Raw genomic sequence first — 288358 nt, forward strand, 5'->3', positions numbered from 1 at the left:
GGAAGAATCTTTACCGCTGAGCCACCTGAGAAGCTTAGCAACGGGTAAGAAATTAGAAGATTTTACAAACCTGTAGTATGATTCTGCTGCTTCGCTGTTTTAGTCACTGTACAAGCGTTTATTGAGGCCCTGCCAGGTACTTGGTGTTAGCGCTTGGAAGATGCCAAGGTGATGCAGAAAGCCTGGTCATCTAAGAGTTAAACTGAAGGCCTAATTCATGGGCTCTGTAGTCAGGGCTAGACTGGTTTAAATTCCATCCCTTGAATCCTGTATTTTGGTTATCAGGCAGGTGAATACTCTGTGTTTGCAGGAGAGGACGAATCCCGGTAGGAGGCCAGCCAGAGGGGTTCAGCAGCACACCCCCAGCGGCTGGAGGGGACCCAAGCGGCATCCGTTTTGGGAACAGGGGCAGGCTCCTCTGAGGCCCTCAGAACATCAACTGACCCGGGGAAATGAGAAGAGTCACCTGGTGTTCCGCCACGAGTCACCAGGATGTGACGAAGTTACAGGTGAAGCCACAGAGGTAGCCGTTTTGCTCACTGGTTCTTTCATTTGGCGGCGTCCCCGGGGCATGTGGGATCTTAGTTCCCTCACCAGGGATCAAACACGTGCCCCCTGCATCGGGAGCCCAGAGTCTAAACCTCAGGACTGCTGGGAAGTCCCTGTCTTTGGTTTTAAATGAATTAATTAATTTTGGCTGTGCTGGGTCTTTGTTGTTGTGCCTGGGCTTTCTCTAGTTGTGGCAAGATGGGGCTGTTCTCTAGTGGCGTGCGTGGGCTTCTCATTATACGCTTCCCTCGTAGCGGAGCACCGGCTCCAGAGCCCCCTGGCTTCAGTAAATGTGGTGCACGGGCTTGGTTGCAGCATGTGAGATCATAGCTCCTGGACCAGGGATCAAAGCCACGTCCCCTACATTGGCAAGTGGATTCTAACCCACTGGACCACCAGGGAAGCCCCCAGGTGTTTTTTTTAAGTGTACATCTTAAACCCTCTGGCCCTGACCTACCTCCCCTCTTTATTCCACACCCCACCATTTACTTGGTCTGCCTTCCATGTCCTCGCCACATCAAACCACACCTCACATGTTTCCCTAAAAGTGTTTTTGAGGCTTCAACTCTTCCAGCAAGACTGTCTCTCTTGTCTCTCTTTTCCCCTCAATCCTAAGGGCTCTTTTCTTCTCTAAATGCCAATGTAGTTTTATTCGCATGCCCCCGTCACAGCACTTCTCAGTTTCTCGAGTGTGCCATAATTATGGAGATGTGTTATTACAGGTCCCCTGTGATGTCCAGCCCCCAAGACACACACCAGTGTGTCACCCCCAGATGCTCTCCTTCAGATGCATCTTTGGGGTTGGGAGAGGCTTAGCAACCATAGGGACTTGTTTCAAGCTATTCTTTTGAAACAGTAGTTCTTAAAATCTCTCAAAAATCATTACACTCTTTGGGACTCTGATGAAATTTATGCATCTGTGTCCACAAAGTTGCACACTATGGCATGCGTCCAAACATTCTGTGTACAGTGCCAGAGTGTTATGAGTCCCCAAGGCCAATCAAGAGGTTAAGAAAATCTGATCTAAACCTTAGGAATACTGACAGCTAACTGGAAAACTATGACACATTTGTCTACTTCCTCCAGCCTTATCTCTATTCTCTTCTGCACCTCCTTGTCCACCCAGAGCTGCCTTTGGAAGCAGTGCCCAAAACTAACCCTTCCTCCCGGTCATAAAAACCCTATTCCCTCAGAACACACCCAACAACAGGAAATGTACGAAGTATGTTTTTATGCATGCATTTGAGAGATGGAAAATTGTGCAGATTTAAAATAGAGAGTTATTAAGACTGGGTAGTACAAAGGAAAACTCTTCCATGTAAGGTTCAGTGGGAGAGCAATCATATTGCACTTACACCTATGGGAGAATTATATGGGAATAAGCGAAACACCTGAACATCAAAAGTGTGACATATTGGGACGTGTCTGTTTTTCTTTTGCTGTATTATTATAGTGCTGTTGATGTAAAAATAAGGAATCTCGTTCCTTTCTTGCAGCCAGCTCAGCCAGTTAGAATAAAAGAGACTGAATGACAGATAAAGACACTGTATGATGTCACATATGTGGAATCTACAAACTAGTGAATGAAACAAAAAAGAAGCAGACTCACAGACACAGAGAGCAAACTAGGGGTTACCAGTGGAGAGACGGGAAGGAAGGAGGGACAAAATAGGGGTAGGGGATTAAAAATGGGTTTATTAGGTGATTATATGAAGTCATGTGTGTGTGAAACTTTTGAAAATTATAAAACAGAATTTAAAGAATCTTTCATTCAGTTTTTAAAAAAAGAAAGACTGAGTAAACAAACAAACAAAAAAGAAACACGGAGTAAACAAAGCCCCACATGGTGTAAATACCACCATATAAACCCCCTAGGTCTGATCCAAATGGGATCCCCAACTCGAAATGACCCTGGAAAGGGACCTAGCTAAGCCAGCAGTGTGTCCTGGCCTTCTGTGACGAGGCTGAAGGCTTCTTAACGTTTCTTTCCAAATTGAAAAAGGAAAAGATCACACGGAAATATTTTCCCAGTGTTTCTTCCAAGGCTCTTGGGGAGACGTGGTTTTTGAAGAAGGTGCTGGTTACTACTCGCAGGCAAGGATGATGTAGGATGAAGGCTGGGGCGAGGGGCAGGGGGCATCAGCCGGAGGGGGGGAACCCCCAGAAGCCCACCTGTGGCTGCGGTGGGCTCTGCCACTCCAGGGAAGGCCAGGTGGGATGGGTCAGAACCGGTCTCCTCGGGAAGGTCGTGGGTCCCAGCATCGAGAAGCTTCTCTTCCAACAGGCTCCATCTGAACCTCGGGGTGGGGAGGGGGTGCGGTGGCGGCCTGGGGCCGGCGGGGGCTGCGGAGCCGCGGGCAGTCGGGAACGTCCGGCTGTGGAGCTGGGGCCTCGGCATCTCGTCCCGGAGTCGGTCCATCTGGAGTCAGGTGAGACAGCTGGGCCGCCGCAGACCCAGACAGGAGCGCTTTGTCTGTTTCTGGTTTGGCAGGTGGACCCCGGCTGGAACTTTTTTCCGTTTCAAAAAAAAAAAAAAAAAAAGTTATTTGTGTCTCCGGTGTGCTAGTTTCTTTCTTTCTGCCCAAACCTGTGTCCTGGGACACACCTCTCCCCTGCAAGGTTGCCGCTTTCAGGCAGCCACGGTGGGACTTCGGGATGTGGGTGTGTCCCCACCCTACTTCCTGACTTGGCAAGCATCCTCTCTTGGGTCTGGCCTGCCTCCTCTGTGCAATGGGATGGGAGTGCCTCCCGGCCGGAAGGTTGGACGGGGCAGCCCGCTGGGACTCGCCGGACGTCAGTCCATCCTTATCTTTGTCCTTGAGGCCTCAAGTGAAAGTTGCTCAGTCGTGTCTGACTCTTTGCGACCCCATGGACTATACAGTCCATGGAATTCTCCAGGCCAGAATACTGGAGTGGGTAGCCTTTCCCTTCTCCAGGGGATCTTCCCAACCTAGGGATCCAACCCAGGTCTCCCGCATTGCAGGCAGATTCTTTACCAGCTGAGCCACAAGGGAAGCCCAAGAATACTGGAGTGGGTAGCCTATCCCTTCTCCAGTGATCTTCCCGACCCAGGAAGCGAACTGGGCCACTGTACTGTAGGGTGATTCTTTATGGCGGAGCCACCAGGAAGCCCCATGTCCCTAGAGCCATCAAAACAAGTCACATAATATGATTTAAAGCATTTGATTTACACCCAAACAATGCCCATCTCTGCAATGTAGAAAAATATCCTGTGAAATAAAGAGCAGGTAGTTATAATTATCATTGTAGTAGTTAAATAGCATTGATTGAGCTCTTGCTGTTTGGGACTGTGCTCAATGCAGTCATTTACCCTCCTAATCATTCTATGAGTAGTACTATCATTATATCCTTCTGAAAATATTTTTAAAAATTGAAGTGTAATTGACACATAGCATTATATTATTTTTAAATGCACAACATATGATTCAGTATTTGTATATATTGCAAAATGATCACCACTCTTAAGTGTAGTTAATATCTTTCAACAGTTACACATTTTTTTTTCTCATGAAAACTTAGAATTTACTCTCTTAGCAACTTTCAAATACACGATACAGTATTAACTACAGTCACCATGCTGTATATTACATCCTCATTACTAATTTATAGCTGAAAGTTTGTACTTCTTGACACCCATTTTGCTCACCCTCCAACCACGCCCACCATAACCATCTATCTGTTCCCTGAATTTGAGTTCTGTGTTTTTTTTCTCCTTAGATTCCATATATATGTGGGATCATATGGTATTTGTCTTTCTCTGTCTGACTTATTTCACTTAGCACAGCGCCCTCAAGATCCGTCTATGGTGTCACAAATGGCAAGATTTCATTCTTTTTTATAGCTGAATAATATTTCCTCTACCCATTCACCTATTGATGGGCACTTGGGTTGTTTCTATGTTTTGGCTGTTATAAATACCACTGCAGTGAACATGGGGATGTAGGTCATCTTTTTAAATTCATTTTTCATTTTCTTCGGGTAAATACCTACAGTGGGATTGCTGGGTCATGCGGTAGCTCTAGTGTTTAATTTTCTGAAGAGTCTCCATACTGTTTTCCACATGGCTACACCAACTTGCATTCCCACCAACAGTGCACAAGGGTTCCCTTTTCCCTACATCCCTCCCACCACTTGCCATTCTTGTCATTTTGGTAGTAGACATCCTAACGGGTGTGAGGTGGTCTCTGTCTGTGGTTTTGATGTGCGTTTTCCCGATGGTTACTGATGCCGAGCGCATGTTCTTGTGCCTGTTGGCCATCTGTATATCTTCTTTGGAAAAAATGTCTATTAAGGTCCTCTGTTCCTTTTTCAGTCTGATTGTTTGTATTTTTGCTACTGAGTTATATGAGTTCTTTATATAGTTCAGATATTAATCACTTATCATATGTATGATTTCGAATATTCTTTCTCTCTTAGTAGGTTACCTTTTGGTTTTGCTGATGGTTTCCTTTGTTGTGCAGAAGGGTTTGTTTTTTCCCTTTAATTTGATGTAGACCCCCTTATTTATTTTGGGTTTTATTGCCTTTGCTTTTGGTGTCAGTTCCAGAAAAATCATCACCAAGTTTGATTTTGAAGTACTTATCGGTGGTTTTTTAAAAAAGACATGTTTATTTGTTGTATGGCTGTGATGGGTCTTCGTAGCTGCACGGGCTTTCTCTAGCTGCGGAGAACAGGTGCTGCTCTCTGGTTGGTTTGCACAGACTTCTCACTGCGGTGGTTTCTCTTGTTGGGAGGCACAGGCTCTGGGGCTCAGTGGCTGCCGCACAGGGACTTAGTGTTACCAGTTGCGGCTCCGGGGCTCTAGAGCGTAGACTCAGGAGTTGTGGTGCACTGGCTTAGTTGCTCTGCGGCACAGGGGATCTTCCCGGATCAGGGATCGAGCCTGTGTCTCCCGCATTGGCAGGCGGATTCTTTACCACTGAGCCACCGGGGAAGCCCTGCCTGTATTTTATTTATTTATTTATTTTTTGGCTGCCCTGGATATTCATTGCTTTGCACCAGTTTTCTCTAGATGCGGCAAGTGGGAGCTACTCTCCAGCTGTGGTGCCAGGCTTCTCGCTGCGGAGCACGGGCCCTAGAGCTCGAGCTCAGTGATTGTGGCACACAGGCGTAGTTCCCCTGCGGCATGTGGAATCTCCCCGGACCAGGGATCGAACCTGCGTCCCCTGCATTGGCAGGCAGATTCTTAACCACTGGACCACCAGGGAAGTCCAGCTGCCTGTGTTTTATTATACTCATTTTAATACTGAGAAAATTGAGCCTCACGATACTAACTTGTGCATGATCACATTCCTATTGAGTGGCAGAAATGGAATGTGATGAGCTGTGTCTCAGGCTACAATAACAAACTACCAGAGACTGGATGACTTAGACCACATTTATTTCCCACAGTTCTGGAGGCTGAAAGTCCATGATTTAATTCGTGGTGTGGGCTCACTTCCTGGCTGGCAGATGTCTGTCCTCCCAGCATCCTCAAGTGGTGGGGAGAGTGGTCATTGCTCATGTCTTAGAAGGCACTAATCCCATTCATGAGGGCTGCACCCTCATGACCTAACCATGTTCCAAAGCCACTGCCTCCAAATACCATCATCTTCAGGATTGGGGACACAACGTATAGATTTGGAGGGTGGTACATAAATATTCAGTCCATATCAAAGTGGCAGCAGCCTTTGGTTTTAACTTATCAACCATCCCTAGCTCTCAGAACTTTGCTCTGTATGTGACATTTAGACCAAGACATCAGCAGTTAAGTCACTGGAACATGACAGCATCTGTGCTGTAGAACGTGGTTTTCATTTAGTCGAAAATATCCATCGAGTACAGACTGAGCGACTGCACTGACTGACTGACTGACACACGCAAGCAGGGAGATTCGGGCATGTGACCTCACCCCTGCTGGGTCCTCCTGCTAATTACTCCCAGAGGAACAAAAGGGAATGACAAGTTATTTCAAGGAAAGAGTGGGAATTACTGCCAGATGGTCCAGCTATCTGTTCTGAGTACTGAAGTGACTGTGTGTGGTCTCACAGAGATGGATGTCCCCTGCTGTAGGGGGTCCCGCCCTGCCCCCTGCAGCTTCCTCCTGCCAACCTGCTAGCCTTGAGCATGTCCTGCTGAGCCTGACACCAGCACAGGACGGTGGCATGGACTTTTCATCGGCAATTGTCTCCCAAAAGTTGCCTGTGTTCTTTCTTTGGAAATACATTTTGGCCATTAACATTCTTTACTAAATGTATGACTACAACTTTATGTAAGTTTCTTTTTCTTTAGTCATTTGCACAGACTGAATAACCTACTTACAAACTAGATTGTGTTTATACTTTTATTTATTCATTATCTTTAGTTTTGGCTGTGCTGGGTCTTCACTGCTTCCCTCTAGTCACAGGCTTCCTTCTAGGCGCAGTGAGAGGGGGCTACTCTGGTTGTGGTTGGTGGGCTTCTCACTGCAGTGGTTTCTCTTGTGGAGCACAGGCTCTGGGGCTCCTGGGCTTCAGTAGCTGTAGCTCTTGGGCTCAGTAGTTGTCGCTCCCAGGCTCTAGAACACAGGCTCAATAGTTGTGGTGCCTGGGCTTAGTTGCACTGTGTCATGTGGAATCTTCCTGGAACAGGGATCGAACCCATGTCTCTTGCATCTGCAGGCAAATTCTTTACCACCAAGCTACCAGGGAAGCCCCTATAATTTTCTTTAAAATGCAATAAAACCTCTTTATTCAACCCATACATTGTCTCACTCTTTCCTTGGACATTCCTCAGGCTGGATATATTTCTGCATATCCAGCCTCATTTGGGACAGGGGCATTGGAGTTGGCATCAGAAAACCAGAGTGGAGTTATGGTTGGGTCACTTAGCAGCTATGTATCTCTGGGTAAGCCGCCTGACCTCTCCAGGCTCACGTTCCTTGTTTGTAAACTGTGCTCTGGGAACCTTACATCATGCTTTGGTATTACCTTGTAAATCACATACATTATTTACTTGGCTACGTGAGGACAGAGGTTGTTTCTCTTGTGTATTCCTTGCCAAAGCATTTGCTAATGGTAGGGCCCAGGGAATACTTGTTGCTAATCTCCTTATTAAAGTGATGGTGTTTATGCCTTCATAGAAAGGATGGAAAAAGAGGAGAACTCGAGGGTGACCTCATGTATTCACAGAATCCTTTTTAATTCGGTTTCTTAGAGATTAAAAAATGTGCACTCGAATCAAAGAAAGTCCTTGAGTGCAGTTAGATAGTTGGATGGCATCATTGAGTCTGAGCAAACTCCAGGAGATAGTGAAGGACAGGGGAGCCTGGCGTGCTGCAGTCCATGGGGTTGCAAAGAGTTGGACACGACTGAGGGACTGAATAACAACAGCAACAGAATAATACACAAAGGCATACAAATCAAGTAACCATTTGTAAATGATAGTTTCTGGTGATGAGTAGTCTGGAAACTCATCAGAGTGGTCAGGTTCACTTCCTGCTGAGGTTTGCTGACGGTCCTAGCAGTTTGGAATCTTTACAAGGCTTACTGAAGCATCTCCTGGTGCTTGCTTAACTTTGGAAGCCAACCTGGATCCTGTAGTTAATAACATGGTTCCTTGTAAATGGAAACTATTCATTAAAAAAATAATAATCATTATTAAAAAAAAAGCAATTTGTTTTTGTACCAGGCATTGTGAGGCTGATGGAACTAATACAATTGCATAACCACCTCTGTACTTAGTCGTGTCTGACTCTTTGCGATCCCGTGGACTGAAGCCCACCAGGCTCCTCTGTCCATGGGACTTTTCAGGCAAGAATACTGGAGTGTATTGCCATTTCCTCCTCCAGGGGATCTTGTTGACCCAGGGATCAAACCCGAGTCTCCTGTGTCACCTGCATTGGCAGGCAGATTCTTTACCACTGAGCCATCAGGGAAGCCCCGTAACCACCACCAAAGGGGTTCTACTTTACCTGGGAACAAATTTACAAATTAATATAACAAAGGATCTGTTGAGAGGTGACACAAATAAATGTATCAACAAGGATCTTTGGTTTTGAGGAAGGAGGTGCAGACTGAAGGGAGACATGGGTCCTAGGAAACCAAACCAGAAAGGACACTTTCCTTGGTTACAGTCAGAGGAGATACACTCTGCTTGTACACCCTCACAGACCAAAAAGAAAGTAAAAAGGGAGGTTTGTCAGTAAGGAAACCTCTCCAAAGTAAGTCAGCTGTTGTCAAGACTTGGACATGATGGCTGCCACAAAGCCCTCTTCTCAGACGCCAGACTCCAGATCCAGTGTGAGCTTGGTCAGCGTTTTGGTCAGACATACCACACCCAAAAAATGCGTGGAAAGTTCTACTCAAAGTCTAATATATTACTGGTGTAAGAAATCATCAGGTTTTACATAAAGACCAAAATCCTTTGAACTTACACCTTCCTAAATTTGACCAAAGACAGATGCTCTGGTCTCTTTTTCCTTCCCTTACAGGAGAATGTATGAAGGAAGATCACTTTGGTACTTGGGACATTTTCTAAGCCCATCAAATTAGAAGATTATCTGAGTAGAGGTGAAATGTTGTTACAATGAACAAGAAACTGACTCTGCTTTGTTATTGTGTTGATCCTATTATGGTATGAGATCTAAGTAGAAAAGAAAGTGAATTAATAGAAGCAAGACAGCAAAGACTTGGACCAGACTGCTCAGATTAGACTCCTGCTCTGCGTACCTTAGGCAAGTCTACTCTGCCTCAGTTTCCTCTCTGCAAAACAGGGGTAATACTGCACAGAGTGATTAAAAAAATTTTTTTAAGATAAAAAAAAATTACTTGGCTGTGCTGAGTCTTTGTTGTGGCAATGCAGGATCTTCAGTCTTTATTACGGCATGTAGGGTCTAGTTCCCTGACCAGGGATTGAACCCAGACTCCCTGCACTGAGAGTATAGAGTCAGCCACTGGACCACTGGGAAGTCCCAAAGATTTTTTTTTAATGTGGACCATTTTTAAAGTCTTTACTGAATTTGTTACATTCTGTTTTTTGGCCCCAAAGCATGTGGGATCTTAGCACCTCAACCAGGGATCGAACTTGGCCCCCCTGAATTGGGAGGTGAAGTCAACCACTGGACCACCAGGGGAGTCCCCGGAATAGTTGTTGGTAGGATGTGGCATATGTTTGTTAGATACTAAGTCAGTAAACACAGCACAACTCATTCACTGAGTAATCTGTGCATTAAATATCTGAAGTACTAATGGCTTTCAAAATAATCACCTTGGAAGCATTATTCCAGCGATGGAGCCATTGTTTAAAATGTATCTGAAACCAAGTGAAACTCTCCGTAGAAACCACAGCATCTTCGTTTTCAGTGTTCCTTGGGGCAGTGACTCTTTCTCTTTGGAAGGCAGATTTGCTTTTGAAAACAGCCCCAAGTCTGTCAGAGTCAAGGATGGTGAATGTGATGAGAACAAGCTGGGACGGATGATCTTGGCAAAAACAAGGTACAATTATAGGAACGCGGTCCATCTTCTTGTGTGGCTCACACTTGGACCCTGAAGGCGACTTGCAAAACACAAGGCTTCCAAGGATGCTTAAGCAGAGGAGGCGCTTTTAGTGAAGGACATGTATTAGCTATCCACGCTGTCTAACAGACTTAGCCCAGACAGCGATTTAGGACAGCTAACATTTGTTTTCTTACAATATCCGTGGGGCAGAAACCTGGGCACAGCTGGCTGGCGCTCAGGCCGAGGCACTCTCCCCAGCTGCACGGAAGGTGTTGGCCCGGGCAGTGGTCCTTGCGAGGCTCCCCTGGGGAGACTTCCTTGCTTGGAGGCCCTCTACCTGGCTGTTGGCTCACTCACACGGCCTCAGGCTGGAGTGGTAGTTGGCTGCAAACACCCTTCCTTGCCTCTGCATTGGCCTGCTCTGTGTGGGGCAGCTGGCTTCCCCCAGAGCAATGAGGGGGAAAGGGGCAGGGGAGAGAGAGAATCCTGGGAGAATCCACAGTCATTTTTCAAACTCATATTGGAGGTGATACCCTGTTGCTTTTGCCTTGTTCTTTTCCTTAGAAATGAGTCACTAAGTTCAGGTCTCCTGAACTCTCAGAGAGGCAGATACGCAGCAATGACTCCTGGGAGGGGACATGATTGCATAAATCCCTGAAGTGAAGCGACAGGGTTGAAAGATGACATGCATTTCAGTAAGACCTCTCTCTTTCTCCCCTTCTCCCCCTCCCTTCCCCTTCCCTCCCTTCCTGTCTCCTTCCCCCTCTCTCTATGTATATATAATCTCCAATTGTTTTTTTAAAATTTCATTGTTTTGTAGGGATGTTACCTTTCCCCCTGTGATATAGATATTTTTGTGGGAAAAAATTATCTAACACTAGAATTGATGCTTTTGAACTGTGGTATTGGAGAAGACTCTTGAGAGTCCCTTGGACTGCAAGGAGATCCAACCAGTCCATTCTAAAAGAGATCAGTCCTGGGTGTTCTTTGGAAGGAATGATGCTAAAGCTGAAACTCCAGTACTTTGGCCACCTCATGTAAAGAGTTGACTCATTGGAAAATGATGCTGGGAGGGATTGGGGGCAGGAGGAGAAGGGGACAACAGAGGATGAGATGGCCGGATGGCATCACTGACTTGATGGACGTGAATTTGAGTGAACTCCGGGAGTTGGTGATGGACAGGGAGGCCTGGCGTGCTGCAATTCATGGGGTCGCAAAGAGTTGGACACGACTGAGCGACTGAACTGAACTGAAGACCACCATTTTAATAACTGTCATCTTCAGCTGGGTTATAGGTTGAAATTGCATCAGTGAATTCTAGTCCATTTCCCTTGGAATGGACCTCACCTCCCTAGGTATTTTAGTCATCTGAAATAGACATGGAAATGCCTATCATGACAGTAACACTGAGCAAGATTCTAGCACTCTAACATTTATAGACTACCAGTTGGCTAGAATTTGGGGACTTTGTATCTTAATGCTTTTAAATTCAGGAGTTAGTATTAAGTTCAACAAGGCTGGCTGATGCAAAGCACCCATTTTTAACAAGCTACCACCAGCCTGAGAGTGTGAGCTGTGGGTTTTCTCTAGCTGAGAACCATCCTTACCAACAAATGATGCCCTTGTCATTTATCAAGATTCAGTCAACATAGAACCTGCTTCCCTGGTGGCTCAGGTGGTAAAGAATCTGCCTGCAATGCGGGAGACCTGGGTTCGATCTCTGGTTTGGGAAGATGCCATGGAGAAGGGAACAGCTACCCCCTCCAGTATTCTTGCCTGGAGAATCCCATTGACAGAGGAGCCTGGGCTCCTGGGCTACAGTCCACGGGGTTGCAAAGTCAGACATGACTAAGTACACTACTACTACTACTCTCTCTGATTTTTTTTTTTCCAAATTTTTTCCCCAAAGTTACCGTAGAGGATGCATATATCTCAACAAAGCAGTCAAGTTTCTTTGCTAATAAGGAAAGCCAGTGTGTTGGAACCTGTTGATTGAATTTAACTGTAAACTCTAACCAATCATAGCAATTGAACCAAAGAGAAGACAGCTATGGCTGACAACTGGCAGACAGAAAGGATCCATGAGGAGTCAGGAAGTCTTGCCAGAGTTAGAAACCTCCTTTCCCACGTGGTTTTAAATTGGGTCTCCATCTGGGTCTGTGAACGTATGTGCTTTATGTTTGTTGTGAAATAATCCAAAGTTCATTTTCTACTCATTCACAGACACTTATAAATGTACTGAATTTTTGGCAATCATTGTTTGCATACATTTTTTTCTTTCTGGAAGTTTCTTTAAATGCCCTCACCTGAAATCCTACTCCCTAGAGTTATGTCACCTGACTCTAGTACTCTTGCCTGGAAAATCCCATGGACGGAGGAGCCTGGTAGGCTGCAGTCCATGGGGTCGCTAAGAGTCAGACACGACCGAGCGACTTCACTTTCACTTTTCCCTTTCATGCATTGGAGAAGGAAATGGCAACCCACTCCAGTGTTCTTGCCTAGAGAATCCCAGGTATGGGGGAGCCTGTTGGTCTGCTGTCTATGGGGTCACACAGAGTCGGACACGACTGAAGCGACTTAGCAGCAGCAGCAGAGTTATGTAGGGCTTCACAGGTGGCTCAGTGGTAAAGAATCTGCCTACCAATGCAGGAGACTCGGGTGGGATTCTTGGGTCGGGAAGATCCCCTAGAGGAGGAAATAGCAACCCACTCCAGTATTCTTGCCTGGAGAATCCCATGGGCAGAGGAGCCTGGCGGGCTACAGTCCATGGGGCTGACATGACTGAGCATGCGTGCACAAACAGAGTTATGTAATCACTGTTAATAATGTGGTATGTCTCTTCCAGGTTTTTTCTATCCACCTACAAACACACGTATATTTATATATACATACAGACACATGAGATCATACCAGTGTAGCTTTAAAAGGAAGCTTCTTTAATTGGCTCCCTCCTCCTTTTTCCTGATTTATAATAAGAAATGCATTGCTGTTTAACCATGAATTAAAGGTTTTCAATATAAGATTTCTCAAAACAGATAAACTCTCTGATAAGTTTAAAGCGAATTAAAACAAAGTTGCTTTCATTGCATTAGCTTTCTCCCCCAGGGACTTTGAAAGTAAATGTATAAATGCTGCAGTAAAGTTAACCTTACTGGAAAAAAAAAATGTAACCAAGCAGGCTCTTTTATTTTTTTCATTTTCTTTTCCATTATGGTTCATTGCAGGATACTGAATATAGCTCCCTGTGCTATATAGTAGGACCTTGTTTACCCAGTCTATATATAACAGTTTGCATCTGCTATTCCCAAACTCCAAACGCCTCCCTCCCCACCCCATTACTCTTGGCTATCACAAGTCTGTTTTCTATGGCTGTGAGTCTCGTGCAGGCCAGCCTAAGTCTTTTAATTTTTAGATAATAAACTAAAAATTTCTTTAAATTTCCATTTTAGTTAATCTATGTAAACACTACCAATTACTGCTTCTTGATGAAGGCAAAACACAGTCAATCATGGTTGTGGGGTCGTGAGGTTGTGGGGCTGTGGGGGAGACAAATGTGATAACCCACAGCTTTCGGACCGACTGTGGACATGAAAAGGTTTCTGAGTATTTATAGTCCCTTTCCAGACACTTTTTTAAGTAAGGAGACTTTTCATGGCCCATGTCGCAACCATGAGAAGTAAGATGTGAACAACTTCTCGACTAAATACGATGTGAAAAAACCAAAATCCCTCTTTCTAAAAGTAGTATTTGTAAGGATTATGTTAACCACTAACCTCTTTTGCATTTCATTTTTTTACGAAAGCACTGAGGGTAGGGCCTGGCTAAATATGAAAGTAAGCCGGGCAAGCGGGTGGCCACCGGCCACGTGGGCTGCGGGAGCGGGGGTTCGCCCGGGTGAGGACAGCCCACCTGGCCGGGAGCCCACGCCCCGCCCCAGCGGGTGGGGCCGCGCGGAAAATGACGAGGAAACCAAGTCACGCGCTTGCCGGGGGCTCCCGGCTGCGGCCCGGCGGCGGCGCCGTCAGTGTCAGGAGCACGTGGCCGGGCCGGACCGCGCGCTCTAACCCGGGCGCGGCGGAGGCCCGGCGGCGAGCGGCGGGGCGTGGGCCTGCGGGTCCCTCTCGCCGGCCCTTGCAGGTACTCCTTTCGTCTCATCGTTAGGAGCCCCTACTCCCAGAAATCCGTATGTCTACACTCAGGTCTCTACTGGTTAGGGATTAAGAGTGAGTCAGCAGGAGTCAAACAGGTGGTTCCAGCAAGATTTCCTCTTTCCCTCAGGTAAAGTTGCCATCCAGGAAACCCCGTGTGTGCTAAAAACCTTATTCTGGGAGTTCTTCAATGGTTTACATTAACCCATAAATGACTCACCTTTTCTCAGCCTACCACAGGGCCTGGGGTATTTATTTCCAAAAACCGATTGGGAAAATGCAAACCATTGGTGACCTTTCCAAGCTTTAAATATTTATAATGAAAGTCTAAGCACAAACTTGAGAGATTACCCACCCCTAAGTATTTTGCACATAAAAAACATTGCCAACAAAAACATGAAGTTATTTTCCTTAAGGAAAAGGGTTTCAGCTGAGGAAGTGGGGCTTAACCTCGGTTTTATGTGTCAGGTATGAGTTATACCCAGAAACTAAAATATGAACTAGATTTAAGAAATAAACCCTTTGGAATTTTGGCATCATCTGAATCATTACTAAGGATAGTTTTGCTTTTTTTGGTGGTTGTCTGTTTAAAAAACAAACTCCTTTTGGGGAAACTTTAATAGATTTCCTGCACTTAGTCAAAATAAAGTTCTTATTCAACGTATTTTCTCGGGTTTTCCGAGTAACTTACTGTTCTTTCTTCCTGTAGGGACAAAACCAGGAAATTGTTCAGAAAAAGGCCCAAGTTGACTTTCTAATTGACTATTATGATTAGTGAGAAAAATGTGGGAAATTGGGAATATTGGGGCTGGGTTGATAATTTTAGAAAAAAATGGAGAAAACACCAAATTTAAGATATTTTTAAAGTCTTAGAGAAAATGATGGTACAAGAAGCTTAGAGATTCCCTCAGTCTAAGCTAGCTGACTCATGGTTTTTAACAATATGTATAATCTAGGAGAATCTAATAGATTAAGAAAGATATTAGGAATGTTGTCAAATGCTCTGTTACAGACGTGGATAATTGCTCTTGTGACATCCTTATACATTTGGGGATTTTTGCCTTTTGACTAAGGTGGGAATTAATAATCATTTTAGTTTCTATTATAATTTATACTTTCCTGTATATTATCTCATTTATATTATAGTATTGATGTCTTAAGTAACTAATTGCACATGTCAGCTTTCCCCCCTCTTTGTTACACTTATCAGAGCCGAAGGGAATCAGAATATGCTATTTTGGTATAAAATTATTTTGAGCTGAGGACTGTTGAGAGTCAACAGATGAAGAAAGAAGCTGCTTCGGAGTTTCCCTTTTCTGACCCAAGGCACCAACTTTGGGGAAATAAGCCTGCCACAAATTTCCTCTTTGGGGCAGACCTACTCATAAGTGTCCTGACTAGGGGAGTTTTGTGGCCCTGAAGCAGGCATATAGGCTTCTCATACCCACAGAGACAAGCATTATCACAAACTTTCTTATCTCCTGTTTGTTCTCCTGAAAATCCATTGGCCTTCCCTAAAGAAACCCTTCTGTTCTTCCTGTACTGGCCTTTTCTTTCCTCTATTGAATTAGGTGTATAAACTCCAAATTCTAACTACTTCGAGTTATATTCCTCATTGATTGCTCCTGCATGTATGAGTCCTGCACGCATAAGGATACTCCTTTTTTCCCCTTGTTATCCTGTCTTTTGTTGGACTTAATTCACAGGCCCCCAGAAACTGAACATGAGGAGGTAGAGAAAAAGTTTTTCCCTCCCCTACTGACCTAAAGGAAATACCATGAAATATCAGGACAAATATTGATCAAAGCTGTTACTGGGGTATGTGGGGGAGAGGAGTATAGCTTAGATCTTTATAGAAATGTTCTTAGGCCTAGATCTGTAGAATCCAACTTAAGTCAGCTCTTTTTAATATTTTATTGAGATTTATCTCCCTGCTAAGCACTGTGCTACGAGCTTTAACTAGCATGATCTTATTTCACCCTCAAAACAACTCCATCAGGTAGTTAAATCAGTTCAGCTCAGTTCAGTCACTCAGTCATGTCTGACTTTTGTGACCCCATGGACTGCAGCACACCAGGCTTCCCTGTCCATCACCAACTCCCGGAGCTTACTCAAACTCATGTCCATCGAGTTGGTGATGCCATCCAACCATCTCATCCTCTGTAGTCCCCTTCTCCTCCCACCTTCAACCTTTCCCAGCATCAGGGTGTTTTCCAATGAGTCAGTTCTTCGCATCAGGTGACCAAAGTATTGGAGTCTGAGCTTCAGTTAAATCAGAGAAAGTAAATAACTTCCTGCAGTACCAACTGCTATAAAAGGTGGCACTTAGTGCTGCTCCTTACCCCATTTAGCTTTCTTTCCCTAGAAGATGTTACTGTGGGGGTCAGAGGCATGGAATCTATTGTTTTGCACTTGTCATGTGGACTCAAAATTCACTTTAATTTGTTAATGACTATTGAGTTTGATTTTGCAGAGTTTAAATTTTGATAACTGACTAACATTACATCTGTGCCCTTTTTTCCTTTCTTGTGATCCAAAGCATTTATAGTTTCCTGGACTTATGCTAATGATACTCTTTTCTTTTTAAATTACTTAGGGGGCTACAGCCAGTTGTGTTTACACATAGAGAAAGAGGTCCTGCCTGAATTGGCCAGGAAGCCACACCCACGTTAATTTTCAGTTGTCACATCTTTTCCTATGTGATTTCTTCCATTGCTTTTAAGCTTAAAGTCCTTCCTGTTGATAATTCATAACTATTCACCTATGTTTTCTTCTAGGTTTTGTTCTTATTTTTCATTTAACTCTTTAATCAATTTTATTTCAATGTGAATAATGAGAAACCAGCTTCTCATCTTCCTAGCTTGGCTCTTTCCTCTTATCTTAATTAAGATTTCTAATTTCTATGGTATTTCTGGGCTTTAAAACCCCTGCAGGTAGTGTTAAAAATAGCTACATTTTACTATGCTGTAGGTTATTTTCTGAGAATAAACTGCACTCTTTTAAGAACTAACATGCTAAATGATTTGGGGTCTCTGTTTTCTTTGGGCCACAGTATCTTCTGTAAAATGAGAGACTTGGGCTGGATACACTTTTCTTTCGAGGACCACACGCCTGGTGGGCTGAACGAGAAAGAAATTCTGCAGACAATTTTGGGAATTTCTGTGTTACATAAAATGCAAAAAGCATTTCCTTTTCTTTATTTGAATGATAAGTATTATTATTTATTCAGAAGCATTTACTGTGTGCCTCTAAACCAAGCATCGCGAGAGAAAAGGCCCCCAAGCCCAGACACGGTCTCGGCAGTGGAGGTCATACTGTGCAGAAGACAGACGGTGAGCAAACCCTGGTCAGTTCCAGGGAAGTTGTGGCGGGGTGTCAGGAACCCACAGCAGGGGGAGCCCTCGGAGTGCTGCAAGCTGGAGGCTGGAGTGGGAGCTGCCCAGGGTAAAAGCACGCGCTGTTAAGTGAAAGGGCACGGAACTGTTGAGAGTTCAGCCTGAAGCTGCATCGCTGGGGAACTTCGAGGTCTTTGGGGGGATCTGGGACTTTATCCCTGGGGGACAGTGGGGAGGACGGGGAAAAAACTACTGGAGATTTTAATTAGGGGTGTGATGTTTACATTTTGCAGAGATCCTGCTGCTGCTTTGGAGAGACTAGGTTGATGGAGGCAGAACTGTTAGGGGGTCATAGTGTTTAGATCAGAGGTGCTGGTGATGTTGGATAATAGTGAAAACGGGGCCAAAGTGGACGGACTGGAGCGAAAAACTGGAGATGTGATTTCAAGAAGTCAGGGAAACAGAGGAGTCGGAAGCGGTGCCCCGGTTGCTGGCTTGTGCCGTTGGGTGGATACTGGTGCTCGTGCCTGGAATGTGGAGCCTGTGGTGCTGACCTGGAGAATAGTCACGAGGCATCAAGACCAGTGAGCTCTGCTCTCCCTGAAGTCAATAGTATGCAGCAGCTGTCAAGTTCGTCTGCCCCGTCATCCATTTCTTCTTGGTGGAGCATCTCTGGGGGCCAGGGTTCCGTGGAACACTCTGATAAATGCTGGACTAGCCAAGCTCAGAGGTCTCTTCCCCATCATGCTTATTATAACCAGAAAGTAAACTGCATTGCCTGATGTTTTAAATAAACTCGTAAATTCAAGTGTGATGAGGATATAGAAGGTGCACAATGGATGCATTTGTGGATAGTGAGCACACTCTCGTGACCACTGCCTAGAACAACACAGAATGCATCACTTAAGCCTCCTGTGTGGTCCAGGTTCTGAGTCTGTGAATCAAACACAGACTGCAGGGGCGGGCTTTTGGTTGAACCATCACTTCCCTTGGTCCTCTTGGATGGCTTCCTCCCCAGAAAGCAGGGTATTGAGGGGCCTAGACGTTGGCTCACCTGTTGCTCTGCACCCTGAGCACCACCAGTCAGAACCCTGGCCTCTTCCCTTGGGAAGAGTATTACTGACCAAGAAGTCACGTCAAGGGCCTTCATCTGGAGTTGGCCTCACCTGCCAAGAAGCCTTCATGTGAAGATCTCAGGAAGAAAGGAAAGTTCTTATTCATTTGCCAAACAGTGTCCAGCAGCTCTTGATTCCCTAGGTTAACAGTGGTGCAGCTGAGGGATCACTAAATATTTATAGGTAATGAGAACGTGAACATCAAGCTCTGCTTCCTGCCCAAGGAACAGGCCATGGATGGCAGTGCCTACAAGAAAGCAATATTCACTGGCATTTCAGCATCTCACCGTGAATGAGTGAGTGGATGAGTGAATGAGTGACTGAATGAGAAATGGGTGAGTGAGCGAATGAATGAACAAGTGAATGAATGAGTGAGTGAATGAATGAGTGATAAATGGGTGAGTAAATGAATGAATGAGTGAATGAGTAAGTGAATGACTGAGAAATGAGTGAGTGAGTGAGAAATGGGTGAGTGAGTGAATGAGTGAGTGAATTCATTTTCTGTGCTGAAACGCTTCTCCCTACCTCTTTCTGCGGCTGCTTTTCCTATCTGCGGGCCCTAATTTCAATGCCTCACCCTGGGAGAAGCTATTCCCAAGCCCCAGACTAGATCAGGGCACCTCTTATACACTCTCTCAGCCCCTTCTACCTCTTGCTAACACGCAGTACCACTGCTTTTGGCAACAGAGAGGCACCAGGCCTGCGAGGAGGCTGAATGAGGCAGCCTCAGAGGACGGCCACCAAAGTCTGACTGCCCGGGTTCAAGTCTCTGTGCATTTACCACTTACGAGCTTTGTGACCTTGGGCAAATTACTTAACTTCTCTGTGCAGCACTTTACTAGCTGGATGAGGATCAGCAGAGCACACACATCAGAGTCCCCTTGTGATGATTAGAGAGAGCATCCTGGTGAAGTGGTTAGTGCAGGAAGGCGCCCCAAAACACACGTGCTTAGTGAATGCAAGTCTGTGCTGTTCTGACTGAGGGATGGTGGAAGGTTCTATGGGTCTGGGTGTCCGAGGAGGGAGGTGCAAAAGCCAGCCGGCAGGTGCGGAGAGTGGTGGTAACAAAGATGAGTGAGCCTGGGTTTTTTATTTTTGGCCACACCATGCAGCAAGTGGGCCTCCCAGGAGGCACAGCGGCAAAGTATCTGCCTGCCAAGTGCAGGAGACACAGGAGACGAGGGTTGGTCCCTGGATCGGGAACAACCCCTGGAGAAGGAAGTGGCGACCCACTCTGGTATTATTACCTGGAAAATTCCATGAACAGGGGAGCCTGCTGGGCTACAGTCTGTGGGGTCAGAAAGAGTTGGACACAACTGAGCATGTGCACACACACAGCAAGTGGAACTTCCCAGAGGAGGAGTCGAACAGTGCTCCCTGCAGTGGACGTGCAGAGTCTTAACCACTGGACCACCCGGGAAGTCTGAGACTGAGGTTTTAATAAACGTTTCCATCTAGGACACGGTCTGACTTGCTCTTACCCTATCAATACAAAATGTTTCTTAGCAGCTGCCCAAGTTAGAATGAACCTCGCCTTGGTGATAAGAAGCCATTGTTTTAACATAAATGACAGATAGTCTGCCTCTTCTTCCTGCTGGCTTCTATCATGGGAACTTCCAGTGGGGGTCAACTCAGCTGCCTAGATTTGGCTCCTGACAGCTAACCAGCTCACTCTGTCTGATAACCTAGTGACCAAAGGAGAGGAAAGGGTGGGGCTGGCTTCAGAGTATTTACATGTGATCCCTACGAATGTGCATAGTCAGGGAAATAATCATGGATCCTAGCACTGGAAAGTTCTTCCCAGTCCCCTTTTGAAATTCGAATGTTTATGGCTTCATCTCGCTCAATGTGAAGATCTTTTTTTCAGCTCAGGAAGGCATCCTGGAACAAACGCATTTGGTCATTTATTTTCTGGCCTCGTTTAGATGAGGTTTTTGAAGACAGTGGGGGATCTGTCAGCTCTATGGTCCGTCAGTTTTGTAGATCACGTTCAGCCCTGTAATTCTATGATCTAATAGAATTTATAACATTATGTATTCCAGCAGTGACTTGCAAAGATTGCTTTGAAGGGATTACAGATGGTTCTGTAAGTATATACTTTTAGAAGCACATAATGCAATTTGCTTCCTAGCCCAAAGCCCCAAAAATAATTAGGTAAGAGTTGAGACAAGTGTTAAAAGGCAGTTGTTTCTGGTGAATCCAAATGGTTTTTTAAAAAATCAATTTCATTTATCATCAGAGGAGGACTTGCATTTCAGAATTCTGCTTTGTTGAATAGGAGAACACAATGACCACGCTAGCATTACAGAAGTAAGCGATGAGAAAAATCAGTGCAACATTCCAAGTGCAAATTAATTATAACAGAGTGAGGAGAAGGAATTTCAGAATGTGAGAGTGACTAACAGAACGGAGACTCAAGTGTCTGCCTGCGGGGACTCTTACATAGTCCGATTTGCAACTTTAACATATGTCTTCCATCTTACTGCCTCTGAAGCCCCCTGTGCCTTGAAATTGCCCTGGCCAATCTGGTTTCCTTTTGTGGGATGGGGGAGACTTTCTCACTGAAGTGTGGGTCAGAGTTCAGGCTTGGTCTGCACAGAATGTGGTGGGGCTGGTCCAGAGGGAAGTGAACATCTGGACAGTGTGGGCCACACTGTCGAGGGCTTTCCTGTAGGCAAGAGGGAACCATTTGGAAATTTTATTTCAATAAATTTTTATAGTAAGAAGGGGGGAGGGAGTCTTTGCTCAGTCGTGTCCGACTCTTTGCGACCTCATGGACTGTCGGGGTCCGTGGACAGAGGAGCCTGGTGGGCTACAGTCTATGGGGTTGCAAAGAGTCAACACAACTGAGCGACTAAGCACAGCACATATTTTATTTAAAACATTTACTTATTGGCCGCACTGCGTCGTCACTGCCGTGTGTGGGCTTACTGTGATTGCAACGAGCAGGGGCTACTCTCTACTTGTGTCACATGGCCTTAGCTGCTCTGAGGCACGTGGGATCTTTCCCGGCCAGGGATCAAACTGCTGTCCCCTGCATCGCAAGGCAGATTCTTAACCACTGGACCACCAGGGAAGCCCCCAGGTGCAGTGTTAAGCAGGACAGTCAGGGACGCTCTCATAGAGGCGGGGTTTTGAAATAAACGTCTGAGGGTGTGAGAAAATGAGCCATGTGGTTTCCTGGAGGTGGAAGTGTGCCCTGCTAAAAAGGAGGGAGTGGTGAGGAGGGGACCAGGAGTGGAAGGAAGCCATCTGGGGTCTCCAGCAGAAGAATGACTTCTGACTGTGGCTCTTATGTTGGGAATAGACTCAAGAAAGAAAGGCAAGAAGGCAGGACCAACCTAGACAGCATATTAAAAAGCAGAGACATTACTTTGCCAACAAAGGTCCGTCTAGTCAAAGCTATGGTTTTCCCGGTAGTCATGTATGGATATGAGAGTTGGACTATAAAGAAAGCTGAGTGCCGAAGAATTGATGTTTTTGAACTGTGGTGTTGGAGAAGACTCTTGAGAGTCCCTTGGACTGCAAGGAGACCCAACCAGTCCATCCTAAAGGAAATCAGTCCTGAATATTCATTGGAAGGACTGATGTTGAAGCTGACACTCCAGTACTTTGGCCACCTGATTCAAAGAGCTGACTCATTGGAAAAGCCCCTGATGCTGGGAAAGATTGAAGACGGGAGGAGAAGGGGTCAACAGAGGATGAGATGTTTGGATGGCATCACCGACTTGATGGACATGAGTTTGAGTAGACTTTGGGAGTTGGTGATGGACAAGGAGGCCTGGCGTGCTGCAGTCCATGGGGTCGCAGAGTTGGACACAGCTGAGCAGCTGAACTGGAACTGGATGTGGTGTATTCACTTGCTAGGACTGCTGGAATAAATGACCGCAGACTGGTGGCTTATGAGAACAGCAGTGTGCTCCTTGCAGCCTTGGAGGCCATAAAGTCTGACATCAAGATGAGAGCGGGGTTGGTTCCTTTTGGAGGATCTGAGTCCATTTCATGCCTCTCTCCTGGCTTCTGGTGGACGCCTTGGTGACCCTTGGTCTTCAGGCATGCCTCTCCAGTCCATGGTTCCATCCTCGCATTGCCTCTCCTCCTTTGCAGGGATACTTGTCACTGGATTTAGGGCTCATCCCAGTCCAGGAAAGTCTCGTCTTGAGATTCTTAATTACATCACTGAACACCCTTTTCTCAAATAAGTCACATTCACAGGTTCCAAATGGAGATGTCATTCTGGGTAACCCTTTGGCCCCTGCAGAAGTTTGGGAGGAGGACGGGGATTTTGGAGACAGGTGACAGCAGTCATGACCTAGGAAGACTCAGGGATTCTCCCAGAGTTCCACAGGCAAGTGCTGCCTGGTTCTCCCCCAAGTCTATAAGCATCTCCTTAGTGTCCCTCAACAATGCAGTGCTGAAAACAGCTTGAGCAAAGAAAGCCAAGTTCATGACCTTGAACCATAGTGCAACCACTATGAAATCAAGCGGCTATTTTCTCAAGATGCCTTGATTATACAGGTGCCTTCTCATTGCTCATCGTGTGATCTACCCTGATAAAGGTCTGATCCTGGAGGTCACCTCTGGGTCCCCCCACCTTTATTCTAATGAGTGAAGGAATGAATAACCAATTTAAGTCTGCATCTGACTAGTGTTGAAACTCAGAAGAGATTCTAATAGCTCAAGTGGTTCTTACACTTTTTTTTTTTTTTTAATGTAGTCAAGCATGCCCTTGAGAATGTAGGAGAAAATTATGGGTCTCCCTCCCTGTGAAACGATCCTTTATTCTCATCATACATAGTTTCCAGGGATTCATGGAGGGAGAGTGGATCAACCCCTGAGGAGGTGGCCCAAGGAGCCCCTGGTTTTTGGCCACAGATATGGCCACGTTTTTCTCATGAGAATTGGATGATACTTCAAATCTTCAGCCTGGGAAACTGCCCAGCCCACTTGATTTCATATGACACAACCAGTCAGATTTGGGACTGGAAGTGTTCAGAGCCCCAGTTTGCCAGAAAGCTTGGAGCAGGGAAGATGCTGAGCCCCAGAGTCTGATGAGCAGATGGCAGGTACCATGCTGGGGAGAGGCCAGGAGGTAAGGCTGCTGGTGGTGGGGAAGGAGAAGAAGGCTGAAGCCAACACACCTTCAGAAGGTGCATTGGTGAAGGGCTGTGTGTGGAGAGCAGAGGAAAGAAGATTTTAAAAGGATCCTGGGTTGCCAGCCTACAGAAAAGCAAGAAAGGCATGATAACCTCAAGTCAAGGAGGCTGTTTTGATGACAAGTCCAATTTGTAGCTTTTAGAATCTTCAGAAAGTCTGTGCTCTGTTTGGAAGATGTCAATTCTCATCGCTGAACTCGTGGACAGGATAGCAGTGGTTGACACAAAGAATGTCCATGAGTCCTTCGGACTTTGCTCTTGTGGCAAATGTGGACTTGAATTGCTGTTGGCTTTAGAGGTACAGCTTACTTGTTTCTCCATGACATCCAGTTTCATTTGTCATGGGTCCTGTATTATATTACAGAATAGGGTAATGAAAGGGCCCTAAACTTAAAAACTCCTTTTAAACGGCAGTTACACATAGTTTTTTTCAATTATTATTATATTGGTGGCAATGGGTCTTTGTTGCTTTGCATGGGCCTTTCTCCAGTTGTGGTGAACCGGGGCTGCCCTTCATTGCGGCGCTCAGGCTTCTCATTGCTGCATCTTGTCTTGTTGCTGAGCCCAGGCTCTAGGGCATGTGGCTTCGGTAGCTGTAGCACGCGGGCCCAGTAGTTGCCACTCCCGGGCTCTAGAGCGCAGGCTCAGTAGCTGTGGTGCATGGGCTTAGTTGCTCCGTGGCATGTGGGATCTTCCTGGGCCAGGCTGTGAACCCGTGTCCCCTGCATTGGCAGGCAGATGCTTATCCACTGCACCACCAGGGAAGCCCTACACATAGTTTCTATTGAACCCCCAACCAAATTCCTAAAAGTGCAAAATTCATAGAGCATGACGATGTGAAGATCTTGTGAAAAATGTCAGACTGTCTATATAGGACGCAGGTCATGGTCCCTCTGAGACTCCAGGTAGAATCCTTCCTTGTCTCTTCCAGCTTCTGGTGGTGGCCGGCCAGCCCAGCGTTTCTTGGACACATCATCCCAATTTCTCCCTCCTCCAGTCTCCGCCTTCATCGCCACACGGTCCTCTCTGTGTCTGTCTCCACTCTACCTTCTTCCCTCTTCTTGTAAGGATGCCAGCCCATTGGGTGAAAGCCTCACCCTCCTGCAGTATGACCTCTTCTTAACAAATTACATCTGCAAAGACTGTGTTTCCAGAGAAGGTCACATTCTTCTGGAAGCGTTGGGAGTAGGGCTTCAGCATGTCTTTTGGGGGGACATGATCCGGCCCCACAACAACATGTCAGAGCTGGAACTGAACTTCCCATCATGTCTTCCCACCAAATCAAAGTTTTAATGATTCATTTCCTGTCCCTCCTCCCTTTAAAAAGCATCCTCCATGGACCTGGGTAAGGGAAGTACAGGGTGCAGCAGGAAAGTCCTGGAGGAGGGTCTGGTGCTCACGACGGACACCCCAAGGAATGTGCCAGTCGGGTGACCTCCTGACAAGAAATTGTAGCACCAACCCACTGTTGCCATTGTTTAGTCACTAAGTCATGTCCAACTCGTTGTGACCCCATGAACGTAGCCCACCAGGCTCCTCTGTCCATGGTATTTCCCAGACAAGGATACTAGGGTGGGAGCCATTTCCTTCTCCAGGGGATCTTCCTGACCCAGGGATCAAACCCGCACGTCCTGTGTCTCCTGCATTGGCAGGCGGGTTCTCTACCACTGGGCCACCTGGGAAGCCCATGGCGACTGTTAAAGCACTTTAGACTCTTCATCCACGGATCTCGCCAGCCCACAAAGTTATAGTAACCATGGCTGATGTGTTTTGAAATTCTGTAGGCGTGAAACTTCCTGAGTGACTGTAAGTGTGTATGTGTGAGAGAGTGTGTTTTGTGTACATGCGTGTATGTGTTTGTGTCTGCTGAGTGGATGTATGAGGTCAAGGTTTAGATGTGATGATGTCAGTTGACTGTCACAGAATTTCACTTAGATGTCTCTTCTGAAGGGAAACCTTGGCAACTAAAGCCTATACATGTAGATATTATAGCAAATTAGATGGCTGGGGTTCAAGTGACTTTCTTCTTTTAGTGACTAGAGGAAGTCAGGCTTCCCACCCCCACAGCCCCCTCCCCTGGCATACCCACTGGACACAGACATTTGGCTATAACATTTGAGTCAGAAAGAAAAACAGAGAAAGCTCAAGAAATGCCAGGCTCCTACAGCCATCTGGAGCTAAAAGAAGAGAGGAAAGACTTCTTAAATAGAGGAGAGGGAGAGATGGGAGAGAGAAAGATACAGAGAAAGACAGACAGAATCAGAAAGCAAATAGGCCAGTGTCCCCAGGGCCTGGGATCGAAGGCAGAGTTTGGGTGGATTAAAGGCTGTCTTTTAAATAAAGGTCTGGGAAAAGAGTAGATTTAGCATAAAGACTATCAGAGGAAAAAAGTTCAGAACTAGCAGAAAAGGTTCAGTTGTATGTTTTAGAGTTAACATTAATTTCAAAATTTGCCTCAAAGGCGTGTCATCTTAAACTCAGCGCTTTGGGTCGTTTTACATGTATCTGTATAGATAGGGATGTTCTTTCAGCCATGGCGGTAACAGCAATAGTGAAATTTCCGGGTGGTGTCTCCAGTGGGAGTAACAGTGGTGTTCTTGGCTCAGGTTCCCAGATTAACAAGGTCAAAGATGTGTTTTTAGAAGTTAGAGCACTTGGGGGCTTCCCTGGTGATCCGGTGGTTAAGAATTCGTTCCCTGCAATGCAGGGGACACTGGTTTGACCCCCGATCTGGGAAGATCTCACATATTGCAGGGCAGCTAAGTCCGTGTGCCGCAACCACCGAGCCTGCACTCTAGAGCCTGGGAGCCACAACTGGAGAAACCCATGCACGTCACCAAAGACCCAGCACTGCCAAAAATAAATAAACATTAAAAAAGAAGAAAATTAGATGTTGTTGCCTAATTGACAGCCCACTTACCTCTTTACCTAGGAAGTTGGTGAGACGAAGGTAAATTCTAGAAATGGAATGAAAGCAAAATATATAAAAACTGCTATAGAGTGACATCTGATAGGCATAGAGGTTTGAGGGTGAAGTAGAACTTCACTAAACCCTAAGACTCTAGGAACTACACTGCATTTAGCAGGACTAGGATGTGAAACCCCTAATTACCATCAGGGTTTCTGGATAAATTTATTAATAGATATATTTCCTTTTTGCAGTTGGCATTTCTGGTTGTGTTGGCATTTTCTGAGTCAGATCTAGTAAGTGAGTAAGACTTTTATGGACAAAGGAGAATTTAAAAAGTATAGCCAGTCTTATTAATATGTTAATTCAGCAGCAGAAATGTATAAGAACTTACTACATGCTGTGTATGATTCATGTACATACGTGCATTCTATTGTACATGATTTTTAGATGCTTGCTTTTTAAATGATAATTTTCTCACATTCAAATACAGTGCTTTTTTATTGTGCTTTGTTTTACAGAAAGCCTATCTGATTTTATTGTGGAAGACTTCATTTAGCAGAGATTTTCACTTTAGAGAAACTTAAAAAAAATTCCCCCCTGTGTTGAATGGGAGACGTCTACACTGAGGAGGGGATATGAATATGCGCGTAAGCAACAAAAATGCTGGTTTGGAAGCCAAGAATTTTGCTTGTTATCTGGTATGTGAACTTGAACCACCAAATGATAGAATGTTTTAAAGTAGATTCTTTCTTAAAGAGAGGAATCATCTCCTAAGAAAGTCTCTGCCAGGGAGGACACTATTTTAACCATCTTCGTATCACCAACCTGCCCAGCTCAGAGCTTAGAATATAAAACACGCTCAAAACATATTTTTTGTGTGGGAATTTTGATCTTGGTACTCAAACCTGCACGTGCCAGTTCTTTACCTACAATGGGCAATAGTGGCTTTGTTCAAATGACATTTTCCCTGCTCTCGGCGGTAATTAATGCTCAGTTCAGACTGCGCTGTTTGGATGAAGAAATCTGAACAATAGCTAGACAAGACAAAGCCTGTTAAATCTTAGGCAGGTTTCTCCGTCTACTAATGCGGTTTAGAATTATACATCAGGAGCATTGTATACCAGAAGAGTATTGATTGCATTTCAGATAATGCAATTTACAGTTAATATGATGGTTAGGCTGGTCCAGGGAAATATTTGTTTTGTTCAATAATGTTAGACAGAAAACATACATTTTAATAAATACTGCATGAGAACAATCCTTTAGGGTGAACTTCAAGGAAATAAACACTGCCACATGGCTACACATGAGTGGATTTTCACATTTCTGAAATCTAGAGAGATTTATGTTCAGTAATTCTTTGCTTTGCAAATAGATTCTTTTGATTTGTTCTTATTTTAATATCAGAAACCATTTACTGGCATTTTGTGTGTCACCTTTAATATCTAAGGATGATAGTTACAGGACAGAATATGCGCTATAATCCTATTTGTGTGTGTATATATGTATATTTGTGTGTGTTTGCATATGTATATATGATTGTATATGTATATATGCATGTGTTTATATATGTATATATGATGACACTTGTGTGTGTGTTGTGTGTGTATACACACATGTATATGTATATATACTGTGTTTATATATGATTACACTTGTGTATATGTTGTGTGTATACACACGTGTATGTATACTGTGTTTATATGTGTATATATTATTACATATATGTATATATGTTGTGTGTATATACATACATGTATATATACACGGTATTTATGTATATATGATTACATATGTATATATACTGTGTTTATATATGTATATGTGATTACACATGTATATATGTTGTGGGTATATATACACATGTATATATGTAGATATGATTATACATGTATATATGTTGTGTGTATATACACGCGTATATGTATATACCGTGTTTATATGTGTGTATATTATTACATATGTATATAAGTTGTGTATATACACACATGTATATATGTATGCTGCTAAGTCGCTTCAGTCGTGTCCGATTCTGTGTGACCCCATAGATGGCAGCCCACCAGGCTCCCCCGTCCCTGGGATTCTCCAAGCAAGAACACTGGAGTGGGTTGCCATTTCCTTCTCCAATGCATGAAAGTGAAAAGTGAAAAGGAAGTCGCTCAGTCGTGTCCGACTCTTCGCGACCCTATGGACTGCAGCCTACCAGGCTCCTCCTCCGTCCATGGGATTTTCCAGGCAAGAGTACTGGAGTGGGGTGCCATCCCCTTCTCTGATGATTACGTATATGATTACATATATATATAGATATATATACACACACATATCAGATCAGATCAGATCAGTCGCTCAGTCATGTCCGACTCTTTGCGACCCCATGAATCGCAGCACGCCAGGCCTCCCTGTCCATCACCAACTCCCGGAGTTCACCCAGACTCACATCCATCGAGTCAGTGATGCCATCCAGCCATCTCATCCTCTGTCGTCCCCTTCTCCTCTTGCCCGCAATCCCTCCCAGCGTCAGAGTCTTTTCCAATGAGTCAACTCTTCACGTGAGGTGGCCAAAGTACTGGAGTTTCAGCTTTAGCATCATTCCTTCCAAAGAAATCCCAGGGTATGTATATGTGTTGTGTATGTATATATACGCACGCATATATACTGTATGTACATGTGATTGCACATATATGTATGCTGTGTGTATATACACGTGTATATATATACTGTCTTTATATGTGTGTGTATGGTTACATATATGTAAATATGTTGTGTGTGTATATATACACATGCATTATATACTGTATGTATATATGATTGCGTATGTATATATGTTGTGTGTATATACATGTGTATATATATACTGTGTTTATATATGTATATATGATTACATATGTATATATGTTGTGTATAAGTACACACACTATACACACACAGAACTCTGGAAGACTAAATGTCTAATTTCACAGTGGCTTTGGTGAAGATCAGGGCAGAGCAAGAGTATAACATATTTCTACATTTAGAGTTACATGTTCCTGTACTATTTGAATTTTTATAAGAAACAATATTGCTTTTGTCATCAGGAAAAGATATATTAATATACAGAGCTGAAGCTGATGACATCGACAATAAAAATAGTACTGCAACGAGCTTGAGAGGAATCTGGTTGCAGCGTGATCTATCAACCCGTCTCCTGCCTGTGCACACGGGGACGCTTGCCGCAGCCCCGCCTGAAATGGCAAAAGATCCACCAGGAAAGCAAGCCCATCATCGAAGGGAGAGGAAGAATGTGTATCATGCCTAAGAACGTGTGTCTGTCTGCAGGGGGAGGTGGGGTACATGACACGAAGCTGGTGACCCTAAGGGGGACTGGTGCCACTGGGGGGCACTTTCTCAATTTTATACCATGTCGCTTTGCCACGTGGTAAAAAAAAAAATTTTTTTTTAATGTTAAAAGGCTCTACTCAGGTTCACAGATGACAACTGCTGGCCAAGACAGACCAGGAATCTGACAGGACACAGGCCATTTCCTCCCCGTGGCCTCTCCTGCCTGGGCATCTGCTGTGTTCTCCCCTAGTGGGGCTCCTAGAATAGACCATCGATGGTAAAAACCTAATTCTCTTTTGCTCTTTATTTCCCTAATGCCTTGGAGACAGAGGCTTTAATAAGACCAATGAAAATGAGTTACTGCAAAGATGAAATTTAAAAAGCCACCAAGACTTGCAAAATTCAGGGTCCAATATTTTTATTAGATTGAATAGACATAAAGTTCCTGTGTCAAATTGCTTTTAAACAGTGGTTCTCAATTTGGGGGACGTGAGGAGGGGGCTCTGTGATTTTTGCCCCCAGGGGACATTTGGCAACACCTGGAGACACTGAGGATTGACTGATTCAACCAGTCAATGCTAAAGGAAATCAACCTGAATATTCATTGGAAGGACTGATGCTGAAGCTGAAACTCCAATACTTTGGCCACTTGATGCGAAGAACTGACTCATTTGAAAAGACCCTGATGCTGGGAAAGATTGAAGGCAAGAGGAGAAGGGGATGACAGAGGATGAGATGGTTGGATGGCATCATTGACTCGATGGACATGAGTTTGAGTAGGCTCCGGGAGTTGGTGATGGACAGGGAAACCTGGCGTGCTGCAGTCCATGGGGTTGCAAAGAGTCGGACACGACTGAGCAAACAGCTCACTGGTCAGATTGGTAACATTCTTGGACCCCTGTCCACAGACTTGCCTCTGAGAAGACTGCTCTTAACGTCCTCACTTTGAACTCTGGCCCAGGAGGGTGGCTGACAAATTGCAATCAGAATCCTCTAATCCTTGACATTTGTGAGGCTTCTGCATGAAGAATATACTAGAACAAGGACAGGAAAACGGAGCTTAGTGATGTAATCAAATGAAACATGAACTAATGACTCTCTGCAGATGGTGAGAGTGAGGCTTGAAGCCCAACTCTGCTGCATCCAAGCCTCGTGAGCCTGGGAAAGCTGGTTAATAGCCCTGGCCACAGTTTACCTATCTGTGCAATGGGAAGACTACTCTTTTTGTAGGGCTGTTGTGCAGGTTAAGTGTAAGTTAGTGTCTAACTCACAGCAGAACCCACCCCTGGATTAATTCTCTCTTGGAACCCCTCTGTCAAAGGACTCTGCACCCGGTCCCCAGAATCCAGCGCACGACTGGTGCTTGTCAGTCTCTTTATTTCCATGGAGGGGCTTGAAGCGAGACTGCCCACATCTTCTCCTCCTTTGAGAAAAGTGGGCCCCGGCAGGAACTTTCTGAGGCCAGATCTGTGAATGAGCGAAGGGCAGGACCTAACTCTTCTGAGGAAGCTGAATGAGATGACATTCATCTCATTCCCTGTGAAGTGGAAAGGCTGCAAGTGGGAGGAACCTCTCGCTGGTCCCGCCAGTATTGATCAGCCTGTAGTAGCTGCTCTTCACAGAGAACAGTGGGAAAGGAAACCAGAGGGGAGGGAAAAAAAGAAGTCCCACAAAACTGGCCACCTGAGAGCAAGCCATGCACTTGGTGAGACCCAAAGCTGTCTTGGACTGCCAGGAGATCCAACCAGTCCATCCTAAAGGAAATCAACCCTGAGTATTTGCTGGAAGAACTGATGCTGAAGCTGAAGCTCCAATACTTTGGCCACCGGATGCCAAGAGCCAACTCATTAGAAAAGACCCTGGTGCTGGGAAAGATTGAAGGCAGGAGAGAGATGGGGCGGCAGAGGATGAGATGGTTGAATGGCATCCCCGACTCAATGGACATGGAGTTTGAGCAAGTTCTGGGAGTTGATGAAGGACAAGGAAGCCTGGTGTGCTGCAGTCCATGGGGTCACAAAGAGCCGGACATGACTGAGGGGCTGAACAACAACAACAATAGCTGTTTGAAGAGCAGAAACAGCTTCCTATCTGTTCACTGGCAAAAATGGTCAGGGAGAAAGACATTTTATGAAGAAGCTTCTCACTGTGCTCATGAGGCGCTGCTGTGCAGCCAACTCGGGCATTGGAAGGAACTCTTGGGAGGGAACTCACCCAACAGATTCCAGCTCCACCTTAAAAAAACAGCCCTCCAGCTGGCGCCTGTCCTCCTGTCTGTCTGCACCTGAGTGTCAGGGCCTCGCATCTGGCCCCGGCATTGCTGACCTGGTTCCAGGGAACCAGAACCTCTCACCTGTTCCTGTTCTAGGAAAAAGGAAGGGGTGCAGGTTGGCTGTGGGCTCAATGCTGAAACACTGTCCTGGCTGATCTCCAGGAATTACAGCTCATAGAGGAGGAGAGGGAAATGGTGGTGGGGGTGGGGTGGGGATGATGGGGGCACCCCCCACAAGTTGGGGCATGTGGGCCCTTGTCAGTTACACCCGAGGTCTGCCAGCGTGGAGGCCCTGCCAGGTCTCTGCCTCCAAAACCCTCTTGAGACTACTTCCCTGTCTTTCATAATTGCTGTGAGTGAGTCATGCTCTGGGTTTCGCTCAAGCATTTATGACAGAGGGCCTGGCCGACGCCGCTCTCAGGGTGTGTTCTGAGTAAGCGGCAGGTGCTTTAGGAAGACAGCTGCACTGGAGGCTGCGGGTCAGGCGGTGCTGGGTCTCCAGCACCTCCGTGAACAGTCCACAGCCTAGACGTTCCCACGCTGAAGGCAGGGATGGAAGGGGGAAGTGATGAATGAGTAACTAGTTTGTTAATTACCTGGAGCTGCCCTGGAGGGAAAATCCATTCTGTTCCAAAGCTGCATCATTTCAGCTGCCTCTTCGCGCATGCATCACCCACAGCATCTTTTTTTGTAAAACTATAATTTTTTTTATTTTTGGCTGTGCCGGGTCTTTGTTGCTGCGAGGGCTACTCTTGAGTTGCGGTGCTCGGGCTTCTTGTTGCTGTGACTTGTCTTGTTGCAGAGTGCAGGCTCTAGGGTTGGGGGCTTCAGTAGCTGTGGCACGTGGGCTCAGTAGTTGCGGCTTAGCTGCCCATGGCATGTGGGATCCTCCTGGACCAGGGATTGGACTCATGTCCCCTGCATTGCAAGGCAGGATTCCTAACCACTGCACCACCAGGGAAGCCCACCCCCAGCATCTTTGCTGCCCTTGGTGGAGGGGCTGGAGAAAGTTGGTTTGTTGATTACCTTCTGTTCCCTGAGTACTGGGTACTGGCTCTGAGTACACAGAGAGACTTCAGACCTAATTTCTCTCACATAGACTCTCACAGCCTAGACCAAGATGTCAGCTATAAACTAGTAATGACCACACAGGGGTCAAGGGCTATAAAAGCACATTTTCCAAAGGTTTGGGAAGAGGGAGAAGCCAATGAGTGCCCGGGGACGAAGCAGTGGTCCTCTCAGCCTCCCACCGTTGGAACCTGATGATGGTTGACGTTGCGCCCTGATCATGTAGCAGATACCTTCTCATTTTCTGTCTTTTTAGAAATCTTTTTGGCCACGTGATATGGCATGCAGGATTTTAGTTCACCGACCAGGGTTCAAATCCCAGCACCTGCAGTGGAAGCTTGGAGTCTTAACCACTGGATCACCAGGGATGTCCCCATTTTATGACTTTTTCATTTTAATTCATATTCTCAGGTTTCACTACCATGGCAGAACATGCTGTCTTAAACTGTATGTTAACCTTACTTACCCATGTCTTCTCTCATGATGCATTATAAAAATATCTTTTTCCCCATCACATGCTTTGTGTCTCTATCTGACTATACGATGTGCTTTCCTTTCCAAAAGCAAATCATTCATGTAAATGTTCCCACAGATCATTAAGCCTGCAAACTCTGGTACCAGGCATAATTGGAAGATGAATCCACAAATAATGCCAACATCTATCTGTACAGCATGTGAGATTTCTTCCTATTTTCAAAGAAAATGACATGAGTATACTCAATATATAAATGGGTATATGATATATGTGTACTTGAGTATATCATATAAATAATATATGATACACTGACCTTCTTTCACATATTAGTCTCCTATTATTTTTTTCTGTTAAATCAGGCAATGAGTACATTTTCCAAGACTGAACTCTTTGCAAATGAGCCCCGTGACTCAGCTTTGCCATGAAGAGGTATTCTGGGGCTTTTAAAGGTATGGAGACAGTCTTAAGATCAGTAAAAACAGGATCGTCAAAAGTCATGCAAATTGAAAGTACAAAAAAATGGTTTGGCTTTTGATGGTTTGATGAAACTTTCTCTTCACTGGCTTCATAATTCATAAGCATCAAAGTCAAGGAAACTGTGGTGACATAATTTTACAGTCACAATTTCTGAGTCTCAGAAATGCATGCAACCGAATTGAATGTAGTATTTTTTTTTTTTTATTTAAAACGAGTAAAATATAGATTCATGGTTTTATAATCAGTTTAATGACTGGAAAGAGCCTTTGAGAAAATCTGTTCCCAGCTCATCATTTTGCAGATGAATGCTGATGATTGTGGCTCGTTAATGGCCCGCAGGTCCTTAACCTCCCAGAGTTCAGCTTTCTGGTCTGTGAAAGGAGAGGCTGGGCTGTATGAACTCTTGATCCCCACCCACCACCACCATTTTGCAGGCTTCTAATAAGTGGTTGTTGAATGAATGAAACTAACCCCCACCCCGAGAGACTGCTTGATTGGCTTGGGATCACACAGTTACTCAGGGAGGGACCCATGTCTTCTGACTCTTGGCCATCGCTCTGTATAGAATAGGCTTAGAATAAAGACCTTGAATTTTATAAAAGTCCTTGGAGATCAGTGAAGAAAACATCCTAAGAAGAGAAAAAAATGAAACAACTGTATACAAAAACCAAGTGAAACACAGCTTCACAAAGCTGCCATTATCTGCAGATACACCATTTCCATTGTAGGCTAGCTTCCCTTAGACATCCAGCTCACATGCCTGATGGACCAGGAGTGTCAACCATTCTATTATCAACCTTTCTGTTACTGCATCACAAACTTCTCCAAAAGGAAGAGGCTCGCAACCTCTACCTTCACCTCTTGTGATGGGTTGAATTGCATCCTCTGAAAAGACATATTGAAGTCCTAATCCTAGGGGCCTGGGAATGGGACCTTATTTGAAAATAGGATCTTGGCAGATGTCACCAAGTTAAGAAGAGTTTGTCAGGGCCCAAATCTAGTATCCCCAGTGCCCTCACAAGAATAGGGAAATCCGGGGACTTCCCTGGCAGTCCAGGGGTTGACTTTACCTTCCAACGCAGGGGGTGTGAGTTCTGTCCTTAGTGGGGGATCTCACTAAGATCTCACATGCCTCAAGGCCGAAAAACCAAAACCTAAAACAGAAGCAATACTGTAACAAACTCCATAAAGACTTCAGAAGTGGCGCACATTGAGACTTGCCTGGTTAGGGGAGTGGCTTCCCTGGTGGTCCAGTGGCTAAGATGCCATGCTCCCAATGCAGAGGGCCCAGGTTTGATCCCTGGTCAGGGAACTGGATCCCACGTGCCACAGTTGAGAGATCACGTGCCACAACTAAAGATCACACGTGCCGCAACTAAGACCTGGTATGGCCAAATAAATAAATAAAAATTTTTTTTAAAAGAGGGAAATCTGGATACAAGACACTCGGAGGGAAGAAGGCCTCATGAAGATGGAGACAGACCTTGGTGTGATGCTTCCATAAGCCGAGGAGCATCTGGGAAGAGATAGAGAAGAAGCTGGGAGATATGGGGAAGGATCCTCCCCTAGAGGTTTCAGAGGGAGGGGGACCTGCTGAGGGCTTCCCAGATGGTGCTAGTGGTAAAGAATCCACCTGCCAGTGCTGGAGAGGCAGGTTCGATCCCTGGGTCGGGAAGATTCCCTAGAGAAGAAAATGGCAACCTGCTCCAGTATTCTTGCCTGGAGAACCCCATGGCCAGAGGAGCCTGGCCGGCTGTGGTCGTTGGGGTTGCCCAGAGTCAAACACGCACGTATATAATCCTGTTGACACGTTGATTTCAGACATCCACCCCCAGAATGGTGAGAGAATGAATTTCTGTTGTTTTCAGCCCCACAGCTCACGGTACTGTCTGTGGAAGGCAGCCCGGGGAAGTGAGCAGGCCTCTTGTGTTTCTGCGGGTTAGTGGGGCCCAGTTGGGTCCTCCTTGCTCTGGGTCTCTCTATAGCGGCTGGGACTGAGGTCACGTGAAGGCTCTACCGGGCAGGATGTCCAAGATGGCGCATTCACATGGCTGTGGTCGGTGCTGTCTTTGGCTGGGGGCCTCAGCTGGGCTTGTGGACTGGAGCACCTACATGTGACACCATTTTCTCTCAGCATGGCAGCGTCTCAAGAACGACCGTTCCAAAGAGGCAGTGAGGCCCTGGCCGGAAATCGGCGCAACAACTCTTCTGCTGTGTTCTGTTCCTCACACCCTTCAGGGAGATGTAACCCACTTTGAAACTGACCTTTAGTGACGAGGGACAGTTCCTGGAGATGTTCTGAGCCATTGCCTCCCACTGGTAACGTGGATTAACAAGGTGAGGTTGTAGAAAATATTCTTCACCATAGCCAGCGCTGCCTGGGACCCAGAAGGCCTAATGAAGCCCCCAGGGGGTTCTACTTCACAAGGAGAGTGTCTTCAATCCAGTTTTCTCCCAGAAACTTTCTCACCCCTGGGTCACAGGGGAGGAGGCTAGACGAGACATCTCTCTCCTTGCTTTTAAATCATTTATAGCAATGGTTAGAGCGGTGTTCAGGCATTCCCAGCAGATGAAGCAAGCTTCATTCTCTCCTTCAGGGAGAATTCTCACAGTTCTTTATTCAAAGTGCCTTTGGTATCTCCTGGGGAGCGGTCCACATTGTGTTGGCTGCTGAGACAAAGAAATAAGTAGGAATTTCAGAAGAAAGAAAAAAAAAATTGCAGTCTAGGGTGATGGAGCCAAGAAGACTCTGGTCCTTCCTTTTCCTGTTTCCTTTCCAGGCTGCAGAAGGGGCCAGCATGCTGGGTTGCGGTGCCACTCTGGCTGTGTCTGTCCCCAGACACTCTTTCCTTCCCACGGACTGGCTGGCCCGAGGGACCTCCCCGGACCACGGTGCTGGGGCAGCGTGTTCTAGCTCTCTTGGTCCATTTCCTCCGACAGGGTAGGGAAGCTGTCTGTGACCTGAGAGGCTGCAGGTGGGGTGAGGTCTGGAAGGAACCCCTCCGGGAGACAGGTTCCTGCTGTCCATTTGCGGGAGGAGACCAGGAAGAGCATGCAGAGGGGTTGGAAGAAAGAGCAGTGCCCCGTGTCTGTACAGAGCTGCTTTGAGGTTTCCACAGAAGGGGTTGTTCTCTGATGGGGCGGCCGGTGGCTTTTACATGGCTTGTGGTGGAGCTCCTTGCAGAGCCTGTGGTGGCATCAGTTCAGTTCAGTTGCTCAGTCATGTCCGACTCTCTGCGACCCCATGGACTGCAGCACATCAGGTCTCCCTGTCCATCACCAACTCCCAGAGTTCACCCAAACTCATGTCTATTGAGTCGGTGATGCCATCCAACCATCTCATCCTCTGTCGTCCCTTCTCCTGCCTTCAGTCTTTCCCAGCATCAGGGTCTTTTCAAAGGAGTCAGCTCTTTGCATCAGGTGGCCAAAGTATTGGAGTTTCAGCTTCAACATCAGTCCTTCCAATGAACACTCAGGATTGATCTCCTTTAGGATGGACTGGTTGGATCTCCTTGCAGTCCAAGGGACTCTCAAGAGTCTTCTCCAACACCACAGTTTAAAAGCATCAATTCTTTGGCACTCAGCTTTCCTTATAGTTAACTCTCACATCCATACATGACTACTGGAAAAACCATAGCCTTGACTAGACAGACCTTTGTTGGCAAAGTAATGTCTCTGCTTTGGGACCTCCAAAGGGATGAGAGACTGGGGGAGAGACTCAAGACCCTCATCCTTTGTTTTTTTTTTTTAAGATGGACTTTATTTTTTAGAGCAGTTTCAGATTCACAGTGAAATTGAGAGGAAGGGACCAAGAGTCCCCACGTACCTCCCAACCTGACACACATATGGCCTCCCGCCTTATCAGCATCCCCAGCAGACACATTATAAACACCCAAGCTACACAATCTCCCTGAGGGCTCGCTTTTGGTGGTGTGTCTTCTCTGGGCGTGGACTAGCGTATAATTACATGTATCCCAGTGTTATAATACCCAGAGTAGTTTCACTGCCCTCCGCATCCTCTGAGCTTGGTCTCTTCCTGCCTCTCTTCCTGCCCAGACCCCCGGCAACCACTGATCCTTTTACTGTCTCCGTCGTTTTGCCTTTTCTCTGACCCCTTTCTAACCACAGCTGATGTGGTTTACATATTGGGCTTTTGTTTGAGATTTCCTTTGAAGATGAGGTCATGCTGCTTAAGAAGCAAAGAAAAAGGTTTTAAGTTAACAGGCAGCACGTTGACCTCCTCACTAGTAAGCTGTGTGACCCTGAGCAAATCACTTCACCTCTCTGAAGCGTGATGTCTCATCCATGTGATGGGGCCAATGAGGGCTGCCTCAAACGAATACGGTACACACAGCACCTGCACACAGTAGGGCCTCAACCAGGGTGAACTGCTTGCTTCTGCACCTCCTGCTCATTTCCCACTTTCAATCCTTAAGGGCTAAGTATTTTGTCTCTAGTTGTTGTACAGTCCCTAAGTTGTGTCTGTTTGTGACCCCATGGACTGCGGCATGCCAGGCTCCCCTGTCCTTCACTGTCTCCTGGGGTTTGCTCAAGTTCATGTCCATTGAGTCAGTGATGCTATCTAACCATCTGTCCTCTGTAATCCCCTTCTCCTCCTGCCTTCAATCTTTCCCAGCATCAGTATCTTTTCCAATGAGCCAGTTCTTCACATCAGGTGGCCAAAGGATTGGAACTTCAGCATCAGTCCTTCCAACAAATACTCAGGACAGATTTCCTTTAGGATGGACTGGTTTGATCTCCTTGCAGCCCAAGGGACTCTCAAGAGTCTTCTCCAGCACCACAGTTTGAAAGCATCACGTCTTCGGTGCTCAGCTTCTTTATGGTCCAACTCTCAAGAATCCACCTGCAACACAGGAGACTGGGTTCGATCTCTGGGTTGGGAAGATCCCCTGAAGAAGGGAAAGGCTACCCACTAGGAACGGCCTGGAGAATTCCATGGACCGTATAGTCCACGGGGTCACAAAGAGTCAGACACGACTGACTTTCACTTCACTCACACCCATATACAACTACTGGAAAAACCATAGCTTTGACAATATGAACCCTTTGTCAGCAGTAATGTCTCTGCTTTTTAACACACTAAGTTTGTCATAGGTTTTCTTCTGAGGAGCAAGCATCTTTATTTCATGGCTGCAGTCACTGTCCATGGTGATTTTGGAGCCTAAGAAAACAAAATCTGTCAGTCTCCACGTTTTCCCTGTCTATTTGCTTTGGAGCTGAAGGATTTCTCTCTTTTCTCATCCCTACTCTAACTTCTTTCTAGCCTAGGCTTGAACTGATTCAGTGTGTCTGAAAGCGGTGATCAGGCCACACGCCTGTGTCAAATGCTTACCTTTAATGCAATGAAACATGGAACCACCCCTTGGCAACGTGGTGGTGAGCGCAGGAGGAAGCAGGTAGGTCCTCTGTGCTGTTTCCTAGTTCACTTCTCCAGGGTCCTTACCCCTCAACCTCTTTTTGCACACTCATCACTCAGTCATGTCTAACTCTTTGTGACCCCCTGGAATATAGCCTTCCAGGCTCCTCTGTCCATGGAATTCTTCAGGCAAGAATACTGGAGTGGGTTGCCATTCCCTTTTCCAGGCGATCTTCCTGACCCAGGGATCAGACTCAGGTCTCCTGCATGGCAGGTAGATTCTTTACCATCTGAACCACCAGGGAAGCCCCACCCACTACTGCCCCCACCAAACCACCAGGGGACCTGATGGTCCCTGAGTCTGAGGAGCCATCATGGGGGTGGCAGACTGTCCATGTAGGGCCCCACTTCCAAGTTCTTTCACACCAAGCTGTCTGTGACTGTTGCTGGCACTAACCTTACACGACACAGTGGAACAGAAACCTCTACATCCGCAGAAGTATACCAGGCTTCGGGTTTCACCAGGAAGCTTTCTGGACTGTATTTCCTTAAATATTTGTCTCTGGGCATCTTCTGATGAAGACCCTCTAAATGTGAGTTATGCAGCTCCTTAGCTGGACTACTCCTCACTCTCCCAGAGAGGTCTCAGCCTCCCAGATAAGCAGAACGTAGTGAGTGATTAGAAGCTGGGGACAAAAGAAGGTTTCTTGGAAGAGGAATCCCAAGTTTCAGAATTGGTCAGAATATCACCAAGCAGAGTGAGAACACAGGAAAACAGTCAGTTAAGACTTTGGTGTTGGCTGCCTCTGTTTGTGGCACTTGTGAGACCCATGGGTGTGAATGTCAGACCAGCAGCTGGACATGGACATTGGACATGGACATCCCATCCAGTAAATCCTGGACTGGAGGGCCGTTTTGACTCATTTCCAGCCGATTTTTTCATCTACCTCTTATGGGGCATCTCTTTTCTCTCATGTTTGATTTCTTGGGTGGGGGTCATTCACCATCACTCACGTCCCATTTACAAGACCCTTCTTGTGTGACCTGGCACCTAGTGTGGTACATTACTCTGGAAATGCCAAATGTTTGCATCTGAACTATTAACTTATCACTGGGCTGAACTGATTAGCTACGAGTGTTTTGAGACTCTGTATGAATGCGTATTACAAATATTATAAAAGACTTACTTTATATACAAGTGGTGGATCATAGACTCTTTAGAGAAGGAAAGTTTGCGGTGATATAATCCAATGCCCACAAAATACTAAATAGGTCAACGTGCAATAATTGAGTACCTTTTATGTGTATGTTTACTGAGAGAAAGCATGCTGTAAAATGTTAACATTTGGGGAACATCGGTGAAGGAGACGGGAATTCTTTGCCCTGTTTTTCTGTTTTGTTTCCTTTATTTATTTCAGGCCGTGCTGGGTCTTCGTTGCTGCACACCAGGGTTTCTCTAGTTGCGGTGTGTGGGCTTCTCATTGGGATGGCTTCTCTCGTTGTGGGTCACGGGCTGTAGGGCACACGCGGGCTCAGTCGTTGAGGTGCATGGGCTTAGTTGCTCCTTGGCGTGTGGAATCTTCTCGAACCAGGTCTGACCCCGTGTCCTCTGCACTGGCAGGCAGATTCTGTACCCCTGGGCTACCGGGGAAGTCACGCACTGTTTTGTTAACATTTTTTCTGTCTAAAACTTTTTCAAAGTTAAGTTAACCCCCCAAATTTTAATACATGCCATATACCACTTTAACAGTTGAGAAAGGGTGGTGGTGGTCGTGGTGATGGTGGTGGTGTGTTGGAGGTGGGTAGGAAGCAATAAAAACTCAACAGTGCTACCAAGAAATTGGGAAGTCATGCAACCAAATTCCATTATAATTGCCTCAATTTCTCAAATGTTTTGCAAAACAATCTTTTTGCTTTTTCTAGATGCAAAAAGACAGAATTGCCTAGATCATAATAGAAAATGAAAAGATCCTCTGCTTGGCGTTATAGTGATTGTGAGAAATGAATAAATCACAGCACAGAAGGAATTAATTTCATGAATGTAGATGTAAAATCAAAGTGAATAAGACAGTAATCCCTTGTGGCATCTGTATTTGTTCCGATGGCTCTTATCAAATGTTCTTGGGGATACAGGACATGATATTATTAAGATACCTGGTGGGGGAGGGCAGTAAGACAGACAGAGGAAAGATGCTATAGGTCACGTGCTTGCCTTGCTTGCAGAAACCTGATGAAGACAGTCCCAGATATCAACTCTGGGGTGTGGACTGTGGGCCCGGGAACCTGACCCCAAGAGCCCCTCACAGATATGAGCCCCTGGATTGAGATAGAGATGTGGCCGGAGCATATGGTCCTGATTTGTATCAGAGAACGAGGCTTAGGGATGATCCCCTGCCTCAAGAGAAATAGAGAACACCCTTAATTAGTTAAGGACTTATTAAAGTCTAGCGAGATCTGCTTTAGGGACTGGCTTCACTGGGGAGACAGTTGGGGAGGCCGCTTATCCAACAAGCACTAAATAAAGGTTTCCTATAAATGAGCTTCCTGGGTGGCTCAGGCAGTAAAGAATCTGCCTGCAATGTAGGAAACCTGGGTTCGATCTACGAGTCAGAAAGATCCCCTGGAGAAGGAAATGGCAAGCCACTCTGGTATTCTTGCCTGGGAAAGCCCATGGACTGAGGAGCCTGGTGGGCTACAGTCCTTGGGGTTGCAAAGAGTCGGACACGGCTGAGCGACTAACACTACACACTATTATCGATGAGGCACAGTGCTGGTGGCTCAGACAGTAAAGAATCTGCCTGAGATGCAGGAGACCCAGGTTTGAGCCCTGGGTTGGGAAGATCCCCTGGAGAAGGAAATGGCAACCCACTCCAGTGTTCTTGCCTGGGAAATCCCATGGACAGAGAAGCCTGGTGGGCAACAGTCCATAGGGTCACAAAGAGTCAGACATGGCTGAGCGACTGACACTAACTTATAGACGGGGTACAAGGCAAAGCAGTAGAAAGATGCAGAGTCAGGTAAACAGGATCTATATCATTCGGTGACTTCTGGGCTGAAGACTGTTGACCAGGGAATTCCCAGAGAACTGTTTCCTTGTCTTTAAGAGGGACAACCTCCCTCCCTCATATAGGAAACATGAAGATTAAATGAATTGATATACAAAATGCTTCTCAGGTACCAGGCACTTAATAGTTGCTGATTATCCTCTCCTCTGATGCGAGAGCCCATGTGGTCTGGGTGGCTCTAAATCGTGCCACTCTGGCCTGTCACCAGGACAGTTCCATGGACCCAAATCTAGACCTGCTGCCGTCTTACTTACCCCAGACATCCTGTGAACCTCTGACCTTGCCCTTACACCCCACCCCTGTACTGAGACTGATCACGCCAGGGCACACATTTGATTAGGAAAGCCACCTAGTTTTAAAATGTGACTCTATTTGGGCTGCAACCGTGACTTCAATTTGTAGATTTCACCGTGGTTGTGCTGTCAAGCAGTGTTCAGGTTTATTAACTTTATATGCATTGGAGTCTTTGAAACTGTTAGTTCCTATGTATGGAAATAAATTTTCATGAAATGAACTACAAGCTCTGTTATATGGGACGTCTTTAATAACTAGAGTAAAATAGATTTTAAATGACATACTAGAACGGCAGGTTTCTGCTATAAGTTTGTGTTTACAAAGGGGGAAAGAAAAAGTATAGATGAAAAAAAAAAAGAAAAGGAAATAGATGTGAAGTCTCTGTACTTGGGGTTACATTCCGGGAGATATTTCATTCCTGGTTTCTTTGAATTCCAGCCTTTTCCCCACCCTTAGGAAGTCCTGTAAAGGTTGGGGTTATTTATCTCAACTCGAGGACGACTTGGGGCAGCCAGGGTAGAGCGGAAGGAAATGATAAAGAGGCTGAAGGAAGCTTGAATTGCAGGCAGCCTTCATGGAGCATCTGCTTCAGATCAGGGGTCTCAGCCATGGAGGAAATAGGATCTTGCGGCCACTGGGCTGAAATCGGAGCCCACACCCCGCTCAATGGGACTGAGGCTGTGGGGACTGATCCGTGGACCAGGGGGAAGAACTGATGATCCCTAAGATCATGTCGACAGCTGTCTGCTGGAAAATAAGACAGCTCAGAGCGCTCTTTCCTTCTTAGAGTTAATTCCTCCATCTGCCCTGGGCCACGACTCTACAGGAGATATTTCATAACTGCTTACAGAATGATTCAGGTCTCCACAAAATCAAAACTAGTGCAAAGCATAGAATCCCACAGAGACCAAGAGGAGCTGTGGAGAATGTCTGCTGTTAGAGAGGAAATGTGCTAAGTTGAACCAGGAGCTTAGATTTTTTTTTTTTTAAGAAGAAGCATAAAGTTGCACACGATACCACTTTATTGCACTGACAAAGAAGGAAATAAAATGGAAGAGCCTATTCTTCCATGAGGAGAAGTCAGAAGAAAGAAAAAAAATTTACCTTTCCTCTACAGTCTTCTGTTAGAAAAGTCTCTTTAGGTACCCTTTTCTCTGGCTACGCATGCCTAAGAATTTTTGTTTTCAATTGCAGTATAGTTGATTTACAATGTTGTATTAGCTTCAGGTGTATGGAGTGCCTAAGAATTCTGAATTGCCATTCCATTATGATCAGATATGGGTCTCAGACTGGTCCCAGGTATGACTACGAAGTAAGGATATTGATTGCACAAGCCATGCAGGGAAATCAATGTTCTTATTTTATAGTCAAAGCAGATACAGACAATACGTGCATATATCAAACCATCATGTTGTATAAAACCAATACAATGTTATGTGTCAATTACATCTCATTTCAAAAAGCTGACTCCGTTTTCTGTGTTTCTAAAGTATCACATGTGATGTAGGGCATCATTAGTGACCTCTCATTTTTTCAGAATTAAAAAAAAAATTATTATTGAAGTATAGTTGATTTACAATGTTGTGTTAGTTTCAGGTGTACAACAAAGTGATTCCGTTACGTATATATTCTTTTTCAGATTAGTTTCCATTATAAGTTATTATAAGATATTGGGTATCGTTCCCTGTGCTATATAGTAGGACCTTGACGTTCAATCTATTTTTTAAATTTATAATGTTTATATTGGGCTTTTTTATTATGAAAAGTATTTCTTTCTTTTTGTTTTTCATACCTGACCCTGAGTATTGCAATCAGAGTGATCTTTGGTTTTTACTTGTTGGAAGATGGAGGCAGGACTCCTCCATGCCCCTCCTCCATGACCCAAATGGGATTATCAGCAGACTGTCTCTGATTATAGGTTCTCAGCAGCAGGAACTGGAACTATGCAGTTCCCTGTGTGTAATATTTTGCACTGAGATGCTTGATAATGATCGTGCTTTGAAGTATGAACTCAGTTTTTAAAGTAGGAGCTCAGTTTTTAAAGTTTGGTCTTTTTATTTTCAATACAATGGGCCATGAAAAGAGGAAAAATTTAATTTTTCTTGTTATTCATTTATCTTTTTTTTTTGGCTGTAGTGTGTTTTCGTTGCTTCGTGCAGGCTTTTCTCCAGTTGCAGCGAGTGGGGGCGACTCTTCATTGTGGTGCTTGGGCTTCTTTTGTGTGGGACACAGGCTTCAGTAGTTATGGGGCATGGGCTTAGCTGCTCTGTGGCATGTGGAATTTCCTGGACCAGGGATCGAACCGGTGTCGCCTGCATTGCAAGGTGGATTCTTAAGCACTGGACCCCCAGGGAAGCCCTTGTTAGGGCATTTTAGACGCTGTCAGGTTTCTTCCGTCGCAGGCTTATTACAGAGGACGCACCGCTGTGTTCAGAATCCACAGCCATTACCCTCGCAGCACTACATACTCGAGACAGCAGAGTGGAACCCAGGAGCTGTGTGACTGTGGGCTGGTTTCTTAACTGAGTCACCCATGGTAGGCCTCATGGGCTCTGGACACGCCCTGAAATGCCCTATTTGGAAATTCTGAGAGTAGGGAGTAGTGAGTCTGTTGCTCACTCAGTTGCTCAGAAGAGTTCAGGCTGCCCTGCCAAAGAAAGTAAAGGTAAAACCACATTTCCATGTCTTCTGCTTTCCTGCTGCCATCAGGTCAAGGAGACAAGGGCTGTAAGGACACGGAGACCATGTGCAGACACTGTCTGTTCCTGCTTCTTTCTGCCAGCAGAGCCCTGACTGTGCTCAGGGTGACGGTGGGCCCAGCATGAGAGGGTGACTCATGACACTGCACGCCAATCAGGACAGTCCCATCCTCTTGCCTTAGACTGTCAACTGCCCAGCCTCCCTTAGAGAGGGTGTCGTTAGCACGTGTTCCATTTCTTGATGGTGAGAAGAATCAAAAACAATTCTGAAGAGTTCTTGCTTTTTTTTTTTGGCTGTGCCTTGCAACATGTGGGATCTTAGTTCCCCAACCAGGGCTGGAACCCTTGGTAGTGAGAGCATGAAGTCATAACCACTGGATCGCCAGGGAATTCCCAGTTCTTGCTTTCTTTATACATGAGAAAGTAGTGACTGACTCACCTCCCTTCCTTTTCTTTTTGCCTTGACCTTGCCTGTGATTGTTGGAGCTGCTGCAGCCATCTTGTAACCTTGAGGTAACATGCATGGGGATAATAGGCCAATATGCAAAATGGAAAGACAGAAAGAGTCTGCATCTCTAATGTCTAATGACATTGGCAAGCTGGCAGGCCAATCCTGATATGGACCATATTTGAGTTTCTTGTTAAGTAAACATAAACATTCTAAGGGCTTCCCACATAGCTCAGTTGGTAAAGCACCTGCCTGCAATGCGGGAGGCCTGGGTTCAATTCCTGGGTCCGGAAGATCCCTTGGAGAAGGAAATGGCAACCCACTCCAGTATTCTTGCCTGGAGAATCCCATGGACAGAGGAGCCTGGCAGTCTACAGTTCATGGGATTGCAAGAGTAGGACACAACTTAGCACTATCTTTCTTTTCTTTCTAAACATTCTAATGGTTTAAGTTATAGTTAGTGGAGGATTTCTGCCATCTTAGTGTATACAGTGAATAATCTTTTCAGCTTAAAATAAAATTAATTGATTCTGTTTGTTCAAAAATATACTGCTTAGAGCTAGATGATATTTTCATTGGATGACAATAACCCTATTATTATACTAACCTTCTAAATATGCAAGCAGGAAACATATGGAAAAATCAGGAGTGAAAAAAGAGATGCTCCGAACTTAAGCAGTATTCTTCCTTAAATAAAGAATAGTGGGTTTTACCTTACTTTTGGTTAGTAATACCATAATCAGTGAACAGAAATCATTATGTAGGCAAAGAGAATACATTTCTATTTCCAAAGTGGGAATTAATTTTTTTTAATGTTTATTTCTTTATTTTTGGCCTTGCTGGGTCTTTGCTGCTGTGCTCAGTCTTTCCCTGGTTGTGCCGACCGGCTACTCTCTATTGCGGCGCGCAGACTTCTCATCGCGGAGCGTGGGCTCTCGGTGTACAGGCTCAGTAGCTGTAGCGCCCGGGCTCAGCTCCCCTGTGGCACGTGGGATCTTCCCCAATCAGGGATTGAACCAGTGTCCCCCGCATTGGGAGGTGGATTCTTAACCACTGGACCTCCAGGGAAGTCTCAGGAATTAATCTGAAGTACCCAGGCTTTTTTTATTCTAGACATTTCTGTATCAGTAAATATTTGTGCTATTTCATCATATAGCTCACATACTAACATAAAAGAGAAATCTACTAATTAAGGTTTGCATTTTTGTTCGATTTATTTATTTTTACACTCCATTAAAGACATTTCAACATATAAAAGTCTCTTAGGAAATTTGAGGAAGGAAAAAGCCATTGAATTTAGTTAGCACATTCTTCTCCAGGGAAGTTAGTCACATGTATTAATATTTCTATGCTGTTTACATAAACTTATATGTTACTTCATATATGTCTGTACACACACACACACACACACACACACATATATATATATATACATACATATATACATATATATGTGTGGGGGGGTGCATATTTTTAAAGAGCTTTATCGGTCGTTCACCAAAGGTGGAGGCTTGGAAGTTTATCAGCTAGCTTTAGCTGTGTAACAAACCCCTCCAAGAGTCAATGGCTCAAACAGCAGTGCTGTTGTCTCTTAGGTGTCTGGTCAGCTGGAATAGCCTGCTGTTGGCTGTGGCTTTCTTCCAGGGGAAGGTCGGATGCAGGTTTGCTTTGCATTTCTTGGACCAGCAGGCTGGCTGGGACATGTTTTTCTTGTGGTGATGACAAAAGCGTGAGAAGCAAGAGGGCCAGCCCAGATGTATATTTCAAGTCTTTGCTTGTATCACATCCATTAACATGCCATTGGCCAAAGAGAGTCAAAGGGCCAAGCCCAATATCCATGGGGTGGGAGATGGGCTTTACTACCAGCTGGGAGGGGACACTGCAAAGTCACATCTGAGGCCACAGGAAGGGGGTGGGGAAGAATCGAAAACAATGACGGGAAGAGAGTTGGTAATAAAGGACCAGCTTCTGACACTGTCCTGACAGTTCCGGGAACCCCACAGAGCTAAGAATTAAAGGAAGACTCTTAGGAAACAGAGATGCGTGGTAGTCCTACGGTGAAATTCCTCATACTGAGCATGTTTACATTATTCTTGGAAAGATGACCTCACAATGCTTTTTCAAAGATCACCATCCCTTTCTACTCTATCTATATGAGAAGGTGGATGTTGACTGAATTTATTGTGGTAAACATTTCCCTGTACATGTAAATTAAACCATCATGCAGTATACCTTAAACCTAATAAAGTAATGTGGGCTTCCCTGGTGGTGCTAGTGGTAAAGAACCCGCCAGCCAATGCAGGAGACATAAGACACGTGGGTTAGATCCCTGGGTTGGGAAGATCCCCTGGAGGAGGGCATGGGAACCCACTCCTATTTTTGCCTGGAGAATCTCATGGACAGAGGAGCCTGGTGGACTACAGTCCATAGGGTCATAAAAAGTCAGATGTGACAAGTGACTTAGCAGGTGCCCATATAGTGAAGTGAAGTGAAGTGAAAGTGAAAGTCACTCAGTCATGTCCAACTCTTTGTGACCCCATGGACTATGCAGTACATGGAATTCTCCAGGTCAGAATACTGGAGTGAGTAGCCTTTTCCTTCTCCAGGGGATCTTCCCAACCCAGGGATTGAACCCAGGTCTCCCACATTATGGGCAGATTCTTTACCAGCTGAGCCACAGGGGAAGCCCATGCCATATAGTAATGTAAGTCAATTATTCCTCAGTAAAAATAAGAAAAAAAAAATCACCATCCACCATTATCATATTCATTCACCTTTGTAGAGCTAACCTAGTATTTCTGTGGAGTATAGATAAATTATTTGTCTTTTTTAAAATTAATTTATTTGATTGCCCTGGGTCTTAGAGGCAGCACGTGGGATCTAGTTCCCCGACTAGGGATTGAACCCAGGCCCCTGCATTGGGAGCACAGAGTCTTAGCTTCTGGACCCTCAGGGAAGTCTCTTCTTTCTTCTTTTGAAATGAAGACTCGTTGATTCACAGTGTTGTGTTAATTTCTGCTATATGGAAAAGTGATTGTTATACACATATACATTGTTATATTCTTTTTCATTGTGGTTTATTACAGGATATTGAGGATAGTTCCCTTCCCTGTGCCATACAGTAAGACTTTCTTGTTTGTCCGTCTTTTGTATAATAGTTTGCTTCCGCTAATCCCCAACCCCCCAATCCCTCCCTCCTCAACCTCTCCTCCTCATCGGCAACCACAGTCTGTTCTCTGTGTCTCTGAGTCTGTTTGTTTAGTAGGCAAGTTCATTTGTATCATGGTTTAGATCCTACATATAAATGATATCACATGGTATTAATCTTCCTCTTTCTGATGGACTTCACTTTGATAATGTCTAGGTCCATCCCTGTGGCTGCGAATGGCATTATTTCATTCTTTTTAGAGTTGAGTTTTATTCCATTGTCTGTATGTGCCTCATCTTTATCCATTCATCTGTTGATAGACATTTAGATGGTTTCCATGTCTTGCCTACTGTGAATAGTGCTGCTATGAGCATAGGGGTGCATGTATCTTTTTTTAATTTTAGTTTTGTCTGGATACATGCCCAGGAGTGGGACTGCTAGATTATTTGACAACTCTGGTTATTTGAGGATCCTCCATACTGTTTTCTATAGTGGCTGCACCAACTTACATTCCCACCAACAGTGCGAGAGTGCTCCCTTTTCTCCATACCCTCTCCTGTATTTGTTATTTGTGGACATTTTTTTCGGCCATGCCACAAGGCCTGTGGGATCTTAGTTCCCTGACCAGGGATCGGACCCTGGCCCTTGGTAGTGAAAGCACTGTATCCTAACTACTTGACCCAGAGGGAATTCCCATTTGTGGATTTTTTAAATGATGGCTATTCTTTCCTATGGTCATGTATGGATGTGAGAGTTGGACTGTGAAGAAGGCTGAGTGCTGAAGAATTGATGCTTTTGGACTGTGGTGTTGGAGAAGACTCTTGAGAGTCCCTTGGACTACAAGGAGATCCAACCAGTCCATTCTGAAGGAGATCAGCCCTGGGATTTCTTTGGAAGGAATGATGCTAAAGCTGAAACTCCAGTACTTTGGCCACCTCATGCGAAGAGTTGACTCATTGGATAAGACTCTGATGCTGGGAGGGATTGGGGTCAGGAGGAGAAGGGGACGACAGAGGATGAGATGGCTGAATGGCATCACCGACTCGATGGACATGAGTCTGGGTGAACTCCAGGAGTTGGTGATGGACAGGGAGGCCTGGCGTGCTGCGATTCATGGGGTCGCAAAGAGTCGGACCCGACTGAGCGACTGAACTGAACTGAACTGATTCTGACCAGTTGTGAGGTGGTACCTCATTTTAGTTATGATTTGCCTTTCTCTAATATTAGTGACATTGAGCATCTTTTCATGTGCCTGCTGGCCATCTGTATGTCTTCTTTGGAGAAATGTCTACATCTTGTGCCCATTTTTTGATTGGGTTGTTTGTTTTTTGGTTGTTGAGTTGTAGGAACTGTTTGTATATTTCGGAGATTAAGTCCTTCTCAGTCACATCAACTGCAAATACTTTCTCCCAGTCCATAGGCTTTCTTTTCATTTTGTTTATATTTTCCTTTGCCGTACAAAAGCTTGTAAGTTTGATTAGGTCCCATTTGTTTATTTTTGCTTTCATTTCTATTGTCTTGGGAGACTGACCTAAGAAAACATTGGTTCAGTTTATGTCAGAGAATGTTTTGCCTATGATCGTTTCTAGGAGTTATATGGTTTCCTGATGTATATTTTTAAGTCTTTAAGGCACTTGAGTTTATTTTTGTGTATCGTGTGAAGATGTGTTCTAACTTCATTAATTTGTATGCAGCTGTCTAGCTTTCCCAATACCACTTGCTGAAGAGACTTTTTCTATTGTGTATTTTTGTCTCCTTTGTCAAAGATAAATTGACCATTAACTGAGTAGGTTTATTTCTGGGCTCTCTGTTCTCTTCCATTGACCCATGTGTCTGGTTTTGGGCCAATATCACACTGTTTTGATTCCTGTAGCTTTGTAGTATTGTCTGAAGTCTGGGAGGGTTATACCACTTGCTTTGTTCTTTTTCCTCAGGATCACTTTGGCAATTCTGAGTCGAATTTTAGGATAATTTGTTCTAGTTTTATGAAAAATGTCATGGATAATTTGATACAGACTGAGTTAAATCTACAGACTCTTTTGGATAGTATGACCATTCTAATAATACTTCTTCCAATCAAAGATCATGGGTTATCTTTCCATTTCTTTCAGTCCTTAAAGGTAATTTATTTCATCGTTGTTGCTTATTGTCTCCATATGCTGGAATTGTACAGAGATTGTATTTACAGGATCCATGATGTGTAATGGCCAGTATTGACAACAATAACTTGAATAGTAGTCGTGTTCCTCACCTGTATTCTCTCATTTGTATCTTCACAGTAACCCTGTGAAGTAGGAGCTGTTCATCATGCCTGTCTCACAGATGAGGAAGCTCAGTCCTGCGTTAAGCAACCTACTGAAACAAAAAATGAAAGTGTTAGTCCTTCAGTCATGTCTGACTCTTTGCAACCCCACGGACCGTAGCCCGCCAGGCTCCTCTGTTCATGGGGTTCTCCAGGCAAGAATACTGGAGTGGGTAGCCACTCTCTGCTCCAGGGGATCTTCCCAACCCAGGGATCAAACCCAGGTCTCCTGAATTGTAAGCAGATTCTTTACTGTCTGAGCCACCAGGGAAGCCCCCAACCTGCTGAAGGTCACAGCTAACACAGCCAGGAATCAAACCTAGTTAGTCGCACTTAAGACTTGCCGGCTTAACAGGACACAGGCTGCTCCTTGTCCCCACCAGGGAAGACACTGCCGAGCTGGTGCTGTTGGAGTCCAGTTCAGCATGCGAAACCACTGCACCCAAACCACCACCATGAAATAGACATGCTGTAGAATAAAACAAATTATGTGTCTCTACTACATTTTTGTGTGTCATAATTCAGAAAATATCTTACCTAGATTGCTTTTGAGTGCAGTGTCCTGAGGATTTGGGTTAACTGTCAGCAGAAGAATGCATATTACAGAACGAATGTGAATTTTTGAACAGTCTTTGCTCCCTCATTGACCAGAGCACCAATTTGTCTGGCATCGGTGGCTTCTCACACCAGTGTGGTCCGGGCCAGTAACGCCCCCAGTGGACTAGCCGCCCAAAGCCTTGCTCCCTGTGACCTGCTGCCCCTGCCCGGCAGGTGCCAGACTATGCCCCTCACTTACCTGTGGACAGCTGCCTGCAGGTGGCTCTTTGTGTTCCCGATGTCCCCTGTAAGTCTTTCTTTTCCTTTCATTGATTCTTGGCATTCTGTCTTCTTTTCGGAAATCTGGTGTTAATTCAGCACATGGAGCAACAGTGGAGGACCCTCCCCAGAATTCAAGTCCATGGGGAGCTGTTTTCTGTGTCTGAATTGAACTTGTCTGCATTCAATCTCATTCTTTGCTCATCTATCTGAACAAAATGAATCTGAGCTTTTAAGTGCTTTCAGCAATCATTTGTGTTATTTTAAGTTCTACAAATTAATTCCTTTAAAAAGGGTATTCTCAAGAAAAATACTTTGGTATGAGTGGGAGAAAGTAAAGCAAACTCCTTAAGCCCAAGAGTGTTTTCATGTGACTCACAAGCCAACGGTCACTCCTTTAACCAGCATTTATTTTTGCTTCTTTAACAAGAGTGGCATAATCTTGGGGATGCTTTGGAGATGGGTAAGGTTAGCAGGGTGGTGAGGTTCAAATGATTTTATAACCAAGATGGCCCGAGTGCTGACCATTCAGCCTGGACACTTGATCAATAGCCTATGTGGCCATATTGGTGTCACCTTGAGACCAGATGTGCCCCGCTCCAGTTCACACCAGCAGAGGCACTCAATCCCATCACCCCAGCTCTGGATCCAAACTTCTGGGAGGTGCTTTTGTAAATAGAATCTGCCGTCCAAGGAAAAGATTTGTCACCATTTAGGAAATTCCGTTTCTGAAGGCAGTTTCAAAAGAAAGTTTCCAAAGAGATTTTGAGCAGTGACTGGGTTAAGTTATTCCTTCTTCAAGGGTACTGCTGGTTGAGAATACAGAAATTCTGGCATGTTTATTCAAAGACAAGTATTGTTATTTTGTCATACTTCCTGGTGACTGATATACTTAATGGTGGCTTCCAAGAAGTGACTGTCATGTTGATGAAATATCAAGTCAGATGACAGATGCCTGACTTATTTGGGGAACCTTAGTCTGGAGAGAAGGGGAGGGTATTGTCAGATGAGCAAAGGTGGTGTACCACGATCACATTATAAAGGAGAAAGAGTTGAATTTGGAAAGAGAAACCAACCAGCTCCGTGACACTAGGGGCACAGCCCATGCTGTTGGCTTTCCGTGTGTCGGCTGCAAGTTGACGGAGTCTGGAGGAAGAGAGACAAACCCAGAGCAGAAGTGGGAAGAGCTCTGCTGTAACTCACTGCTTCTCTGACGCTGCATGCCTGCAATGTTCCTGTCATTGTGGATTTGCAAACTAGGCTCTGAACACAGAGCCTAGTAAAGAAGACACTGGAAACCTGGGGTTGGCTCCGGAGTTTGTGAACATAATACAGATTTTCCCCAAGGAGACTGTACCTTTTTGTAGCAATTTATTTCAATCTTAACATAAAAAGGAAACGTAAAACTGCTCTTTGTTCTAAAATGCTCACTACTAAGGGACACATTAAATAATTATAGCATCTCTATAACACAGAACATGAAGCAGGCATTAAAAATCTGCTTTTCAGCAAAGCAGTACTATAAGATTGTTCCATACAAACATACATGGAAACATCCGAAACCAATGTGGAAATGACAAAGGCCAAATTGAAACTGAGGTGTTACTTCTGGAGAGGGAATAGAGAAAATGGGGTTCAGGACCTGCAAATGGAGTTTGTTTATTTTTAGAAAACATCTTTATTTTAATTTTTTTGGCCAGGCTGTGGGCATCATGTGGGATCTTAGTTCCTGGACCAGGGAAGTGCAGAGTCTTAACCACTGGACTGTCAGGGAAGTCCCTGAACGGAGTTAATAATCTGTAATGTTTATTTCTGAAGCTGGTGGGTGGATGGGTCCGTGAAGTTTCACTGTGTGAGTCTGCATGCTTTTTGTATGCTTAATTATTTCATAATTAAAAATAATGTTTCAGATTCTAATCATATGACATGGTCATGATAAAACATTAAATGAAGAAGTCAGAAGAAAAAGGAAATCAATAAGATATAAAATATATACACAGTATGATCTCAATTTTGTTTTAAAGTAATAGCTATATAGATACATATATACATGTATCCGGAGAAGGCAATGACACCCCACTCCAGTACTCTTGCCTGGAAAATCCCATGGACGGAGGAGCCTGGTAGGCTGCAGTCCATGGGGTCGCGAAGAGTCGGACAAGACTGAGCGACTTCACTTTCACTTTTCACTTTCCTGTAGTGGAGAAGGAAATGGCAACCCACTCCAGTGTTCTTGCCTAGAGAATCCCAGGGACAGGGAAGCCTGGTGGGCTGCCGTCTATGGGGTCGCACAGGGTCGGACACGACTGAAGCGACTTAGCAGCAGCAGCAGCATATGTGTATCTATATGTACATATGAACATGTATATGAATAAAGTAAAAGAGACTATCTCTGGTGATACCTCTCTTCTTGAGTATATATTTTTTATATCTGAACATTTTATAGTAATATCTTTTATAATCTCAGAAGGGCTATTTTAAAATATTATGGTCTCTAATTAATCAAGAAGTGCATTGTACAGTTTTGCTTTTTAAAATTACAGAATAGGGGCTTCCCTGGTGGTCCAGGGGCTAAGACTCCACACTCCCAATGCAGGGGGCCCGGGTTCGATCCCTACTTGGGGAACTAGATCCCACATGCTGCAACTAAGAGTTTGCATGCTGCAACTGAAGGTCCTGCATGCTGCAAGTAAGACCTAGTGCAGCCAAAAAAAAAATCACAGAATACATGCATGCAGTCTTATTGTAAAGAGTCTGGCCGGCCATGACAACACAGAGCTGAGGGTGACGCCCCTCCCCGGCAGTGATGGTTTTGTGTGCATCCTTCTTTGTATATCTGTACACATGTGTGTAGCATGCTCTCATATTTCCTTAAGTGTGATCATACTATGCCTACTGTTTTATGATTTACCTTTCTCATTTCATACTGCATCTTGGGAGACTTCTTTTGGATCTTTATAGGATTCATTCAGGCAAGTCACTAAACACAAACATTAAGAACAACAGACAGCAGGGCTGTCAATATGTATGATCCTATTACCATTTTTTTAATTGTTTTGGGTTTATTTTTGTAGGCGTTTTCCTTCTCTTGTTTTCTGCCTAGAGGAGTTCCTTTAGCATTTGTTGTAAAGCTGGTTTGGTGGTGCTGAATTCTTTTAACTTTTGCTTGTCTGTGAAGCTTTTGATTTCTCCATCAAATTTGAAGGAGACTCTTGCTGGGTGGAGTATTCTTGGTTGTAGGTTCTTCCCTTTCGTCACTTTAAATATATTGTGCCAGTCCCTTCTGGCTTGTAGAGTTTCTGTTGAGAAATCAGCTGATAACCTTATGGGAGTTCTCTTGTATGTTATTTGTTGTTTTTCCTTTGTTGCTTTTAATATTTTATCTTTGTCTTTAATTTTTGTCTGTTGGATTACTATGTATCTCAGTGTATTCTTCCTTGGGTTTATCCTGCTTGGGACTCTGTGCTTCTTGGACTTGGTTGACTATTCCCTTTCTCGTGTTAGGGAAGTTTTCAGTTATTATCTCTTTAAATATTTTCTTGGGCTTTCTCTCTCTCTTCTCTTTCTGGGACCCCTATAATGAGAATGTTGGTGTGTTTAATGTTGTCCCAGAGGTCTCTTAGGCTGTCTTCATTTTTTTCATTCTTTGACGGTGGTGAAGAATCCACCATGTAATGCAAGGGACACAGGTTTGATCCCTGGTCCAGAAAGATCCCACTTGCCAGGGAGCAACTAAGTCCGTGTGCCATAACTAGTGAGTCTGTGCTCTAGAGCCCACAAGGCACAGCTCTACTGGAGCCTGTGTGCTTAGAGACTGCTCCACAGTAAGATAAGCCACGCGGTGAGAAGTCCACACACCACGATGAACAGTAGCCACTGCTCTCCATTAGAGAAAGCCCACGTGCAGCAACAAAGACCCACCACAGCCAAAAAATAAATCAGCAAATCTCAAAAAAAACCCAGACAACAACAATAACAAATGCTGGAGAGAAGGATAATCTGATTTCCAGGGTTGCCTCTTTTTTTTATTGTTTTTTATTTTTATCTTCATAGGATCTGGGAGACTTTTAAATATCAGTATATGGGTTTTACTCATATTTCTACTTCTAAAAATTTAAAACTAAATTTAATTCTATTCATTTAATGTTATTCATCTTAGTAGCTACATATTATTTATAGTATATGAAAATAAATACATATTTATAGTATACCCCTAACATAATTCATTTCACTAAATCACTTATGATGGATATTAAGCCATCCCCTAGATTTTTCTATTATAAACAATGTTTCAGTGGTGATTCTTATCTTTAGGTGCACAAACATGAATTTTTGTAAGAAAGATCCCTAGAAACAGGTCTCTAGGTCAGAGAGTACACATGTATTTAATGACAAATACTACCACACTGCCTTACTGAAAGATTTTGTCACTTAGTACTCCTGACACATATGAGTCCTATTTCCTCAGGTCTTTGTTTTTCACTAACATCTTGTCTTGAAAAACACAAGTTTATCAAGAACGTTTCACAGATTTCTTGAATGAGCATGTATACCTTTTAAGAGAAAAAATGTTTTTAAATTAAATAGAAATGTTGCTTTTCAAGACTGAGAGCAAATGCAGCAAAATGGTAAAAGTGGTTCTTTTTGGAAGACAGGCTGTGGGCAATTTTCATTTCTTTTGGATCTGCACAAAGGGCAGTAATTTAAAAACAACGATGCTAACATTCAAACAGAAATGTTATAGAAAATAATAGCGAGCGAGAGAGAGGTAGATGTTAAGTCCCTGTCCAGTTAGCCTTCGGATAGAATAGAATTGGTTTGTTTATACTAACCAGTGATGCTAGTTTTGGTATTCAGTATACAAAAACAGTTATCTGGAACAGACATTAGAGTGGATTCTTGAAAATGCTATTAAAAACACATATAATCATTATGCTCTGAGAGTAGAAATGACAATATCTTAGAAAAAACTTATCTTACCATTTTCTGCTAGTTGCTGTTGTTCAGTCGCTGAGTCATGTCCTACTCTTTGTGACCCCATGAACGGCAGCACACCAGGCTTCCCTGTCCTTTTGCTATCTCCCAGAATTTGCTCGAACTCATGTCCATTAAGTTGATGACATCATCCAACCACGATGCCTTCTCCTCCTGCCCTCAATCATTCCCAGCATCAGGGTCTTTTCCAGTGAACCAGCTCTTTGCATCAGGTGCCAAAGTATTTTCTGCTAGAACCCAGCCTAATTTAAAAGGACATTGGCTTGTAAAACAATATGATATGAAAAACAATAAAATTATAGGTATAATGAATGTCTTTACTGAGAAGTTACTGCCAGTGTACACTGACTGTTACACATTATTTTCTTTTATAAGATAATAAACTATTAAGCAATTGTTCATTCTCTTAAGGTTATCCTAGAATAGTATTTGTATGAAAGTGTTCAAAAAGTAAATTATGAGGTCAATTTTCTAATGCAGTATTCCAAGTTCAGTGAAACTTTTTGCAAACACTTCACAGGTGGTGTCAGTGTGACAACACTGCAGAATGAACCCACTCTGTCAAGGATTTATTGCCCTTAGTTTAAAATGGTTGAGTTTTGAAACATATGGTTCCCAGCTGAAGCTTTATCTCTGCTACTATTTTTCCTCCCAGAAGATTATACACCAGTTTGATAAATTTCATCAGTGGGAAAATATTTTCTCCTCAAGTTAGGGATGAATTTCTGCAGTTGGAAACATTTCTTATATTAAAGATACTGATTTGGAACGTACTCTTCTTTGAATGGTAGGAGTAAGTCTTCAGTCAACAGTCATTAGAACATGGAGAATTGCAAAACAACATGTCAGAAGGTTGCCGAAATCTTGTAGAAAACCAGAGCTTCAGAACAATAGAGGCATTGCCTTCCCTGGGTGTATGTTAGCACGTGTGTTTACGACAGCACTGCCCAGCTGTCTGTAGGGGCTGGAGGGGACGAGGGGTGTGGGGAACCTTACAGCTCAAACCTACTAAGAAGGTACAAGCGGTTGAGGAGGGCACCACCGTGGACTTGGAACGGTGGAAGAAATCAGGTGTAGGATCTTGTTATTGGGAAGACTGACTAGCCGAAGGGCCGGCGCTCATCCACCCCCGACTCAGGAAATCACCAAGCCTGGTCCTGACTGCAGGGTCCTGGTCACACACACTGCCTCTGAGATCCTAGATAATGATGCCTTTAGAGGCCAAGAGTATTAACTTCCTGCCACCCAACCAGATCCCCTGGAGGAGGGCATGGCTCCCCACTCCAGTCTTCTTACCTGGAGAATCCCATGGACAGAGGAGCCTGGCGGGCTATGGCCCATGGGGTTGCAAAGAGTCGGACACGACTGAAGTGACTTAGCACACACACACCCCATCCCCACCAGTCATGGGAATGGGCTGCTGAAAGGACCCGGGTCACTATGCTCTTGGGAGCAGGAGGTCTGGGTTGCCTCATTGTCAACCTGATCTTCTCTTGGCATTGCTGACTCTGCTCCTCACCCCTTTATACTTTCATCCTGCCTCTCTCCCTCCCTTGCTTTCCTCTTGTGTACTTGCTTCTTCATTTTTTTTAATGATCCTTTTGCTTTCTTGAGGAATCCTTCTGTGTATCCCTCCCCTCCCTCCACCGGCTATATTCCTTCAGGGCATGGACGAAAGCAAACATTAAGTAAATGTATTTTGAATGAATAAATAAATGGTCATGTGTGACTCAGACTTTTAAACATTTATGCAAACATTTTAAACTCTTTTATGTTTGTCTAATTATGCTGTATTTTTACATAATGAGTTCTTTAGCTTGTTACTTACCAAATGAAGTCATTCTTAATTGCTTTCATTATATGTTATAGAGAATGCAGGCAGTACTTTTTAATTGAAACATCTTGGGATTCAATGAAAAAACCTGGATTCACTCTATCCAGATTGTATATGTTTTCAGAGAATCTGAACACTTGATTCACTTCTCAATGTTTGAGCTTTTAGCCTAAACTGTTCTGATGCTGTCTTTAAATTTTTTTTTATTATGTATTTATTTGACTGCACTGGGTCTTAGCTGTAGTATGTGGGATCTTTAGTTGCAGCATGTGGGATCTATTTCCCCGACCAGGAATTGAACCTGGTTCCTTGCATTGGGAGTGCAGAGTCTTTGCCCCTGAACCACCAGAGAGGTCTCTGATGCTGTCCTTTTTTCAGCAGAACTTCTTTTCCCTTTCCAACCCCCATCTCCCTTTCAATCCTTCTAGGTACAGTGATTGAAAATGCTTCTAGTATTTTCTTTTGTGGAATCTCAAAGTGTTTAAGTCTGATGTAATGTTTTACTGCCTTTTGGGACTTAAAGCCCTTATTTTCAAGCAACTGATTCCTCGGGAGAACTTTCCACAGGTCTTTAACCAATGGCTCAGAGGTCTTCTTTATTAATGCATAGAGGATTTATTTTATCCCTAAACAAGTCATCTGTAACTTTCCACCTGAGCAAATACCCTTTTTCTAGAAGTAGGATCTGTTGGTGGGAGGGGTGCCTAAGAAAGTTCTCCTGAGTAATCACCACTTCCTTCTTTTAAAAAAAAAGCAAACTTTGAGAAGTGATTTACATACCATAAAGTTCACCCTTTGAAACGGTACAATTCAGTGGTTTTTAGTATATTTACAGTGTTCTGTTAACACCACCACCATAATCTAATTTTAGAACATTTCCATTGTGGCTCAGAAAACCTTGTATAATTTAGCAGTCACTCCTCTTTCCTCCATCCTCTCCTCCCCTTCGTCCCAGGCAATGACTACTCTACCTTCTGTCTTTGTATATTTGCACATCCTAGACATTTTATATAAATGGTCCCATACAATTGTGGCCTGTTGTGTCTAGTTCCTTCCCCTTACCATAATGTTTTTGAGGTTCACCCAAGTTGTAGCATGTATTAGTATTTCATTCCCTGTTACTGCTGAATAATATTCCACTATATGGATATACCACATTTGCTTTATCCTTTCTTCAGTTGATGGACATTTGGGTTGTTTCTACTTTGGGGCTATTATGAACAATGTTGCTATGAATGTTCATATACAAGGTTTTGTGTGGCTATATGTTTTCATTCCTCTCGGCTGAAATGAAAAATACGCTTCTAGGAGTGTAATTGCTGGCTCGTAGGGTAACACTTCCTCACTTACATTTTGCAGAGCTGACAGACTGCTTTCCAAATGGCTGCACCATTTTATACTGTGCCAGCAATGTCTGAGGGTTCCGATTTCTCTACCTCCTTGCTAACACTTGTTATTGTCTTTTTTTTTTCATCGTTGTCATACTAGTGGGTGAGAAGTGGTGTCTCATTGTGGTTTTGATTTGCATTTCCTTAATGATTGATGATATTAACCATCTTTTCATGTGCTTGTTAGCCACTCACATGTCTTCTTTGGAGAAATGTCTATTCAAATCCTCTATTTGTGGGGCTTCCCTTGTAGCTCAGTCGGTAAAGAATCTGCCTGCAGTGCAAGAGACCTGGGTTCGATCCCTGGGTCAGGAAGAGCCCCTGGAGAAGGAAATGGCAACCTACTCCAGTATCCTTGCCTGGAAAATCCCATAGGAGGAGAAAATCCCATAGACAGAGGAGCCTGGTGGGCTGAAGTCCATGGGGTCGCAAAGATTTGGGCATGACTGAGCGACTAACACTTCATTTGTCTTTCTGTTATTTATACCATTTGGGATTTTTTTTTTTAATTGTTGAATTGTTAGAGTTCTTCATATATTATGGGTACACCTCTTCCTTCTTCATCAACTGTTTTCACCTGGCTTTTGGGACATGACACTGATTTTCCTCCATCATTGTTTACTCTCCTCAGTCTTCTTTGCTGGCTCTTTCTCTTCTCCTTGATCTTAAGGAAAACTTATTATTGAAAGATAACATATAAATAGAAATGGCTTAAATAATTTTCACCAGGGGAATGCACTTGTTTACCCAGTGCCCAAATCAAGGAGTAGAACATCCTGAGCACCCAGAAATGACCCTCCCATTCTCCCCAGTCACTAGCTCACCAAGGATGACCAGCTGTCCCGACTTCTAACATCATGGGTAAGTTTTACTCATTAAGGAATTTCAAATAAACAAGATCATATGGTACAAATTCTTTTTTTAATGGCTTATTCACTTGTATGTAGTTGGAGATTGTTTGTTTGCATTGTTGTAGGGTAGTCCATTCTGTAAACTGACCACAATTTATTCATTCCACTGTTCATGGACATTTACATGTTTCCGATTTGTGCCTATTAGTCATGGCACTCTTTTTAACATTCATTTTTTTATATAATTTTATTTACTGATTTATTTTCAGCTGTGCTCGCTCCTCATTGCTGTGTGCAGGCTTTCTCTAGTGGCAAGTAGGGCCACTCTGATTATGACGCACAGACTTCTGCTTGTGGCCGCCTCTCTTGTTGTGGAGCATGGGCTCTAGGGTGCTCGGGCTTCAGTAGTCATGGAATGTGGGCTCAGGAATCACGGCTCCTGGGCTCTAGAGCACAGGCTCAATAGTTGTGGCACACAGGCTTAGTTGTTCTGTGGCATGTGGGATCTTCCCAGATCAGGGTTGAACCTGTGTCTCCTACAAAGGCAGGCGGATTCTTTACCACTGAGCCACCAGGGAAGCCCTTGAATATTCTTGTGCTCGTGTTTTGGTAAATATACATACACACATACATACCTGCCAGATGAAGACCTTGGAGTAGAATGCTATTTATTGAGTATTCAAGATTTGTTCAAACTTTGCAGCTGCTAACCTTTAATTTTCCAAAGTGGTTGTACCAATTTATAGTCCTACAGTCCTAATTCAGCGTATAAGGATTTTGGCGGTTTCACATCCTTGCTAACACTTGGTATCTTCTGTATTTCTTTTTATTTGAGCTATTCTGGTATGTCTATAGTGGTATTACATTATGGTTTTATTTCCATTTCTCTGGTAAGTAGTGAAATCGAGTACCTTTTTATACATTTGTACATTTACTCTTTCAGAGTGCCAGTGTAAGGTGGGTTGTATTTGATCACGTTCTAACATTGTCTTCTTTTTCAAATTGTCTTGTAGGAGTTCTTTATATAATCTATTGACAAGGCTTTCGTCAGATACGAGTATAGTGGATCTATTATTTGCCCTGCCTTTTGAATATCTTAATGTTGTCTTTTGAAGAACAGAAGTTCTTAATTATAATATAGTTAACTTTATCATTTTTTTTCATTATGATGAGTACTTTCTGCATCTTGTTTAAGCACTTCATGCCTACTTCAAGATCATAACAATGTTTCTCTGAGTTTTCTTACACATTTAAATCAGTAACCCATCTGGTAAGAGGTAGAGGCCAAGATTTCTTCCCCTGAGGATATCCACGACCAATTGTTGAAAAGACTTGCCCTTCTCCACTGCAGTGCCTGGTCACCTCTATTATAAATCAGGTAACCTTTATGTATGGGTCTATTTCTGAACTGTTTGTGTTGTTCCTCACAGGTCCATTCGTCCATCTTTGTGTTAATATCACTGGCTTAATTACCATAGCTTTGAAAAGCTAGGTTTTGATATCTGGCACTGAAGTCTCCAGGCTTCATTCTTCTTCAAGATTGTCTTGGCTCTTCTCAGCCTTTTGCATTTCACATATATTTTAGAATCAGCTTGGCAAGTTACACACAGAGACACAAACACACTCACACCCCCATAAACCTTCCTAGGATTCTGATTGGCATTGTGTTGAATCTAGGCAGTTTCTAAGTCACAAAAATGACATTCTATTTACTTAGGTCTTTTAAAAGTTCTCCTCAATATCAGTTTGTAATATTCAGTATATAGGTTTGGTGCATTTTCATCAGATTTACTATTAGGTATTTGTTTTTCAAAAGGTAAATGGTTTTACTTTAAGGGTTTAATTTCCTGTTTCTTTATTGTTGGTATATAGAAATTGATTTTTGTAAACTAACTTTGTATCCAGTTACCTTGCTAACTTCACTCATTAATCCTAATATCTGAAGATTATTTTGGAGTATCTATGTATACAATCATGTGATCAGTTTTGTTTTTTCCTTTTTAACTCTTATCCCTTGCTAAAACCATGTTCTCTTTCATATATTTTAGTCTTTATTGATCATTTCTCTTGTTATAGTCCAAAGTCAATGGTAAGTAAGAATTAGCAGTTCTCAACTTCCCCAAATCCTCAGTCCTCCTTTGTAGGACAAATTTCACATTTGTAAAATGATATTTTGCCCAGGGGTCATTTGTAATCATATTTTGGCCAAGTGTTCCTCAGCTTCATACTTGGATTCCTTTAAAACTCCCAGATAATTTCTGAGTTCAGTTCAGTTTAGTCACTTAGTCGTGTCTGACTCTGTGATCCCATGGATTACAGCATGCCAGGTTTCCCTGTCCATCACCAACTCCTGGAGCTTGCTCAAACTCATGTCCATTGAGTCAGTGATGCCATCCAACCATTTCATCCTCTGTCATCCCCTTCTCCTCCTGCCTTCAACCTTTCCCAGCATCAGGGTGTTTTCCAATGAGTCAGTTCTTCGCATCAGGTGGCCAAAGTATTGAAGCTTCAGCTTCAACATCAGTTCTTCCAATGAATATTCATGACTGATTTCCTTTAAGATCGACTGGTTGGATCTCCTTGCAGTCCAAGGGACTCTCAAGAGTCTTCTCCAACACCACAGTTCAAAAGCATCAATTCTTTAGCGCTCAGTTTTCTTTATGGTCCAACTCTCACATCCATGCATGACTACGGGAAAAACCATAGCTTTGACTAGACAGACCTTTGTTGGCAAAATAATGTCTCTCCTTTTTAATATGCTGTCTAGGTTGGTCATAGCTTTTCTTCCAAGGAGCAAGTGTCTTTTAATTTCATGGCTGCAGTCACCATCTGCAGTGATTTTGGAGCCCAAGAAAATAAAGTCTCTCACTGGTTCCATTGTTTCCCCATCTATTTGCCATGAAGTGATGGGACCAGATGCCATGATCTTAGTTTTTTGAATGTTGAGTTTTAAGCCAGCTTTTTCACTCTCCTCTTTCACTTTCGTCAAGAGGCTCTTTAGTTCCTCTTTACTTTCTGCTATAGGGGTGGTATCATCTGCATATCTGAGATTATTGATAATTCTCTCAGAAATCTTGATTCCAGTTTGTGCTTCCTCCAGCATGGCATTTTGCATGATGTACTCTGCATATAAGTTAAATAAGCAGGGTGACAATATACAGCTTTGACATACTCCTTTCCCACTTTGGAACCAGTCCATTGTTCCATATCCGGTTCTAACTGTTGCTTCTTGACCTGCATACAGATTTCTCAGGAGACACATCAGGTGGTCTGGTATTCCCATGTCTTTAATTTTCCACAGTTCATTGTGATCCACACAGTCAAAGGCTTTGGCATAGTCAATAAAGCAGAAGTAGACGTTTTTCTGGAATTCTCTTGCTTTTTCTGTGATCCAAAAGATGTTAGCAAATTGATTTTTGGTTCCTCTGCCTTTTCTAAATCCAACTTGTACATCTGGAAGTTCTTGGTTCATGTACTGTTGAAGCCTTGCTTGGAGAATTTTGAGCATTACTTTGCTAGTGTGTGAGCTAAGTGCAACTGTGCGGTAGTCTGAACATTCTTTGGCATTGTCTTTCTTTGGGATTGGAATGAAAACTGACCTTTTCCAGTCCTGCAGCCACTCCTGAGTTTTCCAAATTTGCTGGCATATTGAGTGTAGCACTTTAACAGCATCATCTTTTAGGATTTGAAATAATTTCTAGATAATTTCTAGATGGCCTAAATGTTTAAATCTATTTTAATCTATCTATTTGACTTGATCAAATTTCACTTATAATTGTCAATGTAAAATGGTAACAGCCTAATCAATTTAGCTGAATTTGTGTTTGAGATAGTGAGGAGTATCAATATAACATGGCTGAAATTTAGGGTGGTAGAGGTGTGAGAGAGACAATTGATGTGACAGCTTGTTTCAGGCAGAGCAAGAGATGAGAGAAAGAGGTAGGGGGTGGTCCTAATTACAGAAGTGACATCCCAATTAGAAGTGAATCAGCCAGTGGGTCCAGCCACACTCAAGGGGAGATTACACAAGGGTGTGAGCAGCAAGAGGCGGTAATGACTGGGAGCATTTGAGAGGCTGCCTGCCACCTCCCCCTCTGGCTTTCTCGAGGTGACTGTTTCAACCTTGCTCTGCAAAGGTCAGCCTAATTTAAATCACGACCAAATTATGCTATAATTTTTAATTAAGCTTGCCCTCCATGCCACACTTTCCCCGGCCTCAGGCCCGGGTGTTTTCCAGCCTGCAGTACAAGGCCACTCTTGTTCTTTATTAGAAGTCATCTTTCTGAGGCCTCCAGTTGCTGCCCCTCTGTTGACAAGCTTAAATCTCTCACCCAGATTTTATATCCTGTGGCTTTTCATTTGTCCTCCAAAAACTTTTAGATTTTTCATTTTTGCTCTGTATTCTCTATGTCTAAAACCAAAATAATCAGTTTTCTACTTCTGTTAGGGCTGAGACATTAAGACCAAGAAGGGAGAGTTGATAAAAATGCGATGCTGGAATATAATGGCCTAAACATTGTCTTTTCCCCCCTAACAAACTGCATACTCATATACATACTGCCTCTTCTCAGTCAGGTCATTACCAACAGGTGTCTGTTGCAATCATAGGGAAACATCCACCAGATTCACTGAACCCACCCCCATACCTGCATTGGCGACCATGTAGTTTGCCGTCTGTCCTGGCCATGACCCAGCAGAGGCCAAGTCCTCCTCTCAGGCTCCAGGACTCATCTCCTGTCACCTGGTCTGGACTCCATCTAACACCCCAGGATGTTGCTCCAGCAATACACTTTCTTTCCTGAATCATCAGTTTTCTCATCTTCACTAGATCTTTCATCAGAATACCAATGTGGTATTTCGCTTAAAGATCTGAAAATCTTTCAATCCCACTTACTGTTCTAGCTCTATTTTCTCTCTTTTTTTAGTAAAGTCCGTGAGAGAGTTGGTGATAGTTGCTATCTCCAATTTTCATTCGCTATGAAATCCACTCCAACCAGTCTACTGAAAGTGTGCTTTCAGCATCACCAATGACCTCCATGTTGTTAAATCTGAGCGTTAAGTCTTGGACATCTTACTTATTGTGCAATGATTACTCTCCTCTTTAAGACACCTAGGCGTCCAGGCTGCCACACTTTCCCACTTAGCTGCTTGTTCCCTCTGTCTTCATTGGTTTCTCCTCATCACCACAAACGTCACAGTAGAAAACGATGTTCAACTTTTCTGTCTGCCCTTATTCCCTTGGTTTTAAACACCATTTTTTTGCTGATGATTCCTGAACTTCCATTCCTAGGCACAGCCTCACCCCTAACTCCAGACTCATGTAATGAAAAAAAATTTTTTTAATAACAGAAATGGTATAGGGACTTCCCTGGAGGTCCAGTGGTTAAGAATATGCTTTCCAATGCAGGGGACACAGGGCTGATTGATGATCAGGGAACTAAGATTCCCACATGCCACGGGGCAACTAAGCCTGGGAGCCACAGCTGGAAAGTCCGTGTGCAGCAGGAAAGACCTTAGTGCAGCAACCCGCCCTGCCCCGCCCCCTGCCAAAATGCTATAAAGACGACTCCAGAGCAAGAACATCTGAGTCTAACAGGTGCTGAAAGAACTTACTGGGCTTCCCTCATCTGACTAAAGCAAGGGCTTCATGCGAGTCAGCCACCGGTCCCGCACCCACCGCCCTACCCTTTCCCCAGCAAGTCTCCCATCAGGGAGGTGACTTACCTCAGGCACTGGGACATTCCAAAAGACAAAAAAAAGGCCATTTAAACAAGCCTCATCAAAACCTCCATCCTTGAAAGACTTAACCCTCCCCTGTGCCCCTGCCCTTTGTTAAGCTGGTATATAAACCTTTACCTTGTGCTGTTTGGGGAACTATTCTCTCTGTAGAAGTCCTCCTGCAGGCATAGTAAAAATTTATCCCGTTAATCTGCTGTCAGTTAATTTGCTGGGACTGGTAACCCAGTTCTAAATTGGTAGAGGACAAGTGTTTCCTCCCACCCGTGACTCACCACCTATTCGATATCTCAATTTGATTGAAAATAGGCATCTCAGACTCACTCTGTCCCAAACTAAACTCTGATCTTCAAACCTCTACTTGGTTCTACTGGCTGTTCTTTCCAGACATACCTGGGATCTGCCACTTGTCACCAGCTCCCCGTCACCACTTTCTTCCCCAGTCATGGTCTTTTCTTGCCTGGGTTATTACAACAGACCCCTGACTGTTCTCTCTGATCTGGCCCTGCTCCACTTCGGACTACTTTCAGCACAGCAGACAGAAGGATCTTGTTTGAATGATCAGATCACATTTCTGCTCCACATCTTCTCACTGAAGTAAAGTCCTCACAGTGGTCCACAGGCCTGAGAAGAGCTGCCTGTGTTCCCTCACCTCCTACTTGTCTCCCTCCACACCCCCCAGAACACTGGGCAGGCGCCCACCTCAGGCCCAGGTACCTGCTGTCCCCTCTGCTTTGAACATCTTTATCAGGAAGTGCTACTTCACCTCCAAGTTTTCCTTTTTTCAGTCTTCTTTTATAAATGTTGATTCTGACCATTTTAATTATTTATTTACTTATTTATTTTGGCCATGCCATGGGACACTCGGGATCTCAGTTCCTCGACCAGGGATTGAACCCGTGTCCCCTGCAGTGGAACTGCAGAGTCCTAAGCACTGAACCAGGGAAGTGCCCAAGTTTTTCTTCAAATGTCATCTTCTCAGTAAGACCTTCCCTGACTCAGCGGTTTTAAAATGGCAGCATTTACACTCACTCCTGGGAAAGATTGAGGGCAGGAGGAGAAGGGGATGACAGAGGATGAGATGGTTGGATGGCATCACTGAGTCGATGGACATGGGTTTGGGTGAGCTCTGGCAGTTGGTGATGGACAGGGAGGCCTGGCGTGCTGTGGTTCATGGGATCGCAGAGTCGGACATGACTGAGCGACTGAACTGAACACCCACTCCTTCTCTCCTTTCAGGCTGTTTTTCTCCATTGTACTTGCCGCCACCTCATATCCTGTATAATTTATGGTTTGTTTCTCTCCACTAAGGCAGGGACTTTTGTTTTGCTCACTTTGTATTTCTAGACCCCAAGAACAGTGCTTTCACGTAGTAAGCCCTCCATAATACTTGTTGGATGCAAGGTGAACAAATGAAGGTGTGAGAAGTAGATCCCATTCGTGGGCTTGAAAGGGAAGTTCTGTGATGCCAATAAACCTTAATTTTGAACTTGACCTTCTCCTGTCCTCCCCTGGAAACCCTGATGATATACTGTGCGCAGTGGTGGGCCCTGGGAGAACAGCAGTGAATAAGGTTGAGCTCTGTCCTGACTTCAGAGTTTAATTCTCCACTTTCTGGTTTTACCCTGTAATAGTGAATCTCTCTTTAACAGAGGACATAATGACCTGTCATTAGGAGCATGCCTGTCATCTGAGCATCTTTACAGAGGTAAAAACGCTTGGTGACTCTCACTCTTCACGTCTACCTTTGTGTTCAGCCTGGCTTTCTGCTTCACCTAGGTCCCTTTAGTAATTTGGGGTTCACACCCAATAATTGGGGGTTCACACATGCTTTCTTCTTTCCCGGCTTGAAAATCTTTAGATAATTTTTCTTAGTATCAAAAATGAAATACTTCTTCCAACTTTCCTGTATTTGTGAATATACAAAGTTGAGTTGCACGATAACATATGTTCTCCATATATAATGAGGTCTTTTGGCAATGTTTTCAATGTATCCTCTTTTTTTGCCACACTGTGACCTAAAACATCTTGCTTAACTGGATAATGTTGTCCCTGAATTAAGACTATTGTAATCCACTGGCACCCCCACTTTCTGCTCCAGGTTAGCCTTCGTATTATATTTAACATAAATATGTATTGTAAATATAAATTCTACAATATTGGTTCTCTTAATTTGCTCTCTCACTCTTTGCCAACTGGAGTTCTCAGCTCTGCTTATACTCCACCTAATCCTGAGGAGTACATGTTCATTCTCAAGTGCCCTCACTCCCATCAATCTAAATCTTATGCTTTCTTTACAGTCTGGCTAAAATATCCTTTCCTGAGGTATTTTTTTGGGGGGAACATCTTGATCCAAAATCATTTCTTGATTCTAAATGCCTTAGCAACTCACATGACAGTTCATGCTATGCTGTGTGTTTGTATATTGCTTCAGTTCAGTCGCTCAGTCGTGTCTGACTCTTTGCAACCCCATGAATCACAGCACGCCAGGCCTCCCTGTCCATCACCAACTCCTGGAGTTCACCCAGACTCACATCCATCGAGTTGGTGATGCCATCCAGCCATCTCATCCTCTGTTGTCTCCTTCTCCTCCCACCTTCAATCTTTCCCAGCATCAGAGTCTTTTCCAATGAGTCAACTCTTCGCATGAGGTGGCCGAAGTACTGGAGTTTCAGCTTTAGCATCATTCCTTCCAAAGAAATCCCAGGGCTGATCTCCTTCAGGATGGACTGGTTGGATCTCCTTGCAGTCCAAGGGACTCTCAAGAGTCTTCTCCAACACCACAGTTCAAAAGCATCAATTCTTTGGCGCTCAGCCTTCTTCACAGTCCAACTCTCACATCCATACATGACCACTGGAAAAGGATTTGCTTATAGTCTCTGCTAATGTAATTTCCTTTATCTTTCTTTAAAAAATGCCCACGTTGTTTTAATATGAGGTAAAATCAATAATTTGATAAGTGATTTAGGGATGAAGTTAACTTTTGAGATTTGTAAGCAATGGTTAAGCAATTGTAAATTAGTGGTCTAGATGGAAGTAGTCTAGATGGAAGCCTTGTACCATGGGCTATGAATGTCTGTCCGGTATAAGACAGATGGAATTGTTATATTAGCTTATAATTACATCTCAGATGCATAGGGCTTCCCAGGTGGCTCAGTGGTTAAGAATCCACCTGCCAACGGAGGAGAGGCAGGAGACTCAGGTTCAATCTCTGGGTCGGGAAGATGCACTGGAGAAAGAAACGGCAACCCACTCCAGTATTCTTGCTGGGGAAATCCCACGGATAGCCTGGCCGGCTGTAGTCCATAGGGTGGGCAGAATCCAATACGACTGAGCAACTAAGCACACACGCACTCAGATGCATAACTTGCTTTTGCCCTGTTATCATTTATTCATGCTTTTATTTGGGCACATGATTGTTTCCTATCTTTTGATTTCCTCACTCCAGTATTCTTGCCTGGAGAATTCCATGGACAGAGGAGGGCAGCAAGTTACAGTCCATGGGATCTCAGAGTCGGACACCTCTGTGCGACTTTCACTTTCATACTTTAATGTGAGGAACGGAATGGTGATTTAGGAAAGGCGGTAGATTAATGGGTTAAATGACTGCTCCAGTCTCTAAGAACACAAAGTGAGCAACTAGGTTATTAAAAACCTTAGTCATTTAAAAATTAAGTAAAATACTGAAAGCATAATTCCGTTAGGCTTTTAACTCGAGCTCATAGGTGACCATCTTCCCCGCCCCGCACGTGAACTCTCAATATGGAATCTCAGTTTATGTGGGTGAGGGGGTTACTTTGCCCTATAGTTGCATCCTATTAAAAAAAATCCGAATAACCTTAACTTCACTGCCAGATAAATCAAAAGGGGCGACTGTATCCTAAGTGGACTAGTACTAACTCCTCTGGGTCGAGACAGGCTCACCCCATGATCTTTTTTAATATCTGAAAAATGCTGGAATCTTAATACTTTGTAGAGAAGTTAGCACGAGGGACATGAACAGCACTCATCCTTGATAAATGATTTTTATCAAGCAAGCCAAGCAAGCTGACACGTGCTTGGCACTACAAACACTGGAAAGGGTCTGAACAAGGCGCTCTGAATGAGAAATTTGAAGTAATCGTGACTTCTCTCCAGGGTTTCTAAGGCGATGGGCACTGTGGGATCGACTAGCCAAAGTCCAGTGGGACCCGAGTCGGGCCAAGCGGCCGAGGGGCGGCAGCAGACAAAAGTTGCCGGCAGGGCGCTCCGCTCGGCTCGGGGGACGGCGCATTGGCCACGCCGTTGCTCGGGAGGCTCGCGGCTCCCCGCCCGAGACCAGCCGGGCTGAAGGTGGGGCCGTAGAGGGCGTCTGGCCGGTACACCGGGCGCCGCGGACCCTCGTGTCCGGCGCCTCCCGCCCGCCGGCCGGCCGCCAGGGCCTCCGCTGCGCGCGCGGGGAAAAAGAGCGCGGCGGTTGAAACCGTTACCACCCCCGAGTTTTGAACTGGTTCAAACTTGGCTTTTGGCCCCGCCCCGCCCCTCCGGCCCGGGAACACCGAAGCGGCGGTTCCCGCCAAGCGCCGCGAGCGCGCCGTCCCGCCCTCCGGCCGGTTCCCGCCACCCCGCCCAGCCCGCCTTCCCGCCCGCGATTTGGGGATTCGGGCTCCGGAGGCCCTTCTTCCCCGAACGCCGGCCCCGCCGCCTTCCTGAGAGGCGCCGGGCGTTCGGCGAAAAGAACAAAGAGCCGGCGCAGCGTTTCCACTCAGGCGGCAGCGTCCCTCAGCGCCTGCCCGCCCGCGCGCACGCGCCGCCGGCCCGGCCCGGCCGAGTCCCGCGGGCGCCTCTGCGTGGGGCTGGCTCGGCGCCTCCGAGCCCGGCGGGCCCTGTGATTGGACGGGAGCCCGCCTCGCGTCCCGCCAATCGGGGCGGCGCTTGGTTGGACAGGGGGGGCCAAATAAAAGCGATGGCGATTGGGCTGCCTGGTTTGGCGCTCGGTCCGGGAGCGTCCGACACCCACTGGGACGCAGAAGGCGGTGGAGCCCCGGCGGCGGCGGCGGCGGCGGCGGCGGCGGTGGCGCGCGGGAGCGGCGCGCGGGAGCGGCGCGGGCTGGGGAGCGGGGCGCAGGTAACGCGCCGCTGTCTGGCCGGCGGGCCGGCCGGCCGGCGGGGCTCCAGAGCTCGGCGTGGGGCGGCGGCGGCGGGACATCCCCGCTGCCGCTCAGCCTGTCCGGATAATCCCCCCCTGAGCGGGCTTTCCCGGGGAGCCTCTGGGGCTCGTGGGGGTGAGAAGAGACCTCCCCTCACCCCCCTCGGAAGGGGCTGTGGGTCCGGGCCGACCCGCGCGACCCCCGCGGGCGGGCTGTGTGGGAGCCAGAGAAACCTGAGGCGGGAGCCCGGGCGGGCGCCGAGCGGAGGGTGTGTGTGTGTGTCGGGGTGGGGGGGGGTTCCCTCGCGCGCCCGCCCCTCCCGAGTCACCGGGGCCGGGCTAGGGGCGCTCGGGTGCCCGGGGCGGGCCGGCCGCCGGAGCCCCGGTCTCCTTTGTGTGGAGTGGCGCGGCGGCGGGAGCGCCCGGGTGGGACGGGACGCACACAAGTTGATGGGACCTCGGCGCCGAGTGCGCACTCACAGACAAAGGACGGACTGTGTCTCGGGGGAGCTCGGCGCGAGTCAGGGGCAGTGACACCGGGGCCTGACAGCGGGCGGGAGAGGGGGCGTGGGGAGCGGGCGGGCGGGCTCGGCCCCACGCCCCCTCCCCGCGAGCGCGCAGGCTCGGCCCGGGGCCGCGGGGGCCGGGACGGCGCGCGGAGACCGGACTCGGGCGGCCGCGCCTGCTGACATTTCCGCGGAAAGCCGCCCCGTAGCCGCGCGGCCCCGAGCCCCGCTCGGACCAGGCGGTCCCCGGCCGCCTCCGTCTTCTCGGCGGAGCTCTCCGTTAAGTTTGAGGGACGAGTCGCGCTGTTCTCTCCCCCCGCCCCCACCTCCGTGGTTTGGTTCGTTACGGAGGGCTTTCCGTCGAGTTCACGCGTCGTTGTGGGTCCCCCACCCCCATCTCCGCTCCCCCAAAAGTCGGTGCCTCAGGGTCACTTTGTGAAGAACGGGAGGGATCGAGAAGCGCGGTATTTTGGAAAACTTGGTGAACTCACTCCTGGTGAATCCCCACTTTCTGAAGAATCATCATCTTACCAAAAAAAAAAAAAAAAATCAAAACTGTCCATGCTGTTTTGGCCAACTCGTGTGATGCAACTGAGACTGGCGACAGGTGCTAACGAAATCAGCTGTCATTTAGAGGAGAGAGTGTTCCCCAAATCCCTAGGGGATGAACGGGGAAGAGACGGTAGAGTTAGTCCAAAGAAAACGCTTATGCTATATGTGTGTTTGGATGGTATGGTTAGCAATTTCTCATTAATTGGACTTGTTTTCCGTGAACAATAGCTTTGTTGAGTCAGAAAAGACTGGCTGCAGAAATGTTCGTTGCCTAAGAAATCGAACGTGTGCTGTCCGCAGTTAAGCTAAACTTCTTTGTTTGTCGCACAGGATCTGTAAAATTTTAATTCATTTGGAAATAAAGATGTCTTTGGTATTTAAAATTGTTTTAAATGCTGCAGGGTTTGCTTGCTGGGTTTTAAAGGTCGTTATCAGCTTAATTTTGTGGCGTTTCAGTGTCACACAAAAACAACATTTAAAACAACAGTTTAAAAAAAGCTTTTAAAAAACACTAATGCTAACACAGGTGAATGTAGTCTATACTTCCAGGGGGGTTTGAGAGCGAGCGGATGGGATCCTAACTCTTAGATCACTAGGGAGCTAGGGGGGTTGGTTGTGGAGTTTATTTTCTATTACTTTTCATGACCATTAGCAAATATTTTATGTTTGGAGATAAAATGTAGAGCAAGTGTGTAATCCTAACTATTGATCATTTTATTTGCAAGAAAACGAAAGTATTCAAGATACATTTTAATTTCCTTTTCCTATTCCCTAAAGTTAGGAATAGATGGGGTTCTAGTCTTAGATATAAAGAATCCTATTATTCTCTTTTTGGAGGTGTGTTAGAGAATGTAATGTTTAAAGTCTCGGAAACACTTAGGAAAATGGCATCTTAAATACTAATTTTTGTGGAAAATGAATGTATTCAAAGGAACGAAATTTAGAAACACTTAGGCACTCTTCTTCTTTGCAGTGTTTTATCTGTTGATCTAATGTGCAACCTTCTATTTTACGGTTTCAAAAAAATGGAGACAAAGAAATGCAGTGTGAGTCTTCATTGCGCATTTTGCAGTTTGACATCACTGAACTGACACTCCAGGTGCTGTTCCGAAGTATCGTCTACATTTGTATTAGTTGTTGGTGATTACAAAAAGTCCTGCTGGTAATCTTGCCCATTGTTATGAGGTGAGCTAGTTATGCAGATTTTGGCAAAAATTTGAATCTTTTAGGACACAAAATTCCAGTTTTCCCCATCTTGTGTACATTATATTTGATAATTACTATCTCTGTACTTGCCACAAGATTTTATTTGAAAAGGTTTTGGGGGGAATTGGTTTTAAATTTTTTGTATTTGAATTGAGAGTGTATTTAGTTTAAGTAGCAGTGATAAAAAAAACCACGCTTGTTGATTTAGTGTAGTTAGGCAAAGAAAAAAGCTCAAATTCGTTTATACCAGCTTTGCCTTACATGCATACGTAAAAGTGGTTATCTTTGTGTTGACCACTAAAAATGTGTAGGCAGATTTCCCCAGGTCACATGGAGATTTTCCAGGATATCCTCCATCCTTTGAGCTGGCATGCTCCAGGAGTCTGAATTAGTTTCTGACTTGGCCTAAAGAAGTGATTAAGAAAGTTGATCTGCTTTTTAAAAACTAACAGCAAGGAAAAATCCTATGATGAGCTAATGAATTCTGGAGTCAGTTGGAAATGATTTATGAATCTGCCTTGCAGTCTCTATGTCCATACAAATGAAGAAAACATTTTCTGTGAATGATGAATTCTACGTGGGCAGGTGAAGTGTGCAGTTTGGGGAGAGCAGAAGAGGAACAGCTTATTAAGGTCAGAGAAAGCTTCACCTGCTGGAGGCCTTCCATGTCTCTTCAAGGGCTTCGTTGGTACCTTTACTGTAGCCTGTATCCAGTTGAAATCTCTTGCTGGTGCATCCCTCCTTTTACTCTGAAGTTCCTTGAGGCAGAGGCTCTGTCTTAGTTTTCTTTGTGCACCTGAGTTGCTAGAGAGCAGGGATTAATAGTTGAATGAATAAAGGAAATCCTGAAAATGTAGGGAAATATTTTGACAAAGCAACTTGCAAAACAAGCAGGGTATATTCATGTTGTGAAGAGCTTTGGAAGGTATTTTTCTCCCTGAGTGGCAGTGGTTACAATGAAAAATAATTATCAAGGTGTACAAGTTCCATGGTTTCTCCTAATTATTAACACCCTAATATACTGAAAATCGGATATACTTTAGATGTAACCGTTGGTTTTCATATTTGGTGTTTCAGGCAGCCAGAGAGAAGCTTGATGGATCATCTGAATATACCTGGCATATAGTATCTGCTTAATTTGTGTTGAAATTGATCGAGTTGTACCGAAATTTAGGGGACGAATACATCTTTTAATCAAAAGGGGTTTAGTTACCATTAATAAGTTCTTGATTGGAATACCTTGAGCTAGGTTTTGAAGCTAAAACTGAAGAAAGTAGTGTAATTACAGATTATTTATTGGGATGCTCTTCATCATTCTTTTAAGATGATAAATGTAGTTGTAAATCCAATAATATCTCAAAAGGCATAGCTGATAAATTTGTAAGATGGTTGCACTGTTTTTGTCTTGCCATTGCACCGCTATGTGGTGCAAAAATATGACAAAATGAAGTGAAAAAAAGACATTAATATTAAAGAGCCTACTGTTTGCCAGATGCTTCATTCGTTTGCTTGGTTTGTTTTTTATTGTGGTAACATTCACATCAGATGCTTTGTTTTTATTTCTTGTGAAAACCACCTTGTGCTCATCAGCAGAGGTTTAGATAAAGGAAACATGTTGTATATATACGATGACATACAATGGAGTGTTCAACTATTGAAGGAATGACATACTGGCACATACAATAACAGGTGAAACTTGCAAATGGTGTGCTAAGGAGAATAAGCCAGACACACAAGGAAACAATTCTATGATTCCATTTATAGGAGGTAGCTAGAACAGGCAAATTCACAGAGACAGAAGGTAGAACAAGGGGTTATCAGAGGCTGAGGGGAGAGGGGAATGGGAAGTTAGTGTTTAATTGGGACAGAGCTGCTATTTGGAAGGTGAAAAAAGCTCTGGACATGGAAGGTCAGTGTTTTGAATGTGTTTAATGCGGCTGAATTGTGTGCTTAAAAATGGTTGAAATGGTAAATTTTATGTGTATTTTACAGTTAAAAGAACTTTAACAACAGCAGCACACTCTGCAAACATTTACAGATAAGTAAGCTTTGGTGTAGAGGGTTAAGAATTTGCCCAGGATTATCAGCTAGGAATTTGCAGGCAGGATCCAAACTTAGATTCTCTTTGGCTCCTGTTATCAGCTTCATGTTATCTACTTGTCTTCTCGATGATTGAAGACAATCATGGCTTCCAAGAAGAATGAGTTTATTTGAATCAATCAGAAAATTATATTTAAAAGTAGATAAATTGTAGTTCAGACTGAACTGAACTGAATTGTAGTTTTATGGGATCTGATGTCCCAGACTAACTAAAAGATGTCTTTGTGGATTTTTTTTTCAGCCAGAATTCTAATAGAGTGCACTCTGTGGGGAGGACAGGAGAGCTTTGAGTGTGGTCTTTGGAGCCATATAACTTGGGTGCCCTGTCACATTGTCCTTGAAGTCTAAGTTCCCTGTCTGTAAATTGGTGTCTTAATGATAAGCATTCATTCCATAAGGTTGTGGAGAGGATTAAATAAATGAATACACGTGAAGCCCTTAGAACTACACCTGGCACAAATTGTTTAATAAGTGAGTCTTAGTAACTGTGCCAGTATTATTTTTTAAAGACTAGATGTACTTTCTCGTTCATGGAACTAAACACTTCCCAAACTTAAATATCTGTATATAAAGAAAATGCCACATATGATTTATCTGTTTACTTCTAATTGTCTACTGTTTAAAAAAACAGACCTTATGTATTCAATTTAAAATACATAATTTAGATGTTTATCAAGTGAACATTTCTTGACCCCCTGTAACCCCATTCCGTCTCCCTTAACAGTTTGCTGTATATTCGTCCCAAACTTCCCAGTGTATTCACGCGAATATATTGGTTTGGCCAAAAAGTTCCTTCAGCTTTAAGAGTGAAAATAAAGACACATTTTTCCATTTTCATCAAGGACTTTTTTGAACAATGTATTCACCATTTTGTTCTACTGCCTTTTGCTATTTTTCAGGCAGCTTCATAGTTCTGTTTCCCCAAATCTTTTTATCTTTTTGAATAAAGAACTGTTCTAGGTGCCTTTTATTGTCTTCCAGGGAATTGAAATTTTTTCCCTTAAGAGAATTCTGTGAAGACCGAAATAAATGGAAATCCAAAGGTGTAATGTCTGATGAATAATGGTGGATGAATCAGAACTTCCCACCCAAGCTGTAACAGTTTTTGCCTGGTCATCAAAGAAACATGTGGTCTTGGGTTATCCTAACGGAAGATTATGGTTTGCTGTTGACTAATTCCAGACGCTTTTTGTGGAATGCTGCTTTCAGTTGGTTTGATTAGGAGCAGTGGGTGTGTGTGTGCTTAGTCCTTAAGTGGTGTCAGACTCTTTCCGACCCTGTGGACTGTAGCCCATGAGGCTCCTCTGTCCATGGAATTTTTCAGGCAGGAATACTGGAGTGGGTGGCCATTTCCTTCTCCAAGGGATCTTCCCGACCCAGGGATCGAAGTTGATTCTCCTGCATCTCCTGCGTTGGCAGGTGATTACCACTGAGCCACCTGGAAAGCCAATTGGGAGCAGTACTTGTTGGAGTTATTCAGTTGCTTTTCTGAAAGAAGCTCATGATAGAGGACTCCTTCCAATCCCACCATATACACAACTTCACCCTTTTTGGATGAAGATCGGCCTTTGGTGTGGTTAGTGGTGGTTCATTTTGCTTGCCCCATGATCTCTTCTGTTCCACATTATTGTATAGTATCCACTTTTCATCCCCCGTCACAATTTGTTTTAAAAATGGAACGTTTTCATTATGTTTCAGTAGAGAATTGCATATGGAAATACGGTAAAGAAGGGCCTCCCCTCCCCCTTAAGTGGAACCCAAACATCAAAGCGATTAACATAACCAAGCTGGTGCAGATGATTTTCAGGGCTTGATTTGGGTATTTTGAGAATTTTGACTATCTCTCGAGTGGTATAACATTGATCCTTCTCAGTTAACATCTCGATTTGATCACTGTCAACTTCATCTGGTCTACCAGACAGTAGAGCATTGTCCATCGAGAAATCTCTAGCATGAAACTTCGAAAATACCTTTTGATATGTTCAGTCAGTCACAGCACCATCTCCATACACTGCACAAATCTGTTTTTGTGTTTCAGTTGTGTTTTTGCCTTTTCTTGAAGTAATAAAGCAAAGTTTGTTGAAAATATTCCTTTTTTTCTTCCATCTTCAGTATTAAAATGGCTACATAAAAATTCACCAATTTTGGGACTTCCCTGGCTCTTCAGTGGTTGAGACTTTTTCCTTCCAGTGCAGAGGATGCAGGTTCAACCCCTGGTCTGGGAGCTAAGATCCTACATGCCTCAGGGGCCAAAAAAACCAAATCATAAAACAGAAGCAATATTGTAACAAATTCAATGAAGACTTTAAAAAATGGTCCACACAAAAACATCTTTTATTAAAAAAATTGACCAGTTTTGATAAGTTTTTTGAAATGCACACTGATATGAGAGCTGTCACAGTACAATCTAACAAAATTGTTTCGAAAGAAGTTAAGAACAACTAAGCACACTGCTAGAGCCAGAACGGACTTTTTGGTCAATGTGATATATTTATACATGTATTTATGTATTTTACACAAGCAGGATTAAGTTATTTTGATATAAAACAATTATTTTAGGTCAGTACAGAGGTCTGTTTCATTTTAAAAAGCTGGTATTTCTTTAAAGCTTGCTCTGTAGTTGACACGGTTATAAGTGCTTTCATTTATTTTACACGGACACTGTAATAACAAGAGGTGAAGGGATTATGTTACTAGTTAAGTGGTAGGTTACCGATTTGAATTTAGGTATTTGGGCTTCAAAGCCCTGATTTCTCAGCCTGGGGGTGTATGTGTGCGCGCTTGTTTTTTGTTTTCGTAAGGCCCTGTGAGCTACCAATGATTTTAGCATTTCTTAAAAGAGTTGTAAAACAACAACAAAACCCCCCAAAGAATATGCAAGGCGACTGGCTGTGTTCTGCCAAGCCTCAAGTGCTTAACCACGTGGCTCCTTGCAGAAATGTACTGCCCTTTGCTCCAGGTTCTCAGGCTGTTGTTGGGTGGAATACTCCTTGTACCGGCTTCTGTGTCGTCAGGCGATGAACCAGCTCTCTGTGTGGGTGCTGTGCTTGCCCTCTGAGGGGGGAGCATCCTTACGGAGCTTTGAACTTCTGCATGACAGCTTTCTAGAGGAAGAGCCGATGGTTCAAGATTATGCACGTTTCAGGTTTTAATAGCTGTTGCCCTGTTTTCTACAGAGGTGTCCGTTTTTTGGGGGTACAGAATCAGCTTTACTGAAGTGTAATTTATATACATTGGGATCCACCCAGTCAGTCACGATGTAACCTTGCTGCCATTGCAGAGCTCTTCACGCTCCTTTCCCATCATTCTCTCAGCTGCTGATCCGATTTCTCCTGTTCCGGAGTTTCATGTGAATAGAATTACGCAGGATATACTCTTCTGTGACTGGCTTCTTTGATCCAGCATGTTCTCGAGGTTTATCTGTGTTGTTGCTTGTTTCAGGAGTCACTATTTCTCAGTAGTAGTCACTTTGTGAACATCTTATGCTTTTTTTTCACTTCACTAGCTGATCGGGTTGGTCCCTTTTGGCTTTTGTTATAGTAAATCCTCTGTGACCATTTGGGCAATCTTTTTGTGGATGGATCTTTTCCTTTCTCTTGGGTGGACTTGTAGTTGGATTGTGGGGTCACTTGGTAAATACTGATTTAGCTTCATGAGAAACTGCCAGGCCATCTCCACAAGCGATTGTGCCATCCTGCGTGGAGTCAGGGTGGTGTCTGCCTGGGACCTGTGGTTCTGCTGTCTTCACCAATGTCCCGTGTTGCTGTTGCTTAAGTCACTGACATCTAATGAGTGCTGAGTGTCCTTTTGTGGTTTTGATGTATATTTCCCAAGTGTTCATGGTGCTGGATATCTTTTCACATGCTTATGGGCCATTTGTGTGTACTTTTCTGTCAAACCTTTTGCCCATTTTAAAAATTGGTGTTTCTGTATTCTGGGTACACTGTCTCTGTCAGATGTATGTATTGGAAACGTTTTCTCTTTAATGTTTTCCAATTTTTTCTCCAAATTTTCCTCTTTGATTTTGTGTATTTTTGACAATATATAGATCAAGTTAAGTAATAACGCTAGAAGCATAATTGTTTAAATTCAGTAAAATTGTGTGAAAACAAATTTGTTCTTAATTCACAAGTCATTTTTTTCTTGGTATAACACAATGTCATGTTTGTAGAAACAGGAACATGAAAAGGATATTATTTATCTTGAGGTGTTAGGTATGTGAGTTATGTGGCATGGAGAATTTTAAAATTTGAAAGTGATAATATTTAATAATTCTTTAAATTTTCATTTGGAGTAGTTTGGACCTTTTCATTTTTTAGTGAATTAAAAATTTGCTTTCATTTTCTTCAGAGGGTAAATGGGGATATTAAAAGTGACTTTGATCTTAGAATCTGGTTATGTAGAAGTGATAATAAAATTGTCAAGCTTGGTCTACCTGTTTCGATAGTGAAGTAGTTTTTGTTGTTATATAATCAAATGGTTTTTCAGATTATATATACTTGATTTGTTCACTGCTTTATTTCTGCAAAGTATCAGTTCTTTTGCTCAACACCTGATTTACTCGCACAGTAATTTTTAGTTTTTCTTCAGGGCACAAAAATAATGTCTTTTTGACACTTTTTTAAAGCTTACTAGAAACATCTTGAAATGCTATGTATGAATTTAGTGTGCATAAATGCAACAGAGGGATAAAGACCATCCTGAGATGGTCTCCTCTTTAATGAAGGAAAAAAAAAAGCGCCAGGGCTTCTGCTGGGTGTTGTACACCTCTGCAGGTGGGTTGTCTTCCATGGCCGTCGATTCCATGAGAAACTCCCGAAGCTAGTGTTCCAGGCTATCTCGGAAACAGCCTAAGCTTTCTCAACTAGTCACACAGTGAACTAGCTGTTTGTTCAAGAGTTTTCTTGTCCTTCTCCCCTGTTGAGCTCAGCTGGTCGTCTTCCTGGTCTCCAAGAAGCCTCATGTGGAGTCTGTGGTCTGTCCTCTTTCTGGAATCCCTTCCGTACCGTTGTAGCATCTCAAGCTGCTGTTCAGCCTTTCTCTCCCTCTCCCCTTCACTCAAAGCTCTGGTCTACTCATCTGCATGGTAGAGGTTAGAAAAAAGTCTTGTACATAGCAGATAGAAATAACATTTTGTGAAATTGATTTAGGACCAATAAAATTGAAAACTTCGGCCTCTCTTCTTTAGCAGCAACTCAGTAAGTAATTATTTAAATAGCACCCTACCCTTTAAAGCAGAGCCTTCAGAAGTCTGTCTCAAAAGTGAGTTTTGTTTGTCTTTACTGTGTATATCACCCAGTGAACTTTGCTACCTGCTGTCAGGTACTATTATGCAGCGTTAATTTATGTATCTAATAAACTCTTGATTAAAGTTAGCTTGAGAAACATGGAAATAAGTGAGGAATATAAAGTAATGATTCTTCAAATTTATCTCAGGATGGTCTTTATCTCTCTGTTGCATTTATGCACACTAAATTTATGCATAGCATGTCAAGATGTTTCTAGTAAGCTTTAAAAAAGTGTCAGAAAGACAGAACATCATGACTGTTTTATCCATTTTAGTGCCTTGGCTTTTGATACTAAAGACCAAGTGCTTTGTAAGCAAAACACAAAAAATGACAAAAGCCTAGTTGATTTTCTTTAAGCATTGAAAGAATCTTGATCATCATTAAAGCAGCTCTTGTATGTTTTTGATGCTGGCACCTGTAGTGAAGTTTCACTATATGCTGTTCACAGGTGTGTGAGTAGCTCTCGTGTGCTTCCAAGTCATGGAACTAGCTATGGTTTACTTCAGGCCTGCTCTGTGCCTGATACACATGCAGCTGTAAACCAACCATTTTACTTTTGAAATTTGTTGAAAGTCATACATTGTAATTATTCTAAAAAAAAATACAGCATTTGCTGAATGAGAATATAGTTATCTGTTCTTTGAATATTCTAAAAGATTCTATTAGGATGAACTTACCCACTCCAGTATTCTTGCCTGGAGAATCCCAGGGACAGAGGAGCCTAATGGGCTGCCGTCTATGGGGTGGCACAGAGTTGGACATGACTGAAGCGACTTAGCAGCAGCAGCAGCATCGATCATCTTTTAACAGTATGATGATCATCTAAAAGTGGTTGTGTTTCCTTGGCAAGTAGCTTTCATGGATCTCCACTGCTAAGTGACTGAGATGAGCAAACAAACTGAGCAGGTTGTGATTATTGGGGATCTACCATGTACCTTTTTTCATAGATAAAGAAATAGGAACTTGGTGGAGGTAAGTAACTTGCCTGAATTCATACAACCAGGAGGACAGAGGTCCCTTCGAGGATAGGATTTTGCTGTTTCTAGGCTTCTTAGCTCAAATACTGAGATGCTAGGTGCTTCACTTCTGTAGGCACTTATGTCTGTTTCTCTGGAGACTGAGAAATACTGGACTTGAGTTCATATTACCTTCACAGGTGATTGTGATGCTTCCTAGCTGGCATTTGAGTTCTGTGCACTTCTCCCATTCCTAAAACATCTAATGCTAATTATAAGCTGGTTCCCTGGTAGCTCAGAGGGTAAAGAACCTGCCTACAGTGCAGGAGACCTAGGTTCGATTCCTGGGTCAGGAAGATCCCCTGGAGGAGGGCATGGCAACCCACTGCAGTATTCTTGCCTGGAGAATCCGCATGGACAGAGGAGCCAGGTGGGTTACAGTTCATGGGGTCGTGAAGAGTTGGATCCGACTGAGTGACTAAGCACAGCACATGATGTTATAGTAATAAAATAATTAAATAGACAATATAGTTTGGTAACACATATTAGAAATATCATTGGTTATAAATAATAGTTGAAGGGTTAGGCATTTTCTAGTACTTCAGCAGTATATTTATATTTATCATAAACCTTAAGTATAGGAAAGTCATGAAAAGACTTAGAGCTCATCATGACCCCTATCTCCTTCACTTCCATTTTGGCACGAAACTACTACTTTTCTAAGCAAGAGAATGAATTTCAAGGTGGAGATGAGCCCCAGGAGTTTCTGAAGGGTCTCTGAGGAGTCTTGTCCACAAGCTAAAGAAATGGCACTGACAGACATGTTTATCCCCTTGTGGTGGACATGAACCCCAGTGCTGAAATCTCCAGGTAAGGGTTACTTGATTGTAGAACGCCTGGAAATTCTGAGAGTCTGTAAATACTTGGGGATTAGTAGTTTGAACTGCCAAGTCCATTTTATGATACTGTCTTCAAATATAGAGGAAACTGGGGGACTTGCCTGGCGGTCCAGTGGTTAAGGCTCTGTGCTTCCATTGCAGGGGACACAGGTTCGATCCCTGGTCAGGGAACTAAGACCCTACCTGCTGTGTGGTGCAGCCAAAAAAAAAAAAAATATATATATATATATATATATATAAAGAGAGAGAGAGAGAGAGAGGGAATTTTGGGGATTAAGACATAGAGTCACTGTCTCAGGTAACAATAGTATGTTGGCAGAATCACCCATGGAGAGTTTCTAGGAAGGTATTGTATCGCAGAAACCTCTTCAGGCCCCAGAGCAGCCCGTTTTCCTCCAGTGTGCGCACAGACCACCGTTCTTTGAGCACAGTTGCTGGTTTGCACGGGGGGCTCGTGGTGTGTTGGAAGCGCTGGCAGCCGCGCGCCTGACTGGTGGCAGGGCCTTGCAGCGCCGGCCGGGGTGGCAGCATCCTGTCACCCACCCAGTGCTCACCGGGGTGACTTACCCAACGTGGGCGTCTCTGAGAACTTTCCCCAATGTGTGTTGGTAAACAGGCACTGGATGTTGGGTTATTTGAGATATGATTTAGAGCCGACTTCTCTAAGGAAGTATCAAAAGGAGTTTTGCAGACACGAGTATCCCACGTCCCGTCCTTGAGTTACGGTGAGCTATGTGTCAGTTTTAGGTTCTGGTGCGTCAGTTTTTGTTGTTTCCTCTCCCACAGTGTCTCGGTAGACTGAGTAGTACCTAACAGAAGAGAGGATTTTAGCTCATAAAAACAGGTTTTGTACAGTTTTCAAAGAAAACTTCACCCTCTCGATGTCAGTTTAGCTAATCAATCTGTTTTATCTGTTGTCCCAGCAAACTGTTTAAGACCTTTATGATAGTTCAGTTTTCCACTTGGTGTAAATTTATATGCCATTTCTTTTCTAAGACATGTCTGTGAATGGATAGGATTTTCGAATAACACAGGAATGCTGGTCTGTAGACTCCGGGGTTTAGTTTACTCTTCTGCTGAAAGGAAGATGATCTGACTTTTGTAGAAAATACATTACTGCAGAGTCTACTCACTTTTGCTGAAACAATCCAGTTAATGTTTTCTGTCATTCACCTAAGATTGCTAAATTACTGTAGTTTTCCTGTGCCTTTTTAGCTGGGCTCAAACCAGGGCTACAAATGTGATCTGGATTTTAATTTCTCTTATCACTAGTCATGGCAGATTTGTTTCCTAAAAACTTATTGATACAAATGCCGTTCACACTACTTTTCACCTGTAGTTGTATGTACTAGTGATCGTGTGTACTATGATCTGCTGAAGTTTAGGCACTAAGGAGCCTGTTGTATCTTGCAAACTTGTGTCTCTTGCCGTGTTAGGCACTTTCAGAATGTTTTATAAATTGATTTTGACTGGTGGATAGTACCTCTATTCCTGGCTTTCCCAAGTCCTTCAAAATGAAGTTTCAGAAATTTCTTTTTCGTAAATTTTCACAAGTCTTTTGGGAGGACTGTTTGGATGCAGCAGTAGTGAGTTTGTGTTATTTTTGTTACTTTTTTCTCTCTTTTAAATAAAAACAGGCATGCTAGAAAGTGAAAAGGGACAAGATATTTACTTTTATCTTTCTCTTACGTGGGTAGGGCAAAGTGTGAGTGACGTGGGGAGTTGGTCAGAAGGGTAGGGTTGTTTGGGGGAAGCTAAGTAGGGGATTAGAAGAGAGACAGTGACCAGGGATGATACCTTCCTGTGAGGGTGAAGGGTAAGACAGATGGGTGAAAGCAAGAAATTTTTAAGACAAATTTTGTTAACGTTAATCCCTTAATTTGGCACAGATGTATGGCAGCCTTTCTTTTGAATTCTATAGTTGACAGTTACAGCGAAGTATCCCTCGTTAAATATTTTTAACATAGATTTCAAAGTTTTTATTCATTTATTGTTGGCAGTGCTGGGTCATCGTTAGTTGTGGCAAGCAGGGGCTACGCTTGCCGTGGTGCAGAGGCTTCTCTCATTTTGGAGCACGGGCTCCAGGGTGTGTGGGCTCAGTAGTTGTGGCACGTGGACTTAGCTGCCCCATGCGTGGCATGTGTGATCTTCCTGGACTAGGGATCAAACCTGTGTCCCCTGTATTGACAGGCAGATTCTTGACCACTGAGTCACCAGGGAAGCTCTCACAGAGATGTTTTGTTTGCCTTTTTTTTAATTGCAAAAAATGGTGATTTCTAGGCTTTCATTCTTACAAACTTATCTTTTAGGAAATATAATTTGAATACATGCCAGCTCCAGGCTCTCTGTTAGGCAAATGAAAAGCTGGGGTACTGTTGTGATTTCTGATTCATGTGGTGTCTGGATATACTTGTTCTCCAAGTGTGCTCTGTGGGCCGCAGGGAGTGGGACTTCCCAGGTGGTCCGGGGGCTGAGACTCTGCCCTCCCAATGCATGGGGTCAGGGAACCAGATCCCACATGCAGCAACTAAGACCTTGATCCAGCCAAATAGATACTTGTAAAAACCAATTTTGGTAATAATTTAAGATGTTACGTGTTGACGGCTGCTCCAGGGGCAGAAAAGCGGTGGTAGACAAGGATTGTTGGCATGCAGCACTTGGGAGTTTTAAAAAAATGTTTTTTTGAGAATGTCCTGGATGAAGTGAAAACAGTTGCTAATTTTATATACTCTTGGTCCTGAGTGCACACATCTTAATATTCTGTGCTACAGGATAGGAATGTGCATACAGGGCTTCGACGCTGCCGGAGTCCAACGGTCTCTGGGAGCCGCACTTATGTGATGGAGTTCCAGGCTGCACCAGCTGCTTTTTTCACGCGGAGCCATTTTCACTTGAAAGAGGGGTTGACAGACCGTGATTATTCCAGCTTGGGTATGGGGCAGACGTTTTCAACAAAGTGAGCCTGTCACTTGACGGAGAACAACTGACCGTTATTTGTTGCCAGTGGCAATGTTTGAGTTTTTGAGCAAAAATTAGAATTTTTAGAAAACTTGGTATCTGTCATGGTGAGGTTGACAGCTTTTCCAATAAATACTTAAAGACTTTTCTGATGACATCAGTGGATTTAACAAATAATGATTTTTTGAAATATGTGAACTTATGGAAAATTTGCATAACTCAGTGGACCAGTGTTTTTCAAATCGAGGAAATGATATTATAAAGTCACGCATGGGTTAAAGATGCAGTCAAAGGAGACAGACCAATGAATTTTAATGTAGCAGAGTAGGAACGTTTATTGATACAATTTTAGATTCCTCATTGCAACTAATCTTTTAAGCAACAACCGCTGCTTACTGAAGGATAGAGGTTGTCTTGAGGAAAAGCAGCTATGAGGTTGAATCACAAGCTGCTCTAGTCACTTTTCTCTTAAAACAGTTCTGGAGTAATGTCCTAGCATGAGATTGCCCATGAACTCAGAAGCCATGCAGACGCCCTTCCCTGCTGTAGCTCAGATATGTGTTTGGGAAGGGATTTTCTTCAACCAAAACAGCATGTTGGAGCAGATTGAATACAGAAGCAGATATGGGAATCCAGCTGTCTTCTGTTAAGACAGATATTTAAAGAACTGGCAAAAATGTAAAACAGTACCCTTCATTAATTTTTTAAAAAAGGAAAATAGTTTTTTAAAAATAAAATGTGTTATATTAACATTTTATAATAACATTACATGTTATTAATATGTGACAGACTTGCTGCTGTTGTTTTTTAAATAAATGTTTTAAAACTTTCTCAGTTTTAAATTTCTAATATGAAAAATATCAGTAGCTACACCCTATATAAACTCAAGGGGCCCTAAGACCCTTTCAGCTTATGAGTGGTATCATGTTTTCTGTGAACATTCTGCCCGCTCTTTGTGCTGGTTGACTGCTATGTGAGTAATTAATGTCTCAGTCTGGACCTACGTTCAGATTCTTAGTGGTTGCAGTGGCTAACTTAGGGCTTCTTTTTTTTTTTTTTTTAATTTCTTTAAAATTTTATTTTATTTTATTTTTAAACTTTACAATATTGTATTAGTTTTGCCAAATATCGAAATGAATCCGCCACAGGTATACCCGCGTTCCCCATCCTTAACCCTCCTCCCTCCTCCCTCCCCTACCCTCCCTCTGGGTTTTCCCAGTGCACCAGCCCCACGCATCCAGTACCGTGCATCGAACCTGGATTGGCGACTCGTTTCATACATGATATTATACATGTTTCAATGCTATTCTCCCAAATCTCCCCACCCTCTCCCTCTCCCACAGAGTCCATAAGACTGATCTATACATCGGTGTCTCTTTTGCTGTCTCGTACACAGGGTTATTGTTACCATCTTTCTAAATTCCATATATATGTGTTAGTATACTGTATTGGTGTTTTTCTTTCTGGCTTACTTCACTCTGTATAATAGGTTCCAGTTTTATCCATCTCATTAGAACTGATTCAAATGTATTCTTTTTAATGGCTGAGTAATACTCCATTGTGTATATGTACCATAGCTTTCTTATCCATTCATCTGCTGATGGACATCTAGGTTGCTTCCATGTCCTGGCTATTTTCTTTTGCTCAGTTTTTTCTCTGCATGAGTGCATCAGGTTTTTCAATGTTAGAATGTCTCTTGCTGTCTTTCTTCTCCATCCACACTACTACCAACCCAGTCAGAAGTTCTTATCACTTTATTCCTAAATTACTTCAGTAACCCAGTTTCTAATACATTTTTCAAACTTGAATGTTGAATGCAACTGTTGGGTTGACTTTAGTTTTATTTATATGCTCCCTAAAAATGTACAGATATAAACATCTTATGGTATAACCAAAGCAAATTGACAGATTAAATACAGACAGTCCAATCAGCAACACATAGTTAATGATGGCTGTTTTGTTAACATGAATAGCCAATCTATTTCTTTAATTTGGCTTAATACTAACAAAGAGAGCATGTATGTGTTATAAAATGCTGTTAACTTTCAGTCTTTGTTGAGGATAATTGACCTAGTGGTTAACCTGAGCTGTGACACCTAGCAATCCTTGAATGCCAGCTTTAATGCCAGTTGGAAATTCTGTAAAGCTGTGTTGATCACTGGAGCATTGTGGAGTTACTGTAACCTGCTTTGGATAGATACTGAATCAGGTATTTTTGGAGTCTTTACTAGAAAATATTAGTGCATATTTTGAGTGGGTTGGTGGGAACAATACAAGTTGGTGAGCTCTCTGTGTCCTGTGGGCTTGCACCCCGCACAGGGTGCTGAGAGCCTCCAGCAGGTTCCTTTGTTTGCTCACCCTAACAGACCTGGCTCACCTTACTTTCCTGTTTGGTTGTTTTTTTCCACAGCCCTCAATACCATCTTACATACTAAACATTTTTCTTTGTTTTTGATTTGTTTCCATCCCAATAGACTAAGTTCTGTAAGGTCATAGATTTTTGTCTGTTATTTATTTCTGAGCCTTCCGTTCCTACAAGGGTACCTAGAATGTGCTAGATGTTCAGTAAATATTGAATGACTCGGTGAGTGTGTATTAGCACTTTTCTATTAAAACCCCAAACTCAGATGCTCTTTTCTGTGATCGGTGTTTACTGCTGTCTCCCAGCTGGGTCAGAACACAACTAGTTGTACACAACACCTGAATTGTATAGAACTGTTTGATTTCTTTGGTCAGTATGTGTATAATCAGTGGAACAATTACTTTCCTTGGTTCAGAGTCTGTATTTTTATTAATATAACCTATAATATAGCCTATAGCCTGTATTATCTTTTTAAGTAGACACCATCTTATAAGCTCATATGGAGATTCCCCCCACCCTTATATTACTCAAGTGATGTCTGAGTTTTTAAATAGTAGAATTAGATGTGGGAATTTCCCCCTCAAATTCCATCTGTGTATATTTTTTGTTTTTTCCTATTTAACATTTTACATAGCATTTTAATTTGTAATATATTTCTGTTTTGTTTATCACTTTAAGAAGTAGGTGCCTGCTTTTAAAATGAAAGCCTTTAGGTTGTTGTGTAACTTAATTTTCTTCTTTAAAAAAGAAACTTTATTTTGGAATAATTTTAGATTTCTGTAATCATGGTATATTTGTCAAAAATTAAGAAACCGTTATTACATTACTGTTAACTAACCTGGAGACTCTCTCTGGATATCCCCAGGTTTCCTACTTAGTTCTTACTCTGCTACAGGACACCAGGTTGCATTCGGCTGTCTCCTTAGTCTCTTCCGATCAGTGACAGTTTCTCAGTCTTTCTCTGTTATCATAACCTTACTTGTCGGTCCTGTGTTTGGTGGAAATATCCTTCAGTTTGGGTTGATACATTTTTAAGCAACAACTGAAGTGACAGGTTGTGAGGTTTGAGGGGAAGATACGAGTTGTATGTGGCAGGTGTCATGGGGTGCAAGCAGAGAGTGAGCTAATAACCCTGACGGGGGTGTTGCTGGTTTCTGCATTGGACCCCGCCCACTGCGATTTTGGAATTGCGTGTAAGGAAGACTTGCCCCTCCGCCCCCATTTACTTATTTATGCTTTCACTTCCTTCTCTCAGACTCATGGATACTTGTTAGTTTGGTTGTAATACTGTTGTGATTTTGTTTGCTGCTAAAACCCCTGCAGCTCTGGCCCCTGGGAGTCCTTCAGTCTGGTTCCTGCCTTTCCTCCTCAGAGCATTCCCTTCCTTTCTGCTGCAGGCTTTCCTCCTGGTTTCCTGGTCCCAGCCCCCCAACGGCCATCTCCTCGGAGCCCAACTTCTTGTGCCGGCGAATGGGATTCAGGGGAAGAAGACGTGGGGTCCTGTGGCTGGGCTCTGCGGCCTGGGAAAGGCCTGGCCCGCCGGCTCACCCGGGGATGCTCTGCTTCTTTCTGAGTTTCCGCGGCCGTCCCTGATTCTGGTCCGTCTCCGCCTCTTCCTTGTTTGGCCCTGGCTCCCCAGGAGAAAACTGAGCTAGAGGACAGTGCTTCTGCCCAGTTCTTTTCGTCCTCAGCCTCCTTCTGTCCGGTCGAAACACAGATTTCCACAGTTTCCTAGGTGGGCTCCTTTAGCCTACCTGTTTCCGTGGGCTTATCTCCTGAGGTTTCAATTCTCTTGGATTCGCTGTGTGGTCTGCATTCCTTCCTGAGATCCCTGGAATCCTGTTCTGTTCTTATTTACTTGCCTACAGCCTCCCATGTGAGAAAGTGACTTTTCACACCCATCTGTCATCTTGACTTTTTCTCTGGGTGTCCTGTCCTCCTCTCCCTCACCTGCGGGTGATGGTGGCGGGACCTCCCTGGTGCCGCGCCTGCTCTGATGGGCACTGGGCGGTGCCTGACCTGAGCGGGCTTCTCAGGACAGCTCTGTGACCTGGACGCTCCTCAGGGTGTGAGGACAGGGAGGCACCAAGAGATGTGGGAACCTGGCCAGGTTCTCACACATCTCATTCTGGGAGAACTGGGTCCAGCCCAGGGAGACTGGCTTTGCAGGCTGTGCGCGCACCTCTGATTAAGTTGTGGGTGGAATGTGGAGAGTATGCTGCCCACGTCGGTGCCCTGCGCCCATAACCAGCGCTGTTACTCACCGGGGCACCCTTCTGCGCAGCTGGGGTGGGGGTGACATGTAGTGGTGTCTGCTTGTTTTCATGAACCCACCGAATTGGGGCCCAGGCAGCAGCCCCACGCGCGTGCCTCCCTGTACGCCTTGATCCCAGTCTCCTTCTCGTAGGGGTGTTTTCTGTGAAGCTCCTCAGGCGTAAGACCTACTTTCCTTTGGTAAATTTTTATGTCTTACCAAAAGTTAACATCTATAAGTCTCTCTAGTTCTCCTAATCCTAACCTACAAAATCTTATTTACCATTAATTTACTTTTGAGTTTATTGAAACAGTGGTTTTTAACGTAAAAAGATAAATAAAATTGGTAAGTGAGATTTTGAGCTGCCCTCAAAAGTGTTTTAAACATAAAAGCACTATTGAAGATTGGTGATTTTTCCAACTTGGCAGTTTTCTTTAGGGGAGGACTTTGAGAGCATTGCAGTCGTAGTACTTAAATGTTGTTGAGTTTGGATTTCACCTTCCTCAGTCGGGTCTTCAGTTAGGAGTCAACGTTAAGGCAATTAGTTGAGAAGGATAAGTAGTACACGTAATTTATAATTTTCTTTAGACAAGTAGAAGCACAGCTCAGGTGAGTGGATGGCAAATGACTTGATGCGGCAAATCCTTTAGGAATGAGAAATAAAGAAGGGCATCACGGGCACTGAAAATGCCTAGGGAACCTGTTTTCTTTCTTTTTTTTTAATTCCTCAGTCATCCTCAGCTGAGTAAGGAGGAGCAGGAATGTCACCTTAGGTAATAAAGGCCCCTCACAAGTGGCCGAGGGCTGGACCTGATAGACAGGAATGAGAGTCCTGGGCTGTGTGGCCCAGTCACGGCAGGTGGAGGTGTGTGTGGTGTCTAAACCGGAGGCAGGGGCGGAGTAGGTCTGCTCCTGGGGCTGCTGCTTATGGACCCTGAGGACATGGGGCCGGAACCTGTCTTCTGTTCATTCATCACAGTCCTAAGAATATACCTCAGGTCCCTTCTGTGTCTCCTGTGGCAGAAAGCCTAATCCAAAACAATTGAGGTTTGGTTGATTCATAAAATAGACTCTGAACTATGTGTAATCTTACTTTAATCTATATATTTGTAGTCCTGACAGGCTGTACGACATTGTATTAAGGTGTGGATGGTCCCTTGCCATACCCTGGTTTGTCTTTTGAATTAAAGCATATAACTGTTGTTTCGGTTTCATTGTATATAGGTGGACTTGAGCTATATCTGCTTTGAATAAGAGAAGCTATTTTATTTTCTGGGATAAAAATGATATTTCGTGTCATTTCATCTGTGAGACTAAACAGATCTTTTGAGTGAGACATTTAAAAACTGAATTTCTCACACATCCCCATCCATTTAGGAGCAAGTCATTTTAATGAAAGTTCCTTTCTGCCGATCCACGAGTACTCCAAGCGCTATCTTAGTTCTCACTGGGCTGAGATGTGGTGGGAAGGAGTCAGAAGGACTCATTTGTCTGCTTTCAGGGCGGGAAGGGGCTGGGGGAGCTCGAATTTGAAGGCTTGAAGGCTTCTGCCTGCTGGGCCTAGAGGTGGGTGGGCCTGCGGGGTTGGGTGTCTGCAGCCAGCTAGCTGTGGGGGGCGCTGGTACCCGGTTTGTTGTTTGGATGAGGTCTCTCAGGCAGGAGCAGCTTCCTTAAGGGAATCCTGGAGGCTCCGGGTTTTATGCTCAGGGTCTGTTCATTTGTTGTAGGGCAGGTGGACCCCAGGGCCCTGACCGCCCCTGAGACTGGCCTCCCCCCAGGGTTCTCATGATGGGGTGTCTCCCCCTCCCTTCCTGTGCTCAGCACGGCAGTCCGCCTTCCTTTCATTCCTAGTGGCACAGCGGCTCGTGATCAGCACATGTTAGTAGACCTGCGTTTTGGTTTTATTGTTTGTTTGTTTTATCAAATCTGTTTGTCGGGCACCCAGCCAGGCCCTGGGGTTTTACAAAGGAGAAAAACTGTTCTTGAGATTGAGGAACCTCCAGTGGGAGTGAAGTGGGGTGATGAACATGAAAATGTGATTTTAATGTGTTGTCAGTGCTGAGGGAGGGAGCTTGTTTTATGTAAAACATCCTTCTAATGGTACCTTAAGTTTTGTTAGTTTTTTCATGGATCTGCCTGTTTATCCCTATACTTTTGTTATCCTAATTCAGAGGTCATGAACCTTATATTTGGATAATTTCCCCTAAATGAATCATGATTTTCTTTTCCTGTCTATTGTGCATATTTACCAGATCATTCTATGGCTTAGAAGCCTTCATTTTCATTATTTGGGAGATCTTTGTGAAATTTATAAACGTGGAAACATATCCACACATGCTCTCTTACGAGAGGTTGGTTCCAGATCAGCTTTGAAGTTTCCTGTTGTCGATTGTGAGACTTGGTAGTTTAGTTACAGCTTTGGTTCGGTCCCAACAGACTTTTCTAGAGGTGTTCTTACTAATGGTAGAAACATCTGGAAGATATTCCAGGGTTGAAAACATGAAGTGCTAACTATCGATACCTTTGCACCACGACAGAAAAAATGCACTTTAAAAACCATAGTGATAGCCGTGTTGGACATCAGAGAGGACAAGAGCCATGCTCCCGGAGCAGATTCATCGTACTCGGCACCACCACCGCCTCCGGGGACTAAGAATTTGTGGAGGCGGCAGTGGTGATGAGTTTATGAGCTAATGAAGCGGTGATAATCCCTTTTTACCTGATATTTCCCCCTTTTGGGTAGGCCTCTGAAGTGCTAAATATCTGAAAATAATTTGCATAGAATCACCTGAGCCCATCCGTTACCTAACGACAGATATGAAAGCAAAAAATTGCCACAGAGTCACCTTTTAAATAGAGCTCGAGTTTCTCCCAGACTCGGGCGCCCTTTGGCCCGGCCTCACCTTCTTCCTGACTTCTTCTGGGGTTCTCCATTTCTGCCAAGCTGGGGTCGGCTGTGGCCATTAGTCTCCTCAGCTCCCAGGACTGTTCCACTCAGCACCCCAGGCAAGGGCGCACTTTGAACCTTTTCCAGGACTCAGACTATCTCTGATCTCATTCAGCCGTCTTTATCTGCAGTTCTGAAGTCTCTCCATTCTTCTCATTCCCTCAGTTCTTGTAGTTGGGCTCTTCACGGGTTTGGGGTGCGCTTTGTCTGCAGCGTCTGCTGGCACCCTGCCGCTGCGGGCTCCTGCTCTGAGCGCCTGCTCTCTGTGCCTCTTGAAATCGCCTCAGCTGTTAAGGTTGAGCTGTCACTTTTCTGCCCTCCTTCTGTCCCTCCTTACTTGACTCCCCTACCCTCAACCCCAGTACTTTTGCGTGTTTATCTCATATTGTAAAGTCTGTTCTTTCAGGCCTTCTTAGGTAGGCTATAAGCTCCACACGGCAGGTTCTGTGTTCCATTCATCTTTGTATGTTCATCGCCCAATTCTTACTAGTCATTTATCACTTGCTCTCTTTGCTCCTCTTTCAGCTTGAATCATCATCCACCATTGGCTTTGTCTTTCGTGGCTTGGCGGTGGAGTATTCCTACAGAAAGTTCCCCTGACCTCTGGGCTCCTTTCTTTCTCTGATTCCTCTCCTTAGGCATTTTTCTCTGTGCCTGAGGGCTGTATGTAAACGGGTACCTGAAACCCTGCTCGGTTACTCCGGCCAGAAAGCCGCCTTCTGCAGATGGAAATCCTTTCCTTGCTCTCCTCCCCGGTGTGCTTGTACAGGCTGCATCTCCCACCTGGCCACACTTCCGCTGTCCAGTCTCAGCTGGCCTCACCTTTGCGTTTTGGTCTCCTGCAGCCCCTTCTGTCACTGCTGCCACCAGCTGGCCCCTCCAGAGTGGACATCTTCCCTCCCCTTGACTGAAAACCCTCCATGACTTTCCACTGTGTTTAGAGAAAGTAAAGCCCAGATCCACAGCGCGGCCCCTTTGCACCATCCGACAGAGGACTATCCTTCTGATATTTTCAAGATACAAGTGCAAATTTAGCACTTGAGAAAATGTTCTAGAAGAGGACACTTGTTAGACTCTGTAGTGTGAATTGGACACCTGGTAGACCGCAGGCTGAGCCCATGTTTCACATAACTGGCTTCCAGGGCCTCTGGGTCCCTGCTTTCTCTGGGAGGTCCCGTGGAAGGAAAGGTGGCCACAGGTAAAAACACAGACTTGCATCACCGTGTTGAAGGTGAGAAGCATGGTTGAAAGTGCATGTAGAGGAAATACTTTAATTTGTACCTGTATCATGTATTGTTCTATATATTTTCTACCTTTAATGCTGTATGTAGATTTTACTTCTGTTTTGGATTTCTCTTTTCCAGTCATTTATTTGTGCCTACATCAGCTAATTTAATGATGAAAAACTTAGAACATGTGTCTACATTTTTATTTCACTCCACAAGTGTGCGTCTCATAGCTCCTTATTGTATATAATTAACTCCTGTAATGGGTCATGTTTTGGTAGAATGACTGCAGTTTAGGAGTGGAGTATCTTTGTAAATAAAAATGTCTTTGAAAAGTTATGTTAAATAAAAATTTATACCTGGAATGAAATGTTTTTGAGGACTTAACAACACAGAACAAATGAGCACCCTCCTCGCAAATAACCAAGAGTGTAATTATGTGTCATTTCTTTGGTTGGTGGTTAGTTTGCTGGGGGTTAAAACAAAAGTGATCATATTCAGGCTGGTCAGATCAGCGATTTTAATATGAAACCATTGCTTTTAGAATAATCATGGGCCAGACTGGGAAGAAGTCTGAGAAGGGACCAGTGTGTTGGCGGAAGCGCGTAAAGTCAGAGTACATGCGCCTGCGGCAGCTCAAGAGATTCAGGCGCGCTGACGAAGTCAAGGTACCCTCTGCCTCCTGGGAGCACGCGGTGTACAGCCCCTCAAGTTAAGTTTTAGTTTGAAGGGGAAAATGGCCTTATTTACTGTAAGAGAAATGGAAACTTGAAAGTTGAGGTCCTTGGTCTGTCTTAACTAACATAAAAATTGTACCATGCACATAGTGAAATGATAAGTTGTTAGTCTAATTCCACCTACTTGGCAGCCACCGTCTTTTCAATATAGCTTTGTGTACTGCTTGAGAAGACTCAGGATCCAAGCATAAAGGGGTGTTTCATGGTACTGCGTTCCTGTAGTCTTTGTAATTAAAGAAGATATGTACACAGTTAACAAAGGACAAAAATGATTTCTTATTCCCCTTCTACTGTCAGTAAAATAATAGATATTGTGTTTTTGTATTATTTGAATGTGGGAAGCCACATTTTAGTGTAAAATCATATGCTTTTGAAGGAATGTCCCTGGTACTTTTGAGAAATCATGCAATTTTAACTTTCATTAGAGATGTTACAAAATTTCTAACAATGAACAATTTCTTCTCTCCTCTCCTCCATTTTTTTTTAAAGAGTATGTTTAGTTCCAATCGTCAGAAAATTTTGGAAAGAACAGAAATCTTAAACCAAGAGTGGAAACAGCGAAGAATCCAGCCTGTGCATATCCTGACTTCTGTGAGCTCATTGCGCGGGACCAGGGAGGTTGGTGAACTCACGCGCTGTTCAGATTATCAGTGCATTTTGGTTTTTGCTGTTGCAGTGTTGGTTGGTTATTGAGAGAGAACCATTGACCTCGGATGTCCCTTGTTTTATTGCTGTTTCTCTTTAATGTGCAACTGCTAATGGCTTCTAGCTATTCCTATAACAGAGCTCTGGGGTTTAGAATTCTACTTTCACTGTTATTAGGTAGATTCCTAGACTTTTATAAGACTGTTCGTTAAAAAAGAACTTAAAATACTCTTAAATGTCCTCATCAGATCAAAAGTTAGAGCAGGGCTTCCTGACACATACTTTTTTTCTCCCCCTTCATATGAATTAGCCATGCTGGAAGAAGTGTTTCTTTTTCATGCATACTCATGGAGTTAACAAGCATTTTATTACACATTTTGTTTAAATTCTAAGGCTCACCGGGAATTTTAAAACTTGGGGTTGAGAGGTCAGAATTTCCTTTGTTAATAGCATTTTTTTGGATGAACGAAGTAGATCTTAATCCCTCCAAAAAATTACTGTTTTCCAAGGAAGGCAATAAATCTATGGTAGGTTTATAATGAAGTAACACATTAAATGTAGTAGTAGTAAGATGAAGAGAAAATGGCAGAAACTTACACAGAATGAACCAATCAATAGGATTTTGGTTAAGGTGTTTCAACTTAAGCACCAGTTTTATACAGGAAGACATGACATATCCTACGAAATGCTGCATGAATGGGCATGGAAGCAGAAAGAGGGAAGAAAGTGAGTTGAAATTTAAATTACACCACGAAGTAGATGATTGTTGACCTGCATGTCTAAACATGGGATGCGTCTAAACAATGGAATGAATTTGTTCTAAAGTGATGTTTTCAACGAGTATACATTTTTTATATGGTATTATAACAACTAAGCACTAATTTGCTGTCATATGAGGCCTATTGAGGTTGTGTGACGGGCTGGCTTCAAGGACTGGTCAGTGCTACAGATACGGTCCTAGAAGTGGTTTCAGTGATGATGTTCATGGTCTTGATGGTGAAAAATGGCTTGGGCTGATTCTTAGTTATTTATACATTTTGTCAAGTGATAACTCTTTAAGCTCTGATTTGCAGTTGTATTAAATGTATTATATGAAAAAAAGTATTAACACCTTCCAGTCACATGGAACAGGTCAGGACCTACACATTGAGGTAAATGACTTATTAATATGTACTTATTAATGTACATACATGAATAAAATGTACTAATTAATATTTCATCACTAAAGGTGAAAGGGATTCCTTTCTGTGCTGGTTAGAACATTCTCAAAAGGGATCAGGATGCAGCTTCTCACTGGTTCTTTTGCAAGTTTTGTGTGGTGATGTTCTGTAAGTTTTGAAGTGAAGGAAAAAGAAACCTGTGTTTTTTTTCCCCCAGAGAGAAAAATCTTAGAAATTTGGAGAAATAAAGTAGGAAACACATAGAACACGTTTTTACCACCCATTACAAATCTCAAAATGCTGCCGAAAGCCCAGCCTGCCTTTATAATAAAAGTCGCAGCAGTGGTGATTTCTGGCAGGGCGCTAGGTCTGTTGTGATATGATCATTGTGATGGCTGTGTTACCCCCTTTTCCATTCCCGGGTGAGGAAACGTAGCTTAGAGGGCTTAAAGTCAGTTTCCTTGCTCTAATGATCTGATGTGGGCCTGAAAGAGTACACTTTGCTCAGACACATTAAGAAATTATTGAAGTTCGTTATTTATGTACAACTGGAATTGCTCATGATAGAATTTTTGGTGTTAAATTTAAGAGTACAGTTTATTCAAATGAATAATTACTAATTGAATTTTGCTTTTAATTTTGTCAGTAGAGATAAAAGTCATTGAATGTAAAGATACCTAACTTTTTATTGAGCTTATGGGACAAATGGTAAGAAGAAATTAGTATTTTGATAAAAACAAGTGGTTTGTAAACTTAGTACTCCATGCAGGTTGAGAAGAAGCATTTTCACAAAATAGGAAGGAAAAGGAGGAAAGAAACCCCTAGCCTCAGGGTTCAGGGTTTGTTGCCTAGAGCTCTGACCTGGTCAAGCTTGTTTTTGAGCCTCTCTTGACAGCTGATTCTGATTCAAATGATTCATCTTTTATTCCTCCTAGCCTCCCACCCCCTTTAAAACCATCATCACTGACTTTTGGAAGCTGAAGATTTCTATAGTTTGTGATAAGCTTTTTGGTGTTATCATAGTAAATGATAGAATTTTAGGGCTGGAAAGGACTTTAGTGATTTCTGTCTGGTCTCCTTACTTCTCAGATAAGATTATATCCCTGTTTAGTTTTTCTTCAGTTTGAGCATTTCCAAAATCCATTTCTTTTTTATGCTTTGAAAGTTGGAGTCAACTAGGTCAGAAGCAGGAAGAATAGATAAGTAAGCCTATTTTGCAAAGAGTTTCTTTGCAGTAGGCTTGTAGGCTTGACAGAATTTGGGACTGCACTGTTGACCCAGACACCTGAAAAGTCTGTTTCTTTGAATGTTTGTTAAGTGCTGTTGTGACACTGCTTTAATTAAGTCCTTATCTTTATAAACTCATCCTTTATAAAAGGGCTGTCTTCAGTTTAAATCCTTGGAGCATGATGATGATTCACTGACAGTTTTCAGTCATTCACTCAAATACTTTATTCCCTTCTGTACTTGTAGAAGGTAGGTGATACGCTCGGTTTTAAAATGACCAATTTTATCTAGGTTATTTTAGTAAAGAAAATCTGACAAGTTTACTTTCTTATCTGATGAAGTGACTTGGGTTCAAGGAGTCCTGCAGTTGACCTGCAGCCACATCTTTAGTCTGCTGTTTGCTTCACGCGTACTTCCAGGAGACTCGCGGGACTTCGTTTTTGGTGTTGAAGGTACAAAACCTAAACTGTTGCCCATGGGATTTTAGTGCAGATATGTCTGTTTTTTCTTTTAGAAAATACTTCTGACTTCTTGAAGATAGTGACTATAATATATATACTTTACATTTATTTCCTTTGCTCTTCAGTTTATCTTTTTTTAAGGAGTGCTCAGCTTAAAAATGTTATTAAATGATACTTACAGGCCAAGGGATATACACCATATTGCCTTAACATGTGGCTGTTTATCAAAAACTTATTTCTTGGTAACATCATTACTTTGTTTTATCAATAAGTAAAGAACTTTATCTCTGCAAGCCTGTAGTCAGTGGCCATGCTCTGTAGTGTGTCTGTTTTTCCAGTTTTAATGAAGAAGCTGGTTGAGTTACTCTTGTAGTTCTTACTAATGTATTTCTTTTTGTACATTTTCTGTTTCTTGCTAAAAACCACAAGGCGCTTTTCCTCTTCATTGATTGTTCATAACAAGATTTTTTTTACTTGTACATATTGTGAATGAAAGGGAGGCTTTCTCGAATGATGTCTGTCTTCTGGGCATCTGGCATGATTGGTGTAGTAGTTTTAAAATATCCTGCCAATATGCATTTTTAGATTTCCAGGAGAATATAATGTTCTTGTAAGAATTCTGTGTCTTGTTTACTAATGAAAGGAGTGAGAAATGTGGGGCTTCTTCAGAATGTTTAACATACAAGCAGCATCAGAAGGCCCCCGGTTCTCACATTCATGGAATTGAAAGTCTTCTGGACTTGTCAGTACATACAGGTTTGCTCTTCCCAGTGATAGCTTAGAATTTTAAGTTCATCACCTATCATTTGATATTCACAAATGATTTTTTTTTGGTAGGGGGAAGCTTCTGTTTAATGCAGGACATGTGAATTCTTTCATGAGTTTGCAGTTTGGGCTTGTTTTTTATTGAAGGGGAAGAAAAAACTTGTTTACCTGTAAACACTTGACCTCATCATTTATTGACATGGTCATGTCCTTTTGTCAGTTAATTGTTAATAGAAATTACTGTATACAAAGAAAAATAACATGCTGGTGTACCCAGTATGTACTCTTTACTCCTCACTCCAGCACAGTAACGTGCTTTCTTTCCTTTGAGAATTTCAGGATTAGAGGGCCAGTGTGTCCTGCTCAGCATTTGAGCAAGTGTGGCAAGGAGCTGGGCCCTTTTTCTCATGTCTTAGAGGTGAGGGGTGCTCCCAAGTGAGTGTCTTGACACTCAGCTTGAGTATATCCATCCTTTCTTGGTTCCTCAAGGAACTGGTTTCTCATTGCTTTCTGCTGCTCTCTGTCTCTTTTAACCCTTTGTTGGTTGAATCTTGTATTAACTCTGCCAGTCCTTCCTGCCCATGTAACTTTTTCAAATCATGGCAGCCTTCGCTTTCTTTCTGGTTTTCTTTCAGTGGAAATAGATGGAACATTACTTCAGTAACCATAAGGAGGTGTTACTTTTTTTTTTGAAAGGAAGCTAATATAAGCATTTTATGCTTTTCCAAGAAGACCATTTAAAAAAAAGAAAGATCACTTATGTTGTTTGAGTTTCTATTTTATTATTGTATATTAAAGATATATCATACACTTACGTTTGAGTTCATATTTTAAACTTAAGATGATATATCTTAACTTTAAAAAGTGAACTTTTCAGAAATATCAAATGTTTACTTTGTAATCTTAAATAAACTAGCAGAAGTTGTGTTTAATTTGCTGTTTTTCTCTAAGAACACTGTGTATACAGTTTGTGTTTTAAAAAACTGTTAAATTGACCATTACAAAGATCAAAGTCTCTTCTCAAAATGCAAAACCAAATTTTGATAGCTATCTTAAAAACAAACAGAATGAACCAAAGCCCAAAGAAAGGCTTGTCTAGTCTACAGTGTTGAAAATTGTTTATTGCTCTGAAGAAATAACATTTTTTAGGCCTAGAACTTCTGTCACAGTTTAGCTTGATATTATGGATTGACTTAAATCCACTGCTTGGTTCTGTTTTATTTTCTCTTACTAGATTTCATAAAAGTATATAACTTGAGTACCTTTTTGGGAGGGTGGGTAGATTTCGTGAGCTACCTTGGCAACTAATAAGGTACTTTCACACCAGCTGATGCGAATATCTGTGTGTTGTGTTAGTTGCTCAGTTGTGTCTGACTCTTGGTGACCCCATGGACTGTAGCCTATCAGATTTCTGTCCATGGAATTCTCCAGGCAAGAATACTAGAATGGGTTGTCATTCCTTTCTCCAGGATATCTTGCTGACCCAGGGATCGAACCTGGGTCTCTTGCATTGCAAGCAGATTCTCTGCCATCTGAGCCACGGGGAAGCCCTTTATGAATATCTGTGGGTTAATGAAATTTTGTAAAAATCTTTTTCTTAATTAGAAGGTTATTATAAAATATTAACTGTAAAAATTCAAGTAACACAGAAATATATGAAACAGGAGACAAAGGACCCTGTAATTCAACCCTTGTGATTTTGGTTCTTTCAGATTTCTTTTTCTGTAACATGTTAGTAATAATAATGATGATGAATTTTATTAAAAAAAAAAATTATTCCCAGATAAAACATGTCTGCCACTTGGATTCAATGCAAGTGCTTGGTCCTGTGGCTTTGCCACAACTGATTGCCCTGTTAATAACTGATGAACACTTAGGTTTTTATTTTTTTCTTTTGCAGTTAGCATTTCTGTGAGTATTCTTCATACACATCTTTTGAGTAAGTTTGTAGGAAAAGTTTCTAGAAACAGCATACTAGGTCAAGAGGATATGCGTCTATAACATTTTAATAGATGTTAACAAATTGACTCCCAAAAGTTTTTTGTTTACACTTTTCACCAACTGATAATAGTGTCTATTTCTCTGTTCTCCCAAAATGTTAATCTTTGTCAGTGTGATAGGTAAAACGCTGTTGCAATTTGCTTGCCTTCCTTTTTTCAGCAAAACTGAAAAAATCTGTTGTTTGTTTGTGTTTCTTTTATGAGTTGGCTATTATAAGGGCTCAGATCCTTTAAAATTGGGTTGAACTTTTTCTTCTGATTTTTAAGGACTTTTTGCATATTATAAATACTAGGTTTTAACCATCTGTTCTGCAGATTTTTTTCTCCCCATTTTGATGTTACTTCTGATATATTTTGGTTGTACAGAAGTTTTAAATGTATATGTAGTTAAATTAGATTTTCTTCTTTTGATTTTTGTGTTTCTTTAAGGCTCACAAAGCCTTTCTCCACTTCAAGATTATAAATTACCCATCTTTCCTTCTAGTTCTGTTTTCATTTTTATGTTTTAACATCATTTACCCTATTAGGAATTTCCTGTCGTAGTGAGTGGGGAGATTTCGTTTTCGATTTTTTTCTATTTAGCTTTGTTGTCGTTTTAGCATCATTCACTAAATGATGAATCTGAGCAACTGGGGAGAGGCATGCCTCTGTTTTGCAAAGATCAGCATCAGCACCTGAGCCCAGAGCTCGCGCTTCTCTTGAGACCGAGGTCCTGGGACTGTCCTGTCTCCACTTCAGCCCCTTCTGCCCTGTGGCCTTCAGCCCCATGTCCACTCGTGGGAGCCAGGCTTCACAGTGGCTGTGCTGATGGAAACCACGGCTTTATTCTTTGCTCTGCTGCTTAGTTTTTCTTTTCTTTTTTTTTCAATGATAGAAGTGATCTTATTTACCTCTCATAGGATCCTTACTGAATTAAGTACTTGAGTTTGCCTCTCACGGACAAGCAGGACTCTGGTTACCTGCCTTACATGCTGTGTTGGGTGTTTTTGTGGTCCTACCAACTTTTGTCCTGTGACTATTAATTCTGCTTCTGATCTGTAGGATTTTAGCCGAACTGCAGATTAAGAGGGGACGATTTACCCTTACATACCCTTCAGATTCAGACCAGAGTTGGGTTTTTAACAGTTACTCTACTAATTAGATTTACAGATCTGTGATCTCCTCACTCAAGAGCTCAGATGCAGGGAGGAGCTTTAAGGTCCCAGTATCCTGACATTGCCCTTCACGTGTTACCTGTTCTCTGTGAAATGCCCCCGTGTCCCGCCCAGAAGATGCTTGTAGGATGATGACATCTTTCTGTTCTCAAGTGAGCTCAGAGCGGGAGCCTGGGCGTAGCTTCTCCTCTAGCCCAGGTGGTTCTGCAGCACACATATTCAGCACCAGAACAGGAAATAATCTGCAGTCTGGTCTGAACCACTCTTGTATTCCTTAGCTCCCATGACCTTGATTAGCTGCTTTTATTAACTGTAAAGGTCTTTGTGTCAAGATCTCATCAGGATGTTTGATTTCTGACCTCCCTTCCCTCCTCTAGCCACCCTTCTCATAATCCTTCTAACCCCTGTTAGGAGCTCACTTCTGCTGTGAGCTTTTCTTGACCCAAACTTGATACTTTAACCTCATTCCAGTTTTCTCTTCAGTACTTCCTTCACATGAAAGCAGTCTGAAATTAAGTTATGTACACTATCATTTTCACCAGAGGGCTAGCTAATTTAAAACTTGGTGTATCATCTTGTCTCTGCTGAAATCTTGAGGAATATGAGTAGTTTCAGAAATCACCCTCAGCTTTTCCCTGAAGTTGGGTGGCAGCCGATACTTTCTTTCCTACACTTTAGATGTAAGACGGTCCTTATTGTTTTTACTCGGAAAAGCTAAAGGATATTAGACAATATCAACAGTTCATTGTGTCTCTGGCTTGAATTGAGTGGACCAACCAGGATCCAAGAATATTTTTAACTTGGCTAACTGGGTGTATTTTTTTCCCCTTACTAAATGGAAGCTGGACTTAACCCTCCTAATGTAAAGACTGTTGAGAGTCCGGACGGCTGTGGCCATGCCCTTTGGGATGTCCCACTGTAAGAGGGGGAGTCATACCTGCCTCCTAGGGTAGTGGTGAATTTTAAAGAAATTAACTTTGGTAAAGTCTCTAGCACAGTGCTCAGCACGTAGTAGGGTGTGTTAATTTCTTTCCCTTCCCTGCAGGCCACTCACCTGCTCTTCCCTCTACGATTTTCCATAACACAGTTTTTACTTGGAACCAGCCTTCTGCCAAGAGTCTCAGTTTGGTTGTGTACTCCTACAACTACTATTTTTGGCTTGACTTCCCTCTCCAGCTCCCAGTGGTCCAGCCACACAGTCGCCTATTGTACCAGCTGGTTGATGTAAGTCTATCCATCCTCAGAGGAACCTGGTCACTTACCAGTAAGCTGTGTTTCTCTGAAAATGTAGCATCCTTGATAACTCATGTAGTTGTTTTCTTTCTTTACCACCATTGATGGATTACCTGCAACAGCTTCCTTGTGTGATCCTCAAGTTGGACCTAGAATTAGAGAATTTCATTGGTTGATGTATAGGTCTCCTAGTGAGGTCTTGAGCCCAAGGCTTTGATCAGGTAAAAGGCTGTGGAGACCCAGGAGGTCAAAGTCCTATTCAGTCCTCTGAGTGATATGAGACTTGATAATGTAAACTGTCAAGGATGATACATTTTCAAAGAAAAAAAGTTACTGGTAAGTAACTGGACTTTTTGAGTAATTTTCCTGTAAGTCAATGAATAAGAATTCCCAAACTTGTTTTACCAGCAAATGCTTTTGCATTTGAATATTATTTCATAAACGAAAGGGATATGGTTTTTAGTTAATAGTTAAAGAATGGGATAGAGTTTCTAGAGATAATGCATAGATAACGAGGTGGGTATAGACCTTCAATTTGTTGCTTAGGTGTTCTCGCAGCTTTAAAAGAAATGGAAGTCAAAGTCTCCATCGGGGAAAAGTCAGCAAATGCAGTCGGTTCATTCTGGGAACATTTTTTGAGTGCCTACTCTTTTTTGAGACACTGTGCTGAGTATTGTTGCGAGACAGACGTAGCACCACGCTCTGCCGCAGCCACTTTTGCCCTCAGAGAGCTTATTTCCAGCCCCTTGGTAACACTTAGGACTGAGAATTGAGTTCTAGGTGATAGGGGTGTGGCAGGTGTGGGGTGGGAGACAGTGCTGCAGCCTTTGCCATCTTATTTTCTGTGCTTCTCTTAAGTTCTTTCTGTTCACGGAGATGTGCCCTTGTTCAGTGGACTTGGCATGTTCAGGACATTGGAGCAGACCGGCGGGGCGGAGCTTGCGCCCCGCCCCCGTCTGGTAGTTGAGTAGGACACGCAGCTCTCTCTCCTCCTCTGAGTGTGACCTTGGGTTTGTCAGAGTTGGAGAGGCAGCCGCTTTCCCTTGTCCCCCAGGCTTTAAAGGGGACCAGTCTTCAGAATTAAAGTCACTGAATTAATTTGCCTCAACCATGTGTAAAACAAAACTCAAAAACTCCAATTTGTTTAGCAAGGAATGAAATTGTTTTGAACTTAAAACCGCTGGATAGTGTATATCACTTTATTCTGTAGTTACAGCCACTCCTTGCCCCACTGTTAGCTGGTTAAGTAACTTAAGAAGAAGGAGTGAAGATGTGGTAGGAAGAGGGGAAGAGGAGGATGTGGGGGAGAAGACGCTCGGCATATAGCACCTCGTGCACGAGCATCTGGGAAGGGCTGGAGCGCACGGATGAGGCTCCCGGGTGTAGCAGTCAGACTGAGGCTTCCATCCTGGCTTGGCAGTTGACGGTCTTTCTGACCAGGCAAGTTATTTAACTTCTTTGAACCTCAGTCTCCTCCTCATCGTGCAATCGCGATGCTAAAGGCTAAGATGAGGAGTGGTTACGATGATGCATATGAAGCACTTAGCACAGTGCCTGCAACATAGTACGTGCTCAATAAATGTTAACTGCTCTTATTATTGGATGGATGCATGAGGAATTGTATCAGAGGCCAAGGGAGGACCCGGGGAAAGATTGCGGGTTCTGGAGCTTAGTCAACTGTTCACACTGTCTTACTTACTCGAGCCATGAGCTCTCTAGTGTTACCTTTGATCTTTGCCCTTTTGGAAAGCAAATTAATGGGTTAACAACTGTCACAGTTTTTTCCTAACTGCTCTATCTTTAAACCTTCCCTTCCACTGAGGAAGGAACTGTTTTTGTGCCGGGTGACTGTGACTATCGGAAGATTGTCCCCTGGCCTGAGGACATGCTGAGGGCCAGGTGGGCCTGGAGGCCAAAGACTTCCACTCTGGTTTCACCAAATCTAGCCCTGCTATTTTTAAATCTTCTTAGATGAAAATGAAACATATAATAATCATGTGTGTCGTATAGATATGACTTTTTTGGTTTCATTTTACTACTTCAATTCTACTTCTTTTTGCTCTGTTTTCATGGATTATTTGTCAAGGGCATTTTTGAGATGGCTCCGGAGACCTCACCATTGGGTATCGGAGCTCCTTAAGAGAAGCTGGATTCCTAGACAGGGTGAAGTGCTGTGGTCTTTGGCCACAGATCTCTACCGTATTTCATCAAGTCAAAGATGCAAACTTCTAAACATTTTAACATCTGAAACTGGCATGCATCTTAGAGTCACTATGATAAAGTATTGTGGTACAGTTTAATTGGCAACATTATTTTCTTAACGATGCAGAAGGTAATGGTGTGCTTTAAAATTCATGTCATCATAAATTGGATGAAATACGGTATAATATTTCAGGGGAATATATGTACTTAATTGGTATTAGAGATGTGGTATCCTGACAGTGTGTGTTTTGGGTAAGAAGAGGGGCTCCAGAGTCAGACTTACTGGGCTTAAATTCTAGCCCTGACTCGTGTATGACTTCGGGCCAGTTATGTATCCTTTCTCTCAGTTTTCGCACCTGTAAAATGGGCACTAAGGATAGTCCCCATCTTACAGCGCTGTGATGAGGACTGAATACGAAACATGTGTTTAAAATAGTGCCTAGCACATAGAAAGTGCTTAATTACATTAGCTATTATTAATAATTTAGGGATTACACTTCTGCAGAATTGATTTGAATCCATTTTGTTGTGATTGAAACTCACATCTACTACCTTTAATATTTGTGTATCATCTGATAATATCAGCAGACACTTGGCTTTTTAAAAAGGGAAGGTAAAGATAAAGGTGAACCTAACAAGTTTCTAAATTCTTATTTAGTAAGACTTATGTTATTTCATGTGGTTGAGATGTAAACAAAATTAAGCAGTGAGGTAGGAAATTTATGGTGAAAGCAAAGAGCAGTTAATCTGAGGCCAACATAAATAATAATTATTGAGGCCAACATAAATAATATTTGATTCTTAGTGGTACTGGTAAATATGGGAGGTGTTGGAAGGTTTTGGAAAATTTGCAAAATCTGAAGCTTTTTTGGTCACTAAGTAAAAGAAGAGAGAATGCTTTTTGATTTTTACCAACTTACTATCTCAGGTAAAGAAATTTACTTTTCAAAATGATATCAGTAGGCAGCATCTCTTTATAATATGATGACTGAGGCTTCGGGTTGTCCTTTTATTCTTATGAGTCAATTTTATTTTTTCTGTTCTAGTGTTCGGTGACCAGTGACTTGGATTTTCCAACACAAGTCATCCCATTAAAGACTCTGAATGCGGTTGCTTCAGTACCCATAATGTATTCTTGGTCTCCTCTACAGCAGAATTTCATGGTATGTAAATAATGTGTCGTCTTATTTGGTAATTACTTCTTTTAACCAAAGCATAATTTTCATGTCAAGGTCAGTCAAGATTTTGTTGCTGTTTAGTCACTAAATTGTGTCCGACTCTTTGCAACCCCATGGACTGCAGCACTCCATGCTTCCCTGTCCATCACCAACTTCCGGAGCTTGCTCAAACTCATGTCCTTCAAGTTGGTGATGCCATCCAACCATCTCATCCTCTGCCGTCCCCTTCTCCTCCCCGCTTCAGTCTTGCCCAGCATCAAGGTCTTTTCCAGTGAGCCAGTTCTTTGTATCAGGTGGCCAAAGTATTGGAGTTTCAGCATCAGTCCTTCCGATGAATATTAGGACTGATTTCCTTCAGGATTGACCGGTTTGATCTCCTTGCAGTCCAAGGGACTCTCAAGAGTCTTCTCCAACACCATAGTTCAAAAGCGTCAATTCTTCAGTGCTCAGCTTTCTTTATAGTCCAGCTCTCACATCCATTCATGACCACTGGAAAAACCATAGCTTTGATTAGATGGCAGAGTCTGTCTTTGTTGGCAAAGTAATGTCTCTGCTTTTTAATATGTTGTCTAGGTTTGAAGCCTAGCTTGAAGGATTCTGAGCATGTTTTTGCTAGCATGTGAAATGAGTGCAATTGTACAGCGGTGTGAACATTCTTTGGCATTGCCTTTCTTTGGGATTGGAGTGAAAACCAACCTTTTCCAGTCCTGTGGCCGCTACTGAGTTTTCCAAATTTGCTGGCATTTTGAGTGTAGCACTTTAACAGCATCATCTTTTAGGATTTTAAATAGCTCTGGTGGAATTCTTTCACCTCCACTAGTTTTGTTCATAGAAATGCTTCAAGATAGTATAAGTAAAAATAGCTATCAAAATGGGAACACTTGGAGTAATTTTTAAAACCAATTAATATATATATTTTTAAGCCTTCTCAGTGTTGATGGTGCTCTTAGTCCTTTTAAAATTTTTTGGGGGGGGCTTTTATTTACTCCTTTTAAGTTAAAATATTCTCCAAAGGGAAAGTATTAAGCAAAAACCATACCTGGGATTTAAAATACACTTAAAAGATGAAGCTTATAGTTCTTGCTCTTAAAGATGTTAGTATCCTGTAATCTCAGTCTGACTTTGAGATTTTGTTAAGTGAGAACTTACTATTTAAAACAATTTTAGGCAGCATGTTATTAAATGATAATGTATACTATGAAATAGTCTCAGTATAAGGCTAGTTATTTTTCCACAGGTAACACTGGCACAATAGCTTTTGTTATGGAACGCTAGTATTTAATTCTTTGTGGAAGCAGGATGAAGGAGAGGGTGGAACAAAAGAGAAGTTAGTGTGCATTCCTGACTTACGTTGTTAAAGTAAGAAGACGTAGTTTGATTACTTACTTGACATATAAAATAATAGGGCTATTGAAATCTTGATGGAAGTCCTTGGTGAGCCTACTTTAGAGAACTGCCTGCTAGATTTTTCAATAAATAGGTGTTTCTAACGTCCTCAGTAACTTTTCTCAGTGGAGGCTTAAAGGTAAACTTGAGATTCTCTTTTGCCATTGCGTAGATTTGTGTACTTAAGGCTTTATTCAAAAACATTTGGTTTGAGAATCATGTTGCAAGAACTTCTGAGAGGGCTCATATTTTCACAGACTGAAATTCTGAAAGAATATAGTGTTCTAAACTTGGCAGTGACTTTTTTTAACCATTTGAAAACACTGAAGTATAGTTAGTTTATGCTGTTGTTAGTCTCAGGTGTATGGCCAAGTGATTGCTTTGTGGATTCTTTTTCCTTATTACAAGGATTATTGTAATTACAAAGATTTGTATTTGTATTACAAAGATTATTACAAGATATTGAGTATAGGTCCCTGTTGTTTTATGGATAGTCGTGTGTATCTATCAACCCTCCCATCGTAATTCATCTCCTCCTCCAGAGTTGTCAGTATTATTTATGAATCAGCCATGGCTTTTGCTAGTGATGAAAGCCAGATTAGGCAGACTCTTCTTTTTTATGGCTAGGGTATGTCCTGCAGTGCAAAGGTTATATGGATATAATTGGGAAGACAAAAAATAGCCAGCTGTCATTTAATTTTGACTTGTGTCCAAAATAATGAACTTTCCCAGTTTTAAATGGGGTTTAGTGCAGGTGAGGTGTGCTGGCAGCTAGACTCAGTAGTTGTATATGAGGTTGACTCTGAATAGAACAGTACATTAGCATCTACATTTTCATTTTATACCCCCTGTGCACTTTTCCTCCCAGTTTGCCTTTTCTTTGTCTAAGGTACCCTTATCTTTATGAACTCTGCACTTGTCCTAGATTTGTTATGTAGGAATTATTTGAAAAATTCCGTTTTTTTCCTATTTCCTGTCTGCTCCTACCTGACAGCTCCTGTGTGTCCTGGCCTTTTCCCAGCCTATTCCTCTGTGTCAGTCATGGTCCAGCCTGAGGCACCTCACACTTGAACAGTTGCCATTTCCTCTCTTCAATCTTAGCTAGTCTGTTCTGTTATCAGAATTTCTTTCTAAAATTCTGTTTTTAATCAATACCTTGTTCAAAGGCCTCTTCAGACTGAGACCTATCCTTGTTTTAAATTAGTCTCCTTATTTAGATATGGACTTCAGAAATGTTGTGTCTTTATCAATAATTACTCTTTAACATTTTTTTATTGAAAGTTCTCTTCCCCCAAGAACATCAGCTTCCTGTCCCTTGTTTTCTTGAAGTCCTGTGTCCTCTCTGAACTTTTCTTTGACTGGCTCTTTCCTGCTTAGCCAGCACCCTCTTTCTTTCTTGATATCTTCCAAACCTTGATATAAACTCATCTGTCATCTTTATTAGCACTATCAGGTTTGATATGCCTCATTCATAGTGTGGAAACATGTTATTGTAGAATGTTCCTATTTTATGAATGAGAGTATCCTTTTGGGATAACCTGTAATGAACCATCCATATTTTACATGCCTAGAATTTATTATGTTGACTGTTGATAAGTTGATCAAGTGAAGTTTGGAAATCCTCACTTAATTAGTTTTTTTCCTTTTGGGGCATTGTTTTTTATGGTTGGCTTTGATAAGCTGTATTTTGTCGACCCTGAGATGCTTTTAAACGTCTGAAGCAGGAACACGTCTTCAAATGGTTGATGGGCCACACCGTAACTTGTGGTGTGTTCCTGTTTTAGAGGGACATGAAGTGATAGTAAATTGTAGTGACTGATTCTGTGATAGTTATTTTTTCTTAAGTTTTTTTCCTATAAACAGTTTTCTCAGGTATTGATGAGAAGCATCATTTATTTCTTTGTAGCTTTTAGAGTTTGCTATTATTTTAGATCTGGAGAACTGGGTATGGACATCTGCTTAGGAAAAAATACTGTATTTCTGTTATATTACATTTACTTTTAAAAAAATGTTGGTACTTAGGATGTGTCTACTTTTTAAATATATTTATTTATTTCACTTTTAGGTGGAAGATGAAACTGTTTTACATAACATTCCATACATGGGGGATGAAGTTTTAGACCAGGATGGGACGTTCATTGAAGAACTAATAAAAAATTATGATGGAAAAGTACACGGGGATAGAGGTGAGCCATGTGTTTATTCTCTTGGAAAAGGGGCCAGAGAATTGATATTTTGATTTGTTTTTTCAAACGCCAGTATGAAAAACATTTTTAAAAAATTAGAACTGCTGGATTGGCCTGGGATAAATTTTCAGTGTTTTCCCTGTCTATTTTTAAATTGAAGGATTGTGTTTGCCACTTGGAAATTATGCGTAGTTGGTTATTAAAAAGCTGTGTCAATCACATGCAAATTAAATAGAATTGTTTGAATATGTATAGACTTTAAGACTCTTTAGCAATGAAATGTGTTAGGATTAGGGCCCTGCTTATGGAACATGGGCTCCAAAAGGCCTTGTGACCAAAATGACTTTCTCTTAGGCCCCCACAGGGCCTGAAGTCCTGTCATTAGAACCACAACTTCGTGCATTAACAGAAGACCCGTTAAAGTGCCTGCAGCGGGTGGCGTGTAATAGCCTCTCGTCCCCTCACAAGTGGACGGCACAGTCTGGTAGATAGGTTGTTTAGGAGGAGGTGAAGGCCGTATTTAGTTTCTGGAGAATTAGGCTGTGGTCGCCGGCACCGGAAACTTGTGAAAATGACAGGTGTTGAGGTAAATTCTTCTTCCAGCTTTGCCTTAGGCCAGTCCTGGAAATGACCTTTCTCCCAAATTTTATAATAATTATGGTGTTGCAGTGCTGATTGATAGGCTCCAGTTGTTTCTTACAAATTAGAAAAAAGCATGGTATACTTTTGTGTATTTCTAATGTTTGATTTGATGAATTTCAGAATGTGGGTTTATAAATGATGAAATTTTTGTGGAGCTGGTGAATGCTCTTGGTCAGTACAATGATGATGATGACGATGATGACGGAGATGATCCTGATGAAAGAGAAGAAAAACAGAAAGATCTAGAGGAGAGTCGAGAAGGTACCTCTGTCTTGTTAGGTTTGTGTGTAGCCATATCAGCGTTTTTCAAAAAAATAGAGTACAGATAAACTTTTCTTTTTTCTTCTGTTAAATATCACATCAGGGGTAGTATAATCAAAATTAGAATACTTTTTATAACATTTCATCCTGCACTTGTGAGTCTTTTATTTCCCTTGGCTAGCAAAAGAATGTACAGTTTTTGGGTTTCCCTGGACAATTATCATAATTATTGTAATATGTAACATCAGTCTTTGACTATGTGCAGGTCATGTGCTTGTCAATTTATATCACTTTATATGTGTATAGACATTTAATCCTCCTAATATTGCATATGGAATAAGGTGGATTTTATCCTCAGATCCACTTTATAGTTGATATGGGTTCAGTGAGGTGAAGTAACTTAAGATCACAGCATTGGGAAGAAAGAGAGCCCAGAAAGTTCTGTGTTGGAAACCAGCTCTGACTGACCCCAGGGCACATGCTCTAACTTGTATACTAATTACAGATTACCAGAGAAATTAGAGGGTCCCAACTTAGAGCCGGGGTTGGAAGAGACTTGACATGAAGTCAGCATAGAAGAATTTTGGGGAAAATTGCAGTTTCAGAGAAGCGTGCCGTTCTCATAATCGGTGCCTTAGTGATCATGTGGGCCCTCGTTTACAGATGACACATGCATGTGGGTTGGTGACGGGATAAGGTCACAGTGGCAGTCAGTGGCTGAGCTGGGATCAGAACCTGGGTTTTTCTGCCTCCCGGTGCACTTGAAACTTTGCATATTTGATTTTGAGTTTTGTCTGACCTACCAGCATTTCAGATACTTGTAAAATAGGTTAGAAGTGAGAGAGTTGATAATTTCTTGAGAAATCAGCATTGTTAAGCGTAGACAAAATGAAACATTGGTGAGCTTGTTCACTTTCACTCTGTTTTCCTTTCACATTTCCCTATGTAGATAAAGAAAGCCGTCCACCTCGGAAATTTCCTTCTGATAAAATTTTTGAAGCTATTTCCTCAATGTTTCCAGATAAGGGCACAGCAGAAGAGCTAAAGGAAAAGTAAGATTTGTTCTTTTGAGATGGTCTTGCTGTGTGTGGTATGTCACTCACCATTCTGGCTTATTAGAAACGGAGCTAATGTAGCTGATGAACCCACTGCTGTGTGTGTGCAGCGTCTGCAAGATACTTGAACTAAAACGTGTGTGTATCTGTGGAACCCTGGGCTGCATTTATCATAGATGGAAGAAGTGTGCGTGAGTGCGCACACGCGCGCACACACACTATTTGTAGGAGTGTATGTAAGAGGAAGTTTCTCTGGATACCCATAGAAATTTTACTGTCATGGCTATTTCGTTTTAATGAATATAATCACATTTATTCATGACAGAGCTGAATGACATCTGTGAATGTTTCTTGATATACCATGTGTAATGTTTAATTGGCTCTTCATCTAAATAAAGATTGCTGTAGGCTAGACCCTTTTCTGTGTTTTAGGCAAGATAAAATATCAAAAATAATACATAGAAAGCTTGTAGAAACTTTTATGTTCAAGAATGTGGTTCTGGTTTCACCCTCACGTGACATTCTCTTGGTTGATGTCAGGTACAAAGAACTCACGGAGCAGCAGCTCCCAGGTGCGCTTCCTCCTGAGTGCACCCCCAACATAGATGGACCAAACGCCAAGTCTGTCCAGAGGGAGCAGAGCTTGCATTCGTTTCATACGCTTTTCTGTAGGCGATGTTTTAAATATGACTGCTTCCTACATCGTAAGTGCAGTTATTGTACGTTTTCATTTTCTATCTTCATTGTGGAATTATGTGTTAAATCAACTTGGAAAGTGTTGTCATTTATTACCACTAGGATCTGTCATTTAATATTACAGTTATGACTGAAAAATATGTTAGAATCAAAGTATTGGTATTTTTAAATTTGTTGCTTGAGGTTGCTCTCTGAAGTCTTTTTGCACATGTTAAGTTGGGACTACTGTCTCCCCTCAGAATACAGGCCAGTAATTTTTCCATAAATGTTAACCTCATGGTGGTTTTGTGATAAAACTCACTGTGCACCAGCTGATAGCCCGGAGCAGCGTTCTCCCTGCTGATGAAAGGTGTTGTCAAGTAAGAAATTGGCTAAAGGGAATTCCTTGGCGGCTCAGTAGTTGGGACTCTGCGCTTTCACTGCCAAGGGTGCTAAGACCCCATAGGCTGCTAAAAAGGTGTCTACGTATCTGTTCTTGTCTGTTGAGCGTTAAGTCTGGTGTTTGGACTTGGGGAGAGGGTCCTCTAAATAAGTTGATTTTAAAAACACCTGCATTTGAATACAGGTAAAGCATATAATGTTCTTAATGAAATGTACACATATGAGACTATTTTTCTGATTCTGCTGGAGAATGAGGTTTCTTAGTAAATTTTCCAGGTTTAAGTACAATTTAAAGAGTACTAGAGAATTTGGAGGCATGCGTTGTGAAAATACATTTCATACCTCCTGGTTCTGAATAAGAAGGGTTTGCTTAATACACGTTAGCTTTTTCTGTATTAGACTTCTATGCAGCTGGCCGTCTGTGGCGTAACACCTTTGTCCATGTGCTAAGTGGGCTCATGTTGCTTTGCCCTTTTAGAGTTCCCTGGGTCCGCCTTTTGTTGTTTTTTCCCTGTGTCCAGTGGTACCTCTTGTGTTAATTAGCCTGCCCAAGCAACTGTATCTTGCCTCATTTTGAGTTTTTGCTCTATCTACTTATATTTTCTATAGCAAATAATTTGTTATGTGATGTGTATCTTGGTCTGGAAATAGTCGTGTGTGTGAACTATGAGTGGTTTATTAGAAAACCTTGAAGTAGACTTTCAGAATTATCATTGTATCTTCCACATCCTTGCTGTTGTTACCCACACTCCGGATATAGTTTACATAGATGATTTGATAGTTTCAATAGTTGCAGAAGCCAGCTATTTGTTACCCCAGCCATTGTAGGGTTATGAGATATCTTACTTGGGCTTGGCAACCTTGTTTTCACATAGCCCATGAAGTAGTTGAAATGACGTGAAAGTCACTCAGTTGTGTCCAACTCTTTGCGACCTCGTGGACTATACAGTCCATGAAATTCTCCAGGCCAGAATACTGGAGTGGGTAGCCTTTCCCTTCTCTAGGGGATCTTTTCAACCCAGGGATCGAACCCGTCTCCTGCATTGTAGGCGGATTCTTTACCAGCTGAGCCACAAGGGAAGTTGTCTTGAATTGCATTTAATTCCCCTTTACTTACACATGATCATTTTATAAAATACTGTCCAGTTCTTGCTTAAGAATACCATAAATTGCATTCAGATATCACTATAGCAAGAAAATTGGTAGGAGCCCTTGTAATCAGTGGAACGTTCAACTTGTTGACAGCTATAGCATTTGATAACCCTTTTTGTTGTACAAATGAGCCAAGGTAGGAGGATACTCCTTTTAAACATTATCACGGGAGTTATTTTCTTGTGCTCTTCCAGTTTTGAGTGATTTGGATGAACCTTGAGCCTGCTCCTCGTGCCATCATTCAGGCTGGGGAGAGGACGAGCCGGGGGCTGTGCTTACTGAGGCCGGCCTCCCTGGCCTGACGGGTGTGCTGCTCGCCGCTGTGCCTCCTGCTCCCCCTCGTTCACCCCAGTGCAGCCCTAACAGTTCTACAGGTGCTCGCCGCTTTACACTGACTCTGACAAAAGATCACACACTGTATGTTTTTCTTGGGTAAAAGAAGTCATTAAATAAATGACTAAACATACCTGTTAAATACAGCATTTTGTGCTTTTTGTTGTTTGTATGATGGAGATAACACAGTCTTGAGGATTAAATTTATTACTGTGTGCAAAATACTTCAAATAATAGCACCTGGCTTGTGTTTTTAGCTATTGTTATTTTTTTAAATCATCCTTCACATGCGTGTATTTCAGAATAGCATTCAAAACTGTCCAGGAAAGTCTCCCACCTCCCGCTCCCATCCTCACTCCCTTGTAAGGGAACTACTTCCGCCTCTAGTTCTTCTGTGTCTTTGTGTAGTTTTTTCCGGCAGATATTGTACATACACATTCTTTTTCCAGCAACCCTGTTCACACGGTGCCATCGTGCTCAGCCTTTCCCCCTCTGAACTCAGGTTTGCAGATTCATTCCTGTCTGGACAGCTGCACTGTCCCCGCCCGTGTCAGACCCTGTCCCTGAAGGCCAGCACTTACGGGAACGGCGCTCAGTGAATCGCCCTGCGGGGTGGGCCCGCGTGTTCTCCCTGCGAGCGTGGGTTAACCTGGGCCGCTGTGCTCAGGCACTGCCCAGCAGCCTGCCATATGGGGGCATCTGCCAGGTTAAAGCTCCGTCAGCAGAGCGGCACTGCCGGTTTCCCCCGAGCCCAGCCGCTGGAGCGTGTTAGACAACAGACTTTGATCTTACTGACCGAATCAGTAAAATGGTTTCTAGCACAATGTAATTTGCATTTCTCTACATGATTAAGAGATTTGTGTTTTATTTTCTCTGAACTATTTTTATCCTTTTGGCTTTGGTGGTCTTTTTGATATCTTGAAGTTCTTTATATAGTCAGGGAATTAGTTTTTTTTGTGATGAGTTGCAGTGTTTTTTTTTTTTTTCCAGTTTGTTTGGTAAAAATCCTGTAGCAAACTTAAAAAACAAAACAAAACATTTAGAAATAGTTAAATCTATCATTTGGCTTTCCCTACTCCACGCTTTTAAAGGGTGTCTCTGTCTCACCTTTTTCCTTAGTACGTTTTAGACGTTTTTTTTAAAAACATCTCTCCCTTTGATCCATTTGGCATTTGCTCTGTCAGGATTTTGGCCTCAGCTCACCCTCCCACCTCCAGGGCTGCTGTCTCCCCACCGTTGTCTGCAGGTCCCTCTGGGGCTGCCCTGAGCTGCCGTCGGTCCTGGTCAGCACAGGGGCTGGGCTCTGCTTCTGATTCCAGGGTCCTGTTCCTTGAGGCTGTCTGTCTGGGGGGTGTTATTCAGAGATCTCCTGGCCATTCTCATTTTTCTATGTAAATTTTAGAATCCGTTTGTCTAAATTAAAAAGAGGCTAGGTGTGTTTATTGGAATCTCATTAAATTTATATTACCTAAGGTAAAACTCACATTTTAAAGTAAGGGTTCTATCTAACTGTCTGATAACTCTCCTTTTGTTCTTTAATTTCCTTTCAGATTTTCTTTCCGTAGCTCAAGTAAAATGATTGTTGCTGTTGTTCTTTGTTGTTCGGTCACTAAGTCGTGTCCGGCTCTTTTGTGACTCCATCTACTGTCACTTGGTCCTGACTTAGTGACACCTTCTCTCTCAAGACCAGAGTGTGTGTACATGTGGGTGTACAGACACGCGTATGTCTTCTTCCGTGAACTGCGGCCAAACATCAGTCTGTAAACCTAGTGCATACTGGAGGAGACGACCAGGCTCAAAGCCCGCATGTGCCTTCGGCTCATGATGGCCTTGTGTCTGGACTGATGTAACTCCTTCCCTTTACGCGGCCTTTACCTTCCATGTGCTCAGCCTTTGTGTTGACATTTTAGGGGCCCTCACCTAAAGGGTCCAGGGTGAAATCAGTCACATGGTATCCGAGTCTTGTTCCTGGAAAAAGCAACTCACATACTTGACATGGGACCTGAGCCTTGAATTTCCAGTTTAAAAGCATAACTTTGTTCGTTTTTCCTTTCTCTTCCTTTCCTCATCAGTCTGTTGTCATTTCCTATTTAGGTTCTGTGGATGGAAGTATGGCTTCTTACATATATATTTTGGAATGATTTATTTCATGAATCTGTCACTTGTTTTTATCCACGTTGCTCCTCATCGTGTGTGATTCTGGGTAGGGCGTTTCTGGTCTTTGCCTTTGTGCTCTGGAAGCCAGCGTCCCAGGTTGTCACAGTCCAGCTGCTGTGCTTTTGTACTTGGTTAGGGCACCCGTGTGCTGGAGTGTGAGTCTCTCTGGTATGTTATTTGGGCATCTTAAGTTTCAAACACTATATCTTGCCAAAGCCGTTTTATCTGACTACTATTTTTCCCTGCAGAAGTGCTGACTGCAGGCTCCCCCGGGTTCTTGAATTGTGTGTGATTCGTAGAAGCTGACTTGTAGAATTCCAAGGCTGTCCTCACTGTCTTTGAACCCAGGTTTTTAACAAGCGGTGTCCCAGTCTATTCCCCCATTTGACAAGCTAGGGGCTGACCTTTCTTTAGAAATCGGTAAGTTGTAGATGTCAGGATTCTTCTGGTGAAAAGAGGAAACTGATTTCTGTGTAGAGGATACATCAGTTGTTTCTATGGAGACTAATATTAAAGACTCAAGTAAATGTTTATAATTAGAGCTCAGGTGTTCTGGGGCAGAGCTGAGGAAAATACATGGTGAGTATGCAGTGAGCCTGAAGGAAGTTCCAGAATGTGAGCCACGTGTTAGCACAAGTGTGATGATGGATACTTGACTTTTTCCTTTGGAACAGAAGGAATGAAAAAGTAACTATTTTACTTTATATTTGGATGCTTTCTGTTTATTTTGCAGCTTTTCATGCAACACCCAACACTTACAAGCGAAAGAACACAGAGACGGCCCTCGACAACAAGCCTTGTGGCCCCCACTGTTACCAGCACTTGGTAAGCATGTGCGGGGGGTTCTGGAGGGAGTGGAGAAGTCTGAACTTTGAATTTTCATGAGGTCTGTGAAGTCAGCGGTAAGCTGTTGTTCCCAAACTGTTACTGGCCATACAATAGGCAGAGGTTTCTCAGCTGCGTTTCTCGGGAGCTCGTACCTACTGCACATCCTAGTCCTTTGTTATCTTGCATTGTTCTTTACCAGCGTTAGTCTCTTCAGCAGTGTATGCAGGTCTTTAGGATCCGAGACTCTCATGCCTTCCACCAACCTTAGAGCTTGGGAAGCGCAGAGAGCCCGCCCAAACCCCAGAAGCACAGAAGTTTCCGAGCCTTGCTCAGAGCCATCGCCCTTCTGTGAACTGCAGACCTGCTGTAGTTTAGCGCATTATATGTAGCTCCCAGAGATGAGGGGTGTGTGTGTGGTGTTTGTTTTTTTTTTTGTAATGATGGAGAGAAGGTAAGGGTTTAGGAAAATATGAGGTAGAAAAGTTGTTTTTTATGGGTACTATCTTATTTTTACCATTTCCCCTCTTTGAACCAAGCCACTCCTACCTAGGAACTAAGTGGGTATATATTGCCTGTTGGATTTTGGACAGAAGATTCATTGAATGGCACCTACAGAAGGTATCCTATTTTTAAGCAATTTGGTTTTTGTAGAATGAAGTATAAAACTGTTGGCTGCTCTCAAACTTCTCCCTTCTATTGCCACTAAAAATGGAATTCTTGAGCACTGTTGTATAATATTCTTTACAAGGCAGCGTTTTATTTGGCTCATCTAAAGTGTGTCTGTGGCTCTGTAATCCGTGCTCTTACCGTTGTTGTATACTTTCCGAGACGGGGTTATTGCCCCTGGCAACACAGACTGACCCTCACTGCCTGTCCCTCAAGGTCCTTTCATGTCTTCCTGGGGCTGTGCATCCCTCACAGGAAAAAAGGGGCAGAAAAGGGCCGGATGGAGCATGTGTACGTCTTGTATTCTTCTTGTATACTTCAAATGCTACCATGGATAAGCGAGTGCTAGCCTAAGAAGTCCTGACAGGAGAGGCTGACTGTAGATGCACACTGGGCGTGTGACTCCTCTTAAAGTTCACTTTTAAATGGACTGTGTTTCCTAAAGTATATTCTGTATTTTAACTCCTAATCTCAGTTAATACAGAACTGTCTTGCCTGAGTTTGTAGAAGCCATATTTATCTTTCTCAAATCTTCAAACCATGGAAAGCAGATAGGAAAATGATTGTCTTTAGATGTGACTGCCTGTGAAAAGCAGATACTGATAAGTTTGACTAACATGCTTACCCAATCCTTTTCTTCCTCCTCTGCCGGAACGAGCTGTAGAACTTGACTTTGATGTCTCCGCTCTTGCTGTTGTAGGAGGGAGCGAAGGAGTTCGCTGCGGCTCTCACCGCCGAGCGGATCAAGACCCCCCCGAAGCGCCCGGGGGGCCGCCGGAGAGGCCGGCTTCCCAACAACAGCAGCAGGCCCAGCACCCCCACCATCAACGTGCTGGAGTCGAAGGACACGGACAGCGACCGGGAGGCGGGGGCCGAGACTGGCGGGGAGAGCAACGACAAGGACGAGGAGGAGAAGAAGGACGAGACCTCAAGCTCCTCGGGTGAGGCTGCGGCCGGGCTCCTGCTGCTCGCGGGGCTCCGGGCTGCTTCGGTCCGCGCTGCGCCGGGGGCTCTGCTGAGCCGTCAGTTTCCAGCGCGGTGAGACACCCAGGAGCAGGGCTGGGGGCTCCCTCCTGCTGTCTTCGCCCTGCACCCAGCGCTCGCCTGTGGTGGTGTCCGTGCGGGTTATTTGAAGGTTGATGATCCAGTGTATTCTCACACTCTGGGTTGTTTTCCTTTTGCCAGTTTGTCAGGCAGTGCGTAAAGAAGTCTGATCATTCAGGTGACCGTTCTTGATGGTCTGCGGGTGGGTGGCGCTGGTTGGGAGAAGGCAGCCCAGCTCCTGACTAGTGCGTTCCCGGTTGTCCTTTCAGCCCTTTGCGTCCTACTGTGAACAGCAGCCGCGGAACCCCGTCTGCTCTCATTTTAGAAGACTGTTCAGGGGAGCCCGCTCTCATGTCTCTACGGGGAAAAGCTTCCTGATAGTTCTAGCCTCAGTGTATTCTCATATGACTCACTGCCTGTTTTCTGAAGCACACCGAAGCTCTGCATCCTAATACTGTTCTCTAACTGCCATTCCATGCCTCCCTCCCTGCCTTTCTTCACTTGCCACTTCTTGAGCAATGCCTATTAACTTTGGTTTTGTAGAAGCGAATTCTCGGTGTCAAACGCCAATAAAGATGAAGCCCAACACGGAGCCCCCCGAGAATGTGGAGTGGAGCGGCGCTGAGGCCTCCATGTTCAGGGTCCTCATCGGCACCTACTATGACAATTTCTGTGCCATCGCCAGGCTCATCGGGACCAAAACATGTCGACAGGTGAGCGTGGCTGAGAAAGCCAACAGCAGAGATCTTCAGATGGACAAGTATGTGATCACTGTCCAAACCTAGGAACATTCCTGGTTATTAAGTTCCTGTTCATGTGAAAAGAATTTTTTTTCTCACTGAGAGGGAACTGAAAGAGATGCTGCAGGCAGGTGGCAGTGGGTTTCAGAAACCCAGAATTTAGATGTAGCCTTGTGACTCTTGGGCTTCCCTGGTAGCTCAGCTGGTAAAGAATCCTGCAATGCGGGAGACCTGGGTTCCATCCCTGTGTCGGGAAGATCCCCTGGAGAAGGGAAGGGCTACCCACTCTAGTATTCTGGGCTGGAGAATCCATGGGCTGTATAGTCTATGGGGTCGCCAACAGTTGGACACGACGGAGCGGCTTGGACTCATGGCTTGAATAGAGAGTAACCGCAGCAGCACCACGGGACAAAGTGGAGAGTGTGTGGGAATGGCAGGGGCCAGTCGCTCACACAGGCGGTCCTCACGGACTGCGGCTGTGCCTCCTGCCAGGTGTATGAGTTTCGAGTCAAAGAATCCAGTGTCATCGCGCCGGCCCCTGCCGAGGACGTGGACACTCCTCCCCGAAAGAAGAAGAGGAAACACCGGTGAGCGCGCCGGGGGGAGGCCGGGGCCGGCCTGGCTGGCTTCCTTGGGCTGTTGCTGCCATTTTTCTGAGACCCAGCGGCTGTCCGTAGGTTTGGTGTGTTGAGTCATAGTCAAGGTTACATTTTCATCTCGGAGAACTATTTAGTAGCCTCTGCAGTAAAGGCACGAGCATTATCTTGGGAGCCTGTGAGCTCCAGAGCCAGTTTCCACACCAGAGCCCGGGTATGCCGGGCGTGTGGCACTGACTCAGATACTCTTCGCGGCCACCCTGCTGTCAGCCCGGCGGAGCAAGTGACGGTGCAGTGAGGGCAGCAGGCCGACGCCTGCTCACAGACATGGAAAGTGCCCAGACACGCTGTTGTAACCTCCAGGGTTTTTAGAGAGAAGCAGAGCTGGGTGTTGGGTAAGGGAACACTTAGATTATACCTCAGAAATCGTCTGCATGTTCATATTACATTTCTTTGATAAGTAATTTAATAATTTAGCTTTAGTTGATACTTTTGCATTTTTTGTTTGGATTATTTATTTCTGCCCAGATAGCTCAATTGAAATGATTAAAGATTCCAGAAATTAGAGTGTTGTGTGTCAGTACCCTCCACAGAGAACGAACCGCGGCACGTGGCGGGCTGGCTGCTCCATGTGCGCCCAGCTCACGAGGGTGATGTCGTTTGTGTTTTGCAGGTTGTGGGCCGCACACTGCAGAAAGATCCAGCTGAAGAAGGGTTAGCGTCTTTCCATTCGGCTTCCTTATTAACTCGCTGTCTCCTCCTCACGTGTCTTAGAATAGTAACTGGATTAGAGTTTGGGATGTTCAGATAGACCTGACTTTGTGCATTAAACCAGTTTAGAAGGAGGCCATCTGTTGGCTAGAGGAGAACTCTGGGAGCCTGACTGAGGTGTGACAAGGCCTGGGGGCTCCCTGGCTCTTGGCGGGTGGGGGGCATGTAGACGGGCGCGTAAGGTGGACGCGGCGAGGACAGCCCCCAGCGCTCGGGTCGCGGGGGGAACGTGTGCCTGTCGGGCGTGTGGTCGCCTCCGGCTTCCCGGACTGATGCGTGCTCTTGTCTGTGCAGACGGCTCCTCCAACCACGTTTACAACTATCAACCCTGTGACCACCCGCGGCAGCCTTGCGACAGCTCGTGCCCTTGTGTGATAGCACAGAATTTTTGTGAAAAATTTTGTCAGTGTAGTTCAGAGTGTAAGTACTTGTTGTCTTGATGTCATTGCGTGAGAATTAAATTGACTGTTGGTCAGGAATTTAAAACTAACTTCAGTCAACACGAGGGCATCATGGCAACCCCTGTGGTGTTTCCTTTGGGAAACTCATGCCACAAGCCTGTGTGGAGCCCAGCCAGTCCGCCTGGCTGAGGCAGGTAGGCGGGCAGGTGAGGCCGGCATGGATTAAAAGAGCTTTGTATTGTCTTTGATCATTTTAACTTTTAAATCATAGTAAAGTTGGCACAGAATGGAAGGCAAATCTAGAAATGGCTCCCCAGTACTTTCCAGACACTAGAGATTCTCAGAGTTAGTGGGTCCGCTCTTGAAGGAATGTAGTCGCATCCGGGTGAGAACGGCAGTTGTGCACTGAAGCCTGGGCACCAGGGAGGCCCTAGAGCCCTGGGTGCCACGCAGTCTGGAGCCCACCTCCCCACGTGCACGATCGCTGCACTGTAAGTACGCAGACCGCCTCTCACACCCGTGGCGAAGCAGGAGGTGGCGGTCGGTGTCCCTGTGGATGGCTCTGACGTTCCTCTCGCTTCCCTTGCCCGTGTGACGACGGTGGGAGAGTAAGGGGCCGCGAGGGCTCCGTGAGGTCGTCGGGCCCAGCACCCAGCTCCAGCGGCGCCTTCGGGCGGTTCTCACCTGACGGAGGCGTCTCTCTCTGAAGGTCAGAACCGCTTTCCTGGCTGCCGCTGCAAAGCCCAATGCAACACCAAGCAGTGCCCGTGCTACCTGGCTGTCCGCGAGTGCGACCCCGACCTCTGTCTCACCTGCGGCGCGGCCGACCACTGGGACAGCAAGAACGTGTCCTGCAAGAACTGCAGCATCCAGCGGGGCTCCAAGAAGGTAGGAGCGGGCGCTGCAGGGAGGGACTAACTGTCCCAACCAGGGGGTTTGTTGCTGAGCATAAGAAACTCACAGCACGTTCTAGGTTAGTTAGTTTTTTAGGGGAGGCGATGACCGTGAAAAAGACCTGTCATTGGAGATGACCCTGATGGTGGGAAAGGTTGAGGGCAGGAGGAGGGACAGAGGATAAGATGGTTGGTTGGCATCCCTAACTCAATGACGTATGTTTGCTGGTGATGGACAGGGAGGCCTGGCGTGCTGCAGTCCCTGGGGCCGCAAAGATACGACTGAGGGACCGAGCTGATCTGAGTGCTTTGTGTGTTAACTGCTTGGTCGTCCAGACTCTGAATTAGGAATAATCATTAAGCCCAGAGTTCTGAGACTCGGAAGGAAAGGAGCCGGGCTCTGAGCAGGCATTCAGCCCCGGACCCTGTGCTGCGTGCAGCGTAGTCAGCTCCTAGGGTCCTGACTTAGCGAGCAGCGTAACTGAGGTGGCACTGTCGTCAGAAATCCTGGCACCTCTGCCAGAAATCATGTATGGAGCCGGCTTTCCTTTTTTGTCTGTGGTGTTGGCAGGCATTCAGATGGTTTCACTCTAGGTCCTCACGTCACAGTGAGGCCAGCGTTTCCCATGGACCCCCATTCAGCCCTGAAAACTTTCATTCCCGCCCCCCCCCCGTCCCAAACCTCCTCTCTTGTACAACAAAACCCTCCTTTGTCATCTTTCTGGACATCTTTTACCTCCTCAAACAGAAAACTGTGTAGGTATTTTTTTTACCAATTAGGTTTCATTTACTTAACAGTATCTTGCTGGTCAAGGAGGCACTTGGTTAATTGCCCTGACAGGGGAGCGTAGGCCAGGTCAAGCACAGCTCAGGAACCTGGGCATCAGGGAGTCTCCTTTAAAGACATGAGAAATGTGGAATGAAAGCATGATAGCCTGATGAAAAGGTAGGGCTTCGGGCTTAGTTCCCAAACACCGTCTATCTGTAAAATTGACGGTGGTGATCATCTTGCTGAGCACAAGAGTGCTGGCCCCTGGGGTTCTGTGCTGTCATGAGGAAGGGCTGTGGAACTGTGCCCTGTAAGGAGGGACAGCGCTTTGGGGGGAAAAAAGGCTAGTGACCCACCAGGAGGAGCGGCGACTGGCCCGGGGGAGGTGGGGAGGGGGCAGGCGGCCTGTGAAGCTGCCGGTGGAGTCGGGGAGTCAAGGCTGAGGGTGGCTGGGGACGCACATGTGGACCAGCTCAGGGCCACCAGCTCGGGTGACACCTTTTCCCTGTGAGGCAGACACTCAGGCTCTGTACTGGGTTTACAAAAAAAACAAAACGTGGCTTCTGCAGCTTGTCGGCTCCTCTGGTCACACAGGGGACACTGACCCCCACACCCCTCTGTGTCTGAGTCACCCCGGTTCAGCCTGTGGTCTAGTCTGTCCAGCCGCGTTCTCCTTTGATTACGATTGTGTTTTTTCTCTAGCATTTACTGTTGGCACCGTCTGATGTCGCAGGCTGGGGGATCTTCATCAAGGATCCTGTACAGAAAAATGAATTCATCTCGGAATACTGTGGAGAGGTAAGGCCGGGCCCCCCAGTCAGTCGCAGACAGTGGGGTGGCCACTGTGCTCACGTGGAGTCACCTGTAATATGCTTTGGACTGATTTTCATTGGGCAGGTCCACTGGGTTTGATTAGAGATGAATATAAATGCCTTTTTAGCTTACACTTGTGGGTTTGGTTTGTTTGGAAGCTACACCGCTTCAGTCCTTGTCACATTCAGCTTTTTATCACCTGGGAACGAGGGGGAGAACAAGAACTTTACAACGACGAGTCTCTCCTATTTAATGTGTAGCCTAACTGTTAAACTAAAGCATCCTTTCTAGGTTAAGTTAGGGTAAACCCTGGGGCTGGCTGCATTTTGTACCAAGTAAAAACGACTAAGGTTACTCACGTTCTCCAGGCAGTTACTTTAAAGCTGTGGAAGTATTTCTAAGTCAGAGTCCTTAAAACACCACTGTTCTCTGACAAAGAGAAATTGGCCAGTGACCCTCTGTTGAGTGTCATCAAGGTCCCAAACGTTCCAGACGAACTGGGTGTGTTCTGCCAGGCTAACCTGATCGTGAATCACCTCACCCCATGTCTGTCTTTCCAGATTATTTCTCAAGATGAAGCAGACAGAAGAGGGAAAGTGTATGACAAGTACATGTGCAGCTTTCTGTTCAACTTGAACAACGGTACGCTGCGGGGTCAGCGTCCCTCTGGTTCCCAGGTCGCACCTCAGGTCCCTCCAGGGGCTGAAGCAGCAGAGATAACACGAGGGGTACCCAGTGTCAGCTGTTTGAAGGGGGCTGGGCTTAGGAACAGACTGTTTGCTGGAGGGTGTCCCTGGTGGCTCAAATGGTAAAGAATCCAGCTGGAGTGTGGGAGACCTGGGTTCGATCCCTGGGAGAAGGGAAAGGCAATCCACTCCAGTATTCTCGAGCTTCTCTGGTGGCTCAGATGGTAAAGAATCCACCTGCAATGAAGGAGACGTGGGTTCGATCCCTGGGTCGGGAAGATCCCCTGGTGAAGGAAATGGTACCCACTCCAGTGCTCTTGCCTGGAGAATTCCCTGGATGGAGGAGCCTGGGGGGCTACAGTTCATGGGGTCACAAAGAATTGGACACGACTGAGAGACTTGCCCCCAGGTTGGAGGAGTGTAACGCGTGGAGTGGGTGGTCCTGCAGTGCTCGGGGGTTCTGTGTTGCAGACAGGGGCTGCGGCGGCCCCGGGCTCTGAGCCGTCCTTGGCTCCACAGCCTGGCTCTCCTCTTGCGTCCCTCCTGCCATGGCTACCAGTTGGTGCCTCTCTCCTGGGAGGGGAGCCCCGCCCTGTGAAGCACCTCCTCAGCTTCCCTGGGGTCCCGAGGACGGACGGGGACGCACGCATGCAGACCCTGGTCCTGGGGGAAGGCGTCGGGTCAGTCGGTGGCACACCGGTGCTTCTCCGGGGGTCTCGCCACTGAAACCAGTGGGAACAAGTGGTCTGCATGTTCCATAACCAGTAACATGAAAAAAATGAATTTGAAGAAACTTATTTATGATGTTGGGAAGAATTTCATTTTAACCTAGGGCAGCATTTTCTTCCAGAGGTCATTTCTTACCCAGTGAACCAGGTTGAACGATTTACTTGGTTTTGAAGGCAAACTCTAAAGAAAATAACCACTTATATTTTTACAGAATCACAATAACTTTGTGTTTATTGATTTAAAACTGTTTGCTGGGTTATGCTTATTTTTTTCTCTTTAGATTTTGTGGTGGATGCAACCCGCAAGGGTAACAAGATTCGTTTTGCAAATCACTCAGTAAATCCCAACTGCTATGCAAAAGGTAAGTGCTCCGAGGCGGGTGGAGTCCCCGCAGGGCGTTGTGAGTGGTTCTGGGCACCTTACCTGACTGTCCGCTCCCCTCCTGGGTCATCCTCACCTATGCCTTGACCCTGCGCCTCTCTTTGCAGTGATGATGGTCAACGGCGATCACAGGATAGGGATTTTTGCTAAGCGAGCCATCCAGACTGGTGAAGAGCTGTTTTTCGATTACAGGTTGGTTTCTAGTCTCCGAGGGCTTTTCTGCCTGGATGCTGAGCTCTGGCCAGAGGCCGGCTTCCGGCTCCGGGCTGGGCTTCTGTCCGGGGCTGGTGATTTGCCGTGGGCAGTGCTGGGAGCTAGGGTGTACTGCTGGGTAATGGCATTTCCAGTGTAAAGTCATGCTTTTTAGAAGTTCAAAAAACGCAGAAAGCTCCATTTTTATCTTCAGGGTCAGTGCCTGCCATCAGGGTGCTGAGCACAGGCTCCCGGGGGGTGGTTATGCTGCTGGGCATCCGGCTGGCAGTTTATACTGTCAAGTTCTGGGGAAAATGGACAAGTTACAGAATATTTAAATATAGTCAGAGGAATGTTTAGTTGAACAAATTCTGTGGCTGACTGTACATCCCATCGAGAAGCTCCGTGTTCTGTGTAGAATTGTCTTAAACTGGGGCCTGTGTGGAGCTGTTTCCAACCCAAATCTTCCCAGAAGCAGCAGCTGGGTGGAGCACCTTCCTTTTGGGGGACCCGTAGGGCTCTCACCCGGTGGCAAGAGTCGCAGGCATCTCTCTCTTCTTGCCTTTGTGCTGTCCTGGCTTCAAGGGGCCTGTGGCCGGCTCTGGACCGCTCACTAAGGTTCTCTGTGCTCCCTGTGTCTGGCCTCAACACCGCCCCCCACTGTGGGCCTGCCTTCCCGGGCAGTTGGTTTCAGGGGCAGGGGGCTAGCTGGGGAAGGGGCGTTATTGCTAGTTCTGTCCAGCTCGGCCCCTTTGCAACTGGGATGTTTGCACCCCTTTTGCGAAGGCGCCTTTGTGCAGGCAGCAGTAACGGGCTCGTTTGTGCCTTGCTGAGCGGGCTGGGTCTCACCCTGCGCTGCAGGGCGCTCACCTGTTCCTCCCACTGTCTCAGATACAGCCAGGCCGACGCCCTGAAGTACGTGGGCATCGAAAGAGAAATGGAGATCCCTTGACGCGTGCTACCTCTTCCCCCCTCCTCTTGGAACAGCGGCCTTAGCTTCAGGAACCTCGAGTACTGTGGGCGATTTAGAAAAGGAAAATGCAGTTTGAAATTCTGAATTTGCAAAGTACTGTAAGAATAATTTATAGTAATGAGTTTTAAAAAATCAACTTTTTATTGCCTTCTCACCAGCTGCAAAGTGTTTTGTACCAGTGAATTTTTGCAATAATGCAGTGTGGTACATTTTTCAACTTTGAATAAAGAATACTTGAACTTCTCCTTGTGTTTGTCATTTGTTACACCGCCTCCCCAGCTGGTTTTAGAAAAGGATTGAGTGATGGGAAAAACATTTCACCTCTTGGGTTTGTCAGAAGCCATCCTGGGAATCTGGGTGTAACACATATTGCCAGTATTAGGCAAATTAACACTCTTGCAAACATGTTACCATATACCGCACATACTGGCCCAGGAGACGGGACACAGTAGTGGTCACTGCTCGCGTCCGAGACCAGGGTGCACGGGGCGCGTCCCCGGTGCCGAGGCCTGCCAAAATGACAGGAGATTTCCTGCGAACGGATGTAGCTCTAAGTGCCACTAGATACGCCCTCAGAAACGTGACGGGGACAACCAGACTACTTCTAAATCTTGAAGGAGTAAGAAACACCCTTACCGTCCCGGGAAACGGGGAGCTGCTCCTCAAGCCAGGCGGTGGCAGGAGCGCCCAGGGCGGCAGCGTTCAGTGTTCTCACTGATTTGTAACATGAATGGGAAGCTCAGATGAAACAACTTCCTTTCCAGTTATGCAAACATGGACGAGGCTGGTTTCTGCTGCCTCGATGCACAAGCCCTGTGGCCTGAGTCCTGGGATACAGTTCATTCACCCTTGGCTTTGGCAGCGAAAAACTGCACGTGTGCGTCTCCTGTGTCCCCTCGTCTTCCCTGACGCCTGCTGAGACCCCTGGTCTCCATGCTCCACCCAGGAGGCGTCGCTGACCAATTCAGGGAGAGTTGCCCCCTAGCTTGCCCAGTCACCACATGCCACCCTTGGCACGTGGCCCCTGTGAAGCCCGTTTGTTCCCCGTCATATGACCAGAGACCCAGAGGCAGCAGAAGACAGCGGCTTCCCCGATGGAGGGCAGGGCTTGGGGGCACCAGCCGGTGTGCGCTTCGCACGGCGGGCTTTCATTCCTCGACAGGCAGCGTACCTCCAGGAACCACGGACGCGGAGATCCTGACCAGAAATCCTGGCCTGCAGCCATGGTGACATCCCGTGTGATCAAGAGCATCCTTAGCTCGTCAGCTTGACTTGTTCCTTCACCTGGAACGGGGGGAGAAAGAGCTTGTCACAAGGTATTCAATTCACACGAACACCAAGTTTAAATATGTGCTTTTTTCCCCTCGCTCTCCCACCAAGGTAGTAATTGACATTGTGTGAGCCTGGTGGGTTTAGTTCCCCAGTGGGGAACCAAGAAGAGCTATGTGGAATGAGTGACCACATCAGGAGATGGATGCAGTCATGGTTGCCGTGGCTTAGGAAGATCACACCTTGTCCACTGAGGAGAAAGAGCCCAGCAACAGGCTATCCAGCTGGTCAGTGTCTGTGGTCCCCACGCCTTTCCCCAGTGGTCACGAAGACCCACACGTCTGACCACAGTCCTGACGTCCAAGTACAGGCAGCACCCTGGACTCCGACTAACTGCCACAGGCTAACTTGAAGGCGCCATCACATCGTTCTGCATGACAAAATTATCAACATTTTGAAGTTTATTAAAAATGTAATCCTCTACCTAGAAACTGCTTCCTATTTCTCAGTATTGTCTGGATCACACAACCTCCAGACTTCAGTGTTGCTAATCAATGACTCCAACTCTGGATTCCCACCTCTGCCCAAGGTGTTCAACTGCCCCACCACTGCCAAAAATCAATTCACAAATTGTGTCATTTAGATTTGTAGGTTGCAGGTAGGGTCTTCCGGACCCAGGGATTGAACCCAGGTCTCCTGCACTGCAGGCAGATTCTTAACTTCCTGAGCCACCAGGGAAGCCCACTTTAGATTTATAGGTAGGTCGTCAAGAAAGGTTTCAAACGACATTTTGAAAGAACCTAAGTATTCCGTTAGAGGGCTTCCCTGGTGGCTCAGCTGGTAAAGAATCTGCCTTCAATGCAGGAGACCCTGGTTTGATTCCTGGGTTGGAAATGTTCCCCTGAGGGAAGGCATGGCAACCCACTCCAGTATTCTTGCCTGGAGAATCTGCATGAACAGAGGAGCCTGGTGGGTTACAGTTTATGAGATTGCAGAGTCAGACACACCTAAGTGTGCATGCGCACGCGCACACACACACACTCTGTTGGAAGTTGCATGGGCTTTGGGCTCTTACCGGAATAAGCTCAAATCAACACTTGCTTATTCCTCTGGCCTCTGTTACAAATGATCCAGGGAGGGGTGTGTGTAGTACCTGGGATGAGAAGTAGTCCAATACATCCAAGCCACACAGCCTTTTATATGTGAACCAAAGCTCCATAAAGAGATTTTGGAAAACTGTCCTCACCTATCTTGACCAAATCATTGTTCTGCCTCTAAAGAGATGAGTTTCATGTGTATAGAATCAAATCACCCAGACAAGTTGTTACCATTCCTAAAAAAAAAAAAATTTTTTTTTTTTTTAAGGATTTAGTTAAGAGAGATTTACTTCAAATGAGTCAGCCGAGTATGGCAAAATCTTTTTTTTTTCAAAGGAAAATTAAGATACCTCTATGAATAGGTAGGCCATCTTAAAATACTGAGTAAAAATATTTTAAATTCGGGTGACTCTCAGCCCTGTATCTCCTGTTGTGGCGTCCCTGGATGCCTCCTACAAAGGCACTGACTGGTGATGGCTGGCAGTTTGCCTCTAGGCAGGTGTGAGGTTTGACCCTTGAGAACCCAGCCCCGGGGAGAGGGGCTCCTGGCCCTGGGCTCTGCCTTGCTGCCCCCCTCCTAGGAGAGAGGAGATGGTTCCATCAGGGGGCAGCACTACAGCGACTGCCTGGAACACAGCTTTCCTTCAGTGGCCCAATCCCTGTGGGTTACACCAAGGCTGCCATCCACCACCCCTCTCCCAGGGCAAGAACTTCCCAGAGCGCCTGGGCACTAGGCAGCCTTCAGAGGCTGGGCATCAGCCCCTAGGCAGACTCAAAAGGCTACTATTGAAGTTCTGAAAAATGCAGCTCGCTGGATGCCAGGGAACTCAACCCTCGTGGCTTGTGTTTGGAGGCCCAGCCATTCTTGTTAGGCTAGGAAGTGGTTTGCAGAATGAAGACACAAAGTCTGGAACTGCCTTTTATTCCACATCCATTAAACAGGACTTTCACCTAGTGTGAGGGGATCGGGGTTGGGGGCACGTCCAGGGAACCTCCCATCACCCACCTCCAGTCCGCCTTTGCTTACAGATGTCCTCGGTCTTACCAAGGACACTCCATCCTGGAGGAACTCGAGAGACGTAAGTAAAGTCTCATGAAGAGGTCCCTCCCCTCTCTTGAAGGGGAGGGTGGGATGAGTTGAGAGAAGCATCAGCGCAGATACACTACCGTGTGAAACTGCCAGCTGGTGGGAAGCTGCTGTGCCACACGGCGTGCCGCGGCATCCTCTGCGATGACCCCGAGGTCATCGCTCGAGGGGTGGGACGGGGCGAGGGTTTGGGGGAGAGCTCAAGAGGGAGGGGGTCTATATCTGATTCACTTTGTTGTGCAGCAGAAACGAACACTATATTGTAAAGCAATTGTACTTCAGTTCAAAAAACAAAACAAAACATGAAGCTCTTTATTATGTGATCTGCCAACCCCACTCCTGGCCATGTGTCTGCGGAAAGCCATAATCTGAACATGTACCTGGACTCCAATGTTCACTGAAGCGCTACTTACAGTAGCTGGACGTGAAGGCAACCTAAATGTCCATCAATAAATGAACAGATAAAGAAGCTGGGTACCTAGACACGATGGAGTATTATTCAGTCACATAAAAAAGAAGGAAACAATGCCATTTGCAGCGACACGGACGGACTTAAAGATTGTCACACTAAGTGAAGCCAGAAAAAGACACACCATACAGTATCATTCATATGTGGAAATCTTAAAAAAAAAAAGGTACAAATGAATGTATCTACAAAACAGAAATAAGAGTTACAGATGTAGAAAACAAATTTATGGTGAAGATGGGGCAAGGCAGGGGAGGGATAAATTGGGAGAATGGGACTGACATATGCATACTGCCACATATAGAATAGATAACAAGGACCTGCTGTATAGCACAGGGAACTCTACTCAATATGCTGTAATGACTTGTATGGAGAAGAATCTAGAAGAGTGGAAACAGGGGTAACTGAATCATTTTGGTGTATACCGGAAGCTAACACGTTGTATATCAACTGCACTCCAATAAAAATTTAAAAAAAAGCAATTTACCGTCCTACTCTTGCAGGGAGTCGGACGCAAGGGCGGCAAGCGGCTGTGGTGGTTTACTGCGCGGCTGTCCCAGGGGCAGGCGGACTGTTGCCAGGAAAAGCAGAGCTGTGGTCTCAACTCCCAGCCGGGGACTTGCAGGGCAGTTTCTAGGTGGTCCTCGGAGCCCCAGGGCACTACAGGCTCTGGGGGGCGGGGGTTCTCCAGTGGGGGTGGCACTGCTTTTTGCCTGGTTCATACACTGGGGCTCTTTTTAAGACTGTTAGAAAAAAGAAGATATACTAAAACAAACATGGGAACTGTTAGACAAGAGCTTAAGTCTATTATTCTTCCTTTTAATAACCCGTTTAACCATTACATTTAAAAAAACTAACCTGTTAGGTGCCAGATTGGTCCAAAAAACTGGAAGGACATAGTAGCTTGGGTGTCTTCCTCTGGCCCTGCTTTCAGAAGCAGGCCTCAGGGCAGGTAGAGACGGCACAGGTGTTGAGAAGCATGTCCACGTCTCCGGTCAGGAGAGCCGCGTGTAGTTTTAACGGACCAAGAAGCCCCAAAGACTAAACCAGCCCGGGCCTTCTGCTCCCGCCTCCTGTTCCTTCTGTCTTCAGGCTGGGAAGTGACCGCACAGGGGCTGCAAGCCAACCAGCCGGGACCACAGACGAGGAGTCAAAATGGGCAGGAGGCGAAAGGGAGGCGCTGGTGTGCCTGACTCAGACGAACTCCCGTGATCCGCGGCCACTCTTCCAGAAGGCGACTGGCTGACCCTGGCCAGCACCACAAGGGTCGGCAGGGAAGCCGCGGGGCGTCGGTCACTGGAGGCAGTCAGGGGAATGAAGGCAAACCCTCCGGGAGAAGGCGACAAGCGCTTGGACGGCCAGAGCTCAAACGTGTTCCCTCTCGGCAGGGCGGCCCTCGGGGCCTCAGGAAGACACCAGGGAAGGCCCGTTTGCACAATCATTATATCTTTTATTTACAGATAGAAATTAGTAAAACCTAAAACAAAAACCCAATGCGACTTGTACAGAAATCCTTTAATTTTCTTTATTTTCACACATTAAAAAATGAAACACACTATACAAATGGTTTTCTCATAGCAGATTACACGTGGGTCCCTCCAGACCCGCTCTCCAGGACTGCCGGCCTCCGAGGGGCCCCGGCCGGCAGCTGGGGCTCACGTGGCCAATGGTGATCCGGATGCAGACGCATGCAGCCCTCGGCGCGGGATGTACCCCCTCCGGTCTTAAATTAGGTTAAATGGCGTCGGTGTCCGTATGTACAGACGTGAAGTGTGCCGGTCCTGAGCAGCTCCGGGGCCCGAGCCTGCGCCGGGGGCCTGGCCCTGGGGCCAGGCGGGCGTCCAGGGGCGCGGCCGCCGCGCTCGGGGCTGCCGTCCCCGCGGCTGAGGGGCTGCGCCCGCGCTCAGACCCCCGGGTTAGGCCAGGTAGCTGTAGGTGTCCTTCTCCCCGTCCACTCGCTCCAGATACTCCTTCTCGATCAGAATGTCAATGCATTTCTGGGCGTGGTGTTCCGAGGAGGGAGGCCACGAAGAGAAAGAAAAACACATTTACCGACGGAAGAAAGAGGGATTCTCCCACCCTTCCCAGGGGGTCCCATCCCCTGAGGGGGGCGCCGTCTCACTTCCCGCAGAGCCCCCTCGCCCTGGGGCGCCTCACCCCAGGGTCTCCCACCGCCCCCCTCAACCTGCCGCCCTCGGGTCTCAGAAGGGGAAGGAGCCGCCCAGTTTCTGTGTGAAACGACCCCGGGGGTCGGTGTCCCGGGGCTGCAGGGCCCCCGGGGGCCCCAAGAGGAGCCACGTCCGCGGACGAGCCTCCCGCCGGGCTCCGCACACGCAGGAAGCTCCTGGGCGGGCGCTGTTCGCTCTGAGCAGCTCAGCAAGGGGAATGCTGAGGATTTTGCACGTCTCAAAATGACCGTTTCAGAATTCGGCCTGTTTTCTTTTGTGGAAACCTATTCTACGTGACTAAGCCAAGCTCCTCCGTGACAGTCATCGCCTCTTTTGTCTCCTGAGATAATAATCATCTGAATCCTGCTGCTGGGGGATTCCTGTACCTTAATTACTGGGACCCGGGGCTTGAATCTTGAGGACAGCTGAGTCAGGACTTCTCCAAGTAACTGCTGGTGTTTTAGGACCTTCCTCATTTTCATAATTCTCACAATAGCCGCCTATGTGACCAAGGAATGAAAAACAGACCTTGTTTTCCACAGAGTTAACCAGAACTTACCTGTAATGAGAAGTAGCAGTAAGGCTGTCTATGGGGTCGCACACAGTCGGATACGACTGAAGCGACTTAGCAGCAGCAATAAGGCTGCAGGGTGCGCTCTGTGTGCAAGACTGGGTTCCGAACAGGGAACGAACACACTGAAGGTCCAAGGACACAGGGGGCAGGTTCTATCTGCTTGTTTCGGGGCCAACGCAACAAACGTTCAAGTGTTTTGGTTCCGTGAGCAGCAATTTTAGTAATTTAACCCAACTAGAGTACACATTTAAAATGAGGAAAAATTCAGGCCTCAAAGCCACAGACGGCACTTGAGCTCCACCAGACAAGCCTCGCTCCCGCCCGTTTTATGGACTCACTGCTCTCATCTGTTTCATCATTGCATCTACTCCACCCAGAACCATCCATCATCCAGGCCGCCTCTCCCAAGTCCCAGGCAACACACAGCCCGAGGGAAGCGCCCCCCAGCTGCGAGCAACCCGCCTGCCGCGCCAGGGGCCGGCCCTGGTCACCTGGATCAGTAGTTTGCGATCTTCCTCGATGTTTTTGTGTGTGGTTTCCTGTTCCTGCTTCTGTTCCGTTTTCATGGGCACATTGATGTTAACCCTTAATTTTTTACTGTCAAGAAAATCGAGGAGACCAGTCACTATTGCTTTCAAAGACATGCAGTAAAGCTACTTTCTGTTTTCGGTCTTAAAAGAGGGGCTCTGCCCCCTAGACAGAGGGTGTAGAGCGTGACCGACAACCTCCCGCCTCCCCAAGCCGTTTCCATGTCATCTCTGTGAAAGGCCCCCTAGTTCTCTACGGGGCGGGGTCCTACTCTGCCAGCAACGGGACGGCTGTGTCCCAGGAAATTCAGCTCCGTAACCTGCTCTCCCCAACTGCCAAGTGAAATAACATGAGGACACGGGGGCACAGAGGGCCAGGCTTTCTAGGTGAGCTGTTTACCAAATGAAGAGAACCCCGAAAACTGAGAGTCAACTGGAGAAGCACCCGGGATGGCCAGAGAGGTCAAAGGCCCCGACAGAGGCCGGCACTAGGCTCAGCCCCGTGTGCGGTGACACCCGTGTGTGCGCTTGGGGTCAGAGGGTGAGTCTGCGGCCTAGGACCATCTACTTAGCAGATTTTCCTTACTTTTTATAACCAAGATATAATTTTATTAAGGTATCTGGCTTCAATTCCACCTCATCAACATTTGCGTTTTCATCTTCCAAGACCTGTAAGAAAACAACTGTTAGTACATCATCTCAGGAAACGGCTTTCTTCCAGTTTAACGTTCAAAGAACAAAGACGTACCAATAACTTGGACTTCAATAAAATCTGTAGGACTTGTGCCAAAATGTCCTGCAATTAAAGAGAAAAATACATTTTTTTCTTTGCAGTAACAACCACAGCCAATCCCACAGAGTCCATTTTTGGGGAAAAATTAATGACCCAAGTAGAAGAATATGTCCAGAGGGAAAAGAGGGCAGCGCCCCTCAGCGGCTCCCCAAACCTACTCCGAAAAGTGGCAGCAACCCCTTTCTGCTCTTGATCACCCAGTATTAAAACTCACAACTCGACTAATAAAGACTAGAACGTTTAAGATTGACTCCTTGACTGCATCTTGGACACAGCACTGAAAAGAATGGGCAGGAGCTTCAGCAGCCTTGCACGCACCTTCTGTTCACAAACACGACAGAGGTGGTGCCCGAGACCCTGCTGCTGACTCGACTCTGGTGAACCTATGCCCCCGGGCCGCCTCTGCGCGCAGAGAGCGGGTGGTCTGTCCTGTCTCAGCTCTCCTCTAGCGCCCCAGCTTCGGGACCCCACACAGCGGGACAGCCGCCGGGACACTCACGTGTCCCCCTGCCCTTAAAGGAAGGCCATTTTGGCCCAGGCGAGGCCCAGCTGGAGAGGCCTCCAGGTGTGCTGACCGGCCAGGAGCCGGATGAGGATGAGGTGGCCACGCCCGTGGCACGGCCACAGAGGCTGTCTTCACGAGCCAGAGTGACTGAGCAGCCAACAGCCCTCGTGCAGGAGAGGAGAGGGAAGTGGGGAACAGCTGGCTGAGGGACGGAGGCTGAACAGTGGAGCGGGGGGCCGCCCAGCTCCGAAAAGGGAGTTCCCGAGAGCAGAGCCCTCCCTGCGGTCTGGGGGCAACCTGAGCCTCCACCGTAACTGAAGCCTCCTCCTCCTGGTGAGGAATAAGGAAGGAAAAAAAGAGACTCATGTGCACAGAAGCAAATTCTTGTGTTATTAGAACTGGAAAATGTATTCTGGGCTAATTTGAAGCACGACGCAAAAATAAATGACTTTCCTAATTCACGTTCCATGAGGCCAATATTACCCTGACACCAAAACCAGACAAAGCTATCACAGGAAAATGGCAGACCAAGCTCCCTATGAATAAAGAAGCAAAAATCCTCAAGAAAATTCCAGCAAACCAAACCCAGCAGCATATAAACAGTATTATATACCATGACCAAGTGGTATTTATCCCAAGAATGTAAGGGTGGTTCAACATTTAAAAAAACAATCGACACAACACACATCAATAGACAAAAGCACAGTCATCGTAATAGAAGCAAGAACATTTAAACAAAACCCAACACTCCTTCATGATGAAAACGCTAAAAAACAAAACACTGTAGAAACAGAAGGGAATGTCTGCATCTAAGAAAAACTCACAGTGACAAGCCGCAAGCTTTCCCTCAAGGTCAGAACAAGACAAGGATGCCTGTGCTCACCGCTTCAGCTCAGGGCTGCACAGGAAGTCCTATCCACGGCAAGCAAGCAACAAAACAGACACCCAAGGAGTACAAGTCAGTAGCAAAACTACTCGCATTTATAGATGACATGACTGCATAGTTAAAAAGTCCTAAAGAATCCATACAAAAAGTACCAGAACAAATGCATTCAGCAAGACTGCAGCATACAAGATCCAACAGGTAACTGTATTTCTGTACACCAGCAATGAATTTACAATTTCATTAACAGCATCAAACTTAATAGAATACTCAGTGGAGTAAATTTCACCAAAGTATCAAACTTAATACTTAGGAGTAAATTTAACCAAATAAATGTAAAAAGGCTTGCATGATAAAAACTATGAAACACAGTTAAAAGAAATTGCAGACAATCTGAATAAACAGAGAAAGACATCCATGTTCACAGATTAGAAGACTGGATATTGTGGCAATTCTCCCAAAGCAACCTACAGATTTAATACAATCGCCACCACAATTCCAACTGCCTATTTTATAGAAACGGACAAGCTAATTCTGAAATTTATACGGAAATACGAGGGACCCAGAACACCTAACTCAAGTTTGATAAAGAACAAAGTTGGATGTCTCAATTCCAAAACTTATTACAAAAAGACAATGTGGTACTGGCATAAGAAGAGACATTTAGATCAGTGGAAAAGAACTGAGAATCTAGAAATAACATATAGAACCAACTGATTTTCGACAAGGTTGCCAGTACCAACCAATAGGGGAAACACATGTATAAAAATATCCAATCACTATGATGTACAGCTGAAACTAATGTATTAATTTATACTTGTTATACTTCAACAATAAGCCAATTGTACTTCAAGAAAAAACAGGGAAGAACAATCTTTGACCTTGGATTAGGCGATGATTCCTTAGATGTCTGACACCAAAAGCATAAGCAACAGAAGAAAAATAAAGTGGGCTGCATCAAAATTAAAACCATGTGCGTGATAAAGAAAATGAAAACCCAGAGTAGAGGGAATACCTGTAAATCATTTATCCGAAAAGGGTCTACTACACAGAATAGAAGACTTCTTACAACTCAACAAAACGACAAGTAACCCAATTAAAAGTGGGCATAAACATCATTAGGGATATGCAGGTAAGCACAATCAGACGCTACTTCATATCCACTAAAATGGGTGAGCACTGTGCTGGCAAGGATGCAGAGAGTGGAACTCTCACACACTGCTGCTGAGAACACAAGCTGGGGTAGCCACTGTGGAACAGCCTGGCAGTTCCTCCAGAAGATAAATGTAAGTTATCATGACTGTAATTCCGCAGCTAGGTTTATACCCGGGAGAACATGTAAGTTATCATGACTGTAATCCCGCAGCTAGGTTTATACCCGGGAGAACATGTAAGTTATCATGACTGTAATCCCGCAGCTAGGTTTATACCCGGGAGAACTGGAAGTACGTCCATCCAAAGACCTGCACACACATGTTCACAGGAGTGTTACTCGTAATAAGCAAAAAGTAGGATCAACCCAAATGTCCATCAACCGATAAATGGATAGACACGATGTGGTCCCTCCGTATACTTGAATGTATTTTTTCCGTCACAAAAAGATGAAGGTAAAGAGTAATAATTGCTAACAGTTACTGGTTTCTTTTTACGCTGATGGAAATGTTTTGGATCTGTATGACAATGGTGGTTGTACAACCCTGTGAAAAACCACTGAGTCATATAAAATGGTGAATTCAATGTTATGTGAAATGTAACTCAATAAAAAAAGATTAGCAGGAAGGATAACATTTGGTGAAAATTTAAGTTTAGTAAGGGAAAGCTTAGCTGGAAAGAGGGCTGAGAACAAGCTAAATGAGTGAGAGAAAAGCGAGCCATGTGGACATGTGCGTGTGTAGGTATATGTTACACTGAGTTTAAAAATTAAGCTTTTAACACATCATGTGTTGAGCCCTGGAAGAAGAGCCTATTCAGGGTCCTTCCCCTCCCCAGGACGCAGAGGCTGGAATACCATTTTGATCTGGGTGCTGTCCGTCAGCTGCTGCACGGCATAGGCGTCCTCTGTGTTATACTGGAGCAGGATGGCCATCTGGAATGTGGATGCCTTCGGGGCCCCATGCGAAGGAAAGAGAGGAAAGAGCTAAATGCTGGGCAACTCCCAAAAGAACTTACTTAGGAAACCAGTGCTCTGAATAGACGCAAAAAACAAAGCCCATCCATTAAGCGGGAGTAACACCCATCTAACAATTCCACCACGATCTGCTTCTTCCTCAAAGACGCCACTCCCCACCTTTACAGACACTCGAGGATTCTGCATTTTCTTCCACATGTTTTGTCTATGTAAATACAGTGGACCTTTGAATGATGCAAACTGAATACTTAAGATGGGGTGTCTTTTTATGTAAATGATCTCAATAAAGTTTACATGTCTACTGATCCAAAGTGAGGGGGCACTAAAATTTTAGGTAATGAAGTCTGAACTCAGAGATTCTTCTATGTATACTTGGGAAGAAAGAAAACAATTTCAATTGCATAGGGGACCCTTGATATGGGTTTGAACTGTGTGGGTCCATTTATCTGTGGATTCCACGCCCCCAACAGTAAATAGGACAGTGCTACAGATGTGAGGTTTGTTGAATCTGAAGATATAAGGAAACTGTTGGATGTGAGGTGCTGACTCTAAGTTTTGTGCAGATTTTCAACTGCCCAGGGGGTCGGTGCCCCAAACTGCCACGCTGCTCAAGGGTTAGCTGTATAGAAATCCATATTCAAGCTGATAAAGATCTCTGGACTGGTGTAACGGAGTATCAGACACTTTAGTTTATCAGAGCAGAATTACTCAAAGTATAGTGAGCAGGTTGAGTCTGCAAAATGCAGTCAGAAGTTTCTTAACACTTATAGATTTATAATTGCTTTTATAAGCTTATAAGCACACAAGTGAACCCTCTTCAAGATGGAATCCTTAAAGGACAAGATTTTAACGGAAACTTTGGCTCTTATCAGTCAGGAGCCAGAGAAGGTCCTTTTGCCAGGCTGATGCTTGGCTTCTCAGCGATAAACCGGAAACCAAGTGACAGTTACCATCGCGTGGTGCTCAGCACCATGGTGAGCGAGCACTGAGGCTGCTGTTAACATGAAACTGCCCCGTCAAAGGAAGAGAGCTATTATCATAATTAGATACATGAAACTCCAGCTTTTAAAGCTAATATCTGAACACTTAGTGTGTGTCAAGCAGAAGCTATGTCAATGACACTCTGCGACCCCAGGGACTGCAGCCACCCAGGCTCCTCTGTCGATGGGATTTCCCAGGCAAGAACGGGAAGCCTGGAGTGGGCTGCCATTTCCCCCTCCAACCTATCTTCCTGAATCAGGTATTGAACCTGCGTCTCTTACATTGGCAGGCAGACTCTTTACTGCTGAGCCACCAGGGAAGCCCTCAAACACTTATTAAAATACATTCAATTTCACTTAGTCTTCACACCACACACAAAGTCCAAACACTAACCGCCCCCCCCGCCACTTTTGTGGAGGAGAAAAGTGAGGTTCAGCATTACTGAGTAACTTCTCCCTTAGCTACAGAGAACTCACCTCTCCGACTCATAAAATTCAAGCTATTTAACCTCAGTATTATTTTGCAGAAGCTTAACTCTAGATTCTGTTGCATGTTACTGTTGGATTTCTATAATTCATCTTATCTTCATTTATATTAAACAAACCAACCAACCCAACCTCCAAAATAAAAAGTGATCTTACCTGCAAAGTGTATCTGTTTTTGAAGCAGTTTGTTACTAATTCTCCTTTTGACAGTTGATATAACCACGTCAATTTTCTGCCACTGTGACGGCTGGCGTAAAAGGCTGTGAATCGCTGGTAACTCCGCTCCAGCTGCGTACAAAGTGGGGAGAGCACTTGTGAAACACGTGCCTCAACACACCCTACGGTCAGCACCTCTGAACACAAACACTGGCCCCAGTTTACAGGACAAAATGCTGACATGAAAGTGAACTACAAACATCAAGTGTTTATTATCTTGCAGAAGTCCGTTAATTTACACGTTTGAAGTACAATTAAAAAAAAGTCTCTAGTTCAAGACAAGTAGGGATCAGGATGGCGTTCATCACAGAACTACGAGGTCCTACTTTCTGAGAGTAACCACCACCGCTGGGTGGGACCGGAGGTGCCACCTCCCAACCCCACGCCGGCCAGTGCTCAGGGCTGCCTGGGCGCGGCTCAGCCGGCAGGAAGGCCTTCTGCGGGCACGCTGCCATGAAGGGGCCCCTCCTTACCCCTGCCCAACACCAAGGGAACAGAAGAGGAACCCATCCTTACCTCCGACGGCAAGGCAAACGTGCAAGACTGCTGAAAGGGCCACGATCCGGAACTCAGCACTTGAATACTGAAATCCACTGGGAGAGGGGGAAAGTTCAGGAATACATTAGCCTTATAAACTGGAAAATGCCAACAGAGCAGGTAAACTTAAATTGCTTTTTATTAAAAGAAAAACATACTAAGTGAAAAATCCTGCTTTAATATAAAACTAAGGATGAAACACACTAAATTTCAATTAAATTTCGTAACGGGAAAGTGTTAGTCGCTCAGTTGTGTCTGACTTTGCAGCCCCATGGACTATAGCACACCAGGCTCCTCTGTCCACGGGGATTCTCCAGACAAGAATACTGGAGTGGGTTGCCATTCCTTTCTCCAGGGGATCTTTCCTACCCAGGGATCTCCCGCATTGCAGGCAGATTCTTTACTGGCTGAGCCACCTGGGAAGTAAAGGGAAAAAGAGCCACAAATTCTCTTCTGCAAAGAGTGAGTCTCCCATTCCTCGTCTAACTCAGAATTATAACACCACGTGCCTGTTTGGCTTCACCTGCTCTGGTTTTCAGCCACCAATACGCTCAGTCCACTCAGGGCACACCTGAGTTCCTCAGGCTGGATGGCCCGAGAGCCTCAAACTCAAGACAATGAGAAGCCCAAGTCAGCCGACTTCGTATGCTTTGTGTGGCACTGATGACTCTGTGCACAGCACAAAGACTGTATGTATCTAATACACGTATAATCTATACACTATACCAAAACGTCATCACTGCAGACGGCTGACAGCAAGTCTGCTGGCACCACGGTCAAGTTTTACAATGGAATGGTGCTTTCGATTTGGGGCAAGTACAGCCTCATTCTTCATTTAAAAACAAGAGAATCACCATATGATGATGTCAGCGAAACCTGCTGCAGTCAGACCTCACGGGAGCCCAGTGGGCCTCTGTGTGTCCTGACACCAGCCTGTCCTGACCCCCAGTGGCAATCAAGGAGCCAGGTTTTGACTGGTCATCTGTATGGCCACAGCAGTTTCTTATAATAGAAGAAACTGCTAGAATGGAATCAGACTAAAGTGAAGAAACGTTAACTGAAACTTAAACTGTAAGTGGTGCCCTGAGCTGGCGACCGGCCAGGGTGAGGCGGCCGCGCCAGCCAGTGGAAGAAGTCAGGGCTCAGGACCTGAACACAAGACTCCCACCGGCTCGGCCCCTCGGGGAAACGCCAACCCCCTTCCCCGGCTTCACCTCCTGTCATCACCCAGGAGGCAGGAGGCCGGGGGCGCGTGGGGGGCGGACTTCCTGTGTGCCTGGCCCTGAATTTCTGATAAAGCTGCTGTCTCTCGCACTCGCTACAAAGAGCGCCGCCTCCGCCAAGAGCCCTGCATGGTCAAGGAAGCTCAGGAACCCGGGGATACTCACAGTCAAGTGGCTCGGAGTTCGTTAGGTGCTTTTTGAACTGCTCGTTCAAATCTTTGCTTACACCAATGTCTTGAAACATCCGCTGAAGTTTAGAGGTATACTCAAAACCACAAGCTTGCTGAAATAAACCCAGACAACTGCCTTATTAACTTCTCCAGAGACAGAGATGTATACAGGGGAGTCTGACGGGGAGCATACACATATAAGACGCTGAACGGCAGTACTGAAGCTGCAGCAGGTAACAGGAGCTCACGCTATGAACATGCACTGATTAAAGTCCATACGCTATCAAAACCTACACAGCTGTAAACAGAACCGTCAGCAACTGTGGGAGAACACAGTGACTACCACTCGGGCAGGAAGAGCAAGGATTTCTGAGAGCATGAGAACACCAAGACGACATGGCTTGTCTGTGCTCTCACCTGCTGCCGCGGGCTAACCTGCCCGCTGCCCCCTCCCTCCTATGCTGAAGTCCTAGGCTGATGGTACTCGGAGGTGGGGCGGCGGTGAGATAACGAGGTTTAGGAAAGGTCCTGAGGGTGGACCTCTGTGTGGGGAAGAGTTGGCCAGGTGGGCCGGCTGGGCGTCCTCAGGGAAGGGGCGGGGTGGGGGGCAGAGAGCCTGCACTGGACACTGAGCTGCCTGGACCTTGACCTGCGCATCCCGGCAGCCTTTGGAGCTCTGAGAACACTTCTCTCCTGTATGAGCCACTCAGTTACAGTTTTCTGTCACAGCAGCCCGCACCGAGTAACACTCTCATTAACTGATTTCCGGTCACAGTGAAATACGCCATAAAACACGGAACAGTGCCTGAGAGGCCAGGTGCAGCAGGAGCCGAATTAAGAAAAAGCGCTCAACAGCCAGCTAAGGTGATGCTTCCTGTCCTCCCGCAGACGTGGGGCTACCAACAGTCAACCAAGCCCAGAGAAATACGAAAAGCCCCACTTGCTCAAGGCCGGCGAAACATACAGTGGAGTGGAGGCCATGCCAATTGGAGCGATTCCTGGTGGTGGGGGGTGGGGGCGTGCAGAGCTGGGGCTGTGCACAGGAGCTGGGAGAGGATGCGCTGGATGGGCTCAGCTGCAGCAGAAGGGCGCGTGTGTGCATGTGTGGGCGCATGTCTGTGTCTGGGAACCTGTGTGTGCGTGCACATGGGCGCACACGTGAGTGTCGGGGAGAGCACAGGCAGCCCTACGACTGGGGCCTGGACGCGTCTCGACAACGATGGTGGGCTCTCGGTGTGCAGCGGCAGCGCTCACACCACGCCATCACAGCTGATGGCTCGGCCCAGCCGACAGCCTGGAGGGACTGGGAGCCTCGGCGTCCGAGGCCGCGCTGTCCAAGAGAAGCTGGCCTTACCTTCAGCTTGGAGATCATGCTCGCCTCGGCGTCATCGCTCGCGCTGTTCTGGTGCACGAGCCTCTTGGCCAACATTTTTGCGTAGAACTTCTGAAACACGTCCTTGTCCTCGATGTATTTGAAGACCACCATCTGGAAAGCCGCCAGAGAGCACACACACGCCTTACGACCGGTCCCAGCCACAGGCCAGGAGGCAACACGTGGGTCTTGGTCTGTCCCACCCCGTATGCTGACATTTAGAGGGACAGAAAATACTGCCCCCGTAATCTTTAATACTGTCATCCACTCCTTAAATCACACTAAGTTGGTCTGGAATTATTACTAATGAGAAAGGTACAAATGCTAAAGTTAACTCAGTACAGGAAGTAAAGTCGGATTTAGAATAAAATAAGTGTTTCTACTACTTTACAGATGCCTCATATACATAACCTTAAAGCCATCTGTCAGAGAAAAAGTTCCTGAAAACCGATGTAACTAGCCAGCACCTTACCACTTGGTTGAGCGTGTCTTCGAGTTCTGCTTCTTCTGGGTTCTTGGAACTGAAAATTTTTAAAAGGCATGGTGTTTTATTAATTAAAAAAAAACCAGCAAATGTTTACTAAACAAGCACCTCTTTACCAAACTACCATATCACATGCGGTTCAAACGGTGAGTTTTTTTTCAGATCAGCACGTGGATGAGGGAAGGTTAGCTTTTCTAACCTGTGGCCATTTGGCAATCTTATATTCTATTTCATAAACTATCCTTCCAAATAATCATTTAGAACATCCACAACAAAAATGAAAAGTTTCCCAAAACATTCTGAATCAAGTTTTCCTTTAAGATAACCCATTTAAATGTAAGTAAATTAGCTTCACTTTTCTAATTGCTTTCCTCAATATGCTTGAACTTAACTTTGAAAAAATAAAAGGCCATTCAATGGCCTAACAGTTAAAGGTAGTAGGAGGGCTTTTTAAACTCCCTCCCCAGTGCGGCCTCCCACTTGTCGTTATGTCTACAAAACAGATGGCTGTCCTTTAGCAACTGATTCATTCATTCTGGGCTACGAGCAAATATTAATTGAAAAGTGATTTCAGGACAAACAAAAATTTAAAGGTTTTGCTCTTAGAGTCCTCTATAAATGAGATCCCTATAAATTCATCTAAAATGACCCAACCACCAAACAGGCTCTGAAGAGGGGCTCCTGCTTCAGAACGGTTGGCCGGAAGCTTCGTGCTTCTCCCTTAGAGGCTGGGGCCGTGTCCCTCTCCTCAAAGGTTCCCTTGGTGCCCACTCGCATCCAGTCACTAACGCACGCTCATTAGCGCCGCACTTTGGAGCTCTCCACCCCTCTGTCTGCGTCAGCTGCCTTAACTAAAGAACAGCCTATCAACAGACTCGATGAGACAGTTTCTGAAAAGACAACGGCTAAAAAAGCAGCTGTGTGTCCTGCCAAACAAACTCAAGCTCTGCCAGAGTGCCTGCGTATTTAAAATACGCCAAGTTTTTCATTTGATAGAGCTCCAAATTTTAGCCTTTTAGCTAGGAGGGTCACGCTCACACCGTCTACAATTACAGACGTTAGAAATTACAGCCGTAAGGAACAGGTGAACTGGGCACTAACACGTATCGTGAAATGACTTTCAGGAGGACAAAGAAGGTGTGCTTGGTTTACAGTATTCTTCCCAAAAGGTACAAAAAGATTACAACGTGACACACGTAACAGAACTTTTAACTCCTCATCTAGAGGCCGAGGCTTTAAGCAGGTTTACTAAGAAAATGCACAAACGCACTAGTACCTCTTCTTCAACAGGGAGTCACAGTATCGAGCCAGCAACTCGGGGGATTTACTAGACGACTGAGCCATTTTGGTAACTGCGTTGTTGTTTATGAAGCGACCGCAAGCCTGCAGATCACAGAAACACCGTCAGAGGCCCGTGTGCCATCCGCCCGGTCCCGCACGGAGCCACAGGCCAGCATACCTACCTTGTCCAGCGCGGCCACGAAGCCAGCATCATTGTTGAACGCCGACATCACCAGGGCGTTGTATTTTTTATGCACATCCAACACTGTCTGTACATACATTTTGGGGTCCTTGGGTAGAGAGAAAAACAGACACGAGTTGGTTCCTGGGGACTAGACTGTATACTCACATGCTACTGGAAAATATTCCAAAAGATCTGCTTCCTTCTTCAAAGATGCTAACAAATAAGATCAAGAAATAGTTCACATCCCATCATCAAAACACATAGGACATTCTGCTTATAGATATAATAAAAGAAAATATATTCTCTGCACTCAAAATGAAACACTAATTCCGAACTACACAAAAAAGGGATTTTTCAAATTATTTGAAAACTCAAACCACACAAAACAAACTTTCAAAGTGACAGCTTTGCTTTGTCTACTTTTGCTGTTGAAAATTTCATATTCTGGACTTTTTCTTGGCTGGGGAAACCCGTCAATAAGTTACTTAGAACTTAGCTGAGTAGGCAGTGCAAGAATAATGTAGGTTTGAGGTCTCAGGACGTGTGGGCAAGGGCAGGGGTGGGTCGCACGTGGCAGTGAGGGTCTGACTAGTACACCCGGGAAATATGAAGATGGACGAGGACAAGTAGAGATCTAGGGTGGGAAAGGCCAGGCCCGGAGACCGTCAGAGCACTGGGCGATCGGTGGGGTGGCCACCGGGAGTCTCTGGACAGAACAGAAAGGAGATGTGAGAACCAGCCTCAGGGAAGGTTTTGGGAGCGCTGTAGAAGGCAGGCAGGAAGGATGGGCCGGAGGGGACAGTCCAGGGTCATACGAAGACCAGAGTGGCCGACTCCGAGGGCTGGCCGCGTGTCAGAGGGCGCACTGAGCTCGCAGGCCTGACCGTCACACTGCGGGGTCAGGGCTGTTGGCCTCCCCCTTAGAAACGAGGAAACAAAGTCATGGGTGGGCACCTGGCCAGCCTGATGTGGGCAGCCTGCTCCTGAGAGTCTCAGAGAGGAAAAGGCCCAGGGAGAGGTTAAGCAGACAGGCGGAGCCCAGGCGGTGCTGCTGGACACGGGGCTCAGCATGAGCGCAGGGCTCTGTGGCCAGCACATCACTGACGGGAGGTATCAATGGTCTGCCAGCGTGCCCCAATTCTCGACAGGTATTTCTCTTCTGGTTCAGGAAGGAGAAACCACAATTCCCCCAATTCCAATTATTCTGCATTTCTATGACACCTGACTTGATTTTGGGTCACCATTAAATCATTCTTCTGTGACAGGGTTATACCAGGAGGTTCAGCGGTTTTCTATTATTAAAGATATAATAAACATGAAAGGCCTATTATTATTATTATGAATAAAAGTACTGTGACAAGATTTTCATTTTAGTGACATGTAAAGTGGCCTCTACTGGGCAGACATTTGATAAAATGTTAAAAGGGAACTTAACACAAAATACTGCCAAATAAAAATCACTTAAAATATTGAAAGCGGATGCCACATATATTTAATGTTTAAAAATTTTTCTATCTTAAAACTTAGAACACACACACACAGCATTAACTGTCTAACTGTACAATCCCGCTCTTAGTTTCCAGAGAATGACTCCAGGTGTAGAAGTTCTTGCATTCTGTATTAATGATCTGATTTCTAAGACTGCACCCAAAAATACCTGTCCATCAGCACACATCTTACTTCATATAAACTCATTTCTTTTTTTTTTTTTAACAATGAAAATACTGTCCGCTTGACTTAATTTTGGTTTTGCCATTGAAACTGACACTGCTTTTGCCAATTCAGATTTTAGATTGTTTTCTGACTTCATGTCAAATTATTTCTCATCATTCATACTGTTTTTCTCTTGGCATTGGTTCTTTTAAAGTATTTACAAAGAGCTTTCGCCTCCAACAAGTACCCAAACACTGGAAAATGCCAGCAAACACTATCACACAGTAAGGTTATTAGCAGCATTACAAAGAATTACATATCAAAACTGCCAATTTAAGGACTTAATTTGCTTCCAAACCTTGCTGTTTCTTGGAACATCACTCACAGGATTGATAAAAAGTGTATTATGAATATAAACAGATTAATATTTGCTTCGTTTGCAAGAATGACTGCCTCTTAGGAGCAGAGAAGGACACACACACATTTATAACTGGGCACTGGACTGCCCCTCTGCCTCAGCCTGGTTCCCAGAGACAGCCTGAAGCTCAGAGTTCCCGCCTCGGCACCCCCGCCCTCGCTCTGCACCCTCATCAATGGCGTCCTCTGAACCAGCAGCGCCTCTATGTCGCCATTATGTTTGCAGGTGAACTACACTCTCTCCCGTCATCTTTATTTCTTGACCGATTTTTCTCAGATCCAGGATTTGGAAAAAACACAAATTCCCAAGAAATGCCAGGTATGAATTCCTCCCCATGGAAAGACAGATCTTCTCTAAGGGAACAGAAACCTTCAGACTCCAATTCCAGATCCTTTCGGCTAACAGGAGAAGACCCAGCCAGGAGTCTGGCTGGTAAGAAGTGAGGGTGTGGATGGAACCTCCTGAGGGAAGACTGTGCTAAGGCGCTGAGCCCTGGAGACCTGAATTAGCTTCTGAGATCCTGAGAGAAGCCACCTCGGAGCTACCGAGGGCAGACGGCGACAGGGACGCACGGGAGTAGCACAGAGGAGGGAGTCTGAGGAAGGAGTCATCGGCAGTGTCTAATGGAGGAGAAAACATTCAAAAGGTGAGTGATTTAGCAACCAGGAGATAAATGGTGATGTGCAAGAGCTGTTCCCGAGGGCCCCGAATGGCAGGGCCACAGAAGCAAGAGAGGTGAGGGCAGAGGAAAGGCTGGCTGAATGAAATGCGTGCTTTTTTAAGAACATGAAGATGCGAATTTTGGATGTTAAAGAAAAAAAAAAACGAATGGAGTACTTAGCAATCTGCGTGATTACTCTTACTATGCAGGAGTTCTCTGCATATAAGAAAACATGACACCGCTCAAGCTGGTCCCGGGGTTGGGGAGGGTGGTGGGGGGACCTTATCCAACTCCTACGTGATGGGCATCTTTCTGCCTGTGGCTGGTACATTCCTCTCCAGACCAGATGTCCCCACTCGGCTAACACAACCTGCCATGGACGCAGGGGGATTCCTGAATTCCTGACGCTCAGAAGCATCAGAGTCGGCCTGACCGCCCCCTGGTTCTGCCGCTCTCTGCACTGCTATTTACATTTCTTTTCTGTCAACGTTTTATTGTAGAAAAGATTCAGATATATTAAAAATCACAAATAACCGTAAAACTCGCCCCCTGTATTCACTGTCCGGCTTCAACAATCATCCGACATGAACCCTGCCCTTTACAGAGTCTAACTGCCTCATTCCTTCTCTGCGTCCCCATCACCAGCCGTGTCATTTCTATCTGAACCACTCTTAACAAACCTAACTGGTATGCTAACAGTTCTTCTTCCTTTCAATCCATTTTTCACATGGTAGCAATTTCATTTTAAAAAAAAAGGAGAAAACAAAGAAAATCATATTGTCAGTTTCAGGCTTATATGGCCTAACCTGGTTTCCTCTTGTCCTTGGAATTAAGGTGGATCGCTGACCTAGCCTTCGGGGTCTCCCTGGTCTGGCCGGCCCAGGCCGCCCTCTCAGGTGTACCTGCCCCGTCCCCGCTTCCTGTCCCAGCAGACCTCTTGGGGGCTCCGTGTAGGATCCCAGCTGCCAATCTTGGACTCGTCACCAGTATTTTCTGAGCACCTCCCTGAACCCTGAAAGGCAAGGCCTCCCCCATCACACGATGGTCAGCATCGTCATGGGGTGCTGCTCAGGCTGCCCCCCTTGCTGGGCATGAGCTCAAACACCAAGAGAAGTTCATGGTCTCCTCTGACTGGGCCGGGAACCAGGCACGGCCACTTCAGGGTGGGCGGGCAGGCGCAGAGCAAGGCTAAACCACAATTGAGATCGGTGTGGGGGATAAAGTCCGATTTGGGTAAGAGGAGGCTCCCCTGATGGGTGTGCCTGTGGAAGAAAGGACTGAGGTTCCCCCTACAGGTGGAGGAGAGATGGGAGCTTCCTGGTTACACTAAGACACAGTGAGTCTCCTCAGAGCCTGGTGATCACAGACTAAAAATGGACATTTGTGTATTTTTTTTTTGTTTTTCAGAGAAAAAGGTTGTTCTCTTCATCTCATGGCAAGACAGAGTGGACAAATTTAACTGCATGTTTTCTGGACCAATCTGCATTGTCACCATGTTATCAGTTCTCTGTAATTAAAATGATGAGTTGGACTTACTATGTAAAACTGCTTCATTTTATCCTAAAACAGCTCATTGGTCCCCTCTTTTCCCACATCAACTGCATCAAAACTAGTACATTTCTTTTTTTCTTTCTTTCTGTTTAAGTTTTGTTATGGAAAATTTTCAACATATTCAAAATGAGAAATAGTAAAATCAGACACCATGATCCATCACCCAGCATTCAGCAGTGCTGGTCGAGTACCTTCTCCCACCCGCTCTGTACTCTGGGAAGACCTGGCTGAGGCTGAGTGCTCCACCCCCCGGACCAGCCAGAGCCGCATCACGCTCCCCATGCAGGGCTCCCAAGCAGGAGTGGCTCTGAGTGGATCACTCTCTTCTCTCACCATGCACAGGAAGACTGAGTCAGAACTAAGTTCTTACATTTGGGATTTTACTCCAGAGAGAAAGGGAATCTTGGATATATCATTTAACCCTACATCTGCCAGAAGCACCCAGCACCGTGTTACTCTGTTTATTCTGGGCTAAGTTCGTACACAATTCAGTTCTTCTAATTACACCTAAGCCAACTTCTCAACCCAAACCATAGAACTTTTTTTTACAAGTCTGATATACGGCCTCAAACTCACTCCTTAGTCTTATGCTGAAAAACATGCTTGTCAGAGCTCCCTGGTTTTACGTCTGTCTTTAACTTTCTCCACTTTAAGTGCTCCTCTTACAAGCACCGTCACTCCTGATCCTGGAGCCAGCAGCCCCGCGCTGCTCCTGAAAACGCCTTTCCATCTCAGGAGAACACTTTCCCCTCCCCAAACCTGCAAATAAACGTTGACAACCCTGCGCCCCAGTCCAGGTCTGCAGCCAACCTCCCACCATTAGACCGACAGCCCCGCGGGACATCAAAGTATCTACAAGCCCACTCTTGCTGGGTTACATTTCAGGTCCAGTTAGACTGAAGTCACTCAGTCAAGATACTTTCAAAGAGGACTCTGTGCTTATCTGTTGCCATTTCTGCCCTGAAGACTGTAATGAAACATTCTCTATACCTGATTTATGAGGCCTTCTTTGTAGAGAACAATAGCGCCCAGACTCTGCAGAACAGAGTGCTAATTAAAAATTCAACATGAAACCAACAGTATCATCAAGTATTCATTAGCAAGTACGTACAAGTCTGTATTGACTCCTTTCCTGAACTTCATTCTGCTATAAAATTTTGGTGTCAAGGGAAATTACAAAGCCATCCAGACCTGATATAGTTTTACTTTGTATTTACGTCGTATGTGGATGACTGTCACATAGCTGGTGTTCACTTAGATGGACCATTAGGAAAGGTGTTAGCAGTTTTGAATGCCGATAAGAGTCATTCCTCAGAGCTGAGGGCTTGTTCCTTATGATCAGTGTGAATCAAGGAGCTGACCGTACATCAAAGTACTGCTGTCTTTTCCAGCGGGCTTTCTGTACTGATGGAAAACACTGGAGGCAAATTTGTGACCCACGTCTATCAAGAGACCAGACCTCACCACCTCACTGCATGCATTCTGAGTGCCATTCACTATTCTACACTCAGCTTCACTTGTGTTTGCAACCCTTATTTTGCTGTTCTGTTTCATTTATCCTACGGCCTTTTACGTACTGTGTAAGCCCCCTGAATCCTGCTGGAGACAGAGGAGTATCACAAAGACCCAAGTGTACTGAGACCCTGTTCTGTGTGAGGCACAGTGCTGGGCTGAGGGCACAACGGTGGATAAAGCCACCTCTGCAGGAGACATTTACACAGACATCTAAAATGTAAGGAGTGTGAATGCCATGTAAACAGTCCAACATGATGCTATTTCCAAGGAGTGGTCGAGAAAGGCTTTGGGGAAGGAATGGCATTTGAGGGTATTGGAAGATGAAGTGTTTAATACATGGGGGAAAAAGAAGGCATACATCTAGGCAGAGACAAGAACCAGGCAGGTCCAGCACAGCACGTATATGATGGTGTGAAGACCCACGGCTGGTTCAGGCTCAGTAGGAAATGACTCCATCCCAGGGGATGAATGCTACTGGGGGCAAAGGGGAAGGCGGGGGCACCGAGCCCACAGCTGCCCCGCTGAGCTAAGGACGGAGGAGGGAAGACGTGAGGTTTCACAACAGACCCGCCATCCAGTCACTGGAGCAGGCGGAGGAGGGCACGGAGGTCTGAGAAGAAAAGCTGAGACCCGAGGAGAGCACAGAGGCGCAGCGCCTTGCACAGGGCCCTGGGCTCAGCCAGGCCACAGATCCTTGCGGAATCAATGAAAACAACTTCAATTTTCTCTGCAGCATACGTGGGCCCTTTGAGTTACAGCACCAGCCACCATCATGCAGCTGGTTGCTGTGGCAGATAAAACCAAGGACCCAGCCGGCCACGCCGTGGGCTTCAATCTTTGTAAACGAACCTGAAGGTGTGGGCTCTGCTTCCAGGCTGCTCCCCTCAAGTCTCCTCCTGTATCTGACCATTCTCCTACAAACCGTCACTATACTGCCAGCGACTGAGCACACGTGTCGGGCTCTGGCCCGTCTACCTAAGCATAACATGGAATGTGCTGACTGACCCAGCTGCCCACTCTCTCTTCTGTCCAGAGGCCAGACGTGGGGGGACTCGCCTGTGAAACAAACCTGCCTATTAAAACAATGATCTGATCCTCTGTTCAGCTCTAAAGCAGTTTAAACCTGATGATTCCTTGGTGCACAAGGTTTTAAAGTCCTCCAGGAGCCTCCGTGCAGCATGCCGACGGCGTGGGCGGCGTGGCTGGGCACGCCTGTCCTCAGTCACCAGCCTCTGAAGGCCGACAGCTCTTATCCTCCGCTAGAATCTCCCGTGACGGCAGGTGGGCTGGACCTCACTGAGCTGCCTCGGCGTGAAGCCCTCGTCCCCCGAGAGGAGCCCTGATCCCCAGCCTTGTTCTCGAGTGTTCCCCGGCCTCGGGGTGCAGCAGGTACAAGACGCAGCGTGTCTAAAAGCAGCACGTGTGTTCAGGCTTTCAGCCACACTTCACGGGGAGAGGACCGCCAGTTCCTCTTTGGGTGAAGCGAGGGGAACCCCACGAGGGGAATTCCCTGGGCACCAGTTACCCAGGAACACGTGTGATTCTCAAATCCATTTAACTATGAAAAATATGCCTTCAGAAAGTTCTTAAGGCCATTCTGATGTTTGTAACACATAATTATTATTTGAATCACATTACACATTTAAAACCTGTAAAAATTTCAGCCTACATCAGATTTATTAGCAGTAAAACATGTTTTCCAGCCAAATGGATGGCTACCCTGCCCTTCTGGCCAAACTGGGTTTTGAGTTAACAACTGGGAAAACCTTACATTATTGAAAAGTTATCTATCAAGGTGGCCCCTTTTGAGTCTCATGTACGTGCACACGTGCGTGTGTGTACCTGTGTCTGTGCGTCAGACTCTTCAACAAAGAACACTCAGAGTTTGGATGTAAGAAAAATCATCATATAATTTTTACATAATTTAAAAAAAAAACAGGACTGGACACCTGAGAACAACTGCAATCCTCACTGCTGAGCACTGCGTGCTTTCATGAAAGAAGCCCTTTACAAGCATTAAGTGTTCTTTATTCACAAAACCTCTAGAAGGTGGTCACCATCATTAGTCTTTCTTCCTAACAGCCACAGACAGCACAAGCGAGTGAGCAATGCGGTCAGCGGTCAGTGAACAACAGAGCTGGATCTGAGCCTGGACAGACCATCCCCGGGGTCTGAGGGTGGGGGCCCCACGGCACTGCGAGTCTCGATGTGGGACCTTGCCCTGAAACCTGGAGACCTTCCACAGCACCCACCACCAAGCCTGTCCTCTGCCGTTCGCTAAGTATGAACTGTATTGTTTTATAAACTCTAAGGTGTGTTTACGTTCTTCCCTCTGATAATCCACAGATGTGGCAACAAATGATGCAGTAAGCCCATAATGAGAAGTGGAAAAGGAGCCCCCAAAGATGACAGGAAAACAGACGCAAAATACTTTACACCAAACACAGTAAAATCAGGGACAAAAAGTTTTCGGACTCAGGCAGAAGAACCAACTGTGTTCTAGGAGCTTTTCTTCTCTGTTAGCTGTCCTGAACACGATTGAAATTAAAGCGCACAACAGGGACAAACCTGAAGACAACTTACCTGTCTCTCAGAAACACGCGATACTTCCTACATAAAATCAAAAACTGAATCATAGAAAACCCAGCAGAAATATTCTGGTACCTCCTGGAGTGGGGGCGGCAGTGGGGACAGGGGTTGTATGAGAAATGCCATACATCTCAGGGCCTTTCCAGAGCAAACAGCCCTGAGGTCTCCAAATGGAGAGCAGTACTCAGACCAAAGTTCCTGCATGGGGCAGCCTGTGGCCCACGGTGCCAGAGCCAGGGCTCTAGGAGGCTTCAACCTGTTCTGTCTATGGAATCATCTTCTCTCTTCTAGTGCAAGGAATGGTAATTTTGACAAACAATGAAAGGAAAAAAAAAATATCAAGAAATAACATCCTTAATGCCTAAGAAGTGCCAGAGGCAAATTAATGGAGATATTTACTAAACAAAGACGCTTGTGAAACTCCTAAAGAGCCAGCAGCCAGTTCTCTATGAGAGTCCAGCAAAAGTCTTACCCCCTAGACCTGCAGGTGCAGACAGGACACCCGCCTGCAGTCCACGCCCGGGAATGGTTAGGTCCCACCGGTGTTCAGCTGAACAGTACTTACATTTAATGCAGCTTCTCCACACTTTTCAATTGCTGCAAGACCCTGATTATGAATGTGTGTCTCCAGGAGTTTTTTCAATTCTCCCAGGCCATCTTGGATTCTAGATACAAGATTATACATGCGACCCAAATCTGAAAGAAGAAGGTGCCACCTTTATGCATCAAAACAAACTTTGCAAATCCATCCCACTAAATATGTATTTATAGAGAGGAAAGGTGCAGTGAAATAAAACCACTCTGTTTTTAGACCTAATAATCAATTGCACTTAATTGTACTCAAATATTTCATATTTAGCCAAAAGTAACAATGAAATCATGTGATTATGAAAGCATATTTCTCCCTTGCCAGGAGAAACCACTGATATAACAGAAAAAAGATGAACAGGAACTACAGGTGATGCTTCAAGATTGAGAAACTGATTATGCCTAATACATAATAGGCACTCAAATATTCTTTACAAGAATGGATAAATTTAAGGAGTATTTATGAATATCCATCTCAACTATACAAACAATTCAGCCAAAAAAGGGCCCCCACATTCTTCACTTAATATATGCATGGCACATGGCTGATTTATGAGCACCAAAGAAGAAAAGTCCTGCGTCAATCTTCTACTGAGCTCCTCACATGTTCCAGGAAAACAAGGGAAGGGTATGGGAAATACTTTTGCAAAACAGCAGCCCTCTCATCTCTAAGAGTTTTCAGCATAAAAGTCACATACTCAAAAAAAAAAAAAAGTCACATACTCGCACGCACCAAGCAGTGGCAGCATCACTGAGCACGGAGTGTGTGGGCAAGTCAGGACTCCAAACCAAACTGAAAAGACGCTCTTCCTCCAAAGTCACCCCCAAAACACGCTGCAGACGTCTGAGAGTAACACACCACAAGGTACACACACACACACAGCCCTCTTAAAGAATGGCTGGTGTTCACACAACTTCACGATCACAGATCGTAATAAACATCCACGCGCTCCGAATCTCAGTGGCTCACCCTCATTTTTGTCGGCGTCCAGCAGGTTCTGGAACTCCGTGTGGAAGATCTCCAGGTGTTTCTCGATGAGCACCTGCTCGCACTTCCTGGCGAGCTCATCCTGCGTGCTCTCGTGAAGGTACACCTGGACCCTGCGCTGCTCCTCCAGCAGACGAGCCTCCGCCTGTGGGAGTGAACTCAGGTCAACAGTTTGGACTTGCGTCTTTTTAAACAAAAATAATGACAAATTCAACTCACAATCCTGCCCTACCTAGTATGAGGAAGAAAACAAGAGAAGGGAAGGGGTCCTTCGATTTGGGCTGGGGTGGGGAGGGAATGCTAACCACAATAACTGGTCCCTGGAGTGTACCACTTCCTCTGTAACCTATATTTTTGTTTCCAAGTCCTCTTCAGATGACTTCAACGAGGTTATCATGATTAACCATCCAATGTCCTTACATCAATCTTCTTCCTACAGATACGTGCTGTTTCACACGTTTTTGGGGTAATACCCTTATCGATACTCTGCAATTTAAGACGTATAGACTGTTTATTTCTGGAACTTCTCATTCAATATTGTCAGAGAGAGGCTGACTGTGGGTGACTGAAACCGTGAACAAGGGGGGACTACTGTCCACAGGCCAACCTCCTTTTATTGTGCTTTGGTACTGGTTTTTGTTTTTTAAATAGGAACTGAAGGTTTGTGGTGACTGAATTATGCAAGGCTGTCACACACCATTTTTCCAAGAGCATGTGCTCACTTTGTGTGTCTATGCCACATTTCAGTTATTCTCAAAATATTTAAACTTTTTTCATTATTATTATTTGTTAAGCTGACCTTTCGTCAGTGATCTTTGATGTTGCTATTATAATTGTTTTGGCATCATTTAGTAATCTCAGGGACAGAGGAGCCTAGTGGGCTGCCGTTTATGAGGTTGCACAGAGTCAGACACGACTGAAGCGACTTAGCAGCAGCAGCAATTAAGTATTTTCAAATTAAGGTATGTACATTGTTTTTTTTTCAGACATAATGCTATTCTCCACATTTCACAGACTACAGTAAAGTGTCATGACCGGGGAAACCAAAAAACCCAAAGTCCTGGGTATGAAGTCATTAGGTTTTAGGAGGGACAGTGATTTACATTCTTTGTTGACGGTAAATAAGCTCGTGATCACCATTGTACTTGGCAGATAATTATATCAGAGTACAAATTCAAAAGGACTAAATAAAATTAAGCAAAGACTGTCTCTATTAATTCTATTAGGATCAGTATACAGGAAAAACAAAATGAAAAAATGGATCAAAAAGCAGTAAGAAAATTCCTAACATGTATTTTATTTTTAAAACTTAAAAAAAATGACATTAGAAACCTAGAAAGGTGAAATATTCGTTGGAAGCTCACCACAGACTCAATCACAGGAGAAAGTAAGATACACTGAAACTAACGTGGCTGAGGCTTGCTCACTTGCTGACACCATCAAGGGCAGGGAAGCCACAGAGTCTCAACTGCTTCCCCTGAAGGACAACTCAAGAAAAAGGAACACAGACCCCAGAGAATCTGTACATCTAGCCCAAACGGGCTGCTAAAAGGAGAGTAGTTCTTGAAAGTTGATGTTTTATCTCAATACTGTTCATGAGTTTTGTATTTTACTTTCTAATAGAGTGTTCGGATATAAACATAATTTCTCAAGTTACTGAATAAAATGTTCCATATTTTACCCTATATATCATCAGGCATACACTGGACGTTCTGATGCATACTCATGGCCAAACATCAAATAATACATAATAATGATGATGATGATGATGATGATAAAGTATCCTCATTTTACAGGTAAGGAAACTGAGGACTAGACTTTAACCCCCATTTTACTTAGACACATAACCCAGTGTGACAATTTTCAGTTAGACACATAGCTGAGATGCAAGCCTACAGCTAGTGGTAACAGTAGCATTGTTCAGACGGTTAAATTCCAATTTTAAGCCTACAGAATCTCTACATGATGAATTTTTCAAATGGAATGGCTGTCACGTTTGCTAAGACCCAAGCAGATTTGGGCCAAACCTTTAACCCAAGAAGCCCCATTTAAGATAGCCAGGATGCAGGTAGCACATTCTCCCTTGAAGGCAGGGCTCAGACTGGGTTGAAACCGTAAGTCTATAAAGCGGATTTCCATGCACCAAAGCACTACCACCTTCCTCGGTGTGGACAGCAGGTAACTGCAATTCACTAAGAAGCCCATGAAATGAAAAGGCCTGAACCACACGTGTGGATTTGTACCTTGATAAAAGGCCACTTTTAAAAAACATACACAGTTTTAAAAGACTCACCATATATAGTACAGTTCAATAAAAGATGTGTTTATGAAAACTACACTGTAAAAATCAGTGCTTAGATTTAAAACTGATTGGTCAGGCAGCTGTTTCAACTCTCAATAAGCTGGTTAGCTTCCAGACTGGCACACGAAAGCTAATTTAACTCGTAAATACACAAAGAACCATCACTTTCCCAAGTGTAATAGTTCTGCGGGGTTCCACTTCTGTTAGGTTTTCAAGGATCAAGTATTTGTCTGTCAAGGACTTTTAAATTCAGACTTGTAAGACCCACTTATAATTACTATCTCTTATGGGAAAATGTACTAGGAATGTCATGGACAAATTGAGAAGGACTTTATGTGGTTAGACAGGGGAGCTGTTGCTCTCCTTGACTTTTGGTCTCAGCGCATGGAGAAAGTGACTCTGCAGTGACTCTGCTCTCCAAGTGAACAGACAATAAAAGGAGAAGTGGGTGTCAGACACACAGCCCCAGACTCCCTGGAAGTCTCCTTGCCCATCTAGGTCAGGGGTTGGCAAACTATTGCCTGGGGGCAAAATTCTGCTGGAAGGAAACTGGTACTGGAACGCGGTTTAGATGTTGCCACGGCTGCTTCTGCGCCACAATGCAGAGCCGAATGGTTGCAGACAAGACCACATGTGCACAAGGTCTGAAGTATTTACCATCTGGCCCTTCACGGAAAGTCTGCTGACCTCTGACTGAGGTCACTCCTCTGAGCTTAAGTCTGGGACACCGGTATTTCCGAGAAGGGAAGTTAGAATAATTCTCGTAGAACTGTACTGTGACATCACTTAATGTAGAACATTTATGATGCAGAGACCAATCCCCAATCTTCTCATCTAAGATTTCGATCCTGTTCTTTCAGAAGGACCTCTCTAATACACACTGGAAGGTTGTGTTAAACAGATTTTTAGGAGAGATCTCAGAAGCAAAAAAGTAAAAAGCTTAAAGTTTACAGAAAAAAATATGTTTCTTAAATACTATTTTTTCATTGATGTAAGACCGTGGCTGCCATTAGATACACATGTACATTCTAGGAGAGAGTGTTCAAACACGTACGTCATTCAGCTGTAACAGTTACATCCTCCACACAGTAGGAGAACATGAGCCACGATTATTAAACTAATTTATACAAGCTCCTTAGTGAACGGGGAGAAACCATGTGCACCTGCTGCAAACACCACTGGATAACAGTGCTCAAGAAACGACTCTGAAGGAAGCTCATATATGAGTAAAAAGAGTAATTTATTTGAGCAGCGGTAACTTTTAACTTAAGTCTACTTTAAGTATGTTTAACCTTACCTTTTTCATATATTCAGTAACCGGGTTCTGCTGCAAGAATTCGGTACTCTCTCTGGTATAAAATCTTTCTGTGTCAGCCAGAAACTGAGATTCAAAGGATTCTTTGTACACTGTTAGCGTAGGGCCCTTTGCAAAGGCGTCATCTTCATTCAGTCCCAGCTCCACTGGAAGTAAACAGAACTATGTTTCAACCGCCTCATTATTTTTGGTTATATTTTAAGGAATATATATTTTACTTTAGGTGTAGCTTTCAGTTTAAGTTATGTTGAAAAGGTAAGAATAAAATTGCAGGGCAAAAGGCAAACTTATTTTCTGGTATTTAAGTGCATTTTGCATAAAAGAAAAAAAATCCAAGACACACAAAGGCAAGTGATTCTGACCGACAGCCAGGCATGCTTCAAAGTTCTCATCAAGTTCATTAAGAGAACATCTTAATATTTCTAATGCTTAAAAATAATAATGCTTAATTTTAAACTTTCAAAGAAATAGAACATTACTCAAGTCTTAAAACACTGTGTTACTTTATTGGCTTCTCAATGGCAGTTGTTCAAGATGATACAGATTTCTGGTTATCATTCAGCTCCATTAATGACACTCTAAGCATATATAAGTGCTTAGTTTTCAGTCTATACAGGTATATAGATCCAGTAATTCAGTATGAAACCAGAAAAGAAAATAATTTAAATGTCAAATGTCTAGTCCATCAAAATCTCCTTAAGGGATGAGGATAAACAATCTTTATAATGGATAAAATCAAACATAATCACACTGACACAAAGAGAATTATGAGTACGTTGATAAATGCTAACAATATTCTTGATAATACTATTTGAAAGCAAATCTATTGCATCACTGTTATCACTGCCACTGATATCAAAGCTTTCACTAAATTAAAGGGAAACTGCTTACCATAAGACTGTACAACTCCACTTATCAGTCTTGTATTGATAGTTTCACCATTTCTTTCTTTTTCAATAAGTTTTAAAACAGCATTTGTTACCTTTAGAACAGATACAGGAAAGAGACATGAAGATTACAGACTATGGTATGCATCAATATTATGTTACTACATAGCTCTTAAACATTTAAATCTGCCAAAGGCAAGATGAGAGGTACTCTGAGGATACTATAAAGAAGTGAGGAAGACAACGCCTAAGGTATGAGACCTGGGAGGGGTTTTAAAAGGAAAAGACGACACGCACAAGTAGTACCTGTTTATTCAGTGGCCTGAAAAGACAGTCTCTCCAAGTCACCAATGCAAGCTGGGTGAAAAAAAAGAGCAACAGTATTAAATGGTTATGCTTTTACTATGTTTTTTCAAAGCTGTAGGAGACAGCCTTAATCCCAGATTATATGTATCAATCTTTTAAATTATAAACTTGGCAAAAAATCATGATGAAATCAGAGAGCCATTCTCTTGAGTTAAAAATGTCTCTTTTCTCTTGCCTGTTCAATTTTGTCTGACTCTGCGACCCCATGGACTGTAGCCTGCCAGGCACCTCTGTCTAAGAATCTTCCAGGCAAGAATACTGAAATGGGTTGCCATTTCCTACCCCAGAGGATCCCGACCCAGGGGTCAAACCTGAGTCTCTTGTGCGTCCTGCATTGGCAGGCAGATTCTTTACCAGTGCACCACCTGGGAAACCTTTATTATACATAAAGTATTCAAATTTCCCATTTTACTTATGTGTGTGCATATGACGCATTTTTAAAAAAAGCTTTTGAAACTTCTCATAGAGGATATGTCAGACAACTACTATAAAATGCTCGCCGCCCCCCCAAAAGGGAAATATTAATTCATATATGGCTTTTAAACTGTTGAGAGAAGTATTATTTAGTTAAATTCAAACTTAAGGGAATTTAATACTCAAAAACTGCTGAGAAACTTAAATAAATACAGTCTTATTTCCCCCCAAATTTAACCACAGATAAAACTAGGTTTATACATACAGTTCTGAAAAGATTCTATGTAAATTTCATTTACAAAATGAAAAATTTCTGCCAAAAAAAGGGCAGCATGAAAGCAGTATTTAAGAGAAAATATCTTTAATAAGATATGAACAATGTATACCCAAGTCTTCTATTAGAAAAAAAAGGTGATTTCAGAATTAGGGACTAGCCTGTCAAAGAAGATGCTGGGAAGGGAAGAGTCTTAGTTTTTCAGGAGAAATGCCCCCTGGGGGGCAAGGTTTGGGAACTAACTCTCCAGGTGCACACCCTCTGTTCCAATTCCCCAGGGCTCCTCGGTGCAGAAGGGAGGCAGGGGACATGCCGTGTGCGGCCATCAACGTCTGCTGAAGACACTACACCTTCAAAAATAACTCTTTCCCAACATTTTTCTAACTTGAGACAGCATAAGACAGATGTGATTTAACTCTGGACAACTGGTTGCTTTGAAGGAAGAAAGGCAAGATTAAGAGAGCAGGACCAAAGGTAGGCCAGAGGAAGTTCAGAGGGACAGAATCAGGGGGAAAGTCCTGCTGCATCACTTCAATATGTGGATAATGAAATTAATTTATGTCCTCTGGTTGACTTGAAAGGAAACTGACAACCTTCTGTAACTGAAGAGAAAGAAAAAATTATTAGGAAAAAAGGAAAACTTTATAATTCATGACAAAGCATCCCCATCTCCTGGAGATTCTGGAAAATGCAACAAGAGATCACCATGTGAGAACCGTTTCATGTATCAATTGGTATTTGCACTGTGAGTTCAACAGCCTCACGGAAGAGCACGCAGAGGAAACACTGTTTCCAGACAGGGGTGTCGACTGGCCTCTGCTAAAGAGTGCACGTCTAAACCAACTACAGCATTTAAGGATGTAGAAACTATGAATTTTGAAAGTTAAAAGAAAAAAAGCAGTCAAATTTTGAAAACAGTATATAAAAAGTTTAAAGACCATAATGATTTGTAGGAGCCTGTGACATTACTATAGGGCACACATACGGTGCTTTCGGTCAGGGGGAAATCAAAATCATGCTGATTCCCACAGACAATCTTCAGTCTCAAGAAGTTATTTTTAACGAAAAAGGCAAACTACATGAGGCTCAAATCAACACTAAACATAGAAAGCTTTGTTAAAGCTATGTTACAAAATATTATAAAGAAGCAGTTAATAGTTTGGTATAGAAACTGAGCTATACAAATGATAAAAATTTGTTATGCATCTATGGTACGTTATGTTTTTCTTTTAATTAAACTTGTAAAGCTACAAAGCACTGCTATTACAGCAGCACTCGTGGGTTTGGAGATAATCTCACAGATTATCTCCAGTTCTCAAAAGAACTGACACTTTACACCATTCAAAAAACGTACTGTCTGTGTATCCGAGCCCATTATGAACAGAGAGGCTGTTCTGGGAGTCTAAGTCCTCCCTTAACTGGTTCTCAGACTAGAATGAGCATCAGAACCACCTGGAGAGCCTGCTAACATCACGCTGGCCAGCCCCACCCCCAGAGCGTTCAGTTAAGCAAGTCTTGCTTGAGGCCCAAACATTTGCCTTTCTAACAAGTTCCCAGGTCACAATGATGCTGAGGGTTTGGGGACCACACTTTGAAAACCAACAGGGCTTGGAAAAAGCTTCCTTAACTGAAGAAACATACTAATGAAGGTGTTTTTAACAATTCAGACTTTGCCTTTTCAAAATTTATTTTTCTGCAGTCTTTTAAAAACCCATCCATTTTGAACTCTGTGTCATTACTTCCTAAAGTGAGTGGGCAGGATGGAAGTTCACATCACAGTCCACTCCTGGAAGCAGTCTCCCTGACCCTGAAAGGCCACAAGACTGACTACGGAGGCCCGAGTCCTGGGGAGGGGGACCCGCTTTGCCTGCAGGACCTGCTGTGCTAAGATGGTGACAGCTCCAGGCTCAGCCCCACGGTCGGCTTTTTAAATCAGTAACTGCAGAAGCGTGCAGGCTGTATTTTAGAACTTCCAATTACTCATTCTTCTCCTGTCTTGCCACAAAACATCCAAGGGCCATTTTTTGAAAATTAGCTCGCTAGTCTGAAAGCTGCTCACTATCTGCTTAGATCCCTTGCTGGAAAGGAAACATCTCCAAGAAAAACACACATCTGAAAGGTGTGTGGTGAAATCTTACAGAATAGATTTCATAGATTCCCTTCCGTCCTTCGTCACATTCGCGGCGAACCCAATGTCTATTGAGGTAGGCACAGATCCCGTTCAGCACTTTGCTTGAAAACCGGTAGTCTTCCCATTGCTGAGTGTAGAACTTCAGTACACTCTCATCCATCAAATCTTCTCCGTCCTAGAAACAAGGCAACTAAAGCTTTAAGATGACTAATTTGTCACGTGATGAATTAAAGATAAGAGTTCACTGAAACAAATCTATTGCATTAAGATACATTGATGCTCATGGTTTTAGACAGATGGGTTCTTTATTCTGTACACAAAACACACTCATTTACTACAAATTCTCACAAGAATGTAACTCCTGAGGGTTAGACTAAAGAGAATTTTAACAAAAATACTTTCATTCCAAACTGGAACTTTTTTCACAGTATTAAATATGCATATACATTTGTAAAAGACTGAACTTGCAGAATATGAGAGTAATTCCTTTATATTCATAAATAGGGCAGGTTAAGGAAATCCCTTATTTTTTGATAATTTCTCTGTTAAAAAAGATATCCAATTAGCAATTTAGGTCATGGGGCCAATACTATTTCATTTTTTAATGTATCTTCTTTCTTCATTAAATATACTTAAAAATTATAAAAATTACTTTTACTGAAATTTCTACAACTTAAACCACAAATCTTTATTGAAAGGAAACTAACTTGAAACTTTTTCTTAGGTATTAATAACATCTACAAATGACATCTTACCCTTTAAACATGGGGCATTAAATGGCAATATCATTAAAATGTGCTGCAGGAGAAGAGAAATCCCGGGAGCTCGGGGGAACTGGTGGTGGTCAGCCCCTCCATGAACTCGGGGTCTGGGGCTACCCCTGAACTTCTCAGCCTCAGGCCCTCCAACTGGCAGAATAAAAAGGCTACAGGACAAAGCTCCAGAAACACACGGGTGCACAAGTGACCCAACAAGCCACGTGGAAACCTGACCATATCTTGATACAACCAAATTTGTGTTCATTTAGATTTAAATAACAAGGGATGAACCCAAACACGTAATGCTAAGCTCTTCTGGATGATACCAGATGACCTTTTTTAGAAATTAAAAAAAAAAATATCGCTGATGGCAGGCCTATCAACACCTTTCACAACACAACACGCTGTTCGTCACTTCGATACTAAAGAATAATGAATCCCAGTGTTCACTTTACAAAGTGTTGCGAATCAGGGCCAGGAGGACACAGTGGCTTCATCAAGACTGCTTGGGAATGTGAAAAAGATATTGTCTTGGTCACGACTGTGCTCATTCAACTCTGCTCTGTTAAATGATGTTCAAGTTTCCAGTCACCTTGCAAAATACATTAAGAAAAACAAATCTGGAGCATGCTGGAGTTTTTTGGACATTATTTGTGTAAATCAAAAATCTCTATACACACGTGTACAGAACACGTTGGAAAAGTGTGATTACCAGAGGCTGGATAACCCTTAGTCACTCATACACTTAATACAGAATATTACAGTGGGTTCAAAATACACATAGGTAACTTGAATTCATAATTATATGCTTTAAATTAATAGGTTCATCGCTTTCTAACCACCAAACACCAAATGGTTAGTAATTTAAGCAAAGTACTACTATAGGGAAAGGCATCAGAAACTTCTAATCTAAGAAGTTAACAGAACACGGCTTAGGAAGGTTTCATCTTCATAACGGGGAAACGACCTAAGAGCAGCACCTCTTCAGGCGCAGACACGTCAGTGCCAAGAACAATGAAAAATTAATTCACAATTGTTATTTCACTACTTTTAATTTTTTTACATTCTATTATATTATAAATGTTCAGTATAAATGTAAAACATCTTACCTTAAGAAGATTTGTCAAGTAATTCTTCAGGAATTCTTTAAGCCGTTTGTACAATTCCAAGCCCACAAACTGAGCTCCCCCCGGCGTCTGCCCCTTTTTCGATTTAGAAGGAGGGACACCAGCCCCTCGAGCCTGGTTTGACTGGTGAACACTTGTGCAGTAGTTATAAACGTGACTTGGAGAAAAGTCAAGGAAATCAATGGGCATCATCAATGTCAACAGTCATTATTAACACATAGTTTCTTACAAGATACGGCAGTGTCAATGTTTCCAAATATCAACAGAAACCTGTTAAAACCAGAGTAAAGATCCCATTTAGACACCAATCAAGCGAAGAGCCAGCCAGCTATGAGGATGGAAGTTTCTGGAGGAAGTCACCAAGAGAATTCTGGACCTTCCAGATCATCTAATGCCATTACCTTGTGGGAAACTGTCCCCAGAGTGGATCAGAAGGTAAGAAAAGTGGCAAATGGTACAGAGAGAAAGTTGCAAGTGAAAAAAAAAAAAAAAAGCAATTATCTACTTCAGGAAAAACAAAAAGCTATGACCATAGTCTATTATGATGCTTAAGCTATGAATATTTCCAAAAATATACGTTACAAATATAAAAATATCCAAAACCTTTAAAATGATTTGTAAGTGGATTTAACCAAACTACATGGCAAATAGATGGGGAAACAATGGAAACAGTGACAGACTTTATTTTTTGGGGTTCCAAAATCACCACAGATGACGACTGCAGCCATGAAATTAAAAGACGTTTGCTCCATGGAAGAAAAGCTATGACCAACCTAGACAACATATTAAAAAACAGAGACATTACTTTGCCAACAAAGGTCCGTCTAGTCAAAGTTATGGTTTTTCCAGTAGTCATGTATGGATGTGAGAGTTGTGGACTATAAAGAAAGCTGAGCGTCAAAGAATTGATGCTTTTGAACTGTGGTGTTGGAGAAGACTCTTGAGAGTCCCTTGGACTGCAAGGAGATCAAACCACTCAATCCTGAAGGAAATCAACCCTGAATATTCATTGGAAGAATAATGCTGAAGCTGAAACTCCAATACTTTGGCTACCTGATGTGAAGAACTGACTCTCTGGAACAAAGACCCTGATGTTGGGAAAGATTGAAGGCATGAGAAGGGGACGACAGAGGATGAGATGGTTGGATGGCATCACCAACTTGGACATAAGTTTGAGCAAGCTCTGGCAGTTGGTGATGGACAGGGAAGCCTGGCACGCTGCAGTCCATGGGGTCGCAAAGAGTCGGATACGACTGAGCGACTGAAATGAAATGAATGACACTCTGAAAATGAAAAATATTTAATAAAAAGCAGAAAACACAGTAGCTCAAGAGATGGAGTCCTCTATCACAGCTGAAACTCAGGGATGCCCAAGGCTGACCAATCACAGAGGAGCAATACCACGCACTATGGAGACAGATGGAGACAAGCTGTTTTGTCATAGCCTTCACTACTGTTTCAGTTCATCTGCGTGTGCTTTGTGTACGTTAGTTGCTAAGTCGTGTCTGACTCTGTGACCCCAGGCACTGTAGCCTACCAGGCTCCTCTGTGCATGGGACTACCTTGGATAAAATTAAGACACCAATACTTATTCAGACAGAAAAACCATGAAACCAAATATTCTGGTGTGTTTAAGAACTTACTATATAAAGATTATTTCAAGTCAGTGGATAAAGATTATTGAATAAATGGCATTATAGCAAGGGGTGGTTTAAAAATTTCGTATTCCAAAATATATTACAAATAGATTAAGAATTAAAATATACAGAGAGAAGCCATAAAACTAAACAAATACACACAATTATTTTGATGGAGAAGGCCTTTCTAAGCAAAGTCCTATAAAGACTTCATCTGAAATTCTGAAACTATTTTAGTAATAACTATCTTAAACTTACTATTTTTAATAAATTAAGGTAAATTAAAACAGGGTGAAAAAAATTCATCTCTAAAGAAACATAAGGATTCCAACTGAAAATCCAAAGGCTAGAAAGAAACATGTGTTAGTAGTTTAGGGGCCAAAAACCTAAGAAACGCTGCAATCTCATTGGTAATCAAAGAAAGTGAAGTGAAAGTGTTAGTCGCTAAGCCATGTCCGACTCTTTGCAACCCCAGGAACCAAAACCTGCCAGGCTCCTCTGTCCGTGGAATTCTCCAGGCAAGAATACTGAAGTGGGCTGCATGCCCTCCTCCAGGGGAACTATGTCATAAAACACTAAGTCATTTGAACAAATATTTCAAATAGAGAATCATAGGTTATAACATACAACCAGCTGTCTCAAACTCATGACCCAGTGTGCACACACTTGTGCCACTCATTCCATCCGAATCCCCATCGACTTTCTGCTTGACTGGAACGAGTGTAACTGACACGTGCTCCTCCCCCTCCCGAAGGGCAAATGTCCACCAACGTTTACCATTGCTGTGAACGGTTCACACTTCACCACGTAACAACAGGGCTTCCCTGGTGCTCAGACGGGAAAGAAACCACCTGCAATGTGGGAGACCTGAGTTCGATCCCTGGGTTGGGAAGATCCCCTGGAGATGGGAATGGCAATCCACTCCAGTAGTCTTGCCTGGGGAATCCCACGGACAGAGGAGCCTGGCAGGTACAGTCCATGGGGTCGCAAAGAGCTGGACAGGACTGAGCCAGTTTCTTTTAACTAAACATGTAACGATTCGTGCAATTATTTTACATGTTTTCAAACTTTACAATACAAAAAAATTATAATGAACCGTACATTTGCTTCTGACAGCACAGTTTCAGCTGGTGGTGCAGTGGTAAAGAATCCACCTGACAGTGCAGGAGATGCAAGAGAGGCAGCTTTGATCCCTGGGGTCGGGAAGACGCCCTGGAGGAAGAAACGGCAACCCACTCCAGTATTCTTGCCTGGGGAATCCCACGGACAGAGCAACCTGGCGGGCTACAGTCCACGGGGTGGCAGAGAGTCTCATAATTCTCTAAAATATCTGTCATATATTTTGAGGTCCTGTTAATAAGCATACAAAATTGGAATTATATTCCTGGTGACTTGTTCTTTTTTATCATTAGGAAGTAACCGCATTTTTTCTTAACAACAGGGTCTTAAAAATCTATCATATCTGATGTTAATATGGGTTTTCCTATACTTTGCTTAGAATTTCTCTCAAGTACCTGTATTCCACCTCTTTAATTTCAACTTTCATGTATCTGTGTTTTGGTTTATCTATTGCAAATCACCACAGTAAAATTTACCTGTAAAAAAGAAACTGTTTCATCACTTCAGTTCAGTCGCTCAGCCCAGTCGTGTCCGACTCTCTGTGACCCCATGAACCACAGCATGCCAGGCCTCCCTGTCCATCACCAACTCCCGGAGTTCACCCAAACCCACGTCCATCGAGTCGGTGTGATGCCATCCAACCATCTCATCCTCTGCTGTCCCCTTCTCCTCCTGCCAGCAATCTTTCCCAGCATCAGGGTCTTTTCAAATGAGTCAGCTCTCTGCAACAGGTGGCCAAAGTATTGGAGTTTCAGCTTCAACATCAGTCCCTCCAATGAACACCCAGGACTTGGTTTTAAACTTATACTGTTTTTATACTGATATATGGATTAATTTCTGCCACCTTGTCTTGCATTTTCTATTTTCATTATTTTTCTCTATGCCTCTCGTTTCCTCCCCTTTCCCCTTGCACTGGATCACCAGTTTCTTTACGGTAGTTCTTTCATGATGTTGGAGTTATACATCATATCCATATGCTTGTGATAGTACCTTAAAATCTGACATGCATAGTATTTTGCTTTCACCAATTCTGGTAAATTCTTGGGTTATTTCCTCTTCAAACATTTCTGAGCTACGTTCAATTTTCTCCTGGAGGTTTCACAACTACATGTATGTTGACCATTTTTATTTCAGCTCCATATCTCAATTTATGTCCGTTACATCCATCAGTTTATCTTTGTTCGAACTTTTCTAATTTTTCTTGATCTACCTATCACATCGGGTTAAGTGATTCTCTTTCAACAATGAAAAATCTATCTTTAATAACTTTATTTTACATTTGCAGAAGTTCCCTACTTCTTTAAAATAATGTCTTATTTCCATAGTGTTTTGTCCCTTTATATTTTGGACTCTTTTATCACTAATTGTTTTCAATACACTTAGAAGTGCTCTCTAAAGGCCCTTCTGTTGGTATTCTTGAGGCTCTAGTTCTGCTGTTTGGTCTATATGCTGACTTGTTCACGTGGACCAAGACTCTCACTTAAACTTTTTTTTAACTCCCTTTCACATTTCAAACACCAGTTTTAGGTGTTTGGTTCCAGGGAGCTTTTTAGGTTACCTAGATCAGCCTGATCTCTATTTCTTGGCAATATATCAATCTCTAGCTATTAGATTAACAAAGGTCTTAAAAACAGTCTTAAAAACAGTCAAACAAGTGCAGGAATAGGGCATCTATTCAATGGGGTCAGAGCTCATACTGCCACATATTTTTCTGGACTAAAATGTGCAAATATTCAAAAATCTCCAAGTGCATTCTCTTTGATACAGTCATTATCCTCACAAGCATTTACTGTACAGAAATTACCATGGAAATATACAATTACTTTAGTTAGCAAACTATGACAGCAATGCTGAAGATGGTAAAAAAAAACTTGTAACATCCTATTTGTCAAACATAAAGAATTAGTTACATATATTGTTGGATCCTGAGGATATAATATGTAGTTGTTTTTAACACTGTCACCGGATACAGAATATAAAAAAGGTAATATATGTATCAAATTCACATATTTGGAGTCAAATCCAAGACTCCACTCATGATATGCATTATATTAAGTAACACTAGGAAAATACTGCCAATTATAATCTGACAGAATGCATTCTTCGGTGGAATTTTTATATTCACTTTCTGAAAGATCAGTGGTTTAGACATAAAATGATGTATCACAACATTCTTATAAGCAAATAAAGAAAAGTTAAACTGGTTGACTCATTCTTAAAGGCCGTCCACAGCCTCACTCCTCTGGACCTGTGCGCCCTGAAGGCGATGCGTGTTTCCCACACAATGCCCTCCGCTGGACACCGAGAGTGACAGCCCCGGGAGAGCTGTCCACAGCCCCGCCCCGGCTTTTCCTCCGAATCTGCTCTCATCCGCTTTGTAAGTTTTGAACCTGAGCTTGCTTGATATTAAAAGGGTTTTTTCTTTTGGGGCAGATTCCTCCCATGGTCCCTAATGGTTTGCAGACTAAGAACAAGGCGGGGGTGGGGGCTCAGGGGCGGGGGTGAAGCCTGCAGAGTAAGCAGGCAGTGACCAACACCTGAGGGCGCACCTGGCCCTGGAAGCAATGGGCACGGCACGTGCAGAGATCAAGACAGAGAGACGTTAACAAGATAATAAGTGGAAAGAGCTTAACTTAACAACTTAGAAATGAGCGTTTCAGTATATGGTTCCTTTGGACATATGAAGTTTACGAATCTCTTCAGGTATCAAAAAGCCATTCTTTTGGGAAAGCAGGGCTAGGGTATTTAACAACTTCTAACCACAGACTTCTTTCTTCTTCACAAAGTATTCTCTGTGCACAGAACACGCTCTCACCCCCACCCCACCGTTATTTCCTTTTAGCCTTACCTCCTCAGAGGACCTTGAAACAAGGCAAGGAACCCTGGGCCTCACAGAACAGACTGAAAGGAAAATTTTAATTGGGGGCTGTGGAGGGGGGCGGGGAGGCGCTCTTAAACGCTCTTTTAAAATTTCTACCCAGAGTTCAATTCCACTTTCATTCCCAAATTAGCATCACCCTCACCATTAACCAACCAGGCATGGAAAACATGAGGCAGTGCTAACTAGTATTCTTCAAAAAGGAAGGCAAAATAGGGTAATTTCAGATAAAATAAAATCAAGAGCGTTCATGTAGTATAGACTTAAATTCTAGGTACAGAGGAATTCATACTAGGTTGAATCCTGGATCTTTAGAAAAGAATGAAGAGCATCAGAAATAATAAATAGCTGTGCAAATATTAAAGACTATTTTTCTTAATTCTTTAAAATACGAAGAATGATTTAAAACTAACATACATGATATTGTCTTGGGGGTCTTTAAGACTTAGGGACACCAATCCTATAGATCAGGGCCCTACCTTATGACCTCATTTAATCTTAAGTACTTCCCTAAAGGTCCCATCTAAATACTGCACAACTGGGGTCAGGGCTTCAACATGTGAATTTTCGGGCATAAGCTTCAGTCCACGTATCATACATGATTACATTACGTGAAATGTTCAGAACGGACAAATCTATAGACAGAAAGTAGATCCGCAGGGAGGTAGGGGACTAAGGAAGTAACAGCTCAAGGATACAGGGTTTCTTTCTGAGATGAGAATGCTCTAAAATGTGATGATTGAATATACCTGTGAATATACTGAAAACAATTGAAATGAACATTTTAAATGGATGAACTGTATGGCATTGTGAATTATATCTCAATAAGACTGCTTTTAGAAAAATTCAACACAATACCAATTGTAATCCACCAATTTTTAGGGGAGAAATTGACAAACTGACAATAAAACTTATTATAGAGAAATGCAAAGGAATTAGAATAGTCAAAAAATCCTGGGGTAGGAGAACAAAGTTGGAAGACTTACACTATCTGACTTTAAGAATTTACATAATGCTACAGTAAGAAATTATAAAAAATGAAAACAGCAACCAATAATCCCACATGAATATAGATGCAACCATACTTCACAAAATATAAACAAATCAAAGTAGTAATACATTCTCCCTTTACACTGGTCACATTTCAATGAAACAATTTTAGTAATAAAACCACATTTACATTGTCAGTTTTAACAAAGGCACCAAACTGCCCCTCTGGGGGGAAACAAATGATGCTGGAATAACTGCAGAGCCACGGCAGCGGAAAGAGCACCCTCCAGCCCCACCTCACACCACACACAAAGACCCAAATGGAAAGGCCCAGACCACAAAGCTTTACGAGGAAAACAGTATCTTTGTGATCCAGACACAGGTTTCTCATAGGCCACAGAAGATAACTGTAAAGGAAAAGAAACAAATTAGGTTTCCTCAAAATAAACTATCTGCTCACTCAAAAACACCATTAAGAAAAGAATAGCAAGCCTCAGAGACTGGGAGGAAAGATCAACAAGACATGTCTGAGAAAAAGCTGGCATCCTAAACAGAGAACTCCTACAACTCAATAATAAAAAGCATATTAATCCCCCCCAAAAACCCCCAAGACTCAGATACTTTACAAAAGATGACATACAAATGGTAAACTAGCATATGAAAATGACTCAACTTCATTAATCATTGGGGACATGCAAATAAAAACCATGAGATACCATGACACACACTTCCAGAATGGCTAAAATGAAAGAGAATGATGTTCCAAGCAGGCGTTGGCAATACTGTGGGGCAACTAGAATTCACAAACACTGCTCACATGAATTCAAAATGATACAGCCACTTTAGAAAAACAGCTGGTCAGTTTCTTACACTGTCAAACATACCATTAACACACAGTGCAGCAATTCCACTGCTCTGTAGGCCCGAGAGATATAAAAGCATTCTGCTCCCCAAAAGATCTCCACTTAGATATAGCTTTCCCCCCTGCTTTAGCCAAAAAAAATGGGTAACAGCCCAGGTACCTATCATTAGAAAAATGAATCAAGCAGCTGTGGTATTCATACAACGGAATATGACTTAGCAAAAGGGAGAAACTACTGCCACCTGGATAACACGGATAAATCTCAAAAATGCCCTGAATGAAAGCAGCCTCACGGGAAGGGGAACATACTCTCTACTGCCCTTTGGATGAACTCCTGGGAACTGCCAAACTAATCTATGGTAGCTGCCGTGGGGGAGGCCAGGATGCCCTGGGAAGCATCAAGGAACCTTCCACAGGGGTGAAGACACCCTCTATCTGGATAGGTTTTTGGGTTACTCAGGCAAATGTGCTAGTCAAAGCTTCTCCACTGGAAACTATAAACAAATTTCAAATTCTAATGATGTACATGCTCAAGCATTTACTGAGAAGTGTATTGATGTCTATAGCTTACTCTGAAACATGCAACATAAAATGGATGGATGGATATATGGATTCAGGGTAGAGAGAGACGTGATTGAGCAAGTCCAGTAAAATGGGTCTTCACCGTAAAATTCTTTTGACTTCTTTTAATGTTTGAAATTTTTTTATGATAAAAGGTTGAAAACTCCAGGACAGAAAATACCATGTAAAAACCTTCAAAGCAAAATATAAAAAACCTAAACTTCTGATGTCTGTTGTTGTTGAGTTGCTAAGTTGTACCCAACTCTTTTGTGACCCTAAGGACTGTAGCCCACCAGGCTCCTCTGTCCATGGGATTTCTCAGGCAAGAACACTGGAATGGGTTGTCATTTCTTCCTCCAAGGGATCTTCCCGACACAGGGATCAAACCATCTCCTGCACTGGCAGGCGGATTCTTTACCACAGAGCAACCAGGGATGCCCAATTAGCTAAAGACAATTAGAAATGCTTTACAGAAATGCTTTACTATCTAAAACCAGAAGCAAAGCTACAAAGCCAGTCATTTACCTACTATGGCAGAAAGTGAAGAGGAACTAAAAAGCCTCTTGATGAAACTGAAAGTGGAGAGTGAAAAAGTTGGCTTAAAGCTCAACATTCAGAAAACGAAGATCATGGCATCTGGTCCCATCACTTCATGGGAAATAGATGGGGAAACAGTGGAAACAGTGTCAGACTTTATTTCTCTGGGCTCCAAAATCACTGCAGATGGTGACTGCAGCCATGAAATTAAAAGACACTTACTCCTTGGAAGGAAAGTTATGACCAACCTAGACAGCATATTCAAAAGCAGAGACATTCCTTTGCCAACAAAGGTTCGTCTAGTCAAGGCTATGGTTTTTCCTGTGGTCATGTATGGATGTGAGAGTTGGACTGTGAAGAAGGCTGAAAGCCGAAGAATTGATGCTTTTGAACTGTGGTGTTGGAGAAGACTCTTGAGAGTCTCTTGGACTACAAGGAGATCCAACCAGTCCATTCTGAAGATCAGCCCTGGGATTTCTTTGGAAGGAATGATGCTAAAGCTGAAACTCCAGTACTTTGGCCACCTCATGCGAAGAGTTGACTCATTGGAAAAGACTCTGATGCTGGGAGGGATTGGGGGCAAGAGGAGAAGGGGACGACAGAGGATGAGATGGCTGGATGGCATCACTGACTCGACGGACGTGAGTCTGGGTGAACTCTGGGAGTTGGTGATGGACAGGGAGGCCTGGCGTGCTACGATTCATGGGGTCGCAAAGAGTCGGACACGACTGAGCAATTGATCTGATCTGAGCAAATGCCTATGTACCACTTTGGTCCTTTTATTATTTTTATTTGTTAAGACTTATTGTAACAGTGCTCTTAACTATGTTGTGACAGATTGATGGCCTGAGACAGGCTGCTAGGCTCCAACTATTTCAATATTTGAGTTGCTCAATTATGTTCATTTTCCCTAACTGTGCCTCTTCTCTGTGTGTGTGCTCAGTCATGTCCAACTCTTTGCAACCCCATGGACTGCAGCCCACCAGGCTCCTCTGTCCACGGAATTTTCCAGGCAAGAATGCTGGAGTGGGTTGCCATGTTCTCCTCCAGGGGATCTTTCCTATCCAGGGATCAAACTTGAGTCTCCTGAGTCTCCTATACTGGCAGGCAGATTCTTTACCATTGAGCCACCAGGGAAGGCCTCTTCATAAGGACAAGCTACTCTTGGTAACTGAAAGCTGGGTTTCACTCAACACTGTGCTTAGTTACTCAGTCGTGTCTGACTCTTCACAACCCCATGGACTGTAGCCCACCAGGCTCCTCTGTCCATGGGGATTCTCCAGGCAAGAATACGGGAGTAGATTGCCATGCCCTCCTCCAGGGGATCTTCCCAACCCAGGGATCAACCCAGGTTTCCCATGTTGCAGGCATTCTTTACCAGCTGAGCCACCAGGGAATTTTGGCAGTAACTGCAACAAGCTACCCCGTCTTCTCGCTCCAGTCTGAACTGACTGCTCTCTGCACCTTCCGGACAGCGCTAATCCAGGAACTCTGTCCTGCTCTCACATTCAACCCATAGGCTGCTGGGTCTCTCTTAATTCTATGTGCACAGAAACTTCATGGTTTTGTCTGTAGGATCCATCTTCTTCATTATCTTCAGCACTAGTGATTTAACATCTTCACTTCTGGGAAGTTATTTTATACTCTCTATGAATACTATTACAAATTCAAAAACTCTTCTCTCCCTGTTTTCCTTTAGAATTTCTAACAGTCAGATATTGGGCCTCCTGGCTTACTTCTGTTTGCAAAGCTACCTGCCCTCATATCTTTCCTTTTTACTGTCCAGCAGCAGTAGCAGTAGCAGCAGCAGCAGGGTCTTCTATTACTGTTCTTTCTAAAACCTGAGCTGCCATTGCAAATGGGAGTTCTTTTCTCAAAGTGTCCTGTTCCGAACTTACTGCCATGAGGAGATTCTCATCTCAGACTTTGCCACTAACATTCAAAAATGTTACTTTTAAAAACATGTTCTTCTTTTCCCTGTATTGTCAGTTTCTTCCTGTTCGCTTTCATTCTATGTGTATTCTGTTTTCACACAACTATTAATCCTTAGTACTCATCATGATAAGGCACTAAAAGCCAACTGGAAAGACCACTGGCCTAAGGAGGCTGGCAGGCCATAGTTCTGCACGGCTCACCTTGTGTGTCGACAAATGCATTTATTTTTCAGGCTGTTCAATTTTTCCAGAGAACTGTTTTGTCCCTAGCATCACCAGCAGTGTTCTGATACGGAATGATGAACCAGTCACTCTAAATGCTAACTTTCTATCACAGCCACGGTTGTTAGTTTCTATTTATCCCAACTTCTGCTAGGCCTCCTGTTTGCAAATTTCTGCGATGTTCCCATTCGGTGTGTCCTAAAGAGAAGTGGCGAGTCTTCTGCCTGGGATACAGGCTCTCAGCATCAGGAGCTCTACACTCGAGGAGAGGGACGTAACAGGCTCTCAGGTCTGCAGACTCTGGATCTATCCCTCACCTCCCAGCACCGCCCGGTCTCACCCCTCCGCCTCTGCCAGGCCGGAGCCTTCAGGTTCTGAGCCTCCGGTCCTAAAGGGCCGTGGGGCTGTCATCGGCACCCTCCTCAGGGACACTCCCTCTAAAGTGATGCTTCCTATACCCCGGGGATCAGTGCGGCGACTCAGTCTGCTTTGCATTAAAGAAAAAGAACAAACAAATAAATGGTTAAATTTCTCATCTAAGCTCTCTTCCATTCTTTGTCTTCACTGATTTAAAATGATTTTATTATGATCATTTTAGTGATGCCACCAATGGGAAAGTCAAAACAAATTTCATCTTCAGCCAGAAGCCCAGAAATCTGCTCCTTTTGTTTCCTGTTTCCATCACCACTACACAACATCATGCTTGGATTGCCAAGATCAAGCTGGTCTTCCTGTGCCTTTGATCTCTTTCCGGTTTTAACTCCATTTGGCTTCCAGATTCATCCTCCTTAAGTCACGGATTCTTAAATCATATGTCCATCTCTGTGGACCTACACCGCTTTCAAAAAATAACAGTAACAAACACATTTACCTGGTCTGCAAGATTCACCATAATCTAGAACTAAGTCCGGTGGCCAGCCTGACAGCATCTACTCCTGGCCAGCATCGTGTCCTCTCGTGGTGCCACTTCCCACTTTCACATCCATCTTTCTCCCTCAAGCAAAACTGTGTAAGGCTTTCTCCCTTTTCTCATTTTTTCCTCCTTATTTATACTCCTCTCTTGAGGTTCACTTAGCTTCCACTAGTTCTTGAAGCCTTCCAACTTCAACAGTGTCAGCATCTTTCTCCCTCCTCTGAGCATCTCCTCTGCAATAATAGCTGTCTGTATTGCCCATCATCAAAGACTTTCAAATTAATGAAATGAGACTATTAAATATTGCATCACATACACACACACACCCTTCCACTGCTTTAAAGCATTTGAGATAGCTTATAATAGCTGAAAGAAAGTGAAAGTCGTGCAATTGAATTCTCCAGTCCGGAATACTGGAGTGTGTAGCCTTTACCTTCTCCAAGGGATCTTCCCAAGCCAGGGATAGAACCCAGGTCTCCCGCATTGCAGGTAGATTCCCATCTGAGCCACCTGGGAAGACCTATAATACTTGAAACACCACAGAAAAAGGAAAAATACAAGCCAGAATAGTATTTACAGAACATAAAAATAAGATAGAACACAAAATTAACAATAACAAAAAGTCAGAACCCTAAAATTAAACAGATGACCTAACTATGAACAATCCGAAATAAACATATTTTGCATCCAGGCTGCTATGTGCCAAAATTAATTTTGGTTTCAGAGTATTTATCTTCAGCATGTCTAATAGCATTTATGTAACAGAACCAATGGTTAAGGCAACCCCACAGCTAACTAACGTGCAAATGCTATCAAAGGAATCAAGGAGAATGCGTTTCTCTATGGTCTTCAACAAAGACGCTTGTTTCTAGAGGAGACAGAACAATTCCGGGTGGTGAGACACCAGCAGAAAAGAATACTGCATCAGGACTGGTCCTCACACTCAGGGGAGGATTCAGAGCAAGTTCCCTGCAGGACCGATAACCAGGGAACCGTCCCAGGCACATGGTTACTAAAACCTGGGAAAGGGTGTTCAAATATATTCCTAAGCTGCACACAAACTCTCGTTTTCTGTATGTGTGTGTGCAGATAACCCGCAGACAGACAGACATGACCGAGACAGCACTGGAGAGACTTGCTCGGGGGATGGGGTGGGGGTGGTGTGTGGCTGAGAAGATGTGTGCTTTTCACTGTGTGCCTTGTTAAATGTCTAGGTTTACAACAGGATTATGTATCTAAAAATCAAAAATTACATAGCAGAAAGACTCCACAGGGATCTACTCTCAAGCCCATGCAGTTTTTCCTATAAGTAAGACTTAGGCCACAAAATGGGTAGTCGTGCCTGACTGTGCAAAGCTTCAGCCCAAAGCCTGGCTGGTCCTTATCTGAGAAGCTGGCCTGGGGACCCATGAGGAGGAAATAGGGGCAATCAAACAGAAGCCTCCTTCAGGAGTCAGTGTGTTGGCTGCTTTACACTAGGGCAGCGACAGCCTGACAAGCCCACGCCGCTGACTTTTAAAACGCTGACCTTGTTTTCAAAAGGTTCCCTTGAAGGGTTCCTCTGGCACCGCTGTCAGACTGGGACAGTGAGCGGGACCCGAGGCAGACACCTGGGGTCTCTGGCCACACTTGGCCATCAAGAGCAGAGCCTGGGCCTACCTCTGAAACAGGCCTACGACTCTTCTGCATCCCACAACTGCTCTATCATTCGCCAAAACACACTCTTCACGTGACTGGTAGGGACAAGTCACCATGAAAGGAGTCAGGTGACAGACGAAGCTTCAGGCAGACATAGCCTGGGTGCCCGCCCCACCTCGGGCATCCAGGCACTGTATGTGACTACACGCCATCCCTGGCTGTGATGCCCAGGGCGCCTGTTAACACTTTATGATTGGGCACCGGCCCCCACTGTCTGTTACCACAGAGCACCAGCCTTACAACATAAAGTCAACACATCTGGGGAATCAATCTGTGACTTTCAGTTACTACCAAACTCAAGCCATTTTCCTTCTGAACAGAACCACTTTCTGCGACCCCTTCTTATCCAAGTGAACTTACAGTGGAAATTTGAGCAGCTGCCTGTATCAACATCATTTGGACGGGCTCTGCATTACAAGCTGTGTCCACAAATGTTCCAGCTGCACCCGCTGGCAGGAGCGGCAGGCCCGCCTCGACCCTGCACTGTCGTCTGCAAAGTTATTAAAGAATCAAGTTCTTTCTGGGCTGTGGCAGGTACGGCTCTGAAAGGGAATATCCCAAATGAAGCAAATAAATTCACATTTCAAAGGCAAAAACTGCATGCAACAGCTTGTGATTAACCACACAATTTGTTTCAACAAAGCTCAAAGTGCTCTGAGTATACACACCATGAATCAAATTAGAAGAAGAAAGCTCAACATACCATGTTTATACTAATAAAACCCCCAAAATTGCCTCCAGAGACAACTACGCGATATGATTACTGAGTTGGCCAAAAGGTTCACTCGGGTTTTTCTGTAACATCTTTATGGCCAACCCGATATAATTTCTATGGGTTTCCTCTGGAAGATAGATTTGGTTTCTCAATCCCCAAAACTATTTTAACAGTACTGTGTCAGTAACGAAAGACAGAAGGAATTTTGCAACCAGTGAAATAACTAGGACTTCTAGTTGCACAAGGGAAAATAGCAAAAACTGATCAACTGTATTTTAAAAAGTAGATTCTATACTGACAGTCTACAAAGCACAGACGAGGTTTTAAAACACCATCCATAAGCCCAGTACCTACGGACAGACACTTTCCATGCTATGCAAAGCTTTTCAAAAGTGCAGATGATGCCCTGGGGGTTCACATCACACAAACCACTTCATATCCTGCGTTCCCCGTTATTAGGCGCATTGTTACATGTCAATGAATAATATTCTTCAGTGAATTTTTAATGGCTGTTTACGGCCATTTATATCAAATCCCTAATGTTGAAGAATGCGGCTGTTTCCCATTGTTTCCAATTATAAAATATTCTGAACCCCTGGCACATACAATTTGAACACAACTGGAGGAGGAAATGGTAACCCACTCCACTATTCTTGCCTGGGAAACGCCATGGACAAAGGAGCCTGGTGCGCTGCAGTCCGTGGGGTCGCTAAGAGTCAGACAGGACTTTAGTGACTCAGCGCATTTCCTTAGGACAGTTAAAAGTTATAAAACAAAAATCAGTGGGCCAAAGTACCTTTTGATGTCTATATTTCTAAACTTCCCCAGAAAGACCACAGCAAATTGATACCACCTGACTGTGGCAACTCCAGCTTCCTTCACTTGGGCCAGCACTGGCTACGATCATTTCTCTAAAACGGCTGTCAAGCTGATAGGTTTACAATGTCTTAAATTCTTCATTTCTTTAACAATTAAGAGGTTGAAAATTTCCCTACAGGCATACTGACCTTTTGCATTTCTTCGGTCTGTGAACCAATTATATCCTTCAGAGCCTTATTCTAAAAATGTGGATAAATGTGTATATATATGTGTGTGTGTATATATATGTGTGTGTATATATATATGTGAAGAGCTGTGTATGTTTGGAAAAAAATACTTCTATACATTTAAGTTTACTTGATGAAAGCCATGTTTGTTAGGTGAGCAAAACCGGATTAATGTTATGACTCCTGAATAAAAAGTACAAGATGAGAGATGTCCAAATACCTTCACTGGCTGTGTGGTTATCTCAAGATGGGCTGGGACCATCATCAAGACACTGTGAAAACAATTTGACATTCTTTCTGTCTGATCTGCTTTTCGCGGAGCCCGAGTTTCTATACAGGACAGAGAATCCTGGGCAGGTGGGCCGGGAAGGCGGCTGCCACTTGGAACACTGGCCCCGTGGCCACAGCTGCCGTGCAGGAGCCGGCGGGGGGGAGCCGGCGACCGAGAACAGTGATGGCAGCGGCGATGCCACGCCCGGCTGGCGGGCGCTGAGCAGCAGCAGGACCGCGCGCCCTGGGGGGCTCTCAGCCCTGCCAGGGGCCGGGGAGCTGCTCTGGGGGGAGAGCGCCCCCACCCCAGTGATGCGAACTGAGCTGCAGACTGTGGCTGCTCCTGCTGCTATTGAGTCGCTTCAGTCGTGTCCAACTCTGTCCGACTCCACAGACGGCAGCCCACCAGGCTCCTCTGTCCATGGGATTCTCCAAGCAAGAATACTGGAGTGGGTTGCCATTTCCTTCTCCACGCAGACTGTGGGGACAGAGCTTAACTGCAAATTCTGAATATGCCTGTATTCCAACTTGTGGACAGGTAAGCAGCCCAGGCTAGGAAATAGGAACGTCATCCTTAATGCAACTGCCAGGGAAAAAAGGAACTTTGAAATCAGAATAAACTCAGCTCACAGCACCACAGGGAGGAAAACAGACCCTGTCAAGTGTCTGAGAACTTCTGCAGGCAGAGAGGAAAAAGAAAAAGAGAAAGACATCAACACAGAAGTTTAAACTGATTCCAAGGGAGGCTAAAATTATGATTTGAGGTGAGTAACAACTTCAGAAAAAAAAGAATGACTTGGAAGTGAGAAGCAGGAAGACCGGGGGCCTAGCAAAACCAACAAACTTAACCAGATGGCCTGCCAGCTAGACTAGCCGTGACCAGCTGCTGCGGGTATGCCACGGGGGTCCCCTCATCACGCCGCACCCCCTGCCCAAAGTCAGGACCTGTGCCTGCTCTCTGAGCTGGGCATGGAAACACAGTGGTGTCAAGAAGCTCAAACAGGAGACTTCCCTGGTGGCTTAGTGGTAAAGAATCCACCTGCCAATGCAGGGGACATGGGTTCAATCCCTGGTCCAGGAAGATTCCGCAAGCTTCAGAGCAACTGCTACTGAAGCCCGAGCTCCCCAACAAAACCGCAACTAGAGAGCAGCCTGTGCTCAGCACAACCAGAGAAAAGGCCTGTGCAGCAATGAAGACCCAGCACAGCCATAAATTAATGAATTATTTTTTAAAAAAAAGAAAAAAACCGAAGAGGAAACTTCACTACCCATTTCAAGTTCAAAAGAAAAAAGAAAGAAAATCTACTATTATTTACCCACCAGCATAGACTGTACTCCTATATTTTACTCCAAAAAGAAAAAACAAAAAAAGTTGCTGCACTGTGCTGTACACACCTAAGACAGAAAATCAGACCTGCTAACGGGCAGCCAGTGGGGAGCCTGGCTACAGGCTGAACTTTAAGGAGGAAAGGGAAGCCTTTGTGAACGGCTGAGAACAAAGTTATTAATAACTGAACTAGATCTTTCTGACTCAGGTGCTCTGGAACCTTTTTTTTTTTTTCACTTTCCTCAAGTTGCCTTCTCTTTCTTCTGCTACTCTGAGTTGAGAAATCAAGAAGAACATTTATGCTGTACAATAACCCACCTTCTTGTTATAGTACCAGGGAATGCCAGTGGTTGCTAAATGCTCTAGGAACACTAGCTGCCATTCCAGAAGTTGGTTACTTTTCTCTGGAAAATGTGTCACATGTTTCTTGAAGATAAACAGAGGGTAAAGATCTCGTAAAGATCTCGCTGTGAGCTGCTGTCTACAGTGACGAAGGGGAAAGGACCCCTCCTCCTTCTTCCGGCCAGCCCTCCTCCAACAGGCCCTGGTCTGACTGCAGAAGGGAGACGCAGTCTGCTCCTCCTCCCCAGGACCCGAAGTACCTCCCAGCCTGAAACACAACCTCACAAACCAGGGCTAGAACATCCGTCACTGGAAACCAGCCTGGGAGATTATTTTAAAGAGCGACGCAGCTAAGCGGTTACATGGAGACTGAAGGTACACCCGAAAGAGAAAGCTTTCACAAACGCTTTTATGTAAACTGAGGCTGAGACAGAACTGTGGTATGGCGACACACAGTTTCCAAAAGCTGTGTGTAAATGACTGAAATGGAAGTGAAGATGCGTTCTAGAAAAATGTGCCAGATGACTTGAGCTCCTCTATACTGGAAAATAACACTGATGTTAAAAAATGCAGGTGAAGGAGGGAGCAGAATTTTATGATTTTCAGTAATTCAATTAATAAACACAAGTAGACATTCTGTTTCATCTGTATCCTAAAAGTTAATCTTTAAGGGTTGATCAGACTCTTTTGGAACTTCCTAAGGAAAATACAGAAAATATTTTGAGAACTATGGCTCATTCACATACAGAATCTGAAGGCCACAGAATGGATAAAGGCAGTTTCCAGAGTCAGGCTACTAAGAGTTTCAGATGAGCGTCATCACTGCCCAGTGGTTGCTATAACAACTAGGCAAGTTACCCAAGCTTTGGGAGACCGGGTTTCCGACAGCACCACAGGAGGGTTACTACCACCAGCCCTCGTGGGTGACTGATGAAAGCCTCCAAGCAGATGCAGATGGTTCCCAGCACAGTGTCTGATACCCAGGACTCAAATGACAGCTCTGGTTTCACAAATAATACCTAAGGAATTAATGTCAAGTTCAGAATCTCCAATCTCTTTTTTACGGGGGAGGGAAGAAGTAGAAAAGAACAGTTTTATTGCTTTGCCAGCAAAGTGGGGCACGGTGGGTTCATGACCTGAAAAACTGCGTGTCCCAACCCAGGAGGGTTTGGTGAGGAGTTTTACAGCAACAGCTCAAGGGTGGCAGATTCTCTACTCTTAATAAATGTACTAAATAAATGAAACTATTATCTTCTCAGACAAAACTAGAAGAATCTTATTCAAGAGTTATTCCTGAAAAAAAAAAAAATTAAAATGGAAGGTATCAAAATGACAAACTATATTTATAGAATAAAAGAATTTAGTAATTGCAGCAGGCAGAGAAAGAGTTCTAAGACCAAAACATTATACTGAACAAAGACCAATCTGGGCTGGTCAAAAATGAAAACTAGTAAGTTCCCTGGAGACAAACTAGCAACTAAATTTCCATCGTTTCTATTCTAGCACTCCCCTGTTGTTCCTGTGCAGAAATCCAACCAAAGGCCTTGTTTCATCACCATCTTTAGCTCTAGGACTTATAAGAATTAAACAAAATAACCAACCAACCAAAAAAAAAAAACCACACCTCAAAAACCTCCACCACAAAACCTGCCACACCTAGCTAGCCACAACCTTCTTGAGGGGACCAATACCCTCTTTATTTGTAAAGATTACGGCCTCCTTAAAAGTATTTGACACGTCACATGACCCAATGATTCCACTCTTACATATACACGTGCTTTTTAACACATGCCTACACAAAACACAAAAACTCACGCACAATATTTATAACAACATGATTCATAATAGCCAGATATCCATCACTGACGGATGAATAAGCAAAATATGGAATATGCATCAAATTCAGCTGTAAAAAGGAATGATGTGCTGACACGTGCTGCAACAAGAATGAGGCCTGGAAACATCATGCTAAGTCAAAGAAGCCAGCCACAGAAGACCACACGCTGTATGATTCCATTTATGTGAAATGTCCAGAATAGGCAAATTCATAGAAACAGAAAGCAGGTTAGCAGTTGCCAGGAACTGGGGGGAGGACAGAATGGGAAGTGACTAGCGAGGGTGCAGTTAGTTGCTCTGGGGGTGATGAAAAGCCTCGAAGTTTAGACAGTGGTTACGGCTGCACGATGCACGAGTGCACCTGAATGCCGCACTGTGCACTTAACCAGGGTGCGCTTCATGGGTGTGTGAACTGTAACTCAATCATGGGTGTGTGAACTGTAACTCAGTCATGGCTGTGTGAACTATAACTCAGTCATGGCTGTGTGAACTATAACTCAATAAAGCGGCAATTCGAAGTATTCTACAGTGTAAGTATACATGTATTTATGAATATTGGTCTATACCCACAATAAGTTTTCATTTTAGAGATAGACATATAGCTTCATACCTATTCAAATTAATGTTAAACTTTTTTTAAGGCCATAAAATATTAGCAGAGTCGAGGGCCTCCTGGACTATCACATAACCAAGTTTGACTATCACTGATACACATTAAAGCTTTAAACTTAAATCTGCACTGAACTAACAACTTTAAACTCCTAAAATTAGCAAATCAGCAGCAATCCGCCCTTTGGTGAGCTAGCTTCAACTGTAATTTCTGATATCTGAATGGACTCGAGAAATTCTACAAGTTAAGTAGTACGCCTTGGTGTACACACACACAGCCATCTCCTGGTACCACCCCACCTTCCCATGCCAGAAGCTGTGGGTGCTCTAGTCCCTCAATAAAATGGCCAGTCCAGTTGAGTTCCACATCTGAGGATCAGGAGGGCCGACTGCATACAGCAGACAACACAACCTTCCAAGCACACGGCAGTCCCTGGCACCTACCAGGGACCATACAGAGTGAAATACCTGAACACCGTATTTGTAAAACAAGGCCACAACAATATAACTTTTGCTCTACGTGGTGACCCTTTACGTGGGAGTCGCAAGCCTGTCCCATGAAGGACCAGACGGTAACTATTTTCGGCTTTGTGGACCAGACCACTTTGGATGCGAGCTCTTCCACCCTGCCCCCATTGCGAGGGCAGCCCCGGACAATACAGACACCAAAGCCCCCAGCGGTAAGCAGCACCCTGCCACAGAACTTCCTGCCCTGGTCGAAGTGATTACCTACTGTGCACTTAGAACACGGGTGCCACGACTACTGATTCCAAATGCAAACAGCCACGAGCGGCTCCTGGGCTGAACAGCACTGCCTTAGACCACCATGTAGCCACTTTCACCTCTGTCATAAACGCAGAAAGAGTAAAGGAGTTAACTTTGAAGGCTAAAAATGAACCTTACTGATTCTATCATAGGATGAACTGCAGAGAGAACACGTGATGTAAAATTTCTAACGAGTCACGGGTCGGACCAGTAAAGGATCGAAATCCTACGCAAACGACCTCGGCTGACACGGGAGGATACGTGTAGAGTTCCATGTATCTGGACTTGGCCATGCTCTGTCTGGTGTACACTTGCTGGATGCCAGCTCTGAGGTCGTCCCAGATCTGGTCGAGGCCGATCTGCTTGAGTCCGTGGGGGTTCTGACTCCGGTTGGATGACATGGTGAGTAATATTCTGAAGTCGTCCAGTGCAGCAATCCTTAGTCAAGGTTCAGCTAATTCTCCATCAGATGAAAATATACAGTTATCATTCCAAATTTATTCACAGCGGCTCAGAAAGGATGTCCTTTGAATGGAGAGAATGAAATCTCATCGCAGGCAAACCTGAAGAAGAAATACAGGGAACTGATTAGTCCTCTCTCAACAAACATCCTGCCTCACGGGGCGGGGGCAGTGTGAGAGGACGCTGCGCACATGCTGACGGCAACACTGGGTCTGCGGGCCCCGGCAGGCGCCTCTGCACGCTGACCCGGAGATTACCTCGCTTTCTATGTGACAACACACTCACAGAACATGGTCTGTGTAATATGCGTATGTAGACGCTTAGTTCAAAATCATTTTGCTTATTAGAGTGCGCGGAGAAGAGCTGGTAAAACTTATACACAAGCACAACTAACATGCTGTTTCGCTGGCCTTCAAAAGGTCTACATTACTTGACCTACGTAACAGTTAGACAAACTCAAAGGAAAAAAGGCAAAGGAAATGTCCAGAAAGAGCAACACAAACAGCTAACAGAAAAAGCCAAATGTTCAAACTAGTTACCTGTGAGTTAAAAATAAAAAAAAGTCACTTAGCATCTGGCAAAACACAAATGGTGGTGAGGCAGAAAGTGAGGGGGAATGGTCACTCCTTTTGGGGGGAGACGAGGAGCGGTGGGCAGCTTGTGAGATCTTACTTCCTGCACCAGAGATTGACTCTGGACCCCGACAGTGAGAGCACTGAGTCCCACTGGACGGCCAGTGAATCCCGGTCACTCCTTTTTTAGAAGGGAATTGGGCAAGAATTATCAACATTTAAAATGTACCCTGAACTTAGGGAGACCTGGCTTTGAAGCTTAGCTCCACACCTACAGATATATGGTCATGGGCAAGTTACTTCTCACTGCTCTAAGCCTCAATTTCCTAGCCAGCAAAATAGGGGCAGGTCTATTTAACACACAGTAAACACTTGACAAGGGGTGAAGTGAAGACTGGAGTGGGGAGCCTTTCCCTTCTCCAGGGGATCTTCCCAACCCAGGGATCAAACCCAGGTCTCCCGTATTGTAGGCAGATTCTTTACCAAATGAGCCACCAGGGAAGCCCAAGAATACTGGAGTGAGTAGCCTATCCCTTCTCCAGTGGATCTTCCCGACCCAGGAATTGAACCGGGGTCTCCTGCATTGCAGGTGGATTCTTTACCAACTGAGCTATCAGGGTTGACAACTGGTAATGGCTATTATCTCTAAGTGTATGAAGCAACTGCAAAATACAATTTATAATGCCTCAGGATTATGAATCCACAGATAAAGAACATTAGCTATCCAATATTGTGTTAAGTCAGTACTTTTCAATATAAAACATTACAGACATACTTCGAGGAGTGTCTATGTATATCACATCAAAATGTGGTGGTTTTTAAACAAGTATTTCTGGTGCGAAACTAGGAAACATCAAATTACTTCAATGGCTCCAAAAAATAAATGCTGGGAGGTACATGGTATCTGGAACACTAAGAACGGGTGTCACAGGCTGCAAGGGATTCAGTGCACCCTGCACCTCAGTGGCTGCACGGAGCTCTCTGTGGGCTAAGGCACCTTTAAGAACAGTGGGAGCCACACAAGTGGACTGCGCCTGAACTTCTAAAGCCTAAATCAACTCTGATACTTAGAACCTAAGCTATGGGGCTTAATATTTTATGAAACCACAACATCATTCCTAATCTTAAAAACACTTCACGTCATACATGCAAATAGGTACATCCAAAAGTGAAACATAAAAATGTCTAACACAAGAATGAATCCTCTTAGTTTTAAGAAACTAACACCTCAGCAACCACTTTGCAAATGTTTTCTGACTTCAATCTGCCTTTTCTTGACCTTGCATGGTACATGCCACCACCCCACTTGAGAGGAACTGGGGTGTTCTGGATTGGTAGTGAGACTGAAGGCGGCAGGGCACACAACCTTTAAAAGAATGACACAGCCCAAGGACACGACACAAACTGCTTAGAAGCGACCAGGTCCAAGATGGCGGGCAGCTGACTTCCACTAGACCTTGGGTCTCGGGGCACACTTGCTGCAACACCTCAGCACGCTCCGCGACACACCCACGGGCACCAGAACGGTTCCAAGGATGGCCATAAAAGGGCAAAAAGTGGGTAGTGGCCCACTTTCTGGAAATTCTCATCCCTTCCCCAAAACAGCTGAATTTCTCCTCCACTGGGTCTTGGTGTGCACAAGATGTCACATGCTAGCTAGCAAGGTTAAGTTTTGCCAAGAGAACACACTGGTCCTATCAAACACCCTCTTCCAAAAACACAAAAGACAACTCTACTCATGGACATCACCAGATGGTCAACACCGATATCAGACTGGTTATATACTTTGCAGCTGAAGATGGAGAAGCTCTATACAGTCAGCAAAAATGAGACCAAGAGCTGACTGTGGCTCAGATCATGAACTCCTTATTGCAAAATTCAGACTTAGATTGACGAAAGTAGGGAAAACCACTAGACCATTCAGGTATGACCTAAATCAAATCCCTTATGGTTATACAGTGGAAATTCAAGGGATTAGATCTGATAGACAGAGTGCCTGAAGAACTATGGACGGAGGTTTGTGACATTGTACAGGAAGCAGTGATCAAGAGCATCCCCAAGAAAAAGAAAAGCAAAAATGCAAAATGGTTGTCTGGGGAGGCCTTACAAACAGCTGAGAAAAGAAGAGAAAGGCAAATGACAAAAGGAAAGACCTACCCATCTGAATGCAGAGTTCCAAAGAACAACAAGGAGAGGTAAGAAAACCTTAAGTGAACAATGCAAAGAAATAGAGGAAAACAATAGAATGGGGAAGACTAGAGATCTTGTCAAGAAAATCAGAGCTACCAAGGGAACATTTCATACAAAGATGGGTACAATAAAGGACAGAAACGGTACGGACCTGAGAGAAGCAGATGATATTAGGAAGAGGTGGCAAGAATACACAGAAGAGTAGACTCCTCTGGTGATTCAGTAGCTAAGACTCTGAGCTCTGAAAGCAGGGGGCCTAGGTTCAATCTCTGGCCAGGGAACTAGATCCCACATGCCGCAACTAGAACCCAGAGCAGCCAAAAAAAAAAAAATACACAGAAAAATTGCACAAAAATGGTCTTAATGACCCAGATAACCACGATGGTGTGATCACTCACCTAGAGCCAGACATCCTGGAGTGTGAAGTCAAGAGGCCCTTAGGAAGTATTACTACAAATAAAGCTAGTGGAGTTAATGGAATTTCAGCTGAGCTATTTCAAATCCTAAAAGATGATGCTGTTAAAAGTGTTGCACTCAATATGCCAGCAAAAGGTCAGTTTTCATTTCAATCCCAAAGAAGGACAGTGCCAAAGAATGTTCAAACTACCACACAATTGCACTCATTTCACATGCTAGCAAGGTAATACTCAAAATCCTTCAAAGTAGGCTTCAACAGTATGTGAACCAAGAACTTCCAGATGTACAAGCTAGATTTCGAAAAGGCAGAGGAATCAGAGATCAAATTGCCAACATTCACTGGACTATAGAAAAAGCAAGGAAAGTCCAGAAAAACATCTACTTCACTGACTACACTAAAGCCTTTAACTGTGTGGATCACAACAAACTGTGGAAAATTCTTCAAGAGATGGGGATACCAGACCACCTTACCTGCCTCCTGAGAAACCTGTATGCAGGTCAAGAAGCAACACTTAGAACCAGACACGGAACAACGGACGGGTTCAAAATTGGGAAAGAAAGGAGTACATCAAGGCTGTCTACTGTCACCCTGCTTATTTAACTTATGTGCAGAGTACATCACGAGAAACGCTGGGCTGGATGAAGCTCAAGCTGGAATCAAGATTGCTGGGAGAAATATCAATAACCTCAGATATGCAGGTGCAGGTGACACCATTCTTATGGCAGAAAGTGAAGAGGAACTAAAAAGCCTATTGATGAAGTGAAAGAGGAGAATGAAAAAGCTGGCTTAAAATTCAACTTTCAGAAAACTAAGATCATGGCATCTGGTCTCAACCCTTCATGGCAAACAGACGAGGGGGGCGGGGGGGCGGCGGTGGGAAACAACTGAAATAGTGACAGACTTTATTTTCTTGGGCTCCAAAATCACTGTGGACAGTGACTACAGCCATTAAATTAAAAGACACTTCTTGGAAGGAAAGCTATGACCAACCTAGATAGCATATTAAAAAGCAGAGACATTACGTTGCCAACAAAGGTCCCTGTAGTCAAAGCTATGGTTTTTCCAGTAGTCACGTATGGATGTGAGAGTTGGACCATAAGGAAAGCTGAGCACCAAAGAATTGATGCTTTTGAACTGTGGTGTTGGAGAAGACTCTTGAGAGTCCCCTGGACTGCAAGGAGATCCAACCAGTCAATCCTAAAGGAAATCAACCGTGAACATACATTGGAAGGACTAACGCTAAAGCTCCAATACTTTGGCTACCTGATGTGAAGAGCTGACTCATTGGAAAAGACCCGGATACCGGAAAAGATTGAGGGTAGAGGAGAAAGGGGTGACAGAGCATGAGATGGTTGCATGGCATCACCAACTTAATGGACCTGAGTTTGAGCAAACTTTTGGAGGTAGTGAAAGACAGGGAAGCCTGGTGCGCTGCAGTCCATGGGGTTGCAAACAGTTGGACATGACTGAGAGACTCAACAAAAATAACAAGGCACTTATCATCCCACCTCACTTCCACCCCAGGGGCAAGGTTAATAAGGTACACTGAATAAAATGGTCAGTGATTTTATTTTTCCCCACAACCTCATTGTCCCCATTCAACATCAGCACCCAAATGTGCTCGCTCTTTCTATTGTACATCTGATTCCAGTTATGAGTCTTACTGTATCAGAGTAACCGGTATTCCAAGATCAAACACAATCTCTCATGTTAAAATATCAAGTCTACTTTATTACACACATTTTCTGTCTAGTTCTACGCGTGGGAATCTGGTGCCACAGCCAAGTCTTGGCTCATGTGGTGAAAATTCAGCCAACTATCTTACTTCTGCTTTTAGGTGCTTTACTGTTTTCCCTTTCAAATGAGTCATTCCCATTTTCTGGTTGTCCTCACTGAGTATCCAAAATCTACACAGTTCACAAAAATTCACATGTCATTACTGACTTAATTGAGAAGTTGAAAGAGGCTAACCTCATCTTCAATGGCACCCTACTCCAGTACTCTTGCCTGGAAAATCCCATGGACGGAGGAGCCTGGTGGGCTGCAGTCCATGGGGTCGCGAAGAGTCGGACATGACTGAGCGGCTTCACTTTCACTTTTCACTGTCATGCATTGGAGAAGGAAATGGCAACCCACTCCAATATTCTTGCCTGGAGAATCCCAGGGACAGAGGAGCCTGTTGGGCTGCCGTCTCTTGGGTCGCACAGTCAGACACAACTGAAGCGACTTAGCAGCAGCAGCAACCTCATCTTCTATTTTTAATAACCCCCAGAGAGTCTCCCATTTATAATATTTAACATTTATCACTTATCCTACAATAGAGAAAGCTAAAACTACATCTAAAAGGAAACATTAAAAGTAAGAACATCAGAGAAATATCTTAAAAATCAGGCCATGTGCTAACAGCAGCTGACCTGCTGGTCTCAGGCTGGGCTCTCTGGAGCAAATGCCTGGACAGAGTTTGGTGGTAAATGCTTCTTCGGGATGACATCTGTGAGGGGCAGGGGAGGATGCAGGCCTGGGCAGAGAGGGGCTGAACCGTGAGGTGGCCCCCGCCCGGGAGGCGTCCAGCGCTGCCTGGACTGGCACACAGGGCAGCACAGTCTGTGCTTCCGCTCCTGGGGGCTCAGTCCCCGCAAGTGCGCTGGGTGGGGAGGTCAGGGAGGACCTTACAGCTGGAGGGCCTCTGGGAGTCCAGCCCCTCCCTGAAGGGGCACGTGGGTGGGGCCTGAATGGATAGGGGATGCTCTGGTGATGGAGTTCCCACCTTGGGGTGGGGGTGGGGAGCTGTGTTTGGATTTCATCTGCTTATGTATTCCTCCTGAATATTCATTGGAAGGACTGATGCTGAAGCTCAAACTCCAATACTTTGGCCATGTGATTCGAAGAACTGACTCATTTGAAAAGACCCTAATGCTGGGAAAGATTGAAGGCGGGAGAAGGGGATGACAGAGGATGAGATGGTTGGATAGCATCACCGACTCTATGGACATGAGTTTGAACAAACTCCAGGAGTTGGTGATGGACAGGGAAGCCTGGTGTGCTGCAGTCCATGGGGTCACAAAGAGTTGGACACGACTGAGCGAAGGAACTGAACTGACTGGATGCATCCCTCAATGTTTGATAGTGAACTGTTTGGAATAATAAATACAATAACATAGGTGCCCATAAAAGACTGGCTTATCTGTCAGTGTGGAATTTTCAGGAATAAAACCACTTTACAAACCACCTGCCTTCCATCCCATAACCAGGCCCTCAAGAACTATCAATAACCTCAGGCGGACCTTATGAAAAGTCAGAGGCTGAAATGGTTTTGGGGTAAGGGATAAAAATACTTTCCTAATAATTCACATCCCACAGCCATGAAACTTAGGGATGTCCAAAATGCCAGGAGATACTAAAAACAAAAAACAAAACTAAACCTAATATATACTTAGAAAGTCGGGCAAAAGCAGTCTGTTACATTAACTCCTTGGCATCACAGGGTTTCTGATCGCGGTCATGAATATCCAGGAGGAACGCTCAAGTTTTCAGACAGAGAAACTGCAGACTGGCTGCTTTCAGTGGATGCACAGGAAACCAAGGCACAAAATGCAACCAACCCAGGGCGGGAACCTGTGGGCAGAGCCTGCTGTCCTGTCCCACCCCAGCCCTGGGCTCAGAAGCCCGGACCAGTCACAGCACTGCTCACATCACCCTCCCCTCCCCCAACCAAGTAAGATAAGGGAGCAGAACCCAAGAGTCAAAACAAAGATGTCTAAGAGGAGCAGGGAGGTTGGATATTCAAGGACTTGCCTCATGAAAGAGACTTGCTCCAAAGGGATACGAAAGCCATCGGAATCAGTATTAAAACAAGTGTTTTAACACTTCAAACTGGGAGCTAATCAAACAGTCTATTTCTCAAGATTAATGGTGCATAAGATTCTTTTGTTGAATACAGGCATGAACTAACCAAACGACCTCCAAGAATCCTAAAAACTATATTCTCTTTGATATTAGTAACTCAGAGTTTCATTAGTAAGGAAAGGGCTTTCTTAACAGAGCACGTATGACAGATGTCTGCAGACACTAACTGGAACGTCAACTGAACAGATCATCCAGCCAATCTGGGGAAATGCTAGCTTTACTGAAGCTAAATATTTTGCTTGCTCCAAGAGTTCAGAGGCCTTAGTAAGTGAACGTGTCTTATGAATTCCTGTCAGAAAAACAGTATAAAACATCTCCCACTCAAACTGACTTGGCCAGAGCATATTTTCCCCTGAACACATCTCAGGGTTGGATTTTCAAGAAAACACTGATGTTTCAAGAAACAACACAACATTTTTTTAAAAAAGAAAAGGTAAATCTGTGCTGATCCCTACAGAGACCTAACTTTCTTGGGATCAACCACACATCGTTCTACAACTTTTTTCACTTAATAATGAGATAAACCTCACTCACTCAACGAAATAGCCTCACTGGTTTGGGAAGGCAGGAGCGGGATGGGCTGGGGGATGGGGACTGACAGACACGACCGTGCAGAAAAGAGAGCTGATGAGAGCCTGCTGAAAGGCACAGGGGGCTCTCCTCAGCGCTCTGTGGTGACCCGAGCGGGAAGGAAACCCCAGGAGAGGGGGTGTGTGTGTAGACGTAAAGCTGCGGGCACTGCACCACACAGCAGAGACACAAGGCTGCAAAGCAAATACACGCCCATCAAGACTTAAAAATAAACGCAGACTCTCTCTAGGCATTCCGGCCCTGAAGGCGTTAAGAGGCTGCCCGGGACGCAGAGCAGGGAAAGCCCGCTGGGAAAGTCCTCACTGGGAGGGCGGGGGTCAGGGACTGCTGAAGGGCGGCGTCTGGGTGCTCAGGCCCGGGAAGGGCTGGACGACAGGCGGCGGCACCGCAGAGGCGGCGGCACCGCAGAGGCTGCATCACCGGGAAGGGCGCTGGGCGTGGAGAGGGAGGCGCCGCCGCGGGGCAGCCAGGCAGGCAGCACCCGGCTGGGAGCCGGGGGAGCCCGGAGCCCGTAGCCCGTACCCCGTACCGGGGCGGAAGGCACCCAGATCCGGCGCACCTTCCAGGGAGCCCGGGGAGGGACGTAGGGGTCCCGCAACAGCCACAGCGCGGCTTTCGGAGCCGCAGCCTCTGAGGAGCGAGGGGGCCCAAAACTGGAGAGGCGTCCGAGGAGTTTCCAGAAATAGGATTCCAGAAGGTTCCACGAAGAACTGAGGCGGGGAGAGGAGGGCGGGCGGGGGCTGGGAGCTGGGTGCCTGGGGACGGGCGGCGCGGCTGTGGGTGGGGCGGGGCGTCATCGATGGAGGGCACCGGGGGTTCCTCTGTGCTTTCAGGGGTGTTTCCACTTTACGCCGCCGGCCGGGGCCCCTGAACTGGAGATGGCCACGCGTTCCTCACCACGTCTCACCAGCCGGGCTGCCTGACTTCTCCGAACACCTTACTCCCCTGCCCGACCAGCCCTAAGCACAAAACAGACAGGAACATCAATTCAGACCTTAATGAACCTACATTTCTACTCTAGGGGCGGAGCCCACAAAATTTAAAGTAATAAAAGAATTGTGTCCCCTGCTCAGTTTCAACTCAAATATTTTTAAAAAAAAATCCAGATACCACTTTTGTCCATTAAGGTGGTCCTAGTAGCTGCCTCTGTTCCCGTAAATTAAGACCAAATACATTTAGCAGATGCTTCTGCACAGGCCAATGTAGAACAGTGTTCAATAAACAAAGCAAAAATAATTCAGATCAGTTGTAACAGGAATACACGACACAGGGTTTTTCAGAAAGACCACAACTGTGTCCACAGTAAGGTGACTGCTTTTGAAAAATGTACAAAAAAATCAAAACAAAAGCATGGATTTAAGCTGTTACAGTATCTTTTAAAAAGTCATTATTAGAGTTAATGAAAATATAGTTAAAATTCACTGTTAAAAAAAACAAGGCTAAATTTGGCTTTTCTAGTTTAAGAACATTTTTTTAATTTAATTTTATTTTTAAACTTTACATAATTGTATTAGTTTTGCCAAATATCAAAATGAATCCACCACAGGTATACATGTGTTCCCCATCCTGAACCCTCCTCCCTCCTCCCTCCCCATACCATCCCTCTGGGTCATCCCAGTGCACTAGCCCCAAGCATCCAGTATCCTGCATCGAACCTGGACTGGCATCTCGTTTCATACATGATATTTTACGTTTCAATGCCATTCTCCCAAATCTTCCCACCCTCTCCCTCTCCCACAGAGTCCATAAGACTGTTCTATACATCTGTGTCTCTTTTGCTGTCTCGTACACAGGGAACATTTTAAATCTGATGAAAACTTGAAATGATCCTGAGTATTACTCAGTAAAATTACTTATTTTCTAACAATTGGTTAAAAGTATGCACAGTCCCCGGCTTCTACCTGCAGTATGGCACTTAAGAAATGAAACATGGTAAAACAATGATTTACACTGAGGAGAACGTTTGCCTGTGCACACCAGGAAATACATGAAAGTTCACCAAAAAGAGAAGTCACATATGAGCTGTCGGAAAGTCACACAGCACACCACACACAACCTTGTCAATTTTGGCCACTTCTTCCAACACGATGAATTTCAGAAAGAGTCCAGGGGGGAAGCGACAGGGGAATACATGTGAAATGATACCATTTTATATTTAAGAGTAAAAACACACAGAACACAGAAGAGAAGGTCCGGGCTTCACTGATAGCCTGGAACATTGGCTCGGAGCTGTGTAAAGCACCGGCCTCAGGGTTTACTGGCTCCTGTTTAAAAACAAACAAAACCCCCAAGCCTCACCAGATTAATACTCTTGTGGGTGAAATGAAAGGATGGTTGGGATTTACCTTAAAAATATTGCAGGGAAAAAAAAAAAACCCAACAACTAAGTTCTTTGCATCAGGTGGCCAAAGTATTGGAGACTTCATCATCAGTCCTTCCAATGAATATTCTGGACTGATTTCCTTTAGGACTGACTGGTTGGATATCCTTGCAGTCTAGGGGACTCTCAAGAGTCTTCATCAACACCACAGTTTGAAAGCATCAGTTCTTTGGCACTCAGATTTCTTTATGGTCCAACTCTCACATCCATACATGACTACTGGAAAAACCATAGCTTTAACTATACAGACCTTTGTTTGCAAAGTAATGTCTCTGCTTTTTAACATGCTGTCTAGGTTGGTCATAGCTTTTCTTCCGAGGAGCAAGTGTCTTTTAATTCCATGGCTGCAGTCACCATCCTCAGTGACCTTGGAGCCCAAGAAAATGAAGCCTGTCACTGTGTCCATTTTTTCCCCATCAAACTGCCATGAATGGAAGGGACTAGATCCCATGATCTTAGTTTTTTAAATGTTGACTTTTAAGCTAGATTTTTCACTCTCTTCTTTCACCTCCATCAAGAGGCTCTTTAGTTCCTCCTTGCTTTCTGCCATAAGGGTGGGGTCATCTGCATATGTGAGGTTATTGATACTTCTTTCAGCAATCCTGATTCCAGCTTTTTACACAACATATGTGGTAGAAAAAGAGAAGCTAAAGGATGGAGCCTGGCAGGGAGGTGGTCAAGTTCAGGACACGGATGTGGGAGGGGATGGGACCAAAACACAGTACCTTCTCACTTATATCTCTGGAAATACTGTGCCATTTGATCATGATCTGGTTGGTGCATACCAAGCAATCTCGGTGCCACTTAGAACTGAGACTGGTAAACTCACCACCTGAGAAATTCTTAAATTCCATTAATGATTTAAATGAACGCAACATCTGAACTGTGGTGTTGAGAAGACTCTTGAGAGTCCCTTGGACTGTATGGAGATCCAACCAAGTCAATCCTAAAGGACATCAGTCCTGAATGTTCACTGGAAGGACCGATGCTGAAGCTGAAACTTCAATACTCTGGCCACCTGATACGAACAACTGACTCACTGGAAAAAGACCCTGATGCTGGGAAAGATTGAAGGCGGGAGAAGGGGACGACAGAGGATGAGATGGTTGGATGGCATTACTGACGTGATGGACATGAGTTTGAGTAAACTCCAGGAGTTGGTGATGGACAGGGAGGCCTGGTGTGGTGCAGTCCATGGGGTCGCAAGAGTCGGACATGACTGAGCAACTAAACTGAACTGAACATCTGAAACCTGGGTTTGATGTGCATAGCTGGGATAAGGTAAGGCGGAGCCTTCAGGCTGTAAACTTTGCATAGTTCTGGGCAGGATTTTACTAGACTTCTACACTCTGATAATTCAGGAGTCAGACGAGCCATCGGCAGCACGCGGGTTGGCGCTCCCCTCCTCTCCTGGTCCATTGGCTGTGGACCCTCTGTGTACCAGCCACGCCAATCTGCTCCTGACCCAACTCTCCCTCCTTCTCTCCTTTCCTGGACCTTCCAGAGGCCACAAGCTCATGTGAATGAAACGAAACACCTCCCTCTCCACCTTTCTTTACCGTGGTGAACGGAAGGCTCGGTCCAGTTCAAAATCCTGGAGGTGACGAAAGCACCCGCTGCTAGCTGCAGACCCATCTCCATGCACATATACCATCCCTCCCTCCCCAAACCCTCCACCCGCACCTTAAATTAAGGGCCACTGCTTAGCCTCTTGACTGGCCCACGTTCCAACTAAGCCTTCCTCTGTATCCCCCATCTCGATAAGAGGTCAGCTCTGGTTTCTCCTGTTCTCACCCCTGATGTAAAGTCAGTTCCTTCCATCAACTCCCTCCTCCTCTCTTGAAATCACCCACCTCTCATGATACCCCCCAGCAACTCATTAAGAGTCTGGCAGTCATTATTATCTCTCACCTGGGCCACTAACGTTGGTCTCTTCCCTGGTCTCGCAGTGTAAAGAAAGGACCCAGTATTCTCTGCAGGCCTCACTGCTAGACCCTGTGCCACTAGGGGTTGTAATACTTTCCCTTCACCGAATCCTTACAATAACCATATTCTCTGCATAGTACTATTTCCTACAAATGAGGACACTCAGGCTTGTGTGTGTGTGTGCGCGCGTGCAGTTACTCGTGTCCAGCTCTTTGCAACCCCATGGACTGTAGCCCACCAGGCTCCTCTGTCCATGGGATTTTCCAGGCAAGAATACTGGAGCAGGTTGCTATTTCCCCCCTCCAAGGGATCTTCTTGACTCAGGGATCAAACCTGTGTCTCCTGCATCGCAGGTGGATTCTTTTACCACTGAGCCACCAGGGAAGCCCCACCCAGGCTTGGAGATGTTCGATAATTTGCCCAAAACCACTCTGGTGACAAGTGGCAAGGATTCATACACAAATATTTGGATTCCAAAGCCGTGTTCTTTCCATCACTCACCCCTCCATGCTGTTTTCTGAGGAAGGTGGAGATTTCCTATCCCACTTCCTTAAGAAGTGTGCTGCTAGGATGTACTCTCTAATTTGAGATTACAACATGGCTTCACAGGAACCATGCAAAAACACAAGTGAAAGCTTCAAGATGTCAGTGTGTGATAACGGGCCCAAAGGACTGCAAACCAATAGGTCAAGGAAGATCTGGCCAATTCATGAACTGGACGTTTATTCATAGTTATATCCTTATTTGTTTGTATATTCACTTATTAGTATTTGAATATGAATTATTTAAATGTTTCACTTTTTAAATCAAAGTATTCTTAATGATACTAGAACAAGGGTTAATATCTTATAAACGTAGACCAACAATTTGTACGTTCAATTCTTAGGGTTCTATCTGTACATCACCAGGAAAGGCATTTACTACCTGACCTCCATTATTGAAATTTGTATACTTACTTATAAAATGTAAATGTGTATTATTTCATTTCTATATAGAACTAAGGGCTTAACTACAATAAAGTTCAAACAATTACAGTTGACAAAAGCATAAAAAATTCCAATTAATATCCTAATAGATGTCTTTCTAGGAACATTAGCTGAGTTTTGCCTCCACTTAGTCATTCAAAACCATTAAATCTATGCTTAGAAAGAGAATCTAAATACACACACAGATGGGAAATGGGTTCTGCTTTTTCTCAATCACTTCAGAGTCAAGTTCCCAAGGCCTGAATCATAAGTGCTCAAACAGTCTTGTTTATGTCTTTACTCAAAGCTAGTAATTAAACATTTGGGCCATTTAAAGACTACGTTCAGTTAACACAAATTTACCACTGTGCTAAGTCACTATAGTCATGTCTGACTCTTTGTGACCCTATGGACTGTAGCCCACCAGGTTCCTCTGTCCATGGTATTCTCCAAGCAAGAATACTAGAGTGTGTTGTTATGCCCTCCCCTCCAGGGGATCTTCCGGACCCAGGGAGCGAACCCCCATCTCCTGTGACTTCTGCATTGCAGGCGGATTCTTTACCTACCACATGACCCATCAATTCCACTATTAGGGATCTACCCCCCGCTAAAAAAGAAGATGTATGTCCATCCAAAGACCTGTACATGGATGTTCACAGCACACATTACATATAAAAGCCAAAAAGTGGAAGAACCCAAATGCCCACCAACAGGTGAATGGATAAGCAAGACATCCTTACTCATACAAAAGAAAACACTAAGGCAATAAAAAATGAAGTACAGATACATGCCACAGCATGGATGAACCTCAAACACAGATGGGGAAACAGTGGAAACAGTGGCAGACTTTATTTTTTGGGGCTCCAAAATCACTGCAGATGGTGACTGCAGCCATGAAATTAAAAGATGCTTACTCCTTGGGAGGAAGGTTATGTCCAACCTAGATAGCATATTCAAAAGCAGAGACATTACTTTGCCAACAAAGGTTCGTCTAGTCAAGGCTATGGTTTTTCCTTTGGTCATGTATGCATGTGAGAGTTGGACTGTGAAGAAGGCTGAGTGCCGAAGAATTGATGCTTTTGAACTGTGATGTTGGAGAAGACTCTTGAGAGTCCCTTGGACTGCAAGGAGATCCAACCAGTCCATTCTGAAGGAGATCAGCCCTGGGATTTCTTTGGAAGGAATGATGCTAAAGCTGAAACTCCAATACTTTGGCCACCTCATGTGAAGAGTTGACTCCTTGGAAAAGACTCTGATGCTGGGAGGGACTGGGGGCAGGAGAAGGGGACGACAGAGGATGAGATGGCTGGATGGCATCACTGACTCGATGGACGTGAGTCTGAGTGAACTCCGGGAGTTGGTGATGGATAGGGAGGCCTGGCGTGCTGGGATTCATGGGGTCGCAAAGAGTTGGACACGACTGAGCAACTGAACTGAACTGAACTGAAGTGAAAACCAGAAGAAAAAGACCACATGTTACATGATTCCATTTATCATGAAATGTACAGAACCGGTAAACTAGAGAGGCAGGAAGTGGACTCCTGCTTGATGGGGGCGGAGAGTTGGGGGATCCAGTGGGGGGAGTGGGGAGTGAGAGGAGGCAGGCCTCACCCCAAAGGGATCCTTTGGGGCAAAGGAAATGTTCTAAAACTGGATTGTAGTGATGGCTGCGCAACTCTAATTTTACTAAAAATTACTGAATTATACATTTAAAACAAGTGAATGTTATGGTATGTGAATTATACCTCAATAAAACTGTTACGGAAAAAAAGACAGCTTTAAAGCATGCTAGCTACAAATTGTTCTGGATCAAATTCGGGTCACTCACAGCAAGGAATGGATCTTTACAAAATGACCAGGTTCTGGATATGCGGGAGCCTTAGCATGAAAAGCAGTATTACTGGGTGTTCCACTGGAAAGAAAGCTTTAAGAACTGCCATCTAATATGTTACCAATAGAGGGGCTCAAATTTTCCTGCAACATAAAATATTTAAAAGACAGCTGAAGTACCTGCAGAGTTGTCACTAGGCAGAGACGTTTTACTGTGTGGAGGGTCTGGAAGAAGTCACTCCAGACTACAATGCCCAAGAAGGCTCTACAAAGTCTGCGCTTTGAACGCTTCTCAGGTGGGATCTGAGGGGTTTTGCCCGAGAAGAGCGAGAGGCAGAAAAGCAAAGGGCAGGAGGTTGAGTTTTGGGGGGCTCGGGCTAGAGCTTTGGAGAGAGGAGGGGGCGTCTGTAGTAAGAGGACACGAGGCCTTTATTCTGAGTGGGCAACAGAGTCCTGCAAGGTTCCGGAGCAGGGATGTGATGTTAGAGACATTCGGCCAATAGCCCGGTGAAGCTGGGATGAAAGGAGACCTCAGCACGGTGAAATTAACTTAAAGACACACGGAGCACATGGAGCGGAAGGGGTGGCGCCAGCGAAAACACCCAGGATAAGAGTCTCTCAGACTTGGACTTTCAGATCTCCAAAAACGTACCTCTGGATTCCGGAATCCGACAGACACTTCATGACAAAAGTCAAAACGACTGAACTGTTGCTGGTGGAGGTGTTCACTCTGTAGGCAGTAATCGGCTGTATCCGAAAACGCCGCCGGTGCATTGACCCATCCACCCAGCCATCTCACTTCTAGCAACCTATCCCAAGATAAAGTGGCCACAAGTGACAAGAAGTTGTACACTCAAGTTTAGTCACCACAGAAGACTGGAAATCAACCTGAAGCCCGCCCAGAGAGGCTGGGAGCACTGAATGATGGCTGGTCCCACACACACAGCATCCTTGTAACTTTGACTGAGCCTAGCTCACTCCCCCAGTTAGGGGCGAGGCAGTGGACCACAGGGGTTCTGGGACCACCTCTGACTTTGCCACCAGGAAACCACAGATATTCTTCTTACTCCAGGACAGTTATTGCCAGTATCATTTCTGCTCATCAATCAACTGGTGATGCCATCCAACCATCTCATCCTCTGTCATCCCCTGTCATCCCCTTCTCCCGCCTGCTCTTTCCCAGCATCAGGGTCTTTTCCAATGAGTCAGTTCTTCCCAGGTGGCCAAAGTATTGGGGTTTCAGCTTCAGCATCAGTCCTTCCAATGAATATTGAGGACTGATTTCCTTTAGGACTGGTTGAATCTCCTTGCAGTCCAAGGGACTTCTCAAGAGTCTTCTCCAACACCACAGTTCAAAAGCAGCAATTCTTCGTTGCTCAGCTTTCTTTCCAAGGAGACAAATCCTTCCTGAGACTCCAAAACCAAGGAGCACGACTAGTCAGACTCACTTAGAAGGGGAACACTTGGTTCCTTCGCTAATTCAATTCTCAATTGAAGTTAAAGATCCAAATGCCAGCTTCTCAGAGTTTTTAAATAAGACATTGTAAGTAAAAAGGCCTACTTCTATGCCTGGTACCTAGTAGGAACTCCCCAATTGATGATGATCTTCCTTCCTTCTTAAAAAATAACCATAGTAGGAGATGATCATTAAAAACCCATCTGACTCATCTGATCTTAGTCAGAAAAATGATTAAAACCCGTTAAACGCAAGGACACTTTTGGTATGTTGAACATTTTTCGTGTAATATTTGCAAAGCCCTCCTGAAAAATAAAAGCAGAGCAAAACTATAAAGTTCCTAGAAGATCACAAGGGAGAAACCCTAGATGAGCCTGGGTAAAGGTGTGGCCTTTTAGACACAAAATCAAAGGCTGGGTCCACGAAAGAAATCACTGACCAGCTGCACTTCACTGAAATGAAAAACATCTGCTCTGAGAAAGACACTGTCAAGAGAATGAGAAGACAAGCCACAGGCTGGGACAGAACACTGGCAATAGACACATCTGAGAAACAACTGTTAACCAAAATACACAAAAAATTCTTAGGACTCAGTAAGAAAACCATTTGATTAAAAAATGGGCCAAAGGCTTCACTAGAGGAGAAATACAGATCGTAAATAACCATATGAGAAGCTGCTCCACATAATATCATCATCAGGAAAACGCAAATTAAAATACTGAGACACCCCTACACACCTACTGCATGCTCAGTCGCCTCAGTCGTGTCTGCCTCTTTGTGACCCCATGGACTGCAGCCTGCCAGGCTCCTCTGCCCATGGGATTCTCTAGGCAAGAATGCTGGAGTGGGTGCCATTCTCCTCTCCAGGGGATCTTCCCGACCCAGGGATCCACCCTGAGTCCCTGATGTCTCCTGCATTGCAGGCGCATTCTTTTTCACTAGTGCCACATGGGATGCCCACACACCTACCAGAATGGCCAACATTTGGAACAATGACAAACACCAAATGCTGGTGAGAGAGAAAAGCAGCAGGAACTCCTTCATGCTGGTGGGAAAACAATATGGTGTGGCCACTTTAGAAGGCACCGTGGGTTTCCGACAAAACTAAACACGCTCTGAGTGTACATTTCAGCAATTAATTGTGCTGCTATTTACCTAAAGGAGGTGAAAACTAATGTCCAATGAAAACCCTCACACAGATGTTTACAGTGCCTTTTTTCATAGTTGTCAAAACCTGTAAGCAAGCAAGATGTCCCTCAGGGGGTCAGCGGATAAATAAATAAACTGTGGTCCCTCCAGACCATGGAATATTATTTAGCACTAAACAGAAATGAGCCATCAAGCCATGAGAAGACATGGAGGACCCTTAAAGGCACATGACTAAGTGAGAGAAGCCATTCTGAGAAGGCTACATAGACTATATGTATTGTGTGACTCCAACTGTACAACATTCTGGAAAAGGCAAAACTAAGGAGACAGTAAGAAGTTGCCCAGGTGGCTCAGTGGTAAAGAATCTGCCCAAACACAGAAAAGGTGGGTTCGATCCCTGGGTCAGGAAGATCCCCTGGAAAAGGAAATGGTAATCCAGTATTTATGCCTGGGAAATCCCATGGACAGAGGAGCCTGGTGGGCTGTAGTCCATGGGTTGGCAAAAATCAGACAGGACTGAGGGACTAAAGCACACATCACAGGAAGTCGACAGTAGTTGCCAGGAACTTAGCGGAGGGGCAAGGAGGTAAATATGCAAAGCACAGAGGATTTTTAGGGCAATGTAACTATTCTGTATGCTACTGTAATGATGAATAATGTTGTTATACACTGGTCCACACCACCAAGAGTGAATCCTAATGTAAACTATGGACTTTGGGTGACTATGTGTTAATGCTGATTTGCTTGTAACAAATATACCACTCTGGTGGGGGATGCTGAAAATGGGGGAGTCTGTGTATGTGGGGGCAGGAGGGATACAGGAAATCTCTACACCTTCCTCTTAGTTTTGCTGGGAACCTACAACTGCTTTAAAAAAGAAACAAGTCTTAAAAAAAAAAAATCAAAAAAATGAAAGTAGAGGCTCACTTTTGATCTTTAGGTTTTGCTCATAAAATAACTTGCATTTTATAACCTAGAAAACCTGATAAACAGAAAGCTAATGCTGAATATTAAATACTATATTTGCTCATTTTTCTTAACTGAAAATCAGTCTATTTTGCTAATTATTGCTATCTGAATAATGAATATGTTAATAACTGGATTTTACATTTATACCTGTTACTGTAAAAATGGAAAATATATCAATAACTGAAGTTCTTCTTTGTAAACAAAATATCTCACCCAGAACCTTCAGATTTAATAAAAGTAATACTGATCATGGGCTCTGCTCTGTGGCTCAAAAGCAGGGGTCTAATTCACAGCTGAATCCTCGGCACCAAACAGAGTGCCCTGGCACAGTGGAGGTGCTCCAGAAATACTGGGTGCATGGCGACTCCAGATATTCACAGGACTCATCTAAATCCCTGATGATGCTTTAAAAAGCCTCCAAACCCGCCCAGCCCTTCAGCATACAGAACTACAGAGAGGTACGCTAGAGCATGTTAATTACATGTCACTTCATTTTCTACCAGCACAGTAACAGTACTGAGAAAAACGGGGGTGAGGAGAGGCACACCATTTACATTATGTATAATATTTAAGGGAAATTACTCAAATAGGCAATTAAAACGATAAAACTGATGGGACGGGAAGTGAAGAACAGAGCCCAGGACCCACCATTCTGGGGTAGGATGTGAGCAAACATATTTAAAGCTCCATGGGTTTGTTCTATGAGATCTCCTACTTTCTAAAAACTAGTAGAAGCTTTGAAATTACTAGGCCCTCAAACTTACACTAAATGAGGAAATACAGCTACCGTGCCCTTGAGATCATTGCCCTTTTAATTCTACAAATAAAGAAATACGCTAATTCAACTCAGTCCCCAGAACACACACAATTTTATAACTATGAGGAATTTTGGATGTCATTAAGTATGGAATTTTGTCCTATGAACATCATAGGAATTAAGATACAATTTTTACTTTTGGTACTTGAATAATTAATAGGTCTTTTTAAATTCTAAAAATCCACACAAAAGCACTCAAAGCCTTAAGTATTGTTAAAGTTCAAGTTGATTCTTAATTCAGTCAGTATATATACTCTTCCTACTCTAATGACTATGTGGCCCAGTGGACTGACACAAGCATGCCTGGCATCACTGCTTCAGGAAACCTGAAGATGACCAAACCACTTGATACTCAACAGGTACTATACAGACAGCAGCCCGGCGTGCTACAGTCCATGGGGTCAAAGAGTCGGACACAACTGAGCGACTGAACTGAACTGACTATACAGACTGACTTGTTTGTCCACGTAAACTAGTTTTAACTGTTAAGGACCAAGTTTCAGCTCTCCGTTTCAGCACAATGCTTTCACAGGCATATTAATTCAGCTTGCTGAATTAATCTAGCTTGCTGCTTGCATGTATTTCAATTTCAAGCATTTTCATTCACTTTAAAACAAGGGGGAAAAATTATTACATTTGATAATGATTATCTACACCATGCACGTTTTTCAAACTGAGGACTGCAATCCATTAACATGTAGGCCACGAACCCAGCTTCAGTTCGGTTCAGTTCAGTTCAGTTCAGTGGCTCAGTCATGTCCGACTCTTTGCGACCCCATGAATCGCAGCACGCCAGGCCTCTCTGTCCATCACCAACTCCCGGAGTTCACTCAGACTCACGTCCATCGAGTCAGTGATGCCATCCAGCCATCTCATCCTCTGTCGTCCCCTTCTCTTCCCACCCCCAGTCCCTCCCAGCATCAGAGTCTTCTCCAATCAGTCAACTCTTTGCATGAGGTGGCCAAAGTATTGGAGTTTCAGCTTTAGCATCATTCCTTCCAAAGAACACCCAGGACCGATCTCCTTTAGGATGGACTGGTTGGATCTCCTTGCAGTCCAAGGAACTCTCAAGAGTCTTCTCCAACACCACAGTTCAAAAGCATCACTTCTGCGCTCAACATTCTTTATAGTCCAACTCTCACATCCGTACATGACCACTGGAAAAACCATAGCCTTGACTAGACAGATCTTTGTTGGCAAAGTAATCTCTCTGCTTATGAAACCAGCTTAGTCAATGGTAACTGGAACTTTTCAAAAAAGAGAAAAAAGAGCTCATAGAACATAACAAGGATTACTCAGAGCCATCTTTAATTCAATTATGTCTGTGTATATATAGAGTTAACCTACAAAATGTATTTCTTACTATAGAAACAATTCAAAAGGCACACGGTGACAAGACTCTCTGAGAGAGTTAACACAGAAGTGCACGTGGATGTCTGAGGGGACATTTCTGGCTCTGTAACTTACAATCTATATGAGCTTGGGCAGATTCCTTAACTTATAATGCCTATAATGACCTGCAATGATTACACTACCTATCTCACAAGGCTGTTGTGAGGCATAGATGAGTTATGCAAAGAAACTGTTAAGGGTACCAGACACGGTAAGCATCTGCTACTTTCCACGTTAACACTTCAACTTCAACACTGGAAAAGATCCTGATGCTGGGAAAGACTGAGAGTAGGAGGAGAAGCGGGTAACAGGATGAGACGGTTGGATGGCATCATCGACTCAATGGGCTTGAGTTTCAGCAAACTCTGGGAGACAGTGAAGGACAGGGAAGCCTGGTGTGCTGCATCTGTGGGGTCGCAAAGAGCTGGACATGACTTAGTGACTGAACAACAAAGGTTATCTGTCTTTGAAACCCCTAACACAGTATTTAAATAAAACAACAAAAAACTCAGGGGGAAATATCAAACTTAGAGTGCTTATTTTTTAAGTCAAAATGAAGTGATGTTGCCGGCAAACTGCACGATACTCTTGGACAACAGAACACCAGGGGTACCTCCCCAAATTCCCACCAAAGCGGACCCACCATCAGAAGACAGGGAGCCTCGAGTTCTGACCGACCCGGGGATCCAGCCAGAGGCAGCTGCTCAAAGTTCAGCTTTTCTTTGAAATCTCATTCATTCTTAAAATTCAGCTGGTTCTCTGATTCCACCACCAAATGCACTTAAAAAAAAAAAAAAGCTTTAAAAACAGTAGCTGGCAAAATGTTTCCTCCCCGAGCTGGTGGGTGAACTGCTGCTGGGAGGGGTCCACAGAGTCTGCACCCCGGCCACCCCCTGCCGTCCTGGTGCCACAGTATCGTTGGGACCCGGGCCAACGCAGGCAGAAACACAGCAGGTTGCCTTCACCGCTGAGACAGTCAGGGTGCTGGCGGCACGGGGGACAGCTGCAGGCCACCGAGAGTGAAGTCTAGATGCCTTCGGCCGGCGAGGCAGCATGGCATGTCACGACCAGACGACACAGGTCTCTCCTCCTCAGTAAAGGATGCTACCACGCAGACGGTCACTTTCGTCTCCATGAAACATTTCAAAGCTCAGGTCTCACAATCCTGTTCCACTAATGGCCAGATTTCCCCACGTGGCGCACGCTCTGCCCCGTACTTGGCCAGCGCTGGGCCCTGAAATACCATCTGCTGAGTCAGCAGATTTTGAAAGTTATCACGTCACTAAGTGAACAAGATCATTCAGCTAATCCAGGTGTTTCAAGCCTTTTCATTCCTTTTCTTTCCCCTACTCCAAATACATTAACTTTAAGTTCAAAACTCATGACCAGCAGCTCCCTCTAGCTAAGTGAATTTTCAAGACATTTCCCACTTCACTACAAATTGGTTCAAAAAGAATACACAGTCCCTCCTCTACACTCAATCTGATTTGGAGCTTCCACATTTGATTTGTTCTGAATAGTTTACCCATTCCTTCACCTTCCTGAGGTCTGAGAGATCTGCTGGCGCTGTCTTCAGGTGCCTGGACAGCGCTCTGGCCACCCAGGGTGGTAAAGAGCCCGAGGCACCCACTGCTCCGAGGGGTCTGAACCCTACCCCACTCCGTACACATGTGCAATCAAAGCTGCCCAGTCCTGTTCAACTCTGTGTGACCCCACGGACTGTAGCCCAGCAGGCTCCTCTGTCCATGGGATTCTGCGGGCAAGAATACTGGAGTGGGTTGCCATGCCCTTCTCCAGGGGATCTTCCCAACCTAGGGATCCAACATGGGTGTCCGGCACTGCAGAAAGATTCTTTACTGTCTGAGCCTGACTTGATGATAATGTGTCCTGTTGAAAATGTTCTTTCCAGCTATGACAACATCAAGTAGTCAGAGATTTATAAATACCCGGCAAAGGATAAGAAGAGATACATAACACACTAAAGTGCTGTATTTAAACCTGGGCTTTGCACCTATCAAGGACAAACAGATTAAATTCAGTCTCTCAATTATCTGAGTAAGTCTTCTGGGTTCCTGAACACATGCCATTTGATAACCTTCAATAAAGGCTTTTTCCTTTTTTTGTGGCAGGAGGGGGATTTAAAAAAAATCCTGCTCCCCAATCTGACTCAAAACAATCCGGCCATGTCTGTAACAAAGGTAAAAATTTGGTAAAACCTGTAACAGCTTCACCTAAGAAAACGATTCTGAAACTGACTGAAGCTTCTGGCATTTTTTTACTTGTGTTTGTTTTTAGATGAACTGATACTAGTCATATGTTTAAGTTGCAAAAACTTGTAGTGAATTTCTTTCATAATGTGCACTAACTTGTTTTTATGGTCACTGTAGAAGTACTGGCATTTTTTCAGGTTACTGTTTTAGGGACAGAAGAGAAAAAGCAGCTCCTTTCACTTCTACAGTAAGAATAAAGAACATCCTACATATTGAGATTGGTATTGATCTCTACTACCTGTGATGGGGGCGGTACTGTTCTCTCTACAGTCAAGCTCAAGTTTAGCAGGGGAAACCTCAGAGAAATGTCTATCAAAATTCATGACTTCACATTAATTTACTGCAGTGTTAGAGAAGACTCTTGAGAGTCTGGTGGACTGCAAGGAGATCCAACCAGTCAATCCTAAAGAATCAGTCCTGAATATTCACTGGAAGGACTGATGTTGAAGCTGAAACTCCAATACTTTGGCCACCTGATGAGAAGAACTGACCCATTGGAAAAGACCCTGATGCTGGGAACAATTGAAGGTGGGAGGAGATGGGGACGACAGAGGATGAGATGGTTGGATGGCATCACCAACTTAATGGACATGAGTCTGAGTAAACTCCAGGAGTTGGTGATGGACAGGGAGGCCTGGTGTGCTGCAGTTCAAGAGGTCACAAAGAGTCTGAAACGACTGAGTGATCGTATATTTTCTCAAGCAAAGTTTTCAAGCTTATACTTCAAATAGCTTATTTTTAAAACCATCAAATCATGTTCCCAGTTGAAAATAAAGTATCTTTTTAAAAGAACATCAAAATCACAAAGTGCAGGTTTCCTCCAGTTTACCAAGTACTCACATATATAAGAAAGGGAACTTTAGAGGACACGAGCTTCACAAAATGACACAAAAACTTTGCAAATACATATCTTACTGCAAAGTACAAATGCAATGAACTATGGAGAAAGACACCCTTAGTCTCTACCAGACTGTTAATAAAACACACAAATCTTCCTCTGCATTTGGGGGGGACGACCCTCTTTTTAATGTAGAACTACAGTTAGATTCACTGCTGCCAAGGAGTCATCTGAATGTGCTTTCAACTATTTTAAACTATGAAGGGAATCCCCTGTCCTAGACACACACTCACTCACCTATAAATCTACCATAAAAAGCAACGTGGATGTTTCACCTTACACCACATCCATACTTTCAGACAGTTTGTTGATTATAACCTGTGAATTTTTTAATCACAGACATTTCCCACAAGTCAGCCTATCAAAAGGACATTTCTCATTTGTAATTTATTATAGATTAAATCTCAAAATTAACAGAACTTCTCCAAATTGGTTTGCCCTAATGAAATCGCATTGTTTCATGGGTAGAAGGTGTGAAGAACCAGGACAAGATTAAGAGCCAGCCCCCACACCAGCCACTTTCAAGTGAGAAGAGCCGCAGATCAGCACCGGGCACACACCTGACTTTGGGGATTTTCAGGCTGTGAGATGGACGAGTGGAGAAGGGCTGGTGAGGATGGGAGTGCAGAGCCTACTCCAGCCGGTCACGGTGACGCCAACTTCTGCTGGGGACAGACCCTGTAGTTGGAGAGTCATGACAAATCCTGAACACGGGCAAGGAAGGCTGGGGACAGACCCAAACAAGGCAGAGCTGAGGACAGAGTATGTTGAAGGGAGAACTAATAAGACTCGGCAGTCACTTAATATAGAACATTCTCAGAGACAACGCTGTAAACTGAGAAGCTGAATGTGGCCTAGGGAGGCTGTGAGGGTGGGGAGGGCCACAGGGACACCCTGCAGGCTGGGGGGCAGGCTGGGGGGTGCGGTGGGCTCAGCCAGGAGGCAACCAGCTACCCTCGAAAAAGGTCAGAACTGCTCCAGCCAGAACATACCTGAAAAACCCCACAGCAAAGCGAACCAGATCAGAGAAGCCAGCCAAAGAGCCATCTCCTCAAAGACAATCTAACAAGCGAAGACCAAGATGATTCAAGAAAAAACAATGTGATCCCGGTCCAGAAGCTTGGAGAACATTGCGTGTTACAGCCCTTCCTAAAGGGGCCAAAAGCGCTCTGAAAAACACACCTGGTTCAGCTTCCCATTCTCACCCTGGGAACCACCGAGCGAGAAACGCAAAGGAACCCGTCTAAGTGTCAGGGAAGCTGACCTAGGAGAAGCCAGTCTGTGTTTCAATGGACTGGCGTGCTTTGAAAACTCCAGCAGTTTATAAACTTTAAAAAGTTCTGAAACATCTTTGTAGTTAATGCTACAAACCAGAATTTTCCAGGTTTAAAAAGGACTTTCAACGTACGTCACCTCCAAGAAACTGTGAACGACACGAGCTGAGGCTCTGCTGTTGGTCCTCAGTAGCGAGGACAAATTAATGCTGGTCCATGCGCTTAAAAAAAGATTTTTTTAGACGCTTCCTATAATAGCACTTCGGGTTTATATTTAGACAAGGAATAAAGTGAGGCAGAAACCATTTCTAGACAAGTACACGTCTAACTCTGGACTTGGGAGGATCCTGCTCTCCACGTTCCCAACCCCATTCCTGAGAACTCTATAGTGTTTTAAGATGCTCAACGCTCTGCCTGAGAGCAAAGAGGCAAACACAGCATTTACTCCACACCTGGCCTCCCCTCCACGGCAAGGCATGTCATTTCTCACATTTGATTCTAAAATCGGTATGTCTCTACAAAGCAAAACGTATTCTTTACCATGGTAGTAGGGTTTTCTTCCCTCAGATGCTATTAATAAATCAAGGGTACAAAGGTCTGTACAGTCAAGACTATGGTCTTCCCAGTGGTATTGTGAGAGCTGGACCGTGAAGAAGGCAGAACACCAAAGAATTGAGCCTCTGAACTGTGGTGCTGGAGAAGACTCCTGAAAGTCCCCTGGACAGCAAGGAGATGAAACCAGGCAATCTTAAGGGAGATGAACCCTGACTATTCACTGGAAGGACTGATGCTGAAGCTGAAGCACCAGTACTTTGGTCATCTGATGCAAACAGCTGACTCATTGGAAAAGTCCCTGATGCTGGGAAAGATTGAGGGCAGAAGGAGAAGAGGGAGTCAGGGGATGAGATGGCTGGACAACATCACCGATGCAATGAACATGAACTTTGGGAAACTCTGGGAGATGGTGAGGGACAGGGAGGCCTGGCGTGCTGCAATCCGTGGGGTCGCAAAGAATTGGACACAACTGGGTAACTGAATACCACCACCACCACCACCTTATATACGTACACAGACCCTGTAAGATATGTATTTCCTATAAAATAGATGTCTCTCTATAAGGCCAGCAATGTTCATTAGCATATTAAAAGCCCCTCAGTATCCAACCTATCATTTCCTAAATGCATTTACTCACACATCTTCCCTTCTATAGGCCTTCCAGGTGGCACTGGTCATAAAGAACCTGCCTGCCAATATAGGAGACACAGGTTCGATCCTTGGGTCGGGAAGACCCCCTGGAGGAGGGCACGGCAACCCACTCCAGTATTCTTGCCTGGAGAATCCCATGGACAAAGGAGCCTGGTGGGCTACCGTCCACGGGGTTGCAAAAGAGTTGGACACGACTGAAGTGCACAGACACTTCGCTTCCATCAATATCTTACATGTCACAGAACATAGATGGGCAAACACTGCTCTAAAATAAATGACAGAAAATGCAGGGAGTGGTAAAGCTGACTTGCTTTATTATAAAAGCAGGGACTGAACAATGCTTCAAAGTATCAAGTGATACATGCACGATAGGCTTCACCATAAATGTCCGGTTAAATCGCAGATGTTCACAAACACAACACAGCCCCCTGCCCGAGCCAGAGGCACCGACACACGGACACCTGCAAGGGGGCCACTGAGGAGTGACTCCTGTGAAACCGCGCACCAGGCCACGCCCTCTCCAGCATTTGGGTCCCCTGTGGGGAGGCAGTCCTTACCCTCTGGTTTCGGGAGCCTCTATCTGATGTAGGTAAAGTGAGTCACTCAGTCGTGTCTGACTCTTTGCGACCCCATGGACTGTAGCCCGCCAGGCTCCTCTGCCCATGGGATTCTCCAGGCAAGAATACTGGAGTGGGTACCTGTTCCTTTATCCCGAGGATCTTCCCGACCCAGGGATCAAACCTGGGTCTCCTGCATTGCAGACAAGATTCTTTACCTTCTGAACCATGACCAACTAGCAAACCATTCCTACATCGAGTGGCCAAGGCTACCTTTACCTTGGGAAGTGAAAGACTTATGTCCATAATGAGGTGTCTACCAGCAAAAAAGCAGAAAACTGTGTGTGTGTGGGGGGGGGAGGGTAGGGAGCGGGGAGCAGTTTCAAAGCTGCCAGAGGGGTCCAGCCCCAGTCTCTGGCACATTGTACGTGCTGAGGAATGGTGGTTATTACTGCATTGCAAGATGATCCGCTAGACAGGAGTGGTGCACTCAGAAGAAACTAATCTCTGGCTTTTTTCTTCCCTACCCTCCCCCAAACCGAAGCCCGCCAGTTCCCAAAGTGTGGTAAAGCGCTTCCAGCCTTCATGTCTGGGACGCCACTCGGGGCTGAACTGCGTTCCCTGGTTTCTCAGCCTCAGCCCCACCTCAAACCTTTCCCTCCAGTCCGTCTAGAGCAGGCCTCCCTGCCTCCTGCAGGAGGGCCTCCGGGCTCTCTGGCCTCTCCCCCACGTCCTGACTTTCAGATGCTTCCTCAGCACGCTTAACTATGTTAGCTACTCGGGGACACATTTCTGTGCACCTGTTCTCTCAGGCAGCCAACAGCATTCCTAGTTTGTGTCATTCAGAATACATTTCTTAATCACTAATAACGTTTTAATATTCCAAGCCATGGCATAAAGTGTGTCAAGAGAATTTGTTTTTTCTAATCTGTAGCAAATGCACCTTCTTAGGCATGATGACAGTAGCTTTCAACATCCATCTACTACGGCTAGGAGTTGTGAAGTCTACAAAAAAAGGATAGGAAGGTCACACTTCCACACTGAAGAAATTTGTTAGTACATAATCCAGTTACAACTCAACAAAATTCCAAAACGAGGGTGTGGAGTATGACGGGATCCAGAGACACTGAAGGACGAAGATGGGAGGATGGGAAGATGAGCCCTGCAGGGAGAACCAACGGTCAGATATCTCACCCTTAACCCTTCGCATCAACACACCTGCAAGGGACCTGCTGCAAGGAAAGCAGAAACCCAAGTGACCCAGCACTGAGTGAGTGAGCAGAAACATCACTGCTTCTATTGTCTTTTGTCTTCATAAGCTAATCCACTGCATTATAAATACATGTGCACTGTAGAAAAATATAAGCCAAAAGAATAAACTAAAAATAACCCATAATTCCACTACTCAGAGATAATCACTATAAACACTTTGGCTTATTAAAAAAAGTACATACACACTAAAAAAAGAAAATTTTAGACATTACATATTTTGTTCTATAGCATGTTTTGGTCTCACTGAAAACAGAATTACAGAAATGCAAAGATTTATCTAAAAATGCTGAGATCATAACCCTTAACAGCAAAACGTGAAAACAAATGTTCAATAGGAAGGCATTAAATAGTGCACCCGTGGCACAACATTAACCCATCATTTTTTTATTTTCTTAGACTGAATCCCTAAAAGTAGATTAGATATTTATATTTCAAAGTGCACACACACACACACACACACACATTTACATGGTTCTTGCAGAAAAATTATTCTTTTTCAGGCGATGACTGGATGAACTCATTTCTTCATATCCTCACCAGAAGTGGCTTATTTTTCAATCTATGCCAAAATTTAAAACAAACAGTATCTCACTGATTTGCTTTCCCATGAGTACTACTAGTAAAGCCGAATTTTTGTTTCTTGAGCCTTCTTTAAAAAAAAATTAACAGTTTGCTCATTTCCCCCCATAGTGGCGAAGGAGGTGGAAGGGGTATCTTTATCTTAGCTCTATAAGCCGTCTTTTTTTTGTAAAGAAAGCTAATTTACCTGAAAGGTACACTACTTCTTTCCGTTTTGTCATTTGCTTTTTAATTTTGTTTGTGGCATTTTAACATACAGAAGTTTAATTATTCTCAAGTAATCAATGGAGACTTCCTTCACAGTTCCTGCTTTTGGGGTTATATGCTGAGAGGACTGCTCCATCCTGAGATCAATTGCATTATCTTTTGGTCCTTAAAAATCTGGGTTGGGGGGGACACTTTAATAGCACACAAGTTCTCCATCCTAAAATCACAACCATTTTTATTACTTTAAATATTTTCAGCAGTACACACACACACATTCTAAGCACACATTTCATACAATCTGTTTTTCAAAGTATTCTCTGCCATAGGCCTTTTTAAAAAAAATCACAGCTTACTAGATTTAAATAGTCTTCAATGGTTTTATAAGGCCAGTGAGTCACATCTCACCCCACTTAACGATAGTCCCAAAGTCCAGAGCTGTTCACCTTGTCCCGCAAGTATCCAATCACTCTCCTTTAACGTCCCCCAGTTACTAAAACACTAAGAAGAATAAGCTCATTCTTGGTAGGCAACCCAGTTCTGCATAATGAATTCTGTGCTAATTATCAATAGGAAGGTATCAATCTTGAGAGCATTTCTACCTTGCTTCCTTCTTCTCTTCTACCTTCATATAAATCAGAGCACCTGGGTAAAAGCTGGAGCCCTGGAGTCACACTCATTTTAACTCAGGCCTGGCCACCGAAGAATTGATGCTTTTGAACTGTGGTGTTGGAGAAGACTTTTGAGAGTCCCTTGGACTGAAAGGAAATCCAACCAGTCCATCCTAAAGGAAATCAGTCCTGAATATTCATTGGAAGGACTGATGATGAAATTGAAACTCCAGTACTTTGGCCACCTGACGTGAAGAACTGACTCATTTGAAAAGACCCTGATGCTGGGAAAGACTAGAAGGCAGGAGGAGAAGGGGATGACAGAGGATGAGATTGTTGGATGGCATCACCGACTCAACAGACATGAGTATGAGTAAACTCCAGGAGTTGGTGATGGACAGGGAGGCCTGGTGTGCTGCAGTCCACGGGGTTGCAAAGAGTTAGACACGACTGAGCAACTGAACTGAACTGAACTGGCCACTGAGTAGGCCTGACCTTAACCACCCAAGGCCTCGGCTTCTTCCCCAAAAGACTGTCAGGGAATTAAATAACAGCAGCTCTCACCTGAGGGGCTCCGTCAAGATGTGAAAGTGTTAGTCGTTCAGTCATTTCCAACTCTGGGACCCCGTGGACTGTAGCCCGCCAGGCTCCTCCATCCATGGGATTCTCCAGGCAAGAAGACTGGAATGGGCTGCCGTTTCCTTCTCCAGGGGATCTTCCCGACCCAGAGATCAAACACAGGTCTCCTGCATGGCAGGCGGATTCTTTACTGCCTGAGCCACCGGGGAAGCCCCCAGATGTGAAGCGGGGAGGATGTTCAGGAATAAAGTGTGAGTTACTGGAACTAACCCATGTACCTGCACAAGGGCCGCATGCCTGTCACAAGGCCCCACGCCTCCAAGAGGTCTGCCCGGTGGGAGAAAGAAACCACAAGTCCAGGCCAAGGTGAGGTGCTCCAACAGTGACCGGCGGGGCCTCAAGGACCCCAGGAAAGGCTCCCCCCAGGATGGCGCATCAGGATCTTCCGGAGGAGCAGGAGCCTGCTGGGTGACGGGAAGGGGACACGGTACTGGAGGCCGAAAGAGAGCCAGAGGGCAGCAGGGCCACTTCTGGGAAGGGGGCGGCCACGACGGGGGAAAAAGCAAAGACTCCACACACCTGATCCAAGGGTCCCAAGGACCAAGCCTGGGTGTCACAACCCTGCTTTCAAACACGAAGAAGGGTACACTTTATGGGGCGGTCCAAATGTTGTGAACGTTAAAAGCTATGGCATTCCCATGGAATCCACACACTTTGAACGCCTGAAGAAAACTGAAGTCAACTGAAAACCATCTCACTTTATAAACGAGAAGTAAGACGTTTTCCACCTCTAGATCCAACGACATCCTACATCTTCTCAAGCAACACATTCTATACTCATGCGAAAAGAAATAAAGCAGACGTTTTTTCTAGAAGCTATATTCTTGTGCAGAAAAAATTTTAAAGCCACCAAACACCACAATAATCCTGTTTATAGTGTGTATTATTAAATGGACAGATTACGAAGCTTAAAATCCTTAGTAATAAACTTAAGGTTTTATTTAAGTTTATTCCTCGTTTCACATTCGTGTCTCAGTTTTGAGAGGCAAATGAAGGAAAACAATTTGTTGAGAAACTACTCAATAGCACCCCACCAAAACAAACACACACACACACAAGAACAAGATAAACTTCAAATGGGTCCTTAAAAACATTACATTCTTTTCTCAGGTATAACTAAAAGCTCAAAATTCATTCTGAGTCTGGACAGTTTATTCCAGACTCAATTGCTGAGGCCCATGGCCTTGGAACCTATGGAGGGCTGAAATACCAAAAAATAAAACACAAACACACTCCTTTAATTTTTGGCACCCTGATTTTCAACTTGAAGGACAGCAAGTAACTACTCTTCAATCTAAAGCCGGTTCGTTTGAATTTTCCTTGCAGAAAAAAAGGCATACTATGCTTGCTGGGCAAACTGGGAGTGAACTTCTGATCAAAAGGCACTCAGGGACTCAAGAAAGGTCTCTCCTGTGAGAAAGGTCACTGGGCCTCCAGGACCCAGAGTCCTCTTAACAGGGAGGAGTATCAACCGACCAAAGGATTTCACCTCAAAGCTATGGTGGCAACATTTAACCTGAGGCAAAGACCTCCATCTTGTTTAAACACACACACACATAAATTTTAAACATCTGTACTTAAAACTAGTTTTGAGGAAAAGGAAGGAAATTAAAGTTTCACAAGTTGCTTTCTTGGCACCCTCCTGATCTTTCAGAGCCGAAGAAAGCCTGAGCATTTTTCCGTCAAGCTCTGTGTTAGTTCCTGGGGATGCGGTAGGAACAATTTATTAAAAAAGCTCACACCCTTATCCAATGTAAGTGCGGTGACTGCTTCTGTAGCCAAAATCTGAGGTGGTCAGATTATTCCAGATTTCTTCATTCAAAAAGCAAATGAAGTACCCCTGACCAAGTTCTATGCTCCTCTGGAGATGCAAAAAATAAAGAATATGTCCTGCCTTCAAGAATTCAGTCTGTAAAGTACGGGAAGTAAAGCTGCATTGACAACCCAGACTAAGCTAATTATCTCTAGAGGATAATAATCAGTAAGAGACAAAGGAGTCAACATATCTGTAATATATGTATATTAGAGCTATGAATCAACAGAGCTGTAACATCTAAGGAAACTGCAGGACATTACCAGGTATCACCAGGCTGTTAGTTACCCATGTGGTGGGTTTACCGCCACATGGGGGGCCTGCCTCCAAGGACATGAATCAGTGGCCCTAAGAGTTGCTGCTGTTGTCACTCAGTCGTGTCCGACTCTTTGCAACCCCGTGGACTGCAGCATGCCAGGCTTCCCTGTCCTTCACTGTCTCCCAGAGTTTGCTCAAATTGGTGATGAGAGGATAGTATGAACTGGTGAAAACCCCTAATACTACAGCTAAAGAGTTTTTTTTTTTTCCCTTTTGTTAAAATAAGTTTTTAAAAGATGATTCCAATGACAAAAAAAGTTAAATATTTTTAGAGAGTATTTCAGCCAACCCTCTAGAGCTTAATGAGCACTCTCTCTAGAAACCTCCAAAAATGGGCATAATAGAGTTAAAGCAAGCTAGTCTCCTGCATGCTGTATGCATGCCTCCGAATTTGAAATGCGTTGCAACTATTTCGACTTACCAGGGAAAGCAACAGAACTTTTAAGTAAATTTTTCCCCAATACCCAAGGACACTTTTAGATCAAGAGAATATTAGGTCCAAATTTTTTAGATAAATTTTTTTTTTCTTAAACAATGATCCCTATTTTTTCTACACAATTCATAAACGCTGCAGGATTTCAGAAAACCAGGTAAGACAGGGTGGCCACAAAATGAAGCGTTAAACTTATACCTGGCCATGCTTTTGCAGACTGCTAAAGCTATGCTGAGGTCTAGAAGCTGGGGGCTTCAGGTAAAAGTGAATTTCAGTCCCTTCTGTCACTCCGATGAGTGCATTTCCAAAACTGCGTGACCCCTGACTCCACTAACTTGGACTGTTTTAATGCCACTGCGCGAAGAGCAATTACACAGAGCAAATAAACAATTAACTGCAATTCCTCATTTGCACCCTCACCACTAACTCCAGCTGCGAACTGTGAGCAACGACAGTGATCCAATCCGAAAAGAGGATCCTATTTTTGGCAGAGAGCTAGCTAAAGGGAGAAAACCCTCAACTTTGGAGGATTAGGCTCAAGAAACGTTCACCATGCGTTTCTCCCCGGAACCACCAGCACACTGGGGGCCGGGAGGGGCGCGCGGGGCGACCCCTGCACGCGGCCGGCCGGCACCCGGGTTACCTGCGGGGTCAGCGCGCGCTCCCGCCGGGTGCAGGGCCGGGGGCGCGCCGAGGCGGCGGCGCAGGCCCGGCCCGACTCGCGGGCGCTCGGCGGGCGCCGCGGAGGGGGGCGGGGGGGGCGCTCCGTCCGGTTCGGTCGCCGCACTCGCATCCCTGCGCGCCGCCCCAGGCCCGCTCCCCGAGAAGAACCGGGCAAAGGGGCGACTGTTACCCAATAATAGCGCCCTACACAGTCGCAACAATGCGGGCGGGGAAACCCGGGAGCCGCGGGGCAGGGAACCGGAAAGCAGAGAGAGCCCGGCTCCGCGGCTCCTCCGGCGCGCGAGCCCAGTACTTTACTTGAGAACACGAGTCGGGGGCAAGCGACGCTCGGGGGAGCGGTGGGTCCCCAGAGGGGCCGAGGGAAAGGGGGCGCGGGTCCGGGCGCCCCGTGGTTGAGGGGGGGTGGTGGTCGCTGCCTCAGGAGAGGTGAGGCGCGCGCGCGCGACTGCCCCGGGGCCGCTCGCCAGACCGGCCCCGCGGCCCGAGGCGGGTGCGCTGGGAAAGGGGCGGACGCCACCAGGCCGCCGCCTCGGGCACGATGAATCGGGCTTTTTTTTTTTTTCCCCAGTGCGTAGTCCGGGCCTGGGCCGCCCCGAGCCCGCGTCCGGGGCCGCGGCCCGGCCAGGCCCGAGCCGGCCGGGGTGACTCAGGGCCAGGCCCCGCGCGGGCGCGCGCGTGCTCCCTCCCCTCCCGCCCCCGGCGCCCTCTGCCCACGAGTGCCCCGGCCCCCGCCGCCATTCCGACCGGTCGCGGCTCGGCGCCTCAGGCCTCTCGCCCGGCGCCTGAGCTCGGCCGCCGCGGCCCCAGTCACTGCGACACCGCGGCTCCGGGTCGGGCCTGCGCCGCCGCCGCCGCCTCCCCTCAGCCCCGGCGCCGCCGACAACTCACCCGCATTTCCCGGCTGCCTAAATGGCTCCGGCGACGTCTCCACCTGGTCGCTGGGCCCGGCCCCGGTTAAATCCCCGTCCCGCCAAGGTCTCGCCGCGTCCCTCAGCCGCCGGGGCTGCCCCGCCTGGAGCTGCGTGCGACACGGCTCCCGCCTCCTCCTCCTCCTCCCGGCCCGCCCGCCGGCCCTCCTCCCGCCGCCGCCGCCGCCGCCTGCACCACGCAACCTCCGCCCTCTCGCCTTCCCTTCGCCGCTCCCCGCCCTCCCGGCCTCACCGGCTCCGGCTCCCGCGGTGGAGAAGCTGGTGGGGGAGGGCCGGAACGCTCCGCCATCGGCGTCCGGGCGGGGGAGCCGGGAAACCGTCGCCGCCATCTCCCCACCAGCCCCGCGGAGCGGGAGGGGCCCGGAAAGCTCCCGCCCGCCGTGCCCCGGCCTCGGGTTCTCCCCACCCCGCCCGCCGCCCCGCGCCGCCGAGGCCCCGCTCGCGGGGCTGCTCTCTACCTGAAAGCCCCCGCGGGGCCCTGGCCATGGACGCCGCACCCTCCCCGGACAGGCGCACCGGATCCTCCTCCAGGTTTTACAGCCTCCCTGGCCTTGGGGGCCGCCTCTGAGGACCCGGCTTCCCGCCACTTTGGGCCGAACGAGGAGGGGGCGGGGGTGGTCACCTTCCTAGGTCGGGGCCCCAGCCTGAGGAGAAACCGGCCCGAAACACCTCGGAGCAGAGGGTCTCACACGCCCGCCCTCCCCCGCTCCTGCGCGCACACACACCCTGAACCGACACGGATCACAACTACACCCCCTGGATCTACCTCCCCGGCCGGGAGGATAACCAAAAGCCATACCCCGACCGGCTGATAAAAGTCAGAGATGGGCGAGTGGCCCTGAAAGGCAGGCGCAGCAGACTCTAGAGAAACGTGCCGTCCGTTCTCGTCCATTCTCTGAACCCCAGGACACCTGCGGCCTCGTGGATCGGCACCTCAAAGTCCCAGCTACTCGGAGCCTCTCTGTCTCTCTCTCTCTCTCAAATCGGTTCGGAGATCAAACCAAATTAGCTTACCTCTTCAAACTCTTTAACCCACTCTTTTTTGAACAGATATCGACAGACACTTTACCATTAATCTCTGTAAAGATAAATGAAGAATGAAATTGAAGGTCTTACATATATGGATGGGATGAGGTACGACTATTGAATAGGACTGTTTTCACCAGCGCTGCGGAGTTGTTCGTCACATTCATCTGAAATTAACTCACAAGTGGGTACCTGAAATACAAATTTGGGCAGCGCAAATGGCCACCTGGCTTCCTATGGGGACACAGGTGAGCAAGCTTGGACTTGGAGGGACTTCTGCTCTAATCCCATGGTCCATGAACAATTCAACATGGAAGGATTTCAGGTTATCTGGGCCAAAGACTTGAAGAGTGTAACTTCCTGTTTTGCTCCAAAACTAAAACATTAAGTATCACCTTGGAGTGGAAATGTTAGGCCCAGAGCCTAGGGCTACTCCCACAGCCCTCACTGTTTCCTGAGGAATATGGGTGTCTCTTAGAAGAAGTATCTAAGACATATTTGTATATGCGGTTCCTCCTCTTGAAATGTGGCCTTTTGTCAACAACTCTTTATCTTTGAAAGTATGGCATTTGTCTGTATCTGTCACCAGAGTATGTGATCTCTCAGCCTATTTAAGGATTTTTAAATTCGTGCTTTATATCCTCAACGGACATGAGTTGGAGCAGACTCCGGGAGATGGTGAAGGACAGAGAAGCCTGGCGTGCTGCAGTCCATGCGGCTGCAAAGAGCTGGACAGGACTGAGCGACTGAACAGCAACAAATATCCTATACTTTTAAATATTCAAAAGAAGCTTAGATGTATTTAACTTTCTCATGGGCACATAGGAGAATTGAAGGTAAAAATGGAAGGCTTGTTTATATATGTACACATATATGGGAGACTGCACATATATGGTTTCTCTGAGACCCTCACTTCTGTGTGCTTTCCTCAGAGGACAGGTTAGCTCATCTCCCGTTTCTCTAACCTCTCCTCTCCCATCTCATCATCCAATATGGTCGTCCTGTCTGTGACTCCCCACAGCTAACACGTGAGATGAGTGGGTCAACTTTCCCTTTGCTGTTTGTTTCTTCCAATGTCTGTTTTTCCTTAATGGGAGATTTAGTTAATCTCTACCTTCCTCTCCACTTCTCATTGCCTCAGTTCCTGGTTCTTAATTTCTTCCAGCCTTTATTCTTCACTCATCTGCACTATTATTCTTAGCTCTAAGGCTACACCATTGACTTTTATGTCCACTTCATAACCAGGTTGCATCTGTACCACTTCTGCTCTGCACAGGTAACCTTGCCTCCTACCTAACCATTTATTCTCTTTCCACTCCAGCACTTCTCCGTCTTCTCCCCGATCTCAGCAAAACTGATGTTGTCCTCCTGTCAGATGACCCAGCATTTGGAGGGGCAATTAACTTATAGATGTTAGAATCAAAATCCAAAATAGTCTGACTAGAATATTAGGTCAAAACCTAGGATAAAATATAACTTTGCAAACCTAAAACAATATGATGAAGTTCAAAAAGCCCACGTTTTAAATTTAAGCAGACCTCGGTTTATATTCAAACTCAAACCACCATCTTTTGTCTTGGTTAAGCCAACTTCTATGGGGATTAAAATACTTACCTCATTAGGTTGTTGTGAAGAGTAACTCCTTCATAATCACAGCATACTTCCTGAAACAGTGTTAGTCCCTTTCTTTCCTTGTCTTCTGTACAGTTGAGATTTACTGACTGCCCTATTTGGTTGTTGGTAATGCTGACATTTTCTAAGTCATGAGTTCAGTTGCTCAGTTGTGTCCAACTCTGCAACCCCATGGTTTCAAAGTCATACAAGCCCGAAAACGGTATACTGACCTGTGAACCTTGCATCCCAGAGCTAGTCACCATCCTAAAGAAATCTTTTGTCTATTTGGCTCAGTCTGGGGACATACAGTATCATCATCACACTCACTTTTCAAAGAAAAACTTAAGACTCCAATAGTAGGCAGTTTGCCCCGAATCACAGCTTAATCGGTAGCATAACCTGACACAGTGACTCCCAAGTGCGAGTAGATCCATTCCTTTACTACGATGTTTCCCCACACCTGTATCGTTCGTTTAACCTTCTGAATGGTTTTCCTGGTTCTCATCTCTGCTCTGTCCTTCCAGCCTGCACAGTGACTGAGCCCCACTGGCTCATTCCAAACTGATTCCTTCATCATTGAATCTTTATCTTTTCAAACTTTTCAGTGGCTCCCCACTGTTTATAGGGTTCAGTCCAAATTCTGACCTCGTGCCTAAAGTTGACCATAATCTTGTCCTAACTTACTTTTCCAAATTTTTTCTAGCCATTTCCCAAAAGGAACTCTCAACTTCATCCCATCCTATTAAACCTACTGTTGGCCCACAAATACCTGCCTTGAATCACCATTTGTGAATGTTTCCTTCCCTTTGTTCCTGAAACAAACAGAAATGGTCCCTCCTCCTTTCCTTCATCTGCAAATCACCCTCCCTTTTTCATGTCCAGCTCACGTCGGCTTTGGAAGCCTACTTTACACCTTCTGCACAGGGTTTTGTGATCTCTCCAATTGCCGACCTCTTTACGTATGCAGTTAAAGGAGGTAGTCCTTGGTCAGGCGTTATTCCCACCAGGCCCCTCAGTATTATGCCTGAACAACAGGGGATAGTGGTCCAAAATAGCTGTTTACTAGTCAAATCTGAAAGGGTACCATGTCACCTGATGACCCTTATAAGCTGTTGTTTCTAAGACGTGAGTAAGCAACTAGCCATCCAGAGCAAATTAAATTCATTAAATGAGAGAGTTCCCAAACCTGTCTTCGCCTCAGAATCACCTGGGGATTTGAACACTGATTCCAGGGCCCATTCCAGACCTACTGAGTCAAAACTGGGCGGGAAGGGGGAAGGGATGAAATCTGAAACTCAGAGTTTATTTATATCATGGCTTTACTACTTATTATCTGAGGAACTCTGAGCAAGTTGCTTAACCTCTGTGTGCCGTCCCCTATGAACTGGGGATAATAATAGTATCTCATTTGAGTTGTTATGAACATAACAACTTAAACATGAACTTTCCTGCTGGTGGCTCAGCGATAAAGAATCCGCTTGCAATGCAGGAGATAAGGTTCGATCCCTGGGTCGGGAAGATCCCCTGGAGAAAGAAGTGGCAACCCACTCCAGTGTTCTTGCCTGGGAAATCCCATGGACAGAGGAGCCTGGTGGGTACAGTCCATGGGGTCGCAAGAGTCAGACACGACTTAGGACTAAAGCACCACCACCAATGATGATGCTGCTGATCTAATTATCCAGGGCCAATCTGGTGACCTGAATTTGGGAACCACTGATTTAATGGACTACTCCTTCCTGTGTTAAAGTTTCAAATGTTATGATCTTAAAACTTATGGTATTAGCATTGTTGACATAAGTCTTACTTGTTTTGAAATCATGTACTTCAAAGAAGAGCTAAGTAAGCAGATTTTTCAATTAAATTTGCCTATTTAATCCAAATCATAAAATACTTTATGCATGCTTAAAAAAAAAAAAAAATAGTTTCTCTTAGGAAAATAACCCATAGCTAAATAGAGTAATCCAACCAGCTTAACATTCAAAGGGAGCAATCAGGAAAGATACGAAATAATACATGATTTCTTCTATTTTTTTCTTCTATTTATGATAATGAGTCAAATTCTTTTTGAAGAAGTAGGTTTTTAATCTTCAGCTTCAATTCATTAGAAAAAATTCATAGCTCATGTTAGTCCACCAAATTCCAAACAATATTTTAATGATATTAAATGTAACTAGCCATAAAAATAGGAAGCAAAAATTTACTTAACCAAAGTCACAAAGTTAAATATGTCTGAATGGGGAATACAGAATGGGTAGCCCCACCTTCTCAACTCTTGACTGATAAATGGCCTATACAAACAAATACACAAAGGCCTTATTTTTATTGTCTGGAATTCCACCAAAAATTCCTAGTATCCTCTCTTAAAGACTCACAGAGCTCTGGGATGGTAGCAGGGCTTAAAAGTGATTCACACTTCAACACTAACTAGTTCAATCAGATGGCCTTTCTAACCTGCGTAGGGTAACAGCTACAGAAAGGAAGATTTGGGACATGTTAAGTTTTGGGGAAAGACGGTGCTTCAGGGCAGGCTGAAGGCCTTGGGGTCAGAGGTTCTGGTGAGAAGAGCCATAAGCAGAAGAAGGGACTGAGGAAAGGAGACGGAGGGACATATAAAGTCTAATCTGTTCAAGTCCAGATTTTGCACGTTGAGAAGACCTAAGCCTCTTGTTTTGAGGACCCATAAGACAGAAAAAACTGTTGTAAGACAGTCATGAACCAAATAGGCTTTTGAGTTTTGGGGACCTGAACACCATGGTAATATTCGATCAGGTTGGGCCATATGGAATTGCAACTCATTTTCTAATGATTCGACCTTGTGTCTATGAGGAAATTATTGGGTTCCAGAATATTGCCCTAAAATCTCTTCTTCCAAGAAACTTTGTCTGATCTTACACACGCCAACTGAGCCCCACACCCACCTGGGGATCAGGTGCCTGCTTTTTGTGATTTTTTTATACCATGTATTAATACTTACTTACTGAAGAGTTTGTCTAATTGCATTGTAATTTTCCTTTCTCTATTTCCCACTCTCATAGGTTATAAGCTTCTTGAATACAGAGAAGGTGTTTTTTTATTACTATATGTACAGTATTTATCGTAGTTCCTGGTACATAGTCTATTGAAAAAATAGTTAAAACCCAACTCATGGATTAGTGGGGATTGTTTACACTGTGAAACCCAGTGATGCCACTTTCCTGCTCAAAAGTCTTTAATAATTCCCTATATCCTACAAAAAGAATGACAGACACGTCATTCCTAGCATTAAAACACCCTCCATACCTCAGCTTCAATGGACATATTTCTACTCATCTCTCAGGTTCTTACACATACCAAGCCAGATCCAAACTGGACTCCTGAACAGCCTCTGTGTTTCCTCTCTTAACCACACTTTCTTTATCAGTTATTCTTCCCCAATCACTGCTCACTTCAAGGTAGCACAGCGGTAAAGAATCCACCTGCCAGGCAGGAGACACAAGAGACGCAGGTTTGATCCTTGGTTCAGGAAGATCCCCTGGAGGAGGAAATAAATGGTAACCCACTGCAGTATTCTTGCCTGGAAAATCCCATGGACAGAGGAGCCTGGCGGGCTACAGTCCATGGGGTCACAAAAAGCTGGACATGACTGAGCTCTGCACAGACAAGAGAATCACTGCTCACCCCAGTACAGTTCATTCTTCTGGGTCTACCTTAAATGGAATTTCCTCAGTGAAACCTTTCTTTTCCTCTGCCTAATATAAATTTCAACTCCATCACCCGTCCTCCCCACCCCACCCCCCCGCCCTGCACACAGTGACTGGGTGAGCTTCTAGAAGACATTCTTACACAAGTTTGTGAAACAGGACTGTATTCGTCAAGGTTCCCCAGAGAAACAGAAGCAATAGGAGATACACCAAAGATACAGATATATAGAAGTGGAACCAACAGGAGATATATATATATAAAATTCAAGGCCTCAGGTATATTTATTCTGCCTTCTTTTTCACCTCCATGTCCACTAGTTCATTAAATCCTATCCACTTAAGACCTGTATTAGCTTTCATTTGTGCTGCTGCAGTGGCCTTCTGCTGGTCTTCCTACCTCCTGTCTCCTAACTCATCCTCCACGTAAGCCATGGAGTTGTGTTCCCCACCACCACCCCAGAATACGATAGTGACTGCCTCAAGAAGCAGAAGAGCACGGGCTCTGGAGTTAGATGATCTGAGTCGACCCCACCACTTAACGGCTGTTGGACCCTGCAAAAGTTATTTCACCGGCCTCTGCCTCAACTTCTTCACCTGTAAAATGGGGACAGTGCACACTGTATAGGCTGGTTTTTAAAGGTGGGCTGTAGCATTTCATGGTGTTGGATGCCTGACACACAGAAAGCATTTGGCATATTATTGTCATTATCCAACAAAAAACTCTCAGCGGTTTCACATCCCTTAGGAAGACACTCGATGATAATGTTCACAGCGTGACCCCTGCCTCCCTTCCCAATATCCCTTCCAGCCACGTCTCTTCCTGGACCTTGGGTTGCAGCCACAGTGACAACCAGGGGGGTCCCCCCCAGGAAGTGTGGGGACTCCTGGTAGAGACCTCTGTTGAGAATGTCCTCCTTCCTTTTTCTTTTTCCCTGGGTCATTCTCTGGACCCCCTAATCCCATGTCATCTTTTCTATGAAGTTTCCTTCGCCTCTTCTTACTCTTACTGTATCCTGATATTTTTGCATAAATGCTGGCCAGAAGTCCTCTGAGAAATTCCCTTTCGCCTTGAACTTTCTTTTTCGATTGCCAAAAATGGGGTTTCCAATTTAGAGCCTCTATTCGTGTATGTCGCAAAGAGTCAGACACGACTGAGCGACTTCACTTCACTTCACTTCATTCTTGTATGTAATGTAATACATGTAAAGTATATCTTGGATTATTCCAAGTTTTTATTGGCATAAATTGGAGAGGACATTCTCACTGTGAATGATGAAGTGTGTTTTCCAGGTCATACCACATTTGTGCCAAGAAAAACTTTATAGCCCGTCAACACTATTTGTTTATGATACATTTTTAAAGATGAGCAATACTATTTTGAGAATGTGTACAGAGAATTGAAGAAATTCCAATGACCTTAGAGCTAGGTTTTCTTGGTCTGAAAGGTCATTTGCTTTATGACTCAACATTCACTTTGGGGATAAAAAAGAAATGAACATTAAAGGAGACTGCAGGCTGGAGTTCTCAATGAACAGATAATAATCAAAAAAGATACTATACTACCATTTTGTGACAAATTATTTTACTTCCCACTCCATTAATTTTTTTCCTGTGGAAGAGAAGTGAAGTAAGCTCTCAAATTTGCAGAATTTCTCTGTTTGAAAAAAAATGTATTTAATTTTTTAATTTAACTTTTTAAAAAAATGTATGTAATTAAATAAAAAATTTAATTCAGACGTGGAATCTGGATAAGGAGCTCCTGGCTAGCTTTGAGAGCAGAATAAATTCAGGAACCAAACGCTTTTTTGTACAATGAGAGTTACATTTTATTTTTGCTGATAATGTCCCAGAAACTGAAGTCAGTGTCATCAGCCACTGTTCCACCCCAGCAGCGACAAGGCCATTGGCAGGCATTTGGCTTTTCTATCAGCACCATCCACGTTCAAGCCTGCTGCTGTGAGCTTAAGCAGTTCAGAGTACCAAGATGAGAAAAAGAATTACAGCCCCTCCCGCCCTCCTGGCTGCCCCAGAACTTGGTAGGCGAGTAAGAGACAGAAGACAGATGGGAAACCAGCTACTAAATATCCCAAGGAAGCTTTCAGACCTTCCTCCTGCGTGGGAAGCTAGTCTCTCTTTCTCATTCTTTTGTCAATGATATTTTCTTTCTCCCTTCCAGCCACCCTGACCTTTTACTTAAAGATTGGAACTAGGCAAATATCCAGCAATCTGGTTCCCTTATCGTTGTTAAGGTTGCTGACTTACTCGCCTTTAAATTAGACCACATTAAAAAAAAAAAAAAAAAATTAGACCGCATTACCTGGACCATGCAAACTGATTTATATTCTGAACATGCCAGCAAGGCCACGTGGAAGAAATGGGCACTGGAGTAAAATTTACTTTGAACCACAGACGCTTAAGTCTTCCTGATAGAATTAGGCGAGGAGATGTAAAGAGCAGGTATAAACACACTCGAATGGTCAAAAATATTGTGATTTTTGAAACCCTGGGGTATCGAGAGTTGGGGAAAATAAAGCATTGACTGTGATTGTGTTTCTGGAGTGAGCACTTCATAAGCCATTTGCTAATTGACCTACTTTCCCCTCCTGCAGCTACAATGCCACAGCTCAGACTTGGGCCACAGGGTGGCTCTTATCTTGCACTGAGTGGGGTCAACCCCACTAGCTGCTGCAAGGAGCCTCTCCAGCTCCACCTTTGGTCTGAGAACGACTATGGGAAGAAGCAAGGAAGAGACACCCGTGGGGAAAAGGCAGACTCAGGTACCCAGGCCTGGGCCTGACAGCAGACAGAAGAGGGGGCGCGCACAGAAGGGGTCACGTGTAACTCCCTCTCGCTCCTCTGCAGCAGGAGCAGACAGGCGTCTTGCATGATGGCCCATGGCCAAATAATCCCATCTTTCTGGATGTCCAGAGCTCACACCTGTGAGCGTTCTCTGCACCTCTTCCCAGAACCAGCATTTTCTAGCTGTGAGCTATTTGGGAACGGCGCTCTGTCCCCACTACACTGGTTTCCATAATTCGTCCCCAGTCTCCCTTTCCAGGCTCACTCCCCACTTTGCACTGGGCCACTCACAGTGTCAACATTCTTTGTACTTTCCTTCTTCCTGGTAGTGGTTGGTGATGGTTTAGTCACTAAGTTGTGTCTGACTCTTGCGACCCCATTGTAGTCCACCAGGCTTCTCTGTCCATGGAATTTACCAGGCAAGAATACTGGACTGGATTGCCATTTCTTCTCCAGTGGATCTTCCCAACCCAGGGATCGAGCCCAGGTCTCCTGCACTGCAGGCAGATTCTTTATCATCTGAGCCACCAGGGAAGCCCATCCTTTCCTGTACTACAATGTTTTCCCACACCTGTATCATTCCTTTCACCTTCTCTGTCCATGGGGTTCTCCAGGCAAAAATATTGGAGTGGGTTTCCATTTCGTTTTCCGCAGGATCTTCCCGACCCAGGGATCGAACCCCGGTCTCCTGCATTGTAGGCACATTGTTTACTGACTGAACCACCAGGGAAACCCTTCCTTCCTTCTGGCTTTTGCTGATTCTATCATAGACGCTCTTCTCACTCTTGGGTCCATCTGTCACAATCCTACTGACTTGTCTTTTGATTCCTAGCTTGGTTCTCACTTCATCACGCTTTCCAGATTTCCTTGGCTGAAATTAATCTCGTTGTCCTTTGTATTCTCATAGTACTTTGTTTGGACCCCTAAGGTAAGCACAGATTCTTATGGTCTGTATTACTGCTGCATTCAATTCTAGGCTTCTTGTCTTTTCATCCTCTCGTCTTTCACAAAGCAAATGGTTTTCATGTTGATGATATCCAGTTTATCCAATTTCCTCTTGTGCATGGTGCTTTTGATGTCAAGTCAAGGAACCCTTCAGTCCTAGATTCTGAAGATTTTCTCCTATGGTAAAATAAAGATTCTTGATGGTATTTTAGAGACGGGGAAAATGATGTTAAATATAATGGAAATATTGTAGAACAAAAATGATTATGTTCACATTAATTAGGATTTCTTGCTGTTTAGAGAAAAGAAATGGTTGAGGCTATATGCATGTGAAAAAACAGGGATAAAACTAAATGCATTTTTTTAGCCAAAACATTTGAGTATGGAATAGTTACTGCAGGAAAAGCATGACATCAAGTCAGAACTCAATGAATACTTTTTAGTAATAGAAACTGGGGACTGAAATAGATGTCAAAAAAAATGCAAAAAAATTGTTCTAAAGAAGGATTTCTCAAGAATTTCTTTCGCCTGGGTTTAAAGTTCTCAAAACTTTTACCTTATATATATACACACACACACTTAATACACAGGGAGTTCAATATGCTAACGAATAATGTTAAAACATTTCCAATTGCAACTATAATGGATAATCAGTATGTTAGGGTGCTGCTCATTACATAAAGTATATTAAGATTATTTTCAATAAGCTTATCTGAAAGTAGCACTTTGTTGAGAGATGAATTTTCTGAGTATATCAGTTTTTTATCCTGATAGTCTCAAAAAAAATAAAAAGATGCAAAAAGTTTTGCTTCTTTGTCTAATTTTAAAGTCAGCAATGATATGGGTTCTACCAAAATCAGCGGTCATTCTTTAAAACATGTTATTCACATAGGTAAAACTGTACAGTATTTTATGTGCTATATCTCATTTCTCTCCACTCAAAGAGATGGCAACCTCTGAACTGTAGTCATCTCTGAAGGTAATATTCCGTGTGGTAGCTTTAATATATGTCCATAAAGGTTTTGTGCTCATCCCATTAAGTGAAAGTGAAAGTCGATCAGTCGTGTCCGACTCTCTGCGACCCCATGGACTATACAGTCCATGGAATTCTCTAGGCCAGAATACTGGAGTGGGTACCCTTTCCTTTCGCCAGGGAATCTTCCCAACCCAGGGATCGAACCCAGGTCTCCCGCATTGCGGGCAGATCCATTACCAGCTGAGCCACAAGGGAAGCCCCTCCCATTAAGAGGTGGGGTCAAATTCCTCTCCCCGGAATGTGTGCTGAACTCGGTGACTCGCTTCTAATAAACAGATTAACCGGAAAGTGATGATACGAGACCTAGTTGTGAAAGATGCTATGTTCTTCCTTGTTCCCTCTCGTGGACAGCTTACTCTGCGGAGAGGCAGCTGCCACGTTGCAAGAAAATCCCCTTGAGTGAGAAACTGAGGCCTCCTGCCAACAGCCATGTGAGTTCACCATCCCTGAGGGCATCCTCCAACCCCAATCAAGCCTTCAGATGACTGCAGCCTCAGCTGACCTCCTGATTGGAACCACACAACAGACCCTGAACCACAGCCACTCAGCTAAGCCACTCTTAAATTCCTGCCCCGCAGAAAATCTGACATTTTTTTTTTTTATTACGGTGTAAGATTAGGGTCAAAGTTTCTTTTTATTCCACAAGTATGTCCAACTTTGTGAGCACCATTCATTGAACAATTATCCTATCTCCACTGAATTGCCTTGGGGCCTTTGTTAAAGATCAGTTGGTCAGTGGGATTTACCCCAGGAATGCCAGAATATGTCAACATAAGAACATCAATCAGCATAGTACACCACAGTGATAGAATGAAGGAAAAAAAAAAACCCATCATCTCCTGTACATCACACCATACACACAAGATGAGGAAAAGCATTTGACAAATTCCAGTACATTTTATGACTAAAAAAAAAAAAAAAACCTCATAAATGAGAAATAAACAGGATAAAGGCCATATATTAAAAGCCCACAGCTAACATACCCACTGGGGTTTCCCTGGTGGCTCAGTGGTAAAGAATCCGCCTGCTAATGCAGGAGCCGCAGGAGACCTAGATTGGGAAGATCTCCTGAAGAAGGAAATGGCAACCCACTCCAGTATTCTTGCCTGGGAAATCCTAAGGACAGAGGAACCTGGGGGGCTACAGTCCATGGGGTCGCAAAGAGTGGGACATGATTTAGCGACTAAACAACAACATAGTCAATGGAGAAAGACTGAAAGCTTTTCTCCCCAAATCAGGAACAAGACAAGGATGCCCACTCTCACCACTTCCATTCAACACAGTACTGGAAATTTTAGCCAAGAGAAGTCAGACAATAAGAGAAATAAATACCTCCAAACTGGAAATAAAGAAGTAAAGCTATCTCCCTTCAAGGATGGCATGATGTTATATGTAGAAACCCTAAGGAATCCACAAAAAAAGCTTTAGAGCTAATAAATGAATTTGACAAATTTTAAGGATATAAAATCAACGTGCAAAAATCAGCTGGACTTCAACATACTAGCAGTGAACAATCCGGAAAAGGAAATTCAGAAAACATGTCAATTCATAAATCCATGTTTATCCTATCCTTCTGCCAATATAACACTGAATTAATTGATATACCTTTATGGAAAGATTTGCAATCAGGTAGTTTAAGTCCTTCAACTTTGTTCTTTCTGAAAATCATTCTGGTGATCTGAGACCTTTTATGTTTCCTTATAGATTTTAGAATCAGTTTGTCAATTTCTATAAGAAAGCCTGCTGGGATTTTGACTGGGATATCTTCTCTACTCTTGAACTTGTTTCTCTCCATCTCTACTCCAATTACCCTCCTAACACACAACAAGGTGAACAAGAGTCTGTTAACTGGTATGCATGCATGATCAGTCACTTTAGTTGTGTCTGATTCTTTGTGACCCCTTGGATTGTAGCCTTCCAGGCACCTCTGTCCAAGGGATTTCCCAGGCAAGAATACTGGAATGGTTTGCCATTTCGTCTTCCTGAGTATCAACGTAACCCAGAGATCAAACCTGTGTCTCCTGCATTGGCGGGCAGATTGTTTACCACTGATCCACCTGAGAAACCCTCTATTAACTGGGAGGAGGGATAAATTAGGGGTTTGGGATTAATATATACTAATCAATATACATTCATTAATATACTAATATATAAAATAGATAATAAGGACTTACTGTATAGCATAGGGAACTATCCTTAATATTTTATAATAACCTGTAAGGGAAAAGAATCTGAAATATATAATACATATAGCTGAATCATTTTGCTGTATACCTGAAACTTACATAATGTTGTAAGTCAACTCTACTTCAATTAAAAAAAAAAAAAGACTCTACTTACTGCTCCCTCTGTTTTCACTTTGCCACTTCCTCAATCTGTTATTCACATTGCAACTGAACTGGTGTTTTCGAAACATGTATCTGATCATGCCACCATCTTCAAAGATATCCCATTATTCTCGGAATAAACACTAACCTCTTACATGGCCTATAAGCAGGGGTTGTATTCAAAATAGTCTAAATAGGGACTTCCCTGGCAGTCCAGTGGCTAAAACTCCGCACTCCCAATGCAGGTGGCCTTGGTTTAATCCCTGGTCAGGGAACTGGATCCCACACAGCACAGCTAAGAGTTCGCAAAGAGCAATGAAAGGTTCTGCATCTGCAATCGAAGATCAAAGCTCCTGCATGCTACAACTAAAAGACAAAAAACAAAAATCTAAGTATTTAGCAACCAACACTGTGCAGGTACTGACCGTCAGAACAGACGCCAGCATCTTGGAGTGGTACTTTCAAAATCTGCCCTCCTTGTCCTCTTCTGCCAGATATCACTGTCTTGGCTGCTAGCTTATGGGGAAGCCCAGAAGAGGGACTAGGCAGCTGGACTGGGGATGAGAGGGTGAGGGGACGAGGGGAGTTTAGTACAGGAGCTATTTACTATCCGCTCCAGAGGAGTGTTGGGCTTTTCTGGTGACTCAGACGGTAAAAAATCTGCACAAAATGCAGGAGACCTGGGTTCGATTCCTGGGTCAGGAAGATCCCCTAGAGGAGGGAATGGCAACCCACTCCAGTATTCATGCCTGGAGAATCCCATGGACAGAGGAGCCTGGTGGGCCACAGTCCATGGGGTCTCAAAGAGTCAGACACGACAGCGACTAACGCTTTCACACTTTTCAGAAGAGTGTTACGTTGGAGCAGATTGGCTGAACACCAGGCCTGCTTCCAGGGCCTTCTGTGGCCTGGCATCTACCCACTCTTCTGGTTTTATCTCCTGCCCTCCCTGCTTGAGTCACACTGTCTTCTTTGAGTTCCTTGAAAATACCTACCACGCTGCCACCCCAGAGCCCCCAGGCATTGTTCCCTCTGTGAACATCCTTCTTCCCTCCCTCACTTAGCAAACTCTTACCCCTGCTCTCTGTCTCGACTCTTTAACTCGGATGCCTCAGGAAGCTGCTCTGACCTCCCTGGAGAGGTGAGACTCCCCAGTAATCGTCCCTCGTGGCACCATGTTCTTCACTGTGCTTGAAGTCGTCACACTTGAAGGTATAAATATCTTTACCTGATTACTCAGTTAACCCTCTCTCCTAAGCTCCAAGAGGGCAGGGATCATGTCTTCTTTCCCCTACCATCATGTCCACAGCCCCAACCGAGTGCCTGGCACCTACTGGGTGCCAGGTGACTGATAAATATCTGACAAAAAAATGAATGAAAAACCCAACTCAGGGGATTCCCTGATGCTCCAGTGGTCAAGACTCTGTGCTTCCACTGCAGAGGGCACAGGTTTGATCCCTGGTTGGGAACTAAGATCCTGCATACTGGACAGCCAAAAACCCAACTCAGAGGAAAATAAATATCATAGGATATCATTTATATGCAGAATAAAAAAAAAGATACAAATGAATTTATTTACAAAACATAAACAGACTCACAGACATAGAAAACAAACTTATGGTGACCCAAGGGAAAAAAGGGAGAAGAATAAATTGGGAGTTTGGTATTAACAGATATGCACTACTCTATATAAAACGGATAAACAGTAAAGACCTACTGGGACTTGCCTGGCAGTTCAGTGGTTAAGAATCCACCTTCTAATGCAGGGGATGCAGGTTCGATCCCTGGCTGGAGAACTAAGATCCCATGTGCCTCAGGGCAACTAAGCCTGTGCACCACAACTAGAGAGAAGCCCACATGTCTCGTGGAAGAGCCTGCATGCTGCAACCAAGACCCAACACAGTCAGACAAAGACACACGTAAAGACCAAAACAAACAAAAAAACCCTAGAACCTACTGTATAGCACCGAAAACTGTACTCAATATCTTGTAATAACATAATAAAAAAGGACATGGAAAAGAATTTGCATATATATATATAAAACTGAATCACTTTGCTATATCCTGGTCCTTGTAAATCAACTTCAGCCATGAAATTAAAAGATGCTTACTCCTTGGAAGAAAAGCTATGACCAACTGAGACAGCATATTAAAAAGCAGAGACATTGCTTTGTCAACAAAGGTCCCTCTAGTCAAAGCTATGGTTTTTCTAGTAGTCATGTATGGATGGGAGAGTTGGATCATAAAGCTGAGCACTGAAGAATTGATGCTTTTGAACTGCAGTGTTGGAGAAGACTCTTGAGAGTCCCTTGGACTGCAAGGAGATCCAACCAGTCCATCCTAAAGGAGATCAGTCCTCAATATTCATTGGAAGGACTGATGCTGAAGCTTAACCTCCAATACTTTGGCCACCTCATGCGAAGAACTGACTCACTGGAAAAGACCCTGATGCTGGGAAAGATTGAACGCGAGGTGAGAAGGGGACGACAGAGGATGAGCTGCTTGGGTGGCATCACTGACTCAATGGACATGAGTTTGAGTAAACTCCAGGAGTTGTTGATGGACAGGGAGGCCTGGCATGCTGCAGTCCGTGAGGTCGCAAAGAGTCAAACATGACTGAGCAACTGAACTGAACTGACTGAACTGTAAATCAACTATGCTTCAATAAAGTAATAAGAATAGTAATAAGAAAAGCCAAACTCAGTTCATCTCCTCTCAAACCTCTTCTTTCTGAGTTTCCCATTTTGACTGATGGCATATCTACCTAGTTGCCATAGCAAAGGACTGGGAAATCATCCTAGATTCCTCCTTTATTCCATCATTAAGACGGGCGTCAGATCCTATTGGTTCTACCTTCTGAAATCTGTTGCTACTTCAGCTCATTTCTTGTTTGGACTGGAGCAGACTTCTCCATAGTTGTCTCATCTCCAGGTTCGCATTCACTCGGTTCATTCTGCATTCTGAACCTGACCAGGTTAGTCCCCTGGGTAAAGTACTGCAGGGTCAAGTTCAAATTCCCTCCTGATTTGGTTCTTGCTCATTTCCAAGGCCAGTTGTCTGTGGCCATTCATGGTACATCCCACATGCTCTCATGTTCCTTTAGTGGGAATGAGCAACGCTGGATATAGTAGGGCCCAGGCTTCATCGACTCTATTTTTAGAACTCAGCATCATGTCTGGCTTGGAGAGGGAAATACACAAATGTTTGTGGTACTGAATGGAAATGAACAAGACTTATTTTTGTCCTGGTGTGCTAGCTGTTACAGCAGTGCAGTACAGTGAAGAAGGTTCACTGTAGGATGACAGCAAGTCATTAAGAAATGGATTGAATTATATTTATAAACTTAATATGCTACATCTTGCAAAGCAGTCAAATGAGGATGCTTATGATTTTAAAGTTTTGATTTAAAGGCATAGCAGTTCAACTGTGTCAGAGAGTCAGATATGCAAAAACACATTCTGTGAGTCCTTGAGTTATTGGGACTATTTGACTATGATTTAATAATATTGTGCTTCCCTGGGGGTGGGGTGGGATGGGGGAGGCTCAGCAACATTTGTGAGTTTGACATAAACTTTCTTAAATTTCATATTTATACCATTTTTTTTTTGTTCCTTCAAATTATTATCTTATCAGAAACAGTTGCTAACTTCTAATTACTTATTTTTATTTGCTTCTCTGAGACATGGTGTTTGGAGTTAAAATTACACTTAGGTTTAAAGTGTGGCTTGAGCAGTCCATAGACAAGGATGTATGTGATTCAACAGGCTGTGGGAAGAAATGATGCTAACAGGTACCACAACAGATGCAGCCTTCTTAAGGGGCCAAATCTCCATCTGTTGAAGGCAGCTGGCCCACCAAGACTGAGAAATAAAAACCAAGCAGAGAGGGCTTCAGATACATGGTATAAGTCTAATTTAAACTAGGAAACTTCATCCAGGAGCTGAGCAGCATAATTTGAAGAAGCAATTTTAGTGAGGGGTGGGGGAGAGTCTGGGGAGCTGCTGTAGTCAGAAGGCTGAATAAGACACTATAATTATAGCATTTGAGGCTCTACAATTTTTCTAATAGGTAGTATGAACAGTTAAGATGATTAACTGATAATTATCTCTATTTTCCTACCAGAAAAAATGACTTTGCCTCTAAAGGTATGTAAAATGGTGTCAACTGCTTCGGTGCTGATCCCCACATTCAACTTGGAAATTCCATTTGGAATTAATATCCCACCTTAAACTCTCCCCCCAGAACTGAGTGATCTCTTAATAATTGATGCCACCTTATTTGAAGGGACCTTTGTGTAATTCTGTGAATGTATCAAGTTTGATCAGCTTTCACGCTGTAGACACTAAGCACAAGGGACTGGCTAAGAGAGAATTATTACGGTGGGGGCTGACCTAGTGGCTCAGTGGTAAAGAATCTGCCTGCCAATATAGGAGACACGGGTTTGATCCCTGGTCCGGGAAGATCCCACAAGCCCCGGAGCAACTAAGCCCATGGACCACGGCTACTGAGCCTGTGCTCTAGCGCCAGGGAACTACAACTACTGGGCCCGCATGTCGCCACCTACCGACGCCCTCGCGCCCTAGAACCGGTACTCCACAACAAGGGAAGCCGCTGCAACGAGGCACCCACACCCGCAACCGGAGAGCGGCCCGCGCAGCACGAAGACCCAGCACACACAGAAATAATAAACAAAATTATTGTTTTTTACAAATTGTTACTGTGAATTCTTAGTAACCTCTTGGACCTAATCAAGTCCAGTACAAAACTTGAGTTAATTTGGACAGGGCCCAATTTGTATTTTTACCATGATACCATCTCTATAAAATATGTTTGAAACCAAGTTAGCATTTTTGATAAAATTTCAAAGTGAATAAGTAATTTGTCAGGCACCCTCATGGGTTTAGAAGCACCATTTACACGTAACTTACTATCCTGCTTACCAAAGTCACTGTGACCTTTTCATAAAACAAGATCTTTTAGTCATAGTGATTTAGTAGACGGTCCAGTTTTCCTGTCAGTAGACTTTTATGAAACATATTCTATGTGTTTAATTTTTGTGCTTAGCATTGTTGGCGATAAGAATAAATGTTAAGGAGGCAATAATACGCTTGGCAGGATAAAGATTTCCCCCACAATTATTTTTATAAGAAAATGAGAGAGTATATAATCATAGTGTAGACTGTATCATAGTTAAGTATTACAGAAATTCAGAGAGGTGAGATCAGTGCATTCTGGGTTAGTGAGGACTGGCTTTATAGAAGGTGTTTGTCATCTAGTGCTCAGTCATTTCAGTTGTATCCAACTCTTTGCGACCCCCTGGATTGTAGCCCGCCAGGCTTTCTGTTCATGAGGATTCTCCAGGCAAGATACTGAGTGGGTTGCCATGCCCTTCTCTAGGGGATCTTCCCGACCCAGGGATCGAATCCATGTCTCCTGTGTCTCCTGTACTGGCTGGCAGGTTCTTTACCACCTGGGAAGCCTCTTTCTGAAAAATTACAATCCAGATTCCCAGAAATTTCCAAAGGACTTTCCTGCATTTCATTTCAGTTGTTAACATCAATCTTTAAGCAGGATATAGACAGGAGGATTATACTGAGAAGTTCTTTTCCCAGCTGCTCTGCCCTGCCCTGCCCAACCCATCTCTGCAACAGGGTCTTGGGTCTGGCCCCTGGCTCTGTCCTGCTCCAAACCACCTACCCTTAGGACTGAGGCTGCAGAACAACTCATGACCTATTACCTCCTGACATTATGAGGGTAAACACAGACGAGATCTTTGGGTCTCCCACATTCTCTAAGATTTTTCTCAAAATATGTTTCTGACAAGAATTAAAAATTTTCTTTTGCATCTTAAGGTCCAATAGAGCCCATTTTCAACTTTCACTTGAAATCTTACCTCTCATTTATTAATATATGAGAACGGCATTCTTGCCTCAGCATCCGTTCTCCCTTATTCTGGGAACAGAGAGCTTCTCCTATCGGAGCGTTTGCATTGGTGTGCTAGAGCTGGCTCACAAAAACCAATCATTAAAACTTCAGGAGGGTAGTTTGTCCACTGTCATAAACTGTCGAGTTACTGTTCACTGTTGGTCAGTCGCTCAGGCATGTCTGACTGCGACCCCATGGACCGCAGCACGCCAGGCTTCTCTGTCCTTCACTATCTCCCAGAGCTTGCTCAAACTCATGTCCATCGAGTCGGTGATGCCATCCAATCATCTCATCCTCTGCCACCTCCTTCTCCTTTTGCGTTCAATCTTTGTCAGCATTGGGGTCTTTTCAAATGAGTTGGCTCTTCGTATCAGGTGGCCAAAGTATCAGAGCTTCAGCATCAGTCCTTCCAATGATTATTCAGGGTCGATTTCCTTTAGGAAACCGTCACTACTTGACATTAGATTTTATAACCTTCTGATTAAATACATTCTATTAAAAACAAAGGTCATGTACACTCAAGACACGTCACTTCCTGATTATTTTACTACATGTTGTTATTATTGATGGCCTTGAGGTCACTTACATTTATTTTCTCTGTAGGGTGGAAATATTATGTCCTGGGTGCTCCTGTATCTCTCTTCCCAACTCTTCGTTCAGGGGCCACTTGGGTAGCTTGAAATCTGCTCTGGTGAGAGTGTTTATTCTCTCACTATGGAAATCGGCAAACAATACAAATGACGACCCCCGCCTCCCACCCTCAGGGCTCATCATTAAATATTTTGCAGAGCACTGCAGGGCATGCCCCACTGTACCCATCTCTCCCCATCCTGGTTCACGTGGCTCGAGTCATGTGAGCACCTGCTCCAACCCCAGCAGTGGAAACGTGCTCCAAACAGTAAGTGACAGTGACACTCTGGGGTCCCTGCGTCAGCAGGATGCAAGTTAGTAGCTGGTGACCGACACCCTCTTCGTCATCACAAACAGAGACTGCTGGGGGAGGAAGCTAATGCAGAAGAAAGCAAAATGGAAAGACAGAAATGGATGATATTTTGGGACATTTAATCTAGTTCCCTGTGCTATATAGTAAATCCTCATTGCTTACATAAATATATAAAAAATTTTTTTGGCCACACTGTGAATGTGGGGTCTTAGTTCCCTGACCAGGGATCGAACCTGCACCCCTGCACTGCAAGTGCAGAGTCTTAACCACCTGACAACCAGGCAAGTCCCTAGAAAAAGATCCTTAATGACATCATCTTTCAACATAAAAATCTACCTGGTCTCACACAATGATAGCCTAGACTTTTCAGTTATAAGAATCGATCATTTCTCCCCTATTTTTTCACCTGAGTCATTCTGAACTGACTTTCTATCCCTTTAAAGAGCAGTTTTCCCCAGTGAAAATAATTTCTCAGAATCACTCCAGGATTGTTTCTGAGCCCTCATATATAATAAGAGAGTAACAAAGTCATATCTGATGATGGGTTGATGCTGGGAGTGAGTGCAGACTCATTCCAAGAGATTTTCCTGGCAGAGCACATGATTCAAATTCCTGTGTTAGCAAAATCACTAAGTGAATAGACTTTTCTGATTGCCCTTGGATGACTGAATCTCTGAATGGCAGATCTGTGAATTCTGAAGCCCACTTTGTTGATGCCCAGGCTTTGGCTGTGATTGTCCTAACCCTTGTCCACATGCCACAAAAGGAGGTGGTCCGTGTTCTCCGGGGATGGTCTCCGTGCTGTGAAAACCCATCACACAACCCTAGTCAAGCTCAGGGTCCTCAAACTGTTACAAGACTCCAGGCTAGAAGAATATGCCCAATTTGTGAGAAGAGCCCTGTATTAGAAGTTAAGGTTTTGCTTGCAAATTCAGATGTTCCCACAATTTTGGACAAAAAGCTTCCCTTCCCTGGGTCTCAGCTCCCTCTTCCGGAGAGTGAGGAGTTGGTGCAAATGACCCGACCCGAATCTAGGATGAGTTCAGTCACAGATAAGCGCCTCACCTGTAATACATGGGGCATTTAGTATTTTAATCCTGGACAGCCCCTTTTGTACTGCAGGGATCTTTCCCACAAGTTAGTGTGCCTTCAAGTCTGGCTTCATGATTCTGGCTTTGACTTATCGTAAGAGACTATCCAACACGATCCCCTTGGAACACTTGGCCCAGAGTGTCTTTGGGTTTCCCATTACATTTTTCCCCTTTTAAACCTTATATACATATATTTATCTGTTTGTTTGTTTAGTTGTTTATTTGCTGCACTGTGCAGGATCTTAGTTCCCTGACAAGGGGTCGCAGCTGCCCCTGCTGCAAGGGAAGCATGAAGTCTTCACCGCCGGGCCCTCAGGGAAGTCCGCCCTTACCTTCTTAAGAGTGTGTGCTGTAGGTGGACGGCGATATTAGCATCTGTAGATAACTGCTCTATCAGACACACATCCTGGGCTTCCCTGGGGTCCAGTGGTTAAGAACCCACCTCATAATGGAGGGGACACCGGTTTGATTCCTGGTGCAGGAAGATTCTACAAGTCAGGGGGCAACTAAGCCTGTGTGCCACGACTACCAAGCCTGTGCGCTGCAACTAGAGCATGGAACTGCTTGCTGCAAGCGGAGAAAGCCCACTCACAACAACGAAGACCCAGAGTAGTCACAAATAAAGAAATAAAAATATACACATCCTGTGTCCAATATGTTGCATCAGTATGAAAAAATAAAATTACTTTCAAAAAAAGAAACGCAACTGCATCGGTATCGTCCGTGGTCCCAGTTCCTGTGGTTCTACATTAAACCTTCATGTTCCCAAGTGTTCTCTAATTCTCAAACATTTTCTGATCAAATTAAAAAAAAACAATTATGTAGATAAATTGCCACATTTTAGAAGGGCTCTTATTTTCATTTTTGAAAGCATGAGAGAGAGTGGTAAGGCCAGGAGGTGAGAGTAGGGGTAAATGACAAGTGACTTTCCGCTGTAAGAAGACGGAAGCCAGTGGGACCCAGCGGGACATTTGCCATGGAGGAGGGGCGATTTTGTAAAGTTCATGCCCCAGCTTCTAGCTCTTGCATCACCAGCCTGTGATCATAGGTGCTAATTAAATTAATAAAAAGGCATTTTGTTAAAACATGTGCTGCACACCTGCTGTGTCACCAGGCACAGGTGTCTTGCCTGTTGTGATGGAACAGCTTTACCACAATGAAGACGCAAAGGCAAAAAACAGCAAGAGGGGAAAGTCGAATTGGAGCCAATATGTCCTTGATTTCCTGCCACAAATGTGTGTTAATTTGCTGCGACACACATTCAAAAGCCCACATTTTGAATCTGACATTCTCAATTACTTAGGGCGTGACAACTTTGCTTAATAGCTATTATAATGACAAGAAATAACATCCTGTCCTCACCCAATTAAGGATGAGGATGATAAACTGAGAAATTACAGCGTATAAAAATAAAACCTTAGATGCCAACAATGGGCACCTCCATCTCTCCAAAATGATGCTCTTACTGAATGGTCTGGAGGTCACTTACTTGGAATCATTTCAGAAGCTCGAGTATCATCTCTCTTGACTTGAAAGCGGACCCATGTGTGTTTTGCTTGAGGAAGATAAATTTTAAAAATCTTTTTAATATGAAAAAGAAGAGGTATGTACATGTATAACTGAATCACTTTGCTGTATACCAGAAGCTAACACCACATTGTACATCAACTATACTTCAATAAAAAAAAGAAAGAAAGTAAATTCACAAATAGAAAATAATCAGGCCAAAATTAATTTCAGGCTCATGTCACCTGCAAAATATTCAGTACTACACTGCTAACTGGTATTGAAGGTGGCTTAAGCTTGTTGGTTTAATACAGACATGTTTTAGAGTCATAAATGATAAGTATAATACTTCTGTAGTACTGAGGCTTACCAGAGATCAAACAAGACCTTATTATATCTGCAACAAATTTGTCAGCAAGAAAAGCAACTTGAAGTGAAAAAAAGACCTTTTGAGGAAAGTAAGATGTATGTTTTCAGTAAAAGAAAATGAGAGGAATGACAAGAAAATAGAGTTGTACATGATCGGGGTTTTCTCAGACTAGATGAAATTAAGTTGGATAAATGGATTTTGTTGGGCGTGGGATGGGGCCAGACTGGATTTGGCTTCTCCTCCAAAATTTTCTTGAAATGTTTCTTTTAATAACAAATAGTATGAGTTTCTTTGCCTTTAAGTGATCTGTGTTTGCTTTTATAACTTCCGTTATAAAAGGTCTTTTATAACTTCCGTTAAGGAGTAAGTATTGTCTTACAGTGAACTATGATCTTATTTGACTGTTTTAAAACTTTTTGATGAACGTCCCAAATACCAACTTTTAATTAAAGTTCTTTGGACTTTTAGCTAACTTTGGGATGTCAGAGGGCCCCTGAGGCATCTCAGAGAAATATTTAGCTAGTATTATTCAGTATGTCAAATTGCATAGAGAGCATTACCACATAAACAATAAACTTACTTAAAAATATGCTATGGATGAATGTTATTGATATAATTCTAATTCTAAGAATTATATAAAGTTTCTAAAATTTGGATATTGTTGTTCAGTCACTAACTCGTGTCTGATTCTTTGTGATCCCATGGCGACTCCATGGATTGCAGCCTGGCAAGCTCCCCTGTGGTGCTGGAGCAGACTCTCAAGAGTCACTTAGACAGCAAGGAGATCAAACCAGTCAATTCTAAAGGAAATCAATCCTGAATATTCACTGGAAGGACTGAGGCTGAAGCTTCAATACTTTGGCCACCTGATGCAAAGAGCCGACTGACATTGGAAAAGACCCTGATGCTGGGAAAGATTGAGAGCAGGAGAAGAGGGTGACAGAGGATGAAATGGTTGGATGGCATCACTGACTCAATGGCATGAGTTTGAGCAAGATCTGGGAGATAGTGAAGGACAGGGAAGCCTGTTGTGGCGCAGTCCATGGGGTCACAAAAGACTGAGTGACTGAACAACAACAGGCTCCCCTGCCCTTCACTGTCTCCCAGAGTTTATTCAAATTAATGTCCATTGAGTTGGTGGTGCTATCTAATCATCTCATTTTCTGCTGCCCCTTTCTCCTGTTGCCTTCAATCCTTCCCAGCTTCAAGGTCTTTTCCAATGAGTCAGCTCTTCAACATGCCCTGGTATAATGTTATGGTTCTAGTTATCTTAAAATGTTGTACGTCACAACAGTAACCAAGCATCTTTATAGAGTAATCAGATGTTTACCTGTGCCTTTTAAGTCTTTTGTCAATCATAGATAGTTATTTTTGTACTCTGATAATGTTACAAGAAGTACTTCATCAAGAAGATTCATAGGAAAGCTAAGGAAGCAGTTGTAATGGGTCCACAAGAAGATGATGGCTCATTTGGGGATTCTAGCCCACACAGATTAAAACAAGGCGCTGTCTTGCTCCTGGAGCCCTTGGATCAGGCATCCAGAGATTTCACTCCCAGACAGGCGGGTTGATGCCCCTACTCAGCCTTGAAGCAGCTACAGAAGACTGACCATTGCCACAAAGCTTCCTATAAAATTATGGGAGTAAAATCTCTGAGTGGGGAATGTGACAGGAGGGAAGGGGGTGGGGCACAAATGTTAAAAGAATATAGTTATAAAATATGAGCTTCCCAGGTGGCACAGTGCTAAAGACTCTGCCTGCCAATGCACAAGACACAAGAGACGAAGTTTAGATTCCTGGGTCAGGACGAGCCTCCGGAGAAGGAAATAGCAACCTACTCCAGTATCTTGCCTGGAAAATTCCATGGAGAGAGGAGCTTGGCAAGCTATAGTCCATGGGGTCACAGAGAGTCAGACATGGCTGAGCATACAGCACACAGGCATAAAATAGAGACACAAAAGTATACAGACACAGCCCAAGGACATGGCATAAACTGATTAGAACCAAACAGGTCCAAGAGGGTGGGGGAGTTGACTTCCACTAGACCTGGAGTCTCAGGATACGCTCACTGAAACACATCAGCAGGCTCAGCGACACGTCTACCAGCTCCGTGACAGCTCCAAGGCCGACCAAAGATCAAAAAGTAGGTTGTGGCCCAGTTCATGGAAATTCCCACTCTTCCCCTGAAATGGTTGGAATAATCCTCCTACTTATTAGCCTATGAAATTACCCAGCCCATAAAAACTAACCATACCATATATTTCAGGGCACTCTCTCTTGAGATGGCTGATATGCTGTCTGTGTTTTTCTCTCTATATAAATCCACTTCTTATCTATCAAGAAAAAAAAAGATGTATGTACCTGTGTAAATGAATCACTGCACACCCAAAACTAACACAATATTGTAAATCAACTATGTACGTGTTAGTCCCTCAGTCATGTCTGGCTCTTTTCAACCTTATGGACTGTAGCCTGCCAGGCTCCCCTGTCCACAGAATTCTTCAGGCAAGAATACTGGAGTGAGTAGCCATTCCCTTCTCCAGGGGATCTTCCTGACCCAGGGATTAAACCTGGGTCTCCTGCATTTCAGGCAGAGTCTTTGCTGTCTGAGCCAGCAGGGAAGGCCAACTATACTTCAATTTAAAAAAATAGAATAAATTTCAAAAAAAGACAGACAGACATAGAAAACAAACTTATGACTACCAAGTGGGGAAAAGGGTGGGGAGGAGTAAATTAGGAATTTGGGATTAGTAAATGCAAACTATTATATCTAGGATGGATAAGCAACAAGTTCTGACCATATAGCACAGGGAACTATATTCAATATTCTGCTGCTGCTGCTGCTGCTAAGTCGCTTCAGTCGTGTCCTGACTCTGTGCAACCCCATACACGGCAACCCACCAGGCTGCCCCATCCCTGGGATTCTCCAGGCAAGAACACTGGAGTGGGTTGCCATTTCCTTCTCCAATGCATGAAAGGGAAAAGTGAAAGTGAAGTCGCTCGGTCGTGTCTGACTCCTAGTGACCCCATGGACTGCAGCCCTCCAGGCTCCTCCGTCCATGGGATTTTCCAGGCAAGAGTACTGGAGTGGGGTGCTGTTGCCTTCTCCATTCAATATTCTAATAAACCATAATGGAAAAGAATCTAAAAAAGAGTGTGTGTGTGTATGTATGTATGTGTGTGTGTGTGTGTGTGTGTGTGTATACTATAAACCATAATGGAAAAGAATCTAAAAAAGAGTATGCATGTATATGTGTGTGTGTGTGTATATATATACACACACACACATATGTAACTGAATCTCTGCTATATACCAGAAACTAACACAACATTGTTAATCAACTATACTTCAATTAAAAATAAATTACAAAATTTTAACTTTAGCTACATTTTATGTTTAAAACAGTCATGCCCCATATATTAGGATTAGATTCTATGAGGGACAAAAACCCTAAGTAAAAATTTCTTTCTCTCTCATCTAGAAATCTGGGCTGAATGTCCAAGTTCAGAATACTGTTCCATGGCGTCAGGACCAGTCACCTTGGTGCTGTGCTGTGCGTGGCCTCTGTGTTCAAGCTTTTCTCATGGTTTAAGATGAAATCGTGCCTAACTTGCACTTACATCTTATTGCAACACTTAGATATCAGACATAACTGCAGCATGGTAGAAAAATAAAGTCTCTATTCCAGGCAGCCACAAACCGAGGTTAAAATTGCATGATCTAGTATTATAGAACAAGGGTTGGCAAACTTCTCTTTCTGTAGAGGGCCAGATAGTAAATATTTCAGGCTTTGTGAGCTACGTGATCTCTGTCTCAACTACTTAACTCTGCCGTTGCAGTGGGAAAGCAGCCACAGACAATAGGGATATGAATGTTCATGGCTGTGTGCCAATAAAACTTTATTTACAAGGACAGGTGGCTGGCTGGATTTGACCTGCAAGCTGACTCCTGTTATAGCAGATGGGTAAAACAGATGCTGGTGATAACTAGTACTTCTACACCAGGTGATGGAACTATTAGGGATATGAACTTTGGTATGGTCCTTCTGCACCCCCTCCCCCAATTTTAATGCAGTTAGTGGCCAGAAAAAATTGTCAATAATTAATTAAAATCAGCAAAAAAAAAAAATGTAGTGGATGGAAATTTGTTTAAGGCTGTCTTTGAAAGACTAGTTAGTGAATTTCAGCTGTGCTTTTGTTTGTCATGCTGATGCTTCTTTTACTTTGGCAAAACCTCCTGTTCCTCACCTTGGTAAGAGAATGATTTTCTCAATCCAATGCTTGGGAGGTGCCCGATTCCATGAACTGAGTACTGTGAAGGGAATGCAGAGGAGACACTGAGAAAATGATGATGGCTTTCCCCTCTTCTTGGCAGGGTGGGACAAGCCCCAGGTTTCATTTAGTTATGTCTTACTCTAATATCTTTTTTTCCTTCCTGGTGGTCAGGGGAGAAGAGACATGAGATTATGCTCAGTAGTTCTCACTTGAGCAAAACAAAGACTGTAGGCATGTGACCAAAACTGATAGCGGTGATGACTTTTATCAGTCATTTTTACTTATTATTTCATTAACTATTTATCTTTTTCCCCGAATGCAAAGGTAGCACATGGTTTAATAAGTCAAATAGAGATCAATATTGAATTGACAGTCTTCCACAATATCCCCTGCCAGGTTTCTCCCAGACTTTTTTTTATATGCCTGTCCTAACAGTTCCAGGAATGCGAGGTTACAGTCATTTCTGTCGCTTTCGCCATTCCAGAAAGCTGTTCTACACACCGCTCCCTTGGTTCCTTTTCCTCCACTTAAGATTTCATTAGTAGAGGAATATTAAGCTTCAGGATCTTCCCTTTTCATAGTGCTGACTACTGTTGAAGCTATTTTTTGCTGTTGTTTAGTCAGTTGCTCAGTCATGTCTGACCCTTGGTGACTCCTTAGACTAGCCTGCCAGGTTCATCTGTCCTCCATTATTTCCCAGAGTTTGCTCAAATTCATGTCTGTTGAGTCAGTGATGCCATCCAACCATTTCACCCTCTGTCGTCCCCTTCTCCTCCTGCCCTCAATCTTTCCCAGCATCAGGGTCTTTTCCAATGAGTCGGTTCTTCACATCAGGTGGCCAAAGTATTGGAGCTTCAGCTTCAGTCCTTCCAACGAATATTCAGGGTTGATTTCCTTTAGGATTGACTGGTTTGATCTCCTTTTGGTTTGAAGCTACTTTTCACATCACCCAGACTCCTAATTTTGTATTCAGTACAAAAGATCAGATGAGATCAGATCAGTCGCTCAGTTGTGTCCGACTCTTTGCGACCCCATGAATTGTAGTACGCCGGGCCTCCCGGTCCATCACCAACTCCCGGAGTTCACTCAGACTCACGTCCATCGAGTCAGTGATGCCATCCACATCCTCTGTCGTCCCCTTCTCCTCCTGCCCCCAATCCCTCCCAGGATCAGAGTCTTTTCCAATGAGTCAACTCTTCGCATGAGGTGGCCAAAGTACTAGAGTTGCAGCTTTAGCATCATTCCTTCCAAAGAAATCCCAGGGCTGATCTCCTTCAGAATGGACTGGTTGGATCTCCTTGCAGTCCAAGGGACTCTCAAGAGTCTTCTCCAACACCACAGTTCAAAGGCATCAATTCTTCGGTGCTCAGCCTTTTTCACAGTCCAACTCTCACATCCATACATGACCACAGGAAAAACAATAGCCTTGATTAGATGAACCTTTGTTGGCAAAGTAATGTCTCTGCTTTTGAATATGCTATCTAGGTTGGTCATAACTTTCCTTCCAAGGAGTAAGCGTCTTTTAATTTCATGGCTGCAGTCACCATCTGCAGTGATTTTGGAGCCCAGAAAAATAAAGTCTGACACTGTTTCCACTGTTTCCCCATCTATTTCCCATGAAGTGATGGGACTGGATGCCATGATCTTAATTTTCTGAATGTTGAGCTTTAAGCCAACTTTTTCACTCTCCATTTTCACTTTCATCAAGAGGCTTTTTAGTTCCTCTTCACTTTCTGCCATAAGGGTGGTGTCATCTGCATATCTGAGATTATTGATATTTCTCCCGGCAATCTTGATTCCAGCTTGTGTTTCTTCCAGTAACTGGTCAGACATTTTTACCACACGAATTAGAAACTAGAAGGATGGTAGCCTTATATTTTCCTATTTATGAATGACAACCTAGAAAGTTAGAACAGAATGGAAGAGTTAAGACGAAGCTTAGAGATAATTTAGTCCAAATCTCTTCACTGACTGAGGGGAACTGAGGTTCACAGAAGGAAAGTGACGTGCCCTGGATTGCACAGCTAATTAATAAAATTCAGTAGAAACTCGGGTCTTCTGCTTCACAGAAACACTTAAATATTCTACCCTCCTTGCTGGTGGGCTGAACTCTCAGTGGCAGTGTAGCCCTTCCTGCAGGTAGGGGTTAGGGGGACACAGCCTGCTGGCCGAGGGGCACTGGCAAGCAGGAGATTAAGATGTATGGCTTCTCCATTTCTTCCTGCAATAGCAGTATATAAGGAGGCCTAGCCGCTTCTGTTCTCTGGATCAAGGATGCAGAGTGGTGGCTGCATGGAGATCTGTCGGGGACACATGAGCGTTTACACGGCAAGACAGACCAGATGTCCCCTCCCTAGGATGTCTGGGCCTGTCTTTGTAGTAATCTCAGGTGCCTTTAGGTTTTCAGGTGGTCTCAAAGAATTATCCTCAAATCTAGAGTGAATTTTAACTCACCTTGGCTCCAGTAAGACAGTTTTTGGGAATGTGTCAACTTTAGACCAAACAAAAAGGTTACCAACATTTCCCAAAAGGTTGGATATCACTAAAAAAAATTCAGGGCTTCCTAGTGTCTCAGTGGTAAAGAATCCACCTCCCAATGCAGCAGACCCGAGCTCAATCCCTGACCCAGGCAGGTCCCACATGCCGCGGAGCAACTAAGCCCATGGGCCACAACTTCTGGGCCTGTGCTTTAGAGCCTGGGAGCTGCAACGACTGAAGCCTGTACGCCCTGGCGCCCGTGCTCCGCAACAGGAGAAGCCACGGCAAGGAGAAGCCTGTGCAGCACATCTGAAGAGTGGCCCCCGCTCGCCACAACTTGAGAAAAGCCCGTGCAGCGATGAAGGCCCAGCACAGCCAAAAATAAATACATAAAATTATATATTAAAAAAATTCAAACAAATATGTATGGTGGTGTTGTTGGGGACATAAATACTTAGCAGTTCCTAGAATGTGTATCGGAGACGGCAATGGCACCCAGTCCAGTACTTTGCCTGGAAAATCCCATGGATGGGGGAGCCTGGTAGGCTCCATGGGGTCTCGAAGAGTCAGACATGACTGAGCGACTTCACTTTCACTTTTCACTTTCCTGCATTGGAGAAGGAAATGGCAACCTACTCCAGTGTTCTTGCCTGGAGAATCCCAGGGACGGGGGAGCCTGGTGGGCTGCCGTCTATGGGGTCACATAGAGTCGGACATGACTGAAGTGACTTAGCAGCAGCAGCATGTGTATTAATTTCCAGGGTTATCTTCACAAATGGGTAAAATTTTCATAGATCCATATGAACATATGGATATATATTCATATTAGGTATACATAATATATATATGTAAGATACACATGCATTATGTATATACACATAATACATAATAGAATATACTTATATGTGTATATATGTATATACATGCATTCACACATATAAAACATATACATTATTATGTAATGTTATTTATATATCATATATTGCATGTATATATTGTGCAATATGCATAATATACATATGTGTACACATGCGTGCGTGCTTGCTAAGTTGCTTCAGTCCTGTCCAACTCTTTGCGATCCTATGGACTGTAGCCTGCCAGGACTCTAACCCACCAGGCTCCTCTGTCCAGGATTCTCCAGGCAAGAATACTGGAATGGGTTGCCATGCCCTTCTGCAGGGGATCTTCCTGACCCAGGGATCAAACCCGTGTCTCTTATGTCTCCTGTACTGGCAGGCAGGTTCTTTACCACTAATGCTTCTGGGAAGCCCCATATGTATACATATACATCCATATATTCATATTCATCTACAGAAATTTTATCCATTTATGATGATGAGCCTGGAAATTAAGTAATAAACATATGAGGACACACTAAGTATTCATGTATATACATATACATACACATGTACATGTACACATATAAACACACAATATACACTTATAGTAATGGATTATATACACATATATGTTAACTCTTCTTCCTCCATATATGAATATATTGTGAGAGCCCTCTCCCTCCACATCTATATATATGGATACATTTTACGCTTTTCTCTTTTTAAAAAAAAATATTTTATTTATTTGTTTGGTCGCACCAGGTCTCAGTTGCAGCATGTGGGATCTAGTTCCCCGACCAGGAATCGAACCCAGGCCCCCTGCATGGATGCAGGGAGTCTTAGTCAGTAGACCACTAGGAAAGTCCTCACTTTTCTCTTTATTATTCTTTTTTATTTTCCCTCCAAGAAGACAGAGGGAAGAGAAAAGAGGGGAAGAATTAAAGAGAAGAGAATTGGGTGACAAAAAGATGTGCAAACACTAATATGAAAAGAATGAATGCTTAAATCATAATAATTAGTGACACATGCCCTTTTTGGCTCTCGTCTGTTCTAGCCTAAGGAAATAAATTTTTAAAGAACATTCTAAAATGGAAGAAACTCTCTTTTTCTACTTTCTAAAACCAATGAAGGTTATGTCATATCCCAAGCCATTTTAGCAAAAGCATTAGGAAGGACCATTTCAAGTTAAATCTGTAATTAATTTACTAACTACTCACTTGAACCTCATATATAACTTTAAGTAGAATGGGTTGTCAAGTTTGATTAAGGTCATTATTTCAGGTTAAAGTAGCCCATAGGCGTTTCTCATGTCAGAACGCTTTCCATAAAAAGAAGAACTAAGGTTTCTCCAAGGTTAAGGGCCTCTAGAGCCTTTTCCATGAATATATATTACAGCAGAGAGGATGGAGTGTTTAGAAGTCTTCTAGGAAGATTACACAAGGTTTCTCAAGGTGATAGGTCTTTGAACAAGAACAGATTATGTTATTTTAAGACGATTTGCTGGGTGTCCAATTTCTAAAATGATTTGTAATATTTCCTGCTACCTAGAACACTGATACCTGTGGTGAGAAAATGATAGCCTTGGCATCAGTGAATTCATTCAACAAACATTTACGGAGACTGTCCCATATGCCAGATACTCTTCTAGGTTCTTGGGATCCAGCAGTGAACCAAATGAGATCCCTGCTCCCAAAGACCTCATACTCTAGTGTTGTGGTGGGAAAAAAACAAAAGCCATATATGATTTCAATGATTGTGTGTATAGATATAATTATGTTTCAATATGGTTACCTATATAATTCTATATACATGAAACACGAACTTACATCTCCAGCTCTGTGTTTCCGATTTGCATAATTGGCTACCTACTGAATATCTTTGGACTTCCCTGGTGGCTCAGACAGTAAAGAATCTGCCTGCAATGGGAGAGACCTGGGTTCGATCCCTGGGTTGGGAAGAACCCCTGGAGGAAGGCAGTGGCAACCCACTTCAGGATTCTTGCCTGGAGAATCCCCATGGGCAGAGGACCCTGGTGGGTTACAGTCCATGGGGTCGCAAAGAGTCGGACACGCAACTAAGCACACAGCAGCACAACCTAGATTATAATCGGAGTCAAGGAGCTAGATACACTGACTTGGTACAATGTTTAGGGAGGTTGGAGAAGACTGGCTAGCACCCCCAAAGAACAGACACAGAAAACATAACTTGAAGAAGAGACTGACGGGGTTTTCCCTAGTGGTCCAGTGGTTTAGGAATCCGCCTTACAATGAGGGGAACACGGGCTTGATTCTTGGTTGGGGAACTAAGATCCCACATGCTGGGGGGCAAGTAAGCCCACACACCACAACTAGACAACCCATGCACCACACCACAAGGTCCTGCGTGACACATCTAAGACTCGAGGCAGCTAAATAAATACATAAAAATAAATATTAAAAGAAAGTAAAAGACGGACAGGACGTGGATTGACAAGTGTGAGGAAAGGAGAGAAACGGGCTGAGCAAGAACTGAGCCGCTCTTCCAGCGGAGGAGGGACTGAGCCACTTCACGCTCTCTGAGAGGGGGAGGGCTGGATGCTCTATTGGATCTGACAGTGAGGATGTCCCTGGTGAGAACCGCTGGAGTTGATGAGACCAACAGCCAGACGGTGCTGGTCAATGAGATGGTGAGTGAGGATAACTCCAGAAGGGAGAAGGGAGGAGGTGGTTGTGGGAAAAGAACACAGGGAACCGGGGCTGAGGAAGCTTGATTTTTAAATAAAGGAACTATCTGTGCGCATCTCCCCACGTGCTGATGATAAGGAAGTAGTTCAGAAAAAGAAGTGAGAGATGGAGCAGAGACAGGACAAAGTGAGGAATGTGTTCTTAGAGTGGAAATGGGTAGAAGCGTTGACTTCAGACTGGGGGAGGGGAAGGGCGGGTGTGGCTGCTGATGTTTATGTGGGTTTGGTGGTGGGAGATTGTTGCGCTGCCTACTTCATGGTTGTGCAAACCCTACAGCTGCCCAGACTCAAGAGTGAAGAGCCTGGAGACAGCAACAGAGACATCAGTGGTTTCCTGCACAGGGGATCTTATACAAAGCGTCCTGGAGCGACACCCCACCTTGTGTGGCAGATGGTGAGCAGGACGTGGCAACAGTGTTTCCTCCTCTGGGGAGAAGGAGGCTACCATTTATAAGGGTAGGCTCACCAGTCACCAGGGACTAACTAAGTCCTCTAATTAAGAGGATTGGGTAGTCATTTGAGTGAAGCTGGGACTGGTAGAGCAGGGGGTGTAGAGAAATCAAATGAACAGCTGTCTTAAATGGTCTAACTATACAGGGGTCAAGGGCTTTCTTGTTACAGGAATTCATTTTAGTAGGATTGCGTGTAAAGGGGAGATGTCATGCAGTCAGAAGTTTGAGGAGCAGAGTAGAAACACTGAAATAACGAGAGTGGAGACTGTGAGAGTGGATCAGGGAAGGATTCACAGGTTGCTGGGAGCGCGGAAGAACCTGATAGGGTCTGGCAGCCATGAGTTTATGGTGGCACCAGTCTGTGAGTTGTCTGGTGTTCTCAAGCAGAGTTTGGCAGCATAGTGTACCAAGAGCCCAGAAACCTTGGCTCGGTCAAAGTTGAGGTGTTTCCAGGTGGCTGGGGAGGGGGAACTATGGAGACACTGGAGCAAGAGAGTGGAGGGGCTGCAAGAGACTGGGTGAAGGGGCAGGTCGTGGAGGCTCAGCTGAAGGGGAAATGGGAGAAGGAAGGCGTAGATGCGTATCCGGCTCTCACTTTGACTCTGCTACTTTGGGCCATTTGCCACATATCTCTGGGCTTCAGTTTTTTTTTCCCACTTATAAGAGAGGGTGTTGGCTCACTCGACTAATATCCCTTCCAGTTCTAAAACTCTGTGGTTCAATTTTCCAAAAATGTAAGTACTCTCTGACCATGAGTGAGAGGCCCTGCCAACTCCTTTCAATCACTGGGGTCAAACAACCTTCTGTATGCCAGAGAAAGAAGTTCCATCGAAGTTTCCAGACCACTGATGCAATTCTTTCATTTTCTCGTGAAAATATGAAAAACATTTGGGGCCTTCCCCGTAAATCAAAAATAATTGTCTTCTTGCCGTTGGCTATCCAACCCTGTTGTACACTTCTGAACCTATACTTGATCAGTTCAATCAGCTTAAAAACATACTTATTGAGTACTGACTCTGGGTAAGTTTCTGAGACAGCAATGGCAGGGGATGGGAAGGTAATAGAGCTTCAGTCACTGTTCTGTTATAGTCTAGTGGGAAGGATCAGACTAGTATAGAAATAAATATTTGGGGGTATAAATATTCATATTCAACTCAGGGAAGAAAGGACAATTTCTTTACTTCTCCTTAACTTGATTTCTGTTCTGAGCCTACTTTTCACCAAGTTGGAATAAACTCAGTGAGGCTCTCACCATTTTTTGGGTCACAAGTAATTCTTGGGGCTTACATAATCCTAAGGCACCAGGAGGGGCTGTCTTTATGGTCCTCCAGGTCATCTGTCAGCAGATAGAGACATCCACAGGCCCCAGGGTTCTAAGTCATCAGTTCATGCTGGCAGCCACAGGGACATACTCATTTGCTTGGCATGGTCCCTTTAGGACATTTTGATTCTCTGCTACTCTAGGCCTTTCTGAGCTGCATAGTAATCAATGTGCCCCTTCCCAGCATGCTCAAACACACCACTATGGTCTGTTTGTGTCTCCCCCAAATTCACATGTTGAAATTCTAACCCCCGAGGTGATGGTGTTAGGTGGTGGGGTCTTTAAGTCATGAGGGAAGAGCTCTCATGAGCAGGATTGCTGCTGCTGCTAAGTCGCTTCAGTCGTGTCCGACTCTGTGCGACCCCATAGACGGCAGCCCACCAGGCTCCCCCTTCCCTGGGATTCTCCAGGCAAGAACACTGGAGCGGGTTGCCATTTCCTTCTCCAATGCATGAAAGTGAAAAGTGAAAGTGAAGTCGCTCAGTCATGTCTGACTCTTCGTGACCCCGTGGACTGCAGCCTACCAGGATCCTCTGTCCATGGGATTTTCCAGGCAAGAGTACTGGAGTGGGGTGCCATTGCCTTCTCCGTGAGCAGGATTAGTGCCTTTATAAAAGAGACCACTGAGAGATCCCTCGCCCCTTCCACCATGTAAGGACAGAGGAGTTTGGGCTCTTATCAGGTACTAGATCTATCAGTACTTAGACACCCCAGCTTCCAGAACTGTCAGCAATAAATTCCTATTGTTTATAGGCCACCCAGTCTATGACATTTTGCTATAGCAGCCTGAATTGAGTAAGACACACACCATTCATTCATTTTCTTCGTGGGGTCTTACTCTGTGTCCCCAAGGTTCTATGTGAGACACAATATAAAATGCCTCTTCTCTCTAGAATCAACTGACATGTTGGTTCTCCTCATTTGCTCCCCTGCCATCTTTACTTTTAGCCCTGAGAACCCTCTGATCTGGGAAGACTATTGCACTCATCTCACATGCTAGTAAAGTAATGCTTAAAATTCTCCAAGCCAGGTTTCAGCAATATGTGAACCATGAACTTCCTGATGTTCAAGCTGGCTTTAGAAAAGGAAGAGGAACCAGAGATCAAATTGCCAACATCTGCTGGATCATGGAAAAAGCAAGAGAGTTCCAGAAAAACATCTATTTCTGCTTTATTGACTATGCCAAAGCCTTTGACTGTGTGGATCACAATAAACTGTGGAAAATTCTGAAAGAGATGGGAATACCAGACCACCTGATCTGCCTCTTGAGAAATTTGTATACAGGTCAGGAAGCAACAGTTAGAACTGGACATGGAACAACAGACTGGTTCCAAATAGGAAAAGGAGTACGTCAAGGCTATATATTGTCACCCTGCTTATTTAACTTATATGCAGAGTACATCCTGAGAAACACTGGACTGGAAGAAACACAAGCTTGAATCAAGATTGCCAGGAGAAATATCAATAACCTCAGATGTGCAGATGACACCACCCTTATGGCAGAAAGTGAAGAGGAACTCAAAAGCCTCTTGATGAAAGTGAAAGAGGAGAGTGAAAAAGTTGGCTTAAAGCTCAACATTCAGAAAACGAAGATCATGGCATCTGGTCCCATCACTTCATGGGAAATAGATGGGGAAACAGTGGAAACAGTGTCAGACTTTATTTTTTCTGGGCTCCAAAATCACTACAGATGGTGACTGCAGCCATGAAATTAAAAGACGCTTACTCCTTGGAAGGAAAGTTATGACCAACCTAGATAGCATATTCAAAAGCAGAGACATTACTTTGCCAACAAAGGTTCGTCTAGTCAAGGCTATGGTTTTTCCTGTGGTCATGTATAGATGTGAGAGTTGGACTGTGAAGAAAGCTGAGCACCAAAGAATTGATGCTTTTGAACTGTGGTGTTGGAGAAGACTCTTGAGAGTCCCTTGGACTACAAGGAGATCCAACCAGTCCATTCTGAAGGAGATTGGTCCTGGGTGTTCTTTGGAAGGAATGATGCTAAAGCTGCAACTCCAGTACTTTGGCCACCTCATGTGAAGAGTTGACTCATTGGAAAAGACTCTGGTGCTGGGAGGGATCGGGGGCAAGAGGAGAAGGGGACGACAGAGGACGAGATGGCTGGATGGCATCACTGACTTGATGGACGTGAGTCTGAGTGAACTCTGGGAGTTGGTGATGGACAGGGAGGCCTGGCGTGCTGCGATTCATGGGGTCACAAAGAGTCGGACACGACTGAGCGACTGATCTGATCTGATCTGATCCTAAGCAGGTGGGGTGGGGAATCTTACTATGACAAATAATGTTTCCTTCTAAATCTTTTGTTTTTTACTGTAAGCCATTTATGATATACTGGAAACCTTTTTCTCTCTCTTTTCTGCTTTATCACATTCTTTTAAGGCAATGAATACAGAATGGATTATGTGCTTGCATGTGGAGAAGAGAAAGGGGGAAAAAATGTGGGGGGAAAATCTGAAAGCTAATTTCATACAAGGCAGAAATAGGGTGCATTATGAGAGGTACAAACTTTGTGCTCCGAGGATTAAACTATATCAATAGGGACATTTGGTTGAACAGGAAGATGAGATTGATGAGATCATTTCAGTTCAGTTCAGTTCAGTTGCTCAATCGTGTCCGACTCTTTGCGACCCCATGAATTGCAGCATGCCAGGCCTCCCTGTCCATCAACAACTCCCAGAGTTCACTCAAACTCATGTCCATCAAGTTGGTGATGCCATCTAGCCATCTCATCCTCTGTCGTCCCCTTCTCCTCCTGCCCCCGATCCCTCCCAGCACCAGAGTCTTTTCCAATGAGTCAACTCTTCACATGAGGTGGCCAAAGTACTGGAGTTGCAGCTTTAGCATCATTCCTTCCAAAGAACACCCAGGACCAATCTCCTTCAGAATGGACTGGTTGGATCTCCTTGTAGTCCAAGGGACTCTCAAGAGTCTTCTCCAACACCACAGTTCAAAAGCATCAATTCTTTGGTGCTCAGCTTTCTTCACAGTCCAACTCTCACATCTATACATGACCACAGGAAAAACCATAGCCTTGACTAGACGAACCTTTGTTGGCAAAGTAATGTCTCTGCTTTTGAATATGCTATCTAGGTTGGTCATAACTTTCCTTCCAAAGAGTAAGTGTCTTCTAATTTCATGGCTGCAGTCACCATCTGCAGTGAGACCGTTTGGGTGGGTCTTAATCCAATACAACTGGTGTCCTTATAAGAAGAGGAGCACCTTAGTACATAAGGCAAGTGCTAACCTCTATTAAAAAAAGAAATTGATAGTAGCACAATAATAGTGAGAGACTTTAATATGCCACTTACATTAATGGACAGATCATTCAGAGAGAAAATCAATAAGGAAACACAGGCCTTAAATGACATGTTAGGCCAGATGGACATAACTGATACTTACAGAGCATTCCATCCAAAAGTAGCAGAATACACATTCTTCTCAAGTGCTCCTGGAACATTCTCCAGGATAGATCACATGCTGGGCCACAAAGCAAGCATCAGTAAATTCAAGAAAATTGAAATCATATCAAGCATCTTTCCTGAGTACAATGCTATGAGTTTAGAGATCAACTATAAGGGAAAAAAAACTGTAAAAAACAAACACATGGAGGCTAATCAATATGTTACTAAACAACAAACGCATCATTGAAGAAATCAAAGAGGAAATCACAAAATGCCTAGAGATAAATGATAATGAAAACACAACAATCCAAAACCTATGGGATGAGGCAAAAGCAGCTCTAAGAGGGAAATTTATAGCAATACAGTCTTATCTCAGGAAGAGATTAGGACACAGACATGCAGAGGGAGGACCATATGAAGATATAGGGAGAAGATGGCCACTTACAAGCCAAGAAAAGAGGCCTCAGAAGAAATCAACCCTGGCAGCACTCGAATTTTGGATTTCCAGGCTTCAGAAATGTGAGAAAATAAGTTTCTGTTGTTCAAGTTACTTGGTCTGTAGTACTTTGTTAAGACAGACCTACCAAACTAATAAAGAATTTTTATTTCTTATTTTGGAAGCCCTGGGTACTTGTGGAAACTTTGTAAAGAGGGAAATTACATACTGAGATTTATTCTGCAGGAAAATAGGTCTATCAGTGGGATATAAGTGAGGGGAATAGGTAGAGTCTGCAGGCTGGGAGACCAGTTAGAAGGCTACCACAATAGCCTTGAGAAAGGTAGAAGATGATATTAGCTTGGACAGTGAAGAAGAGATGGTGACTATGATGGAAATAGAATTCACTAGGTTGGTCATGAACTGAATGTTAGGAAAACCGACTTAAAGATGTCTTAGATTTTTTCCGACCAGTTCCCTAGGAGAATGGGTCATAAAAGAGGATTTCTGATAATGAATGATGAAAATCCAATTCAAATAAGCTTAAGGAAGAATGGAACTTAGTAGCTGTTATAATTGTGAGGTCTCGGGGAGGGGTGGTGTACCCTCAGGTGGTTGATGAGGAAACTGAGGGCCATGACTTGTATGTGTTCCCCATGGGGTCTGAGAGAGGAATGAGTATGGTCAAACAAAGCCTTGACTCTGGGTTGCTATTCGACGCTAGGTCTGCTGTGGGGTGTCCGCCTGCAGCTTCCCCTGCACCAGAGGCACACTCAGATGCTTCTGTTGCTCCAGCACATCCTCAGTCCCTCGGTTATGTCTGACTCTTTGTGACCCCAAGGACTCTAGCCCACCAGGCTCTTCTGTCCATGGGATTTTTCAGGCAAGAATACTGGAGTGGGCTGCTATTTCCTCCTCCAGGGGATCTTTCCTGCCCAGGGTTCAAACCCACATCTCCTGTGTCTCCTGCACTAGCAGGTGGATTCTTTCCCACTATGCCACATGGGAGGCCCCCAGCAAAGGAGTGAAGCTGTCCCCACTAACAGGGACCCTGTTACTCAGCTCAGCTGATCACTGCCATGTGGGACAAGGGGTTGGGAAGCTGTCCCCACTAACAGGCACCGCCGTGTGGGACAAGGGGTTGGGAAGCTGTCCCCACTAACAGGGACCCCTGTTACTCAGCTCAGCTGATCACCACCATGTGGGACAAGGGGTTGGGAAGCTGTCCCCACTAACAGGGACCCCTGTTACTCAGCTCAGCTGATCACCGCCGTGTGGGACAAGGGGTTGGGAAGCTGTCCCCACTAACAGGGACCCCTGTTACTCAGCTCAGCTGATCACCGCCGTGTGGGACAAGGGGTTGGGAAGTTGTCCGCACTAACAGGGACCCCTGTTACTCAGCTCAGCTGATCACCGCCGTGTGGGACAAGGGGTTGGGAACGGTCCAGACAGGATTTTCTGAGAGAAGCTGCTTTCTGAATTTTCATGTTGGCAGCTAACTTAAAAACATAAAAACACTTTGTGAGCAAAACAGGTTTGTGGTTGGGCTGCCAGTTTATGACTTTGGCTCTACACCTTGGGGACAGGAGAAAAAAAAAGAGGCCAAGATGTGGAGGAGAGATGATACAAACAGCCTTCACCTCCAACTTACTTTTGCCAGAGACACTGGTGGGAAAATGGTTTTGTGATCCTGAAAATCTGGACACCTCTAGTAAGACAGGACAGAGTGTGGGACTTTTAAAGCCATCCATGGTCTAGATTTTAAATCTCCTCTTATCCTCTATGTACAACTGGAAAATTTTTTAGTTATGACCATTCTTTCCTTTTTGGTGAAAATACTATAAAATATGTATATATATATATATATATATATATACACACACACATATATATAGTAAAAATACTATATAATCTGGATTAAAATAGTATAGGATAAGCTGAAAAAAAGATTTTGCCAATTTTGCAGTCATATCTTTCCTTCAATCTTTTTTTTTCCTGCTATGTGCAAGGAAATGAGTTCCATCTTGGAGGGTATAAGAAATGAGCGAAGATCAGATGCATCCATGCTCTTGAAGTTTATAATTGAGGAATCAGAATGTCATTGGTTCTTATAGTCTCCCAACCATCATGTGTTCCTTGTACCACATTATTATTGAGGACAAAGTAAAAATAGGACATGTTTGTGGACTCAGAGTTTAATGTAGAGAGAGATGTAAACAAATAACGACAAATAATTACATATGTAAACAAATAATAGGTTTGTGTATGTGTTATAACAGCAGTATGATCAAGAAACTATAGAGGGGATTCCCTGGTGGTCCAGTGGTTAAGACTCCATGCTCCCAGGTTCAATCCCTGGTCAGGGAACTAGAGTCTACATACTGCCACACCTAGAAGATCCCACGTGCTGAACTAAGACTCGGTGCAGCCAAAGAAACAGATAAATAGGGAAATAAATGAATTATTAAAGAAGGAAACTATAGAGGAACAGGAGAATGACCTAATTCTGTTTGTATGAGCCAGGGTAGGTTTCACGGAGGAGGTAACATTTATGATGCGTTCTTAAGGATGACTGAGGATTGGCAAAACACATTAAGGGTGGATAGGCTTTCCAGGCAGAGGGCACAGCATGTTCAAAACTCAGGCACAAAGGAACGTCACATGTGTAGGGTGTGATGAGTGAGAAATCAGATGTGGCGAGTTCCTTGGGAAACTACAAGCAAAGTGCTTCACGATTCTCATTTACAGTGTGATTCTATTGTTCTGTGTAAAGTGAGTCAGGGCGGGGAATGTTTTGGGCATGCCAGACATTCAGGTAGTGTGGGACTTGCCTTACATACTCTGCACATGAGAATTTTACTGGAATTCTTAGTGGAAAGAAGCCATTTATGTCATCACATTTTGGGAGAACAGTAGCTTCTACAAATTACTTCAAAGTATTTATTTCACTTCTGGTATCTAGAGTCCAAAATATTTGGTCAGGAGACCAAATATTTAAAAATGAGCATTACTAGTTACCATAATCCATAAAATAATTGTCCTCTATTACTGTGGAATTAGTGGTTTTTTTCCTTAGATGGCAGGAAAAAGATGGTTTAAATGGGAATTTAATGGTAAGATCTATTATCTACTTACACTGAATTCTGTCATTCAGGAGACTATTGAATATTTACAATACACATAGGTAGCTAAGGGCTTCCCTGGTGGCTCAGATGATAAAGAATTTGCCTGCAATGCAGGAGACCTGGATTTGAGCCCTGTGGCAGGAAAGATCTCCTGGAGAAGGGAATGGCTACCCACTCCAGTATTCTTTCCTGGAGAATCCCATGGACAGAGGAGCCTGGAAGGCTACAGTCCATGGGATTGCAAAGAGTTAGACATGACTGAGCGACTAACACTTTCACACACACTACTAGGTAGCTATATGAGTCTTTAAAGATAAGAGGATGATTTTTACATCTGGTTTGTATAATCAGTATCACTACCTTAATTCACAGTGAAAAAGAAAAATACCAATCAAAGGAAAGGTACAGTTCCTTCCTCAGCAGAAATGTTCAGAAAGACAGTACCACAATCCAAGGAACATCTCTTGGTCCACACCCTGAGACGTCATGGTGAGCTCCTGGGACCTCCCACCCATGAAGGTCACAGGCTGTTTAGCCGAGGTGATTTTTCTTCATTTACACATGGATAGTTCTCATGAACTATATATTAAATATATATGGATTTCCAGCCAATTTTTGTTAAAAGACAAAGTGTTTCAGAGCATTTTATCTGTGGAATTTGATTTTAACATTATTGGATATTTACAAATAAAGACAGTTACATACTAAGTAGACTGTAAAACCCATTGAATTGATTTACTATCATAGCTTAAAAAACCAAACTCTTGTGAATGTGAGCTGGCAACTGCCAATGCCAGGGTGATCATCTCATCTTCATTGCAGCCCTGAAGGTCCTGAGTCCCAGGGCCCCAGACCATGAGGTAATTCTGCCCATTGAAACCAGCACTGCCCAGTCCAGGCTCAGATCTGCACACCGACTCGTGTTCTGAAAGCAACTTGAAGGACTTAGTATGTGGCTGGAGCAGAGCTGGCTGGTGGTATGTGGATTGCTTGAAAATCAATGACCCAGGGTTGTGACAACTGATAAAATACTAAGGTTGTATTGTCACAAATCTGACTACAAGTGATGGGGAATATGAGAAAGATAGAAAATGTAGGAAGGAAGGAAGGCGTGCCAAAAGGCTGGAGAGAAACTTAGGAAAGCTTGGCTCACTAGCTCACAAGCCTCGTCCAGAAATATTCATCAAGGAATGTTGTTTCTCTCCTCACTGCCCCTCCAGATGTCTATGTTCAGGAAAAATCCAGATAAAAATCCTCATGTGCAGCATTTTAATCTTTCTTTTTTAAAAAAATGTACTATGTCCTTAAGTGAGCTTTCCTTACCATTTTTTAATGAAAAATTTCAAACATGCAGAAAAGTTGCAAGAATTTTACTGTGAACACCTAGACACCCACCACCTGTATTGCACAATGACCATTTTACTATACACTTGCTTTATCACATATTTTTCATCCCTCCAGCAACATTCAGAAAACTAAGATCATGGCATCCGGTCCCATCACTTCATGGCAAATAGATGGGGAAACAGTGTCAGACTTTATTTTTTTTGGCTCCAAAATCACTGCAGATAGTAATTGCAGCCATAAATTAAAAGATGCTTACTCCTTGGAAGGAAAGTTGTGACCAACCTAGACAGCATATTACAAAGCAGAGACATTACTTTGTCAACAAAGGTCCATCTAGTCAAAGCTATGGTTTTTCCAGTGGTCATGTATGAATGTGAGAGTTGGACTATAAAGAAAGTTGAGCACAGAATTGATGCTTTTGAACTGTGGTGTTAGAGAAGACTCTTGAGAGTCCCTTGGACTGCAAGGAGATCCAACCAGTCCATCCTAAAGGAGATCAATCCTGGGTGTTCATTGGAAGGACTGATGTTGAAGATGAAACTCTAATATTTTGGCTACCTGATGTGAAGAGCTGACTCATTTGAAAAGACCCTGATGCTGTGAAAGATTGAGGGCAGGAGGAGAAGGGGACGACAGAGAATGAGATGGTTAGATGGCATCACTGACTCAATGGACATGAGTTTGGGTAAACTCCAGGAGTTGGTGATGAACAGGGAGGCCTGGCGTGCTGCGGTTCATGGGGTCACAAAGAGTTGGACACGACTGAGTGACTGAACTGAACTGATCTAGCAATTCATCATATTTTTATACATTTCAAAGCAAATTGCCATATTCCTTCCCCCTAAACACTTTTGTATACATATCATTAACTTAGACTCTAGTATTGTTTTCTTTCTCTTGAGATAAAATTTATACTGAATGAAATGCACAGATCTTCAGTACATTTTTTCCACGGGTTTTGACAAATACATAAACCTATGTAACCCAAACCCTTGGCAAGACATACAGCAGAACATTACACCAAAAAGTTCCCTTCAAGTCTCTTCCCCACCACTGTCATTCCTCCCCCACAAAAACAGGCAATTACTCTTCTGATTTTTTCCCACTACTGATTAGTTTTGTCTGTTCTAGAGCTTCATATGAGGGGATTCATAGAGTACACATTCTTTGGGGTCTAGTTTCCTTTTCTCTGTATAATATTACTGCCAGATTCACTCTTGTTCATATGAATAGCAGCATTCCACTGAACATCTATATCACAGTTTGTTTGTTCCTTCTCCTATTAATGGACACCTGGTCTGTTTTCAGATTTTGAATATTATATATAAAGCTGCTATGGACATTCTTGTGCAAATCTTTTTGTGGACATTTTTCACTTTTCTGCGGTAAATAGGAATAGAATCCCCAGCATTATTTTAACTGGTTTAGTTTAGTACTAGGTGGTGTAATCATTGTAGCTCAGCACATCCCATGTCTCTATCCCTCCATCCATCTGATTTTTCTCTCCTTTTCTCCTTCCTATTTTCCTGATCGCCTTCTACCTCTTGTCTCTTTCCCGATAGGGTATAATATTTTATTAACTTTTTCTTCATTGTCCTAAAAATTCTTCCAGAGGGAGGCAGCATAATGTTGATGGAAAAAGCCCCAGTTTTGGGGGCTATATTCAAAATACACCCCTGCCACTACTTAGCATGGCAAGTCACTACCTTTCTGGGCTCATGGATCATTTAGAGGTTGGAAGAGGTGACTCTGAAGTCCCATTTCCAGATCTATTGTTCTGTGAATCCATGACCTCTATTTCTAAGACAAAAATAGGGCAGAGAGCCAAGAGAAAAGGAGGGTAGAAGATGAAGATATCAGGGTAGAGCTGGAGAAGGGAAAATAGAAAAATAAACCTGTTTCCTGCTTCTTGACCAGGAAAATAGTGGCACATTCTCCGGGATCAGGACAGTCCCATCCTGGAGTCAGGTTTCTTTTCTTACTCCTAGTTTTGGGGTTAGGCACGCCACCTGATTTAGCTTTTCCTCTCCTGCCAGATGCCCCCATCTTCTCTGTTTCCCCATTAATCTGTTCTGTGCTCCAGAGAAGCTCACTCTACCTTTTGAGATGGCAGTATGCGTGCGTATTTGCTCAGTCATGTTCAACTCTTTCCAACTGTTTACAACCCTTTGGCCTGTAACCCGCCAGGCTCCTCTGTCCATGGGATTCTCCAGGCGAGAATATGGCAGTGGGTTGTCATTTTCCTCCTCCAGGGGATCTTCTCGACCCAGATCGAACCTGTGTCTCCTGCATTGCAGGTGGATTTTTTACCAGCTGAACCATCAGGGAAGGTCTTTCAGATGGCATTATATGCTAATTTATGCCAATGAACCAATGAACCAATGAAGAAAGCAAAAAAGGTATTTTCTTGCCCCGGTAAAATTTGCAATTTAGCCTAGGCTTTGTGGATGTGACACACTCATCTTTATCATATAATCAAAGTTAGGAGATGTAGGTTCAAGAAGTGAGGCGACACCATGACAGCCTTTGGGGAGTTCTTGAGCACACGAGGCTGGGCATTTGAGATCCAACCATACAAACTATGTGACCTGAGTTTTACTGTGTGGCCTCAATTCCAAAAGCTTTATCTGACTGCTCTCAAATGTACCCCTACACTTATCAGAACACATATTCCAACCTCTGGCTCACAAACTCTGTTCCCAGGCGTGTTGATTGATACCATTCTCAGGATACGTGCTCTTCTGGGCAGTCCCTGTTGGTTAATAATTAGAATATAATTAGCATATACATTATCTCAAAAAGGAAGAGTTACAGCCCTTGGTACTGGATTTGCAGAAAGGTTAAGTAAAGGGACAAACTACTAATATAAGAGGGAGATAACCTAATTTTTTTAAAAAAGGGAGATAATATAGAATGAAAGAGGGAAAGGATGGGACAATTGTGAATAGGAGATAGAAAAACGAAGGGGGATGTGTGCAAGGAAAACAGAAAGCCCTTAGAAGACAACATTTTATTATTATTATTAAAAAACATTCTGGGCTAATACTATTTAAAATTGCTTTACCCAAATCCAGAGGATTTAAGAGTAAGATGTAAATCTTGGGCCATAGCGCCCCCTGGCATACCTAACTGCAAGCACAGTTCTGCACATTAGATCCCTTCCGTATTTGGATGCACTCAAAAGGTACTCATATTTCACAACAAACACAAATTAATTATAGCTCAAAAAGAGCAGAGCTAGGCTTTCATTTAAGCTCCAAGCAATCATATTAGTGATTATTTTTTCTGTTTCTAATACACACCAATTAAGCTCACTGAGTTACTAATTAAGTTACTTCACTCAGAGATAAGGGAATCATAACACGCATAGAGATGGCATGAGCTCTAGCTTTTACGTAATTATCTTTCTGAGGTTGGGGCTCTTCAGCTTCCTATGTTATGGAATTGAATCTTAAGAGTCACTTATGGAAAAAGAAAAAGGGCTTTCAGACAGTTCTAATAGTCCTCCTCCTCAGACACAGCTAAGGGCATTGAGACTTTAAGACCCAGAGGCAGGCACCTGGGGGAACGGGAGCGCACACACACTTTGAAAAGAGGCCCCGCCACACCGGGAAGTTATGCTGTTCCCTCTTCTTGTCATCTAAAACCTAACTCCCCACTCCAGGTATATCGAGGAGCCACTTGACCTTTCGTTGTTCAGTCACTATATCATGTCTGACTCCTTGCGACCCCATGGACTGCAGCATGCCAGGTTCCCCCGTCCTTCACTATCTCCGAGAGTTTGCTCAGACTCACGTCCGTTGAGTCAGTGATGCCATCCAACCATCTCATCTTCTGTCGTCCCCTTCTCCTCCTGCCCTCAGTCCTTCCCAGCATCAGAGTCTTTTCCAATGAGTCAACTCTTCGCATGAGGTGGCCAAAGTACTGGAGTTGCAGCTTTAGCATCATTCCTTCCAAAGAAATCCCAGGGCTGATCTCCTTCAGAATGGACGGTTGGATCTCCTTGCAGTCCAAGGGACTCTCAAGAGTCTTCTCCAACACCACAGTTCAAAAGCATCATCAATTCTTTGGTGCTCAGCTTTCTTTATGGGCCAGCTCTTACATCCGTACATGACTACGGGAAAAACCATAGCTTTAACTATATACTTGATGTTTAACTCCTTAGAAAACAAGCCTTCAGAAGACACAGCAAGCAAATGGAGGCTCTAACTTTGCAAACTGAAGAGATTATGATTTGAGATAAGGAGGAAGATCAGATAGATGGGGTCAGGATAAAAAAAAAAAAAAAACAACCCTCAGAGCCAGGATCTGGGTATGAGGGGAGGAAGGGGAAGAGGGCAGAGCATGTTGTTTTGAGAACCCAAACAAGCAAGGCCCCAGACTGGGGGGCAGGTTGTGCAGCTGCACACGTAGGTTAAGAGAATCTTAAAAAGTGGGAAACACCTGCTGCTGTGGCCTTTCAACTCCAGCTTGGGTTCGAGACAACCACTTCCCCCACTGTGCTCCACCATAATTATAGTTAGCTCACGTCTTTGCTGAACCCTGAGGATGTCTACCCAGAAATCTATTTGAAGAAGGGCTTGATAAATTTATCTCTTTTAAAGGGAAGTTTTCCATTTTTAAAAGACTGACAGCTATGCACTAGTCATATTTCTGACTTGGGCTGCCCCTGGGAAGAGCTGGCCGCCTGTAGCCAAGAGCAAAGCCCAGTGAGAGACACGGTTGTAAATCTTCAGTGGCCGGCCCTTCCAGTAGCGCTGGTTCTATTCTCTCTGCTTGTTTGTTTGATTTTCATATTCATTTGTTTGATTGTGCTGGGTCTTACTTGTGGGACACCAGACCTTCAATTTTCGTTATGGCATGTGGGATCTTTTTATTTTTAAGTGGAGGATAACTGCTTTAAAGAGTTGTGTGGGCTTCTGCCCTACATTAGTGGGAATAAGCCACAGGTATGGGAGGGAGGGTCACGAGGGAGGGGACATGTGGGCTCTTTTACTCACAGCAAGTGGAATTTCTAGTTGTGACATGTGGCATTTTCTGTCTCGAAAACAACAGAATGATCTCTGTTGGTTTCCAAGGCAAACCATTCAACATCACAGTAATCCAAGTCTGTGCCCCGACCAGTAATGCTGAAGAAGTTGAAGTTGAATGGTTCTATGAAGACCTACAAGACCTTCTAGAACTAACACCCCCCAAAAAGATGTCCTTCTCATCATAAGGGACTGGAATGCAAAAGTAGGAAGTCAAGAAATATCTGGAGCAATGGGCAAATTTGGCCTTGGAGTACAAAAGGAAGCAGGGCAAAGGCTAACAGAGTTCTGCCAGGAGAACACACTGGTCATAGCAGACACCACCCTCTTCCAACAACATAAGAGACCACTCTACGCATGGATATCACCAGGTGGTCAATACTGAAATCATATTAATTATATTCTTTGCAGCCAAAGATGAAGAAGCTCTATACAGTCAGCAAAAAACAAGACCTTATTGCAAAATTCAAACTTAAATTGAAGAAAGTAGGGAAAACCACTAGACCATTCAGGTATGACCTAAATCAAATCCCTTACAATTATACAGTAGAAGTGACAAATAGATTCAAGGGATTAGAACTGATAGAGAGAGTGCCTGAAGAACTATGGACAGAGGTTCATGACATTGTACAGGAGGCAGTGATCAAAACCACCCCCCAAGAAAAAGAAATGCAAAAAGGCAAAATGGTTCTCTGAGGAGGCCTTACAAATACCTGGGAAGAGAAAGGCAAAGGAGAACAGGAAAGATATATCCATCTGAATGCAGAGTTTGAAAGAATAACAAGGAGAGATAAGCAATAGCAATAGCAAGGAGATTCCTCAGCAATCAGTGCAAAGAAATAGAGGAAAACAACAGAATGGGAAAGACTAGAGATCTCTTCAAGAAAATTAGAGATATCGAGAGAACATTTCATACAAAGATGGGCACAATAAAGGACAGAAATGGTATGCACCTAACAGAAGCAAAAGATATTAAGAAGAGGTGGCAAGAATACACAGAAGAATTATACAAATAAGATCTTCATGACCCAGATAACCACGATGGTGTGATCACTCACCTAGAGTCAGACATCCTGGAATGTGAAGTCAAGTGGGTTAGGAAGCATCACTATGAACAAAGCTAGTGGAGGTGATGGAATTCCAGCTGAGCTATTTCAAATCCTGAAAGATGATGCTGTGAAAGTGCTGCACTCAATATGCCAGCAAATTTGGAAAATGCACCAGTGGCCATAGGACTGGAAAAGGTCAGTTTTCATTCCAATCCCAAAGAAAGGCAATGTCAAAGAATATTCAAACTACCACACAATTGCACTCATTTCACACGCTAGTAAAGTAATGCTCAAAATTCTCCAAGCTAGGCTTCAACAGTATGTGAACCGAGAACTTCCAGATGTTCAAGCTGGATTTAGAAAAGGCAGAGGAATCAGAGATCAAATTGCCAACATCTGTTGGATCATCAAAAAAGTAAGAGAGTTTCAGAAAAACATCTACTTCTGCTTTATTGACTATGCCAAAGCCTTTGACTTTGTGGATCACAACAAACTGTAGAAAATTCTTTAAGAGATGGGAATACCAGACCACCTTACCTGCCACCTGAGAAATCTGTATGTAGGTCAAGAAGCAACAGTTAGAACCAGACATGGAACAACAGACTGGTTCCAAATCGGGAAAGGAGTATGTCAAGGCTGTATGTTGTCACCCTGCTTATTTAACTTATACAAATAGAACATCATGCAAAATGCCAGGATGGATGAAGCACAAGCTGGAATCAAGATTGCTGGGAGAAATATCAATAACGTCAGATATGCAGATGATACCACCTTTATAGTAGAAAGCAAACAGGAACTAAAGAGCTTCCTGATGAAAGTGAATGAGGAGAGTGAAAAAAGCTGGCTTAAAACTCAACATTCAAAAAAGTAAGATCATGGGATCCGTTCCCATCACTTCATGGCAAATAGATGGGAAAACAATGGAAATAGTGACGATTTACTTTATTACCTCCAAAGTCACCACAGATGGTGACTGCAGCTATGAAATTAAGACACTTGCTCCTTGGAAGAAAACCTATGACAAACCTAGGCAGTATATTAAAAAGCAGAGACATTACCTTACCGACAAAAGCCTGTCTAGTCAAGTAGCCTGTCTACTACTACTTGCAGTAGTCATGTATGGATCCGAGAGTTGGACCATAATGAAGGCTGACTGCTGAAGAATTGATGCTTTCTAACTGTGGTGCTGGAGAAGACTCTTGAGAGTCCCTTGTACTGCAAGGAGATAAAACCAGTCAATACTAAAGAAAGTCAATCCTGAATACTCATTAGAAGGACTGATGCTGAAGCTCCAATTCTTTGGCCACCTGATGCAAAAAACTGATTCATTGGAAAAGACTCTGATGCTGGGAAAGATTGAAGGCAGGAGGAGAAGGGGATGACAGAGGATGAGATGATTGGATGGCATCACCAACTCAATGGACATGACTTTGAGTAAGCTCCAGGAGTTGGTGATAGACAGGGAGGCCTGGTGTGCTGCAGTCCATGGGGTTGCAAAGAGTTGGACATGACTGAGTGACTGAACTGAACTGTGGCATGTGAGATTTAGTTCCACGACCAGGGATTGAACCTGAGCTTCCTGCCTTGGGAGCACAGAATCTTAGCCATTATGCCACCAGGGAAGTGCCAAGCCAGTGGCTTCTTGGTTGTGGGGGAGTCTCATTGGTTCTCATGATTAATTGCATTTTCTTTGCTGTCAAGTGGATCCCTAGGTTCTATTCTGTTCAGAGAGATTTCATTTCAGAGGATTAAGCCCTCAAAGGAGAAGGCAATGGCACCCCACTCCAGTACTCTTGCCTGGAAAATCCCATGGACGGAGGAGCCTGGTAGGCTGCAGTCCATGGGGTCGCTAAGAGTTGGACACAACTGAGCGACTTCACTTTCACTTTTCACTTTCATGCATTGGAGGAGGAAATGGCAACCCACTCCAGTGTTCTTGCCTAGAGAATCACAGGGACGGAGGGGCCTGGTGGGCTGCTGTCTACGGGTCGCACAGAGTCGGACACGACTGAAGTGACTTAGCAGCAGTAGCAGCAGCAAGCCCTCTAAATCCTTGAATAGTAATGCTACCCTGAGGCACTGAGGGCTGGGGAGGAACATCCGTAGGTGGAATCCCAGGCAAGATGAATTTCTGTCTTTCCAGGTGGAAACGGTCCAGTGTGGTCAATCTGTTATCAAGTGGCTGCTTTCTTCAAAGGCTAGTGCCACACCGGGGCTGGCAGATTGGCCTTCCAACCATGGCAGTAGCTGACTCAGCCGGGGTGAGTGAGCTCCACAAATGTGCAACTTTTGTGCCTGAGACTGAATGTTTACCTTGAAGGTAGCAGTAGTGTTAGTTGCTCAGTCATGTCTGACTCTTTGCGACCCCATGGACTGTAGCCTTCCAGGCTCCTTTGTCGCCACTCCCTTCTCCAGGGATCTTCCTAACCCAGGGATCGAACCTGGGTCTCCTGCATTGCAGGCGGATTCTTTACTGTCTGAACCACCAGGGACTCACCATAATATGGGATTTAGATGCTAGATTTGATGTTGAATTTCTTGGTGGTCAAAATAAAAACCTGTTATGTTCTGTTCCAGAATTCTCATTGTTTCAGAAGAAAACAAATGACACCAGTATATTGGGAGAAGCAAAGCAGGTCCTAATCCTTCGTCTCAAGGAAATCTCTCCCCGACTGACATGGTAGACAAGTCCTCAATAACAGCCCTGAGTAGATGCAGCCATGGGTGGTCCGCCGGGTGAATAATTTATTAAAGCCTATAGCTTTTAAGCCAGCCAGACCTGAGTTTGAATTGTAACTTAAATTGCTTCCCTGGTGGCTCAGAGAGTAAAGAATCTGCCTGCAATGCAGGAGACCTGGGTTTGATCCCTGGGTTGGGAAGATCCTCTGGAGAAGGGAATGGCTACCCACTCCAGTATTCTTACCTGGAGAATCCCATGGACACAGGAACCTGGTGTCCATGGGGTCGCAAAGAGTTGGACATGACTGAATGACTAACATTTCAACATTTCATTAAATTGCTTTTACTAGGTGGATAATCTCTAGCAAGTTATTCTTCTTGAACTCTGACCACTATTTTTTTTAACATTCTGTAATCAATCAATCTCCATTATAAATGGTTCTAGACATGTATAAGTATAGAATGAAATGGAAAGCTCTCCTCTTCCTGCTCTTATCTTCTTCCACTTCCCCCATTCTGCTCCCTCGGCCTTAGGTAACCACCATCAACTGTTGATGTATGTCCTGTCCAGCCTTTCAAAAGCACATTGTACTCTACATGAGTGCATTATTCTGCAAATTGCATTTTTCACTGAGCAAAATATCTTGGAGGTAAGAATGGGTTTATCTCAGCATAAACAAGATGAAAAAACAACATATTTGCAAACAAGGTGATCAACAAGGGCTCAATTTCTAAAATATACAAACAGCTCACCCAACTGAATATCAGAAATACCAAACAGTCCAATCAAAAAATGGGCAGAATACAGTCACTATGGAGAACAGTATGGAGGTTCCTTAAAGTAGAGCTACCATAGGATCCAGCAATCCCATTCCTGGGCATACATCTGGAAAAGACAAAAACTCCAATTCGAAAAAATACACGCACCCCAGTGTTCATAACAGAACTATTTATAATAGCTAAGTCATGGAAGCAACCTAAATGTCCATCAACAGATGAATGGATAGAGAAGATGTGGTGTATACACACAATGAAATATCAGCCCAAAAGAAGAGTGAAGTATTGTCCTTTGCAGCAACATGGATGGACCCAGACATCATCAGAAATGAAGTAAGCTGGATAAAGACAAATACTATATGATATCACTTATATGTGGAATCTAAAAAAGAATACAAATGAATTTATTTACAAAACAAAGAGCTTCACTGACAGAGAAAACAAGCATGGTTACAGAAGGGGAAGACGGAGGAGGGGTAAACTAGGAGCATGGGACTAACAGAAACACATCCTTACATATAAAATAGACAAGGAACAAGGATTGACAGTACGGCACAGGGAACTATCTTGCATCCCTGGTGACTCAGTTGGTAAAGCGTCTGCCTGCAATGCAGGAGACCTGGGTTCGATCCCTGGGTCAGGAAGATCCCCTGGAGAAGGAAAAGGCAGCCCACTCCAATTCCTGCCTGGGAAATCCCATGGACCGAGGAGCCTAGTGGGCTACAGTCGGTAGGGTCTCAAGAGTTGGACACGACTTAGCGACTAAACCTACCTACCTAATAACCTATAATGGAAAAGAATCTGAAAAAATAAGACTGAATCACTTTGCTGCACACTTGAAACTGACAGTATTATAACTCAACTATACTTCAATAAAAGAATGGGTTTACCTCATTCATTTTTAAGGTTGCTTAATATTCCATAATATGGATAGATCATAATTTATTTAACCACTTCTCTTGGATGACTCATAGATTTGTTCTTTTCTCCTTCTCTCCCCCTCCCTCCCTTTCTTCCTGCTCCTTTGCTGATATAAACATTGCTGTACCGAACAGCAAACATGTCTTTAGGGTAGATTCTAAAGGAGAATTAACTGGGTCAAAAGATATGTACATATATTTAAAATTTGGATTCATACTGCCAAATGCCCTTCCAAACAGCTTTACTAATTTATACTTGGGGAAAGTTGCTTATTTTCTGTGCTCCTTTGTTTCCTCAACTACAGAAATTAAATATGATAAAACCTACCATGTGGGACTGGTGAGGTGATTCAGTGAGAAAACAAACGTAAAAAGAGTGCTGGGGCAGGGGGTAGGGAAGAATAAGAGTGGTGGGAACACAGGTGGCTGTCATCATTTTTATTCCTTCAGTTCAGTTCAGTCAGTTCAGTTGCTCAGTCATGTCTGACTCTTTTTGACCCCATGGACTGCAGCACGCCAGGCTTCCCTGTCCATCACCAACTCCCAGAGCTTGCTCAAACTCATGTCCATCGAGTCGGTGATGCCATCCAACCATCTCATCATCTGTCCTCCCCTTCTCCACCCGCCTTCAATCCTTCCCAGCATCAGGGTCTTTTCCAATGAGTCAGTTCTTCACATCAGGTGGCCAAACTGTTGGATTTTCAGCTTCAGCATCAGTACTTCCAATGAATATTGAGGACTGATTTCCTTTAGGATGGACTGGCTGGATCTCCTTGCAGTGCAAGGGACTCTCAATAGTCTTCTCCAACACCACAGTTCAAAAGCATCAATTCTTTACCGCTCAGCTTTCTTTATAGTCCAACTCTCACATCCATACAAACTGTTGGAAAAACCATAGCCTTGACTAGATGGATTTTTGTTGGCAAAGAAATGTCTCTGCTTTTTAATATGCTGTCTAGGTTGGTCATAACTTTTCTTCCAAGGAGTAAGCATCTTTTAATTTCATGGCTGCAGTCACCATTTGCAGTGATTTTGGAGCCCGCAAAATAAAGTCTGTCACTGTTTCCATTGTTTCCCCATCTATTTGCCATGAAATGATGGGACCAGATGCCATGATCTTAGTTTTTTGAATGTTGAGTTTCAAGCCAGCTTTTTCACTCTTCTCTTTCACTTTCATGAAGAGGCTCTTTAGTTCTTCTTCACTTTATGCCATAAGGGTGGTGTCATCTGTATATCTGAGGTTATTGATATTTCTCCAGGCAATCTTGATTCCAGCTTATGCTTCATTCAGTCCGGCATTTTGCATGATGTATTCTGCATATAAGTTAAATAAGCAGGGTGACAATATACAGTCTTGACATACTCCTTTCCCAATTTGCAACCGGTCTGTTGTATCATGTTCAGTTCTAACTGTTGCTTCTGACCTGCATACAGATTTCTCAGGAGGCAGGTAGGGTGGTCTAGTATTCCCATCTCTTGAAGAATTTTCCACAGTTTGTTGTGATCCACAAAGTCAAAGGCTTTGCTGTAGTCAATAAAGCAGAAGTAGATGTTTTTCTTGAACTCTCTTGCTTTTTCAATGATCCAACGGATGTTGGCAATTTGATCTCTGATTCCTCTGCCTTTTCTAAATCCAGCTTGAACATCTGGAAGTTCTCGGTTTATGTACTATTGAAGCCTGGCTTAGAGAATTTTGAGGATTACTTTGCTAGAGTGTGAGATGAGGGCAATTGTGTGGTGGTTTGAGCATTCTTTGACATTGCCTTTCTTTGGGATTGGAATGAAAACTGACCTTTTCCAGTCCCATGGCCACTGCTGTGTTTTCCAAATTTGCTGGCATATTGAGTGCAACACCTTTACAGCATGATCTGTTAGAATTTGAAATAGCTCAACTAGAAAAACAATCTATTTTACTACTATTAATAAAATGAAAAAAACTATTATTTAGTAGTTATGATATTCATGGAGATCAAATGTAGTCACAACTTTCCTCATGACGTGTCTTCACAGTTGGTAAATTTCAGAGGCTAAAATTTTGAGGAGGTTACTCTAAAAAAAGTTCTCCAAATCATGGTGGCATGATTTTTATTGTTATGCTAGAGCATCACTTAGTAAGCCTATCTCAGGATTATCTGACTCTAGGCAAGTATCATTTTATTTAACTTACTATTTACCAATGAATAGGGCCCAGGCATTTTACAACAAAAATTAGAAGTTATATGTTAAAGAAAAAGTTAAAAATAACTTTTTGTCCAAGAGCAATGCAAACAATTTCTGCTTACGAGAGAAAATAACCCTAAAGATGATAGCTTATTGCCTTGTAGGTACTGAGTTTTGCATCTAAATTGATAATTTTATTCTAGTCTTATTTTCTTTACTATAGGTACATCTGGACTTCCCTGGTGGCTCAGATGGTATTCCCCTGGAGGAAGGCATGGCAACCCACTCCAGTATTCTTGCCTGGAGAATCCCATGGACAGAAGAGCCTGGCAAACTACAGTCCATGGGGTTGCAGAGAGTTAGACATGACTGAGCAACAAAGCACACAGGTACATCTGTTTCTTGACTCAGCCTTGGAATCATTTTGTCATTCTGGTGGTTCCCTCATGACTGAGCTAAATAAAGGTTTGACGTAAGCTCTACATGTGTGTTTTCAGTATTTTGAGAAACAGCCTTTGCCAGGCACTCCCTATGCTGAGCAGGGCCCTGTGGGGCTCCCAGGCACAAAGCCTTTCTGTGTCTCCCATTTCTTTGATGACAATAAAGTGAAGTGAAGTCAGTCGTGTCCGACTCTTTGTGACCCCATGGACTGTAGCCTACCAGGCTCCTCTGTCCATGAGATTTTCCAGGCAAGGGCACTGGAGTGGGTTGCCATTTCCTTCTCCAGGGGATCTTCCCAACCCAGGGATCGAACCCAGGCCTCCCGCATTGTAGGCTTTACCGTCTGAAACCACCAGCCTTCATTTAGCCTCCATGACCTTGGTGGTTTAGTCACTAAGTCTTGTCTGACTCTTGGGACCCCATGGAGTGTATCCCGCCAGACTCCTCTGTCCATGGGATTGGAGGGGGTCGCCATTCCCTTCTCCAGGGGATCTTCCTGACCCAGGGATTGAACCTGTGTCTCCTGCATTGCAGGCGGATTCTTTACTGACAGAGCTACAAGGGAAACCAGCATCCCCGAAACCACCTGAGGTAAGAATAGAGAAGCTCATCAAGATGAAGAGACCTGCACACACCCTAATCCTGTCAGCAACCCCACCCTTTTGAAACTTTGCAGAAGAAAGAATGCAACTGTTACTGCTTTGATTCTCATCACAGCCGGCTGCCTGACAGGAGACCTCTCCCTGTTTCCCAGGGAGGGGGCACAGTTCTGGAACCTCCTGTGTTCTGCCTTTGCCTGGCAAAGAAATCAAGCCACTCTTTATTTCTCCTCGGTAACTCTGTCTTCACATTTCTGTTCCAGCATCGGTGAACAGAGAGCCAAGATTCTGGAAGCACTCCTTGCAGCTGGGTCCTGTCCTGGGGACCTTCATTTGTTTGTCTCCTTTTGTGCTGCTTCTGAAGTTTTTAGGTCTGGGGAATAATTAAGCACAGTACTCAAGTAAGGAGAGAAACCCCCCTGTATCTCTCCTCCAGTCCTCAGCTTAGATCTCATCTCCTTCAGAAACCTTCCATTCTCCTTCCATCTTATCTTAACACCCCGTAATTTCCTCTTGCAGTATATTCATCTCACTGTTTTTGGAATTGCTTATTTACTTGGCTGTCTCTGAATTTCTGGGGAGCACAGACTATTATAACATTTAAAATTTTTTTCTGGCTGCACCATGCACCTTGCAGAATCTCAGTTCCTTGACCAGGGATTGAACCTGGACCCACAGCAATGAAAGCCGAGAATCCTAACCACTAGACCACCAGGGAACTTCCTTGTTAGCTTAAAAAAAATTATTTATTTCTATTTTGCTGTGCTGGGTCTTTGATGCTGTGTGAAGGCTTTCTCTAGTTATGATAAGCAGGGGGCTACTCTCGGGCTTGTCACTGGGGTACCTTCTCTTGTTACAGAGCTCAGGCTCTAGACTGTAGGCTCAGTAGTTGGGGTGCATAGACTCAGTTGCTCCTTGGCACATGGTATCCTCTCGGACCACAGATCGAACCATCTTCCTCTGTATTGGAAAGTGGGTTCTTAACTGCTGGACCACCAGGGAAACCCTCCCTTGTTTAACCTTTTAGCCCCAGTTTTCAGTGCAGTGCCTGGCTGTGGGATCTCAATAAACATCCTAATGAATGCATTATTGGATGAATATTACATCTGTCTTTGTCTTTCAAGGGTTCTGCGGTCTGCTTGCGTGTGACTTACCGTTCTAACAACAGTGACGTCAGTCTTTAGCTTGTATGTTTCTCACAGGTCTTCCTTGGGGTGCCTGCTGGCGCATAACCAAGGCTCCACTTCTGCTCACTGCTTTTGTGTCCTTCTCTGATAGTTTCAGAGTGTTGTTCCTTTAAGATCAGTAGAAGCCTCCTTGTAGAGACGAGGCCCTGACGCTAAACACAACATCTGTGCTCATCCAGCCACACTTATTTTACATGTTCCTTCGTCTCCTTTGATTTGCCTATTGGCCTATCCTTGCCTGATGTATCCTTAGATTTGCCCCCAAGACACTGGGTTTGGTTTGTCCTGGTTTGAACTTGGTGTCTCTGGCTATTGACTCATGTTCTGACCTCCACCCAGCCCCATTTCTGCTCTTCAGAACCAGGCTTTGGCACCTCCAAGGACCTGACCTCAGCTCAACCTGCCTCTGGCCCTGTTTCTCCTGCCTGACACCGACAATTGGAAGGAACCCGGTTCTTCTGCAAGGAGCTCCATAGAGCTGAGTGGTTTACCTGAAATAAAGCTTGCATTATGGGAGAGACAAACAGGTACCTAGTATTTTAGACAGGAGCATTTGAACTTAATGTTGGCGTTGTTTTTGTGGTACATCTCTTCTGTTTCTGCTTTTGTTATGAAGTATGTTTTGCCAATGGGGAATGGAATATTCCAGAAGAAAAAAAAAATAAAACTGGTTGCCTGTCAGTAATTAAACTAAAACTCTGCTTTATTTTTAGTTCCTTTTCCAACTTCCTGTACAAAGAGGGGAAAACTTTACAGTTTGGAAAAAAAATTTAGACCCTGCCTGCTTACCGATAATGTTGCATTTTCTTCTTTTGACTGTGTATGTTCTTTCCGTATATTATTCCACAATATTTTGACAAATACTTGATAAAAATATTTGCGGGAATTACAGCAAACCTGCCTTTAGATGACTGGAAACTGGCTATTTTAAAACTAGTAAAGCTCATCTCTAGCATTTTATTGACATGTGATAACTGAGCACAACCCTATGAGGTCTTCTGGGACAGGCCCCTCCCCGATATCCTCTGCTCTGGCTCCCCTTGAAGGACCTAGATAACAGGATCTGCCCACATTTCCTGAGTTATTTCACAGATGCTAAACTCCTACCAAAGGAAAAGTAACTAATTACTTGATGACTATGAGCCCCCAGACCCACTGGCACCTAAGGACTGATACGTAATCCCCTATGACATCATCCTGTTACCTCCCCATCAACCAATCGAGAACTGTGCACGAGCTGGTCACATACCCTAGGATGCACACTGGCCCTCCTCCCCCACATTTTGCCATTAAAAAGTCAGGGGAATTCAGGGTTTGAGAGCTTGAGGCACCTATTCTTGTATTGGCATCTTACAGTAAATGCCACACTTCCCTTCACCACAGCCTGGTGTCAACAGGTTGGCTTTATGGCTCATGGGTGAGCAACCCAAGCCTGGTTCTGTAACAATGGTATTTAGCACAGTTGTTTCTTAAAAAGCAAACCTCCAGAGAATGCATTTTGCAAGATGAAACCAGCTCCCTACACAGGAAAGCCTCTTCATGCTTGTTCATAACTTTTTAGATAAAGTGGCTCCTTTCAGACATCAGATTTTTTTTTTTTCAATCTATAGAGGAAACGCCATAGGAACTGTTACACCCCATCAGCTGATCCCTGTCCTCACATCGGATCCAGGCCAGGTGAAGAAGCTACCTGCCAGGGCACTTGTGACTGCCCTCAGCCTGTGATGGGCTGTTAGAGGTTTGTGGCTCACAACATGCTGATGGGAACAGCAGAGCTGTTGGCTTAGCCCAAATAACCACAGAAAAGAACAGATTTTAGACAGGCAGTTTTACGGTTTCCCAGTGGTTATTTTGCCAACTTTGAGCCAATTTCTCTAGCACTGAGCATAAAAGACAAACGATCATTCTTTCAAAACATTCTGAATATATAGGTCATTCCGTTCCTTTTCCTTATCTTTAATCTGATGGGTATTGATTTACCTCTCCACACTGACCCACTCAATTTACATTTAAATAAAGCTTTCTAATTAATTGCATACTAGAAAGCTATTTAGGAAGACAGAGCTGGTAAAAATGTGTTGTCTTTCTTCTTTCTCTCTCTAAAGAGGGAGCTGACCAGCTGCTACAAATAGGCTGTAAAGTGTTTTTCATTCTAGCCATAGCCAGGTTTGCTGTGTTCCTAAAACCCTGAAATGTAGCACACCTATTGCAAATATTTTGTTTTAGTGGTTTTTATTTAAAAGTCCTGAATCACATTTACTAGAGTAAAAAGGAAATCTCTTTTGGAGAGAGTGATTTGGTATTTTTCGTTGATTTTACTTCTGTCCCGTTTGGCTGTATTTTCACTGCTATACCATCTGTCAATAAACCAACAGCTCCACCAGAGGAGTGAAAACCAGAGAGCTCTGCATGGCTGCAGGAGTAAGCTTGTTTGTCAAAGGACTCAGGTTTTGGAGAAGGAGCTTCTCAATGCAGATAAACCCTAGGTTTTCTTTTCTTTTTTTTTCCCCCAGGGATGGATGGCTTTTAAAAAATCCACAGGCCCAGAGGCAGGGCCAGAATTACAAAATCACCAAATTTTGACATCTGCCTGTTCAATCGTGAGTCTTTCTAAGGATTTATTTCACTTGTTATCTAAAACATAGAATCTTCCTATACTCAACAGTATTATACATGTAAAAAATTGTTATGTGGATAGATTTCATGTCAAATGCTCTCACAATAAGGTAGAAAAAAAGTCTTCTGAAATATTTCATTAATGCAAGTTGTTGCAGTCACTATGGAAAACAGTATGGACGTTCCTCAAGAGACTATGATTCAGCAATCCCTCTCCTGGGCATATATCCAGACAAAACTGTAAGTCAAAAAGCTATACATCCCCCTGTGTTCATAGCAGCACTGTTCACAGTAGCCAAGACATTGAGACACCCTAAATGCATCAACGAGGAATGGATAAAGATGTGGTGCATAGTTACAATGGAATATTCCTCAGCCACAACAGGAGTGCAACAGGACTGTTACAGCAACATGAATGGACGTAGAGATCATCACACTAAGTCAGAAAGACAAAGACAATATGATATCACTTACATGTGGAATCTAAAACATGATAAATGAACTTATCTATCAATAGACTCACAGGTAAACAGAACAGGCTTGTGGTTTCCAATAAGGGGTGGGGGGTGGGAGAGGGACAGAGTGGGAGTTTGGGATTGGCAGATGCAAACTATTATACAGAGAATGGATAAACAACAAGGTCCTACTTAATATCACAGGGAACTATATTCAATATTCTGTGATAAACCATAATGGACAGTGAAAGTGAAGTGTTAGTCACTTAGTCCCGTCCGACTCTTTGTGACTCCATGGACTACAGCCCAGCAGGCTCCTCTGTCCATGGAATTCTCCAGGCAAGAATACTGGAGCGGGTTGCCATTTCCTTCTCCAGGGGATCTTCCCCACCCAGGGATCAAACCTGGGTCTTCCACATTGCAGGCACACTCTTTACCAACTGAGCCATCAGGGAGGCTTCATAATGGAAAAGAATATAAAAAATAATGTATGGGTATGTATATATATAACTGGGGCTTTCCTGGTGGTCTCTGCGGCAAAGAATCTGCCTGCAATCCAGGAGACACAGGTGTGATCCCTGGGTCAGGAAGACTCCCTAGAGGAGGGCATGGCAACCCACTCCAGTCTTCTTGCCTGGAAAATTCCATGGACAGAGGAGACTGGCAGGCTGCAGTCCACAGGGTCACAAAGAGTTGGATATGGCTGAACTGACTGAGCACGCATGCACGCATGTATAACTGAAATTACTTTATAGGAGAAATTAACATAACATTGCAAATCAATTAACTATTCTTCAATTTTAAAGTCTTTTAAAATATTTTATTTCATTACTTAAAAAACTAATTAAATCTTTAATAAATTTTGAATATTCTAAGACAAACAATATTGGAATAAATAACCTTTTATTACTGTACTAATATAGTATGCTGCTGCTGCTAAGTCGCTTCAGTCGTGTCCGACTCTGTGCGACCCCAGAGACGGCAGCCCACCAGGCTCCCCTGTCCCTGGGATTCTCCAGGCCAGAACACTGGAGTGGGTTAATATAGTATAGTAATATATTATATAATATACTAATGTGAGAATACTATAAGATAAATTCCTAGAAGTGGAATGTCTTGAATATTTTTAATTTTGACAGATACCACTGAATCGCCATCCACAGGGGTTTTACCAATTTACTTTTCCACCAGCAAGGTATGAGAAGGTCTGTTTTGGGATGGCCTTAGTGACCAAAGTGTGTTACCAAGCTCTTTGATTCATTTTAGCCAAACTGATATGTGAAAGTGATATTTCAGTGACGCTTTCAGTGGCGTTTATATTTTATGAATAAGGCTGTGTGTCTTTTATATGTTTTAAAGCCACAGCATTTGCTTTTGGTAAACTGTCCTGTTCTTGTTACCAAACTGAACTTGGATCTTTTCACCCGTGCGCCATAAAGCCACTCTACTGACCCCAGGCTGTGGGGAAGGAAAGTGCAGCGTTTACTGCAGGTGCTGAGCATGGAGTGCAGGCTAAGTCGCTTCAGTTGTGTCCGACTCTGTGCGACCCCACAGACGGCAACCTACCAGGCTCCCCTGTCCCTGGGATTTTCTAGGCAAGAACACTGGAGTGGGTTGCCATTTCCTTCTCCAATGCATGAAAGTGAAAAGTTAAAGTGAAGCTGCTCAGTCTTGTCTGGCCCTCAGCGACCCCATGGACTGCAGCCTTCCAGGCTCCTCCATCCATGGGATTCTCCAGGCAAGAGTACTGGAGTGGGGTGCCAGTGCTCAAAAAACCCGAACTCCCTGATGGGTTTCAACAAAGCATTTTCGGAGGCCAGGTGAGGGAGGGGTTTGTGATCAGCTCGTGCACAGTTCTGACTGGTTGATGGTGAGGTAACAGAGTGTGTCACAGGGATTAACATTATCAATCCTTAGGCACCGGTAAGCCTGAAGGCTATGTGCTCAGGGTCATCAAATGGTTAATTTCTTCTATTTGGTGGTGACTTGATTCCTGGGTCAGGAAGATCCTCTGGAGAAGGGATAGGCTACCCACTCCCGTATTCTTGGGCTTCTCTTGTGGCTCAGCTGGTAAAGAATCTGCCTGCAATGTGGGAGACCTGGGTTTGATCCCTGGGTTGGGACGATCCCCTGGAGAAGGGAAAGGCTACCCACTCCAGTATTCTGGCATAGAGAATTCCATGGACTGTATTCTCAAAGAGCCGGACTCACTGAGTGACTTTCACTTTTCACTTCAATAGACTGGTTGAACTTCCTAGGTGGCGCTAGTGGTAAAGAATCCACCTGCCAATGCAGGAGACATAAAAGATGCAGGTTTGATCCCTGGGTTGGGAAGATCTCCTGGAGGAGTGCATGGCAACCCACTCCAGTATTCTTGCCTGGAAAATCCTCATGGACAAGGAGCCTGGTGGGCTACAGCCCCTGGGATCACAAAGAGTGGGACACCACAAAAGCAACTGAGGGTGCGTGCAGTAGACTCGTTAATAAATGCTGGTACCAGGCAGCTGTTTAAAACCTGAGGATGCAGTGTGGGTTTTAATTGAAGTATAGTTGATTTATAATGTTGTGGTAGTTTCAGGTGTATAGCAAAGTGATTCAGTTATACACATGCACGTATATATTCTTTTTCATTATGGTTCATTATAAAGTGTTGAATGTAGTTCCCTGTGCTATACAGTAGGTCCTTGTTTATTTCGTATATAGCAGTGTGTGTATCGGAGAAGGCAATGGCACCCCACTCCAGTACTCTTGCCTGGAAAATCCCATGGACGGCGGAGCCTGGAAGGCTGCAGTCCATGGGGTCGCTGAGGGTCGGGCACGACTGAGCGACTTCACTTTCACTTTTTACTTTCATGCATTGGAGGAGGAAATGGCAACCCACTCCAGTGTTCTTGCCTGGAGAATCCCAGGGATGGAGGAGCCTGGTGGGCTGCTGTCTATGGGGTTGCACAGAGTTGGACACGACTGAAGCGACTTAGCAGCAGCAGCAGCAGTTAGCATCTATAAAAACAACTCAGGAAATGTGCATCAGATACTGTCATCTGGGTACTTCCGACAGGAGCTAGAGCAGAGGGTATGAAGCGGGGGTGTGTCCCAGGAAGGCCCCATAGGGTCCTGCTAGAATACTTTCCTATACTTTGCCAACTCTTTTATTGAGTTATTGATTAAAAAATTATAGTAGCTGTTTATATATTTACACATTTAGCCCTTGGTCTGTGATATAGTAGAAAATGTTTTCCTTCATTTCTTGTTTGTGTTTTGAAGTTTATTTTTTATGTTAAAATGTTTTTTTTTAAAGATGAATTTATAAATCTTTTATTTTATGATGTCTGGATTTTGTATCATAGTTAGAACGTTTTCCCCTACACCAAAGTTGTGAAAAAATGCCCCTAAGTTTTCAATTCTTTTTATTTTTCCCATTTTATTCCTCCCTCCCTCCTCCTCTCTTTTCCTTCCTCTCACTCCTCTCTCTTTTCTTTCCTCCCTTCCTCCTCTGCTTTTTTCTTCTTCTTTTTCTCTCTCTACCAAACAGGGTTCCAGGAATGAAATAAGTCCAGAGTGGGTGTTTGGCCAAGCTGGGAACCAGAAATCACAGGAATGAAGCTTGGAGATCATGACTAGAGAAATAATAGAAACCGTGAAGTCTAATCACCAGTGTGAGGACAGAAAATGGAAGAAGGGGCAGCGAAGTGGAGCAGCTGCAAAAGATGTAAGTAGAGTCAGGGGCAAGACGAAGGTCAAGGGGAGTGATTCAGAACCCAGTCTGTGAACACTGTGTTAGTTCTGAACAAACAAAAACCTAGTGTGTGTCATAAGCGTCCATGAGAGCTTCAGTGGGCTCTCCAGGGCTGGACAACTTGTTAACACCAAGTCTAAAGAGGCTGGAGCCAGGCTGGGTGCACGCAACTCAGAAACTGCGGAGAGTGCCTTGAGTTATGGTCAGTCTTGTTTTCTTTAATAGACTACAGGTACATCTGTTTCTTGACTCTGCCTTGGAATTATTTGTCATTCTGATGATTCCTTCATGAAGCAGCTAAATAAAACTTAGTTCTTAGTGTGATGGGGCTATGGATAAGCCTTGTGATCATTATTTTGAATTTTGATTTAATCTCTTTCTGCTCTATTTCCAATGAACTATTTTTAAAGAGAGCACGGGGCCAGGGGATGCAAGCCAGTTTTATGGGCTCCCTACCCCGTATACCCTGTAAAAAGAAAGAAAGAAAGTGAAGTCGCTCAGTCGTGTCCAACTCTGTGTGACCCCATGGATTGTAGCCTACCAGGCTCCTCCGTCCATGGGATTTTCCAGGCAGGCAAGAATACTGGAGTGGGTTGCCATTTCCTTCTCCAGGAGATCTTCCCGACCTAGAGACTGAACCTGGGTCTCCTGCATTGTAGGCAGACGCTTTATCATCTGAGCCACCAGGGAAGTCGACCCACTAACATTCTCACTGCTGTTGCTAGGGTGACCTGTGACCTTCGGCTAGACCCTCACCCCTCCCACCTTCAGTAATTTTTTTTTTAAATTAATCTTTTTACTGAGGGGGCATTCACATAACACAAAAGTTAACCAATTTAAAATGACCAACTCAGAAGCATTTAGTACATTTACAACCCCCACTTCTATTCAGTTCCAAAACGTCTCCATCATCCCCAAAAGGCAACTCACACCCGTTAAACAGCTGTTACTCTATACTTCTCCTCTC

The 288358-nt window shown here is 44.2% G+C and overlaps 2 protein-coding genes and 3 long non-coding RNA genes across 57 annotated transcripts; 2 read left to right on the forward strand and 3 right to left on the reverse strand.

The window, feature by feature from the left end:
* The first annotated feature begins 72219 nt into the window (after positions 1-72219).
* Positions 72220-129368, forward strand: EZH2 (enhancer of zeste 2 polycomb repressive complex 2 subunit). 47 transcript variants are annotated; one of them, XM_086395148.1, is made up of 22 exons: positions 72322-72357; positions 96177-96300; positions 96859-96987; positions 104827-105005; positions 108263-108379; positions 111846-111966; positions 112729-112869; positions 113819-113921; positions 114465-114628; positions 119377-119468; positions 120008-120089; positions 120838-121078; positions 121725-121894; positions 122414-122508; positions 123191-123231; positions 123583-123708; positions 124399-124577; positions 126054-126149; positions 126725-126806; positions 127860-127940; positions 128068-128152; positions 129044-129368. In XM_086395148.1, the coding sequence occupies exons 9-22, from the start codon at positions 114530-114532 to the stop codon at positions 129102-129104; spliced, it is 1530 nt and encodes a 509-aa protein (XP_086251274.1). In that variant the 5' UTR covers positions 72322-72357; positions 96177-96300; positions 96859-96987; positions 104827-105005; positions 108263-108379; positions 111846-111966; positions 112729-112869; positions 113819-113921; positions 114465-114529; the 3' UTR covers positions 129105-129368. The 47 variants fall into 47 exon arrangements, with proteins under 47 accessions (XP_086251231.1, XP_086251233.1, XP_086251237.1 ...); XM_086395146.1 differs by lacking the exon at positions 72322-72357 and adding an exon at positions 72361-72514 and having other exon boundaries at positions 104869-105005; XM_086395126.1 differs by lacking the exon at positions 120008-120089 and having other exon boundaries at positions 72286-72357.
* Positions 127782-129162, reverse strand: LOC147373525 (uncharacterized). Its single transcript, XR_015161959.1, has 2 exons — positions 129023-129162; positions 127782-128457 (listed from the first exon to the last, which is right to left on the reverse strand). It is a non-coding gene; the product is annotated as an uncharacterized LOC147373525 (long non-coding RNA).
* Positions 129369-130253: 885 nt separating the features above from the next.
* On the reverse strand, positions 130254-134207 carry LOC147373526 (uncharacterized). 2 transcript variants are annotated; one of them, XR_015161960.1, is made up of 3 exons: positions 133903-134207; positions 133532-133787; positions 130254-130409 (listed from the first exon to the last, which is right to left on the reverse strand). It is a non-coding gene; the product is annotated as an uncharacterized LOC147373526 (long non-coding RNA). The 2 variants fall into 2 exon arrangements; XR_015161961.1 differs by lacking the exons at positions 133532-133787; positions 133903-134207 and adding an exon at positions 130637-130902.
* A 348-nt stretch (positions 134208-134555) lies between these two features.
* Positions 134556-223052, reverse strand: CUL1 (cullin 1). Of its 6 annotated transcripts, none has more exons than XM_086395099.1 (23): positions 222023-222154; positions 196052-196451; positions 187615-187916; positions 167075-167249; positions 165215-165382; positions 162329-162379; positions 162027-162117; positions 161118-161281; positions 157501-157663; positions 156508-156638; positions 147554-147661; positions 147367-147473; positions 146079-146127; positions 145589-145720; positions 144230-144347; positions 142821-142897; positions 142245-142376; positions 140503-140595; positions 137062-137109; positions 136900-136982; positions 136278-136383; positions 135599-135712; positions 134556-135041 (listed from the first exon to the last, which is right to left on the reverse strand). In XM_086395099.1, exons 3-23 carry the CDS (start codon positions 187752-187754, stop codon positions 134961-134963), a joined length of 2331 nt encoding a protein of 776 aa, XP_086251225.1. In that variant the 5' UTR covers positions 187755-187916; positions 196052-196451; positions 222023-222154; the 3' UTR covers positions 134556-134960. The 6 variants fall into 6 exon arrangements, with proteins under 6 accessions (XP_086251225.1, XP_086251227.1, XP_086251226.1 ...); XM_086395101.1 differs by lacking the exons at positions 196052-196451; positions 222023-222154 and adding exons at positions 217812-217993; positions 218105-218287; XM_086395100.1 differs by lacking the exons at positions 196052-196451; positions 222023-222154 and adding an exon at positions 222863-223052.
* A 59699-nt stretch (positions 223053-282751) lies between these two features.
* Positions 282752-287564, forward strand: LOC147373528 (uncharacterized). Its single transcript, XR_015163047.1, has 3 exons — positions 282752-283005; positions 283098-283184; positions 287188-287564. It is a non-coding gene; the product is annotated as an uncharacterized LOC147373528 (long non-coding RNA).
* The last annotated feature ends 794 nt before the right edge of the window (positions 287565-288358 follow it).

The sequence above is a fragment of the Bos grunniens genome, chromosome 4, assembly GCF_055505025.1.
Source record: "Bos grunniens cultivar Pamir isolate PY7600 chromosome 4, Bosgru_T2T1.0, whole genome shotgun sequence".
NCBI classification, from domain to species: Eukaryota; Metazoa; Chordata; class Mammalia; order Artiodactyla; family Bovidae; genus Bos; species Bos grunniens.

Coding starts and splice junctions, on each gene's coding strand:
- EZH2 (XM_086395153.1), top strand. CDS start 83,831: ATGAACCCCAGTGCTGAAATCTCCAG. Junction 122,509..123,190: donor AAGAAGAAGAGGAAACACCG/GTGAGCGCGCCG, acceptor TGTGTTTTGCAG/GTTGTGGGCCGCACACTGCA. Junction 123,709..124,398: donor TTGTCAGTGTAGTTCAGAGT/GTAAGTACTTGT, acceptor CTCTCTCTGAAG/GTCAGAACCGCTTTCCTGGC.
- CUL1 (XM_086395100.1), bottom strand. CDS start 187,754: ATGTCATCCAACCGGAGTCAGAACCCCCACGGACTCAAGCAGATCGGC. Junction 137,110..140,502: donor ACAGCACCCAGATCAAAATG/GTATTCCAGCCT, acceptor CTTTAATTGCAG/GACATTTTGGCACAAGTCCT. Junction 136,983..137,061: donor TATTGAAGTCCAAGTTATTG/GTACGTCTTTGT, acceptor GTTTTCTTACAG/GTCTTGGAAGATGAAAACGC.